The 213,292-nt window shown below is 44.2% G+C and overlaps 1 protein-coding gene and 2 long non-coding RNA genes across 3 annotated transcripts in view; 2 read left to right on the forward strand and 1 right to left on the reverse strand.

The window, feature by feature from the left end:
• LOC122187925 overlaps positions 1-4,167 on the forward strand; it is a 13,337-nt gene extending 9,170 nt beyond the window's left edge. The window contains exons 2-3 of the long non-coding RNA XR_006181444.1: positions 3,301-3,440; positions 4,020-4,167. This is a non-coding gene — a long non-coding RNA (uncharacterized LOC122187925). The remainder of the gene's footprint in view (positions 1-3,300; positions 3,441-4,019) is intronic.
• An 18,933-nt stretch (positions 4,168-23,100) lies between these two features.
• Positions 23,101-199,530, forward strand: NEO1 (neogenin 1). The gene is made up of 29 exons (XM_042885655.1): positions 23,101-23,215; positions 73,663-73,980; positions 90,297-90,572; positions 95,094-95,247; positions 103,324-103,460; positions 131,989-132,143; positions 133,095-133,215; positions 153,145-153,364; positions 158,790-158,944; positions 159,249-159,397; positions 160,420-160,558; positions 164,233-164,282; positions 165,184-165,328; positions 166,551-166,661; positions 170,002-170,196; positions 170,967-171,062; positions 172,232-172,407; positions 175,841-175,979; positions 178,423-178,530; positions 181,584-181,778; positions 182,444-182,476; positions 186,007-186,075; positions 186,859-187,006; positions 188,683-188,921; positions 189,447-189,539; positions 194,021-194,179; positions 195,715-195,969; positions 196,150-196,286; positions 198,743-199,530. Exons 1-29 carry the CDS (start codon positions 23,101-23,103, stop codon positions 198,824-198,826), a joined length of 4,371 nt encoding a protein of 1,456 aa, XP_042741589.1. The 3' UTR covers positions 198,827-199,530.
• A 1,920-nt stretch (positions 199,531-201,450) lies between these two features.
• Positions 201,451-207,816, reverse strand: LOC122187818. Its single transcript, XR_006181430.1, has 3 exons — positions 207,787-207,816; positions 203,743-203,882; positions 201,451-201,619 (listed from the first exon to the last, which is right to left on the reverse strand). It is a non-coding gene; the product is annotated as an uncharacterized LOC122187818 (long non-coding RNA).
• Positions 207,817-213,292: the final 5,476 nt, after the last annotated feature.

Here is a 213,292-nt window from a genome sequence, read left to right on the forward strand (position 1 = left end):
TGTCAATATAAGAAATTCTGGTGGAAAAATGCTCACGATGATGAATTCACAGAAAATACTTAAAATATTACACGCAGGTAGCCAGATAATGGTGTCATCCACCAAACTGTGACACAGTTCTCATAGAGCAAATGTCATTTCCCTGAAAAAAAAATCAATTTTCTTTCCTTAGGAAAAGGATGTTCAGAGCACCTTCAGTGAAAGAGAGAAGGTAGAAGAGCCTTTGTGCATGCCCTGCTGCCTGTGTTCTTATACTGATATTAACCACTGGTTTGGTTATTTCTTGTATATATCTGTATATAGATTTATATATTTTTTTCTCTCCGCGTTCCTGCTTTGAAATATGTGCCTGAATTCTCAATGAAGAACAGCTGAGAGATGAGGAAAATGGCTTAAGAATTCAGCAGGCTGTAAGCTATTTGGATTTAAAATAGTGCCTGGGAGAGAGCTTTTCACACTGCCTCACCGAACCACCCTCCTCCTGTCAGCGGCTGAGGTTGCCGTCCTTTGTTTGGCTCGATGTCGCCTTCCCTCTGACTCTCCAGTGAGCCTTCAAGGAAAACAAGGCTGAGCCAGGCTGCTTTCCTTTTTCAAATCCTTCAAGGTCCCTCTGAAAAAAAAACCAACAAAAATAACAGAACAACCTCGTGGGCCATAAGCCTTTGAGTTTGCTTCTCGGCTTTGTTCCTTCATCGCTTCCCCCTCCTCCTTTGCAGGACGCTGTTGAGTGCTCAGCATCACCCACCTCAGGCTGCAATGCTTGGAGCATCAGCGCCTGCTTTTCTGACCAGAGCATCTCCAGTACGTGCAGAATCTTTTTCCTTCCCTCTGCCAGGCTGTGCAAATACAAAGCTGCTGCTGCTGCCAGTGTAGCACAGTTCTGACCTGGATGCTTTGTCACAAACCCCGGAGCCAGGGGAGCTGGGAGCATCAGGTGCAGCCCACCCTTTGCGTCCTGCTGCAGGGTCACTTCCCCAAACAAGGAGACTGCCCACAGGGCATGCAGGCACAGCTTATGGAGTGCTTCCAAAGCCATTTTTGTTCCAAAATTCCTGTTGGTGGTTTTGCTGACCTCAGCAGGCTGTATCTTTTCCAAACGTTCCTGATGTTTCTCACAGAGTAATCTATTAATGTTGCAGACAAGGATTCTGCTGACTTCACTTTGGCTCCTGTTCCCCATTGAGCAGGCGCGTCTCTTTATGGGGGAACGCCTCAAGCCAAAAAGAGGGAAAAAAACCCCAGCCCCTGAGCTAACTGAAAACAGGCCCAAGGGGAAGCACTTTCCAGCCGCGTTGCCTCTCGCTGGCTGGCTTCTGTTCTGGGCTTGGGGATGTGCCAGACTTCAGTGCCTCCCTGCTTTTGATTCCTGTTTATCCCCAGCAACATGATTGTCTGTAATTATATATAATCTCTCCCGTGTTTACTCTTCTTCCTCCAGGTCTGAACACAGCTCCATGGCAGCTCTCTGCTCGGCCTGCCAAGGCCCCGGCTCCCAACTGCTGCTCGCCATCCTCCACCTTCTTTTTGAAAACTAACAAAGACGTCTGATTTCCTCCCCCCTCTTCTCCCCATGCCCCTCTGCTCCCTCCCCCTCGCTGGCACTGGGGTTATTTATACAGAATGTGGAAACAATTTGCAGGAAAGCGAACAATGTAACGCGGAGTGAGGGAAAGGAGACAAGTTCGTTGTGCACGCTTCTGGGCCAACTGCATTTTTGGGGGTGAGAGGGAGGGAACTGTTTTCCTTTCTTTCTGCTCCCCTCTTTCAGCATCTCGCTGCACTGCTTTCCATCTTGCCAGATTCAGATCCAAACCAGAGCAACCAGATCTGACTGCGTGTTTTGGAGAAAGTTCAGGTTGGATCCCTCCTCACATCAGAGCTCGCATCCGTGTGCTTAATCCTCTTGGAGTTTTTGCTCTCAGCTCGTTTCTGCTCCCGGGTTAGCGCTAATGAAGAGCATGTGTGTGGAGAGGTCCTGATGCAGGCCCCGAGAGCTGCAGCATTGCAACAGGCACTGCTTTCTGCTGGCGTGTTGCACCTAGCTGCTCAGAGGGACTGCCTTGGCAGGCTCCTCCCTTCCTGGGAGCTCACAGCATCTTTTCTCAATAGCCCCAAGACTTGGGACGTGATCTGTGCACGCTGTGCTGAGCTGGTGAGGCAGAGCCAGGAAGCTGCCAACTGGGACATCACGTTCCTCTCTATGCCAGGCACGTTTCTGACCCTGAGCTGGCGGAGATCAGTGATCCGACAGCACAGAAGGGACCCGTGCAGCATGGGACAGAAGGGACCCACAGCGTGTTCTTCCTGAGATCTTACATTTTCCTCACCTCCAAGCATTTCCTTGTCCTTCTCAGGCTTTGCCCATGCAGAGAGTGAACTTCAGTGTGTGTATGTTCTGCAAAATGTTTCTGTTTTCTCTTCCAAGCTAAGCACCAATGCTGTGAACTGGGAGCAAAGTCACTGCCACCTTCTGCTGATCCCCGGTGGCCAAGGCAGTGCCCAGACATCGCAGTGCAGTCCCTTTCCCCATCCTGAGCCAGGCACAGAGGCTATGGCACGCAGAACACGGCTCTCAGAGCTATTCCCTCGATCTGCACCAGCATTTGTGAGCACAGCGTGCTCCTCAGCCATCTCCCTCCCATCCATGCAGCTGCCTCGCACACAGCCTGTGGATGTCTGCAGCAGCCTGCCCAGGCTTGCAGCATCGCATGCTTGGCTGGCTAGCTGGGCTACAGAGAGTGTTCAAACGCCTGAAACTCTGAAGAGCCCCCTCTGCTCCCTCCTGCAGCCATGCTTGCAGGCTCAAGCTGCTGGGACAGCAGCTCTAGTTCTGAGGGTTGCCTCCAGGTGCTCACAGTGTAGGCAGACAGGTTTCCAATATCTTTCTGACTCCCAAGATCCCCTCTTATCCCTGGAAATGTGGCCTTGAATTAAACTGCATAGAGAACTCTCAACTAAACAGCTCGCAGCAGCAGTACAGGTTTGGGCAAAAAAGTCTTGTAGCTCTGCCTCTAGAGACTTGAAAATGTGGGGAACTCAGTGTAATTTCAGGGAAATGGTCACTGGAGCACGTGTTATTTTCCTTTCTGGTTTGATTCTAAATGTTAAAGTTCTAATAAAAATAGAAGGAAAACTCTCGTTGGAATGACTGTGCTGCCAAAGCCACCCTTGGTTTGGAATTTCCTCTGCCATCTCATTCTTGTTTTCATTATTTTTAGGTCTATTTAGATAAGAACAGATTTGTATTCTTCTCTCCATACTGCTTCCTTACTACCTGAAATCCTATTCTGCTCTTTGCAGTTCCCAACACAACTGTGAGCAATACCCTGAACGGAGCGCTGCAACTTCAGGTGGAGAAAAGCAACAGAAGCAGATGGGCTGGTAAACAGCAGAGCTGGCTGCCCCACAGAGGGCCGTGCAGAGCAGAGAGTAGCAGAACGGTTAGTAAACACTGAGCAACTTCCATTTTCTGGGCGATGTCAATAGCTGAAACGTGTGATAATCTGGGGAGAGAACAGAGGAGGAGCAGCAGCTATTGTATTTTGGCACAGTCGGCTATTCCCAGCAGAAGCTGTTCATGTTAGAACCTGTAGCAAATTGGAGGATATGGGAAAGGGGGATGTTTTCCAGCATAAAGAAATTTGTGAGTGAAGGAAAGAAGATTTTCCCCAACCTTTCTGTGATTGCATCTTTATCTTGGTGTCATTCCTATCTCCCCTTGAATTGCTTTTAAAACTGTCAGTCGATGAGAGCTTCATTGATAGGAAATTCCCTCAAATTACCCGAAGGCTTGTGGCCAGATGGAGGCAAAAGAAACCCCAATTGCCACCCCCACTACTGAACAAAAAGCCTCCCATCCCCTGGGAGAAGCAGCAGCAGCCAGCTGGCCAGCAGCACGCCTGCCACGCCGAATCAGCATGGGCTGCCATTTGTTTGGGACCTGCGCATGAGCTGGAAGGGCAGGGGAATACGATCTGTGGGATCCCTAATAACCAGGCCTGGGGATTTCTCCTTCTCAGGAGCTGCTCGTTGCCACACATGTTCCAGCAGCGCGGTGCCGCTGAGGCGAATCGGGGCTCATCAGCCTGCTCAGGGGTGCGGGCAGCTGCTCCGTGCACCCAGCCGTGCCCCTCCTGCAGGTGCACCCAGGGGACTGGCATGAGGGAAGCGAGGAGCCCAGCGCTGACAGAGCCTGTCAGGGCCTGCAGGCCAGGTAACAACAAGCCTCCCAGTGCTGCTAGCTGGCCCTAAGAAGCAGTGCATGAACCGTTTCCTGAAGGGATGCAGATCTCTGGCTATATACATTCTCTTTTCCCTGTCCTTTACTCGCCTTGTGTGTAAAAGAGCCTGGGAGTGCTGCAGACAGGCAGACCTGTTCCACTCTAAGAGGTCTGGGGACTCCTTCTCTCTTTCCTTCCCTTCCCCTCCCCTTCCCTTTCCTTGCCTTCTTGGGCAGGACCCTTTTTCCTGCCATTTCTGCCTGCCCTTTGCTTACCAGTGAACCCTGGGGGATTTGGTTGCTTAGCTTTAGAGCCAGGAAATGAATGAAGAAGGGCAGGAGAAGAAAGAAAACAGGATAAGGCGGCTCACTTCCATGGTTTATTGGGTCCAGAGAGATTTCTGTAAACCACATGGTATCAGGTGTAAAAGAAATGAAAGATGATAACCAACGTGGAAGAATGGAGCAGCCCAAACCTCCCACAGCCCAATGCGTCTCCAGAAATGTTGGCGAGGCTTAACCAGCAATTTATGGTGTACCTGCTGTCCGAGAGCAGCCCTTCCACCTCGTTCCTGTCAAGAAGAGGTCCTGATTCATGTCATCTGTTTTTATTTCCTCCAGCAGGGAGACTACTGCAGATCCCATGGATTGCAACAGTCTCAGGGAAAAGAGACCTATGAAAGATGGCTCCAGGTGAGGATTTCAAAGAGATTTGTGTTTGATTTAGGGCTGAAGAGTTGATATTTCTATTGTTGCTGGGGACTGGGAGGGGAGAGATTACTGAGTCCCTGAATCTTAATGTAAAATCATTATAATCTGGAACAGTCTGCCAAAAAGACACTTAGGGACAACTAAATGTACAAAGCAGCTTGAATATCTCTACCACCAGAGATCACCCAGTGCAAGATAAAGCCTATGAAATGGGCAGTGCTTTAATAAAGCACATATGTTTGGGGACTCTAAACACACACAAAAAAAACCCCAAAACAACCCAATATCTGAGGAGAAAGAGATTTACATTTTCTTCTCGGTTTCCAAGAAAGAGAAAATACCAAGAAGTTGCTCTCTCTCCCTCTTTTTTTCCTTCTTTCCTGAGGATGTCTGAGCTGGATGAGACCCACCTAAGATGATCCCCATAACTCACCCCATGGGCTGCCTTTGTCCTTTTGTCCTGTCACAAGCGGTCACAGCATTTCTAGGGAGACTTGTAATTCCAAGCAACAACCTCAGAGGTTAATTGAAGTCTGAAAGTAAGTTGATTTGGTAGATATGCTGGACAGGTTTTAATTACATGTTTGGATCTCTGTTGTTTTAACCATAAACTTTACTGGGAAAGGAAATGGTGGTATTGGAAACAACACCTTCAAGCAGTTTGGACTTGGAGACAGAAAATCAGGGGACCAACAATAGAAGCGGGCTCTGAATTGAAAGAATCCCTTCTGTTTGTTTTGGGCCCCAAATAACTGGACTATGTGTAAGGCCTGCTTTCCTGAGGAGGGGTGCTCAGCAGATCTTTGAGGAAGCAATCCAAAATGCAGACTATACACATCTGTATTTTTTCTTGCCTTCTGCCTCATTTCTGCTTGCCGTTCCATATTCTCCTTGCAGCTTTCCAGTTACTCTTCCACTTGCTCCCCTTTGCCTCCTGCTGAGTCAATTCCTTTATTTTCTACCATTGTGTACTGCAGTCACTCCCAAAACCTGGGCAACCTTGCTCAGAAGCCTTCTTGTCTCCTGAGCTCACTGCCAACTCTCCTGCTGAAGCTTTTCATTCTTTGTTCAGCAGCAGAAGAAAAGGCCAGGAACGCATGCTGTGACGCCGCTCAGGTGCCTCTGCCCTGCAGTTCCTCACACACTCTGTAATGTGCAGTCAGTGAGAAGCGTAACGGCAGAATTGGTTTTAGCACATGGGAGAGCAGCGAGTGCCGCGGCCTGGTATCAGGCACCACGTTCTGGTTTTGGTTTGGACACTGACTCACCTGTGAGCTTAGGGAAATCATTTCCTTTTCTGTGCACCTGTTTCCACTCCCCACCTCTAATTGTCTGGTTAGCTGCGAGCTCTTCAGGACACAGCCCGTCTTGCTGCGTGCACATGCAGCGCCCGGCACAATGCAGCCTTGTCTTGGTTGGGGCCTGAGGTGTTGGAGCAGTACAAAACAAAAGGTATGCCCAGACGGCAGGGCAGGCTGCCCAGACGTGCTGCCCTGCAAGCATGTCTGAAACCTGATGTGCTGGGAGCTGTCTCCATTCCCAGTCCTCGGCCAACAAAGCATTAATCAGTTCCAATTACACTGGTGGGGTGAACTGGCGTGCTCCCAGTTCTGCTGGGAGCTGGGCTGAAATCACTCTGCTGGTTCTGTAGACTCGGGCAGCGCTCCATAGGAACCTGTGTCCCACACAGCCCTGGACCCGCATCAAGTTTTTCTGCCTCCCTGCAGGTGCGAGGCTCCTGACACCAGCCCTGCTGCTCATCTAACCCTGCTCAGAGCTGAGCTCGCTCCATTTTGCCATTTTCTCCTTTCCTCCTTCATCCGAAGAGATGCATGCATGCCTCCAGCTTTGCTTCTTGCCTCCCTGCTTCTGCGTAGCTCCTTCCTCAGGTTGTTTTTTCCCAGCACTCCATCCCATCTTTTGCATTCCTCCCTGCTTTGATACAGCATCTCGTCCTGCTTCACACTCGGAGAAGGGGTATTAGGTGGATTCCCCATAGAGTATAAATTGAATGGAGAGAAGTGGCTGGTTTCCCAGTGATTATTTATCTGATTAAAAAAATACTCCCCAGTCTCCCCCCACCCCCTCTGCCAGTGCCACACCCCCTGCAAAAGGAACGTTGGCACTCAGGCTGGTGTTTGAACTGTGGTGTTCAAATGGCTGGAAGGGGGATTTAGATGGGAAAATAACTGTCAAAAGATGGTTCTCTGGGGGAAAAGCATGAATGCTGAAATTTGGAACGTGGCTGGTGTATGGAGGAGGCAGAGAGTAAATAATTCTGAGTCAAGTACCTCTGTGCTTTCTAGCTTCACCATCATCTAACTGATATTTTACACACGTGTGCCCCTGCACACTCATCCATTGGAGAAGCCCGCAGCAGCAACTCCAAAGCAAAGCACGCTGCTCCTGCCGCTCCATTCCTCCTCTCTTCTTATTTGCTTTCATTCAGAGCTTCTCCCAAATCCACTTTACAAAGTGCAGATCTCCTTGTTTGTTGCCTGTACAGGCTTTATCCATCCAAATCAGCATTATCCAAGGGTAGAAATGTTTGTCTCCTGCTGAAGCCAGTGTTGCTCCATTTGTATTTGGGGAATGGCAAAGTCACCCCTCGTCAGTACAGAAGCACAGGTGACCTGAACTATGCCTTTCTGGCCAATCTGTGTTTCTCAGCTGCCTTTTTCTTTGAGAGAGAGAGGTATTTTACATTTCATACTGCTTCCACAGTATGCAGTGATTTATAACAGGAGCTACCTTATTAATGTCAAGGGCAGAATTGCTACCGACATTCAAGCTGTAAGAGCGTATGAAAAGCATTTAGTGAGCTGCGGCACGATCCCAGCACTGAGGGCTGTTGGCTGATGTGTTGGTGGCCTCAGCCCAGCCTGCCTGCTGCTTTCTGGGCCAGTGGGTGAAACATGAACAGGCCCATTCTGGGCTGCAGCTCTGCAACCGCCAGGCAGCCCTGAGACAGTCGCCAGGGCTCAGGTTTCCTCGAGTTTTGACAGGAGTGCAGCTCAGAGGAAACCTCTCTGCTCCTTCTGGAGGATTTACACTGCCACAAGTCTTCATTTTTTCCAGATGTTTTACCTAATAAATCAAGGAGTCTCATCAGAGGATTGAATCCAAAAGCTGTTACCATGACTTCAAAGGCACAGAGTGGAGCAGAAAGAAGCAGCGCGGACATTTTCTACCAGTCTGCAGTCACTGATGGTGAAAATATACTCTGGTTCCAGGTTTTTTTTCTGTGGGAACCAAAACTCCACCTCGATTAAATAAAATGGTGCCGTGCCCCCAGTCAACATCTGCTGGAAAAGAATCCAGGTGAATTTGGGCTGAAGTTGGCAGAAGTGGCAGTGGGTGACGTGGCGTTTTGCTGGCCCAGAGGAGCTCTGCCAGCCCCATCCTCCTTCAGCTCGCTCAGCTTTGAGGTCACTCTGGCTTTTCAGATCAGTCCGTGGCTGTGACCACAACCTGACTGTGCTTGCTGCAGGTGGGCATTGCGTTTGGGTTGTGCCTAAGGATTCAGGTTCATGCATAGTTGTCACCATGGAGTGTCGGGAGGGCCCAGCTAACCCCTGTCTTACATTGGTAGCAGGTTAAGGGCGAGCAGAGGGCTCTTCCCACAGAGCAGATGGATGGTTGGGTCTCTGAAGGAGCAGGACTGCAGCATCTGGAGTGCTATGAAAATACTGCACAGCCCCCAGTAAACATGGCCATTACACAGAACTGACCCAGGACATGGATTTTCCCCAGTCATGCCTTATTTTATGTGTCTCAGGTGGGGGGCTGTCAGACTGGGATAAGCCAGGTACATATCTCCTGTATTACAATGATTTGTTCAGACTGAAAAAAAAAAATCAACAACAAAAAACAAAACAAAACAAAAACACCCCAACCCAAACCCAACTTGATCTAACTATTAAATAACATGAATCAAATTACACTTACCACAAGACAGTTTGTTCCTGCTATAGACTTCAGAAAAATTGCTTCCCTCCCCCAGGATGCTGACACCCAGCAAACTGTCACGGCTGCCTGGGATTGGTGACATCTCGAGTGACACGTGTTGGATCGTCAGATCAGAGTGGGAGCAGCACAGCTTTGGGAGCCTAAAAATAGGTACTGTCATTCTGAGCCGAAGCCTCTCTCCTCCTTCCCAGCCCACCCCACCCTGCCTGTTTGGCACGTGCAGCACATGGTTGTAGTGTTCACGTTGTACCAAAGAAAAGCCACATTCCTAAACAAGCAGCGTGGTAAGCAGTGGGCACATTATCCATAGATAACGGGTACAGGAAGGAGTACAGTGCCCGTGGAATAGCATCAGAGGTGTTCAGAGATGCTCCACAGAACAGGGAACTTGAATTCCTCTCACTGGACAGCTGCTCAGATACTTGTAATTGAGTGACTGAATGGTGAATGGAGCACATTTGATTTTCCTGGGGATCTATTTTCCCTTCCATTATGCAGCTCTGTGAACCTTAGTCATGCTTTCACCTGTTTTTTTTGTTAAGTCTACTCACTGGAGGATGTGTCAGCATCTGCCAAACCCCAATAAGCTACATTTCATTAAAAAACCAAAACCAACAGATTATTCAGAAAGAGTGAAGTTTGATTCACAGAGATAACACTCTTTGAAGCTGTCTGCTACTTCGGTAGTGACTGATTTAAATGGGTTCCATTTTAGTATGCCTGTTAGGCTGTTCTCAAGGCCACACAAAGGAGGAGGAATTGTGTGAGGCCATATAAATCAGGGTTTGTTATAGTGAAGTCAAACACAACTGCATCGTGGGGTGTTAATAGGGAGCAGGCAAGAAGTCAAAAGCAAGTCAGAACCAATGAACAAAAGCCACAAAGCTAATCTGTCTGGTTCTTGGTGCTTCTCAGAAGTGCAGCGTCTGCACGCTCACGGTACGCTCAGGAAGAAGCTTGGGGTGTGAGGCTGATCCGTATCACCTTTTCAAAGTGCTCCAGTAATTGGATGAGTAGGTTTGGTGGAACATCTGCGGTTCTCAATTTCTCCCACAGAGAAAGATCTAAAAATGAAGCTGTGCGAGCACATCACTTGTCCAGGTCTCGTCCTGCTGGTCAACACCAAGGTCACTCCTCTGAATTCATTCTCAGCTGAAACAGCCGTGAGGACAGGCAGGCTGCTGGGCACATGGGAAAGGGACCAGTGGGACTGTACTGCCATTGAATAGTTCTTCATTATGTGAAGGAGGAAAAGTCCCTACTTTTGAGCGTGCTGATAGGAGTTTCCTCCTTTTCCTGTAGCACTTTGTGGGCAGAGTGGAGGGCAGCCAAGAAAATGTAACTAGATTGAGAGGTATAAAAAACCTTTTAGTGCACACTTGAATTTAAGGCTCTCAAGTAGTGTTTCCTGTGTGCTTGAACCAGAAATACTGCATGCACCAAACCTTTTCTTTAGAAATATTTGTTCTCAACACAACTGTTGCCATGGGCCCAGTGTTCCATCTCATAGACAGGTCCTTGCAGAATGGCATTTCTGTCCTGTGACCTCTCCTTCCATGCAGATCTTTTATGTGGAGGTGCATCATGGGTTAAATCCTGAGGCTTGAGCTCAGTTCTTCTTGAAGCCTGTGGAAGTGCCAGAATAAGAAGTGAACAAGGATGTCGGTGTGCAGACTTTGGAGAAGGTGACAACGCATGTATGCTTTCCCCATTCCTCACTCCCATGGAATAGGAAGTCTGAAGCACTTCAGGTGTTCGGAGGTTTCCCTTAGCCTTTCCTTCACCTGCTCACAAGGCTGTGTGATGGACCACGAAGCTGGAAGGCAGGCCTGGAGCTGCATCAGCACCATTGTGCACAGATGAACCCATGATATGGGGCACAGCTTTCTCCTCTGGGATGAGTGAGTGACCTCTGCAGCTTCCCAAATACCTCATAGCAAAAGAGAAACTGCTGAAACCTGTTGAAAAACCCTGTGCTGTCTAGCCCAAAAGCAGCTGCTAGTGCTTTAAAATGGGCCATGGGGCTTCCTTCTTAAAGAAGGAATTCAAGGCTGTGGAAAGTGTGAGGGACTGAGCATAGCTTCTGGGCCAGGAGCTTGCATGACCGCATGAGTCCATTGGGCAGGCTGCAGACACGTGCATACACATGTGCCTGAAGCACATAGCACTGTGGTTTCTGTATTAGTTTTTGTTATTTCTCAATATTCCCTTGAATATTTAATGTATTTGTCTTGGTCGCCAGCAATAAAGGCAGTGAGAGTGCTGACTCTGATGTTCCCCTGGGACATGACATCAGCTTGGGGCAGCCCAGCATTTTCCTGTAGGCCCACGCAAAAGTTCTGCCCACCACCACCAGCCCCGAGAACATTCCTGGCTTCTCCAGTAACATCCTTAACCACAGTACTGACATGAAGAATTTCAGGTAGATACGTGACCTCACACTTCCAAAGGAGTTCTGGGTCACTAGAACTTACTAGGGTTCAAGCTGTGCCTAACAAGAAGGACTTCAGCTGTCTCAGTCTTTATCTACAGCGTCTCTCCATTTCTTTTTTTTTTTTTTTTTAAAGTGTATTTGGCAAGACTAGCAAGCAGGGAATGAGAGTCCAGGCCAGGACAGACAGAGCCTTTTGGAAGACAGAAAGTGAAACAGGAAAGAAGTCCTGGCAGGGAGCAAGGGGTGGGTGAAGCCCAGAATGGGAACAACAGAGGGTGCTGCAGGTCACAGCTGAGCAGAGCTGCTGCGTGGACAGGGTGAGACAGGAACATGCCTCAGCTAAGGTGCAAGGGTGCAGTTCTGATCCTTGGTGGTGGTGCGATGCGAGCTTGATGGTTGTGGGGGAATGATGGGTCAGGAAGGACTGATGGGCAGATGGATAATGCCAGACATCAGGCAGCAATGTTCATGTGCCCTTTTAAAATCAGGTCAGGCAGAGTGCTGATTTCTCCTCCTAAACAAGAGGGCTGTTTCGCTGTGGCTCTCAAGCAGCTTGAGAGCTTATCTGTGTGGGCTGGGGCTGCTGTAGGGCAGAGGAGGGGATGCACTCACGCCAAAATCCATGTGCATACAGGTACCCTCCAGCTTGATGCACAAATCTGGATTTTGCCTTTGTGAACGTTTGCCAATTATAACATATCATGTGTGTCAATAGTGCCTCTAACTTGCCTTAATACCTTTTTATGAGAATAAAATTTGTTCTTATATGGTGCTTTTCATGCTTGAGGCAGTTCAAAGCGCTTCGCTAAGCACAGTAATGAGTTAGATCTGGGGAGTGTAGTGATTGTGTAGGGAAATACAGGGACTATTATGTGCTCTGCAATAATTCACAGAGCCGCCTATGCTAGAAACTGTTTTATTTATTGAAGGAAGGAATGTTGGCTGGGTCTCGTGGTTGTCCTCTGGAAGATTTTAATGATCTTTAGCTTCCATGCAGAAAGGCACCTCTGAGAAGCTGTTGCTGAGGGAGCTGGCTGGGGGAATGGCACGGCCTGCTCTGCAGTGCTACGGTGTCAGCCGGGGTGAGGGGGTGACATCAGTTGCAGTCCTTAAGCCTGAGATTCACCTTTCTCAAGCATATTACATCTCTCTAAATCCTATCCGCACCTTCAGGCTGTTTCTGTTATTTGATGTCCTCTTTTACCTTACTTTAGTTGTAAAATACTTTTTTGTGCTGAACCTTCCACCCCTAGGTCTTGAAGGAGGTCTGCTGAGTCCAGCAATGACACTGAAGCACTGTGAAGGTGTTGCTGTGCTCCACGGAAATGAAGGGAGGTTTAAGGTTATGTCCAGACATGTGACGTGAAATCTGTGCTGTATGAGCGATAACGCAGCACTTGTTCTCCGTGCCCAGTCAGGGAGGAGGATACCAGGTCCTTGTGCCTGCCTTCTGCAGAGGAGGAGAGGCACAGGCTGTGGAGGCTTCTCCCTCTGCCCCTCCTCTCCTTTGAGAGCTTGCTGTAGGTCGTTTTGGAGGACAGCTTTATCCCAGGTGTACGACTGCATGGACTCCATGCGGAGTCCAGTCCTCAAATCTGTGTCTCTTTACCTTTCCTAGGAAAGGCAGATGAACCCTAGCACACAGCCTAAGCTTCTGTGGGTATGTAGTGGTGGCTGGGGAACTCTTCCTACTGTTAAATAGGCCTTGATGTTGGAAGATGTACATTAGCCACTTCTGCAGTGTCTCTCCAAAGGAAGCCAGCTTTTCTCTACTGCTGTACAATCACAGAAACCTAATTACGAGAGCGAGTGGAGTCAAACAGGAAGATGCTTCCCTCTAGGTGCTGTCTCAGCACACACATCTTCAGAAGCTTGTTGCTCACACAGTGAGCTGGCCTGTGCAGCTTTTGGTGAGTGCATTCAGCTCACCAGAGTGTTTGGTGTGATGAGAGAGGCCCGTGGCATCCCCTCTGCACATAGCAGAAGAGTTTAAGAAAGTTTGTTTGGTATGTGTGATGCCCTGGGAAGCATCCAGTGGTCCAGGAAAGCCTCAAAATTCCTCCTGAAGCCTCTTGCATCGCACCTCCTGGGTACAAAGAGAATTTACATGACTTTTCGGCATCCCCTGCCTGCCCAGTGATTTGTGGGTTAACTGCGAATACAGTCTGGGGTTCAGGGCACCAGAGGGCTTCAGACTGCGTGCAGGCAGGGCAGCCCTGCTGACAGGAATGGAGCTGGTCATTTGGGAATGTAAACAGAGGCTGACTTATTACTGAATTAACTTGCTCATGATGGTAAAGATAATGATAGAAAAGTGTCACTTCAGGCTCCTCGTGAATGGGTGGAGGTGTTAGTAGCTTGAACTGTCCGGAGCAAAACTACTCCCAGCTAAGGCTGTATGTAAAGACCAGTACTATCTCTAATTGAAACCAGACAAAACATTCGAGCAGTCAGCCTACAAGCGCTTCATGAAAAGTGGAACACAAATGCTTTTTGTATAAGCATTAATCTTTATGCCTCACTGGGGTCATAAGTGCTAGTGAGAGTGCAAGGAGAGAATTCAGCTCGGTCAGCACTGGTCTGTAAAGATCTATGTCCAGTTTTGCACTTAGCTCTGTTTATCTGGGGCTATTAATTAGCTCCTTTCAGCTTCCCTGTGAAGATCTGTACGTTAGTTCTGCAAAATGCTCCTGCACATAAAGATCTGTCATTGATTGCTTGGGCAGCTAAATTGGGTAGACAGTTCACTACTCGAAGGTATCTCAACTTTGCATTCTTTTCTGCTAGGGCAGGAATACTGGGGATGACTTCAATCTCATTGTAATCTCCTTGTACACACTGCTTTTCTAATTTCATGCCTAGGTATGGCATTTCCATTACAAAGGAGTTTTGTTGGTTGAGCTCTACTGGTCTGGGTCTTTCAGAAGCTGATCTGAGCCTTTGGTCATGTGCTTCTGCTCTCCTCCTGCAGAACAAAACATCACCTACGCAGATCCTAGGCTATCAAAGCCCATGAAACAGTTCAAGTGCCAAACACAACCCAAATGGCTGCCTGAGAAAATTATGTCTCCCATAGGGGCTATTGAATATGCACAAACGTGTGCTCTGTTTTCCTAACGTGTCTGTCAGAACCCCGCTGATGCCTCCAGCAGAGAGAAATATTTGGCATAGTCCACTTCCCCCCAACTTTACTCTTTACAGGAAACAGAAAATGTTTTTCTTTTTCCTATGTATTTATTTGTGCTCGACTGTAATCACAAAGGGTTATATTTTTCCCCTTTTTCTGGTGACCCATGAGTGTCCACTAGCTGTCAGTTCTGCATTTCCTCTTATCTTTCACAGAGCTGTGAGCCTTTTCACCCCTTCCTCTAATGTCTGCTGTATTTCACACAAGAATTTTATGTAGGAGATGAGCTTTACGATAGGAGAGCTCTGTTCAGCTTTACTCAGCACCCTGTGCAGACTTCCCTATTTTTTTTTAAATCCTCACTATTGTTCAGGTGCTCCGGTGAAGGTATTTTTCTAATGTGAAAAGGCTTTTCAGCACAGCTGTAGAGGCTGCTAATATTTCAGGCCATCTCTTTTGCTGTCTGTTGGTTCCTCACGCATTTAACAGCAAAATCCTTTGGTTGGAAAGAAGGTCACTGTGAGCACTGACTTGAAGCACTGCACTCACTTCTGCCCATTTTCAAGAGACTGCTCGTAGCCTTTGGAGCTAATTAGTGCTGCTCCTCGTTGGCGCACAACTTCCAGTTACTGAATTTCCCTTCATCTTTCAGGCTGTGGTTTGTTCACGTTCTGCTACAGCGTCACCCTGCCCGCTTCGGGACCTTGAAGTACTGTGAGTGGGGATTTGGTCTGCGCTGTGTTGGTGTTTGCATATTCCTGGTGTCGTCACCTGTCATCACCTTGGTGTCATCCCACCTCTTTTTCCAAAGGTGGAGCTGCTTTTTGTTGCTCACTCCGCTGTTCTATTCCGCCGTGTGCGTTCTTTGCTTCTGAGCACTGCAGACCTCTGCCCTACTCCCTTCTGTTGCAGACTTTTGCCTTCTCCCAGTCAGCAATAGTAGGGAGCTGGTGACTTTCCAGTATGTTTTTAAAAGGTTGGTTTGCTGACCTCAGACCCCTTAAAAAGTGGTCTTCAAGTCAGCTGCTGTGGTTCAACAGACCCATTGTGGGACTTACTGATGCCTACATTGTGAGTCAGAAAACTGCTGCTGAGCGGTTTGTTCTCAAACCCAGTCAGATCTGATCGCTTACCTGAGTTCAATTTGCTTTTCAACTTTGCAAATACATTATTCAGGTTAAAGAATCATAGAGCTTTCTGTGCTTAGTCCTTCTAGTATGGACGTAATTACTGTTATTTTTAGGTGAGATGCAAGATTTTGTAAGCTGAGCACAATACGTGAGTTCTGCTCTTCAGTAAGCACACACATTAACAGCAGTAGTAGCAGTAAACATCAGAAACATGTCAGTAATCCTAGACATTGTCTTCCCTATGCTGTCTTTTCTCCAAGTACTTCCTAGAATGACCTGGCAGCAGGAAAGGTAGTGGCTCACGCAGATATGGTGACAACAATGCCAGAAGGACCAGATGACTGTTGCCTGATACCTGGTGAGTGCAGCAGAGGTCAGAAGGAAAAAGCTGGACTACCATTAGAAAGAGTGGTTTAGACAAAGCTAACAGATCATGAAGCAAGCATCAGCCTGAAAGAGGGCTTTGAAGGCAGATTGCAGCCATTTGGGGGCTAGAAAAACAGCAGATTTGTGGGAAAGCTTTTCTTCCTTTGTCAAATATATCTTATTTGTTACCTGCCTCAGAGGGCTCACATCTGAAAAATACAGTTTCTCTTCTTCATAGAATGTAAATGTTCATTCCAGACTATACAGACATAAACCTCAAATTCTTTTCAGCCCTCAACGAAGATTTTTCAACATGGAATGCAAATCATTTTGAGAACTTGCTTCTCACTGAATACATCCACTTCTGTACTTTCAGAAATGAAGGCTACTTCTGATAGCCTCAGCCTCTTTCTCTACTAATTCTCCTTTTTTGGCAATGTAAGTTTATTCCAAACTTTTAAATTCTCTCCAGTCTTTGGTAACGATCCGTTTTAGCTCAGTGCCTTTGGGAGTGTGTAGGCATCCTGCTTTTCTGCAAATTCTATCCTGTCTTGAGCATTTTCCCTCCAGATTTCCCTGCCAGCACGTACCTCGCCCTGCACTGGAGGAGAACACGCTATTTCAACCTTGGGTCCTCAGAGCATCTTCCCAAAAATGTGTGTTAGTGGAGGGGTGGTAGTTGGAATGACAGCCTGGGCAGCATTTTCTTGCAGTGTGGCACCGGTTTGCTGGGAAGTGGTTCAGCCCCTGTCCTCTTTTTGGGTGATGCACGTGGCTGCCAATGGACAGCGACCTTCCAAAGCCACTGATCTCTGTTGGTGCGAACCAGAAACCTCATTTAGGTCTCTGTAGTTCCCACTGCTCCCTTTAGTGTTTCTGAATGTCTTTGTGTCTCTCTTGGACACAAAGTCACATTCTGACCTCTTTGAAACTCATTTCATATTTCTAAGAATCGATAGACTTCAAATGCAGTAGCAGAAATACCAGCTAGTCAATAAGTCCAGTCAAGTTAAGTTAGGAGTAAAAGCAGCGTGTTGTAAGGGCAACGTTTTCCTAAGGAACTGCTATTTGGGCTTATTTGTTGTTTCAATTAGCCTGATTTACTGGCTCAGTCAGGGGGCTGCAGCCTGTAGCACTCAGACTGTAATTTGATTTCTAAAGCTGCCATTCAGGTGCTAAGGAAATAAAAATATGTGATAAAACCACATTGTGACAGCAGACATATAGATCCTGATGTGCTTAATGTGCAGCATGACTGTCAGGAAGATGCAGCAGTTTGTGGCAGGATCACCCACATTTCATATCCCATCAGAGTTGCATGTTTTGCTCTCCTGGCTTTCATCACCGGTCTCCTGGGAGGAGCATGGAGAGGTGGCAGGATGGTGGTGTTTTTCCAGAGCTGTTGCCCCGAAGGGATGTTTAAGCAAAAAAAGAAAGTAAAATTAATGTGTGTGAAAAGTGCCAGATTGACAGCCTTAGCGAGTCGAACACTTTACCTATTTGAAGGCTGCCCACGTTTTATCTGCTAGAGCTGTCAGTGTGCTACCACTCCTCTGTGTGAAATGCATTCTTGTTTTTAAAACTGCCCCTTCTTTCTCCAGATTGCTCAGTCCTGTGTCCAAGAGAGTCAGAGAGCACTGATGGGGGTGAGGAGCTGAACTTCTGTGAACCAGGAAGAAACGCTAGCAAACTTGCACTGATTTTGGAGATGCTCGAAATTTGCAAGAGGTTAGAAATGATTTTACAGTAAAATTTATGCCAAATGATTCAAGGCGTAGCTCTGCTTTCAAACTAGAAGCTGCTGGGAACAGAAGCTTGTTTCTCTCCTTAGCAAATCAGGGCTGAATCAGCATCACTGCTGCTACCCTCTGCAAGGAGACTTCCTCACTCTCCTCTACGAGCTCCATAACCATGCACTCCTCTGGACTTTTGCAGCAGCAGCACGGCTCCCTGCCTTTCTTGGCCTCCATTCCACCAGGAAAAATAAACAAATCCAGTATCTCTTCCATGAAGAACCCATTACATTTTATAGAAATTCCTTCACAGTGTTTGCAAGGGTGATGAGATTCGGAGTAGCATTCCAGTTGCAGGAAGCAGACCTAAAACTCTGGCTTGAAAGGGATACCTGAGAAGCTATGGACAAATCAGTCGCACTACAGCTGGACTCTGTCCCAGTCCACATCTATAATCTAATGTCAGTATTCTTCCCTGTTTCTGCAGATCATCATCCCAGCCTTCACTACATCTTACTAATGACATGTGCCATTGTTTCTGAACTCTTAAATTACCCGACTGAAGTAATTTTGTTCATCTTTACAGTGCTGCCACAAGTTTCCGCAACTTCTCTGACTTCAGTTTTTGCAATTTCAAACAGAAATACTTTAGTCAGTATTCACAACAGGGGCTCCTGGAATCATTATGTATACTTATATCTCTCCAGTTTTAAATATCTAGGTTAGGAAAGTGAGATAGAAGCCATCTGTGAGTGACCTCCAACAGCACTAGAGATGTACAGGGGCTGAAGTTATCGATTGTACCTTTCCTTGGTTCGTTTTTCCTTCTGCCTTCTCTGAGGAAAGGGCTTGCTTTTACTGAGTGGTTGTACAGTGCCTAATACAATAGGACCAACCTCAGGTAAGACCTTTAGGCACTCCCATTATATGAATGAGAACAAGATTGTTGGTGTCAGTAATTAACATTCTTGTGGGATTGTTGGAAATGCTTTGGGATAAACACCACCTGGAATCCTTGCCTGGCTTATGTGGTTTTTAAGCTGCAGAGGAGGCTGATCCTGTTCACATGAGGGGGCATGGACCCTCTGTCTCTCCTCTTTTTGGGCACAGAAAGAGTCTTTCAGTCCAAAAATGCAATACAGAACCTCAGTGAGAAGGGGGAGGCCTGGAAAAGTGAGGGTGTTGCCAACAGGGAAGAAAAATGGGGATCGGTTAGCAGCGTGGCCCCATTAAAGGTCTCACTTGAAGAAAAAAATCCTATGACAGTCACCAAAACAGAGAGAACAGTACTGAACTGTGTGTAACTGATGACACAGTGAATGCCTGTGGTGCAGGGTCATCCCATGGCAGGCTTCCAGAGATGAATCTTGCTCTGGTTAAGCAGATGGCAAAACTCCCCTTGATTGCACTTAACGCTTGGCTTTGCCTCTGGTGTTACCTGCATTTCTCTGCCTCTGAGCGCCCAGACAGCCGCATCCCACATCATTATGCAATTCTGATAACCAAGAAATTGTGCTCTACAGTGTGGATTGGATTCAGTAAGCCTTGCATTTTGGATTCTTGGTTTCCTCTATCTGCACCTGAAATCCCTGAGTAAACAAACATAGGATTAGATCTCAACAACTCCTTAGCAGACCAAGCCATTAAAAGCATTTCACACCAGCTGCTCCGCTCCCATTTCGGACTCTATTAAACACCAAGTCAAGCAAAGGAGTTCACTCTTCCTTTCAGACTTCTGGGAAACAACTGATTGTGGTGACTGAGGAATGTTTGCCTCCATTTGTGACCCCCTCCAGTGAGGAGCTGGTATTATCTGGCTGTTGACATCAGGAACGACGTTAATATGTGCTAGAGTTAGAGGCCTTCTGGCAAACAGCCTACTAACCTAGAATTTGCTCCTTGGAGCAGCTTGCAAAACCACATCTGTGAACAGTAAATATGAAAAACAGAAAAAAAAATATCTAGTCCCTGTTGAACAATGAAAGAGAGCCCATCATGCTAGACTCTGCAGTGATCAGTACGGCAAGCTATGCAGGCACAATCCAACTGTTTGCCAAAAGTCTGTGGTTGTAACTCGTACCCAAGGGATGCAAGTGGAGTATCTCACAGATGTAAGTCTTAAACTTAATGAGCCAGGTCCTTATTTATGCTGCAGTTCCTTCTTACCCCAAAATTACCTCTTCCAGCTGCTTGAGGATGTCCAGTAATGGGAAATTCTCTTAATCAGGATTACAATTCTGTGCTAACTCAAGTCCTGTGTAGCAATAGAGAGATTATGTCCAGAGAGGCGGACGTAATGTAGAGTGCAGCCGAACCACTGAATTTTAATTTTATTGCTCTTCTTGTTGGTAACAGCCAGCACAGTGCAACTCACAGCAGCTTGAGAGTGCTTCCAGATCTCACCGGGAGTCAGAAAGGTTCAGTGCTAGCCTCAGGGAGTCACAAAAGGTCAGAGAAACTGTCTTTGTTCTGTAACCTTATTTCTGCACCAAAAAACAGTAGCTTGGCTCTAAATGAGGAAAAACCTCAAGCAAAAGAAAGAAATTTAATCACTGAAATTAAGGTCTTCCTCCAGATCTCCCTCTGGAGAGTACTCTCTGTCTCTGTTGATCACACACGAGCGCAGTGTCAACATTTGAGTGACAGCATTAAATCTTGGTTATAAGGCTTAGATATCTCCAAGAGGAGAAATACATTTTCCACTCTACAGTTTAGAACTAGCTGAGGCAGGTGAGGTAAAAAAAAACTTTCTTCCACTGTTACCAAAGAAGGGAGTTGTTTATGCGTAGATATTACACATCTGCAGCCTAGAGATGTTTTTTTCTCCTTAAATCCAAGAGTTTCAAAGTTAAGAAGTGCCAATGTTATGGTGGCCTATGCAACTGTGATTTGTTGCCTTTTGTGCATTTGCATTATGATGCACTATTTAATTGTAATTAGATCACACGCTGTTCTTTCGACAGGTTCCCAGCCTTGCTCATTGTGCAGAATAGACTGTGCTCACTAAGTAATAATTTTATTTTCTCCTTGCTGTTCACTATGTGGCCCATGCTTTATTTACTGCACGCTATTCAAATATTGTTCTGAAGACAGATTTATTCATTTCCTCCTGGGTTTCTGCGTGGTGCTCATCACTATGGTATCCAAGTGCTTCACAAATTCTAATTCATTTTCTCAACGCTGTTGCAAGAACTGGTATCACCCATGTTTTACAGATGAAGAATCTAGGCATACAGATGGAATAGTAAAAAATATCTTTTAATTTTAGCTATCCAATTAGAAATACTCATGGCCTGATTCTGTCAGAAAATACAACGTGGCAAAGCTGAATAAAACTTAGACAAAGTTGAATAAATTCTCATTTACCACCAGTTCTATCTGTTAGAGTTCTTCACTTCTGCAGATAAGACTTCAATAAGAATGCCAAACCAGGCCCTAGGCCTTGCAGGCTGCACAACTATTGCATAGCAAACCTCTGTCTGGGGCACCATCCCTGAGGCTGCAGCACTTTCCTGGAGCAGCACCCACCGGAGCCACAGCACGGTGCTTGCTTTTCCTGCAGTCCCCTGCAAAGTACATAAAATACCTACATCTAATTTTTATAGGAAATTAAGTTATTTGGGCTTTTACTTTTGTTCCTTCACCTTGATTCAGCATCAGAGCCAGGCCTATCTGTTTGCACTGGCAACATTTATTCTGGTATTTCATAACTTGGGAGTGTTTTGTAGCCTAACTAATGTTGCTTTAATGTAGTTTGCCATGTCTGTTTCTCTCTCGTATAGAGGCAACCTTAAAAACAAAACAAAACAACACCACAGCAATGTAATCCAGTGTTAAACTGGTATCTATGTAGGCCATCAGCAATGTGGAAATTTGCTCTAGAAGTGGAAAAAAATAGCTTGGCTCTCCTGCACACAGTCCAGCACTGTAAGAGGGTGATGAATGCTCCCACTGCATCTCAGACTCTTGCTGCCAGTAGATGTGACAGTTTTCCAGATGGTCTTCATTCCCATTTTTCTCCTACTCCTCTTCTGTTTCTGACTCTTCTCCCAGCAGGCTGGTTCCAGACTTGTGCACGTGCTTCATCCCTCCCTGCAGACAGAGCCCCTCTCCAGCCCAACTCCTTCCCATTGCCCTGGAGAACCTGTCTTTCTCCAGGCCCTTTGTGCCTGCCAACTTCCCCGACCCACTTCTCGTCCCACGGCACGTCACGGCAGGAGCAGGGATCACGGCAGGAGATCCCCGCTCGCATTGCTGGAAGCAGGGAGAGGACCAGAAGGACGGGTTCCCTGCTCAGCCTGGGTGCACTCAGACTTGGCACGGAGCGGGGCAGCAGGGAACTGGAACGGCAGGTCTGGCTCTGCTCCCTGGGGCTGCGACTACTCTGCAAGCGTGAAACCGCTGCAGGATGGCACTGGTGAACCCCACAAGCAACAGCAGCGTGCTCAGTAGGTTTTTCTACAGAGCTGTGAGGAAACGTCTCTCACGAGGCGACCCTTGGGCTTTGTAGGCCCAAATAACCTTTTCCTCTGGCTTGACAGAAAGGATGATGGCAGTTCTGAAGCATAACCCAAGGTATGAACTTTGGGTGCTCTCAGCACAACAACTGTCTGGCGCTAATAATGGTGACTGAAGATGGGATTTCGCGATGGGAACCGCTAACCATCACGGCGACGCTTCCAGCCCCACCCGTTCTTCAGTCTGAGCCACAACCAAACCTCCCCAGGAGGAGGCAACCCGCGGCTGGAACGCTCCAGGATGCTGCCAGCGGAGGACAAACCCACATCCTGACAGAAAGCTGGACAAAAAGATGTGGGTTTTTAGTGCGGGACGGCCGCTTTATGGAGAGATGCACCCCGCGAGCAGCGTTCCACTATCACAGCAGCCCAGTAGCGCTGCCTATCGCAGGGCTGCCCTCTAAGAAAGAGAGCGCGACCGTGCCGATTTAAGGTGGGGATCGGGGCGGGATTGAGGGCGGGGCGGCACGGCGTCCCGCGCAGGCGCTGTGGTGGGCGGGCGGGCGCGCGCACACCTGGTGCTGAGGGGGGGCTGCGGGGCCGGGGGGCGGTGACGCCTCAGCGGGGGCGCATGCGCGGACGGGAGGGGGAGGGGGGGGGGGGGGGGGGGGCGGGGGGCGGCAAACCCCCAACGGGGGGTGATGCTTCGGGGGGGGGGGGGCGGGCCGGCCCCTCGGCTCCGTGTGAGGGAGCCGCGGAGCGCGGCGCCGGGATTGGGACCGCGGACCGGCCCGCGATGGAGTGAGCCTACTGCAGCCTGTCTGCCTGCCGCCCGCTCGGAGAGGCGCGGGGCCTGAGAGCGGGGAGCGAGGCGCGGGCCGGCGGCAGGAGGAGCCCCCCGGGGAGGAGGGGCCGGCGCTGGGAGCGCGGCTGCGGGGCGCGGGGCGCGGAGCGATGGCGGCGGGGCGAGCGCGGCGGCTGCTCGGCTCCCTCTGGCTGGCGCTGCTCCTTGGGCAGCCGCAGCCCTCGGCCGCCGCCGCGCGGAGCGGCCCCCGGAACCCCCTGACAGGTACGGGGAGCGGCGGAGGGAGCGGGGGGCGGCGGTGGGGGGCGGCGGGGGCAGAGCGCCCCGCCCCGGGCTGCTTTTATTTCCCATTCTGTGATTTGGAATCTGTTTTTTTCGTGCGTGTTTGTGGTTATTATTTTTTTTTAAACTATTATTTTTTTTTCCCTCCGTTCTCCCGCCGCACTTGTCCGAGCCGGACGGGGCCGGTGGAGGCCACTGCGCAGCTCCGCGGGGCGCACCTGGGACCGGGCGGGGGTCGGGGCCACCTGCGGCGGGGGGCGCTGGACGCTGAGAGGGGCGCTGAGCGCTGATCGGGGCCGGCCGCACTGCGCGCCCCTCTGCGCCGTGCCGCGGCTCTCCGGGCTTTGGCGGCCGTCATCCCGTCTGGATGGAGCGTAGCGGGCGGCCCTCCGATGGGCCTTGGTGAAGGGAGTTGGGTCGGAGCCGCGCCGTAGTTTTGCGGCAGCGTTATAATCAAATGACGGCTTGGAAAAAACTTTGGCGTTCTTTGTCGGCGGAGCTTGAAAAGGATCTCGCGTGTGGAGTTCTGGATTTTATTTCGAAGCGGCCCCCCGTTGGGTCCTGGCGTTTCCGGGGGGAGCCGGGAGCCGGCAGGTAGCGGTGCCGCTGTCCTGTTGGCATCGCGCTGGGCAGAGCCGGTCCTCCTGATGTCATCCTGTGGCGGGGAACGCGTTGCCTTAACCTGTGCCGTTGCACGAGCTCTGTGGATTCCACCTCTGAAGATTGCTGTTTTGTTTTCTTTTCCCTTTTGAGAAATCAAGGATTAGATACAAACATCTTTGTATCTCTGTAATAGTTACCTTTTTCATGTGCAGTTCTGTTTGGGTGTTTGCTGCTCTGCTGGCAGCTCGCTGTAGCAATGTAGTCATGTTGGGTGCTCTCAGCTGCATGAAATAGCATCCTTTATGGTTTGAAGCCATCAAAAGGGCAGGTGAAGACAGCCATTAACACCAAAGGGATGAGTTAAGCCAGCAGTGCACAGAAATACGCAAAATATTCATTGAGGCTACGTGTGTCGGAGCGAGAGTTTGGAAGCAGCAGTGTGACGGCACTGGAAGTTCAGTGCACCTCATTGCCTCCTCTCTTCATCTTGTGGAGCGTGTTCCTGCACTGCAGCCATGTGCTGCCCCATCCCACCCACACAAGGACAGGAGTCAGGGTTTCCTCTGGGGGGAAAGTCCATTGCTCCCTGAGAGGGGAGTCCGTGAAGGACAGCCTTGGTTCTTTGTCTCCATGAGGAGGTGAGATGCTTCTTGCACAGCAGAACTTCATCATGCTTGCTCCCATCTGATCTGTAGTAGGTTTTTTTCTTAAATAAGAGATGTTCCGCATACATTCATATTTGGCAAGCGGGAGAAGCGCATTCAAATCCCTCCGTGCTGGTGGTAGAGGGAATCAGATACAAATGTTCCACATTGTGCACAGAGGTCCGCTCTGTTGTCATTTAGACACTGGGGTGGCAGTGCTGCGCTCCTGTTGATGTGTTCTAGGCGTGGGGATGACGGTGCTGTGCTCCTGTTGATGTATTCTAGGCATGGTGGTCTTCTTCTCCCTGTTGCTGTGTTCTGGGTGCAGGGGTGCTGCTCCCACACTTCCCATTGTTGTGTTCTAGGCATGACAGTGCTGTGCCCTTGTTTTTGTGTGGTAGATGTGGGGTGGCAGTGCTGCACACCCCATCAGTGTGTTCTGGGTGTGGGGGTGGTGGTCCCGTTGTTGGTTGTGGCCCATCAGTGCACACGGCGAGACAGAGGACCACGTGGTTTGGCCTTGATGAAAGGTAGATGTGTGCCTCTGCATCACAAGACTGAAGTGTTTTGTGTCCAGAAGGAATAGTGTTCTGTTTCTGAGCCTTCTGGGGTTGATAAAAAGATACAAAAGAGCAGAAGTTGGAGGTCTGGAAGGCCACGTTCTTCATAGCAGTGAATGTTTCAGTGACATTTGATTCCATCTATAAATAGGCAGTAATTGCTCTCTGAAGAAGAAAGGAGTGTAGCAGAATTATTTTAGGAAGAAAAATGTGTAACTTAAAGCATTTTTTTCGAGTATCTGGAAACATGAGCCTGTGTCACAATCGATCTGGTTGCTTTGTGTGTGAGGTGAAGTGAGCTGCTTGTTTCAGAGGTAGGACAGCATTTCACTTAGCTGAGGGGATAAAGCCCAACCAGAGTAGAAGCAAGGAGTGAGCATCGGCTCCTGCCTCGTGTTACTTTGAAACATACTTGAGATAAACGTGGAAACTTTGATCTGAACAGGATTACATTCAGAATAAAACTGAAATTGGTGTCGATTTTAATTATTAATAGAAAAGCTGTGATAAACCGGGTACAGCATTAAGATCGCAGGTGAGATTGTTCAGAAGCAGGAAATTTGTTCCGTCTCTCGCTGGGGTTGGTGAAGTCCTTGGCACCGGAGCATGCCTTGTTGTTAGGGATAAACTGGTGGTTTGGGAAGTGCCCAGCTGGAAGCAGTGGGAACCAGAGGTGTGCTGGACTCCTGGAGCATAACAGGTGCTCAGCAACATGTTGGCTGCAGCTCCTTGTGCCACGTGTGCTGCTGTGAGGGCTGCCTGTGGAGTGTGGGAGCTGAATGACACAGAAGCAGAGGTTTGCTGGGTGCCTGAGGAATGTAAAGTTGGGATTTCTTTTTGTTCTTCATGCATTTGATGATTTCTAAACGAGCTAAAAACTGAGCACAGATAGGCAGGTTTCAGTTACGTCCCTGCAGCACACATCTCCAGCTGATGTCCACATCATGTGTACACCAGGCTGGTGTGTGCTGGCTGTTGCGTGCCATCTGATATGAGCAGTTTGGTTGCTAGTACTGCCGAGATACGAGTGCCTCAACACTGCTGATTACATGTGTGTATAAATAGGCAAATGAGAAAGGGCTGCTGACCCTGCAGCCTGTGCCTTGTGAGTGAGAACTGCTGTGTGACTCCAGCCGCCTTGCTGAGGGCTTTGTAGTGTGTTGATGCCTGGTCTGCAGCTGTGAGTGCCCGGGCTGGAGATGCCTTTTGCAGTGTGCGTTGTGTTTGTCGTGATGAAAAGCCCTGGAAGCATGTAACTTGTGCAGCATCAGCCGGAGGAACTGTGGAAGAGTAAAAGCACGTTTTTGCACCATCTGTAGCTCCTGCATAAAATACAGCCAGTGTGTTTGAGCTCACTTTGCATCAGCAAGGAGGAGGTACACCTGAGGTTCCTGCTGATGGCTGGCAGTGCTCTTTCCCTGTGCAGGATCTGCCACAGCTTCCAGGTGCCAGTGAGTGGGAGGGAGGCACTCTGCTTCCATTCACCCCGTGAGGCTGTTGTTACTGGTGTCGGGCTTGCAGGATTAGAATTCAGCCAGCTGCAGGGCCAAGATTGCAGCTTCTTGTGTGTTGAACTTAAATGCTGGTTACAGAGTGGATTTATTTGCTTTCCTATGAATATTAAGAAGTGGGAGTTCAACCCCCTGAAAAAGAACAAATCCTCTCGCTGTGTTTGGGGATGCTGGGGGAGATGCCTCACTCAGGTTGTGTTGCTGATGCAGGTCTCTGCTCCTTGAGTGGTTGCATTGATGCTCTGAGGATATTGATCTTTTAAAAAATAATAATTAAATAATTTTTTTTTTTTTAAAGAGTTCTTAATAGAAAAAACACCTCGGCACTGTGGAAACAACAGTAATATTTTACTGATTGGGTGCTATTGATTTAGTTCTTCAGTTAAATTGCAAAGATGAAAGTGGTAGTCCTGATTAATTCCGTATAAATAAGTGAGCCCAATTTGTAAGTGTATTGTTGCAGGCTGCTGTTGGAAATCTGAAACCCCAGCTTTATATGCTGTATTTAATTCTGAGTGCTTTTCACCATTTAGTATTCATGCTAAAGACAGCATCTTAATTTTACGAGACAACAGCCCATCAATCTGTGGTAAGCCTTTTTTGTCATTGGTAAACCTGCCCTGACCGGGGGGAGGGAAGGAGGGCCCTCCAGCTCAGGGGCACCGTGGGCCCTGCAGGCCAGGGTCACATCTCTGGGCTCTTCCCCATCACCGTTCCTTTGGGTCAGGCCTGATACAAATCTCATTTGCTTTTAATACTGATAGAGAAAGCTCCTGTCGTAAAAAGGAGTTCCATTATCATGGGAACAGCCTGCGTTTGCTCTCTGGTTTCTCTAAGTGCTGTGTGGGATGGGAACTCGTGTCAGGAGGAGGTGGCTGGATGTTTCTTGGGTTTTATGCCACTCATTCCCATGTCCACACAGCCTCCCCATCTAAACACACCTGTTCTTACAGCATCCTCCACTTCTCACTGCCAGGCTTTGAGCTTTCCTGGTTCGACTTCAGTTTCTTGCTAGGAAGCGAGCAAGACTGAGTGCAGTGTTTTGAGGCAACAGCATGGTGTTATTTATGATGTGACCATATTTATTCCTCCTGTTCCTTGGGCGTTCTGGTATTCTAAGTAAGATTTTCTCTCCAGTTGTGAAGTTGATCTAGAGATGGTGAATTTCATGGTAGAGAGAGCTTTTCCCTTCAGAATGCACCACTCTGCATGCACTGGCGGTGAGTTTTCTTTGCCACGAAGGAGTTTGTGCAGCTGACTGACAGCAGATACCACTGAAGAAATCCACTTGCTCTGCTTTGGCTGGGATTCTTCATTGGCAGGTTCTGACCTGTGGACTGGAGCGCACTGGGGTACATGTTAGCTCAGATGAGGGACTTCTTTCTAATCACCTCGAGTCTGAATGATTCAGGCATAGCAACTTTATAATCTCAACTAATAAACATCCTCTTGTCATATAGCTTTGACCAGAGGTCTTCTAAATGCGGAAGAGCCGCTCTGTGACTCAGTTACCCACTGCTTCACCTGCTTGAAGAAGTTGTGGTTTTATTTTGTGGTGATGGATGAGTGATACTAAGGAATGCCTTAGCTGTGCTTTCTTGGATTTCTTTTGCTCTTTGGTCTGATGGGGGAGCGATGCATGGATTTCTGTACTTCTGCCTCCTACTCCCTTAAATTTTCACCTCATCTCTCCTAGCCTTCTGTCTGTACACTTCATATCCTTTTGGGTTCCAGAAGGCTAGGGTTTCCATTCACTGGATATCTCTCTGTTGAGCTTTCTCAGCCGCATACTCCTGTATTTCTATCTTTTGTTTAGAAATACAAATGTGTTCTCAGTTTTGATTCAGGCTTTCTGGCTCTACAGATACGTGGGAGCTCAGTATTTCACCTTTGTTTTTACTTCTTGTCTTCTGTGCATGTCTTGAAGCTGTCACGTTCGCTGACAGTTGGTCGAAGTGCATGTCAGCAGCCAGCTTGGTTGTCTTCCATTATTGCTACACTTAGATAAATTTATCCTGTTTGATGCGCTTTTAACATTTTTTGACATGTGTCTAATGTTGATGTTGACCTGGAGGTGAAGAATGGGACGCTGCTAGAATGAGTGCTGTGTGCAATAGTACGTACCAGTGTAGTTTTAAGTGGGGTTTTGTGCCAATTAAAATATTTAACGTAGACTTTGTGTTGTTTTGAAGAGATAATCTCCTTTGCTACACCTTTGGTGCATCTCATGTTCTGCCTACAGTTGACGACCAGGAAACAGTGAGTGCATTGCTATGGAACTTATTTAGGATTTTCTTTGCTAAGATATCCCACGTTTGTCTTGACTTTTATTTGACTCCATGAGTACGTGCTCTATTGTTATCTTGATTTCAGAGCACTTCCACTGCAGCGTCTTGGGTGTAGGAGCTGCATCTCATTGTTTTGGCCCTACTGATTTTTCTTTAATCTGCCTTTTGACAGAGGCACCTCCCTGTTACTGACACCACTGCCGCCTGCTTCAGGGCTGCTGGCAGCTTCCAGCTCCTTCTCAGCTCATAGCTCTCGTTAAATGTTCCAGCAGCATGATTCCCCCCGGATTGGGGTGCACTCAGGCCCTGCCGTGTGAACTTCGTCTTACTCAGTTTTCTTCTGTAGTTAATGAACCTGAACGTCTCCTCTTAAAGCTGCTCTGGGGTTTAGGCATTGAAACCTTATAATGTAACTGTAGCGAGAGAGAGAGCCACAAATAGAGGCATTGGGACACGGGTTCTAAAAGTAGCACAGGCTGCCGAAAGTCATTTAAGTCATTAGACCTGTCATGAGTTTTAAAATCTCTCGGGTGTGTATTGAGAAGCGTAATCTGCTTCGTATATGCTAAGGGGTTGCAGTCAGGTGGATTAAAAATAAAATAATTGTTGGGAACTGATGGCTGTTGCAGTGTTGTACGTAGCAGATGTGGAAAGAAGCATGGGTTTTAATGAGAAAATGAAGTATTTCCAAAAGCAATTTATAAAGCCAAATGTTCCTGTTTGAAAACAGACGAAGAAGGAAGTATAAGAGAACTGTTGATAAAGCAGAGCTGCATCCAGGGACGCTGTTAGTGATGAGGTGGGACACCTGTGCAGGTGGCTGCGTGCTCCTGTGCTGCTGGAGCTGGCAGTTTTGGGCTTGGACTGTCAGGACTCACAGTGCAGAAAGCTCAAGGGCTTTGTTATCAGTTTGTGAACCCTTTATTAGAGATCTGCCAGGGCAGATGAAAAGCACAGCACATGGGAAGTCATTGCCAAATGTTAATCCTATTTTCATGTGTTTAGGTTCAGCCTTTCTTGCTGCCTTTCTGCCCTTCTGTTTGCTTTCACGAGCCTTTGTGGAGGACGTAGGGAATGGGATTGGTTCCACTGCTGCACCACATGGCTGCTGAACGCTGGTGTCAGAAGGAGGGGACACAGGGTGCCTGGGCTCAGCTGGGCTTAGAGGTTGGCTGTGGAGAGCACTGGGAACAAAACCTGACGTGTCTTCTGTTGCACGCTGCTCTGGAGAGCTCTGTGCTGTATCGCATCCACTGCTGATCTATAGACTGTGATTTTGTTGGAAAATGTAGTTTAGTTTTAATTGAATTTTCTAACAAAATGTTTCTTAAAAGTTCACCCCTAAATTGATCATGAATTTTCAATTTACCTTTAGTTTTCATGTTTTTTTTTTTGTTTTTTTCCACCCTCCTGTTGAAATCCCATTTGCTTAGCTCCCAGGGGAGAATAAACCTCTAAGTCTCATCTTACAACATGTTACCTTCAGGAAAAGAAACGTAAAAGTACAGGAGGGTGCTTCCATTTCCAGGGAGGCATGGAGGCCTGGCAGATCTTGGACCCACTGATGATTACCTCACGTTGTGTCCTGTTCCAGGTGTCAGTCTGACTCTGCCATGTGCCTGTGCTGTGGTTCTGTGAGGTCAGGGCTGTCCAAATCATCCCCATACCAACAGTTAGTTACATCCTTCCTGGAGAAACCTGTATTGAGCTCTGCTGTGTAGGAAGAGCGCTCAGCGTGTGATGACAGGGTGCGTGGAAGGCAAGCTTGGCAGCTGCACCGACTCCTGATGTGTGGAGACTTCCGGCCAATTTAGTGGCTAACGGTGGCATCGCTCCCTCAGCTCATCGCTTCGATCTCAGGGAAGAATTGATGTTGAGGTGAACGAATGGTGATGGACGCACACTGCGGGGAGGCGGCGTGGAGCTGAGGTGCTGTGGCTGTGCTGGGGAAGGCGTGGGCTGCCGTGGAGCTGCCTTGGTGTGCTTTCTAGTGCACATTAAGGGAGCTTTTTCTCCATTAATCCAGTTATATATGTGCTGATAAGTGTGATGCTGTGCTGTATGTATTGCTTTTGATACGCCTTAATCCTTCTTGCTGGTGGTCTTGATAGTAACACAGATAAAGATTGTTCTTACGCTGCCATGCCACGCTCCGCTAACCGAAGCAACTTTGCAGTGCATCTTGACTCTGGTAGCAGGACAGTTATAGGGGTTCTGTCTGAAATCCCAGGAGAATATTTTTGCTGGTCCATTTGCAAGGGTGAGTTTGCTTAAAAACAGCATGTCCCATTTTCTTCATTAGCTTTAGGAGTCATTACAGTGTGTACTGCAAATTTGGGGTGTGACAGCCCTGTTTCGTAGTTTTCCCAGGTCGCTTCCTTTTCTAGAATCTGAAATGGCTTGTCTTCTGTTTGAAGTGTAAAACAGCTTATTTACCCAAATCTTCCCATGCAGTTGTTTGTACCCACTGCAGGTCTTTGGAGCCTTAATTTTCGGCTCTGTAGTTTTTCTTTTGTTGTTATGGATTTTTACCTCATTATCCCCTTCATTTGAAGTTAAGATCATTTTTGAAAATGTCTGGATGCTAAGAAAAGAGGTGGAAACAGCCTACGTATCTGCAGTGCTCTGGTAATCCCTTCCACTACTGTGGTTTTCGTGCAACCTGAAGATGCAGATTCGGGAAGTCACAAAGCATAGCGACAAGAGGGATGGGGCTGGGCTGGAACTACTGCTCAGTATCAGCTGTGCTGTTGTGTGTGAGTGAGTGGTGCTGGCAGGGCAAACAAGTTCTAGCCCTCAGGTGCTGGGAGTCCAGTCTGACATAAGAGAAGGTAAGAAGGCAGAATCTTGAAGGCAGCGCCACAGCATGTGGATAGAGGTTTTCATATTTGAAGTTTGAGGCTTTTGGAGGGTCGGTGGATGGCAGCAGGATCTGTTGCATCCTGGCTTCTGAGTGGTGCCAGGCAAAGGCTTGTTCTGGTACAGCACAGTCGTGGGAATGGTGCTATCAGCTGAAACGTGCAGTGCTATTTTTTCCAGTTTTCTTTATTTACTATTTCTGCCAAGCTTTTCTCTTTGCTGAGGAAATCAATGGTCTGAAAGAAGGAAGAAAGCTCTCACAGTAGTTGTTCCTGCCTGGCCATGCTAGATCCAGGCTGTCTCCGTTTTCTCTGTCCAGTTGTTGCTCTCTGGTCCTTGCTGCAGCACCGCAGGTTGTGGCTTCATAGCAGCGTGAGGCTGTGCTGTGCAGCTCATCTTCTGCACTCCTGCTTGTCAGGTACCACCTCTCCTCCTTCAGCATTTTCAGCCATGTCCTTTGATAATTTATTAAAATTAAAAGGATCTGCAAGAAATAGATTTTTGCCTTATTTTTACCTTTCGTGATCTTTTTTTCTTTCTTTCCAATTTTAACCATATTCGGGTCAGCCCTGTCTGTGCAGCCATGTGAAGGGTTGTTGGCTGATTGTTCCCATTATAATTATATATATTAATGTATGGAGCCTATTGGTTGTTCAAATTTCATGTAGTTCCAGTTATTTTTCCACTCCATTTCCATGCTGACGGGCTGTTGGTTATGGTAGGTGAGTGCACAGAGAGGAGGAGAGAGCATGATGGGGCTGGTGGTGATATTTCTTTGAGAAACAAGGAATAATTTTCATCTGTTCTGCCTCACAGCTATTGGTGAGACTGAGTGCCTCGTTTGGATATTGCCAAATGCAGAGCGAGGTTCACTAGCCCAGCTGTGATTGTGGTGGAGAGCTGAGCCTCAAAGCACACTGCATTCAAGTGAACCACCAGTGGCACCAGCATCTGTGTCTCACTGTTTTAAAAAAGGAAAGTAAAATGTAGCTTGAGTTGAGAGCTTCCGACAGCAACTGCAAGATTGAAAAACTGTCTTCTTCAGAAATGTGTGACTCCTGCCGCTGAACAAAATCAACAAATGGTTTGAAGTGAGAACAGTGGAAAGGCTTCTACCTTTTCTGATAACTCTTGAGATTTATGCAATCAGGGCAGTTTGAATCCGGAGCACCCATACTTGTTCCTTAATTGTTTCTATACTTGTCAGGGCCATAATGCAGCCTTTGGTGGTGTCCCTGTAGGAGCAGTTAATCAAGCTGGAATAAAACTTAGGATATTCATGCTTGGCTTTAGGTCTCTCCATTTGCACGTGGGGGTGGAATTCCTTGAAGGCAGCCACAGTGTGCTGTGCAGGTCCTTACTGCCTGCTGTCCCTGCGGCCGCAGTGCAGGCGTGAGCTGAATCCCTTCAGGAGGTGAGTTGGGCAAAAATCAACTGTGTTGTTTTTGTTGTTACTGATCTGTGGTTTGGTATATCAGCAGGTGTGACTCAAAACCAGATTACGATGCTTTTGGTGCTTGGTGGAAATAAAGGTGTCACTGAGAAGCTGCAGAAGCTTCTAAGTGTGGTCTCTGGGTTTTCCGCAGTGTGGTTGATACAGCAAAAGGACATCATTGAGAGGGACCCTGATAAACTTGGAAGGTGGGCCTTTGTGAACCTAATAGGTTCAACAGAGCAAAGTGCAAGGTTTTGCACGTGTGTCGGGGCGTTCCTAGATATGTGTACAGAAGAACTCCTTGAGAGTAGCCCTGCCAAGAAGGACTTAGGGGCTCTGGCTGATGAAAAATTTAATGTGAGCCAGCAGTGTGTGCTAGGAACTTAAAGGCCAGTGGTATCCTGGGTTCCATCAGAAGAGTGAGTGACAGCCAGCAGGGTGAAGGAGGAGATTGTCCCCATCTGCTCTGTCCTCGTGAGGCCCCATCTGGAGTACTGCATCCAGGCCTGGGGCCCCCAGCATGGCAAGGAGGTAGAACTGTCAGGGAGGGTCCAGAGGAGGGCCATGAAGATAATCTGAGGGCCTGAGGGTTTCTCTCATGAAAATAGGCTGAAGAGACTGGCCTTGTTCAGTCTGGAAAAGAGAAGGCTGGGGGCAGACCTTGTTGTGGCCTTCCAGTATTTCAAGGGAGTTTATAAACAGGAGGGAAATCAACTTTTATATGGGTAGACAATGATAGGACAAGGGGGCATGGTTTTAAACTAAAGGAAGGGAGATTTAGGTTAGATGTCGGGGGGAGCTCTTTCCTGAGAGAGTGGTGAGGTGCTGGCACAAGCTGCCTGCAGGGTCTGCGGACGCCCCGTTCCTGGAGGTGCTGAAGGCCAGGTTGGCTGTAGCCCTGGGCAGTGTGATGCAGCACTTGCTCTAGCAGCTGGCAGCCCCACCTGTGGCACAGGGTTTGGAACCAGATGATCCCTGAGGTCCCTTCCAACCCAGGCCATTCTGTGACGATCCTTTGCTTACCAGCCTTGTGATGCAGACCAACTGCACCTAGACAGCTTTGCTTTTTCAAGTCATCCTACCAGAAGGTACCGTTTAATTTAAACTTAACCTTCTATTGCACAGCTGTGCTTTGACAAACCCTTTAACTTACCAAAAAGTGCCATTTAAACTGGGGTTACGCTGCTGGGGTGCCGTGCGTGGCTGCGCTCGGATGTGTGAGCTCTTGCTTTAATAAACTGTTGGGGGGAGCTGGCGGCTGGCTTTTCAGACTGGCTCCTCCCATCCCCTCCCCTTTGTGTAAACTCGATAGTGCCTTTCCCAGCATTTCTCTCCGAGGTGACTGCTATCCTGGATTTCACAACCTTGTGATAAAAGCAGGAGTGTAGCTCTGTGATAAGTGCTTAATTGCTGTGGCTTTGCCATCCTTATGCCTTATTATTTTGGGCATGAAGCTTGGTCTGGGCCTGATTTACTTCTCCTTTACATGTGTTTTTGCATTTGCACAATTTTTTTTTTTTTTTTTTCAGAAGAGGATCAATAAAATCGTTTATAGTGAAAATCTGTTCAAAATGCAACATCTGGCAACATTCTTTACCTTACTGTGCTTGAGTAAGAAGGAAATCTGGTGAACAGAAATATCACAAAGTCTAAACAGCCCTGGTTAAGGGGACAGGCATCTTAAATTAAGCTTGCAAGTTTGCAGGAGATTCTGATACATGGAGATTTTTTTGAGTGTATTCTTCCAATAGAGCATAAAGTCTTTCTGTGATTTCAGAGTAGGAAATATGGATATGATATTACGTTGCTGGAATGTGGATGGAGGCAGAATTTAAGTAAAAAGTAGGAAACTGAATGTTAGCATTGTATTTAACAACTCTGTTAAATACAAATTCTCTGTCTAAATCTGCTGATGTCCTTTTCACGGCTGGAAGGACAACAAACCCCTCAGCATCCCTGTCTGCTGCGCTGCATCTGCGAGAAGCTTCATGAGAGGGACAATAGATGGAACTAAGGAGGAAATGCAGAGTGCAAGAAAAATGGATGGGATTGCATGCGGTCTGGGTGTGGAGTGTAAGGGGAGGCAGGGAGGAGGTGAGCTGAGCTCTAACGGCTGCAGGCACTTGTGCTGCCTTGCATAATGCAGCAGATGATGGCAGTGAAGGAGCCTGACGGATCTTTTTGTGTCTTCCTCTCTTCTGTGCAAATCCACCTTGGAGTGAGAATGAGCAACGTGTCCCGCTGAGCTCCAGTTTTATGTGGATGAGTAACGTGTTTGTGCACGTGTCCCTTTACGCCTTCGCTGGATTTGCAAACTCCTGCAGTTATCAGAGTTTTTAAAAATCGGAAGATTGTGCATCTTTCAGTGCTAATGGAATGCATAGATGTGTGTGTGCTGTGTGGGAGTAGGATTTAACTTGCCAAGTTACAGAAATATAACTGTTTTTTCTAGGGAGGTGGTTGCATTTAATTTGTGACCTGCTCTGAAGCTGGGAGGCGAGGGGAGATACAGAGGGGTGGGGTGGGCAGGGGGGAACATTCTCTTCCTACCCCAGAACTGAGCAGGAGAGCATTTTCCTGCTTGTAGCTGTCAGGAGTGCTTTTCCAGTGAACGTTGGAAGGATTTTTCCAGTCTGTAATTGTGGCAATCTGAGCATGGCCTGGAGGCATGAGGGAAGAATTTTTGTTCAGATACAATTCCTTGGATAAAGAAAGGAAGGTAACAAGCAAGCCTGAATACCGCAGTGAGGATCTCCTTCCTCAGGAATTTCCATCTGTGTAGTGCTCAGAGCCTTTCTCAGATGCTCCTCTTGTTCCTCTGCAGAAAAAATGTTTTCTTTTCTTTAGGCTTTTCTTAAATGCTTTAACCCTAGGCCACTCTGATATGGAGCTGAATAGAGGAATGGAGTTGAAACTGAGGTTTCAGACGGTAAGGGAAGTCTTGCTTCCATTTTAGCTTGGTCTCTACTTTTTTAGCACATATTAATGCAAGAGCAGAAGCCCACCATGCCCTGTGAACACTCAAAGTTGGAAGAAAGTGCGGCCTTTTAGCGATGAGAGAATATCCCCAAATTTAAAGTCTTAATTTGTCTGAAGCTCAAAAAAAATGCCATTAACGGTCATCACTTAGAGCGACTACCAGCATTGTGAGCCCCAGAAGACAGCCGTGTTCTTCCCAAGGCTTTGGATGTTATTGAGCTGGCCTTTCTTTCAGAGGCTCGCTCTAATCCTGTTGCTGATAGTTTCATTGCTTGACAGAGCAGAGGAATGTCGGAGGCCGCGGTGGGGGCTGGAGTGAGCTGTGAGCAGGAGCCAGGCGGGACGGAGGGCTGCAGCGCTCCCTGCATCTGCTGGGAGCTGCTGGGGCGAGCAGGTTTTTCTTCCCAGGACAAGAAGTAATTCCCACGCGGCGTGGCATGCTTGGCTTGTGGTGCTGGGCGAGCTGCAGGCTGAATTTATGCGCTTTGGTTTGCTTGGGAAATTAATTTCCTTTCCATAAATGCTGAGGACCTGGGTTACAACTAATTGCTTTACGCCTTGCTGTGCCGTGCTGCCCTGATACCAGTTTTTGGCTAGCAGTTGCTTTAAAATCATGTAAACTTTTAGCAGTGACAAACTCTAGGAAGGCGTAAGAAATGGAGCTGTTATTTCTATTGTGGGTCTCAAAGGCAAAGCTTTCTGCAGTCTGTTGTGGCAGTGTGTCTAGGTGCTCCATTGATTTCAATTCGCATTTGCTCTGCAAATATCTTCACGGTGAAGAGCTTCTTTGTAGATTTATACAGAGGTGGAAATAAATCCTGACTTCTATTTCTTGGCGAGAAAAATACACATGCTATGAAAATGAAATGAATTTCATTACCCAAAGACAATTGCAGAAAAGCCTCTAGAAAGTAAATGTGTTCAGATGGTATTTCTGTCAACGCAGTTGATTTCACACACGACTTAGACGTGAAAATTTACTTTTCTGATGCCTGGGGTTGAACCATTAAAACGTTGTGGAACACTGGGGAAGTCCTGGGGTGTGGGCAAATGACGTGGGTTGCAGCTCTGCTCTCCTGAAGTGCAGCACTGCTGTGGCCCTTTGACGTGCCCTGGGCTTGAGAGGTGGGATGAATCTCGCCGTTAGATGTTAACAGTGCCAATATTAAATCAGTATCTTCTGTGAAAACTAAGTCGCTAATCAATATACAGATTCCATTTTTTTTTAGTGACCTCAATTGATTTTGATACTTCTGGTCTATACTTAGCTTTTCTAGGTTCTTCAAATGGTATTTTAGCATACAGGTAGAGAAATATCTCCTGTGTGGGAGATACTTTTTTGTCTTGTGGCATGGTAGGGTTCTGACCGAAGGGTTGAACCGACTAAACACATATAGCTGTTGCAGGGAGTTCTAAACAGTATGGGTTTTAATACATCAAAACAGATCGGTCTGAGAGTACCCCACAGCTAGCTGCCTTATGTCGTGAAAGCTCCAAAGCAAGCAGTGCAATTATGCTCACTTCACTGATCCGGAGGAATGCAGCCTGTGAATTTGACTTGACAGCTCTTATCAGACAAGTCATGAAAACGTAAGTACTTGTTTTGGTGGATTTACCTGACTTGTAGGATCCATTCAGAGAACTTCAGGGTACAACTTTTAATTTGCATCTGCCAGAGATAGGAGGGAGGTGTGTGTGCAGATGGATTTATGCTGCTGAATTTAGACAAAAAATAACACTTAGCACTGAGAGGATGCCCCTTTATCACCAAGGCGTTTCTTCTGAAGGAAGTGGGATGTACTGGAGTGGTGTGCATACTGGGGTTTTGGTACTGCTTTCCATCAGGGAACCAAACCCCTGACGATGGGGCTAAGGCATGCTTTGTTACATCACCAAATTGTAACTGACTTGCAGTTTTGCGTGCTTCTTGCTTTCTTTAGCAGCTTTTGCTACCTTTTATAGCATTTCTTGTCGTAGATCTTCCCATACTTTGGCTGCTTAGCAGAGCTCTGTAGGCACGAGCTGGTCAGCGGGGTGCTCAGCAACCCCCAGGGCTGCTTGCAGTGCAGCAGGCACTTGGCCTGCACGCTGCTTATCTGGAAGAAATCTCAAAATGAAAATAGAACTTCTAAGTCGATTCACGACAGTTTTTGCATGGAAATAAATCAGCTCGACTTGCTACTTTGATGGGTGGATTTCACTGTGATGTCTCACTTCATTGCTGTTCTGTGCAGATCGTGCCATTCTTATGCATATTGTCTGGTGGTCGCACAATAGTTCATTGGTATGACTAAACTTGGCAGTAGTTTGGAGAAGCCGCTTGGAGCTGCAAGCAGTTGTCACTTTCCTGAATGGCTTGAAATCACTGTGAGCTCGCAAACTGTCATTTCTTGTTCTTTAGAATATTAACTGTATCAGTTTGCAATGCACACGATTGGCGCCCACAGAATACCCAATATTTCAGCCTTTCAAGCTCCACTTTTGCTTTATGTGGAAATCAAAACACCAGATTCCCAAACCTGAATATTCCCACGTGAGCACAGGGTGTAAGGTGACCTCTTTGGCTCTGATCCCAGTGCAGGAATGTATCGCTTCTTTCAGTTAGACTTTGAAACAGGTATTGCTTTACAATTTAATTGGCTGCATACATCTCAAAAAGGATATAAACCAGTGGGTTTTTCCACTGTGGAGACAGAGAGGCTTGTTTCACAGAAGAGAAGGCATAAACAAGCTGGTACAAGGAATCCTGTGTGAACTGAGCTATACCATATACTTCAGGGTGGAAAAAAAATATTTTTTTGCTTTGTAGGTTTTGGCAGCGTCAAACAAAACAGTCAATGTTCTCCAGAAAAATGAAGGAGTTCTTCTATATCTTGCAAGCACATTTGAATGACCCCCACCACGGTGCGCTGCCATGGGTGTCTCTTGGTGCTGCAGGTCCTTGCTGGGTCTGTCACTGGCCTGCGCTCACAATCAGGGAGTCAGAACGGTTTGAGCATGAACCCTTTGTTATTTTTCTTTCATTTCTCTTGTTTTTAATAACTGCAGTGATCTAATTAGTGTCCGTGGCTGGATCCAAACCCTCTGCTGACCTATATTTGGAGCCCTTTCGTCTGCTCCTGTGCGGTTAAGACCTTCCTAGTATTGTTTAGCAGTGGGGAGCCAGGCAGGAGGACAAGGAGGGTGGATAAACCTCTTGGCTCTTTGCATTTTGTTTTGCTAGCTCTTTTTCCATTGCTTTCTTCAGGATTTGTGGCTTATCTTCATTTTAATCTTACTTCGCTGTTTTTGACCTCTCTTCTTTGTAATCTATGGCTTTTAATGTCTAAAAGGCCCTAAATATTTGATCAAAATAAGGCCTAATTCCCATTCAGAAGAGAATACGTCACTTGGAAAGTGGAGAAGAGAGAAACCAGATGCAGTCAAAATGCAGTTTTGAGGGGAAAAACAGGCGCATACCCCATGAATTACTGAAACGTGGCACTAATGTTCCCCCTGCTCCTCCTCAGCTGCTGTCTGTCTCCTCACACAACCCAGGTAGTTCCCATTTATTTATTTATCGTAGAGATCTTTGAGCACAGAACTTCTGTGTGTACATTCTCTGGTTTTCTCCAGTTCTGTTTTCAAGTAGGCTTGGTGTGTTCTGTGAGCCAGCTGGGTCAGCCAAAACCTTCTGTATTTCAAGTTTTGCCTATTTAACATCAAGCTTTATATTAGAGCACAGCTAAATATTCTGGCAGCTCAAGCCTGATATTTAAAATAAATTAGTGAGTGGGAGTGGGGTGTCAGCAGCTAAGTGCTGGAAGCGGAGCTGGAAGCGATGAGGCGGCTGCTGGCAGATTGGATTTCTGCAAGCACAAGGAAAGCCTCAATGAAAATTCAGTAGGTACTTTGCACAACCTTAAAATATTAATAAGGAACAGAAGAATCGGGACAGCAGTGTCTTCTGTTCCAGTCTGTGCATTAAGAAGTATGTGTGAGAGGCAGAGATCATAGGACCCTGTGATCAAAGCTCTTCTGTTGTATGGAGTGCTTTGTTCAACAGATAGATCTAAAGTGTGCAGAAAGGGGTAAACTTGTTACAGTTTAACAAGACAAACAACTTTTCCTTGTTTATGTACAGCATTCAAGCTAATTCTCTGGAATAGCAACTTCACATAAATTTCACAGTATTATTAATCTCTTTCTGATGTAATAACATGTAATAACATTAAAACCCACCTGCATTACAGTTGCTTTTTTTTTTTTTTTTAAATTTAAGCAGTATGATTGCCTGGTGCTATTCACAAAATATCTTCCTTGCTCTAAAAATAAAGCTTTGGCACCACGATTGCAGGATCGCGTTAAAAATGATCTGCCCTGCTTTGAGGGGATGCTTAAGAAGAACAAAAAGCCAGGAAGGAGGTGGCACAACAAAACTCGGCTCTTTGGGTCTTCAGAGCTAATAGATCGTATTTATGCTTTCTCATGTTGTCTGATTAAGCCCTGCAAGGCCACCCCCAGACCAAATCCTCATTTGAAGGTCTCACAACCTGATTTTTCTTTAATATAAAGTACAGCATTTTAATGGCAAACAATAGTGGGTGGTTTTTGGTAAGTAGCTAGTGTATGTTACACACTGAGGTCAGTTGCAGATAAAATTGTATTATGTGAAAATGGAAGAAATGTGATGGAAGAGAGTCATTGCTTGTTCAGATATCTCTATGTATACACATACTGCTGTTCTGGAAAGAGTTGTGTTACCTCATAAGTAAGGGGAGATAGGAGTTTGGAGCAGAAAGCAGTATGAAGTTTAACATTATGTGGAGAAGTCCTACTCGCCTGCTATGTTTGTGGTGACCTGTTGTGTATTACTGCTGGGGACTGGAGCACCTCCCCTACGAGAACAGGCTGAGGGAGCTGGGCTTGTTCAGCCTGGAGAAAAGAAGGCTGTGGGGTGACCTCAGTGCAGCCTTCAGTACCTAAAGGGAGCCTACAAACAGGAGGGGAATCAACTCTTTGGAAGGGAGATGACAGCAGGACAAGGGGAAATGGTCTGAAGTTGAGGGAGGGGAGGTTGAGGTTGGATGTCAGGGGGAAGTTCTTTGCTATGAGAGGGGGAGATGCTGGAACAGCTGCCCAGAGAGGCTGTGATGCCCTGTCCATCCCTGGAGGTGTTTAAGGCCAGGTTGGATGGGGCCCTGGGCAGCCTGGGCTGCTGTGAAATGTGGAAGTTGGTGGCCCTGCATGTGGCAGGGGGGTGGAGATTTGTGATCCTTGAGGTCCCTTCCAACCCTGGCCATTTTGTGATTCTGTTCTTTCTGATTTGTCTCCCTGGGCTTAGAGATGAAATTAAAAAGAAATAGGATGAGCTGATCAGGGCCCTCTCTCCTGCAGAGGGGCTGATCGGGCCAAAAGAAGAACCTGTTGTTAGCGAGGCAGGGCTCTGAGCAGTGGGAATGTGCTTTTGATGTTCTTGAACCATTCATCTCTACTCCAGAATTGTTGGTGTTGGAGCTGCAGAGTTTGCAGAGCAAACTTCCCAACAGGAAGCAATTGTAGAATATCCAGGAAGTTGTTAGGAAATGTGAACTCGCGCTCCTGTCCGCTGGCTGTACAAAGTGCTCCGGCTGCTTCCATAGCACAGCTCAGAAATCAGGCTTGGTTTTTAGTAATAGGAAACCTCTTTTAGAGTCCGTGTGTAAGAACTGCTGTGTCAAGTGCTGTTGGAGGTTGGGCTTTTAGGAAGGTCTGTACCACGGTGAGAAGAACGAGGCCTGGCAGCTCGTGGCCATGAGCACTGCTCTGCACTGCTGCTGGAAATGGAGCTGGTGGCCACTGCTTTTCATGTTGATCCCATTTGGGTTTGGAGCACTGGCTTGTCAGTTTCACTGTGCTCCTGTCTGGGCAGATTGGGCGAGGATAGAAACGATAAGGGAACAGTGTGAGGAGAGGCAGGCTGGAGATGGAGATGTAAGTGAAGGTCAACTTGGATTTGCGTGCTGCTGTCAAACTACATTGGGTGCCCTGGTTTCTCTCACTGAAATGTTACCGTGTCTGAAAACAGGCTTATGGTGCCTGTGCTGTGCTTGCTAGGAACACTCACTCGCTTAGTGGCAGTGGTGCTTTGTTTTCTGTTGTTTTGTTTTTTCCCTGCCCCAGCTCTCACCTGCCAGGCAGACAGCCCAGGTCACTGATGTGGGGCACTGCTGTCCCCAGGAGCGTTCTACTCGTTAATTTTGATTCAGTTTAAAAGGCAGGAGTCTCTCTTCCATCTGATGTAACATACTACTTTTTTTTTTCGTTTTGTGGAGAACTGAAGTCTGATTAAAAATAAAATTTCAGATGATTGTGTTTTTTGGCTGCTATTACAGAAGCCATTTCTTGTTTTCATCTTACTTGTGTAAATCAGAGCTGTCATCGTGGGAGAACACAGCGTCAGGTGGAGCTGGTTATTAACTGAGTGTTGAAAAAGCATGAAATCCATCTCTCCTCCTTTATGCTGATGTTGACAAGGAATAGCTTTTGTATGTTTGCACATGGCCATTTGGAAACCTGGTTTGAGTTCAGATTTTTCTTAATCTGATAACATACAAATACCGGAGTGCTTCTTGAATTCTGGGAGTGCTTGTGAGGAGAGCTGACAACTGCAGGACGTTTCTCTGGAGTTGAAAGTGTAAAGAAAAAACTAACATAGACAGTACTGTGTACCAGCTCGGTTCTGTCTCCCCTTTTTCCTTTCTGCAAACAATAGAACCACAGAGTGGTTTGGGTTGGAAGGGTCCTGTAAGATCCCCCCCTTCCACCCCCTGCTGTAGGCAGGGACACCCCTCTCTAGCCCAGGTTGCTCACAGCCCCGTCCAGCCTGGCCTTGAGTGCTTCCAGGGAGGAGCATCCACAGCCTCTTTGGGCAGCCTGTTCCAGTGTCTCACTGCCATCACAATAAAGGATTTATTCCTGATATTTACTCTAAATCTACCTTCTTCCAGTTTAAAGCCATTTCCCCTCATTGTGTTGCTACCTGCCCTTATAAAAAAAATCCCTCCCCAGCTTTCCTGTAGGTCCCTTCAGGTCCTGGAAGGCTGCCGTAAGGCTCCCCTGCAGCCTTCTCTTCTCCAGGCTGCAGACCCCCAGCTCTCTCAGCCTGTTCTCATAGCAGAGGTGCTCCAGCCCTCTGATCATCACTCTTGGAAAATTGGAGGCTGCACGGTGCCATGTGTTAATTTTGCAGTCTGCTCTGGGGTGGTTTGCTGCTGCCCATGCTGCACGAGCTCTGACCAGCTGCTCCATCTCTACCTGCCAGCTAGCCAGACTCTATGAGATACTGGCATACAGAAAGGAAAACCTGTGCTTCTGTTTCTTCTTGAGGCAAGATTTTGAAGCCTTCCTTCCAGAGATGGTGAGTTTTCAAGGCTTTGGTTATGGCAGCTACATGAAGTAAGAGAGACCAAGTGCCTTTACATAGCCTCAGAGCTTGCAGATTCTCCTCCTGGAGATCTGTAACTGCTCAGAGAGAATACGGTGCCTTTGGAGCACTACTGCTGGGAGATGGTCTTGCTGAGGAATGTGGCTGTAATGGTGCTTCCCAAATGGCAGAGTCCTGTCTCTGGTGCAGCTGGGGCTTTGTCAGCCATCACTCTGAGATGAGCACATAGTCTGCTGTTGACCGAGCAGAGCAAAGAAGTTGTGCTTGCTTGCTATTCCACTGCCAGCTTCAGCCTTGGGTGGGAGTGGACAGCTGTCTTTTGGGTGTTTATTAAACACTTTCTGCAAGTTGAGCTGTAAATGCAGCAAGCTGAAGGCTGCAGCTTAGGGAGGGGTATGGGAGGGTGCAGTGGTTAATCCCTTGTCTGAAGGAGGGGGAAGAAGTTGTCAGTTCTTGTGGAGGCGGCAGGGTTGGTGTGCAGCTCATCAGGAAATGAGGTGATGCGCTTACATCTGCACTGGGAATCTGTCCCATGCACTGCACACTTGTCGTCAGCGCTGCAGTGTAAACAAGTATGTTTTCACAGCTTCAGAAAGGAGTATTCAGCGTTTCTGCTGCTTTGTTTTGTTTCTGTAACAGATCTCAGAAGAAGGAGGCTAGTAATAGTTCTGTGAGTGATGCAGTGAATAATTCTGTCAGTACACTTGCTGGCATTGAATTACCACATGGATATATTTTTTTTCCATGGTTTGAAAAGTCCAGATTTGATGTGTCTTTTTTCCCCCCAAGAGCACTGAATCTTCTTCCTTGATTTGCCTCCCTTATTAATTTCACAGGAACTCTTTGAAATCTGTCAAACGTGCTTAAAATTCCCAAGTAGGTGTTGAAGAGCCCTTGCAGGTTGTGCATGTGTGTGCACATGTATGCACTGTCCATGCTAACAGCATCGGTGAGAAGCACTGATACGAGTGGCTGATGTCTGACAGAAGGGTTTTGGACTTGCTTGCTATTTCCATCTCTGACACACAGAGTGTTTTTGCTGCTCAGCTAAATTATGGTCTGTGCATAGTTTTTTAGGTACTTTTTTAGCTTTGGCTTCTCAGCGGGTTTGGATGTTTTAGCAAATTGCAGAATGAGTTAGCGAGCTCAATCTGTTTTTATGCGCAGTGTCATAATAGTTGGCCATGCTTGAACCAAACTAATTGGAGTGTGATTAAACTGATTTACTTACGGAGAGAACAGGGACCCAAGTACATGGTAAACAAGGTCATTTAACTTGTTTCTTTCCCCTCCTGCACATGTTCCTGTTGAAACTGGAAACTTTGCAGGGCTTGCAGTGAAGTGTGTTTGGGCAGCACCTAGCTCTGTCGTACCCAGGCACTGAAGACCTTCAGGCAGAGTGCAGTGTAAGCAGTACTTCAGCATAAATCTGCACGCAGGGTTTGTCTCGTGCCTCCTGGCCCCTCTCCTGGGCTTCGAAAATAATTTGATAAAGTTGAGGAACTTTGAAAGCTATTTTATTCCAGAATTAATAATGTAAAAAGCAGTGCTAGAATTTGATCCAATATTTATAGATTTGTGCTGCGCCAGTTACAACAGCCACGTGAGGACTGCTTAGAATTCACATTTGTTATATTTCTCTTAAAGCTGAAGGAATCGTGAAGGCCTCGTGGAGAGCTTTGACAGTAATTTCATTAGGAAGAATGCTGAGTGCTCCTGTAGTGTACGTTTATCCTCATTTCTGTGATTGCTGGGCATGCTCATCTTCTACAGAGCTTGGCTGTTCATCCTCAGAGATGCGGTGTTAGAACAGAGGTGAGCTTCTAGCTAAGAGCACTTACACTGCTAGGATCTGTGATGACTCTGCTGCTCTCAGGCCTTGCAGTGCAAGCTGCTGGTCCATAAAGGTGTCCCTGCGTGACTTCTGCCTTGGCAGTGTTACAAAGCATAGGGTAGTGCAGCAGAGCTGAGGCTAGCTGAGCTCTGAGGAAATGGGCAGCAAACTTTCGAAGGACTATTTTTGGTAATTCTTAAGTAGAGAATGCTTGTGCATAAATAGACTTTCCCATCCGCTAATGAAAGGATTGGGGTTTAACTTGACGTGGTGTGTTTTCTGGTTATGCTAAATTACTTTGATGTGGCCCTTGTGGTTAGGTATGGAGTCTTTGATTTATTTATTTTTTTTTCTGCTGCAGCTGGTTCCTTGAGCTTAAAGTCTGCATGGATGAATGCTGTAGCAGATTTTTGTTGAGAAATGTCTGCACGTGTAAGCAAATGCACAAGAAAATATCCTAGGTTATTAAATTGCATGGTAGTCCAGTAGATACTACCTAAACACAGTCTGGGGCAAGGATGAGGCTTTGGGATAAGAAGACAAATTTCAGTGTAAAGGAAATTGAGAAATGTAGAATCTAACTGGGAGCATCCAACAGCATGGGAGGGCTGTGTGCTGGGCAGGATTTGTGCATCACTGTGTGCATCAGGTTTGCCGTGTGTGGAATCCCCAGCAGTGCCAGCATTGGTGGCTTCTGTGCCAGGCTTTCCAGGAGCTTGAAGTGAACCTCAGGAAGTTTCAAGAAGCTATTTTGGGCAAGAATTTGGGACTTTCTGTCTATTTCTATATAAGAACATAAGCTTTCTGATTATTATTATTCCTCCCTCCAAGCTTTATTCTGTTACTCTGGAGGCCACTCATTGTTTTGTACTTCTGAAAAGGGCTGTCATTAGGAGCTCATGCGTGTTTTTTTTTTTTTTTTTTTTTTTTTTTTTTTAAATCTGTGTCAGGAATGTCCAAGAAAATGTCTTTTCAAACAATACCTCTTTGAATGCATGCATCAGGGTGGCCAGAAGACCCTCTCCCCTTTAAAGATGGGATTCTTGCACCAGTGGTGGTGGTTTCCACTGAGCTGTGCGGGGCAGGGATGTGCAGTTACCTGGGGCTGCTCCCAGTGTGATTCACTGACAGAAAGAAGGAACATGGCTTAAGGACATCTCAAAAGGCTCTGTCCTGCAGTTCTCCTTGAAATGCTGGCTTTCTGTCAGGTCATACATAAATATTAGTTCCGTGGAGGCACTAATTGCTGTAATCACCTTTATTCGCAGTGGAAGTGCTCATAGTTACTTACATGCAGACTGTGAATTATTTCCCTGCGATGCTTGAACGATTCACCATCCTCCTCCTTGTTCACCTGAGACCAGTTGGGATGAAACGCTTCGTCCTTTGGTGCTGCATGGAGGAGGAACCCCCAGCGGAGAGGGGTGATGGGCAGTCACTGAGTGAAGCAAGGGATAACGCAGCAAGAACAGCCAGTTCTGCTCTTCATAGAAAGGCCTAATTTGCCTAGGAGAATAAAAACAGTCACTGTGAACACCGGTTTCAGGAAAAAAAGAAAACAACCCACAACTTTTATGTTTCCTTTTGCAACAGTCAGTGGGATGCAGCTGCCTTTCTCAAACTCAACTCAAAGATGCTGACCATGTGCATCTATCTTCTGTACTGCAAAAGGGGCTGCTATGTCAAAGGAAGTTGATGGCAAAATGAAGTCACAGTTTGAAAGCTCACAAGTAGTCCTCTGGATCTGGTGCCTTTCTTGAATTCCAGAGTAGAAGTGGGTAGTGTTCAAACTGTATTGATAGCCTTGGGAAAATCAGGTCGTGTCCTTAAATAACAGCAGCCTCATTAAGATTGTGTGATGCACAATACAGCTGAAATTCGGATTGTCTTGGGGGGGCAACTTTTTTTAGAAAAAAAAGTTCTTGAGGAGGAACTAATTTAGACTGCAACTGATTAGATTCCTGTATTCAGGGAGTCTGATACTTGGCAGTGTCAAAATATATATATTTATGATCTACTAATTTGCAAACGGATCTTTTCACTTTGAAGCCATTTGCAGATTGAATAACTTCAGTGCTCCTGTTGCTGGAGCAGTACAGAAATGCAGAGGGCCGTGTGCTATACGCAGATATGCAAGTCACGGATGTCATTGACCCCTCCTGAGTCACTGTTCCAACTTCAATGCAAGCCTTGTAACTCATAACCATTGCCATGGAGCGTGAAGCCTATCCATGGAGGAATAACTGCTGAAACATGCATGGAGGGGTGTGCTTGCTTCGTCTGCCATTTCTGAGGACGATGGATCACCGTGCCTGCAGTGCTGGAATCGTGTTGCTGCTGTCTGAGCTCGTTGCTTTTCGTTTCTTGTCTTGGGGTTCTGAAATCCCTGAGGCTTGACAAGAGCTCGCCTGATGGAGTTGGGTTTGTTTCTTGAGGCCGGCCAAAAGACAGCAATATTTGTTCAGATTTTAATTTATTGAATTGTTCCAATAAAAATGTTTATTTTATAGAGCATTTCTTTAAATGGGAGAAAAACACCCTGTGGCATTTAGAGCTCTTACATCAGGGTCCTGAAGGTTCTTGTCCTTTTTTAGCAGTGTTGTGTGTGCATATTCAAAGAGGAGCTGGTGTCACAGCACAAGGGATTTTGGTTAATCGAGCTTGTTGCTATGCTTCTGCTCTGTGGAGCTGTATTAATTATTGACAAGACCACCGTAATCCAAAGTCACTGCAGTCTGAGACATTAATTTACCCTACAGCCTGGTATGGAGAGAAAAAAATAACTCGGTTCTTAGTATAAATGTGAATAATATTTTTAGAAGGCAAAAACATGGCCTGATGTGGTGTTTTATATTAAATAGGTCAGAGCAATTGGCCAAGTCTGAGGTGAATCACCGCTCATTCTGGAAGTCAGAATAAAAGCTCTGCACCTAGAACTGATTTTTATCATTTCTAATGTTGCAGGTAGCATCACCTGGCCCTTTTTAATGGAATCATCTGTGTCCCACAAACTCAATCACTGTAAAACATTTCATTGCCATTTCCCAGTCGGTTCTCTCACTGAATTTTACATTCCTTTCCATCCCTGGGCAGAACTCCAGGCTCACTGCTCTTGTGGACCTTGATTTTTTGGGGACAGCTGAGCTGCTGGTGCAGGAGCCAAAAAGAACCGGTCAGTAGTTCCTTATCTTCCCGAGTTGTTGCTGTAGAACTGCCTCTCTTGTTATTTCTTGACTAGCAGAGGGGTGTTTCTGCATTATATATGGATTTCAGTTTTCTTGTGTTTGAGTTAAAATATTGCTGAGTGTCTAACCCCTATCTGGAAAGTAGTTCTTTTTAGAAACACTGTCATGGTAGCACACTGCATGCTTTGAATTGGGAGGATCTGGGAAGCCGTTAATTACAAGAAGCTGATTTTTCAGTCTCAACAATGTTTCCATAAAGTTCTTTGTAAAATTAAACATGTAATATGAAAGTGGGAAGAGAGCCGTGGGTGATGAGTTGCAGGTAGCCGGGTAGGTTGTAGATGCTCAGCCCTCCTTCTCACAGGGCAGGGAACTTCACCCTGTGCAGATGGGGAGGCTGCTGGAGGGGTTAAAACATCGGGGTGATGTTGTGATGGGACAGAGGGAGCTTCTGCCAGGGGGATGTGAGACAAGACGAAGGAAAGCTGGGAGCTGCGGCTGCCTCTCTTCATCCTTGTGCTGTGTGTCGTGTGCTGTTCCACCATCTTGTGTAAGAGCTGCTGATGGGTTTTGTAGGATACAAGGTGTGTCTTGGAGGGGTGTGCTTAAACACGGTGTTGGAAACAACTCCAAAATAGAATGTTGTCTTGTAATATCTGCTGTGTGTCGGATTGTGGCTCTTCTTATCAGTGCTTTCATGGTGTCAGCCTGTTGGTCTTCGTCCTCCTCCCACCCTGAGATGTCTGGATTTTGGCCTTGTGTGGACACCTGCACTCCTCATGTATCATTCTGCACAGGTAGTAAGGTTATCCTACAGTTTCTTTGCCCATCTTTAACTTCTTGGTGTCCTGAGGGACTTCATAAATATCACTTCCTCCAGCAAAGCTGCTGACATGAAGCAAAAGCCATCAATAAATTATTCACATGCTGTTCATTTTCTATGTTTAGGAATTAATGCAGCTTCACTTAAAAATTCCCTTCCGTGGCTGAAAATGAAGGAAAATTGCTAGAATTAGAGCTGCGTTCTAAGTAACATTTTAATTTTCTCTAAATTATTTTATGTTTTGGAACTAGTGGTTTGAAAAGCAATTAAAAGTTGCATAAAAACTCCCTCTAATGTTGAAGACTGTACGTAGGTCCCATTTGAAAGGTTTCATGGTGTGTACTTAGCGTGGGCTGTATTTTAGAAAATCACTTCTGCAAAGTGTGGCTGTGTACCATACGTGAGGTTGGATTTGTGATACTTCAATACACGTGTGAAATAGCAGCTACAAGCCAGGTAATTCTAAAGCTACGAGATGTCTGCTTCATTAGAGGAAAAAACCCACGATGTGTGCACAGAAACATCTGTAGATCCCCAGGCCTGGGGGTGTTGATTGCTTCGATCACACTTATATCACGTTGTTTTCAACAATGTCTTTCTTTGTAATTTGAAAAAAGAAAGAAGTGTGAAATTATGTTCCAGCTCTCATTTTAGCAATTATCTGAGAGGCAAAGCCGTGTGTAAAGGTGTGTATGCATGTATGTATTTAATAGGCTAGTACTGTAGATGTTGCTCTTTACATTGCCTTTTTATCTTGGAGTTGTTATGGGAAATAAGCGCTGCTTTAGGTCACACAGATTTGGTTTGTGAAAATACCCACTTTGTTCCCCCAGTGCTTTATTTCAAGCACTGAAATGCTGAAAAGAACACAGTGAGAGCAGATGGACAATTGGTGCCTTCAGAAAGACAAAAGATGTTCAGAAGCACCCGCCCTTCTGCAAGGACTCCGGTGAGGAGAAGCAGCATTAGTCCTGCTTGTGGGATGGAATAGCAAAGCGTACAGGTTTCCTGTGTAGTTACTAAATGAGCACTTTGCAACATCTCAATCATCTCAATATCGCTTCTGTTTTTCAGTGTTACCACGACTTGTCATTGTAGTTTGCTTTGAATAACACAAAAGAAAACAGCATCAATATTTAATTGCTGTGAGGGTCCTAAAATGCAGTTGCTATTGCTCTAAAGTATTTTCCCTGTTAGTTTGCCTTGAGGTATTTTGCCTTGGGAACAGCATGTAATTCAGTGTGGCTTTATAAGAACCCTTTCCTTAGTCATGGAGTGGTAGAAAACGCAGTCAAAGTGGGCATCAGTGTTTTTTCTGTACCAGCAGAGGTGACCCACTGTTGCTATCACTGCTGCTGGAACGTTCCATCCACCCCTCACTGTGCTCACAAGTGTCAGTGGGTGCCAGTGGTGCTGCCTGGAGGAATTCAGTGACACACCTATGCACTTCTGCATCAGATGCCATCGTGTCAGAGTGCCCCTCTGCTGCCGTCTGTCACAGAGCAGCAGCATGTAATGGAATACTGGTGGGAAGGTTCACCCTGCACTGCCGTATCACCAGCATCTGCCCCTGACATCGTGAGCCACCATCATCAAATAGGAGATACGCTTTTGAAGCAGCCCTCGTAGTATGGGAAAATGCAATTAAGTGTTTTCTTCTGCTGTGTTCCTGTGTGGCAAAACGTGCCTTGTTGTAGAGCAGGCTGATCACAGGCTGGTGCTGACAGTAAGGAGCTCCAGAAGGACCTCACAGCCTCAAGCACACAAGCAAGAGGCAGCAGTGGGCATCGGTGCACATGTAGTGTGAAGGGGAGCAGAAACTCAGACTGATGCTGCTCGGTGCTCTCACAGAGCCACGGTTGGCAGTTCTTTCTTTAGCTCTGTGTGCAGTGGCAGCCAAAAAAGTCAGTCAAGTGTAGTGCCTCATTCAGTACAGAGAGGATTTTGAGAGCATTGTTTGCTGCGTTGGCAGTGTGTGCAGCTTTGTTCTCCCCTCTACATCTCAGGAAGTGAAGTTGGAGTTAAGAAAAGCTGTGTGCACTTGGTCTGGGGAGAAGGCTGAGGCTGGAGAAGAATCTGATGTTCACCAGCTCAGGCAGACACCGAGTGAGGGCACAACAGTCTTGCCCAAACCCTGAGGTGTTACAGCTGTGAGTCACTGGCAGGTTTGTTGAGAAGGGATTATAAGAACCACATAACGCAGTGCAGATTGCACTTGGGGAACCCGCTGCTGCAAGATGCCAGAGAAACAGCAAATTTAGGAAAGCTTAGACCCATCGACGAGCAGTGATAAAGGGACAGCAAAAGCCTAAGTAGTGATTCACCTCCATACATTTCCCATATAGCAGCTGTACGTACTGGAGAAGTATAAGGAGGAGGAGTGTAGAAAGATGCCAAGCTTGCATGTGTTCACTAAAAAATACTGCTATTGCCATGCAAATCTGGACAGTAAATCTCATCTAGTGTCACACTATGTTTTCTTAAGCAAGGTGAGGGCTACTCTAGGAAAAGGATCCTGCTGTAGCAGAAGTCAGATTGCAAATGCGTTCTTGTATGCATTTCTCTGCCTTCTTTTACGCTATGGCTCCTACAGCTCTCAATTTGTGGAGCTTTGTATTTTGCAAATGTGGAGCTGTTGTGGCACAAAGTGTAGGATGTGTGCTGTGAGCAGTGTGTGGTTGTTTTCTTTTTTTTTTGAGAGTGTACTGCTGCGTCCTATCAGTAGGAGAAAAGGAGCATCACTCCTTTGGTGTCACAGCTAGAAATGCTAGCTGTAGATATGCTACCAGATCTGCTCTTATGTTTGGTAGCTGCTGACCAGCAAGGATTTACATCTGATTGCTTTCCTAGATGACCTGAATCAGCTGTGTTGTACAATGCAGGGTGTTCTGTGATGGTGAATTCCAGCCCGGGCAGTCTCCAGGTTTGATCAGCAGACCAAGCTGGATGGTCATTCAGTCGAGTGGTTAGTTGCTCATCTCAGGAACGTGGCATCTCCAATTCAGGTTTGTGCACAAAGGCAGTGCAAGGAATAGAAGTACGCTACAATGTCTTATGGTATCATTCTGTGTGAACAGTTACTGCGGTTTGAGCTGCCTTTTAATTTCCTCAATAAATTCTGGTCCTGTGAGATCTTCTGGAGGGATCTTCTACATTGCTCATGTATTCCCATTGCTCAGGGCTTTCTGCTCAAGCCTTTGAGTTCTGAGTTTGACCTGTGCTGTAGATGGTGAGTTCTCAATATAGACTCGTATTGAGTATCGTTGGCAGAATTCATAGTTCTTGTTGAATCTGTGCTATGTTCTGACTGTAGAGGGAGATATGGCACGTACTTTTAAATTTATCTTGGCAGTACTGGTGTGTTACAGAGGATGTGAATTTTCTAAGCGTAAGCAGAGTAACTCCAATGTTATGGATGTTAGTCTTACAGGGGAGACTTGGAAACGTGTTTGTCATATTTTCCATTAAATTTCTTGAAACCTCTATTTGTCTTATTTGCAAATTGAATGGACTTTCTGCTCTTCTTGAGGAGTCTCCAGTCACCCAGGTCTGTCACTGCAGAATAGATCGGCGGTGATTCCATCTATAAGAAATGAGAACTTGATTAATAAAAGCTATAAAATGAACAGGACTATAAGTTTGTGGAAGATCTGGTGTTAGACTGTGTGATCGCCTTGGCTGCCAGTTGGATGTGTGCTTCGTTAGGCTGAAATGGAGGGATTGATGTTGGTAGGTCTGAAGTGATGCTATTTTATTTGCACCTTTCAGACTCAAAGCTCCCTTTGGTATGCAGCATCTTTAAAAGCTTGAGATAAATATCAAATGATGGGTAGTAATAACATGGTGGATTTGAAATAGAGCTTTTAAATCTGGACAAAGGTGAAAAGAAACCTGTTTACTGGAAGTCTTGTGCCTATTGTGCTCCATACACAAATGCCTTACAAATTACCTGATTGATGGGCAGTGCATTACCACCTGTGCGCATTTCAGCTATAAATCTGATGCTCAGGCCATGCTATTTTATGAGAGAGAAAATGTCAGACCAAATGTCAGAATTGCCCATTGTCTAACCTGAGTGAAATACCTCAGCTTAAATCTTTGTGAGGTGTCCTTCATGGCGTCTTCAGTTAAACTGAGTAATGCTAGTACTGAAGTGATGCATGGGGATTGCAATTGGAGGCCTGGGTTGCATCGAAGAGGATCCTGTGTAAAGACACATCTCTGTTTATCTAAGTGAACTGTAAGTTCTTTGGCAGAGCTACGTGTGAAAAGGAGTTGGGTACGTGAAAGGCACTGAATCTGTACAGTAGAGTTTTAGCATGAGCTTGTCCTTCCTTTTTCAGGTTTTTCATAGCTGTACTCAAAGCACTTGTCCACTTACCTGGAAAAAGACTGGTATTTCTCTGGGATAAGTAAACATCTGGATATTCAGTCACAGAATCATAGAATCACCAGGGCTGGAAAAGAGCTCTGAGATCATTTACTCTGACCATCCACCTACCACCAATGTTGCCCTGTTACACCGTGTTGCTGAGTACAACTTCTCCATGGTTGTTGAGCACCTCCAGGGATGATGACTCCAGCAGCTCCTGGGCAGCCTGCGCCAGTGCCTGACCAGATCTTCCTGCTCAGGTGCCAGTCTTGCTATTGCTGCTAATGGGCTTCATTTGTTGCTTTGATTTAAATTTTCTTTAAAGCACTAATTGAAACAAAAAAACAACACGCCAAGGCTTTGAACGATTTCTGTGCTGTATGTTGCTCGGGAGCAGCAAGTTATTAGGATTTTGTCAATTCTTTTCTTGCAAGAGCAAGGCTTACCTTTTCAAATGCACTGTTGATGAACTACCAACTTTATTCAGCTTTGCACAAAGCACAGAGGTGTCAGCCATGGAGTTTTGTAGCATCATTGCAAAAAAAACCCCACCAAAACAATAAAGCTCCTGTTGCTCCTGCAGCAGGAAAGGGATGCTTCTGCAGGAGCGCCTGTTCTATCTGTAACTGCAGGGTGCAGGCAGTGGGGCTGGGGCTGCTGTGCTGCTGCTGGAAGGGAAGGCTCCAACTGCTGAGCCTGAGAGCAGCCATGATGGTCAGGAAGCACCTGAGCTGTGGAGGATGACCTGGTGAAGGCATTCCTCTTCTTGGGTTTGGTTTTCCCTGCTGAATGTTTCTTGCACAGCCCCCTCCTACTGGCATTAATTAACCAACCGTTGCTTTTCATCTCAGTTCTTTGGAGTACTGTAGTCTCCACGTCTCATTTTGGAAGAGAAGCTCTCTAGCTGTATAAGATCAGAGGATACACGTTCTTGCCTTCCCCGTCTGCCATTGTGAAATTACAGAACACTTATTGGTAAATGGACAAAAAGAAATTGCAGCTTTTTTCTGTACTGAAACAGTTATAATTCCGTGCAATCATCTAAGTTTATTGAACTGGAAACATCTTTTCTTATTCCCATATATACAGAACTGCTACGTTTCTCTCATTTTTCTTTTCCGTGTGACTTAATGCTCATAATTACACAATATTATGTAGCATTATGAACAATGAGAGTCTTTTAAAGGGGAGAGCTGCTACTAGATTTTCAAGGCATTGGTTACACACAAAGCTGCTTCTAAAACGCCTGCAATGAAGTCTGTGAACATAAGCTTATTGTGCATCTGATTTGCACGGGTCTGTTCTAAAGCTTGGTGTGTTTCCTTTTCACTTTGGGTAATTCTCACATTGATTACTGCAGCCCTGCCATTGCAAACTGATGTGCAGCCTTCTGGTGAGCTGAGCTGTACGTTCGTTCTTACCAATGCCCTTCATTGCTTTTGTTGCTGACAGATTTCTGCAGAGGTAGAACATAACTGTGGTTTCCCTGTACGACTTAGAACAAAAACCCAATCCAGTGTGTGTGCGTGTATCTGTGATGGCCCCATCGTCTCCCCCAACCAATACTTGGATTTTTATTGCAAGTATTTTTTCTTAGCTGTAATGAATGAATCACTTCTGTTTATAAGGATGCGGTTGTTTACTCTGACAAACCCTTGATAGGAGACACTCAACAAGATCTCAGTAAATCAATTTGTTCAGGATCTACAAGCATCTCATTAGCATTTATTTGCAGTGTTCGTTCTAAGCTCAGCTGCAGCTCTTTAACACACTGAGTTTCTCTAAGATTTCCCAGATTATAAGTGTATGTTTTGAGATTCTGCTTTAAGTAGGGGAATTTTGTGGGCTTTTCTTCTCCTCTTCATTGCAGCTGTTAACAGAGGTCTTCCAAACCGAATTGCAGGCTCTGTCTATGCACTCTGTCTCAGTTTTGACTGCTGAAAACTGGAGAAATGTTACTGCTGGAGTTGCACGGCTGAAATTGCACCTCATCTCACAAACGGTCTTTTTCTTTCTTGATTGCCTTGAGGACGGCATCCCCATCTGAACAGCCTTTTCTCTAAGAGTGGTCAAGAGGAATCGTGCTGTACCTGCAGGAGAGCTGTGTGGGGGAAGGGTTCCTGCTGCTGGGCCTGGCACCCTGCAGCACTGTGTGCTTCGCCCTGCCTGGGCCCTGCGGCACAAAGGGAGCCGGGGCTTCCTGCAGCTCTCTGCAATTGATTTTCAATACAGATCTCATAATAGGCTGCTTTAAAGAAGCGTAGTGGAAAACTAGATGCTGACATTTCCAATGGAGACTAATAGCAAAAGGCACATCTCCAGGATTTTGCTAGGATAAATTATGCCTGTTTTGATTTTTACTTCAAGAAGACTGTGGGGAAATGAGAGAAGAAGAAGAAAAGAGCTTTCTCAGGAGTGGCTGGATAATTTGAGCATAAAGCGGCCCAGATCAGAGCCCTAGAACGTTCCTCACGTGGCAGAGAGCTCTCAGCCTGCATGCATGTATGTTCCTCGTTAAAACTTGGTTGTAACTTCAGTGCCAGTGCCTGGGGATGCCCCAGCTTATGTGAAATGGTCCTTTTTCCACTCGGCCACAGCGAATAGAAGCAGCTCCCTGGCGCGCCAAAGCTGACATCCGACACTCAGCCACGTTATTGAAATTCCTCTGGCTTCCAGCAGTTCTTACCCCGCTCAGCAGCTCACCTTCATTGAGACAGCCCGCCCCCATTTTCCTGTTGTGTTCACACGCGGGGAAACGACGGCTGGGCGCAGCGCTCCGTTCAGGCAGGTCTCCCAGCGCGTGCTCCCAGCACAGCCTGCTGCCGAAGGGCTGAGAGCTGCGCCAGAGAGGGGCTTGCTGCATAAGTGCTGCTGCAGCCGGCTCCGTAAGTGCTGCTGCAGCCCACGTAGCCATGGAGACGGCAGATGGGATTCCCAGGGCGCCCCATCCCCCCCTGCTGCCGGCTGTGCGCGCAGGGCCACGCAGGCTGTGCTTTTTGGGGCTGTGTTGAGTCTGAAAGCACAAGCAGAGAGGTGTGCCCGTGCTAAACAGGTTGCTCCTTTGCAGAAGGCTGGGGAAAGCTGCTTGCTCCTCCAGCAAGAGGTTTGAGGAAAGCGTTTGTTATTTTCTGCGCACGGGAGTCAGTCTTCCCCTCTAATCAATGTGTGAGCTGCCCGCTGCCTGCCGAGCTGCTCGGAGGTGGCTTTAGAAGGGAAGGAACTGCTAATGTGGTGGGAAAGGGCAGAGCTTGTTCCAGCTGGTTACTCGCACGCTTTTGGTACTTCGAGTATCTTGCTAAAATTCATCCTTTTTCAATCAATAGTTCAGTGTCAAATTGGTGGTGTGTTTTCATCTTAGATCAGCAATGGGTCAATGTCCTCAAGGGGAGGGGATTCACAACACAATCTCTGCGAAATGTATCTCCTGGAAAAGCTGTGGATGTGACTTTAGAACCAATTATAAGTGATCTAATAGGAAACTTGTGATGTAGAGGGGCGTAGCTGCAGGGCAGGATCACTTTTGGAGTGATGAGTGTAACAAGTGCTTCTGGTGTAACAAGTTTTAGTTAATTCTCCTTTTCCTGCAGAGTAACACAAGAGTGAAAATTTAGTATTGTCCAAAAAGCTACAACAGATGTCTAAACCTGTTCCTCCAAATGCCTTACCAGTGTTTTCATTTGTCTTAAACGACCCATTTTGTTTCAATTTGTGCACCACTACAGAAGACTGAAAGACCAAGCAGCATTGCCTTACTGAGTTGCTAAAGTGAGACCAGGATTTAGTTTTGTCCAGACACCGATAAAGCAAAGATGAGCTGACAGGCATGTGGCTGGAAGTACAGCTTGCTTTGTTCTGGATTTAAATTAAACTTTAAAATAGCGTAGTGAACGGTGGTAGTGAACTTTAATTGTAGCTTGGGATAATTTCCTTTTCCTTAAGCCCTTTTGACTCTATTGAAAAATCTATCTTCATTTAGCAGCTCCTCCCATCTCATTCTCTCAAGGTTACCGGGAGGCTGGAAGGAGGAAGGACGCGAACACGGCCCCTCTCTGCAGCACTCCTCACGGCCCTCTGTGTGCTGCTGCTCAGCCTTGGGTTGGAGCTCCCATTTCCCATCTGATTGCTTAATGAAGACTCGATTATAATTTTGGCATAGCATTTAGAGAATGATGTACGCGTTGCATTCAAAATTAATGCAATTTAATTTAATCGATGAGATGTTCAGGCACCTTAATCTAATAGTAAGCTTTGACCATTTTAATCCTAATTTTGTCCACCGTGAGCTAAAAGCAAGTTAAGGAAATGTAATGAACTCTCCTGAAACGTTCTCATCAGGTTGCTGTTTAGATGTGAATTTTGCACCTGATGCACACCTGGTTTTTGGGATATCTTCTGTCCCCAGCCGTTCGGTACTCATAGCCCACAGCAGTGTTTGCCTGCAGGCCTGGGAGGCGGCGCTTCTCAGACTTGAAAACAGAATGTATTTCATCAAAATACAAGAAAAGAAGGGCACCCACAGGTGCTCTCCTTCCAGTTGTGTCTGTGCTGTGCTGTGCTTTGCCTTGCTCCTGTCCTTTGCCTGCTCCAGACAGAGCTGTTGTTAGACAGTGTCCCTTTGTTCTGTGGCCTTTTTCCATCATGGTCTCTCTGTTCAGCCCCAGATTCTCTAAAATCTTTAGCTAACTGTAGCTCCTAATGGGATTTTCTTTTCTTGTCTTTTGATGAAATACATTCTGTTTTCAATTAATAATAAAATAGTTCATCTAAATCATCAGTTAGTGAGAGATAGCCTTGGTACCGAGAATTGCCACCTTCTTTATGTGCTTGAATGCAGTAAAACTGGTGAGAAGCCCAAGGTGACTTCCCCGATTGGCACGGGACTGCAAACATGCAGGAAATAATCCTTTATGCAAGAGGTGCCCTTGGCACCAGCGTGTGTGCATTCGGGGCGTCTGTAGTGCATGCGAACGGGAGCTCAGAGGTGACCTGGCTTTGGGTGCCTGGAACAGATGCCGTTATGTAATACCTTATTTCCGAAGGTCCCTGACACGTTTTGAGCTGTGGCCCATCTGGCCGTCCTGGCTGCCATCCCTCCCAGCAGCTGAGTTGTGCTGGGCAGGCTCACGGGTTTTGGTATCGCAGAAACGCACGGCGTGCAACTGCTGGAGGAGCTGCCTCAGGACTTTACAGACTGTCATCCCAGCTGCTTAATGCCTCGGCTTTAAAGGTGCCGGGAGTGCTGGGCATCCTTGGAAAGCTGTGCTTCATCTCTTGTGTAACTGGAAGGAGGTGTTCAGTACCTTTGTTTTCTGTCTGATCTCAAAGACGAACCAAAGCACTACATACTTTAGTAGGCAAATTTTTATGGAAGTCTCTTTGAAAAGTGGAAATTACTCTGCTAGAAAACATCAATTCCGGTTTGTAATAGCCATAATGTACTGTGAAGTGATTGAAACAGGGAAAAAAGCTTCCTTTCAACTTAAACATAACTTTTGAGCATTGATAGTAGGCTTCTCAGGGACTGTGATGTAATTATTTGATTGTACTGCAATGAATAATAGAATCACAGAATCGTAGAGTGGCCTGGGTTGAAAAGGACCACAGTGATCGTGTAGTTTCAACCCCCCTGCTGTGTGCAGGGTCACCAGCGTTTGAGTTAGGAAGTTCCTTATAATGAGCCCCAAGGAATTTTTAGCTCTCTATCAGTGTCTGGCAGTGGTCAGTGGTGGGTCTGGGCTGTGGTACATCTGCTGCTGGAAATGGCTGTGGTTTCATCTCAGCAGTAGTGCTTTGGTGGCTGGGCGTAATTACAGCAGAAGTTCTTAAGGAGTCTGGGGAAAGCTTTGCTTGTAGCATCTTTTCAGTCTTTGTTTTGTGCTGCGGTGCTTGATCTAACTTAATTGTGAAGTTGCTTTGTATTCTAATGCAGATCTATCAGCATGCATTATTTAAAATAGAAGGCTTGTTGCAGCAAGTATCGACCATGATGCAAACATTATAGGTATGCTAAAAACCTCATTTTGATTCTAGCTGGAGATGCCAAGTAGAGGAGAAACCCGGGCCTGCTAACACATAGGGTGCTTAGTGCTCCTTGCTGGCAGTGATCACTGGTGTCCCTGCAGTCCCATCCAGGGAGCTGTGGCACATTGTCCCATGGATGTGCAGCTGTTGGGTGCTGAGGGCTCTGCTCTTTGCTCATGCCAAATGCAGCACAGCTGCTGGATGAGCAGTCACAAACATCCGAACCAGTGTGCGCAGCGCGTTGATGGATCAGCTTCTGCAATGTGGGGCTTGGCTGAAGTTGAGAACTGATGTGAAGAGGTGCTGGGGGATGCTGAAGGGCATTATGGTGCTCAGCACCTCTGTGTTTAGGCTGAAATCTTCAGTCAGCATGGAACTTGTGTCCTCTTATTGCTGGGTTCCTCAGAAAACCTTGTTCCCAATGCTGCCTGTTACTGTGTCTGTATTTGTGTGCTGCTGCGTGGGGTTTTGGTGGTTTTGTTATGAACATATTTAATGACCTTGCTGTATGCCAGGAATGAAGTAATGGAAAGCATTTTGGGGGCCTATCTCTCACTGTGCTTTCCTGCTTTGGATACATGTATGCTTCTTGCTTGTTTGCTTGCTATTGATGTATATCCTTGGAGATGCTTAAAACTTGGCTGGCCAGAGCCGCAAGCAACCTGATCAGCACGGGGCTGCTGGGAGCAGGTGGCTGCCATGTGATCTGCAGAGATCCCTTCCAGCCAAAGTCCTGCTGTCCCTCTGGGGTATGCAACTCCTTCAGCTGCAAAATGCAAAGAAAGGTTCGGAACTGTATCCAGATCGGGTCTTAGAGAAATACTGTATCAAGAAAAGCTTTATTTCAGGCAGAAAGTGGTCCCCTAGTTTGATTGCACTGTGCAGGCAGTTGAAGAGCTTGTTTTGTGAGCACAAATGTTTCTCTCGCACCAGCGCTTTGAGCTTAGTTGTGAAGGGGAAGAAATACTAAGAGCCGATACTTTGTGTGTGTGCCTTCCCTCGCAGGTTCTGTAGTGTAGCTCGTCCGCGAGTTCTCCTATCCAGGTGAGCTTTTGCATCCCGAAACTCAGACGGCAGAGCCAAGCCAAGGGGCGATATCAACACATCAACACAGTCTGCACAGGTTTTTCTGAGCCATCTGTTCCAGACTGGAAACGTGTGCAGTTGTCAGTGCTGGAAGTGGGGATTGCTCTGTTTCTGTGGAGTTGTTAGTTCCTTCTGGGGTTTTGTTGCCATAATTGGTGAAATTAATAATGTATCGGGTCTGTTCATTTAGCAACATAATAAATTGTCATTTATTTCTGTGTAAGTTTTTAAATATATTTGCGTTCCCACTCTGATGGCATAATCTGTGTAATAAATGAATAAAGGAGTCTATTTTCTTCTTCTGTATCTATTTAACATTCGCAAAGCTAATACTTGCAGATATTTTTGCTAATGTATTTGCAAAGCTGCAGTTACTTTGCTTTGGAAAAAACGGTGCCAATCAAAGCTACGGCGCTTCATGGGAATTTAGAAGGTTAAGTGAATAAACAAGCGAGACGAAAGCTTTTGTTTGTCTTTAACAAATGAAAGAGGAAACCATTTCATTAATACGCTTCCAGAAGAGACAAGAATCTGCAGCAAGCTTTTAAAACTGGCCTTCCCGTTCAGTTTGCTGCACTTTCAGCTGAGATCAAATGAGGAAAATGATGGCAGTTAGACATGCCCCATTACCGTCACATGGTTTCTGTTCTCAGTGTGAGTTATGTGTACCTCTGTGCTGTGAAGGTGCAGCATGGCAGCGCCCGCCCGGTGCCGTACTGCTCCTCTTTCCTACCAGGCAGTGGGAGAACCATAGCACAGCTGCTCTTCTCCAGGGAAAGAAGTCAGGAAGTGGCAGTGAAAATGAAACATTTGGCTATTTGTCCTGCAGCGTTCCTTGGCTTAAAGTGCTCACTGTCAGCTTAGGAGGGATCTGCTGTGGAAAAGTGGCGGCTGGGTGAAATAACACAACTGCAAAGTTATAGTAAAGGATTGGCACCATTAGATTTCTCTGTAGCTCTGTTCTGAATACTGATATCTTGGTGATAGTCTGCAGTCGCCTTCCTGAAGCGTGGCTGTTTGATTTTGTGTATAAAAAAGCAATAAATGAGAATCCAATGATTTTTCTCTGCTCCCTGTATGTTCGGTGCACTTGAAGTAATTAAGTTGCAATAAATAAGACTTGTGGATTTTTTTATGATTCCGGATCGTGTTTGTGCATTGCACGGTAAAAGATCAGTAAGATTTGCAAATGCTGCTGTCACGTTTAGGGTTGGGGTACGACGTGAGGTTAATTTATAATGCCAAAGCTGCACTGAGCCGTTCTGGGACAGCTTTTGGTACATGGATGCAGTCTGGAGTTGCTGGTGCAAGGTGTGCCTTGTGTCCCTGTGAAGCACTTCAGTCAGAGAAATCCTCCCTGTTGGCTGGGCAGTGCTAGCACAGCCAGAGCCTGCTGCTGGTCCTCGTGCAGTGCAGTTCTCCAGCACTGATCCTGACCCTGCAGCATTCATGCAGACCTCAGTGGTTGCTGCCTTTTTCCGGCTGTAGATGTTCAGCTTCAAAAGGCTTTTGCCAAAGATCCTGCTGGGAGACAGATCTGTGTTCAGTGGTGCTGCAGCACTGCCCTGCAGTCATACAGCTGAGCTGTGGTGTGGCTGTTGGTGAGTGCAGAGCATACTGTGTATTTTTCTGTCACTCAGTTGGTGTTGAATCCATGGTTTCTCCCCCTAGCTAGGGAAGTAACTTGAGTTCTGTCTGCTATTTCTTTCTGTCGGTGACCATCAGATGCTCTATCCCAAGGCATTTATCTGTCTCAGGTACTAAATTGCTGGTGGGGTTTTCAAATACAAGCAGTCAGCCCTTGATGTGAAAACCAGCATAGAGATGGCAGAGGAGGTAAAAACGTGGAGAACTCGTGAGTACCTGGCACCTGATGGGTGCTTTGCCTCGTGCTGGAGTCATGTGGCTGCGCTGATCCTGGCCGTGTGACTGATGATTCTGGGATTTTTTTCTCAGCATTGATATTCTTCTTTGGCTAAAACATCTTTAAAACATCAGTAAGCTTTCCAGAGTGCGTGTGGAGCATGAATTGTTCTGTAAGCATGTGCATCCAGGCTGAAGGTCGGAGCGTACCGCTGATCTCCTGGATGTCCTTACTGGCACCTTGCTTGTACTATGCTGGCTGTTTCTCACCCTGCTTGGTTGCTAGGCCCCTTCCTGGCACATCCTTCTCACTTCTTTGCTCTCACTTTGCAGACTGGCTGTGAGGTCCCAGCAGAGATCTCCTCTTCCCCAGGGGCAGCAGAGCTGACAAGCAGGGCCCTCTCCTGCCGGGCATCCCTTGCTGAGCACGGCTCTGGGCTAACCCAGGGAAGCACTGCTGTGTGTGTGCTGTTCCTAGGCACTCCCTGGTATCTGCTCTTGTCTGTACTGTGACAAGATCCTGAGTTAAAGGGATTTTTGGCTCTGATATCAGATGTGACTGTTCTACTGTTTCCTGGTCCCCTTAGATAATCCTTGCTTGATCTAACATTAAAGGTGTTTGTTAAGATTTTTTTTCTTTTCTCTCACGAAGTGTGCCAGAGGTCTTTCTCTAAAGAGATGCTGGAAATGATGTTCAGCAGCTTTCAGTTTGGTTCTTGCTTGCATTTTTATTGCTCAACCTGTTTTGTGCTTTGAACTTCCCATAGATCCTTGGTTCCTCTCTTTGCCTTGCTGCACCTCAGTGACAGGAGCACTCCTGGCTTTGTAGCAGGGTTCCCCTCTGCCCCCCCCCGCTCTTCTGCAAGCATGCTTTGCAATCCCCATAATGACTCTGAAGTGCTGAATTGAATGGGTAGAGACAAGGAAATCCTGACACACAGAAAGATCATTTGCTGAAGCACAATGTTGTCTGACTTAAAATGCCTCCTGAATTGAGTTTGCTGCATGGAAGGCATCCGTTGTGTGACCCATAACCTCGTTGGCTTCTGAGAAATACTGCTGTTGCTTTACCCTTCGCGTAGAGCCCTCGGCTGCTCAGTGCCTTTACTTGTGGGAAAATATTGAAGTAATGGGTTTCAGCAAGATCCTCTTGGGAGGAGATTTGTTTCAGTACTTACGTTCTAAACCATCTTTAAGTATCAGCCTGCTTGAAAACGCAACTGGGATGAGCATTCTGCTGCCTGACCACTTCAGCTTTCAGGAGGTGGCTTTCAGGACCTTATTTTCTGTTTTTACCCCCTTGAAAGCCATTGTTTGCTTGCGGTATTGCACCTATCTGAAGTAACAAATTTGGTACCTGAGTGCCCAGAGGACTGGAACTCTACAGAGGGAAATCCGTTTCTCCAGCAAGAAAAATAGAAATCCTGCTCTAACAGCGTAGCATTGCCACTAGCTAGCATAAGGGAGCTATTTTTGTGCAGAAGTCAAAGAGCCATTGTTCACAGTGACGAACAGAAATACATTTTGCTTTGTAGGTGCCTTTACGGAGACCTCTAGTAATTCTTTGTAGAAAAATCTTTTCTCAGACCAGTTTGGCAAAGAAAATGATTGCTGGCAGAATTACAGGAAAAAGAAAGGAACTTTGGTCCACACCACTGATGTGCTTTCCTAAGGAAACCATAGTAATATCAAAAGTAAATTAAGAACAATTCTTGCTATCGTTGTTTTTGTGCTCAACTGGCAGGCATACGAAAACAACACGCAGCATCTCTCTGAAGGCAGGCTGCTGCAGAAGCTGTGGGAGCCAGCAGCTGTAAACTGGGAGCTGTGGTGGTGAGGTTTCAGTCAGAGCTGTGAAGTCACAAGCAAAGACACTCAGCTTAGCTTCTTGCTTGAAGCACAGGGAAGAAAATTGCAGGGGGATAAAAGCCACACAAAGCACTAAAGATGGGCTGGAATAGGAGGGAGAGGAATCTCAGACATATTGTTAATTTCATGTGAAAGGTAATGACTGCGGCTTATTTTGACAGATGAGAATGAAGAGAAATTTGACGTTGGAGAAGGTCTTGCTGAGGTAGAGTGTGCCTTGAGGATGGCAGCCATCTCCCTGAAAGCATTGAGCTGTGCTGTTAGAGCCACACTGAACAGCTTGTCCCAGGAGATGGTGAGCAACGTCGCGGCTCTCCCTGGAGTTTCAGTCAAAAAGATCTTTACCTTATCATTTGAGCTTCTTTGTGTCATTAATAGCAATAGAAAGAGAATTTCTTAGGCAAGAAAGAATATTTTGTCTTTTGTATCAGGTGAAACGCGGCACCGTTTTAAAACCCCGTGCAGTCCTAGAGGTGATGTGTCAGATGGGCAGATTGCAGCAATGAAATCTGGTAGACTTCAGAAAGGAGAGGAACAGCTTGGGTAATTCTGTTTGAAAAAAGAAAGGGAAAATTTGTAAAATCCTTTAAGCTCTTTTTGTGAAATTTTCCAGTGAATATTCAGAGTAGTTCCTTCACCCGTTGAAAAAACCAAATGTTTGGCATTATGTGGTCCAACCTGCATCCTGTGGTGATCACAACAGCAGAATTACCTTGAAAGGATTTTCCTTTTGTTGTGTGCAAGGTTTGTTGGACACAGCTTCTACATTTGACTTCTGGATAACACAGGGATTGCACTTAAGCAGCCTGGAAGAAACCTAAATTGATATTTTTCTGCACAGTTACAAAGGATTCTTCTTCCTTGCACGCCGGGAATCCAAAAGTGCACAGAAGTGGTTTCTAAAGCATGGCCTGCTGACTCTGCTCAGGGTTCAGCATCTTGCTTCACTCTGGGCCAGCAGCACAGGCGTACTGCTGGGAACATCGGCTGTGCGGAGCTGCAGCAGGAGCGGTCAGCGCAGAGTCTCTCTTTCCAAGCCTGGGAGAGCTGCAGCCCCCCTGCAGAGCAGCAAAAGGTTTGTTCCTGGCTGGTTTAGGGGCCCATGGTCACAGAACTTCAGTCAACTGAAACCAGCAGTGCTGTAAATAGGAAAGCTGCTTCCATGTGTTCAGGATCCGGCTGAAATCAGCTCCCTCGAGGCGGCGGAAGGGCCGTGCAGCCAAGCAGCAGCCATAAATGCATCCTAAGACGTTTGCTATTTGAAATTACAATCTGTGTTTAGATTTTGCTGTTGATCGTTATCTTGTTTTCCTTCCCATTATTTAATAATTTATGAGGAGATGGTATCACTTACAGAAGGAGCAGTTAGGCTGAATGCATGGCTGCTTACTTCTCCCTGTTTTACTGCAGGCACTCTGCATGCTGGTTGGGTGCTTTGTTCTCAGTCCTATTTCCGCATGCAGTTTTTTTTTTTAATGGGCCAAATTTATTTTTTGCTGTTTTATAATTTCCTGCTTGAGATCTTTAAGGAAGGTCAATTAAGATGAAGTTGATAATTTGTCACTAATAAGAGAAAGGTGACTGCAAGTAATAGGCAAAACTGGAAAAGCATCTCTGCAGAGTGCAGTGTGCTTTGCTTGAATTAATTCTTTGTTTATTGACAGAGCCGCCTGAAGGGCAAGTACACTCCTAGCTGTACTGAGGACTGAACCTTGAAATAATTTATCTCTTTGTCTGATGTATGAATTTGCATTGTGGTGATGAGTACCTTGACTTTTGTATTCAACACAGTGTTGAAAACTGTTCAGCTCTGTAGCTTGAGCCATTGCAGCGTGGCGTGTGGAAATGCTTTTTCACAACTTTATTTCTATCTGAATGCCTTCTGAAAACCACAGGAGCTGGAAGTGGCAGCAGGCTATAGGCTGTTTGGTATGAGGGTAGGGGCTCTTCACCATAGATCATAATTTCATGAAATGTCAGGTTTTATTGAGCAGAATGGTTGGGAACACCCTTTCTTTGTGGTATCCCAGGCAGTGTTCCCTCAGCAGTCTCCTTGGTCGGTGTGAGAAGGTGGCATGTGCAAACAAGATGGCTCACTAAAGAGGAGGGCTGAAGCATCCAGCTTTATGCTTCTCCTTCAGGGGATTTGCTTCAGCAATACCTTGCTGCCTTTCTGCAGCATGGAACCCTTTTCAGTAAGGGTGGAGAGGTGTTCTCTACAGGTTTCTGCACTTGGCAAATGTAGAGGCCCCTCCCTTGCAGACCTGAAGGCATCGCCCTGTCCCATGTGGGCTGGAGTGGATTGGAGCCCCCGCATCATTCTTCAGTCATCATGGCTAGCCCACACTGCTTCGTGACATAGGGACAAAGATGAGTTACTCTTTTTGATGGATATCTTTGTTATGGTGTATTAAATCATTAAAAGAGGAAATCTGCTTGTACTGAAGGAGAAAGGAATCTAGTAAGTCTGGGGAAATCTAGATTTATACATGGCATTACTTATTTTATAATGTTACATCATTTGCTCTGGTAGGTTCCACTGTCAGCATTCCTTTGGAGTTATTAAAGCACCCGCAGGATTTATGCCATCTATCTGCAGTCATGGAGAGCTCTTACGCTTTTTAGTTTTTTTCTTGATGCTTAAGTGCAATACCATTTTTGCCTCATAATTCATGTATTGCAGAGCCTTTGCAAAGAAAGAAATGAAATGGAGTTTAGGGCATGCAATTTGGAGACATTGTTCTTGGTTTTACACTGAGAGTGAACTTCAGAGCCTCTGTGTGTGTTATTGGGCTTTGGGAGCGCTTTAAAAATAATCGTAGGAAGTCTCTGTTGGATTGGGGTATGAAGTCATGGAGTGCAGTTTGACTTGGTCAGGTGGTCCGTATTCTACTACAAAGGGAAAAAAGATGGTATTAAGAAGAATCTCTGTCCGTACCTTAGTTCTGCTATGGCATATTATCATATACAAACATCGCTTGTTGGCCAGCGCAGAATGTTTCTGCTGTTGTCAGGGGGGAAAAATTACCAACCTGCTAATAATGCATACTTTTGTGGAGAGACTAATGCAGATTAGCAATTTATCCATACAGGTAATGTGCTTCTTAGCAGAGAATTTTTCAACAAAACCACAAAGCAAGTGCATGGTGGCAGTTTGCAAAGAACAATGTTTGTAGCACCTTGAGTTAAAATCCATTTGTATAACTCCTGAAGACAGCTTTTCCTGTGGTCTAGGTGAGGGACAAATGTAATGTTTTAGGGATGCTGAGGGCTGGTGAAAAGAGTTAAAAGTTCTGTCCTGCAGCAAGAGAGCTTGGATCTTCTGTCATTGACTTGGAACGCACAGAAAAGCACTTTGCAGTAATTCCTGCCAGTCTGGTGAGGACTTTGTCTAATCCTTGTACTTTCAGCACCAGTTTTCAAGGATATTACATATTTACTTGTCAGTTGCTTTGATTCAGAAGGATAAGTATCATGCCTTCCAACTGAAACATTGTAAATGTAAGTAATCTTCCTTCATCAGAGCCCTGTATTTCTCCTGCCAACAATTGAATCTTTGGGTGTTAATCGATGACAGATTTTTGGTTTCCCTAACTTACTCTGGTTGGAAAGTAATTCTGAAATTACACCTGTGTTCCACTTTTTCTTTTTGAATTGTCCTGCCTCGATCCGTGTGAACTGGGATGAGATTCCAGTTTGAGATTCAAGTCCTCTGTTTGAAGGTGGTTGATGGCATTGCCAGGAACACATTGGTCCCAAATAATTCTGGTGGCAGCAATGGATTTGAGTTGAACCCACAGCACCAGTAGCAGGGAAGCCTCCTACCTCATATTGCTACCACGTGTGCTGGTAGGAGGCAGTTCAAATGAACTGAGGAGAAGTGTGAGCTCAGGGTGTTTGTCTGAAGTTATTTTCCAGAATGCTGCCACTTCTGCGACCCTTGCATCAGGCAGTTGTGTGATTTACTTTGCTGTGCCAGACCGTTCACATCTTCCAGCAGCGAGCTGCGTAATGGAGAGATGCTTCTTCCCACTTGAATGTTTGCTATGCTGGGCAGTTCCTCACTTGCAGATGTACCACTGCACACAGTGCGATGCATCGAGCAGAATGTGTGAAAAATCATGATGATCCCCCTGTAGGTATGTTAGCAGGAGAAGAAAAGGCTGAAGGAAGTTTGGGATTTCTTTTTTGCACCAGCCTTTGAAAATGCAGCGTTTGGAAAGAGTGACTGAGCTCTGCATGTCTTACCTAGCTGCTTTCAGATCCTGTAGCAGGGAGGTGGTATATTAAAACTTCCCTTTTTGGGTTTAAAAGCCTTCTCATGGTCTTGAGGGAAGTGCACTGTGAGGAGGGATTGGGCAGATTGATCTTAATCTTGTTAAGTCAGTGCAATGTCTCAAATGTGCTTTCTTTGGGCCTTTTTCAGTGAGAAGAGCAGTCCTAACCCTGAGAGAACTGGCTCGGCAGTTTCTGAATTGCTGTTTAACTCTGGGTATTTGTGAAGAGGTGAGCAGGACTGTGAAAATCCCAAATATTTCAGGTCACAGAATCATACAATGCTTTGGGTTGGAACAGACCTTAAAGATCACCTCGTTCCACCCCCTGCTGTAGGCAGGGACACCCCTCTCTAGCCCAGGCTGCTCACAGCCCCATCCAGCCTGGCACTGAATGCTTCCAGGGAGGAGCATCCACAGCCCCTCCAGGCAACCTGTGCCAGTGTCTCACTGCCCTCACAGCAAAGAATTTCTTCCTAATATCTACTCTAAATCTACCTTCTTCCAATGTAAAGCCATTGAATGGGGAAAGAGAATGAGCCAGGGCATAGAAAAGCAGTCAGCTTAGCTGGAAATATTTCAGACCTTCTAGTTAGCATTTAAAAAGTTTCATGGAAGAAAGATGATGTTATTCTTTCCTCTACCACCAACCATTTAAGAATACTTTCCTAATGAAGGGGGAAGGGAGAGCTGAACTTCACTGCCATAGGATGGCCGTGAAAAGGGCTGGATAAGTCCCAGGAGAACTGATGGTGATGAAAGCTGTTTTGTGGGGGGATTTTGTTCTTGTGTGTTCTGAGTAATTTCTATTAGATGTCTTTCATTCACAGCCCACGTGACAGAGTAAGCTATATTTGTTAAATTTTCACACCACATAAAGCTGAGAGGAGGAGGACAAGGTTCAAGAGCAGTACACTTTTTTTGGAATGAGGAAAATCTGGAGGAGCCAAAAGCAAGTTAATACAGTTAGGCAGGAGTAATCAGCTAGTCAAACATTAAATGGCAAAGAACCAGCTCCATGGCAGTTTCCTAGAAAAGGATTGAGGGATTTGGGGAGTGGTGGGATCACAGACCCATGCAGTCAGCGGTGCCGTGCTTCTGCTGTAAACCGTGCTGTGTGTATCTTGGGAGGAATGATGAAAGGCCTTGTAGAGCTTCCAAAAGATGTGAAATGGCATCAGGTCTTTGCTTACCACTGAGCTTGTCTCTGCTGAAGCACTCAGCTGTGTTTTGGGCACAGGCCTTAGGAGAGAAGCACTGGCCAGCTGTAGCATATTTGGAGAATTGTCAGAGCCCTGTGATGCAGTCTTTGAGGTGACTGAAGGAGCTAGATATGCAAAGCCTAAGGAAAAGACCACAGTTATTTTTGTTTAGGTTTCTTGGGCCAACGTTAACACAAATCAAGCTGCTTACTTGAAGGAAGGCCACTCTCCACAGGACCTGTCAGTCCAGTCCTTAATAACTTGGTGCCATTTAACTGAGTGATTGGTAGGCTGATGGGGTGGGAGAAGTGGCTGGTTGACAGAAGGGCATGCTTATTAAGCTCTTGTATGTACAGAGCATCCCTGTGCTGAACCAAGGGTTAAATGAGGTGTGAACTTGCTTGGCTGGAGTGTAGATGCAGCTCTACCAGCGCTTCTTGGAGTGCCCAAACTCCATACTGCAGAACTTCTCTTAGAGTGTGGGCTGGAAAATTCTCCACACTGTCTAACTTCCTCTCCTTCACCATGGGCATATGTATTTACCAACCCTACTGCTTTTTCATCCACTGCTTTCTGTGCAGACTTAAAGCAGACAGTGCAGTCTTCACAGGCTTTTTTTTGGCAAACCTTTTTAATGTTACCTCTGAAACCTGGCTGAGCATCTGCTTTCTTGAAAGTCTCTCATCCCTTCTGTGCTGTTTTGGCATATTCTCTCTGCTCTAGACTCTGCAGTGTTATTTCTGTGGGCACCTCCAGGATAACTGGAGCCCATCAGTGGACTTGATCTGCTCCAGCCTGCAGCGAGGCCTAGAGAAGGCAAACTGGAAGCCAGCCTCATGTTTTCAAGGGGAAGTGGCATAGGATAGCATGCATGCAGCTAGCTAGTATAGCTTACTCTGTCGGCTGCCTCTCAAGCATATGAACTGGCAATGAGGTGCAAGACCTCTTTTTTTCATCTTGATTAAAAAATCTGGAAGTAGAAGCAGAGTTGAGTTTCAGCCTGCTTGCTGCACTTGTGCTGACCTGCAGAAGGAAGAAATAAGGTTGCAATTGCAATTGCTGGGCATTTGTGCAGAACTGACTCTTATAGAAGGTGAGAAAAGTCAAGAATCTCAACCACAGGAAAATTGTAAATGAAAAATGCTAGATCTGTACTAGTAAACAGGCTGGGGAAAAGTGGTTGTACAGATACTCAGCAAGCTCTTCCCAAGTGAACTTCGGCTCAAACTGGCTTTTGCTACTTCCTGGTGATTTTTCTTTTATTTTCTTTTTTCCTCTTGTGTTCTTAGGTTTTATTTGAAAACTCAAAGCTTGGAAAAGCAAAACTGAGTGCATTGTGTTTGTTCTGGTAGAGATCTGAGTGTCCCTTGGAAAAAAAACAACCAAGTTTGTAAGAGAGAAAGAGAGTTGACGGCTTGGCTTGGGCAGGAGGCTTCCTGGTGGGAGACCCAGGGACAGTAAGGCTGAATTTTTAAATTAAAACAACAGCTTTAAGTTTCTGGATTGATGGTTGAGATTGTGCTGGTCTAAAGCTGTTTTTGTGCTGCTCATGACTATTGTTTTTCTTGTCATTTGAGCACTGGAGCTGAGGACTCCTCACACAAAGTCGGTGCTCACAGGTGTGCGTGTGTTCAAATGAAGCACGCAGGAATTTTGTAATTTGCTCTGGCTTTTGTTCCGTCTTTGCTTTTTATCCTCAGGAAGGACCAAATCTCAAGGATTTGGATACTGACATAACAGATCTAATCTTGTCTGAGACTGCAGCTGTCACTAGGGAAACCTCAGTCTTTCTGTTCTGAATTCATCTTTGAATTCTTGAAGGTAGAAGAACACGGGGATGACAGACCCTACAGAAGTGTAATCTATCTGCAGTTCCTTTCGCGCGGCTCCTCCTGCCTCATCCCACATCTCCATGGCTCACAAGGAAGAAGACAATCTGTCAGTGCAGGAGCTGAGCCCCTCTCCCGAGGGCAGCTGGAGTCTCTTTGGAGGCAAGGAGGCATTCTGTGCGGCTCAGTGATAGAGGGAACCTTGTCAATTTGTTAATTAGGGCCATTTGAGAAGGTAAATCTCTTAAAACCAAAAACCCAAGGGACTGAGGAAGCTAAGATGCTTACAGGACAGCCTTTCTTTGCAAGTAAAGGTTTTCCGTGCTTCACTTTGTGCCTGTGATGCCTTACAGATCACCTTTAAATTCTTGGGCTTGTCTAAAAGGAAAGCCACATCCTTGAGGTACTGTGTGCTGCTTACTGCCAGGCCGAGCAACCTGGTTCACGGGAAGCCTCCGTATACAAACACCTGGTGCAAATCGCGCTGTAGCTACCTATGTGTTACAGCAGAGGACAGGTTTTTGGTCACTTGTTTACTATAGAGCCTGAATGTGCAGCTTGAAATTGGTGTAGAATTGAGAAGCTGTGCCCCCAGCACAAATTCAAGACTCTTATTTTCTCATATGAGAACCATACACGGATTTGAAAGGGCAAATGTATTTCCCCATGTTTGCTTTGGAGCACGTGCTAACAAATAGCTTAATGGTGACTTGGGCTGTTTTTAAAAGAAAGAAACAAGGAAGAACGTAAAGGATAGCCCTGCCTTTGTGGTCTTTAAACTGCCCAGTGTCCTGTAGATGGCCAGTAAATAACTGTAAAGCAGGCAGGTTTTTGTTAGCTCATCTCTGGTTTGCTGGAGGACAGGTAGTAACAGTGCTGTTCGTGTTACCCCTTGTAGGTGTGTGCCCCAACCCCAGGTGGAGGAGGAGTGCTGGAGTACAACAGAGGAGCCTTGATGTTAGTTTGGCTTTAGATTATTATCAGTACATTTAAAGCACAGTGAAATGACCACATTTTCTCCTGTTCTTCCTTGTTCTTCCTTGGAAGAAACTTTCTTCTTTCTGTTTTCTATGAGTGATTAAATTAAGGCAAGTCCAAGTGATAGTGACATGCAGGCTTTCTGCTGGACCAAACATGCTACAAATACAGTAATTAAAATTCACTTTTTAATGGAAAGTAGATGTTAATTATAGATGTCTGTTTGGGAATACTTAAAATGGAAAAGTAATCAAGTTTATCCTGAGCCAGAATAGAAGTAAAAAAAATGTTTTATGGCGTTTGCGTGATGTGTTAAGCTCAGAATTGGAGACTTTTTCTCTCAAGGGCTGAATTACTCTTCTTGTTTCCTAATGTTTGTTACACAAGGGAAATGACCGCACTGCTGTTCCTGGCATCCCTGCCATGGAAGGCAAGAAAGAAGTCGTAAAACTACATGCTGTTTGTATATTATGTTATTCAGGCATGTGCATTAGGTTTGTGTCTTTTGATGGAGCAGGTTCCTGTGTAATGGGTTGCTTGGGACTGCGAAGCGTGGATTCCAGTGTGAGCGAACCAGTATGGCTTCGGCACAAAAAGTTTCACTTCATTTCCAAGAGTTCATGGGTGTGAGTTATCAAGGCAGACAATAACGTCATGCAGACCAGCCTGTTCCTGAGGAGACCACACTGTGAGCAGTGATGGCTCCTGCTCCTTTAAAGTACTTTTAAAAGAAAATGCACTTCATGTTTAAAAAAACAAAAAAAAAGTGGAAGGCTAACTCCTGAAATTGTTTTGCATGTCTTTCACAGGGTCTGTTGTGAGAACCTTCACTCCTTTTTACTTCCTGGTGGAGCCGATGGACATTCTGTCAGTTCGTGGGGCCTCTGTTATAATGAACTGTTCAGCTTATTGTGAAACTCCTCCGAAGATCGAATGGAAGAAAGATGGGACTCTTCTAAACTTGGTCTCAGATGACCGTCGCCAGTTGCTGCCAGATGGGTCTTTATTAATAAACAGTGTGGTGCATTCCAAGCATAATAAACCTGATGAAGGATATTATCAGTGCGTGGCAACTGTGGAAAGCCTGGGGACCATTGTAAGCAGAACAGCAAAGCTCACGGTAGCAGGTAAGGATTTGGTTTTTTCTTATAGTACAGCAAAGGGCATGATCATGTAAATGTATAGTATTGCAATAAGGAGAAAGCATGTTCCAAGGAAAGAAGTCAGTATCATAACTTGGGCGTCCAAGTGTGGAGCCCGCAGTACAGAAAAGACAGGGAGCTGTTGGAGACGGTCCAGAGGAGGGCCACTAGGATGATCAGGGGACTGGAGCACCTCCCCTATGAGGACAGGCTGAGGGAGCTGGGCTTGTTCAGCCTGGAGAAAAGAAGGCTGCGGGGTGACCTCAGTGCAGCCTTCAGTGCCTAAAGGGAGCCTACGAACAGGAGGGGAATCAACTCTTTGAAAGGGCTGATATGTGTAGGATGAGGGGAAATGGTTTGAAGTTGAGGGAGGGGAGATTGAGGTTGGATGTCAGGGGAAGTTCTTTGCTATGAGAGTGGTGAGGTGCTGGAACAGCTGCCCAGAGAGGCTGTGGATGCCCCGTCCATCCCTGGAGGTGTTCAAGGCCGGGTTGGATGGGGCCCTGGGCAGCCTGGTTTAGCATTAAACGTGGAGGTTGGTGGCCCTGCATGTAGCCAGGGGGGTTGGAGATTCGTGATCCTTGAGGTCCCTTCCAACCCTGGCCATTCTGTGATTCTGTGATCATCTCTTATCACTGAAATTAGGACTGTATGTATCTCCCCCTTTTTATTTTTTAAACTAAATGTAATTAGTAAAAGTTGCTTTCTGAGGAAATACTGAAGATGAGAACAATTAAAGTGAATGGATTAAGAGTAGTGTCAGGAATGTGTAATCATGATAGAGATTTGCCACAACTTAGAATGAGGTTTGTGCTGTTTGCTTTTGAAAGAGTGGGCTTCTACTTTCTGAATGTATAAACACCCATAAAGATTAGTTTCTCTGTGGGCTTTCATACTGAGATTTATCTGCCCTCTGCACCATAAAACATTAGGAAAACTTCTAAAAGCTGGGTGTGGAAGCCCCAGAGAACTGGAGGACTGAAGGAGAAGGCATGGATGCTGGGGGACTGTATTTTTCTGTTTCCTGAGTACCAGGTGTGAATAGATTTGACAAGCAGTTGGTCTTTTGCAGGTAGGTGTTAAGAATTTGACTGGGAAAGTGGTGTGCTTCCAGAAGGGCATTTGCTTCTTGTTGCTTATATCAGGGCTCAGGAGGGTCAGGTTGTAGAAATGTTTTGTAAATGATAACTGGAGGAGGCTTAGAATCACCTGTAAGAGTAAGAGTTCAAAAACTAACAGAAAAGATAAGCTAAGGCAATGTAACGAGGAAGCAAAGCCCATGAAGCAATATTCTTTTGTTTCTCTAATGATGTTTGCCAGCCTTTCAAACAGTTTTTTTCCTTTGCTTAATAAATGTCTCCAGGTAATGAATTCTTCCTGACTAGTGCTGCAGCATCTCCCAGAGCTGCTGCTCATTGTCATTTATATTCAGATGTTGTTTCTATTAAGCTAGCTTGCAGCCTTGTGAAACATGGGGAATGTTGCAAATAAAAAACTGTGCTTTTTTTTTATACTTTAAAGGAGTGACTTTCAGAGTCTCTCTGAATGAGAAATACATATCTGAGTTCCCTGCAATGAGGACAATAAAAGCAGTTCTAACACTTGTCTCAGGCAATTACCACCTTCTTACACTGCTGTTTTTGTGTTCAGTTCTGCTGCTTTCCACAGGAGGAAGCTCAGTGTCATGCTTCTGGCCCACATGATCATTGGGTTGGCTTACTGTCATTAAAAAGGAAGGTAGTCCAAAGGACATAGAAACTTCCAGTTCATGGTTCCCGTGTCATTGTAGAAAATGCTACTGTGAGTGGTGGTTTCTAAAAGGGTGAAATCTTCAAAAGCCTTGTACTAATTAAAAATAAACCCTTCTGAGTTTTGTTTTTTAAAAAAAATCTATACTGGAAAGGCATAAAAAGTTGTCTAGTCCAAGTCAATACAGATGTTTATTCTGTGAATAGTTTTGTCTTCCCTGACATTGATCTGAACACGGGTACAAGCAGAGTGATCAACTTCCTGGGACAAAAAAGGGTGTTTTTGTTCTTTACTAGCACGTTGCTGTTGATGCTCCTTCTGTGCTGCTTTGTGCCCTTCCACTCAGCTGGAAACCTGATCAGTGCCAAGAGCTGGGCCAGCTTAGGTCCTTTTAGGGGAAGGGGCTGCTGAAGGTCTGTAGTGAGAGATGGAATACTTAGCTTTACCTGGACTGTGTTGCTTTCAGTGAGCTCATTGGAATTCTGCAGTTTTGTCAGGTGTGCTTTAAACATTTTCCCCATCTTTGCTGTAATTTCCCACCTTTGCTGTAATTAGAAGCTTTTGAGATGCATTAGCTGTGGGGATGGTTAGCGTGGTGAGGTCTCTCCTTGCTCGCAGGTAACAGTGGGAGGCAGCTCATTTTCTCCTTAATTGAGTGGTGTTGTGTTGAATTTCGATAGTACGTGCTGGTGTTGTGCTGTGATGCACTTAATTTCTTCAACAGAGAATATTATGCACATTTTAGCTACTACTTAATCATTAAATAACTTCATTGCCTGGAAATCACAAATTCTGATGAGTGAGAGAGGCCAGGGCACAGAAGAATCAGTAAAACCAGGTGATATTGCATCACATAAATGGTGTTTTGAGCTTTTAGTCTTAAATAATTGCATTTTCTCTTACATCTGAGAGACAGTACTGAGCAATCTACCTGTAGTGCATCTGCTGCAAACAGGCTGATAAATTTTCATAACTTTTTGAATGATTAAAAGGACTCTCATTATAATTTGATGAGCCTAAAACCACTGAACATTGGAAAGCAACGCTCTTGCCAATATGACGACAGGAATTGATGATGCAAGGTGCTGCAAGGTGACAGAGGCGCTTAGTCAACCGCTGCATGAAGAAACCCAACCAAACACACGCACTGAATCCCTGCGTGGAGTGATTAGACAGTGACTGAATGCTTTTTGTTAGAGGGCTGCTTTCTTGGCTTCTCTCTTCGATTTATGTTTGTGACACAATGCTATAAACTTGTCACGGCGTGGGGAAATTGATGGTGGCATGGATTGGCAAGTTTGCAGGGCGTTTGACAATGTGTTTTTAAGGAACCTTTTCCATACGTGTGAGCAGATGAGAAGCCTTTGCTCTGCAGGCTTTTGCAAGTGCACCATCAACACTTTTGTGTGGCAGCGCTGGGATTTCTAAACAAGTTGATCATTTCCTAAGGGTTACAGCATGACAAATACTCTGATCAATATGGTTTGTCTGTAATCTGAAATTTTATGCTATTGCAAATGGATAGGACGTTATTTACCGTTCTACCATACTTCTGGTAGGAAACCTCTGGTTGTTAAACCTGCAGACAGCAGGAAACTTGTTCGTTTTCTTCAACGATCAGCAGTTTCAGGATATGTTTGCCCTTTTCCCAATGAAGTCTGTGTTCCTCTAGTTGGTTCTTTCCAGCAACTGCAGGTTGAGATTGTCATTGCCTGTGTTTCTTTCCTTTGTTGTTTCTCGTCCTCTTGCTGTGCAAACAGAGCCAGTATCGTGCTCTGAACTGGATTTGTGAAACTCTTGATTTATTTTTAAAAGTCCTTGTTTTCTTTTGGTTTTATTTTGTTGCTCCTTTTGAACTGCAGGGTGGCAGTTGTATAACCTACCTCATTTATGGGGGTGGCTGTGACTACAGTGGGTTTGAAGTAGGGCAAGTCAAAGCAAGTGGCTAATATATGTAAAGCCACGAGATCTTTTTAATCAGTACCTTACTACAGTATGCTTTTTTAATTGGTTTTTGAAATGCAAATCTGGCTTTGATACTGAAGTGTCAGTTATGGCTTAGGAAGGGTGAGGGGTTGCGATAGCATTTACGAAACAATTGTTTGGTTTTTTTAATGCCAATCTTTTTTTTCAGAACTGCATCTGGTATTTGTCTTGGAAAAATAAATTCCTGTGTATTTTAGTGAAAAATACGGCAATACTAACTTAAAAATGTTCCTGTGGCAATCTTCTCTTCCCCAGTCACTCTTTATTACTCCTTTGTTAAAGCTTTCATAAATCTTTTATTGAGAGAATGGAAATGCAGAGAACTGAAAGGTGTGAAGTGACAGTGACAGAGTTTCATCGTAAGGATTTATTGGTTTTGTGTGGCCATTCAGAGACTGTTCACTGAAATATTTATTTCATCTACTGTCTTTTTTCCCAAGTGAATCCATTTGTTTTTTGATTCCCCTTCTTCCGTTTAGCTTTGCACTTGATTGTACTTGGCTTTGAGCTTTGTGTGTAGTTTGCTTGGTTGTAGTGAGTTGCTTGTGTAAAAGGTGCTGGTGTGCTGCCTTGAGACGAACGCCACGTGGCTCTGACTTCCCTGCTCCTCACTTAAGTATTCCTTATATTAGATGCATTATTTTTATTTGGATACTCATAGAAATTACGCTTTCAAACCTTTATTTTACTATTATTTTTAGAGGAAGCACAGGCTGGTTAGTGAGCAGAAGACCTCAAGAGCAGAAGGCTGTTAGCTGTTGTATGGGAACTGCTGAGTCCCGGCCTGAACCTCTGATTGATCACCTGAGGTGAGCCATGAGTCAGCCAGAGGAGCACAGCTGAAGGCAATTCACCTGTGCTGCCGGAAGGGGTGGAGCCAGGCTCCACCCCTCCTGGACCTATTTAAGAGCTGGCTACCAGAGGGGAAGGATCTCTTCTGGAGATCCCTTCTTTTGGTGTCTTCTGGTGAGCTCAACCCAAGGGTAAGCTCTTCCACTTATTCTCTTTTGTGATCGTTGTCTGCTTTGCCTTACTCTCTTGATTATATTGCGATTATAACATCTTGATATCTATTGATTATACACAATTATATTGTGATTATAACATCTTGGCTATACAGCTGTTCTCTAACTTCTGTGTAACATTACAGAAACCTGTCAAAAATTGAGACAACAAACTGTGGAGTTGCCTTTGAGTAACGTGACTTGCTTCTTATCGATATATCAGATAATGGGAAGAAGTTCACTTGAGAGATTGTTCCCATTTTTTGTCTCCTTCTTGCCTTTTAAAGTTTTATTGCACCTTGAATTTTTCAAGTTCTGACCTTCCAAATGAAACTGCTACTGAAATGAAGGCCGGGATGGGGCACTGCTGCAGCTCTCAGTGTAAGGTGGTTTGGAGGAATCTTGAATTCTGAGCCAGGAGATGCTGGTACACAAGCGTGCTTCTGTTGCTGGTTGCACCATTTGACTTCAGGAAGACCTCCATGCTTGGTTCCTTTCCTCAACGGGTTAAAAAGGAATTTCTCTTCAAGAAATCCAGATAACTTCTTTTGTAACATAAGATGGAAAGAGGAAGATTGTGTAGAAGGAAAAGAATTCTTGCACCCGTTCCACATTCGGATGGGGTGCAGGAGGTGCAGCTGTGGCCAGCAAGCATCTCTGGGAGCAGCTGCAGTGTGCAGGCGGCTGGGCCTGGTGCTGCGAAGGTTGTATCACAAGGGTTTTGTTTTGCTGGGTTCCACACGTGAGGTTCCTGACGGGCAAGAGAAGCATAGGCAGAGCTGGGCAGAACGCGCTGTGTGCTCCTTCCAGCTCCGTGGGGGTGTGGTTAGCAATGATTCCACTTTCTTTGTTTTTTCCCCTCAGTATTATTGCATATTTCCCTCAAAAGAGGAGGGGAAGGAGAGCCTTTATCTTCATGCATAAAGAGCTTTCTGTCCCTTTGAATTGGAAATAACCTAAGAGCATAGACGCTTCAGTGGAGAGTACTTAAGAGCACTTAACAAATAAAAGTAAATGACACAGGTGATAAATTTTCCTTGCAAAACTGTGTTTCATGTGGAAAAAAATATCTGCTTTTTTTTTTTTCCATTTCATTCTATAAACGATCTTAGTTAAAAATGCATTTCTTTTCAAGGATGAGTAAATGAGGTGGGTGGTTCTTACAAAGCTGCATCTTATGGACAGATCCTGCCAGCTGAGTGTGGAAACAGGATTGTTGTTGTACCTTCTATTTCATTCTGAGTTCTTCTTTAACAACAATTAAACAGTACGACTCGGGACAAAAAAGCCAAGCTGGCATTTATTTTCTAGAAATGGTGAATGCGATGAAACGGAACCTGCTCAGAAAAGGGGAGGGATTGCGGATTCTTTCCTTAGATGAGAAGATGGAGGAGGAAGGCCAGATGGGGAAACATCAACTCCTGCTGCCAGCTGTCCGGCCCACACGTGAAGGGAGGTATCCTTGGGCATCCTTGCTTTTGGGCTGTCCTGCTGGCACCAGTCAGTCTCGAACACACAGTGCCAAAACCTTTAAAGCCTCTGGTCATTTGTTACGACTATTAGGATTGTTTTCTTAATTAGGCACTATCTTAAACGTAGCATTTCTTTTAAACCCAGAAGATTCATTTTTATCAGTTTACCAGTGGACAATTCAGGCTGTTAAGGATTAGCCTTGTAATTAGAAAGTATCCTTTAGTACTGGTTAGTGGACAAAGTTGGCTTTATATTACTGTACTTTGTAAAATAATACATCTCTTGATGCAGAGAGGTTGGATTTAAACGTGGAATTTGGTGGCCCTGCATGTGGCAGGGGGGTTGGAGATTCATGATCCTTGAGGTCCCTTCCAACCCTGGCCATTCTGTGATTCTGAGATTCTATGATTTATAATGAGTTGCAGTACCCATTCAAATCTTGATCTATGCTTTTGAAAATATAGAAGGCAATGTAACTCATCTCTAGGGAAGCATGAGTGCTGTGGAAGGGAGCTCTGCTCCCAGATCTTCTTTTTCTAAAGTCACTTGGGCTTATAGTAGATGAGCTGTTGATAAATGATTCTGTTGCTTGTACAAAATGGAATTTTGGATTCCAAATGGAATTCAAATGCTTGTACAAAATGGAAATGGAGAGCGTATTGATGATTCATCAGCACCCCGAATGAGAAGGTTGGATGGATGTTGTTTACATTGGCCTTCTCATTTGTTAATATTTTCACTCAAATGTATATTTCTCCTTATTTATGTTCTGTGTGTCAGCACCAGCAATCCCTTTTGTAATTCTGTTTGACAAGTTGTGCAGAGATTGCTCATTCCAAATCCCAAAGTGTCAGGCAAGCGATAGTTACATATGCAGACTGTATTCTTTCCTAACTGTATCTTAAAGTAGGGGATTCAAAAAGATATTTCAGCTTTACTCTGACAGGCTGAAGGTGATGGATTTCTACAGTGGCATTGTTCAGACTTTAGATCAACTGAGCATCGCCTTTGGAAAATGTTAAGAGCTTGTACTGTCACACCTACCCAAATGAAAGCTGACAAAGGCAGTTACGGCTAGGAAGGAGCATGGGACAGGCATGTATATGATAAATTGCATGTTTTTTTATGGTAGAGATTCAGAAGGAAGCTTAGTGACAGTGAAAATGAAAGAAAATAGAGGAATAGATAGTTCCATGAGTTATTTCTTATTAAATGTGTATCTGGCTGATTTCAGCGATGCCGAGATGCTGGTGACATTCCTAAAGTGTAGGGCATGTCTCATTATTCACCTGATCACACTAGGAATAAAGGAAAACAAACCCACCTTCCCTCTTTGCATACGTTATTGTTCCCTTTTTCTTCAGAGGCAGCGAGGGGAAATATGTCTCTATGTGTATGTGTAGGTCAATGTGTAGGTCTCTATGTGGGTGCTGCCCAGCCCTCTTTGATTCCTGCTGGTTCCTGGATTAGAAACACCGTCATTCTGCTCTTCTGCAACTTTTCTGAAATTGAGCACATTAAAAATGGAGCCAAGAAAGGCTTTGTTAGGTAGAGACCTTTACAGAATTCTCTCTGATATGATGAGCTTAATTGCTAGCAGCTGTCCATGATTCAGGGCTCAGTGGTGCAATAATCCACATCTTTGTGGTTTTTATCCTGATCCCTGTGACTGATCAACAGTTCTGGTACATAATCTGCTAGTTATGAATATATATTTGTAGTGTTCCTTCTCCTTGCTGCCACGCACGTCTCTAGACATCCTCTTGTTCAGCTGAAGGCTTACATTCAAGTTCTTTCTCCTGCTGTGCTTGTCTCTTCGTGTCTCAGTCTTTTTGAGGGGTTTCTTTGCTATTTGTTAACTCAGTGTATTTTTCTGTGAGTTTTTTAGATTCTTTCCTGTCTCTAAATGTCTTTCTTCAGGCACCTGCTGTCTCTCACAGTCTGCAGAGTTGCCTGCAAGAGTTTTACTGATCTTCCCTCCAGATCTGTGTGTTAATCTTCTTCGAATAGCTTGTTCACATAAGCTTTCGTAATTGATAGCCTTGCTTGGATCTGAAATTATTTAACCTGTCAAGCTCTTCTCTTTCACCACGATACTCAGATCTTATTCTTCTTTTGTTATAACTATTGATTTTATTTTAAGAAGAAATGCAAGCATGTGGTGTTTTTATTTAAGATCTTCAGTTGCTCAGGACCTGAGGTTTCTTAAATGAGGTGGTAATCTACATACACTGTCTTAGGGTCCCTTAAAATCCTGCAGTGCTTTTATTGTCCTTGCTGTTAGGATGGTATCAAATGAACTATTTCATTGGTTGTACACTCTCTCTTCATTTTTCTGCCTTAGCAATGTCTGCTTCCATGTTTCCCCGCGTTGGCAGTTGCAGAGCAGTCTTACAAGCACTGTGAGGCTGGCTGATCTTCGTTCTGGTTTGTGTCCTGCTGCTGAACACACTTCTGCTACTCAGAAAGGACAGCTGTGTTTGAGCAGCAATAAATACATTTTCAGTACAAGATTCTTGATGCTGGCAGCCTGCTTGACTTTTTCCTTCTAGCTCAAAACCTCTTCTTTCTCGCAGCCTTTCACTGTGAACATGCAGGCACCAGGGGAGCATCCCTGCTCAGAGCCAGCCTTACCTGCTCGTAGAATGCCCCTCCTGCTCTTGCTGGAGCTGCAGTCTGGAGCATCGCATCAGGTGCAGAGCCCAGTGGACATATGCTCCCAGTTCTGTTGGGAGCTGATGCTCCAGTGGAAATGCTCTCAGGATGTACATCATGTCTGCTCTTCATTTCTTGATCCATTTTAATATTTCATTATCCCCGGGACTTCTGACAAAGGACGTGTTTGGCAAAGTAGCACCATAAAGTGACTCCTAGGCACCTCACCTGTCTCTTGCTCAATATTGTGCTGTCAGTCACAAGCCGAATAATTTCACTAGGATTATCTTCTTGCATGTTGTATCACTTCTGTTCATCAAGATTTTCTTGCAGCAGGAGTCGGCTGACACATGAGATTGTCTCCTGGTTTGAATGCAAAGAGCTGCTCTACTGTCTTAAGGAGTTAGATCTTATTTCCTTGTTTCCAGTGGTGGGCTGAGGTCAGAAGGTACTCTCTGTGTTCTGCTTTGAAATCAGAATTGATCTGTAGTACCATCATGCGTTGATGTGAAGTGACAGTTTTCTCTACAGTCCACATGGCTATCTTCTTATGCTCTTGTTTGGTCTTCTGTTATGTCAGACTTAGCAAAATGATATTACTTATCACATAAAGGACAATTGTATAAACACTTTTGGAATATTTAGGTGCATTTTGCTAGTCAAAGCACTATCTGAAAACTTGGCGTATGTATTTTTATTAATTTGTGGCAAAGCTCAAATCCAAATCTGAGAGGCTTAGTGGCAACCTGAAGCAATTCATGTAAGCAGACCTTCTGCTCCAGGCGTGATCCATTTTGCTCTGACTTTCCAAGCTAGAAGTTTGCTTTGACATGTACAGTTCTGTTCTCCCTTGCACAGCGTGGCAAAATGCTTTCCAGGCTGTTGTAAGCATCTTCACATCCTTCTCTGTCTAGTTTTCTGGAGCTGTATAATCATAGGATAACTGAGCCCTGGAAGGGACCTAAGGAGACATCTAGTTCAGTTGCCTTTTCAAAACATGCCTAATATACCACAGCACTGTACATATGCACATTATATGTGTGTAGGTACATCTGTGGTTACGTTGTTGTCTATAGTGATGTTCTCTCCCTTTTCTCCTCCTTATTCAATTCTGGTCAAGCCATACTTTTTAAAAAGCAGCCAAATTAAGCATGCCACCAGGGCTGCCTCTGACAGACAGTATTCTGAGTATGAGCTGACATTTCTCATTCCTCTTTTCTATTCCACATGCTCCTTGCTTTAGGTTAGCCAGTAGATTTTTTTTTCTTTTGTTTCTAAGAATATTCCATATAAAAACATCAAGTCTTATCTTAATTCAGGTAATGCTGGACTTGTGCTCTCCACAAATGTTTTGTACTTACGAAGTCTGATGTATTTGCTAGAGACATTGAGGGAGTGCCTCCTGTTAACAAAAGTGTATTTTAAAACGTTTCACACCTCTGCCACTCAGACAAATGATGCTGAATAATCTGTAAGCAAAGGGGAAGAAAAGAGCTGTGATAATTTAATGAAGTGTCCACAGATGGCCGGACTTATTAATTTTTTAACAGGGTTTGGGTGTGAAGCTGATGCTCGAACAAAATATGCAGCATCTTAAAGATCGGCGGCTTTGCTGGAGGATAACAGATGTTGTGGCGATTTTAACAATAGGGTCTCATGTTGCTGTCCTCCTCCACCTACTGCTGTTGCTAAAATCTTTGTGTTTCCCAAGAGGCTTTTTTAATAAGCAAAACAGTAGCAGAGTTATCAATTTGCCACGAGTTCAAATTTGAATAGGGAAAAAGAGAACAGGAGAAGAAATGAAACTTTCTTAAATCGTCATTTGCGTATTAATTCCGTCTCTTTGTGTCTGAACAGAGCAGTGGAAAACGTGAGAATTGTGATTTGCAAGCTGTTAGCAGTGAGATTTGTGGGCGGTACAGCTAAAGCTGGGCAAGGCTTGGTGAGAGAAAATGGAGTGAGTTTTGAACAGCAGAGGTTTTCCTCGTATTTGAGGTGCAGCATTTTGGAAGAACTTGTGGCTGCTCCTTGTTTTGCTTTTTCCATACTGCAGTAGAAATACTCAGGGGAAACTTGCTGAGAGCAATTGGGGATGCCATAAAAAAGTTTGACACTGGCTTTGTGAGACGTGTAACTGCATAAAGGTGTAAAGTTGGGTGTTTTGTTTAAAACTGTTGGATTCTTACACAAAGTACTGTGTTCAATTCCAGGCTGCAGAGTAGCAATAGAGGAGCTCGAGCACAGGATGAAAATGCTTTTGTGGATTTGATCTGCTGGGCTCGCAGCCATGTGGTAAAGGTATACAAACCTGCCACAGGAAGGGCAGAAGTGAATTCCTCTGCAGCCTTCAGTTGCTCTTGAGAAGGTTTCTTTTTTTCTTCTTGGCAAGGTTGGTTAGTAGGCCAAAAGGTTAGTAGGCTTCTGAAGCCCGTGGCAATAGCATCTACATTAAATAAAACTGGACATTTACTGACTGCTGACAGCATTCAGAAAGAAAGGGAGCATTTACTCTCAAGTTAGGGAGCGTGTTGTTTGAGCAAGTAGTTGAGTAACTGTTGATTATGGACTTTTTTTCCTTTCAGTCTTCTTGAAAATGATTGGCACTGTCTGCGGTTGCAGAGGGACTGCTGAACCCAGATTAGCATCTGGCTCAGTGTAATGAATTCCTCTCCTGGAAAATACAGGGGATGAAATACTGGCTCTACTGAAGGCAGCAGACTACAGCCAGAATTTTCGCCATCTGTGTTTTCCAGGAGCAGGGGAGTTATTGCTCTTCCAGGCACTGCGCTGCTTTTTCAGAGATGAAGACAATGGGCCACAAATCTCAGCAATGCTTAAGCTGGGAATAGTCTGAATGGAACGAATTTGCATGAAGTAGATTTTTAATTCACATTCCTACCGTTGCTTTGGTCTTTTGGTGAGGGAGAGACAAAAGGGAAGGAGAAAATAGGGCCGGAGTTGCTCCCCCCTCCATGCCCCCATTGGCATTGTCCTTGCACCAAATCTGGTGGTACCACCTATGATTTCTATTGTATGCGTGTGAGGAATCACACGATTGCTCACGTGTTCTCCTGCCTGTTTTTAGAGAACATTCCAAGTGGAAAATCATCCTCCCAGATTGAATTTATGAACCCGCATTCCTGTTTGGTCAGAAATATTCTCCTTCAGCGTCCTAAAATCGATCATAATATATTTGTGCTGCCTTCAAATGATTAATGTACATACAAACATGTAAAAATTATCTTTAATATCAGAACCCAAAGTATCATTTATCATTACATTCATTCGGTAAGTGATGGAGTAATATCTCCATCTGAATGAATGCCTTGCAACATGTGTGTGAAGAATGGGTGCTCTTTTCTCATCAGAATTCTAACTAATTTTCATTATAATAGATCATCCTGCTTTGTCATGTTGATTGAAGTGACTGGGAATTAGAAATCATTATGAGAAAAATGTATCTTTTTTTTTTTTAATTTAACTTTGAAAAGTAGTTTTAAAGGTGTTTCTAATTTAAACAGACTGAATTAGCTTTTGTGGTGCAATGCATTTGAAAACTATGATAAATGTTGGAGAAACGCAGGCTTACGAGGAACTGGGCTGCTATGTGAGAGTGGAAAAGAAAAGCTCTTCAGCAGAGTATTTCTGGGAGTGTGGTGCTACAAGAAGGTATGCCAGCACTCCGTTCCTCTTACTGCACTTGTAACCAGCTCTCAGAGTTAATTTAATTAAGGCTTATATTTAGAACATTTTATAATACGTCATTAATGTTTTGTGGTTGTCTTTGGGTAAAGCAGAAGGGTCCTCCTACACGGCGGAGACTTCTAGGCGGTACGAATTGCAAATAATGATGGAATGAGAAAATTACTCTTCAGACAAAATTACGACCTAGGTTAAAGTTGGATATCATAAAACCATACCACGTATGATCAAATGAGGATTTTAGCACTGTTTAAAGCAACCTGGAAAATGAACTGTGAGTTCATTGCTGCTGAGTAACGAAACCATCTGAAGTAAAGCTTATTTAACCTTAATAAAGGACCTGCCCACAACAGAACAGACAGTTGCCCAAAAAGTAAGCAGTACTAATAAGGGATTTAAAAGAATGTGGAATTGAACTTCATGTTAGAAATTGCAGGGCTTTTGTCTTCCATTCACGTTCTCACGTGTTCCATAGGCTGCTGATGTACCGACTGTACAAGTGCTGGTTGTGCAGAGTGAGGAAATGGCAGCAGCTCTGACAAAATGAGAAGGTTCACATCTCTCTTCCAGTCTGTAAGAAAGAATTGGCTTAATTTGCAGGTCTGTTGGTAAAGATTTCTAATGAGGCGTGAATTCAGGGCCCCTACATTCTTCTTGAAGAGTAACTGATGTAGAACATGTGTCCCAAAAGGGAAGAGGTGATCCTTAGACCAATTAGTCTGATTCCAACACTGTGCCCTTTCTAGGGAGATTTTGAAGGCTAGGCTAATTAAGATGGAGGAAAATGGAAAGAAGGCTAAACTGTACAGTGACTTTTGACAGTGGTTTACATCTAGGTCTCTTGATGAAGCAATTGATGGCTTAGAGCTGCATAATATGATGGGCATGCTGGAGGACAGACTTTTGATTTGCTAGCCTGTTAGATTATAAAAGGTCAAAAGAATGGAAATTCAAATGTGACTGTTGAATTTGATAAGAATCTGAGATAATTATGAAAATGTAATGGTTCGTATTGAGAGGGAAATTGCAGAATGGAGAGATGCCTCAGAGACAAGGCGGAGGGAAGGTAATGGTTAACATCCCCATCACATGTTTTGGTGTAAAAATGAAGAACACGTCTATGATGTTTGCAAGCGTGACAAGTCTGGAAAACCTTGCAACTCTTGCTGAAGCCTCCATGGTCTCATAGGAAGAATGAAAGGACGCTACAGAATGAACAGCGGTGAAGCTCTCAAGCACAGTGTGTGTAGTCGTGCAGGTGCATGGTACATATACATACAATACAATACATATCCTTGGTATTGAGTCAGCAGTTGGTCATTTTACAGAGAAAACAAGTCTGGTGTGGGTTGATTATGGGATGACAGTCTGCTGAAGTGCAGAGAACTAAAGTGATTGGGAAGAGAGAACTAACTGCATTGGGAAGCTATTTGCAGGAGACTCAGAAGGAATTCTGTGGTATTAACTTGGATATCTGTGATCAAATACTCAGTGACAACAGAAGTTGTGATTTGTTGTCTCTGTTGTTCTGAGGGTGGTGTGGTGGTGGATACCACTCAAAGCAAAGGAGCTTCGCACTGAGTTTGAGGAGAAAGTATTTCACTGTGAAGATGAGCAATTCCACAACGAGTTGCCCAAGAGGTTATGCAGTGTCTGTCCGTGAGGATTAGTGGAATATGAGTGGAAAAATCCCTGAATAAGCCTCTCTGTCCTTGTAGCTGACCCTGCTCTGATGGGATTCCTGCCTACTGCAGTGATTGTGAGTCTTTAACAGGAGCAGAGTTAGCATGGCTGTGGGAATGAGAAGAAACCAAAGATCGTAGCTTCGCTACTGAGCAGAGGGAAGGCTGAAAGAAGCCAAGGTTTTTGTTCATCTGTAGAGGGAGGGAGTGATGGGTAAATATCAAATATCAAAGATGCAAAATAATTAATATTAAAAGGTCAGGATCAAAGGACTTGAATTGGTTGGTTATAAATACATGAGGAGTAGAAATGAGAAACTTTCTTCTCTGAGAAGTGAAGCTGTGGGAGGAGGCTCCAAAGAGTTCTCCAAGTGGGGGAAAGTGTGTCACGTTTGGAGGTGAACCTGTGTGAGAGAGCAGTTACACGCCGAAGTAAAAGTGATCCAGATGTTGGAAATGCAGTGTATTAGCACTCTGTGCAGATATTCTCAAATCTGTTTTATTGTGTCCTCTCCTCACATCCCTCCAGCTGTGTACATTTGATGTAGGTTGCTCCAAAATTAATCTCAGATAAATCTCTTGTGTGGCTGGCTTTGATTGCAGAGCCCTGCAGTTGGTGCCTTTGGTCCAGTTCAGATTCATTTTTTCTATGGGAAATATAGATACTAAAGTTGCATGAAAAGTATGTATTGAAATTTGTACTCAAGTGGGTGGTAATAAGAGTTTTACTGTCCAAGCAAAAAATACTATTCATTCAGGTGGGAAAATCATGAATATTGACATGAGATGTTTCTCCCACAGCGGAGGTTAGTGAATGTGGACAAGTGTAGGGGAGAAAGCACAAGGTTTGAGCAGAGTGTAACTGATAGGCCATAGATTGTAAAGTACTTTTCTGCGGATTGAAGGGAACAGAGAGGGGTTTCTTGCCTGTCCCTTTTCTTCACCTTCACATTGAGGAACCAGGCCATAAATTTTTTCTACACGTAGATGTTTTAATACCAGCTTCCCTGGTCCATGTGGTTGTGCTTGGATGCTGTAATTCATGCATCTCGGTCCCACTTTCCATCTCCTGCACTCAGGGCGCGCAGTGCGGTGGCTTGAAAGGAAAAGGCATAAAATCTGCTTGAAGCAGGGAGGGAGAAGGAAAGGTAAAACGTCAGTATTTTTGACAGGCTGTTTCTTTGGCAATATTAATCTTAAGTGTGAGGTACAGTTAACCAAAAAACCTATCTAGGGACTGTTGCTGCAATCAGGCTGCTGAGGGGCTGCAGCTGGTTGTGATGGCAGCTTCTCCTCATGCTGGCCACTGTGTTTACCAGCACACGGGCACCTGAAGTGAAGGCTGAGCCTTTTGGAGACCTCAGGTCTTCCTTTTGGAGGTTCTGCTGGACATCCTATATGGGAGATTGGCGTGGGGGTGGAGGTGTTCTGTGCACAGAGCTGCTGCTGTGTAGCTTTGTCTTGGGAAGAGAATTGGCCTTCAACCATACTCACCTGTATAAGGTCAAGATTTTCTTATGAATAAGTGCAGTTTTACCTCATGGTGCTGTAATTAAGGCTTCTGGGAGCTCAGATCTTCAAAGAGATATCATTTTTTTCCGTTGAAATTCAGTGAGATTTGGCCCTCTAATGCCCTTAGGCTTCATTCCATGGCCTCGTTAATTAGAAGTCATGGTGACTTGTTCACAATTGGTGAAGTAGTACAAAATATTTTTTCAGCTTAGATTCTTAACTAAGTGCTAATTTTGATAGAAGAAGCCTAAAAATACAGAGGGGAAAAAAACAGCTCATAAGTACTCCAGTAGGTGGTAAATGAAGATGTTGCTTGTGAACTTCAGTGCAAGTCATACACAAAGTCACCTTTTCCACAGTATCGTTTGTTCTTTGTTGCCACATCCCAGTGCGTTTAAGATTGTTAGAGTTGGAAAGCAGCTTATTTTTTTTCTTTAAGAGAGATGATATTGATGAATCTTCACTTGGGCCTCAAAGCTTGGACGTCACCTTCAGTAATTTTTCTCACTTCTCTAACTTCTGTCTTTCCTATTGGCAGGTCTTCCCAGGTTCACCAGCCAGCCGGAGCTGTCGTCTGTCTTTAAAGGAAACAGTGCAATCCTGAACTGCGAGGTGAACGTTGACCTCGCGCCGTTCGTGAGGTGGGAGCAGGAGCGGCAGCCCCTCGTCCTGGATGAGCGCGTCTTCAAGCTGCCGAGCGGGGCGCTGCTTGTTGGTAACGCGACTGAGACAGATGGAGGATTCTACCGCTGCGTCATTGAAAGTGGAGGCACCCCCAAATACAGCGAGGAGGCAGAGCTCAAAATTCTTCCGGGTATTCATCTGTTCTGTGCTTGTTGGGTTTTCTTGTTTGTTTTTAAATAAGTAAAAATTAGTTTTACCGGTAGGAAAAACAAACAAACTTGCATTACGAGAGAGTACTTACAGAAAGGAGCAAGTGAGAATCTTTTGTGTTACCTTTTCATATGTTTAAAGTCAGAATTGCCATAAGGTGCAATATGGAAGCTTTTGTTTCAAATAGCTTAAAATGTTTGCAGGCACTTAAACTGCAGCTTTTTGGCCCTCGAGAATCATAGAAATGTAGAATCATAGAATGGCTTGGGTTGGAAAGGACCTCAAGGATCATGAAGCTCCAACCCCCTGCTGCAGGTAGGGCCACCAAACTTTCCATATAATACCAGGCTGCCCAGGGCCCCCTCCAGGCTCCCTTGAACACCTGCAGGGATGGGCCATCCAAAACCTCTCTGGGCAGCCTGTTTCCAGCACCTCATCATCTCACAGTAAAAGAAGACTAACCTATATAATGCTGCTGGAAAATAGAAAAGCAAAATCAGTAATCAGTGTCTAAGCTCATTGCAGTGGTTCGGAATGGGTCAGACATGCAGATATTTCTGCTGTATGTCATAGCTGCAGTTCCACTGTTGACAGGTTCCAAAACAGGATTTGAGCACTAGCATGTAAGTGATGAGGATTTACAGGTTTCTGAGGCTTCAATCCCTTCTTTAAAATACTGTTGAATTTTCCAGAAGAAATTGTTGTTTAGTCCCTTGCTCTATGGGTGCTTAGCTGGAGCACTTTTAATGATTCCAATATTTGGGAAATTCTGATTCTTAAAATTTTAGACCCGTTTGGGAAGTTTCCAGATCCCAAAAAAGGGAGGACCATGAATGCCAGTATTTTGTTACATTTAGCTATTGTTACTTGCCTGTTGCTTTGAAATGTTTGTTGTTTTATTTATTGTTTTGTTTTAATAAGAACAAAAGTGCATTTCTAGAACTTCAACACTCAGTGCATTCTTTTCCTAGTGACAGCATTGCACTATTGTGTAGGGCTGCGTATTACCAGATGCTCTAATGCAGAGTTTGGAAACTTGACCAAGAATAAGATGTGAATGGGAATCGCGTTTGCCCAAACTTGGGTTGTATTTTGCATGGGTTTTCTTAATAATTTCCAGAGCTTTGTGTTGTCTCTGCTGATTTAGTCTTCCTGTTGGGATTCTGATGCAATTTTTACTGGTTGAGGACTTCAAGAGAGAGTTGCTAAATTTTCCATCTTTGGAGATCTTCAGGGCTAGCCTTGGCAGCAGTGTGATTCACCTGACATAGCGTTGGCAGCAGAGAACTTGGAAGCAGGTGCTGTACTAAGCATCTTCAGAGGTCCCTTGCAATTAATATTTCTGTTTCTTACAACAGTGTAATTTTTTTTTTTAATTTAGAGTGCTAAAAGGTACTTAAAAATACCCCAATTATACATTTACAACTGTTTCCATTTTAAAGTATAGGCATCTGCTGGGCTTAGGCAATAAATTATGTTTCAGGGAGGAACTAGTTTCATAAAGTTCTTCACTTCCTGGGGGAAAAGGGTTTATCTTTCAACTCTTCAGATTTTTCTGACTTTTGGCAATTAAAGATTTTCTAATGAGTTTCCATGTTGTGTTGATCTTTGAATTGTTGTGACTCTAGGTATAGTTTTGTAATGTGTTATTAAAGGAGGCTGAATCTAGGGAATACAAATAATGCTGATTCCTTACTTTGTCATGAGTCTGAAAGTGTTGATAATGAAGTTTGTGGAGCTTTCCTTTTAGTTTGTTTGATTTTTTTTTTTTGGTTTGTTTGTTTGTTTAAAGTAGGATTAAATGGCTGCATAGAAAGCTCTCTTAATCTTGAGTAGCCCCGTAATTGATTGTTATGTTGGAGATGCATCTGAATGAAGGATTTGAATTAATCTGCTCTTCATTTGCTTTATTCCATTTTGAAGTTATCTGTTACGTGCCTCAAAGCCTCTCTGCTGAATCTCTGAAATGTGCCCAACACACCTGCATCATATGGTTTTGCATCCATGGGCAGCGTTCTCCTTTTTCTTGTAGCAAGCATTCTGTTTGCCTTTCATCTTCCACCAAGCGGGAGGACACATTTCTGAGCTCTGATGCTTAATAGCAGGCACTTTCAAGGGTAGGGAGTGCAAGAATGATGCCAAGCTGTGGGGTGTGATGACAGGCCCAAGGGATGGGATGCCAGACAGGCTGAGCAGTGGGCCCAGGAGAACCTCATGGGGTTCAACAAAGCCAAGTGCAAGGTGTGCACCTGGGTTGAGGCAACCCTCATTACCAATACAGACGAGGGGGTGAAAGGATTGAGAGCAGCCCTGCCAAAAAGGTCCTGGAGATACTGGTGGGTGGCTGCTGGACATGAGCCAGCACTGTGCAATTACTGAGCTGTTGGAGTGTGTCCAGACGAGGGCCACAAAAATGCTCTAAGGCTGGAACACCTCTGTATGAGGACAGGCTGAGAGCTGGGGCTGCGCAGCATGGAGAAGAGAAGGCTGTGGGGAGAGCTGAGCCTCTCAGCATCTAAAGGGAAGCAACAGGAAAGAAGGGGACAAACTTTTTAGCAGTGCCTGTTGGGGTAGGACAAGAGGAGATGGCTTCAAGCTTAAAGAGGAGGGAAGATTTAGGTTGGAAATAAGGAAGAAGTTGTACAGTGAGGATGGTGAGGCACTGGCACAAGTTGCCCAGAGGTGTGGTGGATGCCCCATCCTTGGAGACATTCAGGCTGAACCAGGCCCTGTGCAACCTGATCTGCCCGCGTATGTCCCTGTTGATTGCAGGAGAGTTGGACTAGATGACCTTTAGTTGTTCCTTCCAACTCTGTGATTCCAAGGAAAATATTCTTGTAATTCTGGAATTCTACTTCTTCTATCTGAAATCTTTTTTGTCAGCTGGGAGAATTAGTGAGCTCTCTGTCTCCAATGAATCATACCAGCTTATCTTCAGAGTAATGATGGCTCACTGGCAAGCTGTGATGTGCTTTTTTTTTTTCTTCTTTTTACCCTGCATGCATGCTTGTTCACACATGGTTTTATTTTTGGAGCAGGCAGACTAGATGCCTCTCATGGGGAATGCAGGCAAAACCACTACGATGGTTGGTGCGTGGGCCTGAGGACAGATGGCTCAATGCAGGATCACTCTGAGCGTGGGTACAGAATGGTCTGCTCACATTTAAGTGGTCAAAGCTAACTTTTTGGTTAAAGGTCGAGGGTTTTTTTGGTTTTGGAGCTTATCTAGGACCAAGCTGATGAGCGTACATCTAAGTACTGAGAATACAGCAATTAATGCAGCATAAACACCAGGGATTTTTTGAGCGGTAAGTAGGAGATAGGGTAATTAACTGCAGAAATGTTCTATGTGGTATTTAGGAATTCATTTACTTCTAATTATGGTGCGAGACACATGCTGAAGTTACTGCAGAAGCCAGTGTTGTAAACAGCATTTTTCTTCTGCCCGGGTGTTACTGAACCCCTTGATGAATTGGTTTCACATCTATTTAAGGCTGATTTTAGTAGGTTTTGTTTCCCAAGATTCCCTTTTGAGTCATGGATATGTGCAGGAAAAAGCCTTTTGTTTGGAGTATTTTTTTTTTTTTGTTAGTATAGCTCAGAGTATATTTGCTGGTTGGTCTTTATTGGTGAATAAGTTTCATTTCTTACAGTCAAAATGGCTTTTTCCTGTAGTAAAAGACTGAGTAAATATGCATTTTGCTTTTGCTTGCTTTTAATGGATGTGAGAAGAGAATAAGAAAAGAAGCAAAACTTGCCCAAATCAAAGCCAATTCAAAACTCTTTCACCATTACAAAGATGGAAAATGGTGGTATATTTTGTTTTAGGATAAAGTTTATAGTACTTCAGCATGAAAATTGGCTAGTTTGTTGGTGCTTTAGCTTATGATTCTCTTTCTACTTCAGTAATTCTATTTTCCAGTACCTATCAGGAGATCTTCAGGCAGCCACCTGGAAAGTCAGGCTGCGCATGGTCTAGTCCAGGTGCTTTCTGTAGAGCATCTTCCTGGGTTGAAAGCAAGATGAAGGTAGTCCATGCCGATTATAGTGAGTTTGTATCCATTTTAAGGACTCACAGCCTTCATCCCCAGAGCAGGAAGTTTTTGTTGCACATAGAGCCTTACCAACGGGCCTTGCAGCTTGGGTGATTGCCAGAGCTTGGCTGGGCAAAGTCAGACCTCTCTCATTACTAAATGTTGACTAGCTGGTGAAATTTTTGGTTTCAGGGATTCAGTATTTAGCTAAAATTGTGTCTCAAGGAGAGCCTGAGGAGTCAGAATCCCAACAGTGGTCAGTCCCTTGTCTGGAGGGAAAGACAAAGAGCTTTTCGTGTGGGAGGCTTGGGAGGGCAGCAAACTTTCTGTAGGTAAGAGGCTTCAGTCTTGTGAAGAGGCAGGGAAGAGGTCAAACGTTTCATTTGTTGTTTTTCTTTTCTTAAATTGTGATCATTTTCTGATTCTGTGTCTTATAACTTTGTTGCCATTTACAAAACCTTTTGCAGATCCAGAAGAGCCCCAGAGCTTGGTCTTCGTGAGGCAGCCGTCTTCACTTACTAAAGTTACTGGGCAAAACGTGGTGTTTCCATGTGTTGCTGGAGGATTTCCAACTCCGTATGTCAGATGGACAAAAAATGGAGAAGAGCTAATCACAGAAGAGTGAGTAATGGCTAATATATACACATATATGCCATAGTAGGAATGTAGAAACTGAGCCAGAATTGTGATTTTGTTTTAGTGCATAATTTGCTTTCTACTTAATTTTAAACCAGCAAAACAGATGCAAGTTTTCAAGTGCTGAGGAGTTTTTGGGCTGAGTGCTATGACAAAGTATTTTGTGAGACTTGTAGAACAGTGTCACGGTACTTACTTTACAGATATCTGAAAGCAAGAAATCTTATTTGAAGCAGGAAGGTTATTAAGAATAAATTACTTTTAGATTGCCATTGGAGTCAGAGAAGCAATTACAGAGGATGAGGACACGGCAGAAAATCCAAGGTGTCTTCATCATGGCATATTATTTCTGTGGAGATACACGTACTCACATTACTCTTTCTGTGATGAGATGTCCACTGTGCCTTTTTTCTTAAGAACTTACTCTTAAGTGTTGAAAGCAGAATCTCATAATTTCACATTAAAACAGACTATTACAGTTAGTTGCTATTTACAAGAAGAGTGTAGGCTTGCAAGATTGCATTAAGTGAAAACTACTATGTATGGTCACTGCTTTGTGTATTCATTCAAAACTACGTGGGCAAAAAAATATACACATTTAAAAAGCAGAGTAAATCCTACCAAGAGGGAGAAAATGACAAGCAGGTAGTTGGATGTTCTCTGTCATCCGAAGATGGTGGTGAGATTGATGTAAAAGCAAGTGAGCCATGAGGCTGTGGCATGGCTACGCCAGGAAGAAGCTCAAGGAACGTACAGGTCGTTACATAGCACCAGAGGCAGCAATATACATTTTTTTTTTTTTTTTTTGTCAACTCTTAAATTAGAAAATGTAGAGGCTTGTAATTTGAGCAGTGTTTATCTGGAAAATGCAAGCTGCTGTGAGTAATGGCGAATAGTTCTAATATTTCTGAGAAATTGAATCGATGTCAATCTGGTGGCACATGATTTTATTTGATTCATTTTTGTAAATATAAGAAATCATTTCCATAGAAAGGATGGTTCCCACTCATTAGAATTGCACAATTGAATGTGATGAAATGTCAGAGTAAGTATGCCTGGTAAGATCTTAATTTGTTTTTCTCGTGACATGGCATCATTTTATATATATCCTTACAAATGCTTGCTGCCTGCCCCCTCTGCTGCCCGTCCTTCTGTAGGTTATGGCACATTCAATGCACAAGGAAGGTGAAACTCACAAACTGAAGAGCTCTCCTTTTTTCTTCTCACTTCTTTGACTTAGAACCAAAACTTTCAAATCCCACTGTGGATACAGCCGTAATTCCCTGAGGAGTTTTTCTGTGCGGATGGTTGTGGTAAGCTCAGAGGGCTTTCCCAAGTGCTTAATTTCCTTTCAAAACTTAGTGAGGAATGTTACAACTTACGAGCAGAGGTGCAACATTGGTAAATGCATTTGAAGCTAAATTATGCCCAATTTGAGTCAAGGATGACGTGACTTTTCAGAATATTTAGCGTTAGCTTTTAGCATTGCGTCTCTTGTTGCAAGCACGGTTTCCAGTTGACATTCGCTGCAGGTAAAAATCCCTCTATAAGCCATGCACCAAGTTCTTGGTATGGGTGGTCAAGATCTTTCACAGCATCCTCCCATCGCCACACGGATACTGTCTGATAAGGCAGAAGCAGGAGCAACAAGAGCAGCAATTCCTCAAACACAGTTTTACTAAACACTTGTCTGCTCCTGTAACAACTGAGCTGCACAAGCTCCCTGACAAGCCCCAGTCACAGACCTGCAGCCTGCTGCATCAGCGAGTTAATGTGTCTCACAGGGAAAGCCTCTCTCTCAGCTGAGAAGATGCAGGTGCCTGTGTGTTTTCAGAACCTGTTGGGTGCCGCATCCTCTGGATCTGTGTTCATTAGGCATGAAAAGACAAGGAAAGATTCCTCTTTAATTTGAAGCAGGTGTTTCTCTTCTGTTCAAGATTGGTACAGAAAGGAGTAAGGAAGAGTTCTGAACACTGAAAACTACAGTGGATTTAACTGATCTGTGCTGCAGAGCCTTTCTGGTCTGCCCGAACATGAGTGAGTGAAGCTGCCTTGCTTTGCTGGTGTTAGAGAGCTATAGGAAGAAGCATGCTTCCAAGTTCATTAGGAGTTTCTGCACAGCCTGATCACAGAGCCTGCTACTTGTGCTTCTGGCTCATCACAGGAGTGATTCAAATGGTGGCCAGCAAGAGTTCTTGAACTCCATTTTCCTTGATGGCTGTCCTGTTAATAGTTTGAATAGAGGAACTGAAAAAGCTTTTGAAGTACCAATAAAGATTTATTTTTGTTGGAGTAAAGCCTGTAGTTAGACTGGGTGCCTTAACTTGTTAGCATATTCTGTTAATTTAGTAACAAATCATATTTAATTTGTGTTAAAGCCCCTTTTATGTAAACAAAGTTTTTCTTATAAACATGTATCTTCTTTATCCTAAGGAGGAAAAAAAAAAAAAGACCTTTCTCATGTGAACAGGCTTCAAGGCACCTTCTGCCTTCCAGAAGCTCTTAAATAATCTTTTGTCTATACACACACAATAGAGACATAAATGTACATGTGTACATTTACGTTTGTACACATGCCTGTGAAATCAAGAAACGAAACTCAGACGGCATGGTTAGGTAGCTTTTTTATTCCTTGGTAAATAGGTTAGGCACAACACTGTGTTTGGTACTTTAGTCTTTCAGCTGTGGCAATTCAGGTAATACAAAACTAAGCATTTTATCACAGAGCTGTAGTTGTAATGAGAATCTGTGCAGAAACTTGTGTTCTAAGGAAAACAGATTGTCATAAAGGATTCACAATGCTTTTGACTTTTGGAAGTGAATATCCAAGACCAGAAAAAAGGAAGGTGTTTAATTTTGATGGAGTATCTGCCAAAGACTGCAGCAAGATTTATGTTAATGGACAAATATGAATAAACTTTAATGATGGCAGTGTTGACACTCACTCAGACAGGCAGCCTATAATGTGATGTATTGTGAAACCAGTTCACTGTGATAAAATATTTTCCAAAGTAAGTTGAGTGAGAAGGAAGGAAGCATTGAGTGTTGGATGAAAAGTAGGTATATTTAATGCAATGCCAACAGTGTGTATTGTTGTAAAACTAACTATGAGGAGTCCTTCCAGAATGTGTTAATGGAAAGATTTTAAGGAAATGAGTGATGGTTGGGCTGCTGACTTTCTGGTAACTCATTGCTTAACCCAGAGAAGTCCGTGAGAGACTGAACTGGCCAAGAGGTGGGGAAGGCTGTCTTTAGAAGCTGAAGGGACTCTAAGTGCTTTACACCATTGTGTCATTGCTGTTTGATGCTTTGGAGAAGGCGGATACGTCACCATACAGAGCCTTGGTCTGTTCCTTCAAGGTCTGTGCTAATGCATTCAGAATTTTAGACATAAAAATTGCTAGATATCGTGTTGAAAATTCCTAATGACCTGTCATTGGGAAAGCAAACTTGAACACAGAAAGTTCCATACCATCGTGCAGAAGAACTTCTTTATGGTAAGGGTGGTGGAGCACTGGATCGGGTCCTTCTGTGGAGATACTCAAGATCCATCTGGGCACCCATCTGTGTGACCTATTGTAGGGAGCTGCTTTAGCAGAGGGTTGGACTTAGTGATCTCTTGAGGGCCCTTCCAACCCCCACAGTTCGGAGACCCTGTGAGAGCTTTCCACTGAATTGATTTACTAGCTGTGTCAATAAACTTGAGATTGAAGACTTTTTTGCAAAACTGCATGATGAGAAAGAGGAAGAAAAGGTTGAACCCCATTCTATGTAAATGTATGGTGCTGGTCCTTATAGCTCCAAAGTGGAGATTCAAAACATGGAGCAACCCCCTGGACTCAGACCAAAGCAGATGAAATCAACCCTGCTGTGAATTTGCATGGCTATAAACTTATTATACAGAGGGTGTTTAGTTTAGGATCGGCATATATAATGCACACCTGCTCTGTCATACATATGCAGCCATTTCAATGTGGATTCTACTTTTTCAGCTGTATTTCCTCTGTAAACTCAGAACAAGTAGTGTCTCTGCCAGAAGGAAGCTGTCTTTACAGGAAGCTCTTCATTTATTTGTTTGTTTTTAAATAAGTGCAATCCTCTACATTGCCATCTTAATCTGATACCAAAGGCTGTAGAGAAGGTGTTGGATGAAGTCGTGGATTTTGCCAACTCTCTGACCTTTTTGTCTAAGGGTCCTGCTGTGTCAGTCTGTTGCTCAGTAAGTGCAGGAGGGATTCTGTGCTTTCATAATGCTGAGGTTGGGAAGTGAGGTTTTTCTGCAGCGGTTACTGAGGTGATTTTCACATTCTGGGGGATGACTGCTGACTTTCAAATATTCCAGTGCTTTTCTGCTTGGAAGCCTTTGCACAATGTGTGGATTTGCTTTCTGCAAGTGTGCTTGAACAGCACATCTTACTCAACTCAGTTTATGTCTGGATGTATATATGGCACGAAATACAGATCACAAGAAATGTTTATTAAAAGAAAAAGCTACCATAAATGAGGTGGCAGATCTGAAAACAAACAATTGAAAGGACCCAGGGCAACGTTATATTTTATTAAGGCTGTTGAAATACAGCAAATGTTAGGGCTGCTCAGCTTAGCTAAATGTTCTAAGCAAACGAAGTGCCTGCAGAAAGCTGTAACCTTGTTGTATAGTTAATCATTCCTAAAGTAAGGAAGTGGCAAAGCAAGGGTTGCACGTGCAGCATTAATTCCAGGCTGTTGTTCTATGTGTCACAGTCTTCAGTGGTGTGAACACATTTCTTCCTCAAGACTCTACATGAATGTGTGATTTTCTTATTTATTTTTTTAATAATTGTTTGCCAGGAGCTCCGAGTGATTTGTTCTGAGCGAATTACATTTGCTCAACTCGGCGAAGGTTAAACACAGCAGAGTAATTATGGAGATTTTTCCGGTGGTAGATCCCACAAAATAATCTAATTCCCTGTCTAATTTTATCAGCTGTACTTCACCATGATTGCAAAGAGATTGTGAGATGTTTTGGGCACGGTATTTTATAAAGGAGAAAAAAGCCCAAACCTCAGGCTATAACTGACTGCAGTGTTTTAATAAAGCCTTTCCATATTGCGTGATAATGAAATGCCGAATTCACGCACTGTTCTCGTATCCAGAGTAGCTCAAGGAATCGTGTATTACAGAAGTGTGTAACGTCGTGACTGAAGGCTGTATGGAGTACATACAGCAGGCTTGGATTTCATTTTGCTCTTCCTTGATATTTGAATGATCTCTCGTTGTTTTTAATGTCACTTCAAGTTACGTTATGCTTCTGTATGGAGCCGATTCTTTGTCTCTGGCGTCAGAAATCTGATTGCTTCAGCCTTTTGTGGAAGTGCCTCACCATCCTGCAAAATTAAGACTTGAGTATTGTTTTTACTTTATTACAAGAGCAGTTTTGCTTTAAGCCTGGAAATATGCCACCTCATAATGCATGCTAATGCATGCAAATGGAGTCATCAAGTAGTCTGACAATTTTTTCTTCCGTGTTTTTAACAGCAGTGAACCTGGATCCCATATTGGTAGACTGAACAGTCTCTTAGGTTTTCTTGATGAAAATAATCAAGTGGAATATTTTCTTTTAAAAGCTTGTCTGAAGGTGGCTGGGAGCTCTATAGCCTTATTTCTTGCCAGAGGAGAGCACATGTTGAGGAAAGCTTAGAAGCTTTTCGAGTAGATGTGCAGGGATGCTAATTTAGGTATTGTGCTGCTCAGCTTCGTTATGGTGCAGAATCTTGGAAAACTGGTTCTCTGAAGTAGAAACTTTTTGTTTTGGTCAAGTGCAACACTTACTGGGTCGTGCAAACACCACTTGAAGCAGGCGGTGCTGATTGAGATCCTTGAGAAAGTATTTTGTTGCCTAACGTGACAACTTCTAGCAATTTTTAATTGTTTTAGTAACATCTTAATTGCTGGTTGATCTATAATGGCTCATTAGTCTGTTGTCTCACTATACATGTCACTGCACTTGTTGGAGGTTGGCTGTGAGGAGAGTCGGCACTGCAGAGGCACTGTGTGACCCAGCTGCTGTCGTTAGGTTGCTTTTAGCGCAGCCTTGGCCTGTGTAGCACTGTTTCCAAAATTAAGCTTCAGTGGTATTTTCTGTTCACCTTAATGATGATTGCAAAGCCCGGCTGTGTTTCTGGTCTCTCAATGTCCAGGTGCAGACAGAGCTTCAAGAACTGGGGAGAACATCATTTTCTGAAACTGCAGGTGAACAGATTTGCCTTGCAATCATTGCAGGCTGAGGCTCTTGGGTTCGCTTTCATTGCATGTGCTAATTGCAGGAGGTCGATGTGCTTTGATTCTAGTGAATGTACCTGGGCAGATTCAATAAACAAAGGCAGTGAGAGAAGGGAGAGAGGAAGGGAGAGTGCTACCAGCCTGACAGCTTCTCGGCACAGCTCCTTTGTACAGATATTTCTTGCTCAAGGTAGTTAACGAGGATTTTCCGCTGTTTAGATTACCTCTAAAGCACTTATTTTTCCTACGTACGAATCCCTCCTCTGGCCCATGATAAGCAGCTTCTGCCTCTTTCTGGCTGCAGCAACAAAAACAAATGGATCTAAATAGATACCATCTCCTTACTTTCTGTCCTTGAGCGGCTCCAAAACTAGTTTCATGGCGGTGTTCCTGCTGTTTTCCTCATAGCTAGGACCTGCTGGCAGTGCCATCCACATGTTCTTCAGACATTCCTCTTCTAAGCTCCTGATTTGTTTTTTTTTTAACTCGAATTCCCTAAAATTCTTGAAGAACAAACTTTCTGAAGTCCTTTCAAACACTTGGCCCTTCTCCTCCTGTTCTTAGGTGATGGAAGTGACATCCCTTGCCTTTCAGTGTGCCCAAGTAGGAAATCTTCATAGGCACTTTGGAGGCTCTTAAGGAAGAGTGAAGGAACACTTAATTCCAATAAGGATTTTTTTTCTTTGGTTTTAAAATTTAGCGTATCAGAACTTGGATCAACAAATTAAAGTAATGTCGTAAATCAGTATTAGAGTGACTTGAAAGCTTTTGTGTCCTGATGCTTTAGCTTACTGAATGGATGAGAGCATTGGTTCTAGTAAGATAACTGTAGCATAATGTTTGGAGTCGAGGAAGCAGCTGAGTTGATATTTGTGCATTGGCTGCTCTGCAGAGACCAAAAAAGTCAACTGTGGCCATGTGCTATGCAATGAATATCCTCAGATAACTCCATTTAACTACATTCCCTCACATTGCAAAAAAAATTGTTTTCCAATGCTGGAGAGGAAACCATTAGATAGATTTTCTGTTTTCAGCTGCAAATAAGAACGATTTTGGATCAGGATTCAGTCACGATGTGTTGTCTCGTCTCTGCTTTCTAACGGTGTTTTATTGAAGAGTGATGAAGGATTTTGGGAATGGTCTTGGGCAAATTCAGATCGCAGAAAGGAATGTGGTGGTTGCAGTGGGAGAACAACGTGGCTGAAGGCTGCATGAGAAGCATGTGGTTTGTGAGGGCTGGGCTGCATGCTTTGTCCTGCATCCTTTAGGAGTCACACAGGGATAGATTCTGTATTGGAACTTAGTCAGCTTGTTGGATTTGTCATAATTATTTTAAAACTTGTATCTTATTCTGAATTCTTCTCAATCCCCAAGGTGGGTATTGCTGTACAAAACCTCAGTTGCTGTACGTTGTACAGTATGCATTCCTGTTCCTTGAGTCGTGCAGGTGTAACTCTGGCAAGCAGTAAGTCTGGCAACTCTTTCCAAGCAGTAAGTCGTTACGTCTGCAAAGCATTTTTTATGATGTGATTGTTACTTTCTTTTCTCTTAAATTCTAGTCACTCCCCTGTGATTGTGGAATGGATATAGTTGAACTTGGTTTAAAATCTGATGCCATAGCACGGAGTGCAACCGTGCAGTTAAATCTCATCTCTCTGAGAATGCTGTGTGTAAAAGGCACCCAGAAACGTTAGATCTACTCAGCCATTTCAGACAGAGGACTTGTACGTGCTTCTCTGTGGATGCTCTGTGTAAATCCTTTTGCCCATCAGTTTCCCACTCTTGTCTTGTTCTGCACAGCTCCGAGAGGTTTGCGCTGCGTGCGGGGGGCAGCCTGCTCATCACTGATGTTACAGAGGAGGATGTTGGGACCTACAGCTGCATAGCAGAGAACGAGAACGAGACGATTGAAGCTCAGGCAGAGCTTGCAGTACAAGGTAGGAAGAATGGTTAATTTTCAGGGAGTGGATCTCCCGACTACTGTTCCTAAGGGCTTTATTTCTTATTTTCATGTTTTATCATTTCATAAAAATTCAAATGAGGGATTTGCTTATGTCACATGCATCTTGTACGGTTAAAAGCTGCTGTGTATCTTCATGCAATATGAAATGTGCTCAATGCGATATGCTCCAATAAAGAGGGAAAATGTCACAGCGTGCAGCTAATCATGTCTGAAAGTCTACCTGTAAAACTATTTGGGGTCTTCTACAAAAGGACATTACAGAAAGTATTTTTTTTTTTTAAATTCTAAATATCCTGCGGCTTTCAAGGCAGAGATAATTATTTTGTAAGTCCTGGTTTTATTTTGTGTGTGTAATTGTCTTGCTTACTGATGGAAGCTGCTTTAAATAGAAGTAGCAGTGAATTGTTGATAATGCTGATTTAAAAACCTTTCATGTCACATGTGCAAATAAGATTTTTTCCTTAATTGGAGCTTTATCTGGATTTAAGGTATTTCAGCTACCATTTAATTGTCACCTTGGTGACAACGTGCAGTATCCTTGTAAGAGCTCAGTCGACTTGTTTTACGGGGGATTATGGCCCAAGCAAGTTTGTCTTAAAAACAAGTCTTGAAGGGATTAAAGATATAAAAATTATCATGGAACAACGTCTAAGGAAGGCTTATCTATAGATAAAACCTTTTGTGGCAGAAATAAGATGTATTTCAGATTCTAATAGTGTGAAATGTAATGCAAAGGCATGCTCTTAGCAGAGTTCCTACTCTGCTCTCAACAGTGCATCAAAGCTTAAGAAATGTTACCATTTGTGGTATATTTACTGAATTTTTTGCATGTTTTACCTGGTGTCCAGGAAGAGGTCTGTGTTTCTGGTGTAGAACTGAGGAAGGTTAGACTGCGAGACAAAAAGCGTGTAAATGAAGAAGCAGCAAGCTTTTAGAAGAAGTTGGCCATTACTGAGCAGCTGAAGTCCCTCTTAGGGGGGCAGAGTATAACATAAGGCTTTCATTGGTATCTGCAGCATGCTTATCTCAGAATCACAGAATGGCCAGCGTTGGAAGGGACCTCAAGGATCATGAATCTCCAACCCCCTGCCACATGCAGGGCCACCAACCTCCACGTTTAATGCTAAACCAGGCTGCCCAAGGCCTCATCCAACCTGGCTTTGAACACCTCCAAGGATGGGGCATCCACAACCTCTCTGGTCAGCTGTTCCAGCACCTCACCACTCTCTTATATTATCCTGTAGCTGTATTTCATGCTGTCCAGTTCTGTGCAAATCAAAACGTGACCAAGGTGCTGCACTTGCTGATGAGGGAGCGCTCTCCTGAGCACACATTGTGCTCTCTCTGCATTCTTAACCCCTGTTCCCCTTAACTTTGGCTTCACCTTGTGTTTTTCTGCCAACTGCTTTGGGGACTGGCTTCCTGAGCATCTCTTCAGCCTCACATAGGCTGCTGGTGCAGAGGCATTTTATTTAGCTCTGCCCTTTGCTAAAGCTTGGGGAAGTCTATTTGGTGAGGGCTGTCAAAGTGCAGCATTGCCCTAATTTGACTTGAAGAGTTTTGAAAGCCAGCAAATTCAGGTCATGCAGCAAACACCATTTTTCTTATCTCAGTTTTTGGGCTGGAAGAATGCAGATAGGCACTGTCTTAAATACTTAAGGGCTTGATGATTCATTGCACTTTATGACAGTTTAATGCAACTCGTAGTGTGCTGTTTAATTCAGTTCCAAATTATCTATTTTATGGCATTGGCTTTCAGTTTTATGGGCAGTGGCAGAAATTAATATTATTAATGGTATGATACAATTAAGCAAAGAAAATCAAAGATAACGCTGAGATTATAGTCTTAATGTAGACTATACAGCCAGGTCACTTGGGGATGAAAGTGGTCTTGAGATCACTCTTAGCTACTTAGCTAAACTAATGTGATTTCTTTTTTCCACTGCAACAATTTAGAATATGTTCTGCCAACTCTTTTATGCTGGTTTTTTTTTTTTTTTTTTTTTTTTTTTTTTTTTTTTTGTACATCTGGCACACAAAAAAATCTTTTAATGCCTCAGAATTAAAATATATTGAAGATTATACAGATGCATTTTGGAAGTTGGATTTCTGGTTTTATTTCTTAGTTCTAATCTCACTTAATTCCACTTTCCTTGGAGAGGTCACTAGAGTGTAATTGTATTTCTCCATTACTATAATTTGCTGAAGGATTTGAGTAACTGTTACCTGATCGTTGTATCATTTTCTTCTAGAATGGAAAAATCGTCTTCTACCACCTACTAATGACATGATTTTGCTTAATTTAGGCTTATTCTGTCACTCTTAGGGATAAGGCTGACAGGAATTCATACAAAAAATCCAGGCTTTTGGTATTTGATCCTTTTCTCATCTATTTTTCTGCATCTTTTGAAGCATGTGGCTTGTTTTTGGGGGAGATTTCAGAAGCATACTAGTATTACTTTGCTACTGCAGTCAGTCTTTTCTTTTTTTTCCTCTTAATATTTCACAGTGGCAATTCAGTGAGTCATTTGTAAATCTCTACGTAAGTGTGGCATTATTTGACAGCATTAGGACAGCTGGAGTGAACTGGAGTTCGCTTTGGTGACTCTCAACTGAGGTTAGAAACAACCCATTTTATCTAGAAGGAAGCCTAAATTGTGCGTGCAGTAAAGAGCACTCACTAATTATTGCTTTGTTCCAAGACCAACTTTTCTCCATCCCTTAATAAGGATACAAAGGCCTGGAAGGTCACATGCTTAATTCCACCATGCAACCCCAGCAGCAGCAAGCTGCCCTGCATCTCTGCTGTCAACTACTGCCATGCATCCTCACTCTTCCAGGGCTGTAAGGACACAGTCACTGCCCTTTGTTGTTTTGGGGTAGGGTACCTTGATGCATCTCACGTGTGAGTGTGGTGCGCTCAGCTAGAAAGGAATAGGTAAATTCAGCTGTTCTTCCCAAGGTAGATGAGAGATAATTGAAGGCAGCTTATTTATAACTGCATAAAAATATATCAAGTGCGCAGCCCTCCAAGGTAATGTCTTTCTGTTAAATTTGGAACTGTTTGGAATTCAGCTAAATGTTACCTTCATGTGGCAAAACTTAGTCAGTTCACGTTGCTGACACTGAAGGATGCCATCTGTTTCACATCCTTGGAGGCAGTCTTTTGAACAGGCTATTCTGTGTAATTTAGAGGGGGAAAAAAAAGGTGTTAGAGGGAGTCTCATATTGCCCAGATACTTGGTATTAAAAAAATATGTGGTTTAGGTTCTTAATGTATATTGTGGACTGAATCTGGAAAAATCTGGCTTTGACTGGAAAGGATTACACCAATTGGAAGGGTTTTAAGGGTTGAGGAGTGTTCTAAGGATTTGTTTTCTCTGTCCTCTTATCTACAAAATGTATCTGGGAGCTGGAGTTAGGAGTTCAGAACACTAAAACCCAAAGTATGTCCTGGAAGATGATGGGTTTTAGTCTAATTTCTACTAACTGCATGGAATAAATTCAGTCCGTACTGCTGTGTGACACAAGCTGTTCCCCAGTGAAGGTGGGCTCCATCTTTACTTCCCTCCTCCCCAAGACCCTTCAGTCATCTGCAGGCTCAGCTGCCTTTCGTGAGCCCGAGGGCACCTCTGTTAACTTCAACAAACGTTTCTGAGCGATTTGAGTTGATCAGTTCATTTTGACTGAAGCGGGTTAGGGAGCACTTGGCTGTGGAGCTCAGTGGTGGATCAGATAGGTGATTTTCAGGAGTTTTACTTGAAAGGAGGAAGATGTGCCTCAAAGCAAACTCACAATGCTGCTCTGCTCCAAATAGCTGCAGCAAATAGGGTTGTGGTTACACGTATGCAAATCGAGATTTCACGTCGTGCACCACGCTGTAGACTTCATGTTCAGGGGGTGCTTTGAAGCTGGAAGAACACATTAAATGTCCTGAGGTTGAGGTGATGTCTGTGGTCGAGATGATCCTAACTCCTCAAGTTTAGCATTGCTGAATCCCATTTGTGTTTGAGACGTCGTTAGGGCAAAATGTGCAACAGGTAAGATGTGTGTGGCACCCCATTCTTGCTCATTTTACTTAATCTTTGGTGCAAAAGGCCCAGTACCTTGCAGATCCCATTGCCAGGTGAGGTTGTTTCCCATTCAGGAGGCAGTAACTCAGTGTCTGAAAGGCTTTGGTACCAACTCCTGTTTCAGTTGTTGACAGCGCTCTTCCCCTTCCTGTCAGCAGGAGGAGTGGCACTGGGACCCGATTTATTGATGACACGTGAGTTGAGAGCGCTGGAAAAATGTGTTTTGTGCTCACCGGTAATGAAAGAATCTGTAGCATTTCCCTCAGATAAGGATGGGAAGTGTTGAAAGGGAAGCTGGGGAAACAAGCGGTAAATGTATTGAAATGCAGTCGGCTGGCTTCTGTTCTGCCTGAAACCTGCGGCCTGCAGAGCCGTGGCTGTAAATACTGAGGAGGTTAGAAGTTCATTCTTCATCTGAGAAATATTTCACGTTTATTACAGTGTCCAGAGCCCCTGGGATTTCTGCACATAGCGTGGCGCGGGTTAGATCACTGTGCGAGCTTCCTGCCGCCCGTCTTGGTGCTTGTGTTGTAGGTAATGAGCTCAGAGGGAGTTCTCTCTCTGTGCTGAAATATTTACTGCTGCTAATACTGAACCACAAAATAATAAAACAAACAAACAAAAAAAGATTCCATTTTCATTTTTTTTCCTTAGAAAATTGATACGGCAGGGATGAGGTCTTCAAAATAAACAGCTTTGTACTTCCCACTTGTGTGAGGTTTAGAATTGCTCTTTTTTTTATCTGTGTTGTTACCTTTCGGTGATGTTTGCAGTTGCAGAAAGCTGGCTCTTGGGTCCTCTAGGGCAGCATGCAGTGTCTGATAACGCATCTTAATTACCGTAAATTAAACGCCTCACTGTGTCGATGTACCCAAATTAAAGATCATAGTGAGTAGTTATTTTAGGTGTTTTTAGTGGTACATTGGAAGTTGCACATGGCAGCGTTCTGATCACCACCTCAGATGTTCTCCCGGAGCAACTAAATGGGGGAAAATAGCAAATACAGAAGGATTTTGATAAATTTTGTGCTTTGAAAGGAAATGCTTGCAATATTTTCAGTGCAGCTTCAAAGCTTTATGCTAATGAAGGATCCTTATTCTAGCCAAAAAACCCTCATACGTGACGGTGCTTTTCTTGCAGTGTACAAATGGCCTTTTTTGTGCTTGCAGTGCAAGTGCTGGGTAGCAATTTAGATAATGAAAGAGATCCAAATAAAGTCTGTATTTTGTCTAGCCAGTAGGCTTTAAATTATTAAGCAGTGACACGCATTTGAACAGGTTGTTATTTCAGCTACACTGGTTGGTGGTTGGGACTGTACCAGGAGAACGTTGCTGGTGGTGTGGCATACCTTATTGCTCTGTCACTTAAACAACATCCAAGGTGGGGAAAATCAATTTCTACATTTGGAGCAAGGCTTGGTGCACCCAAAACATGGATTAAAAAAGCAAAGAAGACTGAGAGGGGACCTGATCCAGCTCTATAAGTATCTGAGGTGTGGGGGGCAGAATGGCGAGGACGGACCCTTTTCAGTGGTGAGTGGAGACAGGACAAGGGGAAACGGCTGGAAACTGCAGCATAGGAAGTTCCACACAAATATGTGCAAGAACTTCTTTAGGTGAGGTGACGGAGCACTGGAACAGGCTGCCCAGGGGGGTGGTGGAGTCTCCTTCTATGGAGATGTTCAAGACCTGCCTGGATGCCGACCTGTGCGACCTGCTGTAGGGAACTGCTTTGGCAGGGGGTTGGACTCGATGAGCTCTGAAGGTCCCTTCCAACCCCTACAATTCTGTGATTCTGTGACCTGTTGTAGGAGCTGCTTTAGCAGGGGCTTGGACTCAATGATCTCTTGAGATCCCTCCCAACCCCTGTGATTCTGTGAAATCAGGTGATTTAAGTCTAGACCACTCAGTATAACAGCTTTCCCTTTATCAGGCCACCATATCCTTGCATCTTTTTCATAACATCTCACAGAATGTTAAAAAATGACTGAGCTCAACTGCTGCATCACTGTCATCTGTACCAAATTGCACTGTCTTATCTACTGCTGAGGTTTCAGAGAGAGCATTCAGTCCTGGCCCTGCACTTCCAATGTTTTGCACAAAGAGCAGCTTGATTCAGTGCCTGCACCTTGCTAACCAACCTGAGCTAATTGGGTTCAGGCTGGGCATGTTAAGACTTTCTTTAAAAACAAAGCAGAAGAATGGAAGGAAAAGTTGTAACATCTTAGACGACGTTAGCCTTGTCTTCCCAGAGTACATCTGAGATCTCCTCTGCTGCAGGCGCTTTGATAAGAGTTAATGCCATCCTCCTTGGGAAACTGTAGATGTTTGAAAAGTGCATTAAATTGTGTAACAACAGAATGATACGTCGGGGTGACTCTTACTTTAGTATTAAGCTTCCATTATTACTGGAAACAGTTCTAGGGGAGAAATTCAAACCAACACTGAAAATTGCTAAAACCTTTCTCATACCTTCTAGATTACCTTTATTGATTTCTGTTTCTAATTAAGCCCTGTGCTGTATCTTGATCATAGGCCACACTTCAATTAGAGGTTCAGAAGATGCTGTGTTAACCCTCCTGCTCTCAGAGACTCCTATCTGGGACTAGCTATTCCATCTGTGCTGGTTATCTTAAAACTGTAGTAGTTGAGATGCAGCTATTAACAGTAAAGAGAGTACTTCAGCTCTGTAGATGTTATTTCTTCCATCTCAAACTGTAACACAACTTCCATTACTGATCTTTGCTCAAGTGCTACAAAGAAATGCAGTGAGTGCAGTCTAATGAGGGGAAGGTATCCGAGCTGAACTCACTATTGCACTTCACTGTAGTAAGTGAAGCCTTTGACAGTCCTTGCTGCTCGTTTTAAGTATTGTTTCACGTTTATGGAGCTGCCTAATCTACTTGTTGATTTGATGGAAATAATATGAGTGTGGATAGTTTTCTTCAGTCATTACTGCATGTCACTTACATTCATTCAAGGGTAGTGTTAGAAAGACTTGTTCACACATACTCAGAAATGTGCGTGGGATAGGGAGACAAAAGATTGTATGCATATTGTAAGAATTTGCTCAGGTTTTACTAGGAGATGAGATGTGCCCATTAAATTTTCACAAAAATAAAACGTTCCTTCCATCCTGCAACAGATCATACTGTGGTGCTCTATATTGTGCTCTAACTTCTGTTGCCCACCACAGTTTGGCAGGACTCCTGGGCTCAGCAGGACCTCTGTCTCAGCTTAGAGCTGCTCATTTTCTAAATCATACTCTGCATTCAGTGAGCTGTTGTATTTTTATTTTATACAACAGAAACAACTACTTTAACATTACTGATGCAGTGATATTGACTTTGTGAGGTGCCCAGATATAGACAAAATGTTATGGAGATGGCCCAGAGCACCCCTACTGATCTGTCCAGTTCTCACCACTTGTTGGAGGCGTATGATGCTGAGGCTTGTTAGAGAAAGCTTGCCACAATTCTTAATAGGGACATAATTTTATTTCTTTAATCCTGTTTCCAAAAATGATGAATGAACTTTGCTTGGACTTTGAAGGAGGGAGGTGCAAGGTGATCACCTTGCAGCAGCCCAAATGATTAAGGTTTGGGGATGTTGCTGCAGAACAGGGAAAAGCTGGGGTTGGGGCAGCTGCCCCATGGTGTGCCTTTGAACAGAGCCTAACAGGATGATCTCTGAAACCCGACAAAGGTTGCAAATGTGCTTCACAGCATTCACCATTCTCCCATGAAGCACCCACAGGCTGAGGAGCTGCTGTGGAGGCTTCACAGACAAGCCACTCAGACAAGCCACATCATTCTTTTGTTTAAGATGTTGTGCAGCAGAGCTGCCAATGTGCTGTGTTCAGCTGGCAGAGCACAGCACCCACCTGCTGACAGCGAGGGCCAGGAACTGGAAATGGGCGTACCATCCCTGTGAGCTGCTGGCACAGGATGTAAGAGACAGTGCTCGTAAACCTGAAATGAATCCCACTCTTTGATCATGCTTGACTGGGAATGTCATGCCCCTGTTGCATCCAGAAACGTCAGCTTGCAGCACGTGCTCTTCCCAGCAGTGGCAGTTCTGTTTTTGGGAATGAGCTCTCAGGAGCAGCCCAATGGTGGTAACGTGGTGATGCAAGTGAAGCCAGAACGATCTCTAGGTAATGTTAATAATAATAATGTTGCAAGGTAGGCTTTTTTTATTCAAGAATGTCTTCTCTGAGTAACTGACAACCATTAATTATGAGGCTTTTCTGCAAGAAACATCTGTAACTCATTAAACAACTTGATTGCATGTAGAAAAAATTTCTTTGTGTTATGGAGGTGCATTACAGTTATCAAACAGACTGTCAGGGGAGGTGGGAGGTAATGCCTTGGAACTGCCCATGCAGTGAACATGAGGTATGCCGTGAACTTTAAAAGAAGAAAAGCTTTGTGATTCATCTTATTTATATATATATATGGAGGGAGAGAGAAAATAGCGTTAAGAAAGCCAAAACCAAATTATCAATAACCCATACAATTTGCACAAATGGCTTTCCTTGTTCTAAATGTTCTCGAGTAATCCTTGGGGATAGTGAAAATGTTACTAAATTAAGCAGCAGTGGCTTGAATATCTACAGTGTAGAAACTGATATTGAACTAAGGGAATTGTAAAAGCTGTTCTCTCTTTCAGCTAGAATTTCTTATAAATTAAGATGATATTAATGGGGGTCTGAACCAGCTGCTGCTTTATGGAAAGAAATACCTTCCCTATAGAATGGTTTTTAAAAAGTAAATAAGGTTGTTCTCATTACTTTTCTTGGCCTAGCCTGCCAGTTACAAAGATGTACATTTTTGTCCAAGTTTTATATTTATTTTCTCTTCTTCCAACTCAAGATGTATTTCAGTGAAGAACTGCAAAATTAGTCACCTGTTTATCTGAAGACCTCTCTTCAGGCAATCTTCAAGACCAGGCTGCAGGACAGAGGGTAAAACAAAAAAAAAAACAACACCCAAAATGTGACACACATTCATCCAGCTTTAAACTGGTCATATGCCTTCAGTACAGCCCTTGGGTGTACTGCAGTGCTTTTTCAGGGCAACAGAGCACTACTGAGGTAAGAGAAACACACATAGAGGGGTGACTAAAGGTACGGCAGTACAGATGTTCTTAGACATAAATGCATGATCTTCTTAAGACATTTCTCTCTCAAAGACACTCTTAACCTTATCATTAATTAACTGTTTGTGGATAGAGAAGGTATCCTTATTCCTTGTCTGTTATTGGGTGAAGACGTAGGCACATGCATGGTTGCCAGGGTTATGAGTATGAATTGAGATGCTGTCTGTCTGTCAGCTCCGTGGGGATCCGCACTTGGAAACCCCAGGTGTGAGGCTGAGGAAGCATGGGATCCTGTCCACGTTTAGTGCACAGTGACACATTCACTGCTCTGTCCATCCTTTTCCCAGGTTCGCTTTAACATAAATGAGATTTTCTATGTTAATGGTGGAAATACCTCATAGTGGCAGTTGTTTGGAAAGAACTTAATCCTTTTCTCTCTTTCTTGAATCAGCCCTGGCTTGTTGCATAAATGCAACAAAATACCATTACATTTGGTTCTGGTTTAAGAAATGCTATGTCTGCATGAGCAGTACTTAAGGAGTGCTGCTTATACTAAGGAAGCCATGTGTGCCTTACATGTGTCTGCTATGCTAGCAAAGATGCTTTCTTCAGACTCCAGAAGGAAAAAAAGAAGCTAAGAGAGGTGTGGTTGCATCAAAAACCTGTAGCCAGGGCTCCTACCCCTCAAATAGGGTAGGAGGCACAATGAGTGCTGACACAATCTCTCGTGTTGGTCTTACCTTCAATAAAAGTGGGATTTACCTGCTGTAAGACCTAACAACTTGACCTTGGTGTCAGTTGCACAGTGATGAGGAATGGAGCACTATTTAAAAATGGGGATGCAGGCAGTCCTGCATTAGCCAATATTCTGCTCCCTAGTTTTCAGCAACTATGCAATGACTGCCCTCTTGCATTAAAATGTCTCTCTGAAATAATATTCTTGAGCGTTTTTCTTGTAATTCTGAGAAGGCATGCAGTTAAGCCTGCTACCTGGATTTTCTCCTACCAGTTTCATCTTGTTTCTGGATAAAGTGCTGTCCTTTATATTGCTTGGAACAGAAGGATTTAGTTCCATGTGTGGCCTTGCCATGCATGACATGCACGAACACATATGCACACTGCATGAAGCATGCCACTGTGTTCCTTGTGACTTAGACAAGAGGATTAATGAATATTGAATGCACAACTGACTCGATACTATAACAGATGTAAATCTGCTATGGTGATGTGACGAAGGTAAGGCACTGTGTAGCCCAGCTTTTGTTCCTAGTGCTTTTGAATACATGCTAAAAACTGAAGGTTGCAGGAGGTATGAAATACAGTATAGGCTTTGTTTTGTTTTTAATCCCTATGAAAAAGACGTGACGTTTAAAATTTCAATTAAAAGTGAAAGATGAAAGATTCAGTAGTAATTTTTAAATCACAAGTGTGAAAGATTTCCAAAGAGTTTAAATGTGTGAACTAAGAAGCTCATTAAAATGCCTTCTTCCTCTAAGTGAGAACTCTTTTTATAGAAATCATGCCCTAAATGGCAAGTATTTTTTGTCTGTGTATCAGGGTCATCCTTCCACATTTAATTGCTTGAATCAAGCTTTAAGCTTGATTCTTGAATTTGTAGGTTGCAATTGTGAGGTTTTTTATTGCCATTCCAAAAGACATTTCTGCAATGTTTTTGCACCCCCAAAATTTGTGATGAAATCTGAGGGTTATTCTGAAATAGAAGTGCTGCATAACTGAGCAAATCTCTAGGGAGAGACCATAACGTTAAGTAGATGCATGCTTTCTTTTAAGTTAAATTTTCATGATAGTTAAGCTGGCTCTCATACCACAGGATAATTTATTTCTCTAATGGGAGCTAGATGCTACACTTACTTAGATGCCTTATTATAAAAACCAGAGCCCTTGGAAGCCCTTGCTAGGGAAGTATATGCCAAAGTTACAAAGATGAAACAATTCACAAATTTGTGAAGGACGTGGGTTATCAGTGTTAACTTATTCCCTTAACAGTCTTGTAGTTAATGAGTTTCTCTTCATGATGAGAATAATTTAGAAGAAAAAACACCGTGGAGTTTTAGTTTATCCTATAAACAGAACTTGATAATGGAACTGAAGAAACGAAGGTAAGCACGGTGTGTTGCACAAGGTGCAAGGAGCTTTGAGGCAGGTGTGATTTCTGCCCTTTGGTGACACTTGGGAGGCTCTGTCTTTGGAAGGATGTTGGAAGGGAGGCTGTCAGGTAGTGTGAACAGGATGCAAAATGGCATGTAAAGGAAACTGGGAGTGCAGCAACCTCATTAATGGTTACCTAATGGCAGGGGAAGATTTTTATATTGGCTGTTTTTTCTAACCAGACTGGACTATCCTGTGAGGAGTGAACGATGCAGTTGTATTTGCAAGCCTGCATGCTGTCTTTCGAGAACCTGAGGGCAGCAACAAAGCAAAAAGACTAGAAGTGCAGTTTAAAATGTCAGCCTTCTCTTTTGAGGTGGGTTCAGCAGTTCACAGCTTCTGAGAGTTAAGTAATGCTGCTAAGCATACATTTTCAGTAAAATCAGATGTTTTACCAGAAGTTGTGTGTGCGGCTTTGGGGAGAATGTTTAAAATAGCATTTTGCCATTTCACTCTCCTTTTGGGAAATCAATTTTCTTTGCCTTTTCAGTACGTGTAAAATTAATAACTTTGTTTGCTGACAGTGTCAACAACAACGTAGCTCTCAATTATGGCATTTACCTGTTGCCATTTTGCTTCCTTGAGTACAATTTGAAATGGCACATAAACCATTTCTCACTTTCCTAAGTGAGAAAGTAGCAGAAAACTAGAACACGTGGGTACTATCCTACTGCGTTCTCTTTGGTGTAGAAAATACAAAAGGCCCAAATCATTGCACGTTGAGTCACTCACTGGTTGAAGGCTGGAGAGCTCTTCCAGAGTAGTAAGTATGGAGTGGGAAGGAGGAAAAATACAACAAACACAAAATCACTGGAAGCTTTGTGGAGATGAAGAGAGAGAGAGGTTTTGCTGTACAAGATCAGGCTACTGAGGTTTCCTGAAACGCAGCACATCTGTCCTTGGCATTAACTGTAGATTTCCTTCCAGACATAAGCTTAATCTGAATGTTGCATGGTTATTGCTGTACTAATTTGCTTAAATTATCATTAGTGTACTTAACTGTTATAGGATTGATTGTCAGAGTTGCTAATCTCCCTCTTTTGATTGTAATTGCAATAGTTAGGCATCAACTCGGAGCACTATAAGCAAGAGAACTGAGGATTTAAATAATTTGCCAATTAACTTTTGTGAAATTTAGCTGGATTGTAAGCAAGCGCGATGGAATTGAAGAAATACAGATTTTGTAATGCTGCTTAGGTGGATTCCATTAGCTCTTTTATATTGTAATACTGTTCATAAAGCTCTGCCATCAACCTCGTAATGATACGGTAATGTTAAATCGGGAGTTTGAGCACTTGAAAAAATATTGTGACTTCTGATCTCTTCTGATCTCTTTGCAGCTCTCAGCCTTGGTTTCTTTAGTTTCATAGTGGATTTTAATTGTTGGTTATTGCTTTCCAAGTAGAAGTGCAGAAGAATGATGGTTATGAAGAGGAGTGGTGTCTTTGCTATTTGCCTGGTCTCGCTCAGCTGCTTTATCTGTGATAAAGTGGTTTCTGTTTAATACACTGAAATGAGAATAATCCAGATTTTACATCACTTCTTCCTAATTTATGAACAATAACTGCTTTGTATCAGTATTATGATTGCTCTGCAGTCTTCTGTTCCTGATTGCTAGGAGGGATTGTTTTCTGAAACACGCAATTTACAAAATCTGTTTGAGTAAGAATTGCATCTCAAATTCTGTGATTTCTTGAGGAATCCAACACTTAGTGGACTTTATTTTGTTAAAGAACTTGACTCTGAGGTATGTGCTTTGCCCCAGTTCCTTTTGCTTCCTGTGAGATGCCGTAACTGAAACAGCAATGGCTTTTGTACTGGGTACAGTTTCAAGATAAGCAAACTGCAAATGCAGGCTTTTGGCAAATTCCTAATTGTGCTTTGAAATCATGCAGATTTTTTTCTGCTTCTGTCAGTTTCTTCCTTTCAGATTGCAGAAATTAATCCCAGGACTTGGTTATTTTGGCTTAGGTTTACACTGAGCAGGCTGAGCTTACTGGGGGACTTCCTGCAAGCCACAGCCCTCTTGGCTAACCTTCTGCTAAGGGAGGAATGCACTGTGGCATGCAGCTTGGCTTCCCTGGCTTCACATAGAGCTGCCACTTGAGAACTGATTCTTGAAGTGTGATGACAGTGAAGTCTGTAAATTCTGACATTAACAACACTGGAAATCTGAAAGATAATTTAGAGTTGCTATTGTGCAACTGATGATACAGTTCAAAGCTAGATTGCCTCATTAGTTCTCTTCTTGTATCTGGACGTGGTTAAATTGTTAGGAACTGATGTTTTACAACAAGAGCAAATCGGAACATAACATTGCGGTACAGCGTGGGGGGATGTTCCTGTTCAATCATAGACAAATAGGAAGATGTTCTGCATCAGTCCCCTTCTAACTCCTCCCATGGCCATGATGACAATCTGTTTAAAGTCATCTCAGTGATAAAACTGTGGACAGATCAGTTTTATTATGCACACATTTTTGTGAAAGACACGAACCCAGAAACACTTAAGTGACCACACTAGACCAATTGGCAAGCTCTTCTCTTTGATATCTTGTTCCCCACGTTGCCCAAAAGCAGATGGCAGAGAGAGTTTAAGGAAGCTGAAAGAATATACGTGCTTCTCTTGAGCACAATCTCATTTCAGCACTGGGATTTTCTGAGCTACGTGAGGTTTCTACATTCTTTAGCAATTTCCAGTAGATTTCTTTTCTGTTGGTCTGTCTATAGCACCCAAATGTAAACGTCTGGTACCCGCAGCATCCCATTGCACTGCAAAGACCAACAAGATCTTTTAGTTTCAAATCCAGTCACTGTTAACTTCAATTTATTTTTTTTTTTTGTTTTCTACTGCATGGGAGATTGCATGGGAGATTCTACTGCATGGAGCAATTGGCTCTTACTCCCCCACCAGAGGATGCACAATTTTTGTAGGCCTTTATTGTATCCCTTTCGTTTGTTTCTTTTTGGTCTGCGGAGTCCTAGATGTTTACTTGTTCCTTTATATAGAAGCTATTATTGAAGTGGATTGTAATTAAGGTTATTTTGAGGGTTTGTAAATTAGAAGAGACTTTGATGTGTGGATAGGCTTGCATACATTGATCTGGAAATGAAAGCAATTGGGTAACTCTTAATTGATGTATAAAGCAAGCGTGCTGGATTTGTCTTTGCAACCCAAAAAATGGAAAAACATAAACTTGCCATCTCTTTTTCTGACTCAAGCAGAAAAAAATTCCTGTTCCTAATGAGTGGTTGCTGTGGGGATATGCCCAGTTCCCAAAGTAGCGTGCTCTCGGAAGCTCACATTGCACTACAGCAGAGATGAGAGGAACGTGGTGGAGCAGTGAATCCAATCAATTACTGTTACTGTTTGCAGACCTAGTTTGTTGTTCTCCCAAGTGATCTGTGCCAATCTGTATTCAGTAAGTAAACAGCTTAATATTTGAAGTTATCTTAAAATTGTGCTCTTTTTGGCCTCTGCCGGCTTCTCAGCCTCCTGCAGACAAATGTACTGCCCCACTGTGAAGGCTGCACAGGTAGATACTCAAAAAATGGGAAATGTCAAGGCTAAGATAGCTGGCTGTCTTTAATTCATCATCTCCTCCTTCCCCCTTGTCAAGGGGAAATTATGAAAATGCTATATGAAGTGTTCTGGGCCTGTTTCCCCCCAGCATCTTACTGCTTTGTGCAGCACACAAACTTCATAAACTGTTGTACAGGTAAAAATAGTCACTATTTGATTTTTCTTCTTATTCAGAGGATAGTATCATGGTAGTTCTCAGTTCCAATCCATATTTATTTCAGTTTTTTTATTTGGCACCATGGAATCTGAAACATTAATAGCCACTGATGAATCTATTTTTACGCTTTGAAATGAAGTGGTGTGGAATCCACTTTAGAAATTGTCTCAGACATGGAAAAATCAAGATGAAATGCATCCAGCTGTTTTAGCGCCCATTTTGAGACACTTAAACAGTGATTTTTCAGAATATGCATCTTGTAATATGTCCCTTTAGAGCTGTGATCCAGCAGCTCCGCTCTGTCTGGCTGTGACCCAGGTCACAGCACTGTCACTTGTCCAAAGCTGGATTGGCTTCATCTCTGCCACTCCAACCAGGAGGATAACAGCTACCTGTCTTCTGTGCCCTGAGCAGTCTGAGGTTCTTTGCTGTGTTGCAGGGACAGATGAAAATGGGAGATTTACATCAATTTGCTGAGAATGTGGGATGAAAGCTGGCAGTGCTGCGCACCTCTTGTTGAATTTCTTCCGTTGTTGCCCTCCTCTTGTTCTGATGTCTCAGTGTTGTGGTTTAACCTGGCAGGTGGCTCAGCACCACACAAACATTTTCTCACTCCCTTCCCTTCCCAGCAGGATGGGGGAGAGAATCAGAGAGAAAAAAACAGGCTAGTACTCATGGATTGAGATAAAACTATTTAGTGAGAAAAAGAGAATAATTATGACATATATACATTTTTAATATACGTTTATGTAACAAGTGAAGCACAAGCAGTTACTCACCGCCCACTGACCACTGCCCAGCTAGTTCCCAAGCAGCAGAAGAAAAAGAGAGCCAGATGAACCCTGTTCAGAATTCCTCCTGCACAATGCTGTATGTTATGGGGTATCCCTTGGGACAGTCAGCTGTCCTAATTCTGTTCCCCCCCAGCTCCTTAGGCCTTGGCTTTGAACAACACTGCTTCGTAGCAACTGTAAGCATCAGTGTATTTTCAGCATGGTTTTTCCCTAAAACCAAGACATAGCACCATACTTTGAAGACAACTGTTCTGTCCCAGCTAAAACACCCAACCTGTGCTGATGTTTCTTGTGTACCATGTCCATCATTGCTTTTCAGCAGTCTCTTCTCCTCTCTCCTGGCATCTCTTTTTCCTTCTCTTCTCAAAAAGATCTGAACACCTGTAGACTTAACGATTTGAGGTTCTGAAAAATGAAGTTCAAAGAAGAAAATGCCTCTGGAACTTTGGTCGCACTCACATTTTGGCAAGTTGTAAACTTGTCGTTACGAAGGCACTCAGTGTAGGTGGAGGCAGTGGCTGTACCTGTAGCAATAACTCAGAAAACAGCTGGATGCTTGTCTCACATCTGGTAGCAAGGCTGGCCTTCAGCTGTCACAGAATGGCACAACCACTTCTGGCCTCTGCTGCAGTTTCTCAAGCTGTTTTCCTGTCGTTGCTGACCTGTGGCCTGTGCCAAGGCTCGGTTCTTGTTGACCACATCCTCCTGGCTGTGGTACGTGGCTCTCAGGCTCTGCCCTCTCCTCACCTCTTGCGCACATCAAAGCTGTGATAGTGCTGTGACATTGCTCTCTCTGCTCTAGGCGTCACCTTTCAAGTACAGCTTTTGTACATACCCACAGTCACACTTTCTTTTAGTAGACTAATGCTGTATAATACAAATGACCCCACCCAGCTCCCAAGCTCTGATGGTGGAGGTTGTTGTCCCATTCCACCCCATGATCCAGTAAGTATAAAACAACAGGCCAGTTGAACTCTTACCTTGCATAGAATCATTAACGTTGGAAAAGACCACTAAGATCGTCCAGTCCAACTGCCATCTCTTCTCCACCATGGCCACTAAACCATGTCCCTCAGTGCCACATCTCAGTGTTCCTTTAACACCTTCAGGGATGGTGACCCCACCACCTCTCTGGGCAGCCTTTTCCAAAGCATCACCACTCTTTCTGAGAAGAAATTTTCCTAATATCCAACCTGAACCTCCCCGGCACAAGGTAAGGTCATTACCTCTCACAGAATCACAGAATTGTAGGGTCTGGAAGGTTCCTTCAGAGTTCATTGAGTCCAGCCCCTCTCATCATATTCCTGATATGTGGGAGAAGACATTGGTCCTAACTTCCTTCCAGCCTCTTTCAGGAAATTGTAGAGATAAGGTTTCCTATGAGCCTCCTTTTCTCCAGACTGAACAATCACAGTTCCCTCAGCTGCTTCCCTTGAGACTTGTGTTCCAGAATCTTAACAGTTCCATTGCCCTTCTCTGGACACACTCCAGGACCTCGATGTCTTTCTGGCAGTGAGGGAGCCCAAAACAGAGCACAACAGTTGAGGTGTGGCACACTGCTGGCTGCTATTCTGCAGGCTGTCAACCAACGCCCCCAGGTCCTTTTCCTCTGCACAGCTTGCCAGCCACTCTGCCCCAACCTGTAGCAATACGTGGGGTTGTTATGACCGAAGTGCAGAACCCAGCACCTGGTCTTGTTGAAGCTCATCCCATTGGCCTCAGCCCATCAACGCAGCCTATCCAGATCCCTCTGCAGACCATCCTACCCCCAGACAGGTTGACACTTCCTGCCAACTTGATGTCATCTGCAAACTTGAGGGTGTACTCTATCCCCTTATGCAGATCACAAGCAAAGATCAGCCCTAATACTGACCCCTGAGAAGCACTGCTCATGATGGTCTGGATTTAACTCCATTCACTACCACTCTGTTTCAGCCCCCCCCAGCTAGTCGTTACCCAGCAAAGAGTATATTCCCCCACCAAACAGATCACCTGGTCACAGGAGATGAAGTTGGCCAAGCAGGAGCTGATTTCATGAACCCGTGGTTGTCCCACACATGCTGAGCGATCACATTCAAGATGATCTGTACCATGACCTTCCCCATAACAAGGTCAGGCTGACAGGCCTGAAGTTCCCCAGATCCTTCTGGCCCTTCTTGTAGATGGCAATCACATTGACTGTCTCCTGGGTCCTCCCCCACCGACCAGGACTGCTGATATATGATGAAGAGCGGCTTGGTGAGCGCTTCCAACAGCTCCCTTAGCATCCTCAGGTGGGTCCCTTGTGGCAGCCCAGGTGGAGCAGCAGGCTGCTGTTTCCTCCTGAGTTGTGTGGGAGTTACTCTGCTCCCTATTCCTGTTTTACAGTTCAAGGGGCTGGGTATCCTGAGGATAACTGACCAGTAACTGACCCATGGCCATTATACATGCCATAGGACCACCACTGTGGTTTTTAGAGTTTTCATCATCAATGACTTGCCAGTTTAATTGGCAGCTAAATAGTTTTTTCAGGGAAATTTGCAAAATACAGAGAATTCTTGTAGAACAAAAAATGCCTCTATCATTATTTATCCTTGTGGCTGATATTTGCAGGGGTTACATTCAATTATTTTTGTTTATATATGGACTATCTTGCAATAGTGTGCCTATGCACTGCTGTTCTGCTGTCTGAAAGGAAACTTCTACCAGCTGTGTTGCTTTCCCAGTTGCACTGCTTCACATTGTTCTTATGCACGTTGGCCAGCTGTAGTACTGGGTTGTGCTCATTGTCCAGCTGTGGATCTCTGTGAGGTGGCCTGGAGCTCCTCCTGGTTGGTTTTGATCTGCATGAAACAAGGAATGTTACACTGCTTTTAAGATAACATAGCATGCTTACTCAAATGCTTGCCTGATGGCTGACCCATTGCTCTGAGGTTTGCATGTTCTTCAGCTATTTGTGTTGTTGAGGGGAGTGGAGAAGATCAGCTGAGGCACACACCAAGTTGGTGCAATCTGAGCTTGGGCAGGAGCTGCACAGAAGCAGCATTCCCCAAAAGGAGCGGTTGTGTGTTGGAGCTGAGCTGCCGCTGCAGAACCCGAGGCAGGCTGGTCAGGTTTGGTGGTCAGGTAGCAGTTTCCTGGCCAAACCCCTTTCTTCCTTGGTCTGCTTAGTGAGTTGAGCCCCGCAGTCTTTGTTTTCTGGATGTTCATTCTTCCCCTGTGACCCAACCAACCTCTGTCCAAATGGCACAAGTTCAGAGATGAGAGGAGGTGTAATACCTTGTTGTCAGTGGATGTGTTAGGAAGGTCGGCAGGTGGCATGGCAGTTGTTCAAGGAACTGCATGAGGGTTGTGAATGCTTAATGTCTGTCTGAAACAATTCCGGAAAAACCCCTACCAGCCATAAATCTGTTAACAGTAGGGTAAGCAAAAAGCATCTATATGCAAGTAAAATAGCACAGATCTTTTGAGGAAATATCTGCTAATAACTTAGAAATCTAATACATTAATTTCAAGCCTGTCAGAGATGGGAAGCCTGTTAAAGAAGGCATTGGGTCAGCAGATGACTGAGTGAGAAGATGGCCTGAAGCAGAAAAGTGAAGTCTGGATATCCATGTGCTTTGCAGAGCCGGAAGCTTCTGTTTTATTTTCTTTCTGAAAGCAAGCAGGCGTGTCGGAGAAGCTACCTGCAGCTGCAGAGCTAGTGAGATGCATCTCAGAGCAAATCCACAAAGTGAACAGTAACAAATCATCCCGACCAGATGGCATTCACTCAACATTTCTCAAGGAGTTTAAGTGTGAAATCCTGCGTGTCGTGTGTAACCTATCACTTAAGTTGGCTAATCAGTCTGAAAGAAATCAGACAGAAGATATTTGGTCAATGTGACATCGGGTTTTTAAGGCTTTCAGGGGAAGTCTGGGAAACTGTGGACGCTGTTCAGCATTTTTGTGAGGCCTTGGGAAAGGAGGGCTGTGTTGGCAAACACTGCTGTTGGTTTGGAGTGGAGTGGGGTTGTAAGAGTGAATGCTGCAGAGCTGCATTGTGCAAGGAGTGAAGCAGTTGAAGTACAAGTGCCATGTAGCATAGTGCAAAGCAACGTGTGCAGTTAAAGGTACTTCTAACTTTGCTTGCGTGGCAGTGGGCTCTGAACTGCCTGGCCTTGCACAAGCATAAAATACTGAGGTTATAACATGCAAGTCTTCAGAAAACGTAGCATCTCCTGAATTTTCTCAGGGAGTGACATTGAAATTTGGAACTTAATGTGGTGCGTGTTGGGGCTGCTGATGGCTTCCCCGGGAGCAGACGGCAGTGAGGGCAGCCAAGGAATAACAAACCCAAAGGCAGCTCTTCTTTCTCAAGAAATCCCTCCTGCAGGGATTCCTATCAGCAAAGAGAATGTCTGGAGCTGCATTGTGCTTATGCTTTCGCTCTTCTCACAATTGTTTCCTTGATACCTGCAGCTGGCTGCTGTGTGGCACTGTGCAACCTTTGCTGGGTTTCTTTGTTGCTGGATGCGTCCTACTGATAAGCAACCTTTGTTCGCAAGCTATCAGAGCACAGTGACTTTGAAAGCCCTGCAAAGCAGCTGCTGCATCTGCAGATGCCGGTTAGATATGGTGGTTTAATTTCTAAACGCATCCTGCTATTGCCAAACAGATCAGCTGACAGCCATGGCCAGTTCTTGCACTTCCCTTTATAGGGATGGGATTAAGGGTGGTGTGGGTGATATTGCAATCTTGGCAAAGCCTTACTGCCAGCATACAGTTACTGTCCTGAATTGGTCTGCAACTGCAAAGGCACCCCACAAGTGAGAAATACGAAGAAAAGTATTGCTAGTGTATAGGGCACACTCAGCACTTGCTGTATGTTTCTGCACCTGGAAATATTCCCAGACCATTCTGCTTGTGGATACATATCTCCGTAGTTATCCAAATCGAGGTGCCAAGCTCACATCTCACAGCCTTGCAATGCATTGTTTTGAGTGTTATCATTTTCAGAATAGGGCAGGGATCTAGATGTATCCTGTGTGAGAGCTATCCCTGTGCAAGAAATGGCATTTATATACACATCTGATTTTTCTGTTTACAGCAAGTATTGAGTATTTTTCTGTTACAGCAAGTGTTAAGGTCTCCAGCTATTTGAGGTCTCCAATTATATTATTGCTTAGTCTTGCCTTTGCTCCAATAACCAAAACCAGGGCTTCCATTTTCCTTTTAGAGCCAATTTTCTGAGTCATTGATCATTCACAAAGCTTGCTTGTAAATCAGAGTCCATGTTTGCCTTGAAATATGGCACTCAAAAAGCGGGGCCAGCTGAGGGTTGCTGGGTGTTGGATGGAAGAGGAATCTCAGGAACTGCTCCCTGTGTGCTCACTTCTTCTCATGACGGTGGGATTTTGAAGTCATGCTCAGGTCATGGTCATATTTATGATCTCTGGTAAAATCCTTGTTTCTGAGGCCTTTGTCTGCAAAGGTTATTGCTATAATTTCCCATTCCATAAATGTACAGTTTATCATTTCTCTCTGAAGAAGAAATACACATTTATTGAATTTTATCCTGACATTTTTATTCTTCTTTTCCAATTGATCAAGATAATTTTGCACTGTAATTGTTCTGTACTATTCACCCTCATCTGATTTCTCAGTGGTTATAATATCATTTAATCGGTTTTGTGTTGTTTTTTTTATAGTTTCTTCCTCTTCCAAAACGTTCATTTAGGGGCTGGCCTCTGAAGAATATTTCATGCTTTAGCAGTTTCCAAAAGGAAGTTGCAAAGCGCCAGCCCAGCCACGCGAGGAGGAATATTGAGTGCTCATTTGTGCCTTTCCAGCTGATGAGCAGAATCTGACTGGTTTAAGATAGCCCACCAGAGATGGCACTTCTAGAATGTAAAAATAGTTGGTCCCTCTTCCCTGCCTTCTCCTTTAAAGGAGTAGAGCATGCAGGCTGGTGAGCATCCCATGTGTAGCAAAGTGTTGTTATCATGGTACGTTTGCTTTGATTGCCTAAGACAAAAACACCATCAGTCATTTGCTTCTTAAAAACAGATACTTGCATTCAGTGTCTTACAAGGTAAGAAGAGGGCTGCTCTGAAAGTTACACCTCCTATTTTATTATGTTGGCCAGAGGTGGATGTTGGTGGTATGGCAGTGCAGGTTGAACCTTCCAACCAATGTCCCTTCCGTGTCATTGCTGTGTGACAGATGGCACCAGAGGGACACACTGACAGAATGGGGTCTGGCATGGAAGTGTGGATGGAGCAAAAGTGTGAAACTAAATTCCTCTATGTGAAAAAAATGGCACCTATTGACATTCACTGGTGCTCGCTGAGTGTTTCTGAAGACCAAGCAGTGGATGTGAGCACAGTGAGGGGTGAGTGGTGCATTTCAGCAGTGGTGACATGGAGGACAAGCCACATTCCAGATGGCCACGCTCACCTGTCACACCGTGAGTTGACTAGCGTCTCGATAGCTTATCCACATGAATTGGCTAATGGTGATGACTGTGCTGAAAAAGAGTGTTTTGTAGCTGAGAATTTGCTCTGTCAGATAGAGATATTGTGCTCTTTGTATCCATTGTCGTTTTTATGGAAATAAATAGGAAGCATTACTTTTGGAGCAACCTACTTATGTCACTGCCACAGAAACTGTCTTCTTCTGACTGCAGTTTCTGTTCATAAACTTTGGCTTTCATACAATAGCACATGCTGTGCATGTACTAGTTTACATTTTTATAATCTCTGTGTCTTGGTACGCTGAGTTTTCTTTAATTCATTTGACGGTTTTCTGTGACTATTTCTCTCAAAAGTTCCATTTGTCAGCTTTTGTTTGCTGTGCAAATTCTCCAGCCGCATGTTAAGTGTGTTTTAAGGACATGACAGCCCTGTGCAGAGCTTGGGAAGACTTCTGCCTTACCGAGGCTTCAAATCTGTTTTTTTTTCTTTTTTTCTATCAAGTACTTATCCATATACCTTTGCCTTTTGCAAGAAAGAAAATTAATAATTTCCTAGTTCTGTTTTAAATGCAGCTTCCTCTTGTTCTGTGGTGTGATCCAAGGAAACCAGCTCATTTGGAACAGCTGTCCAGAGAGGTTGTGGATGGCCCATCCCTGGAAGTGTTCAAGGCCAGGTTGGATGGGCCCTGGCAGCCTGGTCTGGTATTGGATGTAGAGGCTGGCAGCCCTGCATGCAGCAGGGAGTCGGAGCTTCGTGGTCCTTGAGGTCCTTTCCAACCCAAACCATTCTGTGATTCTATGATTTGCAATAAAGTAGAATGAACTGAGAGCTGAAACTTCTAATGTCAGGCTGCAGTCTGTGCGTGGTCTTTGTGCTGGGCAGGAAGTGGCAGGAGGTGGAAGATGTCATTTTGGAGCAGAGTCATCATTTTGGAAACAAACGTCTTCAGAAGGCCATTAGGCTTCCTAAGCAGTAATTACTCTTTAATACCACAATCAGGAGACTTACTTGTAGGCTTAGGTGAATGTAAAACATAACAGAGTGGATTGCTCTCTTCTTAATAATTTAACATTACAATTTATCTTTAATTTCTCTTATTTAATTGTTTGCATTGCGTGTGATACTTAAACCATTTGCCTTTGTTTTTAATGTAATGGGTCTGCTCCCTGGGTGCTCCTAAGCAATATGCTAATGCAAATAATTTAAAACGTTTCCATCAAAGTCTGCCTGCTGTGTCGTGGCAATTGGCTGGCAGAAATTCGTTGGTTTCAGCTAACAGGCCAAGGAACTTGCTGTTAGCTAAGTAGAATGCACTGTGACTGTGATGCAGTTTTCTCTCTAGTTAACTTTAAAACCAAACTTAACCCGAGCACCAAAGCGATGCTGTATGGTCTGACTCTGAGAGGGAGCTACCTGCAAAAGCAGCTGCTGGTTTGGTGAATTTGCAGCAAAATAAAGTTTTTCAAATGACAGCAAACGTCTGACCAAAATGGAAGGGTGCTGTCTGCAGAAGTGTGAGCTGTAATTGGCCACTGGACTGGTTGCTCTGGAGGAAGTCTGTGTACTGCAGTGGTGCCACTGAGCGTGTTAATATTGATTCCAGGTGCTGCTGAATGGATTAACATTGTCATCATCGTGCTCCGGTTACATCCTGCTCATAAACAAACGTTCTGTTGTTAAAATTAATGTTAACTTTGTAAGGATTCTGAAATAGGATTTGCCTAACAATATCTTGTCTTCCCAGGAGAGGAGGTTAAAACTCCTCTGGTCTTATCATTTGAAATGCTGATTCACAGAATCATAGAATGGCCTGGGTTGAAAAGGACTCATCTAGTTCCAACCCTGTGCTGTGTGCAGGGTCACCAACCAGCAGACCAGGCTGCCCAGAGCCACATCCAGCCTGGCCTCGAATGCCTCCAGGGATGGGGCATCCACAATTGAAATGCTGCTTATTCAGAACAGAACGGCAAGAAGGTTGGAATGTACCCACTGCATCCATCCAAGCATGGTTACAAAATTGAAGGCATTTGAGCACCTGTGCTTAAGGAGTGATTCATCAGAGATACATTGTAAAGAAGGATCTATTCTGCTTTGTTTGTGTATCAAGATGTGGAGGTGCAGGAATAGCTGGATTCTGAAATTGCTTTTGTGTTTGAATGGCGAGCATTGATGGATAGAGGAACGCTTAAATTGTTTGCACAGGTGTATATGTAAGAGCAAAGAGACAATAAGAATTAAGATTTGATAGTGTGATTTCAGAGAACACTCTCCTAATTTTTGTGCACTGGGGCAGCTGGAGGTGGCTGAGGAGGCAGCAGTGACTGCTTCATTCCTGTCCTCAGCCACTGCTATTTGGAAGTGTGATGCTGCACTTCAGTCCTCTGGTGCTGCAGCCTGTGATGGAGGACAGCCACGCGATGCAATAGAGACCTCTATTTCTTGCAGTTGATTGTGTGTGTGTGTTTTCTGTGTGTGATGCTACGCTTGTGCCAAACAGCAGTATTAGTGCTTGTTTAAAAACAGAGTAAGTCCTTGAGAAGCAGTTTGCAATCTTGGTTTCTGCTGCACCCGGAGGAGTCTGCTCTTGCACTGCTCGTGTTCTGTGCCTGTGAGGAAGTGAGACGGCAGTTTGGCCGCCTGTCTGAGGGACACAGGCACAGAATGCCTGCTTCATTTGGGGATTCCTTTTAAAGGAGGTATTAGAGTATTTTTGTGTTATTTTCTTGCTATGAAGGCCTAACTGACCTCCACGCTTCACACCACCGCTCTGCCTCTGTGTGGCTATCTTAGCTCTCCCACTATCAGCAAATTGATGTTTTCCTCCTGCTGGGGCAGAATGGGATGGTTTGGCTGTGGGGAGGAGGTAAGGAGCATGAAAATGAGCGACTGCCTGAAACAGCAGCACTGCAATGTATTGGGAGAGAGATTTCACTGCACTGTAACTAAGCAAGCAGAAAGCACTGAGTTTTCTAATGGTGCAGAACTTGAGCGTTGCCTTTTCTTGCTTCTTTCACATTTCTGGCTTCACGTTTGAAGTAAGGTTGTGAAGCTAGGAACCTTTGTTCTTCCATCCACGCTTGTAAGACTGAAAGCAGAGCTTTTTGAGGGCTGGAGAGGAGGAATGGGTGTAATTAATTTCCCTCTCATTTGCAGCAGTACAGATGGCTCAATTGAAAATAGATTCTTTCGACTGCAGCCCCGAAGGCCACCAAATTGTTCTCTTTCTGCCTTAATGAGAGAGAGCCACTGACCACTGAAAAGACATTTGAGGAAGCAGCCTTTCCGTAAGGCTCAGCATAGCTGATGCTTCTTTAATATTCCTCACTTTTACTCGGAGGCATCTAACACTTGACCATTTAAAAATGAACCCGCACATAACAGCATTTTCCTTTGTGTTGGTCGTGCTGGTGCACAAGCACCAAAGGAGAGCTGCAGTCCTGCGCTGCCTTTTGCTTCTCCTACATCCTTCTGTCTACAAAGAGAGGCAGATGCCTTGTGCTGAGGCTCCTAGGGTGCTGTGCTGCACATGGAATGCTGCGAGCATCGTGCAAGCCAGTCGCCGTTTGTCTGTTGCCGTTGAGAGGGATAGAGGAGTAGGCTGAGCTGCCAAGCCTTCTTTGAAGTTTAATTGTCTGTTTGGTACCGGGACACATAATCTTCCATTACAAATCTTATTTTATATGGTAATTGGCTCATTTGCTCTCTGGTTATCAATTGAACTTCTCTACCACAAACATCATCTGCACTTGCATTGTGTAAATTGGTATGAATACTAAACACTGACATAGTTAAACTAAAAAATGCCTTTAAAATGCACTTTTATAATTCATTAATGGGAAAATAAAGGATAATAATAAAGGAAGAGAGCGCTTCTGGTATTATTTTCCCTCTCTAAATAGCTTGGCATTTCCTCCATAAGCCAGAAAAGCAAAGTCATTTTGAAAAAATAATATTTAAAATTCAACTCCTATGTAAAAAATATTTGAGAGTGGATGATAGGATGTCTGGATCAACTTGTGCTTTTGTGGCAGATCTTATGATTCAGTACAGGGCCCACTTGTGCATGATGCCCCAGGTGGAAGCACTGCCAGATGCTGAAGGAACATGAGGGATTTCCAGATGTCTTCATTACGTCATTTAGTTAAAAGTAATTTATATCATGGTACATTTGATAAAGTAACCCTAGCAAAGGCCACCTTGAGCGGCTGTATTTTGTAGTAAGCACCACTCCTGATTTTGTAGGACTTCTGTTATGTATGCCCCTCGTCGTCATTGAGTTTCATGGCAGAGCTGCTAGGTACAGCAGTTTGTGTCTTCTGACATCATTAGATGGATTGTTCTTTTTAAACAAGTTGTATACAAGTTGATGGTGAATGTTGCTAGCTTGGGTCTGTTAGGATTCCTGTAAATTTAATGCATTAGCTAAAGAATTAGTGTCACTTTGAGAAGACTGTTAACATAATAGGAATGCAAGTCCTTCATGGGGAAATGCTTCCAACTGTTATGTTCCTACTTTGCAGTCATGGAGGCTCTTCAGAAATTGGAGTATGTGTGTATGTCTCTGTGTGGGGAGAGAGGGAAAGGAAATGAGAGCACTGATAAAGCAGACTGGGACAAGATTACTCATTAGTTAGAAATGCTGAAGATGAGAGGGCAGTGATCTGCCATAGGCTGGCTCAGAACTCGTCATGGTGCATCCAGGGAAGAGCAACTACAGTGGTGAGATGAGTTGGGAAGATGTTTGCTGTAGCAATAACACTGTTCGTGCTGGTTTTTCAAGCCAGTGGTCAGACGTGTCTGAGACAACGTGCAAATCATCTGCCAGCTGCATGCAAGGATTAGCCCAGACTTGAGCAAACATGGGAGATGACTGAGGGTGGTGTGGGTGATGGGTAGCAGAACGGCCTGTGTGCACAGGGCTCGATGGGTCGGCCACATAAAGGCTGGGCGGTGGGACAGGAGCAGAGAGGAAGCACAGATCACGGATAATAAAAATGTCAGGGAAGAACAGAAATTCGAAATAAAAGAATAATTAGCCCCAGTTTTGTCACCACTAAACTCAGAAGGCAGCTTCCAAGAGGACGAAGGTTGTGGTCGTGGCAGCCATCTGACGTGGATGGTGGGTACAAAAGTACCTGAATCGTTCCAAGCAGTTAATGGCAGCTTTGGTAAATTTCTGGAAATGGTTGCTGGGTGGGTGTTGGGAGCCATAGGCAGAAGGGCTCCTATGTGAAAGAGTTGAAGCAGTAAATGTGTACCATCCTCCTGTAGTTCCTGGTGTAGGTTTACGTGTGTCTGACAGCTAAGTCATCTTCCTACTCCATAGGTAAATATTTTCGTATTTAAATGTTCTCCTATATAATTTGTAACCTGAATGTGAGGTTCTGGGAGAGCAGCTTGTCTCCAGCTTTCTGATTTAAAAGAAATTAAATCCACCTACAAACTTTTACCAGAAGGAAAATGGATCATTCAATAGGTAGAATCTAGCACAGAGTAGGATTTCTTATTCCCTAGTATGAGATAAACACCACTGATAAGTGAAATGTGCAGAGTATTTGCCTGAACTCCGCAGCCCTTCTGTATTGATTTTGTTTGATAAATATTAAAGGGCAGAGGCTGCTTTTCACTCTTCTGGTACCTGAACAATCAGATCCACCAATGTAAGTCAGCAAATTGCCCTCATGTCACCGAGTTTAATAAAAGCAAATAAATTTGTGTACGTTCTTCATAGTAGATGGTATTCAAATTCTATGTGCCTGCAGACAGCAATTCTTCCTCCCACCAAGCTGCAGAAGCTTTGAGTCCTCGCACACAGCTGGATGCTCCTTGGTTGGCATGCTTTTCGCCAAAGGTTTTTGCCATACCTGTGCACTGGGTGCTTTGGGGATTGTGTTACCATAGACTTTGTTGAGATTTTATGGCTTTGAAAGTTCTTGAGTTCAGTTCTTCTCATTCTGAATATAAAAGGTGGCAGCTTTGGTCTGTGTTGTGTTCTTACAGGAAGAACCTTTCTGATTTACTGAATACATAACACTGGTCACACCTGCCTGTAAGACGTTACTCAAAGCAGTCGGTATCCGAGGAAAGTTTCGTCTTGGTTTTATGTCCATTGGTTTTAAAAAGTCTATATTACATAGTTTTACCTTTGTTATATAGTAACACCATTTCTCATCTTTCTTCCTTTTTATTTTCAGTTCCTCCTGAGTTTCTGAAGCGACCTGCAAACATTTATGCTCATGAATCTATGGACATTGTCTTTGAGTGCGAAGTGACTGGAAAACCTACTCCAACGGTGAAGTGGGTCAAGAATGGAGACGTGGTGATTCCAAGTGACTACTTCAAAATCGTTGTAAGTGTGCAGTCAGTTTTGGGCGCTGTAAGCTACTGACTTGACTCTTAGTCCTTTGATTTAGGCATCATGCTGAGGGAGGGACGTGGTTTAGTGGGAAATATTGGTGCTAGGTGATGACTGGATGATCTTGGAAGCCTTTTCCAAGCTCGGTGGTCCTATGATTCCGTGATACATATGCATGGAAGCCAAGTCCTTTCATGGTACCGGCTTCCTATTTTCATACTATCGATGTTTGAGGCCTGGAAGAATTAATTAGTTTCTTGAATTCTACAGTGCTCTGTAATTCGGTCATATTGCTGAAACGCTGAAATGTGCAGCTGAAATTGTCTGTTTCTTGATAGCTTAGGCTTTCCATGAGAGACAGGGACGTGCATGATGACAAAACACAAATTGTTGGTTGCACCTGTTGGAATGTGAGCTCACTGTGAACACCGACTGGGTTTGCTACAGTCAGCTGTGATTGATGAAAATTACAATTTCAAACAGGGATTTAAATATAAATAGAACTGAGTTGTGGATCGTGAGTTTTGATGCACCGGTGCTTCAGGTGGGAAATTTTAGATGTAGTGAAAGTCATTACTGAGGCATAGCTTAGAACTTAATGGCTGTATAATTATGTATACCTGAGGTTGTAGAATTGTAACAGTGAGTTATGTGGTTATGTGCAGTGCTTAAAATATCATAAAGATGGCTGTGGGAATGTTATGACTTGCCAGTGATATGTGATGCTAGAAAATGATAGCCATTAGTAGGAGCTTCTGCTGCTTTTTGATGCTGTATAATGTGAGGATTCAGTGTAAAAGAGATGAAATCTGACGGGAACTCAAAATATGCTTCTGTATTTTACTGTTCGGGAGTTTCTTCTGTCATAGAAATGTGTCATAAAACACCATTGTTTTTGCAATTGCAGCCCATTTTTAAATGTTGCGTTTATCCTTTGCTCCTCAGAAAGAACATAATCTACAAGTTTTGGGTCTGGTGAAATCAGATGAAGGATTCTATCAGTGCATTGCCGAAAATGATGTTGGAAATGCACAGGCTGGAGCCCAGCTGATAATACTTGACCTCGGTAAGATAAACAGTGATGTTTTAATGCCAAAGGATGGAGGAGGGAACAATTGCAGGGGGCCTTTTCTGCATGACACGTTATCTGTAACTCAGCTCCACTAGGGGGATTTTTTGAACCATCTGAGGGATTCAGTGTCATCTCACCACACTCTTATAGTTACTTAGGAGAGCTGAGAGGTTCTGCAGGGCTCACCTTGCATTTTGAAATTTGTCTTGGAAATACTTGGTGCATTAAGAAACCACAGGCATAAATCTGAAAAATTAATTGTATGCTGAGATTTTGAAAAATATCCAAATGGAAAACTATCACTGCAATTATAAAACTGAAGAAAGTTCTTATGGAGCACACAACAAATGAAGTATTCTACACCGAAGCCATTCCAATGTTAGGAGCTTTTTTCTGCTATCAGTTGAAAACAAAATAAAGTAGGAGTGAGCTCTGTCGTTTTGGCAAGCTGTGACTGCAGGTGTAACTGAGGTGTAGCTGCAACTGAAGATAAATATTTGTTACTGTGCTCCAGTAAGTGGAATTACTAACAGTGCTCACCTTTTTGTTACTGAAACACACAATTTCCTGCATTACATATTTCAAATGTTAAAAGAGGATAATTATTGTTATGGTAAAAGAGGTACTGCCTTCCACAAAAACTGGTAGTACAAACATCAGTACTGAGGCATCAGCTTGCTTTGATCTTTCAGGTCACACTGTTCTTGAAAATAATTTGTAAGAACATAAGGTGAAAAATCAGTAGTCAGGCAAGAAAATACTAACGGTGTACATTTTTTACTCAGTGCTGCTTGGTTTTTTTGGATGCTGTTTCAAAATTACAGTTTCTTGTGTGTTTCTCCATTTACCACAAGGCTTTTGGATAGAAAGATTTAGCAGGAACACCAGTCTGATCAGAGGCATGATAAAACTTCACTCTTAAAATTTTAACAGATGTGAAACTGCTAGACCCAGTATTGGCATTCAACGTACAGAGAGTAAACTGTTACGAGTGTGCCATAAGGAGAAATTTTTCTTTTCTTTTCTGGTTGTTCTGTAGAGTAGTTGTGCACTTCTACCTTCTGAATTCAGCTTTGGACACGGGTATGTTTCATTGATGGCTGAGGACATGCATGTATTTCAACAATAACGTGGGGAGCGAAACTGGATCCAGCAGCTTGAATACTCACAGCCCTGGGATTCTGACCTCCCACTGGTGCTAGGTGGCTGGATCCAGCAATGGCCTACTATCACCACGTTGCCAGAAAAATTATTAAAAGTAATTTTATTTCTGCTATATGTATGAATCGCCTGAGTGGTTTCCAAATCATTCAGGCGGAAGCATTAGTCCGTATTTTTTGAGTTTGAAAAATATTGAATAATTAATGAACCTGGGTTTTGAAGCCCTGCCAAAGTTTCTACTTTCACCCAGTTCCCAGTAGTGGTTTATAAATGATTGTTACTGTTATTATTTTAGTTCCTGTGGTCTCACTCTTCTTCCTTTCCCTCCCCCTGTTTTATGCCCAATGGTTTCTCCTTCCTGTTCTACTCTGGCAACCTGTCCTGTTATACTAAAGGACTGTGCCTTATAATGCTGTCCTTTTTCTTTTGCATGCTGCCAAAGGATTATGGATGCAGTGTTGATGGAGTCTCGTATTAGGTGTAAAAATGCACCCAAGAAGTCAAATTATTCTGTTACATGGCCTGCAGTGTTTTTAACAATGCACTCCCAGTCTAACGCTGATGCATATTAGTTGTTGCTCTCCAGCAGTAGAGATGATCACATGGTACATCACTGAAAGTACATTTATTTCTTTTGCTATTGAGTAGTGACATAACAAGTCGTATAATTAGGCATGAATATGCTGTGTCTTATTCAGTCCTGATGTATGAAAAGTGGTACGATATACTCAGTCAAAGAAAAAATGGATATTTGAGATCTTATTTTAGCACCTTGTCACAATATATGAACAGTGAAGATGGAAAGATAACTCAGGGAGAGTGAAAGCAGGATATATACTTCAGTTCTTTCACAACATCTAGCTTTGTATGAAAATAAAACCCACTAAGTTGAACAAAAAAGATTGTGAATACTTCGGTCATTAATTCAGAAACCTATTTGTCTTAAATTCCACACCTGACGATGAGAATTTGCTACCTTGGCGATTTGAAAAGTAATTTCAGTGAAGAAGCGTTGATTATGTATTCACTGAAGTTATTCTTCCCAGTTAGCAGGCTGTCCCTTCCCTTTCTGTTCTGTTTTCTCCTTCCTAAATGGAACTGGGAAACATCTGGACTATTTACGTGCAGGTAATTGCACTTTCAGTTGCCTTGTCAAGTTGATCTTTAACAAAGTAAATTTGTATTAGAAAGTAGAAGCCTTACGGTTTGTCCCACAGCCAGGCCACGTGAATTCTTTATGTTGAAGAAATGGGCTGAGACTCTTTGTGGGCATCTATAAATGGAGTACAGCATTGATTATGATATAATTGCCAGTGAGGAAGACGACGTTTGGCTGCTGTGGGGGGTGAATGTGAGCCGTTGGAAAAGGCACTCAGGCTCTGAGGGAGATGGTCTGAAAAAGGTTAAATAGAATTAAACCAATGAAAGTGTTCTCCATTTGCACTTTGCATATTGGATCAGGTCTTAATTGTCTTTTCTGTGTTTCATCCTGAACCCTTCATTTAGAAATCGACTCGTGTTGGTTTGAGCTGCTTGGGGTTTTGCTGTTGCCTGCTGGAAGGGCTGCTGATTGTCTGAAAGTGGAATATCACATTATATTGTCTTCAGTCTTAGGTGGTTGCATCATTTTTAAATATAGCAGGCATAAAGTACACAATATGCTTATCTGCTGCAACAAGAGGCTTTCAGTATTTAAACACTGGCTTCAGAGGAAACACTGTTTTGATTCTTCATATAACATAGTGGCCCAGAGCTGTGTGCATGCAGTCTTGCAGCACACAATTGTTGGTCAGGCACAAGGTTTCTTTTTGGGTTGGTTTGTTTTGTATTTGCGTGGAATTCTGAAAAGCTTGCAGTGTGTGCAGAAGGGATTAATGGAAAATTGGAACAGAACTGACTGGCAATAGACACCAGGGCCACCACTGGAATGGCTGCTTTATTTTCAAATTCTGTAATTCTGCCAATAAGTTTAGAAGAGAACTACCTAAAGAAAGGGAATTTCTGCCTGATTTCTGTTTTGAAACTAACGATTATTCTCTGGCGGGTCACCATCTGACCTCATCAGTTTTCCAATGTATGGATGCTAATATGCTCGCTGAATCATAACGAGGCTATTTCCTGTTGTCCTTTTTACAGCATTATTTTGTGTGAACTTGGTGGCTGTGAGAACCTCAGTAACGGATACATTTGGGTTTTCGTTGTGGAGGTTAAATGCTGGTGACAAGACTGAAAAATTCAGGCAGGACCTGTAGCCTGGCCTTTTCCAGTGGATCTGGCGTTGCTGAGAGTTGCCGTTTGGGAATTGAAAAAAGAACAGGTGGCAATAAGTAAAAGGAGGTGCCTCTGGGGAGGGAGGCAGATGGTTCCCTGTCACCCCCGTGTGATGGGCGTTTGACAAGTACTCAGGCACCAAAAAAAAGGAGTGATTATTGAGTGCTGTATAAAGAAAAATCATTGACTGTAAACAAATATGCCGTGTTATTTAGAGAACGGTTTCAAAACATGAGTTGAGATGCAATTCGTCGTCTTCAAAATTCCAAGGTAAGCGTAGTACACTGGGTGAATCTGTACTTCTGTATTGCAAAAGTTGGTGTCTGCCATTCTGTGCCATCTTTGGGAGTTAGACAGGTCTGAGGTCTTGAGGCGAATGAGTTGAATGGTGCCAGTACCCATGGTGTGCCACATCACAGTTGTTTATACTGGAACTTTCCATCTCTTTAAGCTTCAGATTTTCTTCAAAAACAGTCCGTAGCCAAGGAAGGATGTTCTGCACGTGAATGAATATTGCTAGCATGGAGGAGAAATTGAGGAGTCTGCATGGAGATGCAGAGCTGTGAGGCCATTGGGATTGCAAGGATGCATCGGGATAGCTTCACAGGATGGAGGGTGAGGAAGCAAGCACGGTACTTGTGCTTGTGTGCTGACTGACATAAACACTTACAGTCTTGTTTTGGAGAGGATGGTCAGCCAGTCAGGAGCTTCTGTGTAAGGATCAGAGCATGGAAGGGCAACATTTTCACACATCTGAAAAAGTGAATGTCAATACTGACCACATAATCATGAGAAAGTGATAGATGAAGCCTTTACACATCTGGAGAAAGTCTCATGATTGCAGCCCTTAGGGTCTATGAAGTTATCCTTCACCATGTGGTGTGTGCTGGAGAGGCAGCTTGGTGATGTGGCAGGACATGCAGGGGAGTTCTGGGGCATGTTGGGAGATTTCTTGATGCAAATGTATCTGTCTCTGACTAGATGAGCAGCAGTGATGTGTTGGGCCTGCCCTTCTGGGACGGAAAAGGATAAGTGCGGTTACAGAGCTCAGAGCAGACTTGGTAGCAGCCATCACATGATGCTTGAATTTAGGCTTGTAGGAGAAGTGGGCAAAACAAGTAGCAGAATTACAGCCTTGGACTTCAGGGCAAGACATTCTGCCAGGAGATTTACCTGTCCAGGAGAACAAGGGATGAAGAAGGAGCTCCAAATTGAGCAGAAACAAAAACAGGAAGTACTTAGAAGTTGGAAGCTAACACAGAAAACTGAGGGATGTTGCCTGGATGTGTGCACGGATGGAACTAAGACCTCAGCTGGAAGTAGAGCTGTTCTGAGGAAACTTTGGGGACAAATCTCTCTGAGGGTAAATGAAGGAGATACTGATGACTGGGAAAATCCAGCATGGATTAACAAGGGCAGATTGCTCCTGACTGTTTTGACAGGTGAAATGGTTGACCATGAAGTCGAAAGGAGAGAAGTGGATATATCCTATACACAATCCCTCGTAGTACGTCTGCAGCTAAATGGGAAATCTGGCCTGGGGGGTGGGCGGTGCCGCATGGTGGGCTGCCTGCCCCAGCAGACTCTCAGCATCATAGCGAATGGTCTGAAGACATTTTTGGGTCTTAATACTGGGATGGAGAGGGTTTTATGTCATTGTCGGGGGTGGGAAGATGGGCAGAGAACAGCCTCAGGCAGTTTGCAGGTTGTGCACCCAACTGGGAGGAGTAGAGAGAGGACCTCACAGGCTGCCTAAGTGGCTTCCAGGAGCCTTGAAAGCTGTGAAACTTCCATTCCTGGAGCTGTTGTAGGCAATACCTAAACAAGATCCTGAACAACCTCATCCAGGGTGTCTCTGGTTCAAGCAGGGGTCATCTCTTGTGATGTCTCCTTGCTAGTAGTATTCTATTATTCAGAAAGTGTCAGCCTGAGAGGTGTGAACAGCCCCGTTTATCTTTGTTTATAGTCTTAAGTCAAATTAGGACTATTTAGTAGTATGTATTTTTCTGCTGATCTCCTTATGAGAAATTTGAATGTGTGCTATTGGAGGCACAGTTTGACACTGGAAACCAAATCTGATGAAAGTGTACCGCCACTTGGGTTGCACTGTGTGATATTAATTCCTCTGCTGAATTGCCTTATGTGAATTTTAATTCTCAGAGAGTTTTGAAGACATCATTTATTGACTTAAAATTCGTATTCTCTTTGTGTAGTTGAATTCTGTGCAGGACTACTGCTGCATGAATAATTTCATTTTGTGCTGATACTTTTCTGCCAGCTTTTGGCCGTGAGCTCTCTGAAGTCTCATAGCAATGCAGGTGAGGTTACAGCACTCCTGGTAGGAGTTGGGGCTTTCCTGACCTGCAGCATGGTGGAGAACATCAGAAACACAGCCTGCGTTTTCTGGAGTCGGCACATTTCAGCTGGGGCTGTGCCAGAAGTACATTTCTATGCTGCAGTGGTGTTTTTGATGGAGGTTCCTTCAGGCTGACCCAGACTTGAGATCTCCCAGCCCCCAGATTCTGTGCTCACAAACTATTTCAGCTCCAGCAGCTCAATGCTGGTTGAGAAGAGTTCTAGCTGTGGCCGGATTTTCACATTCTTGGTAGTCAAAACTGGATGTAACTTCTCTGTGAAGGAGGGTCCCTTATACAGATGGAGTGTGCTTACTCTTCAACCATGAAATATAAATAGCACAATTCAGAATGTTATTTGTTAAGGCTCTCCGAGTTTTCGAATCTGCAAGTAATGATTCAGGTACAGAAAAACAGGTGACATAGAAGCAGCCAAAGCAGCTTGCAGTCTCTGCAACAAATGTTCCCCAAAAGAGGAAGCAATACATCAAGGAGATCTACTACTTAAAATAAAAAGCTGTCAGTGCATTGCTCAAGGCACTGTGTTTTATTGCTGAAAGACAGGATTTCCGTGTGCTTGCTAAGACAGAAGAACACAGAGAAGTAAGTCTGTTAGTGCTTCTCATGGCAAATGTTCTGAGCTTGGGAGAGAACATTTGTGATTCATAGCATCATATTTAACACTACGGGAAGTAATTTTCATTACGGCTGGCCGCTGCAGTGATTGAAAGCACAGCCATGTAGAACTGCATGCCAGGAGACACCGCTGCTGTCTGTGCATTTGACTAGTGCTAGGGATGGGGAAAATAAGCCTGAATTTTGGGGCAGGCTTCTCAAAGTCTTTAAATTATCACAGAAAGGAGAGTCTGAATATGTTTTAATTTCTAACCTTAACCTCTCTTGCTTCAACTCTTCAACTTGCTCTTCTGTCTTCCAGCTTGTAGCTCTCCTTCAGAGGATGATTGCTGCTGCTTCTTCTTCTTCTTTTTTCTCTCTGTGCTTTGGGCTCATCTCAGCTTGTGATCTGTTATCACAGACATAATATCCCTTTTTGCTTAACTTGTCGAGTGATGAATCTTCGCTGTTTTCAGGCTGTTTCTCCACTTTGACAACATGCTTTGAAATTCTAAACATGCCCTTCAGTGTGCTTGCAGCCCTCCCAGCTTTGCATTCATATAAATATTACAAGTATTTCTCTAAGCTGTCATCTGGGCTGGTTAAAGAAAAAAAATAATAAAACTAAAAGTATATGTGTTGAATCATATGGAAGTGTGCATCCAAACTCGGTATCACTTCTCGTTTTGACACTGAAGCATTGAGAACTGTTCTGAGCGTGTTTTTTTTCCAACCGGTTATGAATCCACTTTTGTAGCAGCCTCATCTGGAACGTATTTGCTTGTTTTTGGAAGTGTCCTGAGAGACAAAGTCAAAAGCCTTATGTAAATCAAGATATATGAAGTACTCCACATTTTCCGTGTCTGTGGGTTCCATTATTCTGTCGCAGGAGGTAAATGCCATTTCTTTTTGATAAATGTTGGCTTCTGCTGAAAGAAATACAGGAGTTGGCACCAACAGGCTTGTTTGTGCTCTGACTCGAAAAAGTTGTACTTTGGGGTATTTTCCATATGTAAGCAGTAACATAAATTTGATGTCTGCCCTTTGCCTAGTTCAAGCCCCGAGGCAGCTCTTGTGTTCAGGACCTTTTTGGGGTGATTTCACAGATAACAAATGCAACCTCTCAGGCTCTTTCACATCTTAAAAAGAAAATTTGAAAAGTATTTTATATGCAGCCACGTGCTGTGAATCAAGAGTGTTTAGTATTGTTTTCAAGGTGATACTGTAAATATTTTGTCAATCCTTGTAGTTATAGAGCTGAGACTATGGAGGAACTTGGAAAACACGCAGGTTATTGCGGATGAAATGTCAGAACAAGATGGAAAAAAAGCCATCTGAATCAAAGGGAAGGGCTCCGTCGGGTATTCTTCCTGAAACTTGTTCTACTTTTTCACTCATAAAAAAAAGTGTCTTTGTGTTCTTTCTGTCTGGTACAATTTTATGTGTCTTAATGCAAGGAAAATCAGAAGGGGTCCCTGAGGTTCCGTGAGTGGCATTCAGAAGTCTAGCAGAGAAGAAATGATTTGTGGATTGAAACAGCGGTAAGGCTGCAAGCCCTGGCAGCCAGGAATTCAGATTTTCTGCAAAGAAGAAAAAATACTCAAAAATTGGATTGCAGATCTCAGGGGACGAGAGCAAAGTAATGAGCCCTGACAGCTGCTCCGTGCCTCGTGCACCCACTGCTGCTAGCTCAGAACCTGAGGGGGTTTGGGAGACCGCTGGGGTCTGCATGGGGAGAGATTGCAAAAAGCAGGAGGGGAGAAACTCCACAGAGGTGGAGATCCCTAGGGACAGGGCCAGCAGGGGGATTGCCTGGCCCCTGGAGAGATCCCACATTTGCCTGTCCCGTATCAACACGTAGCTGTGTGGGTTTTCACTCAACAGACCTTAAGGCTGTTTAATGAGAGCACCCCATTCAAACAGAGTTTGTCACACTTTGTCAAAAATTGTTTTTCAGATGTAGAAGGCAGGACACAATGTTACGGGGTTATGATATTTGAGCTAGATAGCTTTTCTGTGATATATGCCATTTAGCATAATTGGGCTGCTCTAGGGCAGTTATTGTGTTATAAAATCCAAGGCATTTCCTCATACAGCACTGCATGTGAGCTCTGTTCTTCTGTATGCACACATATCTACATATATAAAAACATGTGCATGCATAAATCATAGTTTTTTTTAAATGGAAAAAAACCCCAGGGTCCTGTAGATTAAAAACCCCAACTGCAATGAATGCAGCAGATCTGACCCCACTACTGCGTGCATAATGAAGTTCTTAAAAGCGATGACAGCGCTCATGTTAAAAGTAGGGGAGTGATTTCCAAACTTGCTGTCTCAGTCCCTGTCTGAAAATATCAAAATGGCTCCGTCTGAATGATAGCTGAACAGCTTGTAAGGCTCATTTTGAAATTTTGCTTGAGGAACGTAAACAGCATCTGAAAGCTCAAACTGACTTCAGACGGTGTTTTGTAAAACCAAAGCCAAAGCATGGGAATATTTTGCTACTGGCTGTGTACACTTTACTGCTATTTTTCTGTAAACATAGCAGTATGTTCTCCTCTTTAATGCTGGAAGCCTTTTCTTCATGTTAATTTTGATTTTAATTTACACTGCTCAGCTAGTCTTCCTCCATGAAAATCACCATTATTGTTTCTCATGGCTGCATGTATGTCCAGCGTTGTGGAAAGAAGTTTTAATTCAGTTAGATTCCTTTCTTGCTTCCATCCCTGTTTAAGAAATGACCCTTTTCAAAGTCCCCACTTAGGTGTGGTTCTTTTGGGAAGGCCAACTCATTGATGCACACCCCAAACTTCTCACATTTTAATTTAAAATAGAGTCCAAAATAGTTCTCGCATTCAGTGGACTATTCATGTTTAAAGCTGGCATGTACTACAAATGAATTGCCCTAATTTAGCTTAAATTAGTAATAGATTAATATTTGTCGGTGCATGGTGAAAGCAGGAAGGCATTGCAGAGTTTATAGGATGCTTTGATTGTGCTTATTCGTTTTCATTTCTTATTTTATGACCGTATTTACAGTTGACTTGGCAAAGAAATTTGAAAGCTCATGAGGAGATGCAGATCAGATGGGCTGCTCCGTGACTTTTGAGTGTGCTCAGCACAAGCAGAGGAGTTGAACTCAGTGAGCCTTGTGGGCTCACCCTTCCAACTCAGAGTGTTCTGTAACTCCATGAAATACAGGCTGTGGTGATTGTAGTTGGGTGATGTATCAACTCTTTAGTTTTATGATGAGTAAAGGTAATGGTTAAAAGGTACTTGTGTTCAAAGAAATTCTATGTAAATTATATTGCAAAGAGGGGCAATTCACAGGAAATATTAGGTGCAAGCAGAACAGAGCTTGTAATAGCAAAAAGCTCTGCTGTATTTTGAGGAACACTCAACAGATATTGATAGATGCTTCTTACCCTTTACCTATCCTGTATTTATTATATCCCAGAATAAGGAGAGAGAAATAGAAAGGTGCTGTACGACACCTGAGCGTTGCTGGTCAGGCAGTAGTTGAGCTTGGACAACAGTGGAAGAGGACGAGAGGATTTGATCTCCTGCCTTAAATCACCTCTTCCAGGTTAGCTGGAACATACTGAGCTTCTCAGTTCAATAGCTAAAGGTTTGGTTTTTTTGATGCCTGAATGTCGAATAGACACAAATACACTTCCTATAATATCACTTACCACATCCACCGATTTCCTTTCCTGTTTATCCCCCTTCATTGTATACAACTGTTGTTTTTATCAGCTTGTCTTCTGCCTTACCAGCTAACATACTGTCAGCAATCCATATTGCCTGAAACCAGAACCGTGTGCCGCTCTGAATTGATGTTCAGCAAAGGAGAGTGCATTCGATGTGCCTCATCTCCAGGTGTGGAGTGGTGGTGGCTGTTTCCCTGCCAGTGGATGGGCTATAGGTATTGGTGAAAGCAGAAGTTACCGGGGTGAAAAACATCAACTGGAGATGGAGGATGCTTTCTCTGTGTTGCAAGGGATGGTTTTTTTAGGATTCTTTGATGATTTCTTTTAAGGTGAACGGGATAATAGGAAGAATGAGCTCTAGCTTGATATTTGTTATGACCTATGAGGGCAGTTCCATTGTTATTCACAAACAGGGCTGTGAAGATTGACAGAAGTAGCCTTAATTTGTAAGTGATCCTAGTTTCATGTTGTACAGGAAAATATCGGATTGTGTCTCTCACCAGAGGGAGGGAACAAATGTATGGATATGATCTTAATTGGTTGCTAATATTTCAGAGTTGCTAAATTATACAGTAATATCAGAAACAGCTGAATGTCATTTGGAGAAAAAGAAAAAAGGATTGGCTTTCAGTTTGGTTGCACGTGTAATAGGATTCGTGAATAGCTGAACCTAGGAGAAGACTTGCTTCTGATCTCTCATATTTTCCCAGCTGTGTTGACGATATATCCCAAAGAGGCTTACGTTTTTCATACCATATGGGAATGAAATAAATCCAACAATTAAAGATGGCTTTCATTTTTTAATAATATGCATTGAAATCTGCCTACTTTCTGTATTGAAACGAACTACCAATTGTCAGTGTTCTCACTGCATTAGAAATATCCTGATGGAGCGTTTCACTGCAGTGATTGTTTCCCTTCCTTTCCCTTCTCCTACCCCACCAATGAAGGGAGCCTGATAACTGTAGGAGGACAGTCTTCAAGAAAAGACAGATGGATTCTGCATGGCTTTCCTGTTGTCACGTTATTACAGAAGGTGCTAAAGGAAAATAATGAGAAGGAGGCAAGTCATACCTGGGCTCACTTTTCTTAGTCATAAGTCACAGAGCGAATAGGTGCTCCTGTATTTCAGTGGTAGATGCTTCACCTTTGGATTCAAGTCAGTATGCTGAATTCTCAAACATCCTGATACCTCATCTAGTTGCTGTAAAAACAGCATATCTGATATAACCTGTGATAAGCCAGCTGTAGGTACATGCAGTTGTTAGCAGAACAAACAAGTAGTTAAATATGTGGGTCTTTGAGGAAGAAACTAACAGAAACAATTACAAGTTTGACATGGGAGTTCAATCTCATCTGTTGAAACTTCAGCTTGCCGGAGTTGTTGCTGCAGAGCTCCTTGGAGCATCAGCAGGCCCACAGCTGAGGGAAATGGCATTTCACATCCAAGCTTCAGAGCATGCCACGTAGGCTGGCCTTCGGGTAAACCTGTATGCACCATTGCCACCTCTGGATCAACACGTGTCAGTGGGAGGCGAGTACCCACTTGTATCCTAGGTAGGGAGATGAGCATTATATCCTGAGGTAACTTGGAGCAATGTTGTGGTCATTTGAATAAAATACTCTGGTAATGCTTGATTTTAAAACAAAGTTGCCCAAAGGAAGTAGGGCAGGAGCAAGAATTCAACCTGGAGGATTAGTGACTGCGGCTTCAGGATGGATGGCTGTCTTTTAATTTGGGCTGCTAGCGAGAAATGAGAAGAAGTGAGTGATGAACCTCTTAATGGAAAAAGCATCCTCACATAGGCAGGTAATATAGTGGGATCGTGATTTTCATATTTTGGTACTGCTCTGCTTTGTCAGAATAGTTACATTTGACTATTTGTAGTGTTCACCGCATGAACAGCAACCCTGAGTGTGCAAACAGTAAGAGAAAACTGGAGAACACAGCCAATAAAGAGATGAGCATGGCAGGGAAGGCGTGGTGGAGTGTTTCTCTCATTGCAATAGAAGGAGCAACTGGCAGAGCCCCAGCTAAACTTCTGGCCAAGGGAGCAGCCTTGCCTCACTCCTGAGACAGGCAGAAGGCTCCACGTGGTGTGTGAATGAATGCTTTCCAAAATATCTATGGTGGTTTTATTTGTTGCTATTCCAGAAGGAGCTTCACTCGAATGTAGCACGTTTGCTATTGGAGTAAAATAATTGCTATTCTGTTAGGAGATGTTAAGAAATTATGGCTTGTTGTTGCAGACTCCGCTGTTCTATAGAGACTTTAATTCTGCATAGAAGCTCAGCTGATGAGTATTTGCATTAACCTGAGCAGGGTCACTGGGTGCGTTCAGGTGTGTTTGTACTGCCTTGGGTCCTACATGTGTGTTGTGTTTAGGATTTTTGACTCTGTGGTCTGTCATTTTGCAATATGTAGTTATGGTTTGAATTCCTTTCCAGTAATAAAATCTGTTTAAAGGTAGTTAGTTTTAAACTCCTTGGGGATAGATTGAGATCTGGTTGGCTTCTTTCCCTCTTTGTTTCCTAGTGTGAGTCTTGTGATCCAAATGGAGACTTTTTGTCTTTACCTCCTCCCTTGGCCCACTGCTGTCTGATGGGTTCTGCCTTCCTCTGCTGTGTTCAGTGCGTCACCGGGCCGTCCCACCTCGCTAATGGCTGCGTTGTGAGACAGGAAAACATCAGGTTGTTTCCTCTGCACCGCGGCACTTCATCATGAGATGAAAAAGGGAGGAGTGCACTGCATCATCATGGATTTTATGACTTCCTTTGAAAAATGGGCTCATTGTCAGAAAATGCGTTTGTCGGTTTGTTTATGCATCCGCAATTTATTGAGTGTCCATTTTACATTAGGAGATAGGACCAAATGAAGACAAAAATTATAGTTGCTTTCTGTTAGATAGGAATTTGCTTGTATGTCTTCTTGGTGAGCTTTTTGCGAGTAGGATGTATTGAGTGAAGAATAAATAATAGTGCTCATTCCCAGTGGAAATGTAAATTAATCTAAGGCAACTACAACAAACTAAATAAAAAAATGTCTGCTTTGGGTGGAAAATGCCAGAATAGAGAAACAAGTAGATATTTCCATTGCATTTTGTAAAGAAAACAAGTGCTTGGTATTTGGGGGAGAGTGGGAGGCGACGTTTCCTTGTTTATTTCTTTCTTTTGATGGCTGCTGGACGCAAAGTAGACTGAGAGGGCTGTGCTGGATCCTCGATGCAGCCCTCTTCTCTCTTTAGGATGATGTGGGGAAGTGAGGGCCCTCCTTGCTGTGCTCTCTGTGCCATGGGCCTTGGTCTGGCTCGTCCCTAGGGGGCTGCTTGCAGGAAGAAGTAGGCATCTGATTCAGGATCATAAGGCAGCAGAACACGTTGCAGTACTCCTGGCAGTGCTACAGAACTTGAGTGTTGTTGAATGAGACCAATGCGTAAGTGCACAGAAGAGATGCCCAGGGTGGAGAGCTGTTGGCAATTTGGACCTTTCCTTGGCCAGATGGAGTGGTGAAACAAGACACAAGGGTAATGCTGCCATCTGAATGTGTCATGAAGAAAAATGTTACTGGAAAACAAAAACCAACACAAAGATTCAACTTTTTTCCCATCTTTTTGTTACCAAACACCTTACACATCCAACGGTGAGCAATAGTGAGGGGTTTTCAGTTAATCACAGCAAGTAATGTATAAAACCCAGCAATATGAAACATAAAAGCTCCATACATTTTATTTCTGGGGCCTGTTGTCCCTGGTACACCACTGGTACATAGTCCTGCAGACATGTGGCAGCCCTTATAGGCTCAGTTGTGCTATGCATTTCCAAATGGGTTGTGCAGTCTCAAAGTCAGTGGGCTTTCTGTCCAGCTGGCCACAGTTGAGCTTTCTTGTAAGTGTTGCCCAAATTGTTCTAATACATTTTTTTTCTTTTTCGGCAAATTCCCCTGTATAGTAAAATCACACATAAGGTTACTTCACGACCCACAGTTTTGCATACAACTGTTGGCATAACCTTGAATTTGCTCTGAGCAATTAAGTTCTGCTGTCTTTCCATGGCTGTGCTATGCAGACACAAGTCTTTGTCTCACAGCAGTTAAATGGAGCTGCTGGTGACTGTCATTGTGACACCCTGGGGGTTCAGAATGTGTTCACTGGATACAGCAGAAATTATTTTAATTCACCCTCAGTCATTTCTGATTCTTCTCGGTTTCCATGAAAGCACCTCTTAGTAAAAGAACAGGAGCCTGATGTGTTTCTTTTAATTAGTTTTTCCAAGGAAAGGAAGTAATTAAGTCATTGTAGCTGATCCATTGAGACGAAGTACCAACTTCAACCGTTTGTCCTGTAAGAACTTATTTGCACCAGTTAATACATGTTTTCTTTGCTTATGGTAAGCAAGGGACTGTTAGGAATAACCAGATCATGTCCCTTCTGTCTTACATGTGCAAGGAAACTGGAGAGGAGCAGCGCTTTGGTGCAGGTGAAAACCCAGGGATGGCAGAAGGCAAAGTTTTAAGGGACAGCAGCAGTCCTGGGGCTCTCTCATTTTATTATTTCATACTTGCTGCTTTGCAGTGTGCTGCTGTTGTATTTCTTGAATACCATGAAGGCAAATGATCTGAAAATAATTTTTAAAAATCTGTTTTTTTTTTTCTATGGGACTTTTTGAGGTATCACAGCTTCTTAATCCTAATCAAAGGTAAATCCTTCTGCTGCCAGGCACTAGCTGTGATATCATATACTGAGCTCTGACTGAGGGAAACGGAGCACTAGATTAAGCCAATAAAAACCTGTGGAAGTGTGGATTGCCCTTCTGGAATCAGCTAAACAGCAGTGTATGAACAAAATATAGTTTACTTAGTAAACAGTTTAATTAGAGTACAGCAAATCAATGTTTGAACATACTGGTACTTCTGAGTATCTCCTTCTTACAGTTAGACTTTCCAGGGCATTTAGAGATCTGAGTGACTGAGGTCATGTTTTTCTTGCAGATTTTCTGGCAAAATAGTAATTTGCTATTTTTAGTTGCAGCATCAAGTCTCTGTTACTGAAGCCAAGGCCTTATTTACACTCAAAAACTATAAAGCTACTCTGAAGTCCTTATAAAGAGGGTTTTCTCTCCTTCTGCAGTGCTGTTACATTCACTGCTCTTCAGTGCCCTGAATTTGCTGCTGGCCAGGGCTGTTCTGCTCTCCCCTTGCCTCGTGCTCTGTGTCCTCTGAGGGTGAGGCTACAGGAAGGTTTCAGGAAGGCTTCCTTCTGCACTGGGAGGATGCTTAGGAAATTCCCAGCTGTCCTTGCTCCTCACCGGGAGGAAAATGCCTGCTGCTCTCATTTGGCAGCCATGGAAGCTGTGGCTTTGTATGCACTCTGCTATGGCCAAGAGTAGCCTAAGGTGGCCACCACCCAATCTTCAAGTTTTGTGCACCTTGATTTCATAAATATTTGTACAGTCTTCAGGTTGTAGGATTGCCATCTTGTTATGCACAAGGTAGCTGAGGATGGGGCCGTTCAGGTGGCAGCAGCAAAGCTGAAGGCAGATACCACTGCTGGCTCTTTGTGCTGTGTGTCCGGTGTTATAATTGGATGTTATTGCCCAGAGCTCCAGGAAGCCACCAATGTGCCAATAATGTCCCACTGGGGGGAACAAGGAGGAAAAGGGAAATCTAAACCGGAGGGGCTGGACAACATGGAAAATATTCCTGATCATTATCTAACAAATAAAGCATTTCAATTGCTGCCTTTCAGGTGTGGTATGTTTGACAGTTGTTTTTAAAAGATCGCATCAGTATCCTGAAGTGGGTATGACTGAACAGCACTGCAGGCACGTGCTGGAGCTCTTTGTTCTCTCACTGCTGTGCTTTACACTGCATGAGGAAGAGCTGCTGCCACAGAGGTGCGTGGGACTGATGCACAAATGCTACCTGATGGTGTCCCTTAGGACCCAGGGCGCTGCAGGCAGCAAAGGACCGCAGTGGCCAGATAGGAAAATCCGCATTTCTCCTAAACAGAAAATCCAAAAAGTGCTCATTTTTCTGCTGCCTCTTCTTGTGTTTCAGTATTTGTTTGCATTGTATTTGTTTAGGAGTTTGGACATAGTTCTGTTACCCAGGTTACTGTGCAAACCTTAGAAAATACATTACCAAGTGGAAAATTGACTGAAATATTTTGCTTTAACTTCTCGTTAGCTTTTAATTTTGTTAGATGCAGACAGATGAATCAACCAGCTTCCCTTATCTACTGATTGAAGTTGCATTGTGGCACTTTCAGTGTCTCCTTGTAGAACGTGCAGTTCTTCAAGCTCAGGCCTCCATCACAGCCCAGCTGCTCTGCAGCCAGGGCTTAAGGACAGCACTTCATTTTGTGTCAGCCGTTTTGCCGAAGGATTTTGTTCAAATGCTGAAGGCAATGTGCTGCTTCTCTGTGGGATGCTGAATCGAGCAAAGGTTTGGTGCTGAGCCCTTAGAGAAACACAAGCCCAGAAGAATTGAATTACCAGCAGTGGTTGAAGAGATGAATCTGTTGTATACGTATGTCTGGCATGCAGCATTTTTCATTTTTTTCCCCTGTTTTTAGTGTATCACTTGCTGAATATGCATATTTTATATTTAAAAAAAGATTAATGTGTAACTGTGGAAGCATAGCCCTGGAAAGAGTCTTCTAGTATGGGGCTGCTTTTTAAAATTGGTGGAATATTAGAAAGAAAAGACTTGTTTGCATGTGACTTGTTACACCGTGCTTAAAAGCTTGAAGTAATAAAGCTGCTCCCTTATTGGCATTAAAGCTAATTTCAGTGTAATTACTCATTAACACAGCTCTGCACTGCTGAGCAGTCTGCTCACATGGCTGTGTACAAATCAGTTTGCAGTGGTGCTCAGGGTGCTTTGAGGAAGAATGGGGAGAGAAGGAAAGGAAGGAACCCATTCCTCTGAGTGCATCCCAAGGCTGCCAGCAGTGCTGCACTGCTCCCAAGTGCTGTTTATTGTGGCTTTCCAGAGGTGAATTGAATTGTCTTTTCACAGCTTAGCTCGCTCGTAGGAGTTACACATCCTTTGTGCTTTCCTTTGCTTCACGGTTTGTTTTTCAGATGGCACCAATCTCTTGTTGTGTGTGACCCATCTACCCTAATGCTGTCAGGAGAAGTGTTCCTAGGCTTGAATCTTGCATGAGGAGAAAACCAAGGTTCTCTGAACCTGGAAGTGCTGGCAGCTCTGCCAGGCTCCTTGGTTTGATCCCTGCAGGGCCTCCAGGCACGCGGGTCCCTTATGGATCTTTTCATTAAGTAGGCAGGCCAGTGCAGAAGTATGGGAGGTGTGTCTTAGAACTTAGATCATAGATCATAGAATGGCCTGGGTTGAGAAGAACCACAGTGATCATCTGGTTTCAACCTCCCTGCTTGTGCAGGGTCACCAACCACCAGACCAGGCTGCCCAGAGCCACATCCAGCCTGGCCTTGAATGCATCCAGAGATGGGACATCCATCCAACCACCTTCAGCTTTTTGTCTCAATGTAATTATTTTAAAAATATTTGTGCTGTGTTTTAACCAACTACAGTGATGGTAGAGACATCACCATTACCTACAGAGATAGGTAGGATGCATCCTTTGGGTCAGGAGCATGTGATTTGAAGCGGATCCACTTGTTAGGACCAAGATGTGTGGGGGAAACCAAAGTGCTAATGTAAGGTAACGAAAGGTATGTGGTTTCACACACTCTGAGTGTGAAGAGGTTTCCCAGCTCCACGAGCAAAGCTGCTGTTCTGAGGAGTGGCTCATCTAATGCAGCTCTTTACAGTTCTATAAGGTAATACAGTAGAAATTAATTTCTGCCAGTCTTCAGAGAGTTAAAGCAACAACTGAAACAGTGGCTATAAAAACTTCCTTGCTATAGCAAGTGCCTCTTGTGATATTTCTTTGTGATGTTTCTGAATTATCTTTACTTTCTGTGTTTTAAAAGGGAGGTGTTTCACATGCTAAATAGTTTTGCTAACTGTGGGAAGCGTAAATCAGAGTTGAGGGAATGGCTGAGAGGATGCTGCATTTGTCTGATGCAGTTGTACAACACTGATATGTATTTATAGCAGCTTCCTTCAAACTGTTTCATGGTTTTAAATAACACTGCCAATGCAAGTAGTTAATAAAGGTGCACTCCTGTAGGAAATCTTATGATGGGGACAAAAAGTAGTTTAGATTTAGCAATGAACATGAAGTAAGAGTGTCATCCATTGGTTGGAAGTAGGGCGTTAGAGAATGGTAATTTGTGGTCCGTTGCTGTTCTGGTGTTGGAGGGAGCTTAACGAGATATCCTGGTGCACTTACCTACCTGTGAGGTGTGCTTTCAATTCAAGATATGCATGTTCCTGGCTCTGGGAGCCTTGTAGAGTCCTCGAAAGATGCAGATACTGAAGAGAAAAGTTCTGAGTTCGGTAGCAAAGCACGAAGAAAGGCATAACATTGTGATAAAAGCAGCTGTTTTATTCTTCCACCGTTGTCAGTGGTGGAATAGAAATGCAAAAATGAGTTCTGTGAATTCAAGACCTCACGTGGTGTGTTACCTGTAGTTCATTTCTGTGTCTCCTTGCTTACGACACACGTCCATGCATTATGGTGGCTCTTCAGGTGGAGATGCTGCAGCTCTCTCCCCAAAAGCTGTGCTCATTCTGAACTCCTCTGTTGGCAAGATCAGAGCCATTTTAGTTTCCGTCGTTAGCAAGTGAATAAATGTATTTGGCAGCAGAGACTGTGGTGTGGAAAATGTCAGTGAGTGGCTTAAGCTTGGTAAATAATTAAGAATCCAGGAAAATTCAAGGTATCGTGAACTTTAGATTTCTGTTACCATTTGTGTTTCCTGTAATACCCTGTGGTAATTGGGGTCCAGCTGCTCAGAATATTACTGTTAGATTTACCGGATGGATTGCTTTAATAGGATTTGGAGAACAGCTATTTGTACGTTACAACTTTTGCTCTTAACTTGTCAACCTTTTAATGCAATAATCCTGGAGATTTAGGCTAGCCTTAAAGCAGTAACGTAGGAAAACATGCATGACTTAGCACAAAAAAGTTCATAAAGCCTCCACATAACGTGAACCGAGTTGTTTGTGCCTCTTAGCATCTTTCTAAAAGGCCGTGCTAAATGTGAGAGCTGTGATGGAAGGCAGCCGTGGTCCTGGGGGAGGTTTGGGAACATGGCTCTATGTCCACTGCAGTGCCAGGGCTGTCACCATGCCCTGTGCAGAGGTGGGACCCAGGCAGTGAGATGCAGTTATGTGAGCTGACTCCAACCTTTAATTGCACAGCCTGGAGTTTGTACCCCTCCAAGGGGTTTGGTGTGTTCCATCTGCCTTTTTTGTTGCTGAAACAGTAGAAATTAATTCTGCATGTTAATGAAATAAAGTAGAAAATGGGGTCTGGATGTGTTCTTGAATAAATGACACTGGTTGGTTTTCTGTTTGAAAATGCTTGGTATTACATCTGGTTTACAAAGGCATGAAAATATTGTGTGAGGCCATATTTTATCCTCAGCCTTCACCCTTCCCTCTCCCTTGCCACTTCCATTACGATGGAGATTTGGTCTGCCTGCTCGACAGTGACGTGTCCTTTAATGCTTCCCATTAGTTTCCAGTAGTTACCTTTGCCTGCATGTCAGCCTTCAGTTTAATGGCCTTTTTTGTGTGTGTTCATTTTGTTTTGTTTCCCATCGTGGTTTTGTTTATTTCTTTTGTTTTTTTTTTCCCTGTTTTCTTTTTCTTTTTTTTTTTTTTTTTAAACCGTGGTGATGTTTGCCCTTCATATTCCCCAATGTTTGCACATGACAAGATGTTGCCATCCCAACATTACCTCCCACTTCACTGACCAGTGCCACTAATGACCATCTAGCACCAGCTACAACGGGACCACTGCCTACAGCCCCTCGGGACGTCGTGGCCACCCTCGTCTCCACTCGCTTCATCAGGCTGACGTGGCGGACACCGGTGTCAGACCCGCAGGGAGACAACCTCACCTATTCAATCTTCTACACCAAGGAAGGTATCAACAGGTAAAGACATGCTCTTACAAGTCACCCATGTGCCTATTTGCAATTGGCCGCCAGCAGTTGCTACCTACTTTCAGCAGGCTGTGAAGCTAAGAGCAAGAGTAGACTGTAGCACCTCTTTAGCATCACTGACACTGCCAGCTTCTGCTTTAAAACCTTCAAACATAGTCTGATTGTGAAGTCAAGTGGCTGTCAGTTAGATGATTCCCATCTAGGAATCCCTGTAAAAGGTTTAGGCCAGTCTGCCCTTTCTCTTACTGATGGGATCAGACCTTGATGAGCTCAGAATAGCTTCAAATTGTGATAAGACTGAAGAAGTTGGAGCTAACAATCATTTTAAGTGGTGCTTAATTAATTTCAAATTAGCTTGATTATCAGATTTATTAGTCAAAATAAAATTATCTGCTTACTGACTACAGGGTGAGGCTCAAAGATAGCAAAGTGATGTGGAGAGAATACAAAATGTGCTCCCATTCGGAGAATTTTTTTTTCTCAAATATTTGTTTTAATTCTGTGGATAGTCTTCTTGTCGAGGCTCAGGACTGAGGCAATTAGTAACATTTTCAGTGCCTCACAAATGTTGGTTTTCTGCTACTTGCTGATTTTGGTAATCAATCCTGTTGAGGACAGGAAAAGTGGCAGTGACCGACCTGCCTGCCTTTCTTCCTTCACATTTCTGGTTTTGACTGCTCTCCCCACTGGACTGTTAAGAAAGTAATGTGCTGGAATCGGCTTCCTGCCTCTCCCTGCACTGGGTCTTGCTTTTGGAGAAGACAAAGTGCGTGGCTTGCTACTCCATGCAAGGCTACAGAAATCTACGAAATATCCCAGTTGGGTCAGAAGCAGTGTGCAGAACAAAGGTTTTCCATGGTTTGTGGTGAGTAAACCAGGAAATTACAGGACAGGCTGCAGGAACTGCAGTTGCCAGCAGTAGGAAAACAGCCCTCTGGGTTCAGGTAAGGTGCCCCACTGAAAGTTTGCACAGCAAAGTGCCTAAGCTGGTGCTTATATGTAAGCAGGTGGTTTCACTGACTGCAGTGAAAGCTTTGTTTGCTCAAGTGCCTTTCTGGGTCAGGGTTCAAAGCAGGCTCAGGAAGCCATTCATTGGCACGTATTCATTACTTTCTAGCTGCTTCACGTAAGTTTTGTGCTGTGCTAATGTCACACATTTCACACACTGGCACAAAAGTGCTGTGAAATTAGGACACGAAACTTGTGTTTAGACAATGAGAATGACAAAATTAAAAATAATAATACTTGAGAATGAGAAGCTTGTACTACTTGGCCTCCTTCTGTGCTACGCCTGGCATGGGTGCTATTTGCCTCATCTCCATCAGATTAGATGTGACCTGATGGTGCTGACAGCTTGCTGGTGTCAGTTCATTAGGGCACGAATTTGGGAGTTATTAAGCTGAATTAAGCAAATAATTGAGCGTGATACATTGCGCATGAGAAGAGCACAGCTCACACTTGAGCTGAGTGCTTCCTTCAGCTGGAAGGTTAGAAATAACTCTTCATTGCATTTTTGGGCATGTTTAAAGTTATGGCTGCTCAGAGTAATTCAAACGTTAAATGCATTTGAAGTGGTATTAACCCCTCTTGAAGTGCAAAGAACGGACCAGAGCTGTGCTGAGGTTTTTGGCTTGCTGGTTCTGTCAGCTTCCGTACTTTGGCACCTGGGATAGAAGAGTGAGGATATCCTATAGCTGAGATGGTGATGTCCACTCCCAGCCCTGAACTGGGCTCTGTGCAACCAGTAAATTGCCTATACTTTGCACTCAGCATTCTAAAAATCTGTATTTTTTACGTATTTTCCAATATTAGCTTCTTAGCAGTGTTTTGTGTGCATGTGTGGGGGGCAGTGCTGTTTGATGTACAGCTAGGTTTACATTTTTATATATTGCTTTAAGGATAGGCACAAAACCAACAGAAACCAGCTGCGTAGAGATTATAATTTTAAAAGCATGTGGAATTTTTAGTTGGAATTTAAAGGCAGAGGTAAGTATTGTAACAGTTGAAAAATGCAGAAACGTGATTTAATCTTTCACAAATGCTCTGTTTTCTTCTTACCTGGTAAGTTTTGCTGAGTTCTTTGGGCCCTGTGTAAGTATTGCTTTGTTACTGACTCAAAAAATAGGTGAGAATGTCCCACATAAGTAGGCATTGCAAAACCAGAAAGTTTTCATGTCAAATCTGGATGTATGACCTTCTGTACTTTCTCAGCATCATAAAATACTGCTTTTTGGTTTGGTTTGCTGGGTGGCCCTTGAATTATACATGATCATACATCTCTGCTGTAGTTTTAAGTGCATGTATCCTATTTCTGAAAGTCGTGTGTTTGTGCCTACTTGTGCCATTTTCATTACCAGATCCCTTTAGTAACCTAAGCATTATCTCTTCCTCGCTTGAGTTTGAGCAGTGATCAAACTCTGGGTCATTGGATTGATTTCCCTTTTACACTGGGCTTTTAAAACATTTAAGAAGTACACAGGATGTGGAACAACTCAGTTAGATATTCTGACATCTCTAATTCATCTCTGAGGGGCTGTAGATTTAGCTTGGCACAGGGAGGCACAGCAGCCTCGGGTACCTGTTGGCTCTTGGAGGGACCAGGCCTCGGCCTCTGCTGAGTTACATCCCTCTTGTTTTTTGCCCACCCAGTGAAATGAGAGATGCATGACAGCTCAAGAAGGCGTTCCTTAAGTTTGCATTTTGGACTTCCTTGGAGTGCTGCAGAATATTCCCATGCAGAATGTGGTTTTCCCCACGTAATCCTTAGGGTCCTCCCTCCATTGCCACGTGTCAGCTTTCCTTCACCAGTGCCTTCAGGAGCCATCCTGCCCTCAGCCCACAGCACTGAGATATTTCCCATTTTCCACTCAGCATCTGCTTGCAAAGCAAATTTGCCCTTCAAGTTGAGCGCTGCAGAGGAGTATCAGCACTAGCAAAGGGGGAACTGAAGCAGAAATGCCAGTTCTTCTAGATTTTGGCGCTTGCTTTTATTGCTTTTGAAGTGATTCCAGCTGGTCTGGGCAGTTTTTGGTGTCTGTTGAGGAGTGAGAAGGTACAAGATGGTAACTCTGGTTTGGCCTGGCGAGCTACAGATAATGGAGTTTGCTTGTGTGCAGTCTTGCTGCTCACCTCTGTCCTTTCCCCAAGGTTTTAGTTCTGTAAGCATAACTTCGGGCTTTACATTTCCAGATGATCCCTTATTTCTGGATGTGAGCTGTAGCTTTTTTCCCCTAAGTGCGTGACAGCTACTGTAAACCTTAATTCTAGTTTACAAAGCTCTTTAATTGGGGATTAAACTGGCATGAGTTAGAACAGTCATAAGGTTCTGTCTGGTAATATAGATATTCCTATAGACCATCTGTTTTGTTACCTGTTCTGCCAACCAAAATGCATCAGAGCTCATAAAAGGTGCTCAAGGCTTCCTAGGAAAGGGCATAAAGGAGAGATTCATGAAGCACTTAATTAGATTAATCTCACCATATTTTTAACTGTTGTGAGGGAAGGCACGGTCCCTACTTATTACTGAAAATTGCAATACTTTGGCATGTCTATTTATTTTTTGATAAATGTTGTGTTTCCATTAAAAATAATTTGGGTGGGGTTTTTTTTTGTAATTTTAAATAATAACCTTGGATTGCTGACATTTTTCTGATAAAATCAGTGAGTGCATTTACACTCGAGGCAGAAAATGCAATGTATTTTGCATGTCAATGGGAGATGAATGCTGTTCCACAGCTGTGAATCAGTTAGCACTTATTCTGGGTTTTCAAATACCTTCATTATATCTAAGGCACGTCTTAAAGGAAACTAACCATTTGAAAACGCATTTTCAAGCAAACATTTTGCTCCAGCTATAACTGGAGAAGTTAGCGAGGAGAAAATATTTATCTTTTTTCCCTGCCTCCCCTTCATTTTGTAGTGGGAATTATATTTCTTTAGCTTCTCTACCAACTTCTTTCGTGCAAAAATACCCTATAATGTTAACAGGGTTGCAGACCATTTTAATTCTAACGTAGGGATGCTGCTCATTCAAAGCTGACAATTAAGTAAATCTGAAATAAATTAAGCTGTTTATGCAATGCCATTTTAGCTCAACTTTCATGAAGAATATTCTAGAAAATGTGTTTGAACAGCTTTTTAGTTACAGTTGGAATATTGTTTCCCTCTGTACAATAAGCAGGATAATAGTGCAGAAATGAGCAGTGTTTTCCAAGTGTTTTAAACCCAGTTGTGTTAAATCAACCTTAGTAGTTGATTTTAAAAGAAATAAATTAAGAATGAGGAATTGGGCATTGTATTTCCGTGCTGTAATCTAAACCATAATGGCTGGAAGGTAGGAAAGGGGAAACTGTGGAATAATTTTGCCCAGACTTCTGCATTAAAAATGATTTAATAGCAGTTAATCGTTGGGACGAGAATCGTCTGCCCTCTGCTGTAGAGCTAACTGAAGTCTGTCAGACAAAAGGGGAATGTTTGTATTCAAACCATTCACGTTTTTCTTTTATTTCCCTATGGTGAAGTTCTCAGTTTTGGGTTTTTTTCCCCCCCCAATACTGCTGTTATTTCCATTTTGCAGGAGTAGATAGCTTCGTTCCCAGCCAGAACAATCCACACACAGCCCTACCCAGCAGTAGCTGTGGGAAGGTTCACGTGACAGCAGCAAGGTGGTGGAAATAAAGGTTGTAGTTAGTTGATAATTAATCTTTTAGTCTTCACCTCAGGCCTGGGCTTGGTACGGAGCGATGGGGTTTCCTGAAGTTGCTCTCAGTGATCCCCACTCATGCTGGGGCCATGGGCAGGAGTTGCCTTGTGTTGACTCCACGACTTGGGTGGTAACAGCAGCAGTGCCCCAGCTGTGTGTGGGGCTGGATGTGAGTCGGGGCCTCGGGATGTTTTTAAAGAATCTAAATATTAGGGAGGAACTAAGTAAAGTTTGGAGGGAGAAGAAAATCGTAAAACAGCCTCTTGAGAAAATATACAAAAAGCAACCCCACAATGTTAACAGAAATGCCTTAAATCTCACCAGTCTGTGTACGATTCTTAAATATTTTTTCTTGTGGCTTCAGAACAGTAGGATAGACTGTCATGATGAGTAATGACACGCCGTTAGGAGAATAACAATGAAACTGCTTCGAATTTGGTGATGCTGAGCATAAATTACTCTTTTACTTCAGTGAGTATTTTCTCTAAAGACAAGTTACAAAACTGGAAGCTGTTTGTCACCAGCAATTTTGGCATATTACCAGTTTTGTGTAGTCAGCGTGGTGTAAATAATGTCATTAATGCATCAGATGCATTCAGACAGGATACGTGTCAGCTTTGTTCCCAGTAGCACCCGATTCCTTTCTGTATCTGCTCAAAAACCCTCTCACTAACCAATGGCCGCTTCCGTGCCCCATCTTTCTGTTTCCCAAAGGGAACGTGTTGAAAACACCAGTCGTCCTGGAGAGACACAAGTGATGATCCAAAACCTGATGCCAGAAACGGTTTATGTCTTCAGAGTTGTGGCTCAGAACAAGCACGGCCATGGAGAGAGCTCAGCACCACTGAAGGTGGCCACGCAGCCCGAGGGTAAGCTGCAAATATTCCAAGTCCTCTCTGCTTCGGAATTGACTTTTTTCCATTCACGGCCTTTCCCAGAATAAGGTGATACTCTTGCAGACCTGATTGTTAAAATAACGTTGTGGGCTGCCTTGTTGGTGTGCTTTATGCTCACTCTTAACCCGTAAGTCATGCCTTGTTAACTTCTCTAAATTTTGTTATAGAAGAACGCTTTCAGTTGTCATTACTTGTAAAAGTTGATGCTGAAATATTTAGGTGCTGAAATGCAATGGCTGGACTTGCTGATGAGCAGAGTTTCCTGCTTCCATTGCAGTTCAGCTGCCTGGTCCAGCACCCAATATCCGAGCATACGCCGGCTCCCCCACCTCTGTCACCGTCACGTGGGAAACACCGCTGTCTGGCAATGGGGAAATCCAGAACTACAAGCTCTACTACATGGAGAAGGGGCAGGACAGCGAGCAGGTACGGAGTGGGGCTCTTCTGCGTGATGTACAGTGCCAGCATTCTTTCCTTTATTGTGCTTTTACCTTACGTTTCTAGAAACACCTTGCCAAGTGCTTATTTTTCTGACAAGCTGAAGCCTTTAGCCCAGAATGCAGAAACATTTAAAATTAAACATCCAGTCTGTTAAATAACTGCTTTGTCATCCAGCATGAATGTTTTCTGCAGTATTTGCATAAAAATTGAAGCAGCTTTTCGGTGATGGCTTACTTACATACTCAGCATCAAGTGGCATTTGGGGATGTCCATCACATCACGAGGAATAAGCTCTGAAGAGTCAAATAATACCTGCAGCATCATTTTTATAGGCTGGCTGCTTTTATTTTAGTAAAGTAGGATAACTGCTGATTTTAGTCTGTTCCTAAATCTAAACTATTCTCGCTTCTTGAGTTCATTGATCCAGTGATTGGTGTTTTGATACTGGTGAGTGTCTAATTAATTACACTTTCTTAGGATTCTGCTGGGAGAATCCAGCTTGCTTGGTGCAAGGAGCTGCCTAAGAAATAATCACAGCTTTGGGAGAGCTAAACCCAGTCATTTAATTTCTCACATGATAGACTTGTAAATGTGTTTCCAGCTTCAAATACCCCCCCTTAGTTTGTTAGCATTTAAAATAACTTTCTTAATCAGATTTTAAGTAAAAATGTGCATTCTTCAGATAAAACTCTCTCCTTTTCTTCCCACTGTTAAAAATGCAGCAGTCATTTCTACTAGTAGGCAAATTCACCGCATCCCGTGTCATCTGTAGAACCTGTGCCCATGTTGTGATTTAAATCAAATATGTAGAACTTCCTCTTGCAAGCACCCTGCTGGCATCTGTGCAAGTCCTGGCTGCACGTGGCTGTGGGTTACATCTGCTGTTCTGCAGAGCGCTGTCCTCCCTGCTTCTGACTTTGAGTATTACTGTTCTGAGCCTGAGACATTTATGACAATTGCAGACCTGATTCTGACCTTGACTCGTATGCATGTTTGCTTCTGGACAGGATGTTGATGTAGCAGGACTCTCCTACACCATTACTGGATTAAAGAAGTACACTGAGTATAGTTTCCGAGTGGTGGCTTACAATAAACACGGCCCTGGCGTCTCTACCCAAGATGTTGTTGTGCGAACGCTGTCAGATGGTAAGCTGCTTTATTCCAAGCCTTTCTGCAGGAATTTCTGTGGTAATTTCATTTAAGCGGATTTTTAACCAGAAAAACTTCTTAGGGTTTTGTTCAGCGCTGCCCTGTTTTCTTAATAATGTGATTGCTGCATATGGCCACGCATGCTAAAAGCTCCCCCTGAGGCTGTCCAAATGGGGCGAAGGAAAATTAATATACCTGCAAATGCATCTGGTGTTCTAATTGCAAAACAATGCTGTCCTTAATTTCAACATCAGAAGTTTATTTCATGGGTTATTGGGCCTACAAACTCTTAAGAGTGGACAGGAACACAATTATTTTGAACCCTACAACTCCAAATTGTCTTTTAGCTTCTATAATATTTGTTACGTATGAGCAGATACGTGCCTTTGGAGTGTTTTTATTTTAATTGTGGTCATCTGGAAAAATGTTGCATGTCTTTGTTTGGACTCCAGCACAGATATTATTAAATCTTTTGTATATAGTCCTGAAAGCAGGAAGTGGTAACAGGATTTTCTGTAGGCCAAATAAGGAGGCAGTGTGAGCAAATACAGATATGTGAACAATTGTAGAATGATCAGGCTTAATTAGCTTTTCTTTTTTTTTTAGACAGAAGTTTAATTATTCATAAGAACAATCAGACCAAAACCAAGCCTAGCCTGGAATCCTCTCTCCAGAACTGTTCAAAAGCAGAATAGGGTATTAGTATCCAAATTGTGAGTGTGGTTTGTTTCTGTGGGACTCCTTGGCTCTGCAGTGATTTTTGTTAGTTACTCTGTGTAGAATCAGGAAAGAACCACTAAGATCATGTAGTCAACCTGTCAGCCCATCTCCACCGTGCCCACTGAGCCATGTCCCTCAGTGCCACATCTCTACAGTCCTTGAAAATGTCCAAGGACGGTGACTCCAGGACTTCCCTGGCAGTCTGTGCCAATGCCTTACCACTCTTGAAGAAGAAATTTGTCTTCCCTCCTGTGAAGCCTCTCAGCATCCTTGTTAAGCCAGTGTCAACTCTTACCATCCGCAGCATCAAGTGGAGATGCTCAACTTTCTGTGAAAGATCCTTCCCTTTCAGCCTGTTCTGGACCTGCTCCGTTAGCATTACTCATTGCCTAGAGCTGTGTGAAGTAGTGAATAATCAGTTTCCATCAGCCTTCTCTGTCCCACTCTTCCTTTCATACACTTTTGCTGCATTCTCCCTCATTCATTTCTTCTCCACATTTAAGTCTTAGAAATGGTCAACCCTGTCTTTTGTGGAAGCTGTTGTGTGCTTCATTGCCCTTTTCTGAACTTCTTTCTAGGTTTCTTTTCTCCTATGTGCTTCTAGGAATGGAGGTGGAGATACCAGAACTGTATTGAAGATGCAAGTGTGTAATTACTAGCATCTGACTGCTGTTTTTGACCTGTTCTGAGCACTGAGGTGACATTTTTGGGGTAGAGATCTTGCTCTTTAGTGGAACTGCTATGCTTAGGGCCATCACTTTGTGAAGTTGGAATCATTTTTCCCACATGTGTAACTGTTTCATGTCACTTCAATATCCAGGAACAAGCCTGATGTCTTTCTGCAGCTTCTTACCGGCAGATCCTGTCTGTACTAATGCTTCTCATGTTGCTGTTCATCCCACTTTCATCACTTACAGATGGGTTTAGCAATGTGGTGTTGGCACATACTGTGGGCTCCACTGGCCACAGCCCACTGTGCCCATTCCTACCTTCTCTTTTCTCCCTTTTAGCCACTTCAGACAAGGGCTTCCCTCCTATCCCACTGTCACCTCACCGAAGAGCTCTCTACCAGCTTTGCAATGCAGGACCCCCCTTAAAAAAGTGACAAATGCCATATTTGTCCATGCATTTTTGAATTGCACACTTCATTATAGTTTGAGTTTTGATTTGCCTCACACAGATTTCTGGCTTATTACTTGAAGTCTCCAGCATTCTCTCCACCAGAACCTCCTTTACGTGTTAGCATCACGATTGCTATCTCTCAGCATCCAAGTTACAGCTTGTAACTTATGTGATCGTTCCATTCTTATGCTTCCACGCTGAACCGGTTAAAGTGTAGTTTCTACAGCTTCCTAAAGGATGTCATCTTGCTTCTAACAGCTGTATAACCCTGCTGCTTATCCGTGCTGTTCTCTCACTCTCTCAAATCTTTCTAGATGAACAATGTACATTCACTTCTTACCATGCTCTCTGTATGTATCTCCTGTAAATGTTCCATTCTTAGCAACCTTTAGCTTCTTTTTTAGCAACCTTCCTCATTTTTATGTAGGTTCCTGCTCCTAATCTAAGTGTGTTACGATGGTTTGTTGCAGAACGACCAGCTCTTTGGGTACAGCAATTGAACTGGGATTTGTGTGCTGCTCGTAAGGTGTGCTTCTCTTCTCATAGTGTTCCTGGTCTGTAGGAAACAGGCTTTATCACAACTAGAAATACCACCTCAGCATTACACACTAATAGATTTTAGGCTTACTTTGACAGAAGACGAACTGTGCACCTGTGACATGCATGTATTTGTGTGTAGTCATGTCGTGTAGCCTTTCCCGTGTCCTACTGATTGTCTTTCTCTTGCCAAGTTTGCAGTACATGCATTAATCACACTTTGTGAAACCCAGACTTTTTTTTTTTTTAATTGTCTTGAAAGCAGGCAAAAGCCGAATAAAACAAGAACAGCAAAAACTGGCTTGGCTTTATTTCATTTCCTCCTCTTAACCTGGTGTTCTTGCTTTTTAAAGGTATAGCACCTCCTCCCTAGGTCTGGTGTTCTCAGGAAAAATGAGCTGTTCTTGTCTGCATTTTTGCAGTGGCAGTGGGGTATTAAACCACCCCTGCTGCTCCTTTCCCTTAACACACCTTATGCACTCAGGTTTGTTTTCTCTGGTATTGTTTGGACTGGCATGGGTTATCTGGAAAATGCATTGTTGTGGCCTCAAGCCCTGTAGTACTACTTCCCTGTCCTTGTGCTTTGCTGGAGTCTTGGCTTCCTGTTAGGGAACACTTACCTATGCCTTTGAGATAACATTTGTGAGTCTTTCACCTCTGGAGAGCTGCAGCAAGGATCTCCTTGGTCTCAGTTTCTCTCTTGTGTAGCCTTTTTGCACAGTGGATTTGAGCTGTGCTGACCAGAAAGCTGCTGCTACAGCCAGGAGAGAGCTAGCAAAGAATGGAGATGGAGAAGCAAAACCATCTTTGTGCTGCACTTCACCTCCATGCTTCTCAGCAGCACCGGCACATCTTGGCTCTGAGGTCTTTCTGTTACAGAAAGTCAAGACACAGAAAGCATGGCTGGAATTTTAAATGTGGATTCCCAGAATCAAATATCCAAATGAAAGCCTTGGTTTGGAAAAGTGCTGAACGTGATCTGTCTTGTTAGAGTTGGGGGGAAGTACCTTTACCTATAAAGCTTTTTTATTTGGATTCCTATGATAAGTAAAGACCTGAATAAAAAGTGTGTTTGTCTTCTGCAATGAAAATAAGTCACTCTCCCAAGCCAAACAGTCACTGTGTCCAAAAGTACACCTGGTCAAAATTCTAAATGATTTTATATAGTGCCTTAAACCAGAATGGATCGTGATTTTGTAATGAATGATAGCAGACAGTAGTTGTATATGGAAATAGAGTATGGGGTATATTATATGGCATTTTTTCAATTGTAATTCCTTTAATGTTTCTAGTTCCCAGTGCTGCACCACAGAATCTAACGCTGGAGGTGCGGAATTCCAAGGTAAGCTGGGGAGAACTTGCTGCTGGTAACGGGTAAAAGAAAGGCTGGGTGTCTGATCAACCAGAATGTAGAGCTGCTTTGGGCCTTTTCCCTGCCGTGCTGCTTTTCAGCTGTGTGTGTATGAGAGGCCCAGCAGGAGGGTATCTGAATGTGGGATGTGAAGCATTAGAAACTCCTGTCCAATTGTGGATTGTGCATAATGGGATGCAGCAGAGGCAGTGACAATGAGGCAAAGCATGGAGCTCAGTTGTGAAAGGGGTATAATTGGGCACAAAAGCCTGAAGCACCAGCACCTGAGTGTGTTCCTGGTGATTAACTGTTATTTACGGTTTGTGCACACATATGCATGCTTACAGTGTCCTGCGCCCCTTAGAAGAGAAAATTACATACTTATCCTCTATGACTTTGGTGATTATGATTGAAGATTTGAAAAAAAACTTTTTTCTTTCTAAACTCCTTTCCCAATACTTTCGTTGCTAGCTGTATGATCAAAAACCAGCAGTGTCATGCACACAAACCACTGTTCAGGTATCTTGCACCCTTTGAAGAAAATCTCGGTTCCTAAGGATAGCTCCTAAGGAAACCATATCTTCCTGTAACTCAAAGAAAATGAAAGGGAAGCCCAAGAGGACTTTGTGAAATTGGAATCCGAAAGTCCAACAGGAATTGAAGTGCTTTGACTTGAACTTCCATAGGCGCCTTTATGACCTGTGCTGCTGCTGAATTGCGATTGTTGTTTTGTTGTCCTTTTTATTGATAGCACGTCTCACATCCATGAAAACGCCATATATCTGTGTGCCAGTTTATCTGTCTTGTGTTTCACCAAGTATTAGCACTTGCGTAGTGTTTCTGGCTGCACAGCAGACAGCAAGTTTGTAATCACGCCTCCTGCCTCCCGCAGAGCATCATGCTGCACTGGCAGCCTCCTCCTGCGGGGACACACAGCGGCCAAATCACCGGCTACAAAATCCGCTACCGCAAAGTGTCCCGTAAGAGTGATGTGAGTGAGAGCGTCGGGGGGACGCAGCTTTTCCAGCTAATTGAAGGTGAGAGATTATTTGCAAGCCATTGACAGCCCAACAGGTCTAGCAACCTGTTTTCCAGCCCTAATGCTGCCTTTGGTTTTCTATGTGGAGCAAATAAACTCTTTTCAAACCTTCCTATATAGGTATATAAAGCATTCTATAAAGGTATAGAGATTGCATGGAGTGGATGGTCCTGAGCTCACTGTGTGAGTGGCAGAAATGAAAGTATGAAAGGCAGAAATGGATAACGATGCCAAAGAAATGCTCTCAGGCTGGATGTTTGCAAGCTCACCTGTTTGTTTGTGGACAGAATGTAGGTGTGCTCTGTCTCTTGCAGTGCTCACCCACAAGCCTGATTCAGAGTGATGTGAACTTCTTTCAGACATCTGTACAAATCATGCCACATAGTTTCTTATATGTCGGCGTTTGTCCTTCTTTCTGGCTATGATGTAATAATTTGTCCCCTCTTTATTTTTGTATGTTTCAGAAATTCGGCCTACTACAGTACTTAGCATAAATGATAAATTATTGCTAGAACAACAATTTGGTGTAGTGGTAACGGGGCATAAGGAGAGGAGCAAACCTAGGTTTTGGCCATGAACAGCTGATCAAGCTGTGCCTCTTACAAAGCAATTAGGCAGCTCAGAAAGTGCTTCACGCTGTATTCTCAGAAGCTCCACCTGTGACTCAGTAATGTTTGTTTCCTCCTAGAGTCAGAGCTGATTGGTGCCCATTAGCAGAGCACATTTTTAGCAGCAACAAGGGCCTGTTTAAGACAGTCTGTGTATAAAATTTGAGTGCATTTTCTTATTGTTTTGATTATTGATTATGCACTCTTATATACTGCAAACAAACTCGTGGTATGTTTTGGTCAATTGCTGTCTGTACTGTACATCTGTGCTTAGTTATGGCTGTGGGTGGTTCTCCTCTATTAGCATCCAGAAATTAAAGCTTGCTGTAGATGGGACCCTGCAGTGCCTGCCTGTGGCCTATGGGGACGATCCTTGGAGAGTCCCAGCTCTGGTGCCCATGCTCATGGTTTAGCTCTGCACTGTAAGCAGTGTCAGCTTCCTTACTGGAGTTGGCAGCGGTGTTTCCATCCTGACCTCAGGCTGTGCTTGAGTGGCACTGCTGAGGTGAAAAGTTTTCTAACTACCAGGTTATAGCTGTACTTTAATTGTGATTCCTGTGCTTGTGGTTGGGATTTGCTGTTGTGACACCTGGGCTGCTCTTTATCTCCTAGGTCTTGAACGAGGCACGGAGTACAACTTCAGGATAGCTGCCATGACTGTGAATGGCACTGGGCCAGCTACTGACTGGGTGTCAGCAGAAACGTTTGAGAGCGATCTAGATGGTAAGATATTAAGTGTGGAGGTATTTGTGACACCAAGGCCAGGGCACAGTAGAGCTTGACTGCTTTTTTAAAAGGAAAAGGTGGTTTTATTGAGTTGCTTTAATATTTTCTAGTGTTGTGACGTGTTTTATTTACAATTAAGTGGAATTAATTTCTTTTTCTATCATGAAATTCTTACCAAGTCAATAAAACAGCTTATGCACAAATTCTGCTTCTACACTTTTGAGAACTGTATATTTTTGCTATCAAGAAAAACCCAATTTTGAATGCCAGTGCCAGTGGTTCGATATTTAAATAATAATACAAGATAAGATTTATCTAATAATAATGCCTTGAATTTTATATTGTAATAAAATTCATCTCGTTAATCATGAAGATGTTCACACGCTACGAGGTGGAGGTAGGAGGACTGTTTTCCTGGAGGGAAGCAAAATAATGATTATGCATTGCTGGAGCACCTGAATTATGCTAATGAAACCATCGGCGCACGCCTCAGAGTTCTGAAGGTGGTGATTTGGTATTCAGCAACACAGTGGCTGACTTGTGGGCCTGCTGACTGCAGCATGGAGCCTGCATGGTGTCTGCATGAGGGCAGCAGAGCTGGGGTCCAAATGTAAACTTTGCTGAACACAAGAGAGATGCCATGGTAGGAAAGGAATGATGGAAAGCATTGCTTTTACCTCCAGGGCTTTGCAACATGACCACTGTGTTTTATTGGTACTGCTTTGTTGAAATATTTTTCCTCCCTTTTTGATTTCCTTATTATTTCTAAAGAGAGCATTTGATCCCCATTAACTCGTACCGTTATAGCTGTGGGTGTCCCTGTTCATTGCAGGGGAGTTGGACTAGGTGGCCTTTTGAGGTTCCTTCCAACTCTGGAGAGTCTATGATTCTGTGATTATTTAAAAAAAAAAAAAAGATTGATTTTCAGTGCTGGTCAGCTACTGTAGACCTGATCTTCTATCAGAAATGAAGACTTCTCCGTCAGAGCCATAGATTCATATGCAGTGTACAGAACCATGCAGAGCTTACCAATAAAGGTAGAACAACTTCTGTGAAAAGCTTGACCTCTGTTGGTTGGCCCAGGTTTGGTATTGGGTTTGGTATTTAACAACACAAGAATAAACAGCAAGTGAAAACCTGATTGTCACAGAATTCAAATGAGTAAATCTGTGAGCATCTTCTAGAAGTTGGCTACGAGCAACTGGAATTGCAGCAGAGAAGTGCTGGTTCTAAAGAATGCAGCAGATCTCTAAGGAAGCACCTACGTGTTCCTGGTGATGCTGGGTAGCCCGTTCTCATTCTGAACAAGCATTTGATTGGCTTTGTTGAACAAAAGTTACCTTCTGCTTCTTGCAGGCCAGACTCCCTCTTTGCAGTGTTAGGAAGGAGCTTGAGGTCATTCTTTCTGAATTAATGGTGCAAAATGCCAGTGATGTCTGTCATCTCTGTGTGACTGGAGATTCAGTTGTGGCAGCAGCTGACAGATGGAATTGTAAAAGAAATCCAGTGTTTGTTCTGTGCTGTTGGAAGATTGCTTCAGCAGTCAGCTGGTCTGCCCCTCGGAGAGCCCATTTTTCAATCTTTGTGTTATGCAAAGTTGATGCTCAACTCAATATTTGTCCTCTTTTTTCCCCGCTCTGTTGCTTAATCAGGAGCAGCAGAAAAACTAATGCTAACTGTGGAATTTGGTTTTGTAGCTATTTAGAATTTGTTTCTTAGAGATGAAATGACTTGTGTATGTGGCTGTCGTCCTCTAACTGGATGTGACACAGCCTTGCAGCTCGAGAAACCACTTGTTCCCCAGACTGAAGGAGATGTGGATGTGTTGCTTTCCTTTCCCTAACAAGCTCATGTGGGTATATTTAATAACACAGAGCATATTTACAGCTCATGTTTAATTTCTCAGGTTCAATATATGTGCATACATTTCATTCCTCTCCACTCTGTCTGCTTTTGAATTTAAGTAGAGTATAATGAAAGTCATAGTGCCATCAGTGCCAACAGGAGCAGCCCATTACAGGTCTGTGCTGGTGGGGCATTCTGCAGGGCTGGCGCAGGTCCCACCAGGAGCTCATACACAGGGACTGTTAAAGAATTGTATAAAGTTTATCCCCAGTGCAGTGGCTTCTGTGCAGTTAGAAACAGCTTCTCTTCTGTTGCAATTCTGTAGCTTTTCTGTATTTAAGAGTGGTGAACTTTAATTGATCGGCTGTGTCAGCTGGAGACCATAAACTCCCTTGGCAAGCAGGCCATGGGCATATTATGATCCAAGTAATACTGCTGTGGTGTTTTATTAAATGCCTGTAGATAAATGCTGCACGTTTCATTAAAAGGAAATCTCTGCAGGAAGCAGAACACTCTGAACAGTTTATTTTAGAGCGGGGAACTGAACTTACTATTGCACAAAATACAAACTGTCTGTTAGCATACAGTGGGCTCCAGCAGCCTGACAGAAGCAGTTACCCCATTTCTGAGAAGCTAAGAGCAAGGCATGGATGTCAGTGTGTGCAGTTGTGCTTTTGCTTTGCTTTTGCCTATGTTCAACACTGGGGCAAAGTTTTCTAGTAAGAATGCTGGGGGACTGCAGTCACATCTCACAAACATCAGTCCTTTTGTTTATAAGGGCCCCGATTCCACCTCACTGTTGGATTGCAATTAGATCTGTGTGCTCACAGGGGTAGGGTTCAAGCATCTATTGTTTCATGCTTGTGGGTTGAATGTGAAGTGCCTGCCTATGTTTTGTGAGTTATGTAGAAGAGACTTCAGGACCCACATAGTGACAAGGATAGTGGTGGTACAGGACAAACGACAGAAGACCTTTGCCAAAAATGCTGCAGGCAGTTTAGTGACAGTGGTTTGAGCTTTGGAATGTTCTATTTAGTCCTACAGTGAGCTCAGGCACCTTCCTTTGGACGTGACTGTGTTCTCAAGATAATTATTTAGTGCCCACAGTAAGTAATACGACGGAGCTAAAAGCAGGTTGCTTTGTGGACAGGATGTGATAAACTGAATGCATATTTTTGAAAAATTAAAATTGGGAAGAACATGCAGAAACATCAGAAAAGTCTGCCTGGAAGCAGATCTGATGCTTTTCTTCAGTATGACAGTCAGATGCTTTTAAAAGGGTGTCTGTTAAAATGTATTAGTTAATTTTCATCTGCTTATTAGAGAGCTCTTTGCTCTCTCTTGTACAGTAAAGCTCTCTCCTTTGGAGCACACCCATTTTAATACATGCGCAGAGTACAAGTGCTGCATTTGACCTTATTAGTTTACAGTTCTTCACGTAATTACCTTTATTGAGGAGAAATCCTCTAAATCCACCGTTTTCCTTCAACAGAAAGCCGTGTTCCTGAAGTTCCGAGCTCCTTACACGTCCGTCCTCTGGTCACCAGTATTGTGGTAAGCTGGACTCCACCTGAGAACCAGAACATTGTGGTGAGAGGTTATGCCATAGGGTATGGCATCGGCAGTCCTCATGCACAGACCATCAAGGTGGACTACAAGCAGAGATACTACACCATTGAAAACTTAGGTAAGGAAAGCAGGTTAACATCAGCACCCAGATTTCACCTCCAGTGCATGTTGCTGTTTTTCAATCATGATATGAAGATATAAAACTGCAAGCATGTCTTCTAAGAGGATCTTTATCATTATGAAGGCAATAAGTTGGGAAACCAAACAATTAATAAGTTTGAAATTCTCTGTTGATGGAGGAAATGGCAGAGCAAAAAAAAACCCAGAATCCTGAACTTGCTGAGCTGGAAGCAAAGTGTGTTGCCTTCATCAATGACAAACATAAACTTTGACACAGAGCAGCTTTTCCTTGTTTTCCTTCTGGAGCTGTGAACAGGTGGCTTCAGGCAAAAAAAGAAACTAACATGTCACCAGGATATGGTGGCATCTGCTTTGAAAGAGAAATCCAGGGTAACCCTGCCACAGAATTCTCTGTGGTAGGCAAGATAGCCTGAAAGCAAAATAAATATTAGGATTGGGAAGTTCCCTAAAATTAGGGCATTGGATAATGCTGCAGTAGAGCAACCTGAAATTTTTGAAGGGTTTTTTTTTTTTTTTTGTAATCTTGGCTGTACCTAAGGTAGAAGTGCTGTGACTCTAGACATCTGCTATGGGAGAGCTATTGCACAGTAAAAGGAGGTCTGCGTGGAGACTTTCTCACTTCAAACTTCTTATTTTTTAACAAAAATACATGAAATAAAAAATTGAACAAAGCAGGGAAAGCATAGAGGCAAAAAAGAGGATGCACTATCAGTCTGTACTAAAGCCATACTATTTTTTTTCCTTTAGACCCGAGCTCACACTACGTCATAACTCTGAAAGCATTCAACAATGTTGGGGAAGGCATTCCTCTCTACGAGAGCGCGGTGACCAGGCCTCATTCAGGTAAGGACCAGGGGCTGCCTTTGTGTTCTGCCCTGCTGAGAGCTGCCAGCGTGCCTCCTGCACAGCGGCTGAAAACGCCATTGTTTCTAATGCAGGAGTGTTGGGTTTTGGTGTCATCAAGTGCTCTCCATTTCTATAACTGATTGGCCTTACTGTTTCAGTGATTGCTCTGCATGGTTCTTCTGCTTATTAAACCAACTAAAAATGATTTCATTTTTCGGTTACAAAATGCATCTTTGAACAGCTTACAGATGTTTTTATTTGAAAAGTTAACCATTCAGTTAGCACAAATGGGTGTTGCTCTTGTTTTGTTCTTGGGGGCAAGTGTAGATTTTTAGCGTGTCTTTACTTTGAGATTTTGAATGTGGTGCATGCATTTCCTTTGTCTGAGTCTCAGTTTGGCATAACTTAGATTAAACAAGTTCTTGGCTTAGTTGTTTTTCATCTTGTAACACATTAATACAAAGATAAATTTGTTTGCAAGTGAGCTTCTATTACTGTGTGGCTCGCTGTGCTCCCTGCTAGACTGCTGGCATTATTTAGTCCTGTGGGACAGATGTTAACGCTTCTGTTTGCTTTAATTTGCTGAAAAGCAATAATTCTGATAGATTTTATAGAGGGCATTGGAATTGCAGTTTCTTCACTTATTGCAAATTTGCATGGCACATAGAACGTGCCTGCCATGAACATTCTTTGAAAGCTGATGGCAGTAACTCTTTCGGAGTGACATTTACCCACCAGAAGTCCAGCTCTACTTCTTCCACACTGTTTTCTGCAAGTGGACGTTCTGAGGGAAATAAATTCAAAATTAAAATTACTGCATGCTTGGGATTCTTAGTGCTGTGATTGAATGCGCTCAGTGCTAGTGATTGGGTGGCAAAACTTTATAGCACAGATATGTCATCACTGTCTTGAGGGAACACTGTGCAACAGTTATTGTAATACCAGCCTTATGTCACCTATTAACTCTGGCTTTTCTCTCTTTTTCTCCATTCCTCACCTCTCATTTCATTATATTACCCCGCATTTCCCCCTTTTTTTTTTTGTTTTTGTTTACGTTATAATGCCACCTTCTCCCTTTTTAATTATAATACACAACTTTTTACCCATCAATTCCCTAGACACTTCCGAAGTTGATTTGTTTGTTATTAATGCTCCATACACTCCAGTGCCAGATCCATCTCCCATGATGCCACCGGTGGGAGTTCAGGCTTCCATTCTGAGCCATGACACCATACGGATCACTTGGGCAGACAACTCTCTGCCAAAGAACCAGAAGATCACGGATGCTCGCTACTACACAGTTCGCTGGAAAACCAATATTCCTGCAAATACAAAGTACAAGGTACCGGCGTTTCAACTGCACTATCAGGGCTGGGATGCTGTGATGAGAAGTTTCGTGTTCTACTTAGGGCTGAGCTAAAGCTGAGAGTAGTGCTTAGTGTAGGTGCGAACCGGGTTTTGTCTGAAGTGGCTGGACAGTACTCACAGCAGTGGTGCTCTGTTAAATCAACAGAGGTGCTCCTGGGGTTGTGGTAGGGCGTTGGGTATGAGTGCAAGAATGGAGTCAGGGAAGGAAGAAAAGAAGTAGAAGGAAGGAAGGCACTTCCAGAACGACGTTCTGCTGTGGAGCTGCAGACATGGTGACCATTTCCTCCTTTCTGCCTTACTTTGACTTGATGGCTTTGTGTGGCTTACCTGTAGAGGAGCCAATAACACGTCGATGAGGTACGTGCTGCTGATGGCTTTCCTCCAGTTAGCAGAGGAGGCTGGCTGGCGGTGTGTGGTGACTCATGCACCCCCTCCGACTGGCAAATATTTGTTCTTATGGTTTAAAGTCTTTTTTTTTTTCCTTTTTTTTTTTTTTTTTTTTTTTTTCCTTTTTACAACCATTTGTGTTCATGCCACGTTGTTAGTGAAACATCCTTCTGGGAACAGAGTGGGTGCAAAATACCTAATAATAACGATATCATGTTGCTGCCTGCCTTGATTTGGAGAGTAGATTTGGGGTTGGGTGTTTTGGTTTGGGTCATCTTAGTCGGTTGGTTGCCTTTTTTAATTTCCAGAGCTATTTGGAGGCCTCAGAAAGTGCTGACTGCAAGTTTCGCACTGGAAATGAGACTCAGAGGAAAGGGTTGTTAAAATCTCCGGCGTGTGGAGATCCCTTTATGCTCTTAGAAAGCAATCTTGTTACAAACCAGATATTTTTTTTGATTGAAATGAGAAGATGTATGTATGTGTGTTCCTCCTCTAAAGGCAAGTTATTTATGAGCCCGCATTCCCAAGGCATGTGCAGAGGATGTCTCAGGAGTGATTTATACAGTGCTGCAGTTTCATTAGTTAAGAGCTGGTAAATGCAGTACTCCCACTGTTCCCAGTGATGGCAGCCAGGGGCCAAAAAGTTTTACTCTGACCCAAAATAAATACATAACGATAGAATATGGTTCAGAATTCCTTGTTTTAAAAAGCGTTGGCTTCAAAGGGCAGAAGTATGACAGCATTTGCCCTACATCGTTGCTCCTGCAGCATGATGTCTGCAGAACTCACTCCTGCCTTTTCCTTTTGTTTAAAGGCACGATCTGTGCTGCTCGGTTGAGCAATAACAAGTGGTAACATTGATGCAGGCAGAACCCATGTCACAGATGTGCTGCTGTGTTTCAGTCAGCTCTTTGGTAACTGTCTTAACTCAGGGCAAGCCTGTAGCTGCTCCTTGGCAACTTTGCTGGGCGTTGCATGCTTTGAGGCCCTTTGCTTCGTACACAGATCTCTTCAGGACATTCTCAAGTAGCCGCAGCTCTGTCTCTCCCATGTGGTGTTTTCATCTGCCTCTCTCCTCAGTAATTTGCACGTTGATGGAGTGCATTCAGAGCTGTGTATGTTTGCTCCTACCCTCTGTACTGACATCCCCCAGGTATTTCCCAAGGAAGGTGCAGCTTGCACCAAGCACACGTTCGTAGCTCCACCAGCCGTGCTGCCTGCAGTCTGTGCAGGAGTTGTGTCAGTGCGGGGCACATCAGCATGGAAGCAGAAGCTGAAAGACTTCTCTGTGCTTTGAGCCACATAGCTGCACTAATGTGGATCAGAGCGTTTCGCAAAGAGCCTTTGTGGTGCAGCAGGGCTACCTGTGATTTGTGTTGCTAAAATATGAAATCTTCGTATGGATCTTAGAGGACTGTATGAAAGAAAATCTATTTTACAGAGCAGTATTGATGGTATTTATTTCTAGCACGTGAGTAGGGTTTGGTGCTAGGGCTATACTGTGATCTTAAGAACAGGATGGAAAGCTGAGATGGTGTTAGGGATCTCTGCAGACCCCAGAGAGGAGGAAGCAGTGTGCTTCACAGGGGTGCTTTGCGGGCTCATCAAACCAGCCTTGAGGAGAAAATTTCTCTTTAGGACGTGTCACTACTTCACTGTCCAGGCCAAAGGTTTTTGTAGCTTCCACTGAAGCATCCCTTATTTCCCCTTGGCGCTGCATAGAGCCAGGGGGGCTGCTGGGCAGATGGGGAAGAGCTGCTCTGACCACGTGGCTCCTGCTTGCACAGGGAGGCTTTGTCACTAGCAAATACAACTGTCCTGCTCTGCACTTAAGCATTCAAACCATTCAGCCGTAATCACTTCTGCTTTGAAATGACACTGAATTTTGTAAAAGTAAAGGTTTAAAGATAATGGAGGATTTGGTTTTGAGTAGTTTTATGATATCTTTACGGTCTGTCAACCCCTGTGATGTCTTAACTGGCAAAATGCACCCCTGTGACCAGGCAGAGCGCTCGACACTCATTCAGGTACCGCCCGGCTGACAGCCTTCTGAGCTTCCGTGGTGGAACAAAAAAGCTGTCATTGTGCACTTGAGAAATAAGGGTGTTCTCTGCCAAGTTTGGGCTGTATTATTCTACGAGACTTCCAGGAATGTGCATTTATAGGTGGTCTCTTCCTCGATAAAAAGAATTATCTGAAAACTGTTGTTGTATGACCCTGTCAAACTTTGGAGCAACTGTAATTCTGCGTTTAGATTACTGCAGGTCAAGGTAAGGAATGCAGATAGATGCAGAACTCTTTTTTTCATAGACCCCAAGTACATTCTGCTTGTGTTCAAGTCCTGTATAACACCTGTCAGGCAGTAAAGGCTGAGAATTTACTCCTTTAATGGCAGTTACAGATCATGCTGAGCTGTATGCACCTTTCAGTGTTTGATCCCAAACAACAGTTCTTTCTGGAAAAAAACCCACCCCTAAAGCTTCATTATCTTCATGTCTCTCAGCACCTGTACCTCCAGTTGATGTATATATTTGTAACGTGTGTTAGAAATGTAATGAAAATGTTGACAGGATTTAGTGAGGAAGATGCAGGCTTCAGGAAGGGCCTCTATTGTTGGCCGTGCTTCATTGTTTTCCCTAGCTCCATCAGTTAATGAAATGCTGTAAATTACCGCCCCCCAGCAGGCAGTGGTTCAGCCTGCTGCATAACAAGTGTGCTCAGGACCTCGTAATGCTTTGCATTTCTTATATGATTATTATTTTTTTTAATTTATAATTGGCTGCTGTTAGACGCTCTTGCTGATTGCAGAAGGAATTTCTAGTTCAGGCTGAAACAACAGCAGATTAACAGTTGATTAATGAATTGCATGACAGAGCAGAAATGTTAGTGAATTAATGACGGTGGTTACAAAATGCAGCGATGCCGAGGTGCTTTAAACACGCTCCTGAGAGAAGGCAGCCTGGAGCTGGTGGTGGATGGCTCTCAGTTCAGGAGTTACTGATGCTTTGTTTTTCTTCCAGACGGCCAACGCGACCACTCTGAGCTATTTAGTGACTGGCTTAAAACCAAACACCTTGTATGAATTCTCCGTGATGGTGACTAAGGGGCGAAGGTCGAGCACGTGGAGTATGACAGCCCATGGGACAACTTTTGAACTAGGTACTCATCTGTGTGTTGGGAAGGGCTGGCGTTCCTGATGAGATGCACCAACTCTTGTCTGCCACAATCCTGCCAGAGGAGCAGCGTGCCTTTAGGATGATTATACTGATGAATACTTGCTGGGATTTGGTCAGAAATTCTGATTAAAAAACAGCATACTCCAGAATTCAAAGGGATGATTGCGTGCAAAAAAATTTACATCAAATTACAGCGAGGTAATGAATAATGCACCACCGTTCACAGACAGGAGAGTGAAGCAGCATACGTTTGGAACATCTCACAAACGCTGTGCTAATAGCAAATACAAAGAAAATGATTTAGCAAATAATAATTAAAACTTGGTATACATATGATGATAATCATTACAGTGAAGAAGTGCACGAGGCAAATGAATCAAAAACTAGAAATTCAGACATCCAAATGAGGCCGGAAGCCTTTTTCTCCACCAATGCTTTGTACTTCCCCTGCTGTGGCAGTGATGCTCTGGCAGTGCAGCTGCAGGGCCCTGCCCCTCGTTAGCCCCTGCCATCCCACGGGGTGAAATGGCCTTTGTGCTGTTAAACCCACTGCTTGCTGTGCTGTTGGGTCTGTGTATTTGAACTGGAAGGACAAGAAAGAGCGTATTCAAATTACCCAGCAATTCTGCTACCTGATTAAAATCTAGCAAAAAACTCAAGCATGTGAAGAATTGGTCAGGTCATCCAGTGCTCTGAAACAAGAATGCACTCCCCAGAAATAGAAAAGCTTGGAGCCATGGAGCCAGCATGGAGGCTTGCTTCCCCCCCAGTTACTTTGCATTATGGTGCTGTACCTGTACTTGTGCTGGCAACACACACAGCTCTCATCTAGAGCCCTTTGCTCAGAGCAGCAACAGCACACAAAAAGATCTTGAAAGGAATTTGAAACTCAGAAAGTGCAGGAGTGGAGGAGAGATACAGTGATACAGTTTCATTTTTTCTGTTGAAATAAAAAGTCCATTTCTAACTGGGGAGGTTGTAAAGAGCATCTGCAAACATGACTTGAAAGCTTGGGAACTAGAAGGCAAAGGAGGAAAAAAAAAAAAAGACAAAAAAAATAGGCTAAGTATGTTTTCTCATTACAGATCTTGTGATTTATATTACTTGCCAAATTCCTGAGTGTGTGACTCATTATTTTTGAATACTCATGACTCGCAGTGCTGTGTAGGACTCTCACCCCGACTGATGCTGAAGAGAGGTCTGGGATAACTGCTGTCAGAGTTGGTGTGTGCTGTATGGATCTCTGGAGGGAGGGCTGGTGCTGCAGCCCTGCTTTGTGTGTGTGTTGCAGCTCGCTGCAGGGCCTCAGCTCAAGCTTTACATCCTTTCTGAGGAGCGTGCTTTTAAGTCCTTAGGACAATAATTACAGGAATTTTCAAGTTTTGCTTTTACCAGCCCTTGTTTCCAACTATTATTCTGCATGGAGCTAACAGGCAGCCAGCTCAGAGGATGTGTGGATTAATTTCTAATAGGTACTACACATAAAGCTCTTCCAATGTGAAAAACACTGCATAAGCACTAAATGTTCCTATGCTGGTATTAAATATCCGAGGCAGATTTACTTTGCTAAAAGTAACCTAATTAAAAGTCTCATGTTTTTTTATAGCATGGCTTCCAAATGTAGCTGGTTAATGCACCTTTGGAGGCCGGCTCCATGCATTTGAAAGCCATTAATCCAAGCCCCAGCTGGATGTTTGTTCTGAGCAAAAAAGGGCTCAGGTTTCAGTCTTGCACTGCAGTGGTTTGTGCCATTTCCTGAGTTTCCAGCAGGAGGGGGCTGGTGGGAGCAGAAAGTTCCTCCTCTCTCCTGCTCTTTCTCTGCTTTGCTCTCTGGAAACACAAGAGGAAATGTTGGATGATCATTCTCCAAATATTTCTGGATTGCAGATGCTTCTGTGGTGCACGTTTCCTTGCAAATCACAAACCTTAGGTACAGTAAGGTGGGACTTGCAGGTGGTGATTCGAAACCAGTGGTGGATTTGCTTTACTGATTCAGATTTGATGTTACCAGGTGTTGGTCTCACCATAAACCTGAAAATGTGGAGATATTTCTTACGTCTCTGCATATACATGTATTTATTCCACAAGTTGATGTAATTCTCCTGATGTCTGAACAAACTCGTGTTAGAAGTCACAGATCCCAGCTGCTGCAAAGACAGCGTTATGTTGAAGACACCTGTGCTCATTGGGTCATGAATCACAGCACCTGTCAATAGAAAGGCTTTACGAACAGGGGGGCCTCCCACGGTAAGGCAGTGCTGTGCTCCAGCTGGCCTTTGCCACTGCACCAGGATGGCAGATTGGTTTGAAGGGGTTTTATTATTGCGTGTATCTTTCTCCAGTAAAAAGGGAAGGTGCTGAGGTTCCTTCCATCCAGTGAAATGGGGCACGCTGTTTCTGACGGCTCATTTTCCGTTTGTTTGCAGTTCCTACTTCACCTCCCAAGGATGTGACTGTGGTGAGCAAAGAGGGAAAGCCTCGGACCATCATTGTGAACTGGCAGCCTCCGTCCGAAGCCAACGGCAAAATTACAGGTGCAGTTTGCGTGAGCTCTAAAGGCAGATAGAGGATAGCTTGTTAAGAGCAGAATGTAATCTGCATAACTATGTGAACATGTTCCATACTTCACTTAGCCTGGAGCTATCCAAGGGTTCAATATCATCTTTGCTGATCTCTTTAGTGGCTCAGATTAATTATTTACTTTTGTACCTAGTAAAAATATAATAAGATATAAACTGTAACTGCAGTGTACAATGGGAGTTGAACCAGAAATATAATTGAAGGTTTAAATGTCTCAATAACCTTTGACTTCATCGGCCTGCGCTGTTCTAACCATGTGCCTCCAGAAATTTGTCTGTAATGCACCCGGCCTGTCAGGATCTTATTTGGGAGACTCTGTCCCAGAGCACTTTGTCATCTTTCTGCCATAGCTGTGGTGCAGAACAGACTTGGAGCCTGCTTATTACTCCCCTGACATAATCATTAGGAGTAAACTGTTATTTGACTTGGTAACTGCATCACTTTCGTGTTGGATAAATCATTTATGGAGAACACTAATTACTGTTACCTTTCAGGAAGCGTTCTGTTTGGATTCCGTTTCTGAGGGCTTTCTGAAATAATTCACTTCAATTTTCCTTTTTTTCCCCCCCTGCTTAAAGCAGATTTTATTGGCGTATAGTTTGCAGTGTGTGATTTTGCTTTTGTCGTCAGAATTCAGTGCAGAACCAAACCCTTGAAACCTGTCAGCAAGGGGAGAGTCTGATCACATGGTGCTGTAGCCCACGTTCTAGACAGGAGACACAATGAATCTGAGTCCTCTGAAAGGCAGGATGGTGGAGATGCTGCACTCAGTACGAACAGTAAAATCATGAGCATTGTTGTAAGACAGCATCATCAAGTATTTAATTACAATAATTTAAGTCTTATGGAAAGAAAAGACCCCAGGAGAGCAAAGTGGCACTGAGCTCGTAGCAGCTCAGCAGCTCGAGGCTGCAGGTCAGAGCTGTAACACGGATACAACTCGAGCAGAGCAGCCCTTGCTCTGTGTGCCATGCCTGAGCCATTGCTGTCTGTGTGCACTGGCAGCTGTTCAGATTTTCTCTCTTCTCCGTATGAAGCCGATTCTGGGTTACTTTATTATCAGCAAGGTGTTTCCTCTGTATGGGAAGGAGGATTTGAGCGGAGCAGCAAGGGCCTTAATCTTAAGTGCAGGTTAAAGGACATGCTCACTAGCAACCAGTGAGGTCATTGAGGCAGGTGTGAAACATAAGGCTCAAAGAACCCTCGGTTATATCTGTATGCTCTTAAAAAGATAAGCCTGTCACCTTACATCCTGTGTGTACGTGGAGAAGGGAAGGCAGTGTACAAAGAGATCAGCATTTCCTTACACAGTGTGATTAGTGAGATGATCTCACACGTCTTCCTTCCAAGAAGATGTCTGTACTGTGAAGCAGAACCTTGCAGTTATTCCTACGTGTTTCCATTCAATATGTAGCATGTATTAGAGCTCTATTTTCTAAAACATGCACGTCCATAGGTGAGTGGTGAGCCCACCAAGGATAAGATTCAGATTGCCAAGGGTGGGATTTTGGGGATGTGGGAGCTGAGTGCCCTCTGCTGGAGAAAGCCACTGCCAGTGAGAGAAACAGGGTCTTGAGTAATTAATTACTGATTAACCCAACTCAGTTGGTTCTGAGCACTGGTACCAGAAGTGCTGTGCAGTGATGGAATTCTTTTCAACACTTGTTTTTGTTTGATGAGGATGGGATGGATGGAAAATACTGAAATGTGCTAGTCTGGATTCCAGATGCTCTTACATCATTATAATTGCTGACTAATTAGTACAGTCATGAGTAAACTCAGTAGTCTTGTGCCACTATGCTATAAATAATGCTTTCAGCTGTCGCCGTGTGTGTGTGTTGTCCCTTTGGAGACAAGTTGCAGATTTGTTCCTTTGTGTCCACTACATGTAGCAAGTTATTAAATCTACCCCCAGTGGTTGACTGTGCTGCCAAGGGAAGAAATTAAGCATGCCAGACCTACAGCTGGTGTTTCAGGCGTCACCCATGCCATAGTGATTGCTGAGACATACGTGAATTTAGGCTATCAGCAAGGCTTCCCATTGCTTCCGTGAACTGGAGGGTGCTACACAGAGCCTGACTTCCCTTTCCTTCTGTAACCCCCGTGGACAGAAGGCCTGTGGCACAGGGGAAGCAGCAATTTATCATAGAATCGTATAGAATGGCCTGGGTTGAAAAGGAGCACAATGCTCATCTGGTTCCAACCCCCTGCTGTGTGCAGGGTCGCCAACCACCAGACCAGGCTGCCCAGAGCCACATCCAGCCTGGCCCTGAATGCCTGCAGGGATGGGGCATCCACAGCCTCCTCGGGCAATTTGTGCATGAGGCTTCTGAGCTAGCCCTGTATTTTTGCAAATCAACGCCAAGGGTTGCATGCTCTGTGTGGCAGAACTTGCCAAGCTTTTACTTCGCAGTGGTTTGTATTTGCAGTATAATAACACATCACTCACTCTTCCCATACTTTTTTTTCGAGGACCTGCAAGATAGCTTCAGTTCTCTTCAGATTGTTTTCTTTGTTAAGAAACTGAAAAGTAGTGCTAATCGCATTAGTTGTGTCTAATACCAACTCATAAACACACTTTCTTGAGCTGTGCATGGGAATGTTCTGATGTTTCAAGGTTAGCGATTTTCTCTAAGTATTAATACTTGGAGGATGTATTGAGAAGAGTAGCTTTATGTTATTTTACATTATTTAGTCCAGGAACAGATAGAGATGGAAATGAGGAATTCATCCATACTTTATGAGCAGTGGTCAAAAATAATATTGATATTCTAAGTGGATTTTTTCCTCTCAACGTACTTCTGAACAGCTTAACATTTAAGAGGGAAGGCTGTCTAATACATGAATGCATCCCTAGTCTTTGAAAATGTAAGAACACACTTTCAAAAACCCATAATCGTTTGGTTGTGCAAATATCATTAATAGTCAATAGAACTCTTGCTGTTAGATCTTACGACTATCGTGTTCTTTTATGCGTAAAATCCTTTTGTTTCCTTCTTTTGGATAGGGTACATCATTTACTACAGCACGGACGTGAATGCTGAGATACATGACTGGGTGATTGAGCCTGTTGTGGGGAACAGGCTGACCCACCAGATACAGGAGCTGACCCTCGACACGCCGTATTACTTCAAAATTCAGGCCCGCAACTCGAAGGGCATGGGGCCCATGTCTGAGGCCGTCCAGTTCAGGACCCCTAAAGGTAAGCATCACCTGCATCCAAATACCTTCACATGGTCTGAATGCCACATCTCAGAGGGTAGGACACCAAGCAGCACAAATTTTATACTTAAGCTGAAAAGAAGATGATGAAGTTTGATTAGAATAGAATTTTCTCTCTGATTGCTCTTGCATGTAGTTAATACATATACAAATTTTGCTCAACTATTTGCTTATTTGTGTTATTCCCAGTGAGAAGCTGGCCCTTAGGGCATCTAATTATTAGAGGGCCCAAGTCCCACGTGTGCATTTTAAAAAAACAAGTTTCTAGTTGCTTTCAGGCTTGAGGTCCTGCGTGTCACATGCTTGTGATGCAGCAGTCCAAAGCAGCCTGAGCTGGGGAGCACCAACCAGCTCATGGGGATGTGGTGGAGCTGCAGTGACACAGCAGGCTTTCTAATCGAGGAGTGCTTGCTAACTGGTGAGCTGGCATAAGCATCTCACATCCCTGGGGGAAAAAAAAAAGGCAAGAAGAGGTAAAAGATAGAAATGGTAACAGTGCTTTCTCTGTGTAACTGTGATTAAAAATTTAGAGCTTAATGCCAACAAGTCCATTTATGCTGTGTGAAAGTTGAAATTCCGTCTCTCGCTGCTTCAAGCCTTGTGATGTTTCTCTTGTTTTTTCCTTCCCTGTGCTTTTCCCACTAGCTGAATCCTCAGATAAAATGCCTAATGATCAAGGTAAATGAACAGCCGTGCTCTCTCTCTTACTCCATCCTTTCCACGTGTTGTTTTCCTTTCCATGTGCTGTTGCATCTCCTAAATGAAGCAAGAATCTGCTGCTCTAAATATAAATATAATTCAAGTTCCTGTTGTGCTTTTAATAGTGGAATAACTGGAAACTCTATTTGTGGTTCAAGTGTTGGGAATATAAAGTGGCCTCTGTAGTCAGATGTCACATGAATGGACAAGTGGGTAATGCCAGAGGTGAATCATTCTGTCAAAATGAATTTGGATGAAGTGATGTTCCAACTAGCTTCTGCCCATGGATGCGAGATCTCAGTGTATAGAGGAGGAAGATCAGACAGCTATCTAATTAGCACAAGTGCTGTTTTGTGAGCTCTACATCTATAATTATTTTTGTAATAAAGGAAAGTGTGTCTGCTCTAGAAACCCTTTTTTTCTGTGAGATTCTGCTTGGCAGCTCATTTAGACTCCGGTGTCCTGAAGAGCACAGTTAGCTACTAACAGCCTTAGTGCTCCCTTGAAAAAATGGTAGCTTTGAGTTTCCTGCCTTGCATTATACAGCAAATGTCCCAGGGCTATTTTTGCTTTCTTCCAAAAAAGCTGCAAGCCTAATGAAAAGGGGAAGAATTAGTCTAAAGGGATGAGGCTAAAAGGACTTCGGCAAGCAGCTTAGACATGCAATTAAACAGATCCTGACAGGGTTTGAGAATGAGCTTTTCTTAACTCGCTTTCAATCTGTTTAGAAGTACTTTCTTAAATAGGCTTTTACCTTCTCTGTACTAACTGATGTTGATAGTAGGCAGTTATGGAGCAATTTCTTACCCAGATTCATAACATAGATGCTGGCTGAGGTGCAGGCTTGTCTGGGGGAAGCAAATGCTCCCTGTTCTCCACTGCAGCAGGAATGGAACAGGGAAAGAGTAAGAGGGTCTACCCAAAAGTTGCCGTTTCCTCTTCTGCAATCATCTTCTAACTTCATTTCAGCAGACAACTGAGTTCTCACCAACGTTATCATCCTGAAGTGACATTTTCTTCTACTAACAATTGGATGAATGTTTATAAACGTATATGATTTATACATCATGAATGCCAAGGGAGTTTTGTTTCAGGATTCCTGTAAGAGAGGGTGGAGATGATAAATCATGGCAATAGGTTAAATGTGGAAAAGAAGAACATAAGCAGAACACATGCTTGGTGACAAGATCTGTACCTACAGAGCTGTGTCCTTCAGGAAATACCAGACAGGTTGCTCAAGACTGGGAGGAACAAGCTGCAGTGGGACTGAGGCTCTGAGCTCGATGGTTCTGTCTTGCTTCTCCCCTCTTTCAGGGTTGTTCTTTTGCACTAAGCGCCCTGAATTGTTCTTCCACACACTCAAGTAACACAGAGCTTGTATTAGGAGGAGTTGCTGGCTTTTGCTGTTGGGCTGCAGGGCCTTTGTCTAGTAGAAGAGCAACAGTTACGGCATCTTGTCCTAGTAAAACTATCCTAAAGTAGCACAAAATGAAAGCAAGTTTGCCTGGGTGCAGACAACTGTATCAAGTTCAGGTGAACTTGAACTTGATATGGAAGGGAATGGAGAACCTCAGCATCAAAGTGAGCTGCTGAATAAAGGCTGGTTGGTGGCCATAGAGGCAGTGCAGTGTGTGTGTGCTTGGCTTGGGCATATCCCAACATTTTCAGCACCTAACTAGGATTTGCATCCTTTGTCACTGATGCACCCATGTGGGGGTGGCGTGGCAGTGAGCACAGAGCCCTGATGAGCTGAACTGACTGCAGCTGCCACGTGGTCCCTGCTGGTCTGGGCAGGTGACTGTGCATATCTCATTATCTACTCCATCATCCTGTGTCATCTGTTAACTTGAGTAGCAATTATTTTAATTTTCCTTCCCAGTGTTATTAAGGATATTGAATTATACTTGGTGAGCTCAGGTCTTTACAGAACCTCATTAGAAATATCCCTCGTGAACAATGATTCTGCAATTATAATTCTTATTCTTATCAGCTAATTAGTTGTTAATCTTGTTAATAGGTGCCACATTGCTTTTTTATTAGGCTATTTTTAACAAAGCATTGCACAGTGCTTGGCAAAATGTTTTATAGAAGTCTAAAGATAGCATGTCTGCATAGTTACTAATGATGTTTACAGTCAGATGTTCGTTGGAAATACCTGCTTCCATCCAACAGAAAGATGGACATGAAGCATGCCACCATCTCTGGCTGTCGGCTGCTCCGTGACCTTGCCCACACCAAGGACTCACTGCTGCATTACAACTGCACAGGGCTGTCTATTAGTCTTTTTCAAACCTAACCAAGTTAGCTGTATTGCCTCTGAGCTCCTCTGGAGCTCTGCATGTCTTCAGGGCTGGGCTGGAACAGAGAAATCACCTCGCTGTTTTTTCCACATCCTTTCAGTGTAAGTGACCTGGCCATATAGATCTAAATACATTAAATACAAACTGCTTACAGTTCTGTTTAATTCATTTCATCTGTCCAGTGCTTCAAAGTGAGAACGTGCTTCAGCTCAGTGCTGCGTCCTCGCTGGACTGACAGCTCCTAATGGTCATTGCCATTACACAGTTGTCCTGCAATACATCTTTTCCATTATTTGAGACAGCACCTAACTTCTCACTGTAAACACGTATCATTTCTTCTTAGTGGCCTCATTGGGGTTCATCTAGTTTTCCTGCTGGTACCTTCTGCTGTTCTCACCATGTTCTTATCAGTTGTCTAAGTTACAGACTTTGACACGAGGCTCATGATTTCCATTTCACGTACATCCTTTTACATTTAGTATTTGTTGTTCAGAGTGGATTTTTTACCTAGGAAAACCCTTCTTCCAGTTATGAAAGTGCTGCATTTGAGGACTTTTGTTTTATGTGGTTTGGGACTTTTGTGTGTATTGTTGTGTATCCTGAATTGCTGTAAGGGAAGGTTGTTCCTGGCACAGTGTGGTTATCTTATATGTGTGGTAATTTTGCATTAGTGCATTCTACTGAAAACACAAAACAACAAAAGAAGCCGGAATTTTTTTCTCCAGAAGCATTTTAGCGATGCTTCATTGTCAGTTGTGGAAATGTGGAACAAGGGGAAGAGAATGGGGAGAAGTTCAAAGCAGGCCTGAGTGCCTAGGCAGGGACTTAACACTTACAGCACTTTGCTTCCTCGCTTAATGTAATTAGGGATTAGGAAGAGAAACCTGTATAATTACCGCTTCAATAGATTAACTGTACGAGTGTGGTAAAGCCATTTGTCTCAATATATACCTGTGTATTACTGCAAATAATTGTTATTATATTTTTTAAGATGGAGCAACGGGCTGCGCAGGAAACCAATTATTAAATAGCTCTTCTCAAGTGTTTCCCTCCTTGGAGGAACACCTTTTGTGCAGGGGGGAAAGTGCTCACAGCAGTTGGGAAAGAAGTTCTGAAAGAGCTGCCTTAGAATGCTGCAGCGTGTGGGAGGTGTGGGTGTGCGTGGATGTGGAGGTGTGGATGGAATTACCACCTGTGTGACTTTTCCAGCTTCGGGATCTGCAGGGAAAGGAAGCCGCCCGGTGGACGTGGGGCCGGACTACAAACCCCCGCTCAGCGGTAGGTGTGCCGTGCCGTGCTGTTCCGGAGTGACAGCACACTGCTCCCAGCCCTCAGCAGATCTATTCCCGTAACTTTTTGCTCTTTATGACATGAGCTGTTCCCACTCAAGAAATCGTATCACACTTCTTTCAAAGCACTCCTGCCTACTGCGTATGGTATTTGGAAGAAATACCTTCACGGGCATTTGCGTTTCAGTCTGACAGCGGATCTTGTTCTCTGCTTAGTTTTAAATGGCTGCTGTAGAGCACAAGTGTAAAATTAATTCAGTAAGAACATATCAGGAAGGAGAAAAACCATCTTAACCCCTTCTCCTTATTAGCGCTGTGCATTGTGGCAGCCCTGCCCTGCGGTAGCACTCATTAGCATTACATAAAATGTGTTTTCCTTTGGAGGAGAGTGCCTGCAGTTGAATACTGATAGGATTTGTGTGATTACTGGGTCCGAAGGAATGCCCGCATTGTTTTGGTTCTAGCAAGGTCCCGTGTTAACTCCTCAGACTCTAAACTGTTGGATTTCCTTATGGCAGCTGTTTGAGTAGGGTGAACTTGAAATTTTATAGACTGTTAGTTGGAAGTGAATCAATTAAGTGCCTTCTGCATGTAACAGTAGTACAGAAACACAGTTTGTGAATAACGAAATAATTAGTAAGCATTTCAAGAGAATTCCATCTGGCTCACTCCACTCATCTTTATTTCCCAGCCCGGATCAGTGCCCCTTGCTTCTGATGGGGATCTTCTCCAAGCCTTTAAGATAAATAACCCCTCTCTCCCTGCTCCACAGGCAGTAACAGTCCCCATGGAAGTCCGACCTCTCCCTTGGATAGCAACATGCTTCTTGTCATCATAGTGTCTGTTGGGGTCATCACCATTGTGATAGTGGTCATCGTCGCCGTTTTCTGCACTCGTCGTACCACTTCTCACCAAAAAAAGTAAGCTGTCTGGGTAGCACTCGGCCCCCTCCTGTCTTTCTCTTTTAATTCCAGGCAATCCGTCCTTTATGATGGTTCAGAATTTTTTACTTTGAAGTCTAGAGGGCTGTAGAAACCACGTGCTGAGATCCAAATAATAATGCAGTGCTGGAACGTGAGTTTGAGTTCCGGTGTTCAGAAGATAACCTAGCTGTATTGGTGGATGTTATGGTGATGATGATGATGATGTTCTTCTGCTTTTCCTAATCAGCTTTTCAGAATTTGCAGCCATCAGTGGTTTACAGAATTGAACAGTGCTTTCATATAGACCTCTTCCTTTCTGAAGATAAATTATTGTTTAAAATACTGTACTGGGATTATCTTGCATTCCTTTTTGAAAATCAACTCTGTATGTTTGCAAGTAATGACACCAACCTTTGATGGGTGTCCTGCTGCATGCTCAGATGGTCATTTGAGAGCTGGCATCTCTTGTTACACGGCTTCCATTGCTGCTTGCACCAGGATCAGAGGCAGAACCAATTCAGACAGGGCAGCATGCTGGCCTAGCTCCTGTGTTTCTAGTCCTGAGCATCTGTGTGAGATCAGCGGCTCAGGCACATTCTCACCTCTGTTCGTAGCACGTATTTCACTGTGTGGAGCAGGTTTCCAAGCTGTGAATGATAATATCTAATTTTTAGATAGATGACTGGAGTAGAATCTGGTGTGGGATTCTGTAGAGCAGTGCTCCAGAATCCTAAATATAGGTGTGTATCTGACTTCTGCTCTCATTTTGGTGACAGAAATGATGCTTCCACTCATGGGCTCCTGAATGTTGTTTCTGCACGTTCTTTCAAAGAACTGAAGAGAACTGAATTTTTTTAGAATATGAAGAGGTTCTTTTATGCAAAACAAAGTTTTAAGAAAGCGATGAAAGTCAAACTTCTAAGATAATCTCCACTTGTTTTGCTCAGTCTGAACCATTCTGCAAAAACGCAAATCCTTTCAGAATGGAATGTGGTCAGGTATCTGAGCCACATATCCCAGCCATGTCTGGCAACTGCCCTGCCTGGAAGGGACACCTTTCTCTGTCATTGCCAAGGTCTGAAGTGAGTATGTGGGCAGTACAGTGCAAGAGCTCTAAGTTTCAATTTCCCAAAAACCCTTCTTGTCAAATGTGGAACAAGGAGCCTCACACGTGCTGTGGTTAGTTGTGTCTAGTCTGAACAGCAGTAAAATGAACGTTCTTGTCATTAGTCTTCAGGTTAACCATGCTACTGGGGCAGTGAGCTATTTCCACGCTCTTGTAGCTATTGTTTGAGGTTGTTTGTAAGCCCTGGAGTACAGCACAGCATGGTGTATGTGCACTTCATGCTTAGAATATTCCCTCAATAGCTATAAGCACTGGAAACTTAATTTTTGTTAATGGAAGCTTAGACTTCCATTGTGTGTATGGCACAGTTCTGCAGTATGTGTACCATTTGAGACAGAATTCTGCATCAGAGTATGCGGAATATGCAGGGCTATGCTCTGAGATGCCAGATGTGCTTATATGTAAAATTCAAAGCTTCCTGCCCAGTGGGTGGCTTTCGCTCAGCTGGATGCAAGATCAGAAAGAAATCTCAATGAAAATTTGCCTTTTTCCACCAAGTGAAGGGAAGCATACATCTAAGAACATGTTATTTGTTTTCCCTCCCAAGGAAACGGGCTGCCTGCAAATCAGTGAACGGGTCCCACAAGTACAAAGGGAATTCCAAAGATGTCAAGCCTCCTGACCTTTGGATCCATCATGAAAGACTGGAGCTAAAACCCATTGATAAATCTCCAGATCCCAATCCCATCATGACAGATACCCCAATCCCTCGCAACTCCCAGGACATCACCCCAGTTGATAATTCCATGGACAGCAATATTCACCAAAGGCGGAACTCCTACAGAGGTGAGCCATCAGCAAGTACTTTGATCCTGAGTGCTAAAATATATTTTACTATATCTGGCAAAATCTCTTTATTCAAGTTTTCTAGGCCATCGTATTTCTTTGTTCTTAATTTCCAAGTAGTTAATTTGCCTCATGCTTAGTTTATAAGGCTCTGTGCAAGGAAGAATCACATGTTTTAGTGAGAAAACGGAAGCACGAGTGTTGGATGATTTTTCCTTCCATAAAAACTGATCAGTTTTCAGTAGTTTGTGTAACAAGTGCGTGCAGTCAAGCATGCAGTCTGTCTGTGCTAGCCTGATGGCCTTGAGAGCCCTTCCAGTGCCCAGTAAGTTTTACATTAACTGTCCTCCTCCTGGTGAAGGATAGAAAAGCTGGTTTTGTCCATTGCAAGTCACAAAAATGCTTCCCAACAGGAGAGCCCTCCTACACACCCAGAAATAATGAGAGGAGGATTGAAATCATTTTGGTATGGTATCACAGAAGTCTCGCTGCCATGCAAAATAACCTTCATTATTCTTCCTCCAGGGCATGAGTCGGAGGACAGCATGTCCACGCTGGCAGGAAGAAGGGGGATGAGGCCCAAGATGATGATGCCTTTTGATTCTCAGCCGCCTCAGCGTAAGTCTACAGCCCACCTCGCTGCCTTGGAACCGGGAGCACTCAAACAAGCCGTGTTGATATGTATGCACACACACCCACACTGACTTCATCTCTGACTTAGAATCTCCTAAGTAATTCTCCCATATCTGCAATGGAAACGGTTCAAAGAAAGCATCCCAAATCACTGTTGTGAAGGCAGTGTTTGAGTGAGCAGCTGGTGTACTGCAAAAGGGGGGTGAATTAGGAACGTGTCCAGCAGTCTGTCTCAGACTTCAGCAGTGGCAATTGCAGGTGCTTTTTAGGGAGATGTGAGCCTGGCTGCTTTTTGTGGTCCATCCTCTTTGTGTTCTGCCAGCTGCAACACAGGAGCTGTAGATGATACGTCGCCACCAAGAGTTCTGTGGTCTAGTTACTGACCTGCTGAACAGGTTTAACCCCTTTCTGAATTTGCTGTCAGCTTCTAGTCTCCCATGGTAGCAAGTTCCAGACATTCAAAACGTGATGTCTCATATAGTTATTTGTACTGTATTTTTTTTAACCAATCTCTTGCTGGCTTCAACAAGTGATCTGTCGTTCTAGTATCAGGGTTGGTCAGTCTCCACTGGATTCATCTCCACCATTAGTCATCTTCTTCCCAGCCATGTAGTATAGCCTTTTGAGCCTCTCTTCATGAGGCAGCTACTCCATCCCCTTGATCCTAACCTTAAATACTTCTCTGATTGCTTCTGGGCCTGAGTCAGCAACACAGATTACTGATTAAAGCTAGTCCCACCAGCACCGGTACGTGGGGAATCTCTGCTGACTCTTCTCCACCTTGAAAATGTATGAAGTTATTGGCACCATCTTGAAACTTTCACAGGAATCACGTTCACTTTTTCCTCCATGGCCATGTTTACCTGTACCTGCATTGACCGAAACATCAAACAACTTTTCTCCCCGGTGCTCAGTTCCTTGTGAAGTCTTGACTAGTCTATAATTTAGAGCCCACCCTCAAGAGGCAAACAGACATCAGTATGAATGTACAGCAGAGCACAGCAGTGGCTCAGGAGCAGCTTCAGACACAACTCAGTCACCCGGTGAGGGAAGATGAGAACTCAGCAGTGTGTCACCATGGCTGGCTCAATGCAAGGCATCCCTGTTGGTGAGATAGTTCCATAATATACTGAGCAGAAGAAACAGCTTTGAGTTGTAATGCTGTTCTTTTTTTCCTTTTTAAAGGATACCAGAAGCCTCTGCAGTAGGTACAGCAGTACTGTTCCACAGCGTGTCTGTTACACTAATGTAGTAGAACGTGTTTCTATCACTGATGGGGGCTGAGGCTTTTGGTCTGGCAGAGCAGGCTTCTAAATGAGGAGGCTGTCTGGTGTTACTTCTTATTTATGTGCTTCCCTATCAGTTAATGATCTGTTGAGCAGAAGTGCTAACTTGTGTTTCTATTGCTTCAACAAAAATTCTTATTCTTACTATGAAATATTTTAAGCATTAGAGCATACCTCTGTTCTACAAATAATAAAACTCTGAGATGAAAAGGGTCTTTGCTAACCTCCCAACAGCTAGACTGGAACTCAGGAGCTGAACTGTATTTCAGGAGTAATATCTACTTTTCTTGCTTTAAAGTAAGTAGTCTGATGCTTCCTGTTTTCTCCAAGTTTTACATGTATCGGAGAAGAGCAGAGGATAGATTGATGCTAATCACCTTTATTCTGATTTGTTTCTTCAAAGTTTGTCTGCTGTCAAAGCTGGGTGTCCAACAAGGCGCCTGCAGCTGATGATTTCCACATTGCATTCAGACCCCATAGAAATGCAGACTGCACGGAGTCTTCCTTTGCACTCTGATACTGACGAGTGTGTTTTTCTCCAGATGAGATACAGCATTGGACAAACACATCAGAGTACACACAGCAGCCAGTGCTGAAGCATGCTGCACAGAAATAGCATAGCAGTGTTGTGCCTCACGCTATGTTAATTCTGTGAGAAAGGCACTCAGCAGCTTACCTGATCAGCCCCACATAGGATGGAAGATGTGCAGCTGACAGGCTTGATAGGGGCAGTGGTGGCACACGTCTTATGAAGGCAGCATATTCCAAGTGCACTGCTTGCTGGCATTCAAGCTGATCTGATGAAGCTGACAGATACAGTTGTGGATATGGTTTTTCCTTGCAGCACCAAACCTAGTTTTGACATCTTATTTTGATACCAGCTCTGCTGTGTTTGCTTGAGAAGCGTACCTGCTATTCCTGCCTTATAGAGTGCTGCTTTCACAGAGAGGAGGAGTGATTCACAGACACAGCTGGCTCAGTGCAGCAGGTCAGCACGAGGGAGAAGTAAGGCCTTCTGGTGCTCAGGACTTGAAGTTGTTCTTGTGACTTCAACATTGTCTCCTGTTTGCAAAAGCTCCAAAGATTTGCAGTAGGTTTCTGGTCAGTGAAAGCATTAAGGAATTGAGTGTCTTTTAGATACTTTTGGCAGAAGCTGTGCAGAAAACTGACATTCTGGTACATGAGGCCCTTCTCAGCAAGCAGCATAGCAGGACCATTCCCTGTGCTTAATTCTGTGGCTGCAGATAACTTCCCACTGCTTTTTCTTCTCCCCCACTACTGTGTTCAAATTTACCTCTTATGCTAAATTAGGATAATTTAACGTTCAGTTATATTTTCATGTACAATAGTGCAACAGGAATGGCGTGTGCCTGGTGGGTCCCTGCCTTCTACAGCAGGAAGACAAAACTTCTGGCAGGATGTTAGGAAGCAGAAGCCTATTCATTTTTTAACTCGCCACATTTCTTTGTTTTTGGACAGGAATTTTTTACTTCTTTGAAATTAAATGGCACATCGTAATCTTCGTGAAGGCCTGGTGGCACAGTGCACTGATTTTTGAGCTGGATGGCTACGTGATTCAGATCTGATAACCCGTAATATTCATTGCAAAGTTGCCCTCAGCTTAAGCTGGATGGCAAAGTGGGATGGTGCACTTACCTTCCTGTGGGTCATTCTTCTCCCCCTTGCTCACTGGATACTGCTGTGGATAGTGTTTCAGAGCTATTACAATCTTGTTTACACTTAATTGTATGCCTTACAACAGACGTGCCTCCTACCTCACCAACACACAGGAGGACTCCTGGTGTCTCTGATGGCTGTCATCTCTGCTGTGGCTTCTGACTACGCAGCTCTTACGTAGTGTTCCTCCATTTGCCAGCTCCCTGGGAGACGACGCAGCATTTCTGTCTTCCTTGAAGCTGTTGGTGACAGCACCTCATATTTTCCTGTGGCCGTATCCCCTTGCAGCTCTTTTACCAGGATTTAAATTTAGCACCGGGTGCTCAGTATTCGTGTAGTCACCTGCAATTACAGGAGGCTGATAATAGAGATGGCTTTCTGTTGGGCTGACATAATGGGAGAGGGAAATCTGTTGTTACCAATAGGTGAACTCTGTGCACATTGCCTCCTCTGATCCAGTCACACATTGTGACAGGCTGGTTTCTAGGAAATGAAGGAGTCAGAGAGTTCAGGTTTGTTTAGTTGTCTTTGAGTTCAAACTGTATTCATCAGTGCAAGGAGTCTTTACCAGGCTCACCATAACAGTGACAGAATTGTTTGTGTCTGTTCTAGAAAGTACATTTCAAAGCCAGCATGTGTGGGGAATTTCCAGGAAAAGTTCAGAACAAATGACCCAGCACAGCCGTTTCTCCATGGTGTTGGTGGTAGCGCTGAAGTTCAGCCCTTCCCTTCTGTTTTCTGTGCTGAGACTCTTTCCTTTCAATGATGTGAAGCAGTTTAGTGTTTTATGCATTGTAAGAATTAAACTGTGTGCACGCTTTTCTCCCATGTGGGGAGTGGTGGGACTTTGCTGTTACAGCAGGAGGGTGAGGGCAAAGGATGACTTACAGTAAGTATAAAATTTGTCTGACTCAAGCAGAAACAATAAAACAGGAAGATGGCAGAGAAGGAAACAAAAAAAAAAAGAAGAGGTTTTTGTTTAAGTGCATTGGAGCAGAGTTTTACTAATTCTGTACAGAGGGAATGAATAGAGCCTTGGGTGTCTTCTCCTACGCTTATTTGTCTTACATTAATTAATTAACCAAAGGTGCCGCATTTAGCTGAGAAATTCAATGACAGCCAAAAATGATTTTGGAATTTGAGTTTGTGTGTCTCTTCTAGTAAGTCTAACATTTATAGCATCATGTGAAATATGTGGAAGTGCTAAAGTGAGCTGAACTTTGTTCTTCTCAAGTGCGACAGAAAGCTCTTGGAAGATGCAGCCAAGAGAGATTTTGCTGTGCAACAAAATGGAGGTGCTGCCTCTGGGGGGTTGTTCTTGTCCTGGTGGGAGCTGAACTGGAAAACTGGCACTGAAATGTTGTCTTGGTATCACGAATCTGCTGAGCAGTTGGCTCTGTTGTTCAGCAGTGCTGTGGGAGAAGGGAGGGATGTGGTGCATTTCAGTACACGCGCATGTCTGTCTGTATGTTAAGCATTTTTCTGTCTTGTGTTCATTCACAGCTGTGATTAGTGCCCATCCCATCCATTCACTCGATAACCCTCACCATCATTTCCACTCCGGCAGCCTCGCTTCTCCAACTCGCAGCTATCTCCATCACCAGGTCAGCCCGTGGCCGATGGGCACATCCATGTCCCATTCAGACAGGGCCAATTCCACAGGTGAGATACAAACGTCCAGGCAGATTTTGATTGTTATGGAACAATGAGTGAAATGTGGAAATCGAGAGCTGGAATGGAGTTTGGTCAGCCTCTGCTGGGGCCTTGTAGCAGGACCGACCCAGCTGGTACATTTCTTTCTTTTGCTGTATCTCTTCGTGCTGAATGAAAATACAGTTGTGAGGTTTTTAGATGGCAGCTGCAGTTTCACCTAGCACTGTGTTTGCTTCAGTAGGTGACCCACAGCATGTTTTCTGCTTCATTGCCAAAAAAAGACAGGGAGAAGGAATGGAGGAGAAGTTATTTCCTGTAGAGACAGAGGGATGGGTTTAAGCACAGATGATATCCTTGTGTTAGATTGAGCTTTCTGTAACCAGCTTCTTGTGTAGGTCAGGTATGGATCATTTTGATAGGAGATAATGCCTTTGGAAAGGAAGTTTAATGTTTTGTACACACTTCAAACAGGAGGACTCCTTATTCTGAAACCTTCAGCCCTGGAGTCTGAAACAGCCATTTACATCCAGTTTGAGCAAGTTAATTTGGTAATAACTTTCCTAATTGGTTGTGTTTAAATGCAAGAGAGGACTAAGGTCCAGGCTTTGTTCCTGGGGCACTCTGGTTAATCTGCCTGAAGCACAATGAAAATTGTGCTGTTTCCTGTGCAGTGCTTTTCAGGCTTGAAGTGCAGCCCATCAGTGTGCTTTCTGTAACACCTCCAGTGCTGTGAAAAATTCTGAAGCAACAGTATCAATAGAAAACAAGTAGGTAACATCTACAGTTGAAGTGAATTAGGAGCTTCTCTAGTTCAAGGTCTAAATTTTAATTAAGATGCCAGAGCCAAGAGAGTTGTTTTCTGTTTCCTTATGAAGGCATGCTATAAGGCTGCAGTATGCCAGCAGACAGTGTCTTAGAGGCAGAGGTCTCTTGCTCTGTTTGTACCTGTGAAGTGGCAGCTCTTGCTGTCCAGTTCTTGTCCTGCATGTGTTCTGAGTGGGCTCACGGTGTCCTGAATTCATGATGCCATCCCATTTGTCCTTTCAGCTCAGGGTGGAGCCTGCTGCCTGGCATTTCATTTTAGCTTTCAGCAAGTAAAGGGATTTGCAGTCTGTCAATCATCTTGGAAAGAGAACTGGCTCTCCTGTACGTGCTGCAGTGATATATGCATACTTGTACCTATGTAACAATTCCTATACTGTGAAATACTGAAGTGTAAAATGAGAGGGAAGATTGAGTCCCACACTGTGGTCCAAAGTGCCAACTGTGTCTTGTGACACACAGCTGTTCCAGTGCAAAACTGCTGGTTGGTGTTGTACCTGTGGCCTTCTTCTGTTCTCAAGCTTTTGTTGGTGGGCAGCTGTTGCAGTTCACCTTCAAACAGAAGAGTTGCACAGAGTATTTGGTCAACTTGTGAATCCACTTCTTAGCTTAACACAGCAATCTTGGAAAAAGCACTTGTCAACACTGCTGCTTTGTTTCCATTTGACCACAGAGACCATTTGTGTTCCAGGAAACAAACCACATGTTTTGGTCTGTTGTAGAATCCGTTCGGAACACACCGAGCTCTGACACCATGCCGGCCTCCTCGTCCCAGCCTTGTGCAGACCACCAGGACCCCGACAGCAGCTCGGGTGCTTACCTGGGCAGTGCACAGGAGGAGGATGCGGCCCAGAGCCTGCCCACAGCTCACGTCCGTCCATCCCACCCGCTGAAGAGCTTTGCAGTGCCAGCAGTGCCAGCAGCCGGCTCTGCCTACGACCCTACGCTGCCCAGCACCCCGCTGCTGACCCAGCAAGGTGAGTGGGGATGGGCAGGGATGTGCGCAGATGGGAGGGGATTGGAAGGAGAAAAGGGTGTGGGGTGGGGGGTGTGAGGTAAGGTAGAGTTGGGCAACGAAGTCAATCCTTTTTGTTCTCCTAACAGCTTTCTGAATGGGCAGAGAACTGGGGCCTAATTGTGTCACGATTTCTTTTAAGCTCCCTCCCATCCAGTTCACTCGGTGAAGACTGCATCGATTGGGACTTTAGGAAGAACACGGCCTCCCATGCCTGTGGTGGTTCCCAGTGCCCCTGACGTGCAGGAGACCACCAGGATGCTCGAGGACTCGGAAAGCGTAAGTACCCTGGCACTGCCAGCAGCTTCCTGGGGCAGCCTTTGTCTGTGTGATAGCTGTGAACTTCAGTAGTGACTGCATTGAGACTTCCAAAGGCAGAGGACAGTGAGACTTCTGTCTTGCACTGACTGCTGTTTGTACGTAAACCCACATTAAAACATCATAGTGCAGAAACCTTCTATGCAAGGCTGTAAATTCAGAGAATAAGCACCTAAATGTAAGCACGAGTAGTACTTTTCAAATCAGAAGATTACCTGTGACCATACCTCTATTCCTGTTTGCACAAAACAGATGCTGTGCTTCCATCTATTCTGGTCCACAGAGCCCACCAAGTCAAAACTGATAAATCTTCAGCAATATTTTGGTTGTCCCGAGGCTATTAGCTGAAAATAGAGTAATGTTCTCTAGCATTTCCTTTCTAATTTCTCTTCTTGTGCTCAGTGCTGCAGGTTTCTTGCTAGCCTATTGCAATTACAAGAAGAGAAGAGTGAAGCCCGGATCTGTCTGTAGCAGTACTCTTGATTCTTTTCAGCACCTAATGGAGTTGCAGCCTGTGCCTTTGGCTTCTATTTGCAGGAGCTATAGAAGTTCCTTGCACGTCTGATTTTTGCCTGCTTTCATTTTGCAAGCATGCTGTGCGTGGATTCTCTTAAAGCCATGCAGCTGCTGCTTATGCTGCTGCGTCGCTGCCAAAGCATAGGAGTGTCACTGCAGATGAAGAACTAAGTATTGATGCCAAAATGCTTCAACATCACAGATATGTTTTTATGAGAGGAATCTGGGAAAAATGCAGCAGTTGAGCTTCATTAAAAATAGGCTGCTTTTAAGAAGGGAGGACGTTTGATGCATCAGGCAAGAGCTATTTTCTTTTGAAAGTGCAAGCCAAGAAGTTCTTGTATTAGCTGTTGTGTAACTGTTTGAATGATTTTCTTATTTCCTTTTTCTCCTCTCCTTTTATCATTCTGGTGTCTTTAATTCACCCTCTTGATTGTATTCTGTAAGTGCTGGGCTAGAGATTGTATACGTGCTTGATTTGGTGCATTTTGCCCTTCTGTTGTCACTCCTTGCTGATTTATTTAGGATTGATACCAAAATACTTATAATTCATAAATAAGATTTATATTTTAAATATACTCATGCATAAATATAGCCACTGATAAATTTGTACAATATAAAGTCATTGTGCATATTTTATGCCCACTAAAATAGGAATTATAGAAGGTAGTTAGGATTAGAAAGTGATCCAAAAGAATTGAGCTTTTAGAATCACAGAATGGCTGGGTTGAAAAGGACCCCAATGACCATCCAGTTCCAACCCCTGCTGTCTGCAGGGTCACCAACCAGCAGCCCAGGCTGCCCAGAGCCACATCCAGCCTGGCCTTGAATGCCTGCAGGGATGGGGCATCCACAGCCTCCTTGGGCAACCTGTGCCAGTGCCTCACCACCCCCTGGGAGGAAAACTTCCTCCTGAGGATCTTTTATGAGATCCTGAAGGAATGAGTCCAATTCCATATTTATTATTTCCAGCTCACTGATATTTATTGTTGGCCAGCAGTTGGCAGATAACAGTTTTGATACAGGGCAGAACGGACTTCTGTGGTACGAAGGAATCTGGATTGCTTGGGAAACTGAACATGCCTGCAGTGTTTATCTGTGTCAGTGAAAGAAAAGGTTTGCAGCTGGAAGCAAAGGAAGGGGTGTCAGATGTCCCTGAAGGACTCAGCATTGTAGTGTGCAGGCGGCTGAGCAGTAGCTTTCATATTAGACTCCATCCAGAGGGTCTCATAATGTGCTTCCAATGTACCAGAGCAGAAATGGTACATATGAGATGTGCTGCTCTGGGTTTGGCAAAAGCACAGCTGGTATTGGAACACTGCATGGCTTATCTTTCTACTCTGAAAACAGTGGTGAGAGAAGGAGGAGGATTTAGAGAAATGCTCCAAAAGCAAAAAAAAAAAAAATAGAAGGAGTTGAAAGCTACACCATACTGGGAAAGACTTGCTATGAAAAGGCTTTGGGGTGCACTTGGTGAGAGTGTCCTTAATAATAAAATTAGGAGAGCTGCTCAGTATAGCTGAAGCTAAACAGTTGAGGCTCGACATGGAACCATCTGTTAACAATCACAAGTGATCTTTAAAAAAATTCTACAGCTGTGGTGATGTTTTCAAATGACCTGCTTGGGTACACGTGCAGCCATTGCCTTGAAGGAGGAATTGATACCTGGAAAACAGACAAGATGATCACAGTCTCAAAATCAGTGAAACTATGAATCACTACTGCAGAAAGCTGTGTTTAATATTTGAGTGTTGTTCCAAGGTATTAATTTCTGTAATGCAATAAATCTGCTTAGCCGTGAGTCAGAGCCACAATCTCCACCAGCATCACTGAGCACTTCTTTCTGTTCCTTATGCCAAAGGAAGCAAAGCCCTGGCAGTAACCCTTTCCCTCTCTCACAGAGCTACGAACCAGATGAGCTGACCAAAGAGATGGCCCACCTGGAAGGACTCATGAAGGACCTTAATGCCATCACTACAGCATGACCACCTTCACCAGGACATGACTCCAGATTGTTTCACACGTCTTGGGACTCAGCCTTGGAACACAAGGAATTGTACAGTGAAAAAAAAATAAATACAGAAGAGGGACAGCACATCGAGAGCATCCCCAGGAGGCAGAGGAACCAATTGGTGCATTTGTGCTACAGCTGGTCACAGAGGAACGACCTTCCCGGCCATCATCCTGTAACAAAGTCACACCAAGCTGAGTTCCATTTACCTGCTGAGTCCATGCAGGATGGGACTGAAATCTAGCATCCAGACAAAAGGAAAGAGAGTGGACTTCATAAGTTTTATTTTTTCCTGGTCAGGTTTTGTCTCAGTGGTGTGATTGCCCTGCCTTTTCAGTGTTGGACATTCGCATTTATGTACAATTTTGTGTTTTTATTTTATCTTTTTTTTTTTTTATATATATAAAAAGGAAAAAAATAATGTAATCAAGGAAAAAAAAAAAAGGAGAAACTATTGTTTTTCACAGCCTAGGCTGACATTTGACTGCTTGTTCTATTGTGTATGAAAATTCATTGCCAGTGTGGGTTGTTCTATTTTGTTTTTTTATTCTGCATATAATTACGTCCCCTTCTGGCAGTTAATCCATGGCCTTTTGGGATGCTGCACTGTTATTTGTAAGCTTTTTTTTATTATTATTTTTATATTATAATTATTAAAAGCCTGACTTTCTCCTCTCATCACTGTGAGATTACCAGTCTGTTTGAATTGAAATGTAATTTGAAAGGCTTGTTTGTTGCTTTTTTGTGCAGTTTCAATATTTTGAGTGGGGAAAAGTAGATGGGGAGGGAATGCAGGGGGAGGTTTCATTATTGTTGTTTTGCTGTCTTTCTACATTGACTCGAAAGACTGAAGAAAATGAAAGCATCTTCTGTACCGTCCTTCCTTGTAACTCCAGCATACTGTGTCTCTGGTTACTGAATTGCAGTGAGTCTCATTTAGAAACATTAAAAAAATTTCCTCCTGTGAAGTAGGTTACCTTAAGTTTAGATGCCACTACTGCTTGTTTTGGCAACAGTGCTGTTTTGGTGTTGTTAGGTTGAAGGCAGCTCTGTGGGTGCTAGGAGCTGCCTGGGCCTCTCCTCAATCAAAGGGTATTTTCCCATCTTACCTTACACTGTGTCCACAGGACCCTTCAGCAGCAAGTCCAACCCCAGTGCAGTTTCTCCAACCCAGGCCCTTTAAACAAGAAGCCTTCTCTTAAGGATTCTTGAGAGATGTAAGCAAGGAAAATTGGGGGTTTTTTTTTCCTATTCTTTTTGAACCAAGTGAAAAGGAAAACAGTATTAGTGACTCAGGTGCTGTTCATGTATCTGTCTAGAAAGGAAGGAAAATCAAAAGGGAAATCCATTGTGAGGGGAAGCAAAATCTTAATCTGTTTTCTCCTTATGCAGATGATTGCTTGGCTCTGCCACAGTCTGAGGAAGAATGGCATGAAAGGAGGGACTGTATCTTACTAAGAAAAAAAACAATTAAAAAAAGAAACAAAACTCATCTGCCCAGGAGATTCCTCTGCATTTTCACTGTTAAGATGAAAGGAAACCCAAAACTTACTGACAGGGAGAAGCCATTTGATTTCTCCTGGAAGCTCGGCATCACCAATAGAGGGAGTGCAGGTACCAGAGGCACTTGCAGAGCCCACTGCTGCCCTGCCGCAGCAGAATGAGCTGTTTGAGATTTAACAGGACAAACAAAACCCCCATTGCTTCCCACCCTTTGTATGCTTCTAACTAAAGCTCTGGGCCTGCATTCTTGGTGCCCACTGCTGGGGAAAGGAGAGCCAAGAGATGGTCCAGAGTGCAGCAGGCCTCGGGCTGTGGTTTTACTTCCTTTCTTTGCCTGGACTCTTTGTACTGTCATTTTTAGCACAGTTGCTGGGTTTATTTATTATTTGAGGGGAGGGAGGAAATCAATGAATTGGAGCACTGTGGGCCACCTGGAAAACTGATGTTTGGACTTTTAATCAAAACAATTCAGGGCAAAATAAGCTACAGAACATGTATTTCAATCCTACAACCGCATACTTTGTCCTGAACGTTTTCCTGGATGGATGTTTTCCTTTGCCTATTTTTTACCTATACCCAAAGAAATACCATCTTACACATACAGTATTCTTAGCTGGTGGGTCTTTGTGAATATTACTTATGTATAACACCATGAATGTTAATATTGTCATTGAATTCGGGGAGGGGGAATATTTTTAATGATAAAACAACTGTTCAAAGTTGGTTTTTTAAGGTTAAACTAAAAGAAAACATTTATTCAATTCAGTGTACAATCTGTATTGCACTTTTTCACATTTTAATGCTACGTTTTCTTACATATCCTGTGATTTTAAATTTGGACATTGTGTATCCTTGTAGTGTCATAGTCAAGCTGTTGAGTGGCAGCTTCCCTCAGAGAGATTTGGGGAAAAAGCAAACCTGTATATTGTTTTATGATTCTCATGTAGAATAATTTTAAGGACTGCTGTAGACATTTACCTTCCTGTACAATTTTTTTTTTTTTTTTTTTTTTTTTTTTTTTTTGGCCTTTGTTTTTTTTTTTTTTTTTTTTTTTTGGGTTGTTTTTTTTTTTTTTTTTTTTATAACTTCATGTTTATTATTTTGTATTGGACATCCAATACACTTTTTTTAATCCAATCAAATTCTGGTCTGCTTGGAGAGTTTCTCTTCTCTGCTACTCCTCTACCTCCCTTAATCGACTCGGTGAGCAGGTTTGGTGAGCAGTGCTTGCACTGCTTGCTGTGGTTGGTCAAGCTGCCTCCTCCTGAGGAACACAAGGACACCATTCCTCCCCTGCACACAAACAAACCCTGAGAAAGCACTGTCTCCCTGACTAAGCTCAAAAGCTCGACAGCAACAGTGCCATTTGTAACAAGCAAGCAGCAGAAGAAAGGATTTCAAGTCTGGAAGTTCATTTCAGAGAACAAATAGCCTTAAGACAGTAAGCCCCAGAGAAGTGACACTGTAATTCTTTAAACATAACCCTCGAAATGCTGCCATATCCTCTTTGTTACCTTCATGCCCAATCCAGACTGCTGGCAAGTCAGCCAGCTTCCCCATGTCCTTGTGTCCTATTTTCCTGGGGGCATCAGACCCTTCCTCCCCCCAACCTCTGCAAACAGGAATACAATCTACTGCACTGCTTCGCTCCCCTCCTCCCCTCTCCTTATTTTGCTAGTTGAGTTCTTGCAAAGTTACAGTGAGAGAAGCTCGCTGAGGCCTCAGGATTCCATGACCCTGCAACCTGACAGATTCCTCAGCCGTGCCAGAAGTGATGGGGTACATATAAAGGAGTGAAGAAATTGGGAAGAAAGATGTAAGAGATTGGGTTGGGAGCACCAAGACACAGCAGAGCTGCAGGCATGGACAGGCAGTAATGGACAGGCAGTACTGCAGAGATGTGATCTCTGCTTAGTAACCTCAAGTGAAAGCAATTCCTGCTCCAGCAGCACATACAGTACGTGCTTTGGAGGTCAAACCAGACGAAACGGTGCTGGTGAGGGACGGGAAGCCCATGTTAGGCCAGGCAGAAAGAAGGACGAGCAGCTGTAACTTGCACCCTCGTGCAGCGCTGGCAGTGCAAGGCAGGGACGCTAGATGGCAGCGACGCCTCGCTGGTAAGCAGAGCTGCAAGGCAAAGCCCAACCCGCACCATTTTTGCATCTACCTGGAAAAGATTAATTTGTTTCTTTTCAGCCTCAGTTAGGGAGACTGACATTAGTGACTCTTTTGTTAGCAGCAGCAGCATAGCAATGAACTCATGCAGCAAACTAATTTTTATTCATGCCTCACTGTGTCCTTCCTTAATAGCATTTATGCTCCCAGCATAGGCATAAAGGTTTGACTTACAGCAGCTCCAGCACCTTAGATAAATTGATACAACACTTGCAGGCTTTTCCCATTAAGAGCGGCTTCCTATCTCAAGACAGAATCGAGTTTAAACAGCAAATAACTGCTCATCTCAAGAAAGACATCCCTATGAAAACATGAGCTTAAATTGTGCCATTTGTCTTTGCCAAAAATGTCAAACCAATACAGCTTCTCCTCTAGTCCAGGCTTCAGCCAGGTTATGGCTGCTCTTACTACACATGGGAAGTGCAACTGTGGGAGGAAAAAAAAAAGCCAGCTGGTGCTCTGAGGTGTTTGCTTATGGAAGGTTACAGAGGCACAATGCACAGCTGCCTCCAAGAGGCCTGCCAGCTCCACAGTGTGACGGGTGCCCTGGGAGCCAAGGGGGCGATCCCCCAAAAGCACACAGGAAAAGGTACAGGGCTGACAGGGCCAGAGGGAGCAGACAGGAACAGAGGGCAAAGCCCCTTGGCAGGCATGAAGGTAGAAAATGAGAGCAAGAGGTTAAAGAGATGGCAGAAGGAAACACCCAGAGATCCAGACTGTATGCTTGCTTTCTTCAGGCAAGAAGAACCTGAAAGCTATCAATAGCTTGCTGGGGAGATGAACTCATAGCCAGTGAGGCAGAGCAAAGGATTAATTCTACCCTGAACTGAATTTCAGCTCCCATTGTCCCACCTTCTTTCCTGGAATACCCCCCTCACAAAGCACTTTTCTACCACATACTGATTCTCCTCCACACCTTCCTCTCCACAAGGATGTAGCCAGGACAGCTGGTTGTCACAGGGCTTGAATGCAGAGCAAACACTAGTTTTCCTTGGTGCTTTCCTATAAGGAAATGCTGTTCCCCAGCCCAGCTGTCTCAGCCAGCTACCAAATCCCAGGCGACTGAGTCCCTGGAGACCCTCCAACCTGAGGCAGCCCTGGTTAAAACATCCTGCAGCACCCCCACCAAAGGCTGGCAGAATTACATGAGATGTGCTGCAAGCATAGCAACAGCTTCATTGCATTGACTTAATCCAAACAGGCACTACTCACCCTTAGCAGGTTCCAGAAGAAGCAGCAGCACCCACTGACGGTTTTCATGCATCCCCATTTCCTTTGGTTCATTCTAGGCTAACAGATTCTGTACTTCCACCATACCATGACAATGGGGCAGGCTGTTCTGGGCTTCCAACCTGAGAGGGAAGAAATAGGAACCCCACTATGAGCCCCCGAGGTTCACAGTTCCTGGCTGGCAGAGCTGGGATGTTCTGGAAAGCCCTTATCTGACTTGGAGCCCCCCCCATCCAGAGAGAGGGTGAGAGGATTCCCCAGGGGGTGGCTGCAAGCCTGACAGCTCCATCCCACCCAGCATCCTGCCAGACCCCGCATCCCACCTCCTTGTGCCTGAGGAGCACACCAGGCCCCATTTCTTTTTGTGGGCACTGTCTCCATGGGAACAGCATCCACTTCATTTGGCCAACCTCTGTGCTGCTGCTGCGGAGGCGGCTTCCCTGCCTGTCTCTCACACTGGGCTTTTCCCGCAGCTGCTGCAAGGCAGAGCCCCAGTCACGCTCTGCTCCCATCCATCTCCTGTCTTGCAGTCAGGGCTTGGAGCCTCGTGACCAAAATAAGTAAATCTGTACTGAGGAGCTGCCAGAGAAACCTTCTCTGGGAGCTCTGCACCTCACCCAGATGCCATCTGTCTGCCAGCACCTCTAGGGCTGCCCCATGTTACCCAGTGGGGGGGGGGGAATGTCACTGCTGTCCCCCACTCTCCAGAAGGCTCTCAGCCCTTCCCAGCCTGGGCAGTAGGACCATCTCACCCGGGCTTCTGCCCTCCTTTCTGCCTGCTCCAGTTAAGGTATGCCTGGCCCTGCATCCCTTCCAGTATCCCCATTTCACAGTGACCCAGCCACAGGTGATCCCAAGGCTGAATCCCCCCAGTTCCCTACAGCATTTGCAAGCCTTCCTTGCCCAGACACTCAGCGTGCTTCTTCCCAGCCTGGCTGATACAGAGCCTGTAGCATTTCCACCCATTTCTCATGCTGTAAATGCTGCAGTGTGCTCAGCAAGCACAGGGCTTGCTGAACTGAGACCACCTTAGCTCTCCCCAAGACTGCTATCAGCATGGAAAGGAAAACCCTGGAGTACAGCCAGCACCTGCCGCACAACCCGAGCCCCAGGCCTGCTAGAATAGAGGGACCCCAAAGACAGCCATGCAGTTACCAGAGTACTATGGCACCTCCCAGACTCTCAGTCCAACCACATCCTCAGGGCCACCTCCAGAGCACAGCCAGGACCCACTCTCTACCCCACTGCTGCTTGTAACAAAAATTAGCACCCCCCAAAAGGTGGGCTTCACCTGGTAACCACCCCCCCAGATCTCCCCACTGCCCTTACCTTGCCAGGTCTGTGAGAAGTAAGCTCCAGCCCTTCCTCCAGGCTCCCCAGGTGTTTCCCCATCATCCCCACCTCCCCAGCTGCAAAGCATTATCATGTAAGCCAGCAAGGAGCTCCAGTGCAATGAAGGTTGGGGCAGAAGCATCCCTTTCCAGGCAGATTTGGTTTAGGCACTGAGACAGAGAAAAACCCAGCAAGCAAACAACAGAATGACACCAAAATAGAGGTGGATGCTGTGTTCTCAGTGCTTGTACCTCCTGGGCTTTCAGGGAGCTTGATTTCCCAGGACTGATTCACACTAATTGGACCAAACCCTGTAAGGTGGTTTTACTGGAGGAGGAAAACCATGTGAGTGCACGCGTACCATGTGTCCACACACCAGTATCAAGCCTCTCTGTTGGCCTCTGGGCCATCTGCATCTCCCATATGTGCCCCACTACATGTTTATCTGGGTTATGCTCACACTCAAGCCTTTTTCATAGAGAAAAATTAAAAGCTGCAGGTTAAGCATCTTTCCAAATCATCTCTTTGCCACCACAGTCTCTTTTGGAGAACAAATCTTATACTGACCTGAATGAGTTGCAAGAGGGGCCTGCAGCAGCATGGAAAAGGTTAATAACCTATCAGGGACACCGTCCTGCCTGGCAGCACAGCCAGGAGCTGCAGGCATAGCTCAGACCAGCAGCATGCATGCCCAGCCTCTGCAGAGAGGAGCTGACAGTGATGGGTGTGCACAGGGCCAGAGCTGACAGCATCCCTTGGCCACAGCAGGAGACTGGTGTGGGTGGATGGGGCAGCAGGGAGCCAGCAGCAGGCCTGGGGAGGACCCTGACTGCGACCTGCTGTGAGCCACCCACGCCAGCTCTGCATGCCATGGAGCTGGAGGGGAAGAGCTGAGTGTGGGCGAGCCCCAGCCATTCCCATCACAGCTGAAGGAAGCAGGTGTAGAAAAAACAAAAGGGGGAGGAGGAGGGAAGGAATGACCCAGAAGAGCTGTCTAATTTGCAGCACAGCCATAGAGAGCAGCTTCCCAGAAATGAGAAGGTGTTGAGATGCTGTTAACATCTTCCTGCCCAGCACAGCCCAGCAGCTTCAGGCATTCCCTCTAGGGTACACATAGCCAGACTGCCAGTGCTGGGGGGATTATTGGGTGGATGGTTGGCCAGTCAGGCACAAGAGGGCACTAGGGAAAGTTCTATGGGAGCCTGCCATTTACTGGGCTCCCAACTCCAACCCATCAAGCTGTTGCTTCTCCTCCACTGATACAAAAGAGCAGCCACCTCTTCTGGAAGATTTCAGTCCGTGTCTTTTCTAATCAAGTTCCTGCTTACAGGTGGACCTGAGCAGAACAGTCATCACCAGTGATTAGGGTCAGCTGGTAGCTGGAGGCTGAAAGGCAGCTGGTTTGCAATGCCTCCTTAAAGAGAGTTTAAAAATAATAATAAAAAATAAAAAAAAAAAAACCACAACCAAAATCTAAATCAATCTACCTTCCTGCAAATGTAAGCAGCAGAACCTAGTTAGGATTTGTCCTTTGTCACAGATAGATTGTACCATACTCAGCCCTATGAGTATCACCACTTAGTGCAGACATGGCCAACACAGCCCACATGCAGCCCAGCACTCCTTACTCCTGGCATCACTCTGTGGCATTATGTATGTGTGCAAACAGCTATTTTGAAGGATGAAGCACAAGAAGTGTAAGATTTCATTAAAAATATGTATATCTACTGAGCACTTTGAGAACTCATAAGAATTGCAGCAATGCCACCAAAACAAACTGATGCATTACTTTCACAAAAACAAAGTCAAATTTCCCACTAGCTTTATGCTTTTGTTACTCTTTTTAAATATATTTTAATTAAAATACTATTAGAATTAAAATAAGTTTTGTTACTTTAAATATATAGTATATATTTAAAGAGGGCTGCTCCAAAAGTAGTGCCTTCTGTTTAAGGACAGTGGCCCATGATGTCAGAGGTGGACGCTGGGGGTATGGCAGTGCAGGTTGAACTTTGCCTCATGTCCCATTCCATGTTGTTGCTGTGTGACAGATGGCAGCAGAGGGGCACTGACAGACTGGCATCTGACTCAGAAGTGCAGATAGAGCAGGAGTGTGTCAATTGAATTCCTCTACGCAGAAAGAAAACGGCACCCATTGACATTCATCAATGCTTACTGAACATTTGTAGAGACCAAACATAAACATCCCACACTGAGGCTGCAGGTGGTGAGTTTTAGCAGTGACACCAGAGGCAGTGGGTCACCTCCACTGGCACAAGTGTTTGAGTGCAGCACACAGCTTCTGTTCAGTGCTGGCAAAAAGGCACAGCTAGTGGTGGTAACTGTGTCAAAAGCAGTGCTTTGTAGCTGAGAATTTGCTCGAACAGTGTTATTGAGTTACTGGTATCTGCTGCCATTTCCATGGAAGTAAGTAGGAGGCATTACTACGTACACACAGCCCTGGCAAACCAAGGTTGGACACCCATGACCTAAGACACAATAGGGCTCAGACAGACGTTCAGCATGCTGGAAATTGTAAACAAGAACAAAAGGAATTACTTCAAAGGCCAAAACCCAACGCATATATTTGTAATGCTATAACAGCAGGGTGGCAAAGTTCATGACTGCAGCAAATGAGAACAAGCCCAAATGCAGCAGCCACAGATGGAGAAATGAAGGAAAAGAGCTGCTTACCTTTAGAAGGTTACAAGTAGGCAGGAATCCCCAGAAAGAGATATTCTTACTTCTACTGCCAACCCTTAAATGAGGCCTGGGAAGGGGTGGATCCACCCTTTCCAGTCACTCAGGTGGATTGCGTGCACCTGTGTTCCCCTGGGTCGGCCCTGCCTTCCCACCAGGTGCTCAATCACTCCTTCAGGCCGTGACTTAGCATTTCTACTACAATATTATATGTGGGTGAAAATTCACCTCCTCTTTTTCACCGGCAGGGAAAAAGGCAACAGATGGGAGGGGATTTGTGGGAAGGTGCCTCACTAAGCACCGAGGGTCTGTCAGAAGGTGCACCAGCAAGCAGATCCCCAGCAAAAAGAAGTGCTGCTCAGCTGAGCCTCAAGGCCAGGACCTCGGTGTGTCCCAGCTTCTCCACTTTGGTCCAACTTGGCAAGGCTTTGTTTGGCTTCAATATCCATGGGAGATGCAGCCAAAGAACAGCCATCCCACCTTCTGCAGCAGTACCCTACAGCCTGGCATGGAGTGTCCTGCCAAGGCTTAGCCTCTTTCCTTCCCTCTTCTGGGTGAACCTATCAAGGGCTTGCAGAGGTGGCTGCTATCCAGCAGTGCTGGGCAGGGAGAATTACCTCCAAGAGGAAACTCCTGTCTCATCAGGACCTGGGCCCACACTGATGCCAGCAGCTGCTGTCTCCAGCTCAGCAGTGGTGAAGCTACAGCACTGCCCTCACCTATGGGAAGCAGAAGCTCCTGGTCAGCTTTTTGGGCCAAGGAAGGTCCTCAGAACTGCAGCACCAGAGAGAGAGTGAAAAAAGTACTCAGCTGTTCGCTGCACAGCCCCATCTCCAGGCTTTCTGGAGGCACATTGCTTGGGAGAGGGGTTCTCCTGCAATGGTTATGGCTGGAGGACAATGTTGAGCAAAGAGGTCTGCTGAGGTCCTGTTAGGTTGGTCCACCTTTTTGTGCTCAACAAACCTCATCATCTCATTGGTGGGAACAACCAGCAGAGAGCTTGCAAAGAGGAAGAGAAACCTCATTTCCACGTGCTGAGCCTCAGCCTGCTTCTCAATGCAACTTTGTCATCACTGTTCTCCCTGGCCAAGGCTAGCTGGTGCAAAGGCACAGGAAGGTGCAAAGGAAGGAAAGCACTGTTGGGAAAAGGGCTGCTCTAATCTTCTCATTGTCCCTATGATCTCTCCTGGGATGAAGGAAGTGTAAATTTGGGATCCCTCACCTCTGTCCCATAACCACTGACTGCCTGCTGCTCCCCAGAAAGAAAGGTGAGTGGGGCAGGCACTTGCTTGGGAGAGTTTGTGGGACAAGGCTGAAATTCCCAGCCACAGCCCTGGACAAACTGCTACTAGGAAAAAGGAGAAACCTCAAGAAATGAAGATCCCGTCTTCTCCTGCACTAAACCCCCATGCCATCGGGCTGGGTGTTCACAAGGCACTGCAATGGAGGCAGCAGTAAAGAGGAGGTGAAAAGACTGCCCTGTTGGCGGAAGGGTGACTTGGCTCTGGTACCTGAACAGTTTGTTCCTGACAGCCAGTGCATATCATGAAATCCCAGTGCAGTCTTGAGACCCGTCAGTAAGATAAGGAAGCATCAGTGCAAATGCTAAACCAGTCAAGCCCTTCCAAGTGCGCTGCTGAACAACTTAGGATTCTTAAATCACTACAGACAGTGGAACCAGACTTTGTTCAGGGAAAAGCTGTCTGATCCATCCACATCACCCATCGTCACCCACATTGGCCAGGAGCAGTGACATGGCTACTGCCTGTGTTTGCTTGAGGCAAACATCAGCCTCATTAGCCAAGCCATGCCACTGACACCTCCAGCACCTGACTTTCTGTGAGGACCATGATGCTATTGTGTTACTGTAGTCTGCTCTGCTCTCAGAAAGGCAAAACAAAGTGTTTCACTTGCTCCACTTCATTCAGGGCAGCTCCAGAACAACTGACCTTCTGGGGTAGAGCCATCTGGTTTCAAGGGAATGGCATAAGGGCATTTTTTGATGAAAATGTTTGGTTTGCTCTTTCTTCACCAGTGCTGCTCAATTACATGCAGACAAGGTCAGGGAATTGATAGAGGGAGATCAAAAGGGTCTCCAATTTTCCTGTACCAGATGCAGGAGAGAAGAGGAGCATCCTGCTTTGACTGTGCGTTTGCTGCACCACATCAGTGGAAGTGTGAGTGTCTGAGCATTCTTCTCTGCAAAACATTGACTTCATTTACAGCCTTTGGGCTAAACACAACCACTGGATGAGAAGGTACCAAGGAAACGAGATTTTAGGGAAGGTAAAATGAATGTGAGCCTATTGGGAGGGTGCAGGGAGCCTGATGTCCAGCTGCATTTCAGTGCCATGGGCAGTAGGGCAGACTCCAGCAGCTGGGCTGCTCTGCTGTATGTTTTCTTGGCACTGAAGAAAGAGCATGAGGCCTTGTGTGAGTTACTGACCCACATAACCGATTTTGAGCACGTTTTCTAGACTGGGTTTGGACAAAGACTCAAAAAGGATCTCAATGAAAGCTAAGGGTTGAGGCTACTTTTACCTTCCAAAAATACCTCAGGTCCTGACCCTGGCATCATCATCCAGCATTGCTTGAGACCTGGAAGTGGTACTTTCTTTATCCAGTTTTTTTGTCTGCTCCTTGTGATAGTCCCTATTCCAAGCTGTTAACTTCTGCATCCTGCAGTAAAGCTCCTTAAGCTCTTCTCTAGGGATCACAAAATCAGCCAGAGATTCCAGACCTGTCAGTAACATGAATGAATTTCATACATGTTTAGCAAAACAACTGCCAGGTTGCTCCTTCACACTGTTGAAAAGCTTACAAACGTTACAGTCAATGGCTTACTTTGCACAGGAACGTTTGAGGTGGAGAGGTGGCAGCTGGTAAACACCACTGAAGTTGTGAAAACACAGACAGGAAGTGAGAAAATTCCTTGGTCTCTCTCCAATAGGACAGAGAGGGCTGCAATTCCACACGAGGTTTTTTTCTTCTTTAAATCTCATGTTGCCTGAATTTTCACACTTAAAGCAGACAGCAAGTCAGAGAGATGGGTTTTTTACTTTTTTATTTACTAAGGTTTTTATTGTGTTTTATATTGCAAACCCCACCCTTTGAACTCTTCCCTCCCTCCCTCCCCAACCCCCAAAATAAAACAAAAAATAACAATAATAATAATAATTAATATAGTTCCACCTACTGAGACAAGCCTAGTGTTGACTGGGGTCCAGTCGGAGTAACTCAATATTGGCTACTGCACCACTAAGAACTGGAAAATCAAACAAGACCCCCGTGAAAATTCAAGCAAAGGAACCCAACTGAACAAAGGATGTTCACCGGACTGGTGGATGGAACGCACGGCTACCAGAGACAGCCCTCAGGGTGTTTCTGTGCCCCTCCATTTGTCTGAGTGTCCACAGGGGTTGTTGAGATTCAAGTACCTATGCAGCAGTCACAGGACAGTCATCCATGAGGGCTTGGCATCGCTGGGCTGAAGACCTTTCCCGCTTGCTTGTACTAGATTCCCCAGACCCAAACAGCTTAGCTCCCAACCTCTCGAGATGTTCGTTCTAGGGGGCCCTCTAGTATATGGGGAAAAAGGTTGTTAAAACAAACAGAATACTTAAAAGGATATTGTGAGTCTTCCTCTAGGAACTCATACCTCTGAAACTATGAGAGGATCTGTGAGTCTGCTTCAAATCCATCAATCTGATTCTCTTTCAAGATGAGCGTGTACATATTTTGGAAAAGCAGGATCTACGTGTTATAATTATCTCCTGCCAATCAGTCCTACAGGAGGGTCAAAACAGACATGTATTTTAAAACTAGGATATATATATATATATATAAATATGTGTGTGTGTGTGTGTGCTGCTTACACATGTGCATAAATAGGGTACGTATGTGTATGACTGTACACTACATATATATAAAAGCATGTGTGTATATATAGATATATATATAAAAATCTATACACACACACAAACACTCACACTCCCCTCCCGCCACACACACTCACACATACATAATTGTATGTAGCTAGTAGAAAAAAACATTTCTAGAGTTCCCCTGACCCTTTAAGGAAGACCAAAGCTGATTACATCTGAATTCTGAGCCACCAAAGCACGTTGAAGCAGGAGTGCCCAGTAATGCCTGCAGCAACATTCAAGATACAGGCACGTGTCAAGAGTTTTGCAAACAATTCGGTATAAAAATCAACTGTCAGCCAGTGTTTTTGGGGAGAGGAGGTAAGATGAGGGGTTGTGTGGGCCTGTATCGTTACTGTGATATATTTTTTGGCACTGCTGCAGGAAGGTCTGCTTTCCCTCTGTGGGCTGGAGGGACTCCAAGATAGCTGAGAACAGAGGGGAGCTGGACAAGTGTTTCTAACAAGAGTTAGAAAAGTTGAGCACCTGACTGTTTACACTGAGGCGGCTGGAGACACCTCTTGGCCTTGGGAAGAACAAAAGAGAAAGAAAGAATTGAAAGGAAAACAAAAAGGAGACATTTGCTCTAGAGGTAAAGGCTGTAGCTTCTCACTGCTGAGTGCACCCAAAGGCACCTTCCTGTCTTCAACCCGTTTTGACTGTCTTAAATCAGGAGAGCCCAAAAATTCCAGCTCAAGGTGCCTGCCAGCCCCCAGATGTGTCCAGTGATGCTGCAACTGCAGGGCGAGACCAACGCCAATCAGGTGCAGGCTGTTATTGCTGGTGAAATCAAGCAAAAGATTTCAATTCCCCCATCAGAGGAGAAGCACGGACCATGGCTGGCCAGATTTCTGGTTTAATTTGTTTTAATGGTACAAACGTATTTGCAAATCTGGAGGATTCTTGGCTGGGCACTGGTATTGCCCTCAGTGCCTCCAAGCTCAAACTCCCCTGGGCTAAGGAAGAAGAGGGCTGGGGTGGCTGCAGCCCACCTTGCAATCTTACCCTAACCAGTTCTCTTCAAAGCAGTCAGCCCATGGACACTGAGACATTAAAACGGAGAGAGGGAAGGTTAAAGTGCTGTCTCTTTCTTCACCCCTCCCCTTGCTTTGCATGCCCCAACCTGGAAGGCAGCATGCAGGCTTCCAGCCGTGGAGTGAGGCTGAGGCTGTTCTGCTGAGAACAGCTGCCTGGTGTGGTGGCAGAGACAGGACTTCTCCCACAACCCACATTAGAGCATCAGCGGAATGAGACAAGCATCTGAAGTCAAGTCTGTCCATCTCCTGGTTATCTTCTTCAGATGGAGTCCACACAGAAACTCAGCCCATCTGATATTCCTAGAGGGGACTGCATGAACGAAACTCACCTCTCTTCTTGCTTCCTCTGCAACCTGCAGATCGCAGGAGAGACCTGAGGAGGTGACACTTCCCGATGCACACACTGAGCCATCGAGTCCCCCCCCCACAGCTGGTGGCCAACAACAGCTGTTCCAAAAACACCAGCTACGGGCCGGCCTCATGTTCCCTTCTACGGCCCACGTCAACCTTGGATCACTGTCTCAACAGGAAAACCTTTTT

The sequence above is a fragment of the Lagopus leucura genome, unplaced genomic scaffold (assembly GCF_019238085.1).
Source record: "Lagopus leucura isolate 7727_CA_CO unplaced genomic scaffold, USGS_WTPT01 Super-Scaffold_100052, whole genome shotgun sequence".
NCBI lineage: Eukaryota > Metazoa > Chordata > Aves > Galliformes > Phasianidae > Lagopus > Lagopus leucura.

What these genes read in the sequence shown, in the direction of transcription:
- NEO1 (XM_042885655.1), top strand. Translation starts at nt 23,101, where the DNA reads ATGGCGGCGGGGCGAGCGCGGCGGCTGCTCGGCTCCCTCTGGCTGGCG. An exon ending in CCAGTTCAGGACCCCTAAAG is followed by an intron (nt 181,779 to 182,443) that starts GTAAGCATCACC and finishes TTTTCCCACTAG; the next exon opens with CTGAATCCTCAGATAAAATG. An exon ending in CTACAAACCCCCGCTCAGCG is followed by an intron (nt 186,076 to 186,858) that starts GTAGGTGTGCCG and finishes CCTGCTCCACAG; the next exon opens with GCAGTAACAGTCCCCATGGA.